Below are 288,358 nucleotides of genomic sequence, written 5' to 3'. Positions count from 1 at the left end.
TATTAGAGAGCCCATTCATTCGCATTAGGAATATAGGTTGTACAAGAGCAATATGTTGGGAGGATATTAACTGAATATCAGCAAGGAATGCATGTGAATGATGGCATGAGGAAGAGGGAAGGAGGAATAGTGAGTTGTGTTGAATATGTAGGTTACTGGGGCCTAAACACCGGACTCCAGCATCGCTGACCTCTTACCTGATAACCACATGTTCAGCAAACTGTGCTGGGTTAATGGCACCTATTCCCTTATAAGGACTAAGGAGGAACACAGAGTGGGGAGATGAGACGCACAGTTCATGATCATGGCTGAGTATGGTATCTCAGGCAGTGATCAAGAGCATCATCGTAGGGAGTTGATCGAGGGTGCGTAACATGAGTGGCGCTTATAGGTTGGTGGAGTAGTGTTGGATGAATGACAACAAAGACAAGTGACTGGGCAATCTGCCTATGCGTAAAACCTGAGGCGTGAACATCACCAGGTTTTCAATAGTATCTTGGCATACTCTACCATCAGATGAATCCATAACATCACAGATAAGAAAACTTTCTTACAATTTCAAGAAAGAACATATGTAGCACTTTTGATGGCAAGTCGTGGAAAGGATGCTATGAGGCATCCAGAAGATGATTCTGGGGTTGGCCAGACAGTCAGTTGTAAGTTTCGAAGGCACTGAGATTTGTCTCTGTCTTTCATCAACATTTCAATGATCTGATGCTGTCTCTCTTTGTCAGAGCCGCTGGTGACCTATCTTGGATGTCTGAGGTCCATCGGACAATGATGCCACAGAGTTGGTCTTTCACACTTTGAAAGCACCTGGTTGTGTCAGAGGGTTCTGCCACTGTCCCTATCAGTGAATGGAGAACAAAATCGATGGTGGCTGGTAGAACCAGCCAGACAGGCATAATGATAGTGTCAGAAACACATGGGTTAGGACCCTCCAATACACCCATAGGTGGGAGTTTACATAACGTAAGGGTTCTCTGACATGTACCTTCAAATGTACACTATGTTGTTCCTGCATTTGGAGAGGAGACGCACTGCTGCCCTGCTTACTATCTGGTATAAAGCACTTCAATGCTTCATCAGGGGTATTAAGCGCTATATAAATGGAATTACATTTACAATTACAATTGCACTGTGGCCAAGGCAGAGTCCCTTACAACTTAACTCAGAAAGAGTGTAGCCACAAGGGTACCATGGGTAGGATGGACACATCTGGATACAGTGTCAGGATGGGACTCTGCCACCATGCAGAGACAGTTGCCAGGTGAGAGTGTCCCCTAAGCTTGTCAGATTCTCTTCGGGCAGCATAATTGCAGCTGGTCCCTGGGGTGCTGCTCTAGGCATTGATCCACAGTTCCTTGGATTGTTGGATAAGCCCACTGTTACCGCTGCTAGAGGGGGGAGCTGCCCTTCCTTCTGTCTCACGCTGCCAAGGGCACAGCTAGTTACTTCTAGATTTTGGTAGGTGGTGCAGACATGCAGCGCCTATTACTGCTCTGTCCATCAGACATCAGGGATGTCCTCATAACCATGATATGGCTGAAAACAGGCACCGGTTCATGGAGCTTTCAATGTTCAGGCATCTTTCCTTTTGGCTAGGCTCCACCTCCTTGATTACACTTCTAAAATTGTCAGTTAGATAGGGTACAAATAACAGCATAAAAATGTTAATTACATTTTAATATACTCATTCTCTGCATTCGGATGTCGTAGCCTGTGCTTGCTGCTGCTTTCTATGTCTTACAGAAACTGCATGAAAGGTCTTCTCCAGCTAGGTTAAGGCTACTACAAGACATCTAGAAAATGCCCACCATGCGATACACAGCAACATGTTCTGCCTAGTGCTAAATTTGTAAATAAAGAGGTGCTGGCGCCCAAAGCCATCCTCTTAAACATGCAGCTGCTGCAATTAAATGTGTGAACACAGAATACTGAGGCAGCGTAATCCTGATTCCATCTTGGGCCTGTTCAATCTACATAAAGCCACTCCCTGCCCCTTCAGCTTACTCTTAAAGCTTTCTACTTTCTCCCTTTATGACGCTTTTTCGTTTTTCCCTTCCTTCGTCTTTCCCATATGTGTCTTTTACTCGCAGCAAATGCTTGAGGCAGAAGAATAAGCCCCGGCCCTAAAAAAATAAGTGCTGGTGCTCAGCACCGGGAACAACAAGCACAAATTAACCACTGGTTCTGTCTCGTTAAGACCTGCATGCAGTAATCATAAGGAAAAGATGGGCAGATCGCTGACCATTTTTGGGAGCTCTTACATGCCCCAGCATGTGAGGTCTTTTTTTCAGAGACATAGAAATGAATTTAGAGAGAGGCAGTGACAAGCACACTATAACCACGGCGACTGGAATTCTGCGATTTTGCTGCATTTGCTACACAATCATCTGCTGCATGCTCTGCAGATTCTAATAAATCAAACATTTTTAGCTGAAACAGAACAATAGTTGCTAGCTACGCAGGGTAAAGCCATTCGCAAAGATTCAGTGGTCAACTTTCTGTTGCTTATTGCTGTATTTGGGTGCCAGACTGGTTGGTACTACAGAGATGAACCCTTTGCTCAGTTAGTGCTGAGACAAGAATGACAAAATAGTGAGGTACTACTGTCACACAATGTGCCGCAATATGTCGCAGAATTTACCTATTTTGTTGCATTTAGTTACCCTGCCATATGACCCCAGTTGCCCTGATTATAGCGTCTTGCATCTGCCTTTAAGGGCATATGTATACTCTGTTTGCGCCATTTATGCAGAATTTTTTTCTCGCAAAAACAGGGCAAACTTAACTCCATATTTTATTTTGATGCCAAACCCGCCTAGCATCAAAATATAGGAGTTATTGTCATTTTCTGGATGCGTTAACCCACCTTGCGTCAATGAGATGCAAGGTAGGCATTCCCGTCCAAAAAATGACTCTAACCCCATACTGCCATATTTATTCCCTGTGCTAAAATGATGCACGGGTGGGAGGCGGACCCAAAAAATGACGTTAACCCTGTTTTGTGTCAAATTTTAATGCCTGGGTCTGACCAGGCATTAAAATGAGGCACATACACCACTACTTAAGGAAAATTCACAGGAGGAACATTTGCTACCTCCAGGACAACATGGAAGTTGTACTGCTCCAGCTAGGGACATGCCGTAGACATCCGCAACAACAGCAGCTCCCTCCACAACAGCAACCCCAAACACCACCACAGCACCCACAAAGGCAACGCAGAGGGCAGGAGAGGATATTTCGGCAGAAGACAACCCTCCTTGGCCTCAGGGAGCAAGACGTCATCAGGACCTACCGTCTCAAACGGGAGTCCATTCTACGCCTGCTGAACCAGATTGCGCCAGACATCACAGCCAGGCTGCAAACTCCCAATAACATACCAACTATCACAAAGATCCTCACTGTTCTGCACATGCTGGCTTCTGGATCCTTTCAGACAACAGGGACACTAGTGGCTGGTGTCTCCCAGCCATCAATATCAGTTTTCCTTTCTAAGGTCCTAGATGCCATCATCTGCCTCACACCCACCACATCTACTTACCAAACACCCAGCAACTGCAGCAGGAGACCAAGCAAGGTTTCTATCTAGTTGCTGAGTTTTCGCATATGCTTGGTGCAATGGTCTGCACCCATGTACAACTGGGTCTGACACAGAACATCTCTACAGGAACTGCAAGCACACCCATTCGATTAATGTGCAGGCCATTGTGGACCACCATGGGCTCTTCACGAACATCTCATCCAAGTATCCCGGCAGCATCCGTTATGCATTCATATTCCGGCACTCCACCATCAACGAGCGGTTCCAGGACAGACAAAATGGCAATGGCCTACTTGTTGGTAAGTCAAACAACCAATCAAAACACACACAACACACCAACCCTGTAGGACAAACAACATATACACCACAACAAATACACATGGGCATGGGATCACATATGTACTGGCAACAACACATATGCTATATGTCACAGTACACCTTCATTGATTGGACATCACAAACGCAGACACCTACATGTACCTAACACAGCCACAAACTGACAGCCACACCACATGAAGGACAGGTGGAGCTATGTATCCTTTGCATACAGAAGATGACCACAAACCACTACAAGTGTCCACTGGTTGACTACTAAATACTTCACACACAGTAGACCAAACCAAAAATAGCTCTGCCATGTCAATGGCAAATGGCATTGCAATGTAAAGAAAGTCACACCTAGGCACATCCCCACCTCATTCATGGTGTGCAAGACTCAGGCACAATCTACATCAAATGCCACCCAAGTGGTGCCAACAATACCCACATCTCACCTACACATACCCGACATACCTGTAGGCTGCACATACATCTGTTGAATGCATTGCATTGCACACATAGGAAGACTATAGTACCTGCCTTTAAAGACTATGGGGCAGAATCATGAGAAATGGTGCCACAACTACTCAACTGACACCTCACATGCCCCACTTAGTTAGTGCCCTTTAACACCATCAGGCCTGTACTGTAGACTATCAATAGTTCACCATGGTGCTGATTCACTGCTAAACAGTAATGTACATGGATGCCATATTAGGCCCCTGTAGGAGTATGGAGGACATGACTGGCCATACATGCACTGTACTAAGTGGCACTTTGGAAATATAGCTTGGCCCCTCCCAAAGTCTGCACTGTGCATGTGTAGTAAGTCTGGCCGAAAATCCAATTACCAAGAAGCTAGGACATACACCTGTACCAAATGAAATCATCATATTAATATGTGATACACAACCATGGACACCTGGGCACTCATCATGAGTTTGTTGACCGGGGGAGGCTACTCGACAAACTTCTACTGCCGTTAGAGTGCCATTGCGGTCTAAACACCGCCGGCCCTATTAGGAATTCACTGCTGGGCCCGTGGGTGGAAACAGTGTTTCTGCCCGCCGGCCCAGCTGGGAACAGGGTCTAAACATTGGAGCTGGTTCGTAATTGGGCCGGCTGCAATTTGGTGTTGCGGTGGGTACAGCAGCACTGATTGCGCTTTCCACTGCCTGTAATTTGTGCAGTGGAAAGAGCTACAGGGGTGACAATGGGGGCCCTGGCACTGCCCATGCCAAGTGCATGGCCAGTGCAGGGGCCTCCAACGGGGCACCTGACACCCCCATTCCGCCAGCCCTTGTATGGCAGTGGAACCACCATGTAAAGGCTGGCGGATTGGGGAGTCGAAGACCGCTGGGACTGCCAGGCTGCTGGCTGGTGGCAACCTGGTGATGTTGGCAGTCCAACCGTGGTGGGTCCACCATGATCATAATGTGGCGGTCATACTGCCATGACTGCAGTGGTCCAACCACCACTGTGAGTCTGGCGGTCTTGAGACTACCAGATTTGTAATGAGGGCCAAGATGGCTGACACAACCATCATCTGCCACTGAGGCCCACTAAGTGTTGCATTGCATGCATAATGCCACATGCCAACATCGTTGGAATAGGCTAGCTTTGTAGGGCTACTATGCTGGCTCCACATCTGACACCATTGTGCTGAAAGGAGGTGGTAGCCTCCATCCAACATTAGGACAGTGCTACAAATATGGACAACACAAACCATGTTACATACATGATGATCATATGTATTGGAATCCAGATGGTCATATACAGATCCTTGTGTCAGTACCCAAGATTGTCATGTACATCAACACAGACATAATGGAACCATATTGCAAAACCAGGAACATACACAACACCACAATCACCTCTAATTCACCACTCAAACCAACTACTGCTATGGAATATTCCAGATCCCTCTCACGTCTTTACTAAATTTCACCCTCTTATCTTTGTAGCTGACCAAGGTTATGGCATACAGCCATGGGTCATGACACCATTTGCAAATCCAACAACCAGTGAACAGTGTGCCTACAATGAAGGACACAGGAAATCACGCAATGTGGTGGAGAGGACATTTGGTCTACTCAAATCCAGGTCCAGATCCCTGGACCTGACAGGAGGAAGCCTCCTGTATGCTCCCCCGCTGGAATGCAAGATTATACTGGTATGTGCTATCCTGCACAACATTTATGTTAGAAACAATGTCCCCTGGGATGGACAAGTTGATGTCCACAATGAGGAGGAGGAGAAGGAGGGTGGGGCTGAGGACCTTGAGGGGGAACAACCAAACAGAGCGGCAGGAGTTTGCAGGTGACTGACCATTGTTGAGAACTTTTATACCTAGTCAACAAAAAAAAGTACTTTGTAAATACCTCCAATAAATATTTGTTTAACCACATTCTCCTTGGTCTACTCATTGTCCAAGACATATACAATTGGAATGTGACTCTAACCTCAGGTAGTGTGTCAGAAACACAAAAACAACACGTTTGGTACAAGCATCCTTGGTGATGTAGGAGGTTCTACACACTCCATCTCACATGTCAGTGACACCCAAATCCCTGGCATGTGACTTCTGAAGGCCTAGATCCATGCACCACTACATATATTGTGCTATCACGTGAGCAAGGTGCAATTTCATTGGCCATTCACCACCACAACACCATGCCTAACAGGATGTATGCAAGGGGGCCACAGATAAGGTAGGGGCTGTCAAGAAATGGAGGTTAAGTAATGTTTGAAACGCCTGCACGGTACATGTGTGTCAAGGGAGGACATCATAGGTAGGGATGCTCCTTCAGTAATTGCACATGGAATGTAATCAATGTTGGAAGCTGAGCCTGCAGAGTGTGTCCATGGGAATATGTTCTGGCACTGCAATTGACCACATCCCTGACGCATGAAGGACTGTAATTCATGTATGGCACACACACATTGGCTGGGAAATGGCCAAAGGCTTGGCAGTGACCTAAAGCAGCTAGGGGTGTTGAATCCATATACAAACACATAACAGATTGTATGGTTCTATAAATTGTAATGGGAGAATGCATCAGCCAAATTATAGTCTGTCTGGAATGTAGGAAGAGTGTGTAACACACCCTATCTAGATAGGATGCACACCTCTCACACAAACTGGCTTGCTTCACACATGCCTAGTGCTAATAATGAGAAATATATGAAGACAAGTGTATACTGTCGGAGACCTACATCACACTGAATGGGAGTAGACACAGACATATCGGTAGCATTTGCAAAGGATACGCCATGTCATGTGGAGACTTCTCAAGTGCTGTGGCATGTGGGCCTGGCACTCATTCCATCTTACTAATATCGTCAAAGGGACATTAACTACTAAGTTACAGTTGTAGGAGAAGGTAATATCTCCACATTACAGAAGGCATATGTTGTATCCTGTCCCGATATCACCAGACAATGTTGCTGTTGAAGATGTGTACAAGGTGCCAGCAGACAAAAGACTGGGATCAATGGAGGACACAATACATACCTCACCAGTTATGGCTGAAAAAAGGGATAATCAAACAGACATTGTAAGACACCAATGTCTACATGTCAAAATTTAACTCATGGACAGAGTGGGTGGCCACGTTCGTACATGACCCAGACATGTTTGCTACTAGCATACCATGGTATTTGCCCTTTGCATGGTACTAGAACAGGAGACAGTCTCATACAACACCATCTGCACTATGCCATTTGTCCAACCTTGACGTCACAACAGTTGAACAACCCCTAAGTGAGTTGAACATGGACACAACTTTGGACAAATTATAACATGTCCTACATGAGTAAGCACACAACCTCTGTACCTGAGAGGGGAAGGCTGACTCAAGTACTGCATTGGAAAGCATAACAACCAGGTCTGTATGACCACATTTGCGCATGTCTCCATCTACTAGGGAGTGTGCATAAGCTGGAAATTAGCTATCATTAATGGTAGAGATCCCATCTCAATGAACCCACGCACCACTGCTCTAACAACATCAATGTATGATATTGTATGATGCTTGATGCACGTGCACAGGGGGCAGAGAAAAGTGGAGCACCATTAACCTACACCTTCACATGCAACCATGGGTTTGTGTTACCACACAAACTCACACACTGATGAAGATGAGTAGGCTTGCCAACACAGCAACACTACAACTCAGTGGTACGGCATTGTATGTGACAGTCATGACGAACATGATGTTGACAATCAGAGTATACATTTGGAAGCAGACACACATATCCCAAAGATCTCTGCACACATGCACCACCATAATGGGCCAGCCATGGTAGTGTGTATGGATTCAGTACAAAACCTAACCTAGCAGCAGCATTATGGCATAGGTATCACAAAACCTGTAAGAGTAAAAATGTTCTCATCAATTGTGTTGTGACATACAGAACATAGGTGCCAGTAATGTGACTAGACAGGCAATAGTAAAAAAAACAACTTCTGACTATGCAGGAAGATATCAATGTGAGCTTGCACATCCCCTTGGCACCACAATGTTGTGATGTGTTACGCAAATGACACAACACATGTCTATACAGACACATGGCATATAGCATTGTTCACCAACACACATGTTCATAACATCTGCAGCAACTACGATGCAAGGGAAACTACATGGCACATGTGTAGCTGACCTATAACAAGTTAAATATGATAAGTAACCAGTAAGTAGACACACATGCACACTCAACTTGACAGGGGATGCGTGGTGTCAATGCACTCCCAGTCCACTGCATACTCTGAATACAAAATGCAATGGCTGACACATGCCTTAGCATGTGTTTGAGACAGGGCCTAAATACAAATATGTTTGTAGGTATGTATACATATATTGCCCACAGACATAACTATGTAGTCCACCTGCTACTCATTATTCATACACATATGTACACACATAGCACACATGTGCCAAGATTTATGTGGACACAGTGTAGGGACACATGCACATATGCACAAAGTATGAGTGAGTGCCTACAGCTGACTCATGAATACATGTATTGGTTAAACATACCAATGACACCATAATGACATCAATGTATAGACTTGCACATGTAGCCCAAAAGACATATACCACATAGTAGGACAGCCCATGTAACATGTGAATTGAATCAGGGTGCATTCAATGGCTACAATGGAAAAAATGATGCTATTCCGATATGCGTAAAAAACTGACGCTAATGCATCAACACCACACCGCAACGTGGAGAAAATGACGCCTGGGCCCTGAGCGGCACTACTCTCAGTGCACCATGGAGAAAAATCAATGCATGACTCTCATGCATAAAAAAAACACGCATGATGCAAAAAATGTTACGCACACGCCAAGGAAGTGACGTATCAGGACATCCTGCCTTCAAGCATGGTACAGTAAGGGTAGTTTCACTTTCACTTCACAGTCTGTTCCCCTGTGACTGTGTGGTTGTATTTTTAAGGTGCTGGTAGATTTGTGGTGAGTTTAGAGCTCTTGTTATGTCCCTTGTGCTATGTCCTGTGTTTTTGGTGTCTAAATTGTCTATTTATGTGTTTTTGTATTAAAAGTGTACTGTTTTTGTCAATGTATTGTGGGGTGTCTGTCTGGGGTAGTTTAGTTGTTGCAGTAGCTTGGGGAATTTGGGGTAGTTGTTCCTTTTATTATTTTGTTTTCGGTGATGTCCTTTCCCTGTTGGAAATGTCTGGGAAGGGTAGGATGGGGAGAATGTCTGCTGATGAACTGGGGGGGGGTTCATATAGTTGGTGGCCCATAACCTGCCTCAGATGCTGCAACTGGGTGGCCGGGTGATCCTCGGCTACCCGACCGAGGCAAGGCGGCTGTAGTGGGGCAAGTTGGTCCACCACCTCACATGCATTTCCTAGACCAGACCCAATGAGCACCAGGTGAAGCATCGGTGGGCAGATCTGGTGGCAAGGGAGCAGGATCTGCTGGACCATTTGGGTATTGAAATCGGCGGAACTGTTGGTAAGTCTCCCATTGTCATACAATCGGCTACATTTAGCATTTGACTGACAGTTGCAGATAAGTCTGAGTGCTGCACATAATGGTTGTGAACATGCTTTATGCAACCTATATGAAGAGTCTTTGCGCCACTTGAGGCCTGCAGTTCAAATATACAACAATTCAGCCAATGCAGGACACATGTATGATGAACCCTGCCTAACCATCATGAAGGGGCATATTTGAGAGCCCCTAACGCAACCTTTGCGCTGCCATAGTGTTATATTATTGATGGTAAGGTGGCACAAACCTGCAATTTACCCCGCATTGTCTTTCCAAAGTGGTGCAATGCATGCATTGCACCACTTTGAAAAGGCTTGGCACACATTATGGCTGTGCCAGGCACAATGTATGCAAGGGGGCCATTCTGGCGTCAAGGGCGTGCCTCCAAATTAGCACAAAGAATTCAATGAGATTGCTTCCCCCCATTTATGGCCAATTTCTTAACTCCTGCTCTTTGCAGGCTTTAAAAATATGCTCCCATTATGATCAGTGGGCCTCTGGATGCTTAGCAGGACTAGTGAAAACCCTTTGACGCTAGTCCTGCAAAGCGCCAGACTACTGGCAAACAATTTTTATGCAACTCCCCCTAACTACCATTGTGGTGCGCAGTCCATTGGAGATGGCAAACACATGGTGGTATCAGGAGTGCACTAGGGCCCACACTTCAACAGGCACGGCACTAGGTAATGCGCCACTTCCATATATATGGGCAAAGTGTAGTGATGCATGCACAGTTAAAGTGTTCAATAAACAGCTAGGAATGATGCCTGCGCCATGAAACAGGCATGAAAGGGGGTGTAAAAATTAGATAGAGAGGGCAAACTCCAAACCTCAGATTCACAACATATTTTCCTGTGTATGAATTCCAAACACTCTGTAGGGCTGCTGAGTGAAGGTGTGAAATTTGGGCATATACATGTATCAGAAGGGCCCCTATGTACTCAGCAGAAGTTTCTGTGATCTGTAACATCTCCTGGTAAATGCATCATTGGCCTTCACATGAACACATGATGTTGGACCACACCACCATCATGCTGTGACTTATTTATGACTAAACACAGACATGGCTGTGAGTAAGGCGTGCACTAAGGCCTACAATGACAGTATGGATGCAATAAGTGCAGCAATACTGTAGTCCTATAGGCCTCTTGGTGTCATTATGCAAGGCCATATAAGGGAGCTTGACCATGCACTGGGCCCAGACTACTGCCAGTTCCATTTGACCTGTGCATTGTGTATCTGAGTCAGCCTATGCGATCTCCATGACCACACACATGTGCTGGGTCTGTCCCACCGGTCTGCTGCTCCTCACTGACAGTATGGGGCTGCACTGCTTCAGCTCCATAACTGGCACATTACTCACTAACCTGCAACACCAGATACATCCTCTGACCACTGAGCAAGTGTGTCTGTGTTGAGCCATATTCTTACGCCCATGTACTTATCCTTCACTAGTTCAACAATGGTATACCATGGCAACAATGGCAGGACACACACCATTGGAAATACATCCATGTTTCAAATCAGTCAATGTGCAGGTAGATACAACTATCTTCACATGGGTCCACTGCCATTGCAATTTTCATAGTGTGACTGCATTGTGATGGCACACACATTTCACTAACTTCACTGAAGGATGTATAATGTCAATCCTCAACACCTTGGTAAACCCACACAATCCCAGGGTAGCAGTTTATCAGTTTGCTATGATAATGATATAGATGTATACTACATCTGATGCAGGCTGACATGCTATGGTTTCGATAATTGGCCAGCCACTGCAACAACCATTGCATGGCCCTCAGGTGGGATATACATGTCCAACCTGTCCCATATGGTCATAGAGATGTTGTGCTAACAGACAGCTGCATGACAATGCCATATAGAAATGGCGCAGCAAAATGCACCACAGCAATGTCATGGACAGTGATGGTTTGTAGATGTGTGGGTCTACCTCATCAAAGAGCACGTGAGATTGAGTGATCATAGTTGTCTGTCAGTTTCACTGATCTTCCATTAGAATGACTTCCTCAAACAGCCTAACATGTTTACACTGAACTATGTTGTCCATTTGCATGAACTTTGCATTTATACTAAGCAATGTTTACCATTCACGTCTTACAGGTGGACCTGCCCCATATACCATAGGAGAGGTGGTGAGATTCGAAGACCCCGATGCATCCAGTAAGTGTCATTTGTGGCTCCTGTTAGCTACTCCTGGGTTTGGTGTGAGTCAGTCAGAAGTGTGGAAAGCAACAAGTGCTGTATTTTCTGGACCAATGGTCAGAAATCATAGGAGGATGGATGGTGACATCATGGGGCATATGTAAGAGGCCCAAGCCCCACCGTAGCTTCAATATTTGTGAGTCTCCAGGGACGCTATGCCCTGCACTGTGTATACAAGATGGGCTTAAGTCACATTTTGTGGCTTCACATTACCTTGTCAATACAGCCCCTTCACATGCAGAACTTTGCGTGAAAGGAGTGTGCAAAGGGTGTTGCTGTGGCTAGGCCACAGCAACACCCATAGCAATTAGACGGTTTCCCAGATCAACACATTTTTCTACACCAGAGGCTGTACGAAGTTCTGAAAACACACCAAGGTGTGGCGTTAGCAGGGTACAACGAGCTAAAATATATGTTGTTATACCCTCTATTTTTGCTCTTTCAATGGATGCTGCATTTGGCAGCACACATCGAAAGTGCACTGACCCTTTGAAGATTATGTTTGTGTAGGAAGGTGTCCCTCCATGCACAATAACACTCTCCCCCTCAACGCAGCCAGCTATGCACCATGGGGCAGGGGTGGCTGGGTCAAGTATTGGAAGCAATATTAGCGCCAGTGTGGGTGACAACACAGTGATGCGCCGTTTCCTATTCAATACAGCACATTCCTCTGTTGTGAATATGGAGGAGTGATGCGCTGCCAATTGTCCGTTAGCATGGTGCTCCGTCAAATTAATTTCATTGTGTGCTGTGGGGTTGTGCAATGAGATTGGTTTGCATGTAGTTCTAAGGGCAACATGTGCTGGCATGGAATTGTGTGTAAAAGGAATAGTAATGGCTGACCACATATTCATGGATGTCTGCCATTATAGGTCACAGGCCAGCTGTATATGTACATAGCAAGCCTGTTGTAAACAACCTTGTCACAGCACCATTATCAGCAATGTGTGCCACACATAGCTTACACTTGTTGACAAGATGGCACAGATGTAGGGTTCCAACTGCAGTACTCTCTTGGGGGATTCTGTAGGAGACAAACACACACCACAGGTGCCTCAGTACCCTCCAGAGATGATAAGGTAGTGGTACAGCAAGGAGCCATTATGTGCAGAACTGCAGTACTCAGTGTACACAATGTGTGGACAACTCCACTCAAGGTGTTTCAGGTTACAGTCTGTTAATCTCCTAACACCAGATGTCCGAAGTTTTACTAATATGGTGCATCCACCATGTGAATTGTGACTGATGTAGGTCACATCACAAATGTATGAGAAGGCAATGCTGTGTGTGTAGCTGGGAGGATATCTGACATGCATCTGCTAATGATGTAAGATGCTTCTGGATACAGTTGCAGCACCAGAAGCTGTGCCACAATTACCGTGGGCTTAAGGGCATCCATACAGGCACCATGTGTGCTCCTGAGCACATGTAGGACTACATGGCACAGGGTAGGGAGCTTCAGTGCTGTTATGTTTTGACAACAGTGATGTGCAGCTCAGGGTTTGCCCAACCTTTCTCATGGCAAGATAGCATCAGTTGTACATGTGGCTACAGCGTGGAAAATGCAGCTGGACCTTGTAAAGTAGGCTCAGGCCAGGTTTCATACCTGGACACATGAATATAGATGTACTACAATATAGAATGCCAGCTTTGTAGTTAACAGCCCCCCTAACAAATGGGCCACACCTTCACTCCATGATGAGTCTTCATGCTTTGGTGTATCACCAGGGGTGTTGAGCAGATGGATTGCATGCCCAACCGCTCTTCTGCTCAGGGAGGCAGGAAATCCAAATTTGTTCAGACACATGTTGCTCACAGTGTAGATGAGAGTGATGTTGAGCAGGCCATTAGTAGTTCCTATCAGCTGTGGCCCCTTTTGATTTACAATGGATTGACGTCATCCCACTGACATGTGCAAGATACTGGTGATGTATGGCTGGATATAGACGCAGATGAGGAGCAATTCATTTTTTTGAGGAATGTGTGTTGGAATGTATGTGTAACCAGCTGTGGCAGTGTAAGTTACAAATCTGTACATACTGCACCCAATGCAGATACTGATGGTCGCTTGTCCTCATTTTACAGCTGCCAACATGACTAATGATGAGAGGCACCAGTTCACACGGAGGGCCGAATACTAGTGCCACCTACTGGAAGTGCATACAGGATACCGCCGCATGGCATGCCGTTTTCGTGCAGAAAAAGCTTTTGGTGGATGGCAGGCATTCCCACACGGGGGACCCACACAGCCACCCAAGACAATGCATGGAGCAAGCTCCTCAACTATGCAGGGGCTCCCAGCTGCACCCACCCCATCCACATCTGCAGCACCAGTCGCCACACAGGCACCAGTTTTGCCACCACCAGCTGCTGGGCCATCCCAGTTTGAACTGGATCTACGTCGGGACATAATCCTATTCCTCAGTCGCTTGGTCAAGTTGGAGGAGGATTTAGCAGAAGACCGCAAATTTTGAGATACATCAAGAAGAAGGTGAAGAAGTCCAAGAAATGAACTTGTGCAGTTATGGACTACCTCCCGGTTCCTTCCCCTCACTTTTAAAGTTGTAACATATTTTAGTTTGGGTTTTATATAGTTAATGGTAGGTCAGTGTAGTGTAGTCATTAGTTAGGATAAGTGTAGTTGGGGGGTGGGTTACTTTTATGTTTTTTTGGGTGGCTGGTTGGGTGCGGGGTCATGTTGGGGTATGTATATGTTTATATAAAAAAATAATACAAAGAAAATACAAAAAAATATATATTTGTTTAGGCCATACGATAAGGTAGTACATGTGTAGTTGTAGTAATTGTTGCCTTACTCGTATCTTGTTTTTTAAGGGGGTGGCGGGCCAATGTTTAGAGTGTGGTGTTTCATGTGTAAGTTAGGTTTAGCATAGGTTAGATAGATGTAGTTGTATGATAAGTTTAGTTAGTATAGTTTAGTTTAGGATAGGGTACGTTTTAGTTGTTGTTAAGTAGATTTTTTTATAATAAATATCTTGTTATAATTGTATACATTTTGTGAAATTAGTGTGAGTCTCAGGGTTCTCCCCATGAGTGCACTGGGTAAATTGGGGAAATGGCCTAGGTAATCCGTCCTGCCTTCAAAACCGTCATTTACCATGTGCTACCCCTATTTTCAACGGAGCTGTCACATTGACTGCAACATCGCATCTACTAGTTCATGCATCTGTCATCCAGTGTACCCACCATTCATGATGACTAAGTATACTTTGTATTGGACAGGTAAGTCTGGTACTTCAGCTGTCAGTGTTGGGGTCCTGTAGTAACAATGTTGGGAACTGTGACACATCTGACAACAGCCACAATTGGAACTCTATCCTGCAACACTGAATTGCTTGTAGGAGATGAGACCAGCATACACATTTATCATGTTAGGATCCTTGTATGTTACTTTGTGCCCTCACAGTCCTGCACTCATGTACTGATATTCTATGACCATTAAAAAGGATTCACACATTAAAATCATTTAGCTGAGTAGATGGATCATAGTAGACGTAGACATGCTAAATGTGTACAAGGTGTTTATTTACAAGTGGAAGTGTGAAAGTGAGATATTTACAATATCCAGGCCAGAGACATCATTTGTGAAATCCAGTTATTTGTGACACAACACAAGTCCAGGGTTGAGGGACATGTCATGAGACATGCTTTGGAGTAGTGTCAGTAAGTGTAGAGCAACAGAAATTGCCAATTGGTAAATGAGAGACAATGACAGTCCATAGCAGACAAGTCAACAGTGGGTGGGTGAAGAGTGCACATATCCTATTATGAAAACACTAGCATGATCTTAAGCCCAGAACTAAGGAGAAAACGGGCCATGTGTCACAGACTGGTGCTATCGGGTACTTTTCAGAGTAAAAGTAATTTGTTCCACATCTTCATCATCTGATATGTGTGGTGCCTTCTGTGCCATTGGTGGTGGTGGTAGAGAGGTAGAGGGAGCCACACACACTTCAGTGGTTAAAGATGTAGAGTCCAAGTTGCCAGCAGCTGCCATTTGTGGTAATACATATGGCATAAATACCGCAAGGAGGAAGTACTGATTTTTCAATATAGCTCCAACATTGCGGTGGTAGGCAGCCAGCCGTGTCTTCGCTGAGGGAGGCCACGTCACGCTGAATGGACCCAAGCCTGTTGTCTGTCATGCTGCTGCCAGTTTGGGAGGGCCGTTGTTGTGGCCTCTCCCTCATGGCAGCAGCTATTTCTGCCAGACACTGCTGGACTCCACCCAGTGGGGAGTGTGTGCCTCGGATGGCAGCTGTGTTTTCATTAGCTGTCACAAGGCACATGCGCACTACCTCTAGGCTGCCTGCCACGGTCTCAATCCCTACTGGCACCTTCTTGGCCAGCTCCCGCTGGACTCCTACCACTGTCCTTTGGAAGCTTGTCTTTGGGACCTCAGAGTTCTGAGCTGTGTTTGTTCTGTCAGGTAATATATTTTGTGTGTTGGGTGGGTCATCTGGGGAGGCCACAACATTGGTGTCCCCCTTGCAACTGAAGGTGGTGTCTGGAGGTAGCCCAGGACATCCTGGAGAGTCTGTTGGCTGATGATTGTCAGCTGGTCATCCAGGTCATCAGTGAAATCCAGGACAAGCAGATCAGCAGGATAGCCATCGTCCTCTGCAATGATATTGTGTAAAATCAATCTTTCTATGTTGTGGCAGTTGACTTCACACATCATTTAATTGCTATTGGAGGCTCAGTGACAACTTACAGCCCAAACATTGTTCTTGTACATCATGGGTCCTATTTATCAGCCCTTTGCCCCACCTGACTGTCACGTAAAGGGAAGCTCAGGTGGCGCAATGGGCTGTATCATATTTACAAGGTGTGATGTATTCCCCTATAGTGGCTTGACACCTCCTTGTTATTATGGCCCCTTCCCATTCATCAATTTGCATGAGGGGTCCTTGCAATGGATGATGTGGGTCAAGCCACATCAACAAACATTACATTTTGCCACTGTTCCAGATTCACGTGTTTTCATACACCTGAGACGGCACCAATATCTTACACCACTCTAGGGATAGCATTACCAAGACACAATGATGAAGTTTACTTTGATTGCTCCTCATGCTTGTTTGTGTATGTGTGCTGCATTCCACAGCACACATGGACCTAGCAGATTGACATTTCTGTTTCTGGTTGTGCTGGAAGGTGCTACTCCTACACAACTAAGACCTCCCCCTCAACACAGTCAAACTTGCACTATGGTGCAAGGGATGCAGCATTGTGGCAGGTCAGCTAATTTACCACTGGCACAGGGGTGGACCCAGGGATGGCCAGCATGGGTATCATTCATTGATGTGAACAGCATTTTATACGTGACAGTGCCTGATGCCACTAAATTATGGACATAGTGAGTTGACTTGTTTTCAACTTTGATCAGGGCCTCTAGCTAGTTTGATGGAGAGATTGCAGCTGGTTGTACAAGTGCACACATGGGCCCTCATTATAATTCTGGCAGACCTATGACCACCAGAATGCCATTGGCAATATGACCACCGCCAACAGTGCAGGTGGAACTGGCACATTTAGACTGTGGGGAAAGCTCCAAGGGCCAATGGCCTGGCACAGGCAGGTTGCCGCCAGCTAACGGACTGGCAATGCTACCTGTCTTCTGACACCAGCCCAGCATTACAATCAGTGCTACCCTCCAGATTGTGATCCCGCTTTTCCACAAGCCTTTGCATGGCGGTCCAACCACCATGCAAAGGTTGGTGGTAATGGGGTGTGGTGTGCCCCTGGGTGCATGGGCAGTGTAGGGGCCCGTTTGACCAGGCCCCTTGTGCTTTCCACTGCCTGATTTACGGTGAAAAGTGCAGTGTGTGCTGTCACACTCAATGCACCTCAAGATTGGCACTGGCTCTATTTGATCCGGCAACATGCTGACATGAGGAGACATGAGCCCTCATTACAACCCTTGCAGCGCTGCCCAGGGGATTACGAGTCCCACTCTTCAGCCTTTTCATGGTGGTATGAAGCGCCATGAAAAGGCTGGCAGAAAGGGGAGTCGCGGGCCCCCTTCCACAGTCCCATGGAGCTTTTCAATGTCTGCATAGCAGACAGTGAAAAGCGCGACGGGTGCAACTGCATCCGTCGCACAGCCGCAACACCGCCGGCTCCATTTGGAGCCGGCTCCTGTGTTGCGGCCAAGATCCCCGCTGGGCAGGCGGGCAGAAACCAGGTTTCTGCCCGCCGGCCCAGCAGGGATCTCCAAATAGACCCTGCTGGAGTGCGGCTGCATTGGGGGCCGCCCAGCAGTTTCAACTTGGCGGGTGGCGGTTGACGCCCGCCAAGGTTGAAATGAAGGCCTAGGTTTCCACCAGCCATCCCAGTGTGAAACTCATGATGCCAACTGCAGAGGGAAGACCGCAGTGGCAGTCTTGCCAATGCTCGACTTGCCCGTGCGGCATCCCCCACCTGTCAATGTGATAACGTGCACCATGATGTTCACAGACATACACCATATGTTGTATTTGTGTGATTGCTTCCCCATTCCTCTGTGGCTCACATGGCTGTGTCAGAGCTGTTGTAGGTTCACCCTGTATGTGTTGTGTTCTACAGATTGCAATCTGTAGTGCAAATTTTTCTCTAGTGGCACAGCTCTGATCAGCATCGATATGTGTAGCTCAACACTGCACCAGGTTTAGTACAAATGGTAGTGGCATGCTTACTGTGATATGGGACCACTCTGGAATTCCCCTGCAGCTACACAGATTACTTCTCCCTGCACCCAGACAGGCATTGATGCAGCATGATGAAGTAGCTGCCTTGTGGGGGTGTATTGTGTATGTGCGGGGTGTGTTCCTTCCTGCGCATGTACAAGTAATGTTAGCTAAGGTGCCATTTCAATATGTGCCATACGATGCAGCACACATGTGTTTCGGCAATGGGACATGGTGGTAGAGAAGTGTTTCTGCAAGAGACACCACCATGACGTGACCCCAGGTATGGTATTGACTTTCTTCATTGTCTCTGATGTCTAAGTTGTGTTGTGTAGCAATAGGTTTGACTATATGCAAGGGATGTTGTGATGACACAGCCACAGGCACAGTAATTAGATGTGCCTTTCATCTAATGTGCTGCATATGTACATGTTGGTGTATAGCCCTGGTGATTTACATCTGTCTAGGTTGTGTATGTGTTGTAGTTGCATAGCACAACCAAGGCATGTGTACATGTGTTGCTTATGTGTGAATAGTGCATCTTGATTCATGGGCAATGTGTCCCGCTGCAATACTTTAGCATGCATTGAGTGTGTCCTACATCCCTCCCCCTTCTGACATTTGTAAAGTTGGCAGTTATTTCCCCCATGCAGCTTAACCTGCAATTGTGGTGGTTGTTGGAAGTCTGCGCTGTCCTGTCCTTGTATTCCTGTGACCAGCTCTTCTGGGATGACCGCTGAACCATCCCCTCCATCACATCCAGGTCCTCCTGTGGTGCTGGACTTCCACCTCCAGTTTGCAGGGCTGCCTTTCTGTTCCTGGCCATTTTCTCCTTGGTTCTACGTTTGCAATCATACCAGCGCTTCTTGCACTCAGTGACGGGTCTCTTCACCTCTGCCACACTGTTGATTTTGTCCACTATTTGCTGCCATATAGCCACTCTCTTATCAATTGGCAATTTGGAGGTGACGAAGAGCTGGTGTTGGTGCTCCGCCACCTCTCTGACAAGGATGTTGTGCTCCTCCTCACTGAACCAACACTTTCCCTTTTTCTTTTCCTTCTCCTAGGACTTCTGTGTATCCTCTTGGCTGGTGCCTGGGTGTATGGGGTCACCCTAGGGTCTCTCCTGGCCTGCTGCTTTCATCTTCCCTTTGAATTGCACTCTTCCCTCCTTGTGCGTTTAAAGTTGAAGCAAATGCGGTGTTAAAAAGGTGCAAATCCGTTTGCTACATGTTTACATGCCTCAAATCGTGTTTGAGTCAGTTTTGCAGCATTAACGTAATTTTGCCTTACAACAGGGTGCAAAGATTAACATCATCATTTTTACCCTAACCATTTCTTAGCGCCATCGTGCGTCACAGTATAAATATGGCGCACGGATGACGTTGAGGAATCGTGCAAGCCGGCACTAAACCTTTTGATGCAAAACTGCGTTTGTGCAGTTTTGTGTCAAAAAGTATAAATATGGGCCTTAATGTGCAAGCAAAAGCAAACAAGAAATCCTTTTGTCCTCAGCCTCTGCTCTGAGGTTTTGTGGTGCAACATTTGAGAACAGCAATCCTACTGAGCTCTCACTCGTCTCCAAAAATGCACAGAGCAGCTTGTCACCCATCCTTCAAAAGTGCTTCCTGGTTGGTATGAAGCGCTATATAAATGCAACTTCAAAATCGTACCTTACATCCTGAATAGACATCTTGACAATGACCGCAAAGGGGAAGAATGCAAGCTGCCTGGACTGTAAGCCCACTTCACCCACAAGGCACGTTTTTAAAACCAACATGCTCACAATCATATCCTACACTTCTTATTTTTTGTTAGTGCGGGGGCTTTAACAAGCAGTCCTTTCGTGCTGCAGAGAGCCAGTATCCCATAGAGATTAGAGTTCTAAAAACAGAACCTCTCTATCCGCCCCTTCTCTGGCTCATCAGTAAGGAGCTTAGAGGACCAGATGAAAAACTCCTCGCTTGCCGTGGGTAGTAGATATTTCATGTGTGGGAGGCGAAAAGATCCCATTGAGAGCAGATGCACGATTTACATTTTCCAGATGGAGAAATCTGACAGGGAACCTTCTGCTTTAAGACATTCTGCCCTTTTCACGTCATATGCGTGGTAGAAGTTAACAGCGACGACGGACGATTGACGTTGTGGATAATTAGCAGCTGGAATTCCGTAGACTTGCTGGATAGCAGCTGGAATTCCACAGATGTGGTGGCCGTTATCTTACAAAATGTAAAGCAAAGCTTTCTGTGCACACCCTTCTAGATGGATGCTATACATGTCATAAACAATTCCAGAGAATATGTGGAGAATCAACCGCTAGTTCATAACAACCATTGGCAAAGACCAGCAGCTTTGCCTTTTAGCTTTGCTAATGCAGACCTATTGGCTTTTCCCTTGCTGTGAGAAATTGGTTTGTTGGTTGACTGGGGTGTGAGTCCTGGTCAAGCAACAACCACAGTCCTTGTCAGGGTAAGGTACAAACAAACCCCAAATTAACATGTGCTCATCATCTGGTAGCTTGGCCCAGAGCAGTCAGAATTATCTTCAAGGCATTGTGTAAAGTATTTGTGCAACACTTTAAACAGTAAGACAGTGAAAAACACCACACAACAAGGATCCCACAGCAGGTTAGAAAAATAGAACTTAACTTAATAAATAAAACAAGACCAAAACAGCAAACATCCAATCATTTGAACTCAAGTTATGCATTTTTGAAGAATAAACTGTAGAATAGCACATAAAAGCAAAAAGTGCTAACTGTGGATATCTGGCCACATTGGACCGGGACAAAGTCAAAAGTTCAGGCTGATCACGATGGAGCATGGGCCAGCTACAGGGAGGCCCGCTGAACAAAGTATCTTAAATCCTTGTTGCAGAGTGTTGCGTGGATCCAAGGTCAAAATGTGTCACACCGCTGATGTGATGCATTGGTTCTGAGATGCGGCGAAGCTGTGATGAGAGGTCCTGTTGCGTCCTCAAGGATCCCATCCACAGGGCTTGCAATGTGAAGGCCCAGTGTCCAGGATTCATTGCGCAGCTGAGCTGATGCGTGGGTTCCGATAAGCAGCGAAGCTGCAATGCAAAGCTTTGCTGTTGTCATTGAGGCCTGCTCCAGAGAAGTGTCGTGCAGTGGTGATTCCAAAGGCTGTGCATCAAACCTAAGATGCAGGGTGCAGCAGCGAAGTGAGTCTTCTGCGTTGGGTCGAATCAACGCAGCAGCAGTTATGCATCCGTTCTCCTTGAGGATGTGCTGCTCAGATGTGGAAATGCTTCGGTTCTACTCAGGGATGTGCCACACAGCAGAGAAGATCCATCTGTTCTGCTAGGAAGCACTTTAGACCCACTTCCAAGCGTCCAGGACTGGGGTGGCACCACTTGGTAGGGTAGACTCAAGGATGGCAGACTCCAGCTGCAGAAACAGGGTGGTTGGAAGAAGTCTTTTGTGTTCATGAGACATCAGATCAGGAGGTCAGCCAACTGTCCCTTGCAGTCCCTCTGGGTTCTGGGTTGAAGAGATGCGGGTCCAGTCCTTCTCTCTCCCAGGCAAGAAGGCAGCAGGCAGCAGGTCAGCACAGCAAGACAGGAGTCCAGCAGATTAGCAGTCAAGCAGAGAGGCAGCCCTCAGCAGCACATCAGTCCTTCTTCCTGGTAGAGTATCCACAGGTCCAGAAGTGCACTGAAGTGGTGGTATCTGTGGTTCTCCTTTCATACACAGTTGTGCTTTTGAAGTTGGAAGAAGCTTCTAGAGGCATGCCTTTGAATTGCATAGATGACCTGCTTTCCCTGCCCTGGCTCCAGACTAACTAGATTGGGTATGCAGCCTTTTGTATGGACACAAGACACAGTCTATTCAGGTGTAAGTGAGGCTGGGTCAAGCTCCTCCCTCCCATCCTGCCAGTAATGGCCCATGAAGTCACAACTAGGCTCCCACTGTGTGTGGCTGCCTAGGGGGAATACACAAAGCCCAACTGAAAACTACACCCAGTCATCTGACTAAAGAAAGGCTGCAGGCACCAAATGGCTCCATCAAGAAAATGACAATTTTCTAAAAGTGACATTTCCAGAATTGCAATTTAAAATCCGACTTCACCATATGTGTGGATTCTAAATTAGGACTCTAGAGGCACCAAACCTGAAGAAGTTATCTCTTTCCATTTGGAAATTACGCTTATGAAGTGTAATATTGCAATTCCAATGTTAACCTATGGGAGAGATAAATCTTGCACTGGCTGTTGAAAATGACCCTCTCAGCAGGGACACCCCCAAATGTTTTGGCCTTTTCCCTCCACTTTTTGATGAATTTGTTTTTGTTGGCCTTAGGACTCTGTGCACTTTACTACTGCTAACCAGTGCTAAAGTGGTTGTGCTCTCTCCCTATAACATGGTTTAACTGGCATATACCTAATTGGCATCTTTGGTTTACTTATAAGTACCTAGGAAAGAACACTATATGTGCCTAGGGCCTGTAAATTATATGGTGCTAGTGGGCCTCCAGCACTGCTTGTATCACCACTTAAATTGCACTTTAAAACATGTCCCAAGCCTGCCATTGGAGTATGAGTGCAGTGCTACACTGCCATGTCAATTTGATATTTAAAATCACTTGCCAAGTCTTAAACTCCCTTTTTATTACATATAAGCCACCCCTAAGCTAGGCCCTAGGTAACCCATAGGGTGGGATGCTATGTAATTGAAAGGCAGGACACTTACTTTTAATTTTTACATGTCCTGGGAGTAAAAAACTCTCAAATTTATTTTTCACTTCTGTGAGGCCTACCGCTCCCATAGAATAGCATTGGGGAAACCTTATTGTATTTAATAAGTTGTCATTCCTGATTGAGAAGGAGTAGACCTGTTGTGTTCAGTACCTATGGAATTGTAATAATGAATCCTCTTTAATGGTAAGGTTGGATTTATTGTTACAATTTTGAAAATTCCACTTCTAGATAGTTCGAGCTGGGATGTTCCCAAGGGGAACAGGGTCAAGACTGATTTGCATATGGCTGGGTCCCAACTGGGGTAGCATGGTGACCAAAAGAATGATGGATTAAACCCAGATCTGTAACTGGGGGTGCATGTTAAAACGTTTCAGCACTCCGTCCATCATTCATTTGTAATACTTTTAGAAAGCTGGCATTTTCCTGCCCTGTGTGTCTGCAGCCTGTCTCCAATACACATCTGGGGTGAGGTGACAGCTGGACTTGTGCATTCCTTCTAGACAGCCACACACAAAGGGAACTTAGGTGTGACTGATGGGAAATCAATACCCTGATGGGCCATCCTGTGCAGGATAGGAGGGAGGAGCTGGTCAGAGTCGCACAGAGCCCCTCCTGAATAGGCTGTATCCTGACCCTGTACAAAGGACTGCTTAACCCCATGTAGTGAGCCTGGAGCTAGGGCAACAAAGGAGGACATCTGTGCACTTCAAAGCCCTTCTTTAAGGTCTCCCCCACTTCAAAGGCACCACTGGGTATAAGAACTGGACTTCTGACCCTACAATCTCAATTCACTTCTGGACCTCTGGATACTCTGCCAGGAAGAAGGACCACTGTGCTGATACAAGGACTGCTACTCAGTTGGACTACTGCTCTGGAAGAACAGCTTTCTTGCTGTGCTGATCCGTTGCCTGCTGCCCTCCTTGCCTGGGTTAGAAGGACTGGACCCACAACACTTGAACCCAAAACCAGAGTGGTGCCAAGGGCTTGCTGGCTTGCCTTCTGTTCTTCTCAAGTCTCAGGGACACAAACGACTTCCACCTAATCCCCTACAGCAACTGGACTTTGCTTGCTACAAGTCTTACCCTGCCAAGTGGTGCCAATCCTGTCCCGCACCTTTAAAAGTGAGTATAAAGTGCTGTTCAAGTCCCAAATCCACGCATTGATGCCGCTGCACCGCTCAGAACCGGTGCATCTCCATTGTCGTTAATGCATCACCGGTGCTGTGAGGATCAAGGACACCATATCACTGTGGACGTCAGTGAATCGTTGCTGCTGCGAGCATCGGGATCACAAGTACTGTGTTTCCTGCTTGGACAGAGTGCATACTTCTGTGAACCAGAAACCCAATTTCTAACAGTGGCAAAAAACAATTTTAAGAGTTTTTCACCACCAGGACATGAGAAACTAAAAAGTACATGTCCTATGTTTTAAAAACATTCCACCATGCCCTCTGGGCTTTCCAGGGCCTACCATAGGGGTGACTTATATGTATTATAAGGAAGGTTTAGGCCTGGCCAAAGGTTTATTTTGCCAGGTCGAAATGACAGTTCAAAAACAATACACACTGGCTCTGCAGAGGCAAGCCTGAGACATGTTTAAAGGGCTACTTAAGAGTGTGGCACTGTCAGTGCTGCAGACCCACTAGCAGCATTTAATTTACAGACCCTGGGCAAAAGTAGTGCCACTTTACTGGGGACTTATAAGTAAATTAACTATGCCAACTGTGTGTAAGCCAACTCTACCAAGTTTTAAGGGGAGAGCACAAAAACGTTAACATTAGTTAGCGGTGGTAAAGTGCACAGAGTCTTAAAGCCAACAAAAATCAATTCAGCAAAAAAAGGGGAGGAGGAAACGAAAAAGTCTGGGGATGACCCCGCAGAAAGGACGATGTCCAACACTTGCTTTTTGCCAACAAGAAAGAAAAAATGACTTTTGATACTAAAGAGCAACTATCAAGAAAAAAATATGATGAAGTATACATGCATGCATTATCGTGCATGCACATGTATGCAACTTGTGCTACAACAGCCCCAGCATCTTAATGTATCAACACATAAGTCACCATGCATACATACACAAAACGTCATGATACTGCCACCCTATTTTGTTTTAATTTTTTAATTTATTGTCCCAGGATGGCAGATTCCCATCTTGGAGCGTTAAACTGAAACAAGCATTGGCAAAGCCAATAGGTCTGGCGCTGGCCACCAGTTGTTTTGTCTATGGCAATTCTTGTATTGTTCTGTCATGGGTTTTACAAAACTTTATTGTTGGGTATGCTGCTGGACCATCATCAATAACAAAAACATCCATTGACTTGTGACAAAAATATTTTTTGGGCACTGAAGGGAACTACTTAGTGTGTGGATGTGTTTCTTGTGAAAGCATAGCACACCGTAACTCACAGTGAAAGCAGCAAATAGCTGAAGTGGGCTGACCCATTTCAGCATAATGGAGTGGGCAGAAGAAAAATGTGAATGACTCAACAACAAAGTAATGGATGACGTCTGGTTGAAACCCCACTATAGTGAGGGCTAGATGTATCAAAGGATTTTGCATTGGCAAACGGTGCGAATCAGTAAATTCCACTCGTTTGTGAATGCAAAATCGCCTTTCATGATGTATGAAAGGCATTCGCTGTGCAATATTAAGGAATCGCTAAGATAGAGATTCCTTAAAATTGCGACTAGATTTTGCGAATTGCAGACTGCAAATACCGAATCACAATTCAATGTATCAAGCATTCCTAGATTGCGATTAGTCGCAAAATGGTTTTTTTGCATGTGCAGTTTACCACAAATTGAAATCAGGTGGTAAACAGGTGCAACATATATAAAGAGGCCCAGAATGCATCAGCTCTTTTCAACTATGGCTGCACTCTACGTCATGGCGAGGAGGAAGAAGATCCTGGCAGGTTTGAGGAGAGGGAGGAGGAGACAGGAGCGCATTTTTTGAGTGTTCATTACCCTATTTGAACAGACAGAGGAGGAGATTTTTGACAAGTACAGGTTGAACTCTGCCATAATACTTGACTTAATAGCTGATTTACAGCCCCTACTGCAGTGGCACACACACAGAACCAATGACATACCCACTCATGTACAGGTATAATGCCGCTGCACCTCTTAGCCTCAGGAAGCTATCAAGGGGTTATAGCAGCAGCTGGAGGTGTATCTAAAAGTGCGCTTTCACGCTTCTTTAATGCATTCCTAAATGCAATGTTAACCAAAATCCATCTGCACATAAACTTCCCCAACACCCCACAGGATTTGCAAAAAATCCAATTTGATTTCTACCAGGAAGCCCAGTTTCCACGTCATTGTCTGCATTGGTGGGACACATGTGGTAATCGGTCCACCATCTGCCACAGAGTATGTATATCAGAATAGGAAGAGTACACATTCTATGAACATCCAGGTCATATGCAATGCTCACATAATAACTGTCCTTGTGGCCAGAGACCCAGGTAGCACACATGATTCTTACATCTTTAGTCACAGTGGAATACACACAAGACTTCTTGCTGAGGAGCTTGGCGAAGGATACCTACTTGGTAATGTAACAGCGAACAATGTTGCATAACGTCTATGTGATGTCCAGATAACATTAACTCATTTTACTCTCCTGTTATTCTAGGAGACAGTGCATATGCAGTGCAGTCCTTCATCTTAACACCTTATCTCAATCCTGCCATGCCAAGTGAAAGGAGATACAATGCAGCACACAGGAGGACACGTAGTGCAATTAAGAGGACCTTCAGCCTGCTGAAGAGTTGCTTCTGATGCCTGCACAAGAGTGGGGGCGCACTGCAAAACAGTCCAGAAACCACCTGCAAAATCGTGGCCACATGTGCGATGTTGCACAACATGTTGTTGCAACAACAAGAGGCATACCAGTGGAACCCCCAGAGCCAGACTCCGTGAGGATGATGACCCCTTGCCACCCCTTCACCCAGCAGACAGAACTAGTGCAGCAGAGGGCAGGTAAAGACATGCTGAGATTACGCGCAACTATTTCTGATGTAAGTAATTTCTGTAGGTATCACATTTATTGCCTTGACTTCAGGTAATATGTGTGTGAATAAGACATAGGTATACAAACTACACAATCAGGTCCCAATTACAGTGTGACACTATTGACATCATAGTATCAATGCATTAACACATATATGAAAGTCCCCTGTGCTTCTCCACATTACTTTTTATGTCCACGCACTCTACTTGAATGCTTGGTGGGCTCAGTGGCACCTCTTGTTGCAGGTTCAGAGACAGTACTGTGTCTGGAACTGTGACGCCTAGGATCCATCACAGGGGCTGTGACACTGCTGAGGCTAGAGAGCTCCTCACTATCCCCACCCCCCAGTTAGCTGTTTGTAGCACTACGGGCTGTCTGCATTGTCTCCAATACACTGGTGACTTGCACCAATCCTCGTGCAACGTCGCAACTGCAATTTGCCATTTCCACTTGCATGCCCACAGCACGTTGTGACACCAAAGCAGTTGTGGTAGTGAGCTGATTGCCAGATCCCTGATGGCATTTGTCATCTCCCTTACATGTTCTTCTGTAGATTGTTGTCCCTCATGCAGCTTGCACATGTTGTTATTGAAAGACACCAGCTGCCTGTGCATTGATCCCATGTTGTGATCAATAGACACCAACTGCCTGTTCATTGATCTCATTTGTTTACATTGCAGGCGCTGCACTTTCAACAAGGATGCCCCAAGGCCACCAAACAGTGATGGGCCCTCACCTTCAACTGTGCACTGTCTGCCTTCTTCACGACGCCTCCTGAGGGGAGTAGAATGATGCTGGAACAGGGGCTGCTGTCTGTCAGTGCTTCTAACCGCTGAAGGTGGTGTGGGTACTTCTTCCTGCAATTCATAGGAGTCCAGGGTAAACTCAGGAAGGGGTAACACTCTTGCCCTGCGTTTAGTTGGTGCTTGTATGACAAAACAGTCAAAACAGTTGACCGCCGAAGTCACGCCTGCCAGGTGACCGTCATATTATGACTCCTGGCAGCTCCCTGCCATACTGGCGGTCTAGTGGAGATTGCTTCACTGGCACCGCCACGTCATCACAACACCGCCCTCCGTATTACAAGTTTGTAATCGGCGTGGCAGTGTTGTGGTAATGGGGCGGTGATGGCGAAGCAGGCCCCATGGACCCTGTTCACTCCCAGACGACCACCACGAGCAGCTAAGGTGATCGTCCGACAGGGGAGTGGGGAAGAGGGTAGGGAGAGGTGTTGAGTGTTGTGTGCGTGAATGGGGGTGTGAGTGTGTGTGAATGGAGGGGAGGGTGTTTGTGTGCGTGTGTGTGCATGTATCTGTGTGAATGTGTGAATGCGTGTCAGCGGGGGGTGGTGGACGCGTGTATGTGTGTGAATGTGTGTGCATTCATGTGTGAGTGTGTGTGTGGTGTGTGCATGTGTGGATGGGGCGGGGGTATGTATGGGGGTCGGGGGCGGGGGAGGGTGGTGTCTATGGGGTTCAGGGATGAGAGGGGGAGCCGTGGCTGTTGCGGGGGTGGGGAAGTCAATTCCTGTCGTCAGTGTCCTTTCCGCTAGGTATTTCCTGGTGGGGTTGCCGCCAGAAAATCCCTGGCAGAAAGTCGACTCATTATATCATCGGTGGCATAAGGTGGACCACTGGGCCGAAGGTGATACACCTTCGGCCCGGTGGTCCAACCGCCCTGGCGGTACAGGCGGTGGACTGGCTGCTTTGCAGCCAATTCACCATCGTGGTCATAATTTGGTGGTCAAGCTCCGCCACGCTGTTGACAGTGTTACCGCCACCACCGGCGTGGCGGAGCAGGACGGCCAAACTCAGAATGACCACCATAGTGTCTCTAATTGTCTGTTGTGTTATTTCTCTGTTTGGTTTTACATTATATTGCTATTTAAGTAGTAGATGCACTTTTGTGGTATTGACTACCACTCCCATAAGGCATCGTTGTGTTGAATGGAATATGTGGCATGGACTACTTATCACTGTGCATAGCGCCATTGCAATTTTCTAAGGGACATTTGTAAATGTACATATGGTGATTCAAATCATTACTGCCCTCACTTTTGCTGGTGCCGGGTGTGCCTGAGGTGTCAACTAACTTCTTATACCAAACGTAAGACGTATGAACAGCAGTATAAGGTTCCAGCCTCTGATCAACTCTATCTACACCTCCCATGTGCTTATTATAATCTAAAATGCACACAGGTTCGCGCACTTCGGCAAACTGGCCCCAAACAGTCACAGGAGAAATACTCTCATCATGGATGGTACTTTGCATGTAGACATCCCTCCTTTCTGTAAATTCCAGAGCTAGCAGCTCATCATTCCGCAAGGCACTACATTGTTCCCTCTCAAGTTTTTTACAGACAAGCTCTCTTGGATAGCCAGTTACAACGGATTGTGACACAAGCAACAGCGTCCACTCTAAACAATTCCTTGAGCAACTGTACTCCAGTGTAGAAGTTATCTACGTACAAATGGTGACCTTTGTTAAACAGTTGTCTACTAAGTTCCCACACAATTTTCTCACTAACTCCAAAAGTGGGCGGACAACCAGGGGGGTCAATACTGGAATCCCTACCAGTGTAGACCCGGAAATTATACACATATCCTCTATTACTTTCAGACAGCATATACAATTTAATTCCATACCGTGCCCGCTTGCTAAGAATGTACTGGCTAAAAACCAAACGACCCTTGAACAGTACCAAAGACTCGTCCACAGCTACTTCTTTGCCTGGAACATAGATCTCTGAAAACCGATCTACAAAATGATCAAGGACAGGCCTAATCTTAAAAAGACGGTCAGAATCATGGGGATCTTGTGGCAAGGCTAAAGCATTGTCAACAAAATGCAGCATCCGATGAAGAAGCAAATACTGTGTTGGAAGTGGCCCTTTTTGCAGGGTTATCCCCAAATTTTTTGCCTTCTTCCTCCTATTTTATCAGGTCTGTTTTTGCTGGTTTATTGTCTCTGCGCACTTTACCACTGCTAATCAGTGCTAAAGTGCAGCTGCTCCTTATAGAAATTGTACTGTTGATTGATTTATCCATGATTGGCATATTTGATTTACTGGTAAGTCCCTAGTAAAGTGCACTAGGGGTGCCCAGGGCCTTTAAATCAAATGCTACTAGTGGGCCTGCAGCACTGGTTGTGTCACCCACATAAGTAGCTCTGTAATCATGTCTCAGACCTGCCACTGCAGTGTCTGCAGTTTTGACTGTAACTTCGACATGGCAAGTGTACCCACCTGGCAGGCCTAAACATTCCCTTTTCTTACATGTAAGGCACCCCTAAAGTAGGCCCTAGGTAGCCACAAGGGCAGGGTGCAGTGTATGGTTAAGCTAGGACATATAGGGCCTGATTCTGACCCTGGCGGTAAATACCGCCAGGGCCGTGGTCCGCGGGAGCACCGCCAACAGGCTGGCGGTGCTCCTTTGGGCATTCTGACCGCGGCGGTACAGCCGCGGCCAGAAACGGAAAGTCGGCGGTGTACCGCCGACTTTCCGCTGCCCAGGGGAATCCTCCATGGGGATTCCGACCCCCATACCGCCATCCTGTTCCTGGCGGTTTCGGCCGCCAGGAACAGGATGGCGGTATGGGGTGTCATGGGGCCCCTGGGGGCCCCTGCAGTGCCCATGCCAATGGCATGGGCACTGCAGGGGCCCCCGTAAGAGGGCCCCACTTAGAATTTCAGTGTCTGCTTAGCAGACACTGAAATTCGCGACGGGTGCTACTGCACCCATCGCACCCCTTCCACTCCGCCGGCTCCATTCGGAGCCGGCTTCCTCGTGGAAGGGTGTTTCCCGCTGGGCTGGCGGGCGGCCTTTTGGCGGTCGCCCGCCAGCCCAGTGGGAAACCCAGAATGACCGCCGCAGTCTTCTGGCGGTTCCCGCTTGGCGGGCAGCTCCCGCCGCCCGCCAAGCTTGGAATGACCCCCATAGTAATGTGTTTTATATGTCCTGAAATATTGCTAAATTCGTTTTTCACTGTTGCAAGGCATGTCCCTCTCATAGGTTAACATGGGGGCTACCTTTAAATCTGATTAAAGTGTAGATTCCCTTTGGGAGCGGATGGACATGTGGAGTTTGGGGTCTCTGAGCTCACAATTTAAAAATACATCTTTTAGTAAAGTTGATTTAAAGATTGTGCGTTTGAAAATTCCACTTTTAGAAAGCAGGCATTTTCTTGCTTAATCCATTCTGTGACTCTGCCTGTTTGTGGATTCCCTGTCTGGGTCAGTTTTACAGTTGGGCTGTTCACACCTCTCCTCTAGACAGTGACACAAAGGGGCTGGGGTGTAGCCTGCATATCTTGATTAGCCATCTGTGCTGGAGGGCAGGGGAGGAGTGGTCACTCACACCTGAAAGGACTGTGCCTGCCCTCACACAATACCGTCTCTGACCCCCTGGTGAGTATCTGGGGCCTGGCCTGGACAAGGAAGGATCTTACAAACACTTGAGACTTTGCTTTGAAGTTTGCAAACTTCAAAGGCAGAACTGGGTATAAGAAGCAGACCCAAAACCCTTAGACTTTTAGAATCTTTCTGGAATCAAGAGGAACCTCTGCCCAGGAGAAGAGCTGAAGGAGGAGTACTGTCCCTTTGCTGTGTTGCTTTGCTGGATTGGCCTGCAGTTGCTGCTTCTGCCTGAAAAGAGTGCAAAGGGTGAACTTTGCTGTGTGTCCTGCTTGAGAAAATTCTCCAAGGGCTTGGAGTAGAGCTTGCCTCCTGTTGGAAGTCTCAGGGACACCAAAGACTTCAGTTTCCTCGACCTGCAGCACTGGGAACTGTGTGTTTTGTGCTGTCCAAGAGGAGAAACCACCGGGACGCCGCCAACGACACTGCTGGCCTGCACCGTGACCTGCCGCCGCCGCACGGAGTCGCATTGCCCAGCTTCGCACCGCGACCCTGGTCTCACTGACGCCGTCATCGGATGACTTCACCGAGCCGCTGTTCGCACCGCGGCCTGTGGGCACCGCACTTTGGCGTCTCCTGCTCACACCGCAGCCTGGGCATCCCCGACGACATCGCTCCTGCTGACACCGGCGCCGCTGCCTGCACCATGGCCTGAGGACACTGCTCGTGAGGAGCACGAAGCACCGTCCCGTCCCGCGCCGCAGCCCCGGTCCACCGACGCCAGCACAATCGGCTTCAGTTTAGTCACCAGGCATCCTTGCCTGCACCGTGGCCTGTGGACAACGCTCGTGAGGGTCACGAAGCACCGTCCCATCTTGCACCGCTGGCTTGGGCCTACAGACGACTGCGCTTCCGCAACAACGACACCGCTGCCTGCACCGTGACCTGTGGACACCGCTCATTGCACCGCCCCACTTCACACCGCAGCCCTGGTCTCACCAACGCCACTGGATGCCGTCACCGAGCCGTTGCCTGCACCGTGACCTCTGGGCACTGCACGTCGCATCATCCCGCTTCGCACCGCAGCCCCGACGCCATCCCCGCCAGCGCACCTGATTTCATCAGCCCGGAGTTCGATCCCCGAGGTGCGTGACTTCAAGGGCCCGACGACTCCTGCACCGACTCTGGAACTGACGCCAGCGACGCCGCCCTCCGGAGCTCACCGCGAGGATCACGACTCCCTGCAAATCCAAGGTACTGTTTGTGGGTCTTCCCGGCACCGCAGCTGGCCTGGGACGCCAAGGCCAGCCTGAACTTTTGGTTTTGTTGTTCACGACGCCGTGATAACCCCAGGTGGAGTTATCGACTTCAAGGAACTGTATTGTTAAGTACATCTTGCAGTATTCATATTTTAATTACTGTATGTTGGATTTTTAATCGTATTTGGTCTTGTTTTATATAGATAAATATTGGCTATTTTTCTAAAACTGGTGTGGTGTCCTTTTGTAGTGTTTTCACTTATTACTGTGTGTTATGTCCAAATGCTTTACACATTGCTTCTGAGATAAGCCTGACTGCTCGTACCAAGCTACCAAGGGGGTGAGCAGGGGTTATCTGAGTGGGTATCTCCCTTAACCTGACTAGAGTGAGGGTCCCTACTTGGACAGGGTACAAACCGACTGCCAACTAGAGACCCCATTTCTAACACCGATTACTACTCATAGTTGCAGGAAATATAGCTGTTGCCATCAAGGGACTAGTAGACCAATAAGAAGCCAGTGACAGCTTCCTTATCAACCTCATCCAAAAAGTCAGACCCAAAATCTTTTTCATCTCTTCCAAATTTGAGGGAATCCACTGGGTAGCTCTAGAATGTGGCCTAAGTCTGGCAGCGTTGTCCCTCAAATACTGCTCCGCATACAAATTAGTCTGCTCAACAATCTCTTCCAAAAACACCTCGTCCATAAACAACTGAAAGAAATTGACAGGCAAAAGGTTTTCTGTATTGACTATACACCCTGGGAGACCAGTAAAGGCAGGCAACTCTGGCTGATCCATGTTTGGGGCAACCCAGAGTTTAGGTCTTCCAATGGGAAACCTTTCAGCCCCAGACTGCTGCACTATTGGCACATCAGTGTCCTCCTCTAAAACAGGCCCTTCATCCGCACTGAGAGTGGCTTCCTCATCAGAAGATTCCTCTCGGACAGAAGATTCATTGCCAGAATCTCTCACTTCCTCCTCTGCCTCAGATGCAGAGTCAGTCTCATAATCAGGGTCAGAAGACGACTCAAAAAGCATGCCAACAACATGCTGAGCGGTCATTCTGCAGCTAGCGCCAACAACAACCAGCACTGTCTAAAATAAGTAACAAACAAAGGTGGTCATTACAACCCTGGCGGACGGTGTTAAAGGTGCAGCAATACCGCAAACAGGCCGGCGGACAAAAAAAGGGAATTATGACCCTGGCGGAACCGCCAACAAAGACAGACACTTTAACACACCGCCCGCCACGACGGTACAGACAAGCAGCGCAGTGGTCACCGCCAACAGACAGGCGGAAGACAATGTACCGCCCACAGTATTACAACCCGCCAATCCGCCACCTTTTCCGGGGTGGATTCCCCGTGGATAAAAACACGGCTGAAACAGTTACTGCAATGGTAAAACACTCACCTTAACACATCCCACGAGGAACGAGGACTCCATGGAGCCCGAATTACACATTCCACCGGCCCTTGTGTTCATACTCATCTACGAAGACCAACAGCGGCGCGGCCGAAGACATCAGTGAGTACTGCACCTACGACATGGGGGAGGGGGGAGGCAAAAGTTAGGGGGACACCCACGAAACACCCCCACCCTCACATATTACAACATACACACCAATGCATCCACAAAAATCACAGTAACAACCCACAATCCCCCCCGGAAGAATGCAAAGACAAAGCGAAATCAGTTCAAGCATTGTAATGTATCAATATACATGTGTCAAATATATACAGATATATAAGAAAATCAGGCAGAAATATATACATTACGAGAAGTAGTGCAGATATGCACATATCAATGTCCGTGCACCACTAGTCCAAAAATGCATGGGCGAGGCCCACAAAAGATACCTGGCCACAATCGGAGAGAACACTGCCGGGGCATCAGATAGAAATACTACAGACACCACAGGGGGAAAGGGAAGGGGGGCACCTCAGCCGGATGACTGCAAAGCCAGATCCACGACGGGGCTCCATGCCCATTGATGTATCCTGGGGAGTGCAAAGCCACAGTCTCTCAAGTCTCACAAGTGGGTGGCTTGCCCACTGTGCCACCCTGGGGAGTGCAAAGCCACAGTCTCTCAAGTCTCTACAGTGGGTGGCTTGCCCACTGTGCCATCCTGGGGAGTGCAAAGCCACAGTCTCTCAAGTCTCACAAGTGGGTGGCTTGCCCACTGTGCCATCCTGGGGAGTGCAAAGCCACAGTCTCTCAAGTCTCTACAGTGGGTGGCTTGCCCACTGTGTCATCCTGGGGAGTGCAAAGCCACAGTCTTTCAAGTCTCACAAGTGGGTGGCTTGCCCACTGTGCCATCCTGGGGAGTGCAAAGCCACAATTTCGCAAGTAGATAACATCTGCCAGTGGCTCTGGAGGGGGACTGGTGCCCAGACTGGATTAGTCTCCCCGTGAAAGTTCCTGTCCCGTCACTGTCCCAGCTGAACATGGGATAACGATGCTTGATGTGGTGGTCTTTTCATTCCTACCCGGTGCATGGCTTGTTCAGCGGTGCTTTGCCATGGCGGTCTCTGGACTGTTCAGCGGTGCTTTGCCATGGCGGTCTCTGGACTGTTCAGCGGTGCTTTGCCATGGCGGTCTCTGGACTGTTCAGCGGTGCTTTGCCATGGCGGTTCTGGACTGTTCAGCGGTGCTTTGCCATGGGGGTCTCTGGACTGTTCAGCAGTGCTTTGCCATGGCGGTCTCTGGACTGTTCAGCGGTACTTTGCCATGGCGGTCTCTGGACTGTTCAGCGGTGCTTTGACATGGTGGTCTCTGGACTGTTCAGCGGTGCTTTGCCATGGCGGTCTCTGGACTGTTCAGCGGTGCTTTGCCATGGCGGTTCTGGACTGTTCAGCGGTGCTTTGCCATGGGGGTCTCTGGACTGTTCAGCAGTGCTTTGCCATGGCGGTCTCTGGACTGTTCAGCAGTACTTTGCCATGGCGGTCTCTGGACTGTTCAGCGGTGCTTTGCCATGGCGGTCTCTGGACTGTTCAGCGGTGCTTTGCCATGGCGGTCTCTGGACTGTTCAGCGGTGCTTTGCCATGGCGGTCTCTGGACTGTTCAGCGGTGCTTTGCCATGGCGGTCTCTGTGCTGTTCAGCGGTGCTTTGCCATGGCGTTTCTGGACTGTTCAGCGGTGCTTTGCCATGGCGGTTCTGGACTGTTCAGCGGTGCTTTGCCATGGCGGTTCTGGACTGTTCAGCGGTGCTTTGCCATGGCGGTCTCTGTACTGTTCAGCGGTGCTTTGCCATGGCGGTTCTGGACTGTTCAGCGGTGCTTTGCCATGGCGGTTCTGGACTGTTCAGCGGTGCTTTGCCATGGCGGTCTCTGGACTGTTCAGTGGTGCTTTGCCATGGCGGTTCTGGACTGTTCAGCGGTGTTTTGCCATGGCGGTTCTGGACTGTTCAGCGGTGCTTTGCCATGACGGTTCTGGAACGGGCATTGGTGTGTGGCATGACGTTCCCTAGACTGGGCATTGGTGTGTGGCATGACGTTCCCTCATAGCCCACCTGGGCTGTGGCAGCCGGGGCCCTCCTGAGCACTGACTCCGGCGGTGGTCTCCTGACCAGTGACGATACTTGGGCCCTCCTGGGCTATGACTCCGGCGGTGGCGGTGGTCTCCTGACCAGTGACGATACTTGGGCCCTCCTGGGCTATGACTCTGGCGGTGGTCTCCTGACCAGTGACGATACTTGGGCCCTCCTGGACTATGACTCCGGCGGTGGCGGTGGCCTCCTGACCAGTGACGATACTTGGGCCCTCCTGAGCTATGACTCTGGCGGTGGTCTCCTGACCAGTGACGATACTTGGGCCCTCCTGGGCTATGACTCCGGCGGTGGTCTCCTGACCAGTGACGATACCTAGGCCCTCCTGGGCTATGACTCCGGTGGTGGCGGTGGTCTCCTGACCAGTGACGATACCTGGGCCCTCCTGGGCTATGACTCTGGCAGTGGCGGTGGTCTCCTGACCAGTGACGATACTTGGGCCCTCCTGGGCTATGACTCTGGCTGTGGTCTCCGGACCAGTGACGACGGTGCTGGCGGTGGCGTCTCGACCGCCGGGAATGATGCCGCCCTTCTCTGCCGTCATACTCATAACAGGCTGGGCAGACTTTCTCTGGCCCTTCCCCACCTTTGGTGGAGTCACAGCTGACTCTCCAATCCCCTTGGGACCCCTGTGAGTTGTTTTCCCACCAGGAGTCTGCACACGGTCCCGTCGTCCACTTTCCAATTTCAGAGCCTTTACAGGGGGTGGGCTGCCAGTTCCTTTTTCCTCTGGGTCATACTGCCTGCCCTGGTAGCCGGTGCATTCCACATACCTTGAACAGGCACCACTGGTATTGGAGGCTTTTGGAGGCTTTTTGGCTGAGGCGCTTGGAGGGGGGGTTGGGGGCAAAAAGGTCAACTTTACAGAGGGACAGTTTCTGACGAACACTGGGATGGGTACTTGGAGGGGGTCTGGGAGTGGAGGAAGAGGAGGTGGTTGTAGGAGGTGTCACTTTAGGTGTTTTGGGTGCAGGTGCAGGTACTGGAGGCTGTCGTGAGGTGGATGGATGTTGGGTGTGTGGTTGCTGGCGTTTGTGTACTTTGGGAGGGGGCGTCACAGACACACTGGGAGAGGACACAGGGGACGTGTAAATGGGAGTGGAGGTGGTGAGTGCAGGTGAGCGGCTTGTGGTGCTGGGTGTCCTGGTGCGATTCCTGGTGCCTATAGATGTGGTGCATGCAGGTGTGTGTGTAGATGAGACTGGGAGGGAGGAGGGAGAAGAGGAGGAGGGGGACACAGTGGAGGCAGTGGATGTTGCTGTGTCTGTATGTGGGTGAGGCTTGCGTGAGTGCCTGTGGGTTGTGTGGTGCCTATGTTTGCTTGAGCTACTTGTGTGTGCTGACTTGTGTGCATGCTGTTCTGTAGGTGTGCTTGGGATGGGCTGGGGTACAGGGGATTGGGTCTGGGTGGAGGAGGTTGGAGGGGGGAGGCTAGACACAGGGACAATGGCTGCCATCAGTGCTGAGGCCAGAGATTGCAGGATTCGCTGAAGGACAGCCTGACCAGAATTCATGCCCTCCAGGAATGCATTACCGTGTTGCAACTCTCGTTCTACACCCTGGATGGCATTCACAATGGTAGACTGCCCAACAGTGAGTGACCTGAGGAGGTCAATGGCATCCTCACTGAGGGCAGCAGGGGTGACTGGGGCAGGGCCTGAGGTGCCTGGGGCGAAGGTGATGCCCACCCTCCTGGGTGAGCGGGCACGGGGCGAACGCTGAGGGGCTGCTGGGACGGCGGTGCTGGTAGGGGAGGTGGCGGCTGTACTTGTAGAAGTGGGGCGCACAGATGGTGCCGCCACCACAAGGGAGCCCCCATCAGCGGACGAGTCCGTGTCGCTGGTTGGTGATCCAGTGGCCGACGTGAAGCTCCCCTCGCTCTCCGTCCCACTGGTGCATTCAGAGTCCGTGGTGTGGCCCTCCATGGCCATGTGGGATGCAGCTCCCTCGTGTTCCAGTGCCACTGTACCTCTGCCTGATGATGCTGATGCACAAAAGAACAGGGAGAGCCCAAAAGGGGGGGGGAGACAGAAGAAGAACAGGTTGATTGCATGGCATACTGCTACCGTTGGCGGACAAGACAGACACAGCAGCCCCCTGCATTACGCCGTGCTCCTGGCCTCTGCATATGCAATTCCTGGGATATGGCCTACATGGCTATGGTGGACATCTGCACACATGGATGCCACAGGGGCAACTATACCTGTACTTGGCACTCTACTGAGGTGGGGTAGAGTGCCACATGGGTTGCATGACAGAGGGGCCTAGTCTACGTATTTCTGGCTGGCCTAGGTACACCCACAGGCCTCCTCCCCCACCCAGACCCCTCTACTGCGCACAAAGTCCGCAGAATGAGGTTGTACTCACCCCCTTGTGTCTGCTGTGATGCCCTCAAGCGCCCATCCAACTCAGGGTAGGCCACCGCCAGGATCCGGAACATCAGGGGGGTCATGGTGCGACGGGCACCCCTCCCACGTTGGGAGGCCATCCCCAGCTGAGCCTCCGCCGTCTTCTTGCTGCAGCGGCGAATGTCCTCCCATCTTTTCCGGCAGTGGGTGCCCCTTCTCTGGTGGGCCCCCAGGGTCCGGACCTCCTTGGCGATGGCACGCCAAATGTCCCTTTTCTGGTGGGCGCTGACCTACATGACATGCACAAGGGAAGACGAAAAGTCATTACCAACTGCACCATCGATGTGAGTGGCCCCCTCCCTACTCTAGCCATGTGGCCCATTCATTCACATGCATTAATGTTCCCTGAACTCTGCACCCTTCCCTCTTACAACCAGACCTCTCCACCCAGGCCTAGCCCATACAACGTGCTCCCTGTGTACTAACCTGTTGGTCTGGAGGACCGTAGAGTAGCGTGTACTGGGGGAGGACCCCGTCTACCAGTTTCTCCAACTCCTGAGCAGTGAAGGCAGGGGCCCTTTCCCCAGACGCAGCAGCCATCGTCGCTTCCAGACCGAGGTCACAGCAGCACTTGCAGTGTAGGTCCTCTCCTGTCGAAGGTCAGGTATCTAGTGATTGAACAGATATAAAATGGCGGTGACGTCCGCGGCGGTGCGTATCATCACCCCCGGCGCACCTGTTCATTGGCTCCTGGGACCCATAGGGTCCTATGTTAACCAATGCAGCATTGCGCCGCGGTCTACGACCGCCTACCGCGACGGTGTGCAACGCCAGCGCAGTTACCCCACAATCCCATTGTCCCAGTTTAGAGGTCAGGCAGCCGCCATTTCAGGGGCCCACATGGCTTCATTTACTTCTGCGTCACACATAGCTAGGCCTACACTCAACACACATACAGGAAGGGTTTTGTGTTTGGTGTAGTCTTCTGTGAAACTGTGGGTACAAACCTGGAGGAAAATTGACTTTATCGTCGCTGTTGTCCTTCGTAGGCGCCGTCAGCTGGGACATGTGAGAAGATGGCGGAATCCTCCGGTGTACCGACCGCTGGTGGACCTGTTGACAATGGAAGAGCGACATGTAATCGTCACCTACAGGTTTGACCGTGCCACAATCCAGGAACTATGTACCCAGTTGGAGCCAGACCTGACGTCACCAATCCGCCATCCCACTGGAATCCCCCCTGATGTGCAGGTGCTGTCAGTGCTCCATTTCCTTGCAAGTGGCTCTTTTCAGACAACAGTGGCCATGGCATCAGGGATGTCCCAGCCTATGTTTTCCAACGTCTTGTCCAGAGTGTTGTCTGCCCTGCTGAAACACGTAAGGAGATACATCATTTTCCCTGAGGTGGAAGATTTGCCTACAGTTAAAGGTGACTTCTATGCCCTTGGACATATCCCCAACGTCATAGGTGCCATTGATGGGACCCATGTAGCTCTGGTCCCCCCTTCCCCCACAGGAGTGAACAGGTGTACAGAAACAGGAAGAGTTATCATTCCATGAATGTACAGATTGTCTGTTTGGCAGACCAGTACATCTCCCAGGTTAATGCTATGTTCCCTGGCTCAGTGCATGACGCCTACATCCTGCGGAATAGCAGCATCCCTGATATGATGGGTCAACTCCAGAGGCACCGTGTATGGCTATTAGGTGACTCTGGTTACTCCAACCTTTCCTGGCTATTGACCCCAGTGAGGAATCCCAGGACCAGGGCAGAGGAACGGTACAATGAGGCCCATGGGCGGACTAGGAGGGTGATCGAACGCACCTTCGGCCTTCTTAAAGCCAGGTTCAGGTGCCTCCATATGACAGGTGGTTCCCTATTCTACTCACCGAAGAAGGTGTGCCAGATCATCATCGCCTGCTCGATGCTTCATAATTTGGCTTTGCGACGCCAGGTGCCTTTTCTGCAGGAGGTTGGTCCAGATGACGGTGTTGATGCAGCTGTGGAGCCTGTGGACAGTGATGAAGAAGAAGCTGAGGAAGAGGACAACGACAACAGGGAGTCAGTCATACAGCAATATTTCCAGTGACACACAGGTGAGAAAATTTTCAGTTTTACCATTACATTCACTGTCACACGTCTTCCTCTATCCTGTGTGTAATTTATTGGGATTATTTGGTAATTGAGTTGTTTCTTTCCATTACGGTTTCACAGGTGTGGTTACCAACGTGTGTCATCTACTTGCATCCTTCAAGGACTTTTGATGTGTGACATTGGTATGTTGCCTTTACATCTCACAACGCATTTTGACACTGTCATAGATATTACATTTTAACAAATCCTAGACTGACTCCAGATTGTTTTGTGTTTCAAGGGTGTTTATTGAAGTGCTCAGAAATGGGAGGGGTTGTAAAATGAGGATGGGTGATGGCGGAGGAATGTCCATGGCAGAGTCCAGTCTATTAGTCTCACAGGTGCACTGCCCATATGGGCATAGGAAGTGGAGCTGGGGCAGTTCAAGTATGGACAGGGTAACAAAGTGGGACAGTGGGGGGACAATCAGGGTGGTCTAATTTCCTGGCGGGGGTCTTGCCATCTTGCTCTGTCCTGTTCCTGGCTCTCAGGGACCGCTTGCGTGGTAGTTGTCCGTCTGCAGGGGGTGGGGTGCTGGTGTGGTGGACCTGTGGCGGGGCGTCCTGTCCACTAACGCCGGCGGAGGTGGTGGGCAGTTCATCGTCCTGGCTAGTGTCAGGGGCCCCTTGGAGTGCCACGGTGTCCCTCAGGGTCTGCTGTATGTCCTTCAGCACCCCTACCATGGTGCCCAGGGCGGAGCTGATGGTCCTGAGCTCCTCCCTGAACCCCAAATACTGGTCCTCCTGCAGGCGCTGGGTCTCCTGAAACTTGACCAGGACCGTCGCCATCGTCTCCTGGGAGTGGTGGTATGCTCCCATGATGGACGTGAGGGCCTCATGGAGAGTGGGTTCCCTTGGCCTGTCCGCCCCCTGTCTCGCAGCAGCCCTCCCAGTTCCCCTGTGTTCCTGTGCCTCCGTCCCCTGGACCGTGTGCCCACTACCACTGCCCCCAGGTCCCTGTTGTTGTTGGGGTGGTGGGTTACCCTGGGTTCCCTGTAGTGGTGGACACACCGCTGATTGACCTGTCCTGGGTACGGAGGTTTGGGCCCGCTGGGTGGGTGCTGTGCTGGTGTTACCAGAGGCTGGAAGGTCAGTGTTGGGCTGCGCCTGTGCAAGGGGAACCGACTGTCCCAATGCCCACGATGGTCCGGGCTGGTCATCAGGCTCCAGTAGGGCAGAGCTGCTATCGTCACTGTGGGCCTCTTCTGGGGGTGGAGTGGTGTGGTCAGCGACCTCTGACCTGATTTCGGTCAAGAGCTCGCACCCCCACGTCCGCAGCACCACCCTGCTGTGCCTGTGTCCCTGACCCTCGCCCACGCTGCTGCTAGCGTGTTCGAGGCCCTCCTCCACCCACAGGCATCCCCTGCGCCTCATCCCTGGTGTCTAGTGGGCTTCTGGTAAGCGTCGCTAGACTCGTGTGCATTGTGCCGTTTTCACCGTATTTGTGACTGTTTTCTGTATCCTGTGCCTTGCTTTTTTGCGCTTCTTGCCTCCATTTGTGCCTTCTTAGACTGTTGTATTCCGCTCTTTGCCCCATGTGCGCCCCCCGCCGCTTGTCGCTAGACTTGTATGCACTGTGCCGTTGTTCTTCGTATTGTGACTGTTTTCAGTATTTAGTGCCTTGCCTTGCTTTTTTGTGCTTTGTGCCTCCAATTGTGCCTTTTTAGTTAACTTTCGCCCCTTGTGCGCTCCCCCTTGCCATTTTCTCCCTGCCGCTGCCTCCCTGCAGCCCCGCCCCCTCACGCCCCCATTTGCCGCTCCCTCCCGCCTCCCACCGGATCCACACTGACCCCAACACCATCCTCAGGGGAACGCTCATCTACCGACCCCCAGGACCACGAGCACCCTTCAGCGACTCTATCGCTGACCTCACGAGCACCCACGCCCTCGCCTCTATGGACTACATCCTCCTTGGAGACCTCAATTTCCACCTGGAGAACAACAACGATGCCAACACCACATCTCTGATCGACAACCTCTCCAACCTTGGCCTCAGACAACTGGTCAGCACACCCACCCACATCGCCAGCCACACGCTCGATCCAATCTTCTCCGCAAGCAACCACGTCACCTTCAGCCACACCACCGAACTCCACTGGACCGACCACCACTGCGTCCACTTCACATTCAAGAAGCACACCGAACACCACCGCACCCAACTACCACCTCACCGCCGCTGGAGCAAAGTCACCGAAGACCAACTGACCAGCACCCTCGCCCAGAACCCGCCTACCGACCCCACCGACCCAGACACCGCCGCCATCAACCTACGACGGTGGATCAACGACTGCGCCAACACCCTCGCACCTCTCAAAAAGCCCACCGACAACCAAGGAAAGAAAAAAGCCGCCTGGTTCACGGACGAACTCATCACCTCCAAACGCACCTGCCAGAAACTAAAGAAGAAATGGCTCCTCGAGCACACACCAGACAGCCTGACAGCCCACAAGGAAGCCACCCGCAAGCACCACCAGCTAATCCGACTCGCCAAACGCTCCCACTTCACAGAACGCCTGAACAACAACGCACACGACAGCAAGGAACTCTTCTGCATCGTAAAAGAGCTATCCAACCCCAGCGCCAACGCCAACGACATCCCACCCTCCCAAGAACTCTGCGACGCCCTGTCCACCTTATTCTATCAGAAGATCGCCGACATCCACGACAGCCTCAACACCACGCCTCCGCCAGACCCCACCTCCGACAGCTCCACCTACATCAACCGCCTGACCGCCTGGACCCACGTAGACGACTCGGAAAACTGCAAGATCATGAACTCCATCCACTCAGGATCCCCCTCAGACCCATGCCCCCACCACGTCTACAACAAAGCTGACTCTACCATCGCCCCCAACTTCGAAAGATCATCAACTTATCCTTCGAAACCGCAACCTTCCCGGAAAGCTGGAAGCACGCCGAAATCCACGCCCTGCTCAAGAAACCCAAGGCAGACCCCAACGACCTCAAAAACTTCTGCCCGATCTCCCTCCTCCCCTTCCCGGCGAAGGTTATCGAGAAGATCGTCAATGCTCAGCTCACCCACCACCTCGAGGACTACTCCATCCTGGACCCCTCCCAGTCCGGTTTCAAACGCAACCACAGCACCGAAACTGCCCTCCTCGCCGCCACAGACGACATCAGACAGCACATGGACAACGGCGAAACATCAGCCCTCATCCTCCTGGACCTCTCCGCAGCCTTCGACACGGTCTGCCACCACACCCTACTAACACGCCTCCACAAAGCCGGAATACAAGAAAAAGCCCTCAACTGGATCTCCTCCTTCCTCTCCGGCAGAACCCAGAGAGTCCAACTCCCTCCCTTCTGCTCCGAAGCCACCAACATCATCTGCGGCGTACCCCAAGGCTCCCCCCTAAGCCCAACGCTGTTCAACGTCTACATGGCCCCCCTCGCACAACTGGCCCGTCAGCACAACCTCAACATTCTCTCCTACGCCGAGGACACCCAGCTCCCTCACCAAAGACCCACACACCGCCAAAGCCAACCTCCATGAAGGAATGAAGTCCATCGCCGAATGGATGAGAAAAAGCCGCCTGAAATTGAACTCCGACAAGACGGAGGTCCTCATCCTCGGACGCACCCCCTCGGCCTGGGACAACTCCTGGTGGCCCACCGCACTGGGACCTCCTCCAACACCAACCAACCACGCACGCAACCTGGGCTTCGTCCTCGACTCCGCCCTCACCATGTCCAAGCAGGTCAACGCAGTTTCCTCCTCCTGCTACAACATTCTCCACATGCTACGTAGAATCTACAAATGGATCCCGACGGAAACCAGAAAAACGATGACCCAGGCCCTCGTCAGCAGTAGACTGGACTACGGCAACGCACTCTACACAGGCATCCCAGCTAAAGACATCCAACGCCTCCAACGCATCCAAAACGCCTCCGCCCGACTGGTCCTCGACTTACCTCGCAGATGCCACACCTCCCACCACCTGAAGGACCTCCACTGGCTCCCCGTGGACAAGAGGATCACCTTCAAGCTCCTCACCCATGCTCACAAGACACTCCACAACGCCGGACCAGCCTACCTGAACTACAGACTCAACTTCTACGTCCCCTCCCGCCAACTCTGCTCCGCCAACCTCGCCCTCGTCATCGTTCCCCGATTCCAACTCAAGACCTCTGGCGGCAGATCCTTCTCCTATCTCGCCGCCAAAACCTGGAACGCCCTCCCGACCGCCCTGCGACAGACCCAGGACCTTCTCACCTTCAGGAGACTCCTCAAGACCTGGCTCTTCGCCCAGTAGCAGCAGCCCCCCCCCCCTCAGCGCCTTGAAACCCTAACGGGTACGTAGTGCGCTCTATAAATATTGTGATTGATTGATTGATTGATTGACCCTCTGGTGTGGTGACGGTCCTTCGTGTTCCTGCAGGAGCATAAGAGCATGATTATTGCATTTGTGTGTGTGATGGTGTGCAATGGGTGGGTGTCTGTGTACCCCAGTGCAAGCATTCCTGTGTGGGGGCTTGTGTGATGATGGTTAGGGGGTTGTTCTGGGTATGTGCAGTGGGCATGCTTAGGTGATAGGTGTCCATGCTTAGTTGTGTCATGCAGGGCTTGGTGTTGGGATGTGTAGTTTGTGTTATGAATACATTAGTGAGGATTTGTGGTGATAGGGGAGGGGGTGAGGGTGGGGGTGTGTGATAGCATGCAGGTAGGGTGGGGGAAATGTTAGTTAAGATTTGACTTACCAGTGTCCCATCCTCCACCGACTCCTCCGAGGCCCTCTGGATGCATGATGGTCAAGACTTGCTCCTCCCATGTTGTTAGTTGTGGGGGAGGAGGCGGGGGTCCGCCGCCAGTCCGCTGAACCGTGATGTTGTGTCTAGAGACCGTTGAACGCACCTTCCCCCGTAGATCGTTCCACCTCTTCCTGATGTCCTCCCTATTTGGGTGCTGTCCCACAGCGTTGACCCTGTCGACTATTCTTCGCCATAGCTCCATCTTCCTGGCTATGGATGTATGCTGTACCTGTGAGCCAAATAGCTGTGGCTCTACCCATAGGATTTCCTCCACCATGACCCGGAGCTCCTCCTCGGAAAAGCGGGGGTGTCTTTGGCGTGCCATGGGGTGGTGTGTGTGATGTGTGGGGCGGTGTGAGTGTTGATGTGTGTGGTGATGTGTAGTGGTGTGTGGTGTTTTGTGCGTGGATGTTGTGTGGTTGATGGTGTTGTGTGCCTCTGTATGGTGGGGTTGTCTTGGCTGTGCTGTCTCTCTGGCCTTCTCTCTGTAATTGTGGTCGTAGGGGTTTGTGGGTGATGTGGGTGTGTGTTTTATATTGTGTTGGGTGTGTGGGAGTGGTGTTTGTATGTGTATCAGGTGTGTGTATTTGGAATTGTCCAATGTGGTGGTGTTTTGGAGATATGTGTGTATTTTGAGCTCGGCGGTGTGTACCGCCAATGGTATACCGCGGTTTAAAGACCGCTGCGTGGATTCGTGGCTCGTAATAGCATGGGCGTGTTTCTGTTGCCGTGGAGGTGGAGGTTTTGTTTTCGCCAGTTTATCACTGACCTTTGGTGTGGCGGACTTGTGTGGGTGTCTGAATTTCGGCGGTTTCCGAGATGTGTGTCATAATAGCTGTGGCGGAATTCCGCCACCGTGGCGGTGTATTGGCTTCTGCACGGCGGTAAGCACCTTTTACCGCCAATGTTGTAATGACCCGCAAAGTGTGGTTTTATCACAAAGAGTTATGTGCTGAAAAGCTATACCACTCACTTGCCTGAAAAAGCTAGACTCACCAGCAACTACTCTGTACAGACACTGCAATCACCAATGATATCCCACTAAAAAGAAAAAAAAAAGAAAATTAGACATAAGACAACACAAATATCATTGTGCACAAATCTAAGGACAATTTCACACACAATCCTGCATTTAGTACACCACCTACAAACATGTCATTCATGCATGACAACAATACTCCTTTGGAGTAAATTGTTTTTACTTACCTAAAACATGCCACTACGCAAACTGCAGTTCAACCACTGCCAAAACTGCAAGGAGCCACAGCAAAGGAAGCAAAAGCTTTGAACTAGAACAAAAAGGAGAAATAAATTGTTATAATCATAAATGCAAATACTTCGTCAGTTGATAAACACCCCACCATCAAGCATTTAGAAAGTGGATTCTGCCCCCAGAAAAGACCTTTAGTAGTGGGCCCCCATGGGAAGCGACCCTTGCCCAACGGGCCACCCCCCAAACAAAAAAACGCACACACTATCCCTGGTGCCTAAGTGGCTTCTGCCCTGGGCCTAAAAATAAATAGCCCGATCTGCCCCAAGGGGGGCAGAAATGGGCAGCAGTTCTATGCCCCCCTTTGGGGGGTGGCCCTTGCCCAAGGGGGGCACCCCCCTACCCCAAGAAAAAAACAAAGAAAAAAAATCCCTGGCGTTCCAGTGGTTTCTGCCCTCCTTGAGGGCAGATCAGCCTAAAAATAATATAAATTACTATAAATAATATGCCCCCCTAAGAGGGCCGACCCTTGCCCAACGGGCCACCCCATACAATAAACACAGCCACACTATCCCTGGTGCCTAGGTGGCTTCTGCCCTTGGGGGCAGATGGACTGAAAAAAATAGGCTGATCTGCCCCCAAGGGGGGCAGAAATGGCCAACAGTTCTATGCTCCCTTGGTTGGGGGGGGCGACCCTTGCCCAAGGGGGTGACCCCCCACAGAATTAAACAAAGAAAAAAATCCCTGGCATTCCAGTGGTTTCTGCTCCTCTTGGGGGCAGATCAGCCTAAATATAATAGACCGATCTGCCCCCAAGGGGGGCAGAGATGTCCATAAAGTATATGTCCCCCAAAGGGGAGTGACCCTTTCCTACGGGGCCGCTCCCCAACACATATAAACAACAAATAAAACATATACATGAAATCCCTGGTGTCTAGTGGGCATTCCTGCTGCCCGATCCCAATGCGATTGGGCAGCATGAATGCTCAAAGAGACATCGAGGGAAAGGCAAACCCTTTCCTTTCCCCCGATGCCTCTTTGTGTGCAATCACCAGCCCTCCCCGGCCGGAGGGGAAAATTACCTGTTTCTCCGAAGACACGCTGGAAGCAAATGGCTCCCAGCGCGACCAGCACCCACTAATGACATCAGCGGGCGATCGCGCGCTGATGTCATTGGAGGGATGTGGGGAGTGTCGGGGTGGAATTCCTGCCCTGGGAGGGTGGGGAGAAGCCCACGGAGGAAGCGCTAGCGCTCCCTCCATGCTCCGGTGCCGGGACGTAATGGTTATGTCCTCAGCACAGGAGCACTGTGACGAGGATGAGGGGTGTGTACTGTGCACTCCCCTTAGTGCGCATGTATGTTTGGCTGGCCGTCTTGTGCCGGCCAAACACACAGGTGCAGTAGGCTCTCTCCAGCCCGGCACTGTGTTGCTGGGCTGGAAAGAGCAGACACAGACTCCAAGTCTGCCTGGGAGTGCCCAGCCAATCCTGATGCTACTCTGAGCAGCGTCAGGGATGGCCGCAGGGCAGGCTGGAAGCCTGTGCCTGCAGCGACGGGAGAAAGAGGAGCGGCGCGGCGGCGGATCAGGTAAGTTTTTTTTCATTTAATTTTTTTATTACATTTTACACCCCCCAGCCCCCCCCCCCCCCCCCACAGACCGTATCCACCCTACCCCTTGTGAGCACAGCGAGACGCGACTGGTACCCTGGCCTGAGAACTCCTGAGTCAGTCCAGAGGGGGGCCCTCCTTGTACTGTGCAGGGGGGCCCCTGCAAGTTTCATTACGCCACTGCCTTCCTGAGTGCAGTAGGGCAGGAGCTAACCACTGTAAGAGACTTTTTACATCTTGAAATAGTCAGCAGCGCAATTGCCTCCACTTCGGCACCTAGGGCACTTGAAGAAAGATATGATAAAGTGCAGAGGTCACACACAAGGCAGAAGCTGGGGCTTCTCAGTTCGGCTTGTTTTTGGTTCGATATTACCAGATGACTCTAGCTCGGACCAGGCTCGAGATTTCAGCAGCTTCCTTACCTTAAGTCTGCAACATTATAAGAACTCTTGCTTTAGATGTGAGACTTATTTGTAATACTTAATATTTGTCCCCAAATTTTGAGTAGAATAATATAAAATAAATAAATGCAGAGTCTGGGGACATTATCTATAGCAATCCTACTCTAGGGTCCTCTAGGACTGGAATGGAAGGAGTGCATATCTCTCTTATCCTCAGCATCCACTATCTCTTCTCAGATGACTTGTGAGCTGTCACTGTTTTAGGCGTTCCTTCCCTTCTGTCAGTCTCGTGCTCAAAAGATCTGGGAAGTTCCAGATCGCATCCCAGTCATTCAGAGGACTGAGGAGTTGATGGGTCACAACTAGAAGGTGCAACAGTATGCTAGTTCAGCTCTTTGACAATGGTCACGTCACTGGGTGCTTGTTCTCCTTCCTTCTCTGTAGTGAGCATAGTGCCCTTCCTTACTATGACAGTACAGGCCAGATATCTTTATGGCATGCAGAAAGTTCCTATTGGGCACCGATGATGGACAAGTATTTGGTTACATGGCCAGTGGTGGAAAGCCAACCATACCTCCAAATGCAGCAACACCATCTCTTGTTTCCTTGTCCAATGATTGTGTTAGAAGACAATGCAGGCACAGTGGTGAGGTTGTCTCTTTCTCTACCCCCATATAGCATGGGAACAGGTGGGCAATGGAAGAAATGAAGGGTATTGCTGTTGCTATGTAGAACATTTTAGGCATTTGCCTGTGTTTTTAGTCCTTTTCTGCCCCTCTTCACACTGTCTTCTTCTGAGTGTGCCTCAAGCCCTGCATCTCCTTGTTGTCTTGTGGCCATGGGAGAGTTACTTTCAAATGTCTGATGTTGAGACTCTGTAGGTAGACCTGGAAGTCGGCTCCTTCAAAGGGAGGACCAATGTCTGTCTTTCTTTCTTCTGAGATCCTATTGGTGGCAATAACCTTTTCGCCCTTTGGTGCAACACTTTCTAAAGAAGTGGATTGCATATACTCTTCTGCTGGATATTGGTATAGGCATGCCTAGGCATGCCTATGTATCTACAATACGAGTATGTGGTGTCCGTCAGTGCAAGAGTCCACACACACAAGGGTCTTTGAATCCTTGCTCTCTGATAATATGGAATTTGGGTTGAGCATGTCCCGATGCTTGGTATGATTGATTAATTTATTGTCTTGAACATTGATGTCCTAACCACAATTTCTCTAGGAGTTTCATTTTCATTTTAACCATACCTTTGTTGCCTTGGTGTGCTTGTTGTAGTGTGCAGGGTAGTAGTGCTGAAGTTATGACCATGTATTTGCTTCACAGTAGTAGCTTGTGCTTGAGAATCATGGTCACGCCATCCTTCGAAGAAGTTCTTCTACCCTGGTTTCTTGTGACTCAATGGTTGTTGGGGCAAGTAGTCAACTATGGTATGTATTGTAGGACACCACTAAATGTTAAAACTGTGCACTTGAATTTGATGTGCTTGGTGTGGCTGGCCTGGCTTGTAGTGGGTACCAGAGGTACATACACCTTGTGCCAGGTCCAGTTATCCCTTATTAGTGTAGAAGAGGTGTTTCTAGCAGCTTAGGCTGATAGAAGGTAGCTATGGCAAAGCAGCTTAGGCTGAACTAGGAGACATGTAAAGCTCCTACTATACCACTGGTGTCATATGCACAATATCATAAGAAAACACAATACACAGATATACTAAAAATAAAGGTACTTTATTTTTATGACAATATGCCAAAAGTATCTCAGTGAGTACCCTCAGTATGAGGATAAGTTATATACACAAGATATATGTACACAAACCAAAATTATGCAAATAATAGCAAAAGGAAGTAATGCAAGCAATGTAAAGTTACAGTAGATTGCAATAGGAGCACATAGGTATAGGGGCAACACAAACCATATACTCCAAAAGTGGAATGCGAACCACGAATGGACCCCAAACCTATGTGAACTTGTAGAGGGTCGCTGGGACTGTAAGAAAACAGTGAGGGTTAGAAAAATAGCCCACCCCAAGACCCTGAAAGGTAGGTGTAAAGTGCACCTACTACCCCCAGAGAGCACAGAAGTCGTGATAGGGGGATTCTGCAAGGAGAACAAACACCAGCAATGCAACAACAGTGGATTTCCAGGCCTGAGTACCTGTAACACAAGGGGACCAAGTACATGAGTCGCGACAGTGTCGAGAGTGGGCAGGAGCCCAAGAAATGCCAGCTGAGGGTGCAAGGAAGCTGCCACCTGTTGGAAGAAGCTTAGTGTTCTGCAAGAACGAAGAGGACTAGGAACTTCCCCTTTGGAGGATGGATGTTCCACGTCGTGAAGAAGCTTGCAGAGGTGTTCCGACACAGAAGGAGCGCAAACAAGCCTTGCTAGCTGCAAGGGTCGCGGTTAGGGTTTTTGGATGCTGCTGTGGCCCAGGAGGGACCAGGATGTTGCCACTTGGATGAGGAGACAGAGGGGGCACCCAGCAACGTAGGGAGCCCTCACAGAAGCAGTCAGCACCCGCAGAAGTACCTGAACAGGCACTTAGAAGAAAAGTGAACTGGAGTCCACCCAAAGTCACAAAAGGGAGTCCCACGACACCGGAGGACAACTCAGAAGGTTATGCACTGCAGGTTAGAGTGTCGGGGACCCAGGCTTGGCTGTGTACGAAGGAAATCCTGGAAGAGTGCACAGGAGCCGGAGCAGCTGCAAATCATGCGGTACCCAGCAATGCAGTCTAGCGTGGGAAGGCAAGGAGTTACCTCCACCAAACTTGGACTGAAGAGTCACTGGACTATTGGAGTCACTTGGACAGAGTTGCTGAGTTCCAGGGACCACGCTCGTTGTGCTGAGAGGGGACCCAAAGGACCGGTGATGCAGTCTTTTGTTGCCTGCGGTTGCAGGGGGAAGATTCTGTCGACCCACGGGAGATTTCTTCAGAGCTCCTGGTGCAGAGAGGAGGCAGGCTACCCCCAGAGCATGCAGCACCTGGAAACAGTTGAGAAAGCCGGCAGGATGAAGCGATACAAGGTTGCTAGTAGTTGTCTTGCTACTTTGTTGCGGTTTTGCAGGCGTCCTGAGCAGTCAGCGGTCGATCCTTTGGCAGAAGGTGAAGAGGGAGATGCAGAGGAACTCTGGTGAGCTCTTGCATTCGTTATCTGGTGAGATCCACAAAGCAGAGACCCTAAATAGCCAGAAAAGGAAGTTTGGCTACCTAGGGAGGAGGATTGGCTACCAAGAGAAGTAAGAGCCTAGCAGAAGGAGCCTCTGACGTCACCTGCTGGCACTGGACACTCAGAGCAGTCCAGTGTGCCACAAACACCTCTGTTTCCAAGATGGCAGAGGTCTGGGACACACTGGAGGAGCTCTGGGCACCTCCCCTGGGAGGTGCAGGTCAGGGGAGTGGTCACTCCCCTTTCCTTTGTCCAGTTTCACGCCAGAGCAGGGCTGGGGGATCCCTGAACCGGTGTAGACTGGCTTATGCAGAGATGGGCACCATCTGTGCCCATCAAAGCATTTCCAGAGGCTGGGGGAGGCTACTCCTCCCCACCCTTCACACCTATTTCCTAAGGGAGAGGGTGTTACACCTCTCTCAGAGGAAGTCCTTTGTTCTGCCTTCCAGGGCCAGGGCTGCCTGGACCCCAGGAGGGCAGAAACATGTCTGAGGGGTTGGCAGCAGCGGCAGCTGCACTGGAGACCCCGGAAAGACAGTTTGGCAGTACCTGGGTTTTGTGCTAGAGACCCAGGGGATCATGGAATTGTCACCCCAATGCCAAAATGGCATTGGGGTGACAATTCCATAATCTTAGACATGTTACATGGCCAAGGTTCGGAGTTACCATTGTGACGCTGTACATAGGTAGTGACCTATGTACAGTGCATGCGTGTAATGGTGTCCCCGCACTCACAAAGTCCGGGGAATTTGCCCTGAACGAGGTGGGGGCACCTTGGCTAGTGCCAGGGTGCCCACACACTAAGTAACTTTGCACCCAACCTTCACCAGGTGAAGGTTAGACATATAGGTGACTTATAAGTTACTTATGTGCAGTGGTAAATGGCTGTGAAATAACGTGGACGTTATTTCACTCAGGCTGCACTGGCGGGCCTGTGTAAGAATTGTCAGAGCTCCCTATGGGTGGCAAAAGAAATGCTGCAGCCCATAGGGATCTCCTGGAACCCCAATACCCTGGGTACCTCAGTACCATACACTAGGGAATTATATGGGTGTACCAGTATGCCAATGTGAATTGGTAAATTTTGTCACTAGCCTGTTAGTGACAAATTTGGAAAGCAGAGAGAGCATAACCACTGGGGTTCTGGTTAGCAGAGCCCCAGTGAGACAGTTAGGCATCACACAGGGAACACATACATATAGGCCACAAACTTATGAGCACTAGGGTCCTGGCTAGCAGGGTCCCAGTGACACATAACAAACATACTGACAACATAGGGTCTTCACTATGAGCTCTGGGCCCTGGCTAGCAGGATCCCAGTGAGACAGTGAAACCACCCTGACATATACTCACAAACAGGCCAAAAGTGGGGGTAACAAGGCTAGAAAGAGGCTACTTTCTCACAGGTATGTTCTCTGGAAAAAGGATATCAGGGATTGTTGGTCACTCACAACTGTGAACTTGTGGCCACAGATGAAAGTAATGGTACCTCCACTTTATGCCAGTGGTTGTTGCGACTATAAGGACTCTGTGTCAGACTTCAACTGGAAAAAGTTATTGCAACCCATATGTTTGCTTCTAGACAGTATGGTCTGGTGCTACCAGTTTATCCGGATCAGAGCATTTCCCTAATGCATCTTTGACACTTCAAAATCTTTTCCATTTTGTTACAACCATTTCTATTATGTTTCTCAGGTGCTGTGGTATGGTGACAAGGTTGGGTATCAAACTTCTGCCATGCCTAGAAAACTCCATACAGTCATGGTATTCTGAGGCAGTAGAGTCGATTTAATCTCCTTTACTGTCTTGGCCTGATGCCCATCATCTAAAGGGAGCATATGTATTCAGAGAATTCAAACATATCTTTTAAAAACCTGAATTCACTCTTGTACACTGTCATCCCAATGAGGATTTGTTGGAGCACCCAGTATAGCTAGCTGTGGTGTTCTGAGATGATTGCTGCTTGTATTAAAATTTCACCACAGATGTTCACTAGGAAGCCCTGCAAGGGACTCAAATATACTTTTGTTTTCCAAAGTTCAGTCTTTTTTAGCATGTTTACATCTAATTTAGAGAGCCATTGTGCCTCGTTTAAGTTACCTACCTGATTATCAATGATGTCAATGAAAGTCAAATGACACTCTCCCTTCATCATCTTCAGTGGGAGGACAGATGTTGATGCAATCCTTACTAGTCCTGGTTGTTTATCCTTTCGTTAGAGAGGATGCTATCGTAGAACCAGTCTCTTTCTCGATTTTCTTCCTCCTCAAGATTGTTGAGTTTTGCTTGAACCTTTAGCCTGGTATGCAACAGGAGCCTGCACTGTCTGAGGGCCAGTGGTTTCATGGTAGGGTCAGTGTGTGGGGCAATATTTTGATGGAACCTAAGCAAGAGAGTAGAGTCCTAATTTTGAATGCCAGCTACCATAATTAGAGGTGTCCACTGGCCCTGTAAAGATTTCTGTGCCTTCAGTGGATCTGCTGCCATGATGTCTCCTCTGAAGGCACTTAGGGGCATATGTAGCATTATTAGACATAGCGAATCTGTGCAAATCACAATTCTAATGTATGAAACTCCATGAGTTTCATTTAGCATTTCCTAATGGGTCGCAAATCAACCTACCTCATTAATATTCATGAAGTAGGCCGCAATTTGCGATCCATTAGGAAACGCAAAAAACACATGGATGGTGGCCTGATGGGGTCAGCAGATCACCATATCTGTGACTGTTTTTACATAAAGCAGTCTTTTTTTTACATGAAGCCTGTTTTCCTTAATGGAAAATGGGATGTGTTTAATAAAAGAAAAAGAAAAGTTTGCTTTCTTTTCATTTTTTAAGAGTAGGCAGTGGTACCTGGGACCACTGCCATCTTTGAAAAAACGTTTTTGCTACCATTCACAAAAGGGATGGGGTCCCATGAGAACCCCTTCCTGTTTATGAATGGTTACCACCTACTTGAAGCAGGTGGTGAAATGCGAATGTTTTGCGACCGCATTTCGGTCAAAAAACATTCCTACATACCGTTGTGATTCAGTATTTGGAAGGGACACCCTGAACACACCCCTTCCTAATCCTAAATCGGTATTTATTTGCAATTCCAAACTGAGATTCAGTAACATGTTACAGACTCACAAATTGGAATTCATACATACCAAAATGCATTTTTGGGGTCGCAAACGGCCCGCAAAAATGCATGATACATATGGCTCTAAATGTCTGGTGAGTGGCTGCCATGTTTTAGGCAACTGCTCGGCAGACATTTTTGATTTTCATATGGAAACTCCCAAAGCGGTTTGCTTTTGAAAGACAAAAACACTAATGGCCCTGACACACTGAAAGTTTTCTCCCAAGGTGTGGCGGTCATTTGTAATTTTCTCTGTTCATGACTGCCAGGGTTCCCTGGCAGTCTCAAACAGAAATAAATTTCATCAAGCCATCCACTTCAACTAGGGAGGTTATTTTAATGTACCTGCACAGAAGGCCCAACTCCGTTGCGCTGTTTGAGCTGGGTTTCTAATGGCACAGCCAGGGTGGTGGGGGTTCGGGAGGTAGGGGATCAATTGAAAGTCCCTCAACTCTCAAAACAGCGTGCGGCCATCAGTTTGACTGGCACATTTGTGGCAGAGCACTTTGTCTGCCTACCTGTAAATGATGCCTTGATTGTCTGTATTCCTGGAAAATGTTGTCTGACTCAAAGGTGCATTATGAGGACCGCCACACTCATGGTGACAGTTGGACCGCTGCAACTTTGGCATTCCGACCGCCACATTACAACTCTACGGTGGGACCGACATCCCCACCGGGAACATGGTTTCTGACCACATGATGGTGGTCTGAATTGAACTCAGCCAGAGCAGCGCTTAACTCAGCACCACCTGGCTGATTACAACTCCCCTTACTGCCAGCCTTTCCATGGTGGTCTAACCGCCACGGAAAGGCTGGCAGTGATGGCGTGCTGTGGGCCACGGGGGCCCTCTGTGCGACAGTATAGAACTTTGCTCCCTTAATGGAGCAGGGTCCTATATCGTAGCACTGTTCCTGCCAGACTGACCAGCGGGAACATTGTAATAGGGCCAGGGGTGCCACGGTATGACGTGGCATCCTCCCCGCGGCATTGGCAGTCGGCTGGTCTGACCGCCAATATCGTCATGAGGCCCATAGTTCCGAATAAATAGTACACAGTGCCTCTGCAGTATTTCAACTAATGCGTGTATCAGGACCACATTCTCTGTCGAAGAATTTCGCCATCATATGCTTCTTTCAACGGTCGCTTCAGTTAAATATTTGCCTGTAAATGGCAGCACTTCTGAACCCTCTATGCATATACATTCATGTTACTCTGGCTTTGTCGTGGGTAGGTTTTCAGTTGAATTTAATGCTTTTTCATAATGTTGACTTTTACTTAAATGTTGATATCAGCAACATCATTTAGTTCTTGCACCGTGATTTCGCACTTTGACTCAGAACTCCACGGCACCTTAAGCGGTAGCTCAGATGAGAGGGTTGGCACAGTCATGCAGAGTGCTTCATTCAGGCGTAAAACATCATTTTCTGCCGGGGGCTGAGCATGTGACATCCCCATGTTGGTTGTTCCCCCATTGTCCACATAGCTTCTTTTGGGCGGGGACCTGTTTGCAACATTTGCGTTTGCCCTTTTGGCGGGATGCAATCAGTCACCCCTTTGACATGAACTACTTGCACAAATGTCATCTCTTGGTACCTGGTTGCCTTGTGCACAAGCATGGACTATATGTCCCATCATCCGAATGTCAGGATGGCTTTAAGGGTCATCTGAACGTTTTGCACAAGCCTCGTCTGCGCCAAGGATTTGCAGCCATAAATATTCTGCACCCTTTCCTCCTTATTCTTGTTATCATCTATACAACAGAACATCTGGTTGATATGATCTGAGGATCTGGAGTTCATCTGTTGACGTACCATCATACTCCTAGACCGTTTAGAGCAGGAAACACTCATAGTGAAGATTGATCTGGAAGTTTAAACACCTCCACATCTTTGTCAAAGCATCCTCTTCATACTTGCATTATATTCTCTAGATGTTATGAAAAGCTGTTTAGGAACTGATCCATATTTTCCATCTGTGGGCTGCAAAGGGCAGGAGGGTGTCCAGGTCTTAGATGATGGCCCTAACTGAGGATTCAATGTTGATTACAGCTCCAGAGAAAGTTAGTCACCCTTAGCACTCATTGGTGTTACCACGGACCTGGATCACCATCTGCAGTGTTCTCTTCTAGCGCAACGTAGGTCAAGCAATGCCTAATGCGGTAAATGCATCTAACTATAATCTATCGCTCTGCAGAACTGTCAGCCTAAAGAAGGATAATGTCAAGACTTCATTTAGAGACATCTAGGGAAGGCGACATAAGTGCGTCTGTCTGTTTCAGCCACAGGTATTCACAAAAGACAGGGAGGTTTGAAGACTGTGGACTATCGGCTCTTGGCCGCTGACTCACACACAGAGGGTCAAGAACAGACCGTTTCAGGTCTGTGCCAGTACAGGAAGCACAGCACCTCCCCTAAAAAGAGGCTACGAATTAGCAAGACTGGATCAGGAGTTTTCTGCTTGTACGGTTTCCAATCACTCATTTCAGCCCTTATTGCATTCTCTCCACATTTGTTGTTTTGTTCCTTACTTCATGTTTCCCATGGTCCTCTGTTGCCTTGCCTCCTTTCCTGCTAGATCATTGTGCTTCATGATCTTTGGCCAATTTGGTCCCATCTCTATAGACACTTGTTTTTATAGGGCCTTCATCCCAGACTCTTATCTCATGTAGTACAATGTCATCCACTCCAGGTGTGACGGATATTGTCCTGTGATAGGTCCTCACTGGCATGGTGTGTTTCTCTCTCACCTTCACTTACCCTAACTTCTCTTTCCCTGTTCCTGACCGATGTGAAGGTTGTTTTACTATCTAGGCACTCTGGAAGTCCTAACAGGGAGATTAGCTCATGATCTGAGTCCAGAGCCAGGCTCTCCCTCACCAGAATGGGAGGATTGCTGACGGATACCCATTGTCACCTATCCCGTTTACCTTAGCATTAGAACCTTGAACTATTGCCAATAGCACAAGTGATGTTGCCTCAGGTATAAAAGTAGAGTGCATTCACTTTAAATGCTTACTTTAGCGTTGATGGTTTGTGCCTTACGTTATTTTCACCTAAATAAATCATCCCTCTTTAAAGTTGGTTGAAAAAGTTGACTCATTTTCTGCATAAACCGTTTGGGCCACATCCATAATGATGCTTGTTTTCAAAACTCTAAAAAACACGCAGCTTAGGCTGGTCAGTACTGTAGGAAAGCAAACTTATTACATACCTAGGAATTCAAATGTCCAATAGAAATTCAAAGAACTATATAAAAATATAGAAGATGTATTTGATTCAGCTGATGTGGAGGTTGGCAGAAACTTAATTTGGAGCCTACTTTGGAGACTAGATTTTTTTTATATTTCCAAATGCTTGAGCGTCTAGCCCTGTATCAAAGAATTCATATTTACAAACATTAGACAAGCTTACAATTTGTTGCAAAAAACCAGAGGATTCAGTTTCCCTAACCTCAAGAATTATCACTCCACCAATACTTTCTTGAAGATGGAAATTTGTTGTTTTACCAAACACAGAACAGACACCTAATTAAGTTTATATTGGAAATCAGGACATAAAAATATGCTATTCCACGTAATTCCTTTTTCAGGGAGGTATAGACAACAAATTGTACCTTTTGAATGTATGGTAATTTTGTTTTCAAATTGCATTTAGAAGACTTATGCCTCAGTTAGATATTGCTACCTATGAATTGTCAGAAGTTCCCTTTTGAGACAACCCATCTATTCTAAATGTAAAAAAACAACATTTTTTTAACCCTAAATTGAAATCTCCTGAAATTAGATACAATCTAAAATATATATTAAAAAAACTATCATTTCCCATAGTGGAACTGGGGTACAGTTTTTCTAACATGGTTTCAGATAATGCATGATAATATTAACTGTGACAAATAGGAAGCTCAGTTTCACAAGCGATGGCTCTGCGTCCTGGTTTGCAGCTTGGTAACATTTCTTGCTTGTGTATTTAAAAGCTTTTAATTAAAGGCAATACAAGTAGGAGTGTCAAAAATAAAAGAGACTTGGAAATTCAGTTGGAATATGAGGGTCTAGACAAAAAGTTAGTTAAGATGTGTGCAAAGTGTGGAGGAAGTGAGTGTTTACATGCCTACAGGCGTAGTCCAGCAGAACACAATGCAGTGACTTTGGAGTTGGGTGGATCTGAACATTGAGTAAAAAGTGGTAGATATTCCATCCATGGTATTAAGAGCGCATTGATGTCAACTGTTTATTATCTTCCATTGTTTAAAGGAAGGCTGTGAGGAGCTGATGTGGAGGATGGGAAAGAAGCCCAGTGCAACCCTAAAAGGGACAGGCCATGCAGTGAAGCCTTGAGAGCCTGCGGCCTCTGTGGCATGCCCAAAAGGAGAGCCATGCATGATGGCATGGTGTTTGCAGAGGTCACAAATGTATTATTTGGTTTCCCTTTTAGAAGATGCAGCATCTGTTCCTGAGTGGCAGCTAGAGAATCATGGCCACATTGCATCATTTGTACCCCCCAATGAAGTGAAGGCACCTTCAGAAGTTTGGTGCTTCATCCAGACCAAAAACCACACACGCACTGTTCTGCTGACTTCCGTTGGTTCACCACTGCAATCCAGATGGGCTCTTTAATTGTTAGGGTGGTGGGTTTATGCTTGTGCCTGAGTGAGAACCTCAAGAGACGATTCACTCAATATGAAGCTGTTCTGGGTGAGTGCAGCCTTTTTCGACCTTGTGTGTCTCTACTCCCCCTCCTCAGCTGGAACGCTCTGCATGCACAAGCGCACACTACATGGGGATTCAATGAGTACAAGCAGCAGCTGAAAAGATGAAGAGTTAGGCATGCTGACCCACCACAGGCTATAAGACTGAGATACAGTGCATAAGAGTGGCATTGCAGGAGAACTTTGACTTTTGGGGATGTTAATCACTAAAACAAAGCTAGCCATATTTGCTGTGAGAAAGGTAGGCATGGAACCCCAAAGGGGCAGAAGATCTGTACCATCCTTTGTCCCAGGTGGCCAATAGGACATAGCTTGCACTGAATATATTGCACACTACCTAAGTACGGGGAATATCAGCTAGTTTCCTCCCACAGTGACTACCTTGATAACTGTTTTAACACATGTATGCCCTCTGATATTTTGTGCATGTGGAAATACTTTTTTTTTCTCTTGTGTAAAACCACTGAGTAAACAATTATTAATTAATCATTATTACATGTCTCAAAGAGTTCTGAGATTGGGCTCCAGACCACCCCATGAGTAAGCTTTGGACTATACTTCCCAGACGGTCAAGTGCAAAAGGGGTGTACTTGGGCACATTTTTCGACCTAGTACTAAGGTAAGGCCCCAGGACACCGGAGGTACAGAGCTACCATTGTTACAATCTGAGCCCATTAAACCTTGATTGAAGTGGGACTTCTGACAAAGTTCCCATAGAAAGAAAATGCAATCAAGAGGAAATACCTTTACACCAGACGAAACACCTGATATTAAAGACTTCTCTCCCTCTGAAAACCTTCCAGGTGTCAATCCCCGTTATGATGGTCCTCTGCTGGCATTGGTAGGCAGCTGTGTGAAGGATGGAGGGTTGGCATGGGCAAATCCTGTCCTCTGAGAGGACTGGTATTCCCAGCAACAACTAACTGTGTGGGGGAGATACTCGCCAAATGGGGGAGACCTTTGCACTATCCTATCTCACTAGGAAGATGTACCTAGGTTGAGGGGGAGACAGATCCATGCCTTGGAAGATATTAAAATCGAATATGTGACAGAACAACTAGCAGTAGTGGTTCAGGCAAGTAGTGGTTTAGACCTAGTTGTTCAGGATGTTTCCCATTAAAATCTCTCCAAGATATGACAAATTTGAGCAGGGAACATCTTCTTTTGCCAGGTACGGCAGGTGCAAGGTGATGTGCCTTGGCCATGCAGCTGGTACAGCCCATATTACTCAGGTGCTTGTCTCAATCTACAGGGATGAAGCATATGCCTAAGTCAACTGTGCACAAGTGAAACATGTAAGGCTCATCCCTCCCACATACCCAGCCAACACTCGACAAATCCACCAGCTCCAACTCGACAACCATAACCCCAACCTCCAGTCGGTGGAGAATTTTAAAGCCGGACACATGGACAACTCCTCTATGCACCTCATTTCTGCCCGGGCACAGACCACAACCACAAACTACCACTCTCAAGAACTATTAATCTATCTATTGATCACCCATCCACATACAACACACTCTAATTGATAAAAACACCCACTTCATGGCCTCCTGGAATGTAGTCATAATCACACAATTAGGGTGCAGGGGTGGAACACTCGGTGAGGGCCCATAGGTGTCAGGGTAAACCTCGCCCTGGGCTGCTGCACTTCCTGGAAGCCACTTGCACTAGGAGAAGGGTTTTCAGAGGTGCAGCTGGAAGCCCCATTGTTGGGTGGGCTTCTTGTGGGTGAAGAAGGCAGGTTTTTGTCACAATGACAGGGGAACCTGCTGCAGAGGAAACACAGATTTAGTTCATACTGGCCAAAGGTAACCCCATTTTCTGTCTCCTGGTTTTCAGCTCAACCACCTTCTCGGTTGTCTCCTTAGCCTCTGCCTGGAGTCTCTTGGGTTGCGATCGGGTGGCTCTCTGAGTGGATGCTCCCTCCCCCCGGTGGATGCTCCTTCCTCCTCTATGTTGGTGCAGGTATCATCATCCTCCTCAGCCCGTCTAGCATCAGAGCTCCTCCTCCTCTTTCTTCATCTCTGTTTCCACTCTGTCCGCTTCCTACTTTGGTGCCTGTTGAAAAGGAAAGAGAAAAATTAAAAATATCTTTATCGTCAATACATATGCCCTTTGCTCCTAGTATAAAGTTTATATATATCAGTTAAAATTGTGACAATGAAAGAAAATGCTACACAAGGATTTCAAAGAATTCATATTTACAAACATTAGTCAAGTTTATAATTTGTTGCAAAAAAAAACAGAGGATTCAGTTTCCCTAATCTCAAGAGTTATCACTCCACCAATACTTTCCTGAAAATGGGAATTTGTTGTTTTACCAAACACAGGACAGACACCTAATTAAGTTTATATTGAAAATCAGGATATAAAAACATACTATTCCACGTAATTCTTTTTTCAGGGAGGCGTAGACAACAAATTGTACCTTTTGAATGTATGGTAATTTTTATTTCAAATTGCATTTAGAAGACTTATGCCTCAGTTAGATATTGCTACCTATGAATTGTCAGAAGTTCCCTTTTGAGACAACCCGTCTATTCTAAATGTAAAAAAAAAACATTTTTGAACCCTAAGTTGAAATCTCCTTAAATTAGATACAGTCTAAAGTATATTAAAAAACCTATCATCTCCCATACTGGAACTGAGGCACAGTTTTTCTAACATGGTGTCAGCGAATGCATGATAATATTAACTTTGATAAGAAAGTTAGTTAAGATGTGTGCAATGTGTGGAGGAAGTGAGTGTTTACATGCCTACAGACGTAGTCCAGCAGAACACAATGCAGTGACTTTGGAGTTGGGTGGACCTGGAATATCGAGTAAAAAGTGGTAGATATTCCATCCCTGGTATTAAGAGTGCATTGATGTCAACTGTTTATTATCTTCCATTATTTAAAGGAAGGCTGTGAGGAGCTGATGTGGAGGATGGGAAAGAAGCCCAGTGCAACCCTAAAAGGGACAGGCCATGCAGTGAAGCCTTGAGAGCCTGCGGCCTCTGTGGCATGCCCAAAAGGAGAACCATGCGTGATGGCATGGTGTTTGCAGAGGTCACAAATGTACTATTTGGTTTCCCTATTAGAAGATGCAGAATCTGTTCCTGAGTGGCAGCTAGAGAATCATGGCCACATTGCATCAGTTGTACCCCCCAATGAAGTGAAGGCACCTTCAGAAGTTTGGTGCTTCATCCAGACCAAAAACCACACACGGACTGTTCTGTTGACTTCCGTTGGTTCACCACTGCAATCCAGATGGGCTCTTTAAATGTTAGGGTGGTGGGTTTATGCTTGTGCCTAAGTATGGACCTCAAGAGACGATTCACTCAATATGAAGCTGTTCTGGGTAAGTGCAGCCTTTTTCTCACTTGTGTGTCTCTACTCCCCCTCCTCAGCTGGAACGCTCTGCATGCACAAGTGCACACGACATAGGGATTCAATGAGTACAAGCAGCAGCTGAAGAGATGAAGAGTTAGGCATGCTGACCCACCACAGGCTATAAGACTGAGGTACAGTGCATAAGAGTGGCATTGCAGGAAAACTTTGACTTTTGGGGCTGTTAAGCACTAAAACAAACCTACCCATATTTGTTGTGAGAAAGGTAGGCATGGAACCCCAAAGGGGCAGAAGATCTGTACCCATCCTTTGTCCCAGGCGGTCAATAGGACATAGCTTGCACTGAATATATTGCACACTACCTAAGTACGGGGAATAGCAGCTAGTTTCCTCCCACAGTGACTACCTTGATAACTGTTTTAACACATGTATGCCCTCTGATATTTTGTGCGTGTGGAAGTACAGCATTTTTTCTCTTGTTAAAACCACTGAGTAAACAATCATTTACTGATCAATATTACATGTCTCAAAGAGTTCTGCGATTGGGCTCCAGACAACCCGCTGAGTAAGCTTTCGACTATACTTCCCAGACGGTCAAGTGCAAAAGGGGTGTACTTGGGCAAATTTTTCGGCCTAGTACTAAGGTAAGGCCCCAGGACACCGGAGGTACAGAGCTACCATTGTTACAATCTGAGCCCATTAAACCTTGATTGAAGTGGAACTTCTACCAAAGTTCCCATAGAAAGAAAATGCAATCAAGAGGAAATACCTTTACATCAGACGAAACACCTGATGTTAAGGACTTCTCTTCCTCTGAAAACCTTCCTGTTGTCAATCCCCAGTATGATGGTCCTCTGCTGGCATTGGTAGACAGCTGTGTGAAGGGTGGAGGGTTGGCATGGGCAAATCCCGTCCTCTGAGAGGACTGGTATTCCCAGCAACAACTAACTGTGTGGGGGAGATACTCGCCAAATGGGGGAGACCTTTGCACTATCCTATCTCACTAGGAAGATGTACCTAGGTTGAGGGGGAGACAGATCCATGCCTTGGAAGATATTACAATCGAATATGTGACAGAACAACTAGCAATAGTGGTTCAGGCAAGTAGTGGTTTAGACCTAGTTGGTCAGGATGTTTCTCATTAAAATCTCTCCAAGATATGACAAATTTGAGCAGGGAACATCTTCTTTTGCCAGGTAAGGCAGGTGCAAGGTGATGTGCCTTGGCCATGCAGCTGGTACAACCCATATTACTCAGGTGCTTGTCTCAATCTGCAAGGATGCAGCATATGCCTAAGTCAACTGTGCACGAGAGAAACATGTAAGGCTCATCCCTCCCACATACCCAGCCAACACTCGACAAATCCACCAGCTCCAACTCGACAACCATAACCCCAACCTCCAGTCGGTGGAGAATTTTAAAGCCGGACACATGGACAACACTTCTATGCACCTCATTTCTGCCCGGGCACAGACAACAACCACAAACTACCACTCTCAAGAACTATTAATCTATCTATTGATCCCCCATCCACATACAACACACTCTAATTGACAAAAACACCCACTTCACGGCCTCCTGGAATGTAGTCATAATCACATAATCAGGGTGCAGGGGTGGAACACTCTGTGAGGGCCCATAGGTGTCAGGGTAAACCTCACCCTGGGCTGCTGCACTTCCTGGAAGCCACTTGCACTAGGAGAAGGGTTTTCAGAGGTGCAGCTGGAAGCCCCATTGTTGTGTGGGCTTCTTGTGGGTGAAGAAGGCAGGTTTTTGTCACAATGACAGGGGAACCTGCCTCAGAGGAAACACAGATTTAGTTCATACTGGCCAAAGGTAACCCCATTTTCTGTCTCCTGGTTTTCAGCTCAACCACCTTCTCGGTTGTCTCCTTAGCCTCTGCCTGGAGTCTCTTGGGTTGCGATCGGGTGGCTCTCTGAGTGGATGCTCCCTCCCCCCTGGTGGATGCTCCTTCCTCCTCTATGTTGGTGCAGGTATCATCATCCTCCTCAGCCCGTCTAGCATCAGAGCTCCTCCTCCTCTTTCTTCATCCCTGTTTCCACTCTGCCCGCTTCCTACTTTGGTGCCTGTTGAAAAGGAAAGAGAAAAATTAAAAATATCTTCATCGTCAATACATATGCCCTCTGCTCCTAGTATAAAGTTTATATATTTCAGTTAAAATTGTGACAATGAAAGAAAATGCTACACAACCAACTCATCTTTGTCGTGGAAGCTTCCAAAATGAAGTTGCCAATTGTAAGTGGGTGACACTTGCTGGCAAAAATAGTAATAAAAAAAACCAATCAGCCCCCTCGCCGACATCGTATGCAAGCACAGCATCATCATCACCTCCTACGCCGACGACACTCAACTTATACTCTCCCTCACCAAGGACCCCGCCAGCGCAAAGACCAACCTGCAAGATGGTGTGAAGGACGTCGCAGATTGGATGAGGCTCAGCCGTCTGAAACTGAACTCAGACAAAACGGAAGTCCTCATCCTCGGCAACACCCCGACCGCATGGGACGACTCCTGGTGGCCCACGGCCCTTGGCACCGCACCGACCCCCTCAGACCACGCACGCAACCTCGGCTTCATCTTGGACCCTCTTCTCACCATGACCAAACAAGTCAACGCCGTGTCCTCCTCCTGCTTCCTCACCCTCCGCATGCTCCGTAAGATCTTCCGCTGGATCCCCGCCGACACCAGAAAGACCGTGACCCACGCCCTCGTCACTAGCCGCCTGGACTACGGCAACACCCTTTATGCTGGGACCACCACAAAACTCCAGAAGCGTCTGCAACGTATTCAAAACGCCTCCGCCCGCCTCATCCTCGACATACCCCGCAACAGCCACATCTCCGCCCACCTGAGACACCTGCATTGGCTCCCCGTCAGCAAAAGGATCACCTTCCGACTTCTCACCCACGCACACGAAGCCCTCCGCAACAAGGGACCAGATTACCTCAACCGACGCCTCAGCTTCTACGCCCCCACCCGTCTTCTCCGCTCCACCAGCCTCGCTCTCGCCACCGTCCCTCGCATCCGCCGCTCCACAGCGGGTGGGAGGTCCTTCTCCTACCTGGCAGCCAAGACTTGGAACACCCTCCCCACCAGCCTCAGGACCACCCAGGACCACTCCGTATTCCGGAGACTCCTCAAGACCTGGCTCTTCGAGCAGCAGTAACCCCTTCCCCCTAGCGCCTTGAGACCCGCACGGGTGAGTAGCGCGCTTTATAAATGTTAATGATTTGATTTGATTTGATCTTATCGCACTTTGTTAAAAAAAAAAAGTCTATGGCATGTAAACTGAAATGATACTTAAGTCAATGGGATGGATAGGAATATTAAAACACTGCCAGTTTATTATTCGCTTCTGATGGAAAAACGGGAAAAGATGTACCATTATTTAGAAGATCATTTTTTCAAAAATCAATACAGCATGCATGCATATTATGTGGATTGGTGGTGGATTTTACTTCTGATATTGCATTTTATGTATGTTACATCACAATGACAAGTTTGCGTGTGTAAATTTATAAATTGAAAATGTGTCTAGCGCAATAAAATCCCTGTCTGGCCTGAAAAGCATCGCCTAGGTTATAAATATTATGTGTATTGGACAGATTAAAGTACGTAAATTTAGGAATTGAGGGCATATGTCAACAAAGTGGTAAGTTATTTAGAAAATTGTATTATAAATGCAAATAAAAATATCCTTTCTGCCAACATAAAACGTAATATATTTAAAAAAGTTAACTACGTTATTCCGACAAATATACATATTGTTAACATTCATTCTAAGTCAAATATTTCTTGCCAAAAAAACATACGTACAACTCGAACATACACAAGCAAAATAAACATGAGTGGCAACACTGCAAAACTTTCAAAGGACATGAAAACATGTATTTTATTAAGTACTATAAGACTTACTGTTTTGCTTTTTCTTGTGAGCCTCTAGCTGAGCTTGGAGAGCCAGCCATGCTTTTTTTCAGGAAAGTCTTGTGCACTGTCGAGAACCTGGGTAGCCCCTGTGGGGCTGGGAGAGTATCAAGAGCACATCCTGTTACCTCACTGCTTAATTTGTAAATAAAGACTTGCCGGTGCCCAAAGCCCTGCTATCAAACACTCAGCTGCTGCTATTAAATGTGCGAGCACGAAATACTGAGGCAGCATAATCCTGAAGCCGTCTCCGGCATCTTCAATCCATTTACAGCCACTTCCTGCCCTTTCAGCTCACTCTTGCAGCTTTCTGCTTTCTCCCATTTTTACACTTTTTCATTTTTCTCTTCCTCCATCTTTCCCATATGTGTCTTTTGCTCGCAGTAAATGCTTGAGGCAAAAAAATAAGTGCCAGCCCTCAAAGATAAGTGCCAGTGCCCCGCACCAGAAACAGCAAGCACAATCTAAGCGCTGTGTGACCTTCAATCATGCCTAGCACAGGAAGTCCTTTCATCCCTTGTGACACTCCCTGGCTCTTTGGGTGTGAACACTCACCTCACTGCAGCGCCAGGCATGCTGTCTCAGCAAGTCACTGCACGACACAGAGTGCAGATAATAGTTACAAGCCTACGCTTCATGATAAACAACACGCGGCCTACAAGATGTGGATAAACAGACAAGGTTTCTGAAATTCCCTTAATTCTTTGGGACCTGAAGTAGTTCCTTCCAGTGGAACGAAACGTGTTTGCTTTGATTATATTATGAAGGCTTTTAAAAAAAAAAAAAAAAAAGTTACAAAAATAAGGAAGATTGAATGGTGTTGATTAATTCACTCTGAACTGAAAAGATAGTTACCGAGAGGCAACCAAAGAACTTTGTTTAGGAAGTAACTTTCCGTCTGAAAGTACAGAATAACAGAAAGTGCCTTTCTCACTCTTCAGTAAATAATTAGCTTTTTTGGTCTTTGTGAGGGTTGACCCAGAGAGCTGGGCACTAACAACTCATAACATTCTAGTAGGCGCGGGTCCTCCATATGGGCGGAGGAGCGTCGCCCCCCCTCCAGCAGCAACCGCTGCAAAACCTTTTACATGGAAAGGATGATAAACTATGTTTATTATCCTTTCCATGTGAAAGGGGCGGGGCATTGGGGGTGACAAGCTGAGGGAAGAGGACTGTGCGCTCCCCTAGGACGCTTTCCCCGTCTTGGGCCGGCCAAACACACATGTGCACAGGGCTCTCTCCAGCCCAGCAACTAAAGCCTGCACAGGCTCCCAGTCTGCCTGGGAGCGTCCTGGCTGGGTGCTCCCAGCCAATCCTGATGCTGCTCTGAACAGCGTCAGGATTGGCGCAGGGCAGGCTGGGAGCCTGTGCCTGCAGCAATGACAGGGGAGGAAGGAGCGCAGCACGGGAGCAAAGCAGGTAAGATTTTTTAAATTTTATTATTTAATTATTTTTTCCTGTGCCCTGCGCGCCCCCAGCCACGCGAGTCGCTCCTGATTCTAGTATGAGTGATTGATGCAGCACATTAGCCAGAATCATACTTTGTAAATTATTGAACAAGGCAGTTGACTGTCAGGTCTTGGCTGTCCCTTCAATACACAGCTGGGTTTCAATTCTCCCACAGAGTTTAGGATACTTTTTGAGGCTCTCATCCCTCATAATTTTCAATTCCTTCTTGGAGAAATCGAGGACCCTTTCTCCTAAGAGTTCGGGGGAAAATTGGATGAAAGGAGGAGCGGGATAAAGGTATATTGTTGGGTGGTCCTTACATGGCTCCAGAATGGCCTTTCTCTTGTTCCTGTATGTCATATCCTGTTTCTAGTGGTAGGTGGAGAACTCTCCCCCAACTATGGAAGTCTCTGCCTAAGCAATGGAATTCTTCTTTGCGTATTTGAGTTGGACAAATCCAATACGTAGGTGAAATCAATAGATGTGCTATTTAAGAAAGGAAAGGGGAAACGTATGTGGGAATGAAACTATCCCAAGTACTGTCTGAAATGTAAAAAGGCAAGGATGCTTTTAGAAGTACATGTATGTGTTTATGTGTCTCTAATCCAATCCATGTTTTTAATGTGTACACTACAAATGGCGTTTTATGATGTGATTTAAAATTGTTGCTGTGTGTGAATGATGGATTTAGTCATATCAAGAAATCGAAGAACAGATGAGTGAGCAAGTGAAGTCTTTGTGGATGCATGTTATATTGAAACATGCTTGTTTGGTTGTGGCATCAGAGTAGTACAGCACACTAGCATCTCAGGTGAAAGATTAGGTCATAGTCATTCATAGTACAAAACCTTAGACGGGGTGAGGAGGAAAATAAGGGTGGGGGTTGTCCTCCTACAAAACCGATTCTATGAACCAAACAGAAGCCCAGGCCTAACCTACAGGGTTAACTTTCCAAATGGACTTGGAAACTAGTTAGTTTACTTTGAAAACCCTCACCCACCAGGGTTACCCCTTGGTGGCATGCTTCATCATCGGATCCATCCCGTTCCGCTGCGGAACGAGGCATGCTGTGACCGACGGATTATGGGGGAGCACTTATTGTGTAATCCATTATGATGATATATAACAGGAGTGGGGGGGGTCATTAAAAAGGATAACAATACCTGCCTACAAGGAAAACTGTTTTAATGCCTTCCTTATGGAATGTATGATTAAAAGAGGGATGAGTGGAAAGGGTGGTATGTTATGTACCTGCCTTTCTAATGTAAGCTCTACATGTTTTGAGCCTCCCCCTAGGCTTTTCTTCAGGACCAAGGGTGACTCCCGGGTGCCACTCCTTACGTAGAAGAATGTGCCAATACACACCTAATGTGTTAATAACCCTGTAGGTTAGGGCTGGGCTTCTGTTTGGCTCACATAGTCAGTCATACCCCTGCAGACCATGAAAGCTGTTCTGTGGTCCACCCGAGTAAACTTCATGCGCCCATATTTCAGGCGTACGTTATAAATGTAAGACCCATTGCATGGCAATAATGTGGAACCTGCAACAGGCTACAGTAATACTGCTTATGGGGAGCAGTGGAGCAATCCACCTGAGTAGACAAGACATCTAGAGCATGAAGGAGGATATCAAAACTGCCTCAATTATGACTGGTTTGTAGGATACATATAAGTGCCCTATTACACCTCTGCTGAGACTGTGTAGTCGAAAGTAAGAAAGGGATTAACAAATGGGCAGAGATGGCTGAGAGATACCTGACATCACTCGCAACAAAGGCATATAATATTTGCTTTAATGTGCTTAGTACATAATAAACTACAAAGTCTTTATGCATTCTGTATTAATTATACAGGTGTTTATTGTGATGGGGTGAAGTTACAAGTGACTATGTTGGTCATACCATTCCCCAAACATACAAGCAGTACCACTGTGATTTGTTGAAACCTACCCAGAAGTCAGGTCACTGAAATCCCCTATTATCAACTGCCATGCAAGAGGCGATTGAGAATTTAGATCTGTGTGTGCACCTTGGAAAAACAGCAATCAACGAAGCAGCCCCTAGCATTGCAGACCACATGTGCAGTGATAGAGTGCCAGTGCAGAAATGGTGTTCCTTGTGTCAAGGTGGCTGAGGCGCCACATGTGCAATCAATGGCACCAAATATCTGAAGGAATTGGGCAATAGCATAAACTTCCCTTGCCTCTGTTGGTTCCTCTGCCGGCGATTGTAGCTTAATAAACGAATGCATTCACCTGGCAATACATTTCAGGATTTCTTGCAAGCAGCCTGATTGGTTCACTTGGCAGCATCCCACAGTATACTTGTATTTTTCCTATGCAATGTTAGTGTTATTGCTTCCCGGCAGTGAAGTCTATAAGAGTGACGTACAGTAGCCCTGATCGGCAGCGGTGGGTGCCACAAATCTCAAGGGGAGGAGTGGGCGGGATGAAATATATACTTTTTTTTAACTTACCGTTCCGACGTCACTGCTGCTGCTGCTGCCTGCCGCATCGCTCCTCTGCTCTCCTGGTGTCCCAGCAGTCCGTGGGAAACCAGCACAGTCTCCCCGTGCAATTCTGGTGCTGCTCTCATGCTATGCCTAGGATGAGAGCAGCATCAGGAATGGTCTGAGTGGCTAGGTCTGCTGCTCAGACAGTGCACTGGGGTCTGTGTAGTTTCTCCAACCCGGCTGTGCAACACAGCTGGGTTGGAGAAAGCTAAGTGCGCATGTCAGTTTGGCCGGCCTAAGACGGCCAGCCAAACTGACATGTGCACTTACGGCACTCCACTCCTCCTCTCCACCCACCCCCCGACCCAAATGGCCGAACCCCTCCCCTCCCTGCACATGCTATATATTGTTTTATTTTTCAGCTGCTGGTTCAGCCAGTAGTGTGATGCTCCCTCGCCTTTGCAAAGGAGCCGCCCCTGCTGATCGGACATGTGTGGTGTGCAATTTATACCAAGACTCTACTGGAGTAGATGTGAACCTGCTTTGTCTTACTCTTTTGTATGTGTGATTTAGTATTTGCATGCCCCTCCCTTAGCAGCTCCTTGTTTTTCCATTAGTCCCACCTACTTAGTAGATATTCACCATATCTCTCTCTCCTCAACCTTTTCCCTCCCACCTTTACCGGTACAACAAAGACCTCAGCATGCAGAGTTCTCCACATTTCTCAGCAGACAACTTCACACAGAAGATACATAGCACATTTGTAGGGTCAGATTGCCTGCCAGATATTTGTACACAGCTTTTGTGAGTATAAAGCAAAGTGCTACCTTACATCCTCAAAAATGCTCACATGAGTAGGGCTACAAGTGAGTTATTTGATTTGAGGGAGATGCGTGCTGTCTTTTCTAGATACATACACTTGAATGTCAAACAGGCGCTTTTCATGAGGTCACAATATTGGTGGCCCCACCAGTTTTTAATGTGACCTTTTATGTGTCCCATTTATAAATAATTTCCGGTGACCCCAACACCATTGGGTCAGATGTACAAAAAGTTTGCCAATCGGTAATCAGTTTCAATTTGATAATTTTGGCGGGTCATAATAGCCACAAATAGGTAACTGGTATTAGAAAATCGCAATCCGTATGTTATAGGCAGTCATAAATTCCGATTAGCCCCAGTTAATTGCCAACTCAGATACGGTGGTAATCATGTGCAAACTCTAAAAACAGCCCCAAAATGCAGAAATAGTTTAATGCTTGTTAGAAATAAAATGTGACTTACTCCATTGTCACATATCTGAAACAAAAGGCACAACGTGCGTTGTCAACCTAAGCACACATGCCAAATAAAATTTCTACTTCTTGAATTTGCCCTGAGAACAGTGATTAGACCTCTGCAAGCAGCTCTGGCCTCACTTAGCCTCAGTGCTTAATTTGTAAATTAAGAGGTGCCGGTGCTCAAAGCCCTTCTCTTAAGCACGAGGCTGCTGTAATCAAATCTGCCAGCACTAAATACTGAGGCAGCGTAATCCTGAAGCCATCTCGGTCCTCTTCAATCCATTTACGGCCACCCCTGCCCCTTCAGCTCATCCTGCAACTTTCTACCTTCTCCTTTTATGACGCTTTTTAGTTTTTCCTGCTTCAGTCTTTCCAATATGTGTCTTTTGCTCGCAGCAAATGCTTGAGGCATAAGAATAAACCCCGGCCCTCACAAATAAGTGCCGGTGCTCAGCACCGGAAAGAACAAGCACAAATTAAGCACTGCTTAGCCGGTTTGTAACCTTCGTTTCTCTGTGACTCCTTGCCATGTTTTCTGTTTTTTGAGCTGGGAGGGATGACTCCCAAAGAGTTCATTGTAGTGACCGCACATTCCTCTGTTAATATTTCCAACTCTTTTTCTGAACATGTAATTTTACAATTATGGGCCCCAGCCTCCTCCTCTGTGTAATTTCATGACTTTTGATGTTTGTTTGGTGGGATGGCAAGCACACACGTAATATTCTCTGGCTACTGCCCACAATCTCCAGTATTCATTCACACTGTACTCGTTCCTACTGAACGCCATTTCCAAGTTGTGCTGCATCAGGCAATGGAAAATGGGACAGTCTCTTATTGCGACTGCGTTTACAATTCAGAAACTTGCAGAAATCTATTAACCATTTGTTATTTTACCCGAAACGACTATCGTTCATTCCGGTAGGCGTTTCCTAAATGCAATTCGCAATTTCTTGCGATTAGGAAATCGAGAAATTGGATGTTTTCTACATTTAGCTCCCTTTATATTTTAATACCATTGCACGGCAAATTCAAATACCGCCCACACATTTTGCTACTAAGACGCTGCAAAACCACTGACACACAACTGTCTTCATCATAGTCCAGCGAAAACCACGAATACATTGAAATAAAGCTGACACAACAATGCTTGGGTGATCCGGTCCTCAGTTATGGGCACCCCTTATTCAGCAATGCCATTTCTGGGGGTATATCGAAAATAATACCAAATCTGAAACATCTTTTCAGGTTATGCATCGAAACCTGCAAGGCAAGTCTACTTAACACTGTGTTTAAAAGTACCATATTGGAGGTAAACAAAGGTGGCAGAGGTTATTAACTGGAAAATAAACAATTAAATGCATTTGGTTGGGTAGTAGCAATAAAAGAAAAAAATACGCACTACATTCAATGGGAAAAAACCCTAATTGAATGGATAACAATACAAAATTAATAAAACGATATTATTGCATTGAATTACCATGATTTAGCATTAAGTGGCGCTAATCAAATCATCACGATGGGAATATGATTGTGCTCAAAGCTCAAGTGAAGGAAAAGTGAAATGAAATACAGCAAGTTGGCAGATGGGGTATGGAATATGATGAAATACAATGCTGAATATTCTTCATAATTGTCAGGAAATGCCAAGGCGGAGTGTGTGCGCCTTTCTATGTGACCCCACTATGACTTCCGCGAGCTCTCTGGGGTCCTGACACGCCCACAATAAGGAATCTGATTTACAGTGTGGGCCTTGGCAACAGCAGCTGTGAAAACACTGGAGCACTGAAGCGCGGATCGAGGGACAGCTCCGAGGCAATAGCTGTCTTAATGAGAATGAACAAAAGCAATGTTAGACTGCCCCCCAGTGGTAACTAACAGAACTGTCTCGTCAAAGCTAGCATTGTATACAAAAACTATAGTGTCAGCCCTTGCGCGTGATTTACACTGTGGCATCTCTTGAAATGATTTTAAATCGGGGGCGGTGGGGGGAGGAGTTAGCAGGTTTAGTTTGAGTCCTGATTTGTTTTAAAATGCTGTTTGTTTTACTTGATAAACTTAGAAATGGTGCACCAATAGCAAGGGCATGGCTTGGTCAGTAAGTCAGGGGTGGTATTGTCATGTTTTCCAAAAATCACGTTGGCATAACATGTTAAAATACATCACACGACCAGCATGGCCCATTAGGAGCTTAATAAATTACTTTGTCAATTATTTAGGATTCTAGAGCTGCATGTGAGAGGAGAGCACACCTTTCACTTCTGACTCACAGGGTGACCTGGCCTTTGTTCCAAAAACTGGGACGTTTATTTAAAATTAACAAAAGCGTTCACAGTTTGACCTGACCTTTGTCCCAAAAAACCTGGACTGTCTGGGGAAATCCGGGGCGTCTGGTCACCCTAGCTTAAAGGTCAGTTGAAAGGGAGAGGAACACGGATTGGTAGGGGTACTAAGGCCCATATTTGTACTTTTTTTGGCACCGCATTTGTGTCATTTTTTGATGTAAAAGTGGTGCAAACTTTCCAAATTCAATTGTATTTTGTAAGTTTGCGCCGTTTTTGCATCAAAAAGCGGCACAAATGCAGTGCTAAAAAAGTATAAATATGGTCCTAAGTGTTTGAAAAAAAAACACTATTTTTTAAAATAACCAACTTCTTTGAAGACTTTCAAAACAGAGGGAGGGAGGTAGTGTGTGCGTTTCTGTCTGTAAAAAGTCTTGGTGAATTATGGCAGACACCTCACGGTACCCAGCTGGAAGCAGCTGTACCTAACTATTCACCAGAAAATACATTTATTAGTGGGGGGAGGTGTAACACACCTCTAAAGCTACGCCCCTGACCAGTAGGGGAAGGAGACAGAAGCAATGCACACAGGGGACCCGCCCTAGAATGACCCATCTTGATGACCCCACTGTGATGATAAGGCTTTCTTGTCAATCAACTTTCACTGCTATTCATTGGATGAATTCCTCTATATTCTGTTTCTGTCCCTTTCCTAAGGCATAGCTTGTTTAGTCTTGCTTTTGATTGACTAGGGAGTAGCCTTCCACTAATGACATCATGGAACTGAGGGCCTCATTTACAGGAATCTGGTGCATCGCCAACAATGCACCAGTTTTCTTGCGCTTCCCACACATCCCCCTACAATGCCATAGATGTGCTGGATTTTTTAAGACAGAGGTCCATGTCGCACGTTTTCCCAGATGCATGAGAAATTCTGATGCATCTGTTGGCGCTAAACTCACGCATTGCTGGAGTAGCTTTGTTAAACTGACGCAACTACAGCAATGTGAGGAGTCACCCATAGGAAAAAGCCCTGCGTCAATTTTATGCCTGCTGTGAGCAGGCGGTAACATTTTCACACTGTGAAATTGCAGAATGACCCAGTGAAATGTTGTAAATTTCTCTGCATCAGTTCTGCGTGGCTTTTCCTGTGGGAACGCCTACCCTGGATACATTATACCTGGTGCTGGTAAGATGTGACACAGGGCTTTACAAACTGACACATTGGGCCCAATGCGTCAGTTTGTAAATATGGAGCAGTGTAGTGCACTGCTAGCCCCACCACTGCGTAATAAAAATGACGCTATGGTGGTGCAGAGGGCTTGTAAATGAGGCCCTAATTTCTTTAATTCTTTAGCACTACATGGGATTGCAATCTTTGGTCTTTGAACACGTGCTTTCCCTTGCTCCCTCCTCACCCAGTCTCTCCTACCCATGCTCCCTTCATGATGTTTTCAGATGGCGGCTTTATTGCTGCCCTGTATGTTGCCCTGCTGCACATTTTGAGTGCGTGCCTCTTTGGGCTCCGATTATTTTAAAGGTTTTTTCCTTCTTTCCTCGACTCCTCTTTCACATGTTGTGATGGGAGCAAGTATTGCCTGTGCTTGCAGCTTTTACTGTCCCCTGACAAGCCATTGTTTTCTATATCTTCAAACATGATAACTGTGTTGGGTGACCCAATGGGGCATATTTACAAGAAACAGCCCATCAGCTATGATGCATCAATTTTCTTGTGCCCCCCCTTTAATGTCACCACGGTGGCACCTGATTTACAATATGACGAACCATGGCGCACATTAGAAGAACAGTATCAATAGTTTTGATGCTATTGTGACACATTAGTCGACAAGCACCAAAAATTATGGCGCTAGTCCAGCAATGCGTGTGGAGGCCCATTGATAACAATGGGAGCGTCACTTTAATGGTGCAGGCATAATGTGGCGCAAAGAGGTTACAAGTGGTGCAATGCTTGCATTGTGCCACTTTGTAACTATGGCGCGGGGAAATGGCCTCCTTAACTCCACAGTAGCTTAACACATGATGCTAGTGTGGCGCAAGCAGGCGCAAGGGGCTTGTAAATATGCCCCAACATGTGTTGAGTCATCACTTTGTATGATGCAATGCTGCAGCCATCTAGTGTGTACGGAAAATGTTGTTTTCAATAGTTTCAACATGGCAGCTCCGTTGCGTGACATGAAGTGAAATGCAACCCACATCGCCTCACATAACTAAGTAGCCACCTTAAAAGAATAAATAACTATTTTCTAGTGCCTAATTTGAGTTGGTGGTTGCTGGTAGGGGGCACCAGCACTTGTTTTTGTGGATCAGACATTTCCTGAATGCAAGAGAAGGAAAAACACACAAACGGGAATAAAGGAGGAAGAGAAGGATGTCAAAACCGTCACAAAGGGAGAAAGCAGGAACCTGCAAGAACAAGAAAAAGGGGAAAGAGATGCCTGGTAGTGGATTAAGGACTACTGCTGGGATGGAATTTTCGCTTATGCAGGGTCATCCCCAATCTTTTTGCCTCCTGCCTCCTATTTTTTCTGACCTGTTGCGGTTGGCTTTTGAACTCTGAGCCCTTTACCACTGCTGACCGGTGCTAAAGTGCATATGCTCTCTGTGTAAATTGTATTGTTGATTGGTTTATCCATGATTGGCATATTTGATTTACTAGTAAGTTCCTAGTAGAGTGCCCTAGAGGTCCCCATGTCCTGTAAATCAAATGCTACTAGTGGGCCTGCAGCACTGGTTGTGCCACCCACATTAGTAGCCCTGTAATCATGTCTCAGGCCTGCCACTACAGTGTATGTATGTGCAATTTTAAACTGCCAATTCGACTTGGCAAGTGTACCTACTTGCCAGGCCTAAACCTTCCCTTTTCTTACATGTAAGACACCCATAAGGTAGGCCCTAGGTAGCCCCATAGGCAGGGTGCAGTGTATGTTTAACCTGTTCTGTGCCTTGGACGAGATGATCTCGTCCAAGGCTACAGTTCCCCTGTGCCTTGGACGAGATCATCTCGTCCATGGCACAGGGGAACTTGGGGGCGCGCTAGCGCGCCCCCCGTGCACCCCCCTTCCCCCCCCAGGCGGGGATGGAAGGGGAAGACCTTCCCCTTCCACCCCCGCCCCCCCCCACGGCAATCCGATGACGTCAGCGCGCGCTCAGCGCGCTGACGTCATCGAGTGTTGCCGGCGCGCTGGAAGCCATTTGCTTCCAGCGCGTCTTCGGAGCAGGAGCTCTAAGGTGAGTCCTCTCCGTTTTTGGGGGGCGGGGGGTTTGAGAAAACAGACATGGGGGGAAAGGAAAGGGTTTTTCCTTTCCCCCTGTGTCTGTTTTCTCAAGATTCCTGCTCCACGATCGCGGGCAGGGCCCGCGATCGTGGAGCAGGAATCTCCACTAGCCACCAGGGATTTTCTGTTTGACTAAATTTGGGGGCGACCCCTTGGGCAAGGGTCGCCCCCCCCGGGGGCAATTTTTATTTGGATTTCGCCCCCCCCCTGGGGGCAGATCGGCCGTTTTTTCGGCGGATCTGCTCCCAGGGGGGGGGCGAAAACCACTAGACACCAGGGATGTATTGTTTTATGTTTGTTTTTGGGGGCGACCCCTTGGGCAAGGGTCGCCCCCCCGGGGGCAATTTTTATTTGTATTTCGCCCCCCCCTGGGGGCAGATCGGCCGTTTTTTCGGCGGATCTGCCCCCAGGGGGGGGCGAAAACCACTAGACACCAGGGATATCGTTTTTTGTGTGTGTTTTTGGGGGCGACCCCTTGGGCAAGGGTCGCCCCCCCCCCGGGGGCAATTTTTATTTGTATTTCGCCCCCCCCTGGGGGCAGATTCGCCGATTTTTCGGCGGATCTGCCCCCAGGGGGGGGCGAAAACCACTAGACACCAGGGATATATTTTTTTATGTTTGTTTTTGGGGGCGACCCCTTGGGCAAGGGTCGCCCCCCCCCCCCCCGGGGCAATTTTTATTTGTATTTCGCCCCCCCCTGGGGGCAGATCGGCCGTTTTTTCGGCGGATCTGCCCCCAGGGGGGGGCGAAAACCACTAGACACCAGGGATATCGTTTTTTGTGTGTGTTTTTGGGGGCGACCCCTTGGGGAAGGGTCGCCCCCTGAAAGGGGGCACAGAGGTGTTGCCCATTTCTGCCCCCCTTGGGGTCCGATTGGCCAATTCTTTTACGCCCATCTACCCCGAGGGGGGCAGGATCCACTTAGGTACCAGGGACAACTTCTAAGTTCTTGGTGGTGGGGTGTTTGTCAACTGGCAAAGTATTTGTATTTGTGATTATAACAATTTATTTCTTCTTTTTCTTCTAGTTCAACGCTTTTGCTTCCTTTGCTGTGGATCTTTGAGGTTTTGGCAGTAGTTGTCCAGTGGTTTGCATAGTTGCATGTTTTAGGTAAGTGAACGCAATTTACTCCAAAGGAGTATTGTTGACATGTTTGTAGGTGGTGTACTAAATGCAGTATTGTGTGTTTGACATTGTCCTTAGATTTGAGCACAGTGGTGTTTGTGTTGTCATATGTCTAAATTGCTTTTTTCTTTTTTCTTTTTAGTGGGATATCATTGGTGATTGCAGAGTAGTTGCTTGGTGAGTAGCTATTTCAGGCAACTGTGTGGTATAGTTTTTTGTAGTACATAACTCTTTGTGATAAAGCTACACTTTGTTCATTACTTATTTTAGTGCTAGTTGTTGTTGGCAATCCATTTGTTGTTAGGATCATGGCTAGCCGCAAAGTGACCGCTCAGCAGGTTGTTCGCATGCTCTTTGAGTCGTCTTCAGACCATGATTACGACACTGACTCTGCATCTGAGGCAGAGGAGGAAGCAGGAGATTCTGGAAGTGAGTTTTCTGTCCAAGAGCATTCTTCTGATGAGGAAGCTACTCTCAGTGCAGATGAAGGGCCTGTGTTAGAGGAGGACATTGATGTGCCAAGAGTGCAGCAGCCTGGGGCTGCAGGGTTTCCCATTGGAAGACCTGACACCTGGATTGCCCCAAACATGGAGCAGCCACAGTTACCTGCATTTACTGGTCTCCCAGGGTGTAGAGTTAATACGGAAAACTTTCTGCCTGTCCAATTCTTTCACTTGTTTATGGACGATGTATTTTTGGAAGAGATTGTGGAGCAGACAAATGTGTATGCAGAGCAATATTTGCGGGACAACGCTGCCAGACTTAAGCCTCAGTCTAGAGCTACTCATTGGGTTCCCACATATCTGGAAGAGATGAAAAGGTTTTTAGGTTTGACTTTTTTGATGGGGTTGATCAGGAAGCCGTCACTGGCTTCTTATTGGTCTACTAGTCCCTTGATGGCAACTGCTATATTTCCTGCAACTATGACACGTAATCGGTATTTGCTTCTTCTTCGTATGCTGCATTTTGTAGACAATGCTTTAGCCTTGCCACGAGATCACCCTGATTGTGACCGCCTTTTTAAGATTAGGCCTGTCCTTGATCATTTTGTGGATCGGTTTTCAGAGGTCTATGTTCCAGGCAAAGAGATAAGTGTGGACGAGTCTTTGGTCCTTTTCAAGGGGCGTTTAGTTTTTAAGCAGTACATCCCTAGTAAGAGGGCACGGTATGGGATTAAATTGTATCTGCTGTCAGAAAGCAGTACAGGATATGTTTATAATTTCCGGGTCTACACTGGTAGGGATTCCAGTATTGACCCTCCTGGTTGTCCGGCCACTTTTGGAGTTAGCGGAAAAATTGTGTGGGAACTTGCTAGACGGCTGTTTAACAAAGGTCACCATTTGTACGTAGATAATTTCTACACTGGAGTGCAGTTGTTCAAGGAGTTGTTTAGGGTGGACACTGTTGCTTGTGGCACAATCCGTTCTAACCGCAAAGGCTATCCAAGGGAGCTTGTCTGTAAAAAACTTGAGAGGGGACAGTGCAGTGCCTTGCGGAATAATGAGCTGTTAGCTATGAAATTTTCAGACAGGAGGGATGTGTACATGCTATCGACCATCCACGATGAGAGTACTTCCCCTGTGGCTGTTTGGGGTCAGGTTGCGGAAGTGCGCAAACCTGCGTGCATTTTGGACTACAATAGGCACATGGGTGGTGTTGATAGAGTAGATCAGAGGTTGGAACCTTACACTGCTCTTCGTAAGTCGTATGTGTGGTATAAAAAGTTGGCCCTACATTTATTTCATTTGGCAACTTTTAATGCCTTTATTGTATACAAGGATTGTTCACCTGAGTCAAGGATGACTTTTGTTAAATTTCAGGAGTCGGTGATAGAAAGCCTTATTGTGGTGGAACCGGCAAGAGTTCCTAGAGTAGAAGTGGTGGAGGATGTGGCTAGATTGAAAGATCGGCACTTTCCAGATCACATTCCTCCCACTCCCAAAAAAGACATGCCCACAAAGAAATGTAGAGTATGTGCCCGGAGATCAATCCGGAGGGAGAGCCGGATGTACTGCCCCGAATGCCCTTCAAAGCCTGGGCTGTGTGTGCCCAGCTGTTTTAGAAGTTACCACACAAGGAAAAACTTTTGGGAAATACCGTGAGCGTAAGCTGTCTGTTTTATATTTTCATATGTTTCACGGTTGGCATCTGTCGTGTATTTAGTTTGAGGTTTTGTGTTTGTAGTTTAGTGCCTATTTTATAATTAGTAGTTTATTTGTTGTTTATAAATTAAAAAAAGTGATTGCGGTGTGCGTGGGGTGGCGCTTGGCTGGCGGTGTGCGTGGGGTGGCGCTTGGCTGGCGGTGTGCGTGGGGTGGCGCTTGGCTGGCGGTGCCAGCCAAACGGCAGTCCACTCTCCCATCAGCTGGTGTGATTCTTGTATCAGGCATGTGGGCGTATGTAAGTGATGGGCCCTTGAGTGGCGCGGTCTGTCGATGTGAGTGTTGTAATGTGCTGGGCCCGTGGCTGGCGGTGTGAATGGTCTTGTGCGTGTCATGTATGAAAGGTGTGTGAATGGACTGTAAAGCGGTTGGTGCCTTGTCGCGGCTTTACAGCTCACGAGCTGTGAGTCATTGGTTCACTTTTTTGCCTTTCAGTTATTAGCAGTGCATTTCATTTTTGTGAAATCTCTTGTTAATAAAATTTGATCCACTGAACCATCACTCACCCTCGTGCCAAATCCAACCAGTATGTGTTGTAAAAAATGACAAAACCTGCTCCGCTGTAATCAGGCGTCGCAGCACACCTGTGACACGCTAGGTGCCTCGGGTGGGACCCCGATGATGAAGCATGCCACCAACTTGGTTGGTGGGTGAGGGGTCTTCTTCACATAACCTAAGTGTGTTTCTTTTCACTATTTTAGTGTTTGGCACATCACGGACGTATGTGCACACATCAAAATGATATATTGCAAAAATACCTCTCCCTTCTATCTCTTCAGGTTTTGGGCCTTATTCTGTTGCAGGCACCTGGCCCACCCACACAAGTGAGGTATCATTTTTATCGGGAGACTTGGGGGAATGGTGGGTGGAAGGAAATTTGTGGCTCCTCTCAGATTCCAGAACTTTCTGCCACAGAAATGAGAGGAAAAAGTGTTTTTTTGGCCAAATTTTGAGGTTTGCAAAGGATTCTGGGTAACAAAACCTGGTCCGAGCCCCGCAAGTCACCCCTCCTTGGATTCCCCTAGGTCTCTAGTTTTCAGAAATGCACAGGTTTGGTAGGTTTCCCTAGGTGCCGGCTGAGCTACAGGCCAAAATCCACAGGTAGGCACTGTTTTCTTCAAAAATTTTGGTTGTGTCCACGTTGCGCTTTGGGGCGTTTCCTGTCGCGGGCGCTAGGCCTACCCACGCAAGTGAGGTATCATTTTTATCGGGAGACGTGGGGGAACGCTGGGTGGAAGGAAATTTGTGGCTCCTCTCAGATTCCAGAACTTTCTGCCACAGAAATGTGAGGAACATGTGTTTTTTTAGCCAATTTTTTAGGTTTGCAAAGGATTCTGGGTAACAGAACCAGGTCCGAGCCCCGCCAGTCACCCCTCCTTGGATTCCCCTAGGTCTCTAGTTTTCAGAAATGTACAGGTTTGGTAGGTTTCCCTAGGTGGCGGCTGAGCTAGAGGCCAAAATCTACAGGTAGTCACTTTGCTAAAAACAGCTCTGTTTTCTGTGATATGTCCACGTTGTGTTTTGGGGCATATCCTGTCGCGGGCGCTAGGCCTACCCACGCAAGTGAGGTATCATTTTTATCGGGAGACGTGGGGGAACGCTGGGTGGAAGGAAATTTGTGGCTCCTCTCAGATTCCAGAACTTTCTGCCACAGAAATGTGAGGAACATGTGTTTTTTTAGCCAATTTTTTAGGTTTGCAAAGGATTCTGGGTAACAGAACCAGGTCCGAGCCCCGCCAGTCACCCCTCCTTGGATTCCCCTAGGTCTCTAGTTTTCAGAAATGTACAGGTTTGGTAGGTTTCCCTAGGTGGCGGCTGAGCTAGAGGCCAAAATCTACAGGTAGTCACTTTGCTAAAAACAGCTCTGTTTTCTGTGATATGTCCACGTTGTGTTTTGGGGCATATCTTGTCGCGGGCGCTAGGCCTACCCACGCAAGTGAGGTATCATTTTTATCGGGAGACGTGGGGGAACGCTGGGTGGAAGGAAATTTGTGGCTCCTCTCAGATTCCAGAACTTTCTGCAACAGAAATGTGAGGAACATGTGTTTTTTTAGCCAATTTTTTAGGTTTGCAAAGGATTCTGGGTAACAGAACCAGGTCCGAGCCCCGCCAGTCACCCCACCTTGGATTCCCCATGGTCTCTAGTTTTCAGAAATGTACAGGTTTGGTAGGTTTCCCTAGGTGGCGGCTGAGCTAGAGGCCAAAATCTACAGGTAGTCACTTTGCTAAAAACAGCTCTGTTTTCTGTGATATGTCCACGTTGTGTTTTGGGGCATATCCTGTCGCGGGCGCTAGGCCTACCCATGCAAGTGAGGTATCATTTTTATCGGGAGACGTGGGGGAACGCTGGGTGGAAGGAAATTTGTGGCTCCTCTCAGATTCCAGAACTTTCTGCAACAGAAATGTGAGGAACATGTGTTTTTTTAGCCAATTTTTTAGGTTTGCAAAGGATTCTGGGTAACAGAACCAGGTCCGAGCCCCGCCAGTCACCCCTCCTTGGATTCCCCTAGGTCTCTAGTTTTCAGAAATGTACAGGTTTGGTAGGTTTCCCTAGGTGGCGGCTGAGCTAGAGGCCAAAATCTACAGGTAGTCACTTTGCTAAAAACAGCTCTGTTTTCTGTGATATGTCCACGTTGTGTTTTGGGGCATATCCTGTCGCGGGCGCTAGGCCTACCCACGCAAGTGAGGTATCATTTTTATCGGGAGACGTGGGGGAACGCTGGGTGGAAGGAAATTTGTGGCTCCTCTCAGATTCCAGAACTTTCTGCCACAGAAATGTGAGGAACATGTGTTTTTTTAGCCAATTTTTTAGGTTTGCAAAGGATTCTGGGTAACAGAACCAGGTCCGAGCCCCGCCAGTCACCCCTCCTTGGATTCCCCTAGGTCTCTAGTTTTCAGAAATGTACAGGTTTGGTAGGTTTCCCTAGGTGGCGGCTGAGCTAGAGGCCAAAATCTACAGGTAGTCACTTTGCTAAAAACAGCTCTGTTTTCTGTGATATGTCCACGTTGTGTTTTGGGGCATATCTTGTCGCGGGCGCTAGGCCTACCCACGCAAGTGAGGTATCATTTTTATCGGGAGACGTGGGGGAACGCTGGGTGGAAGGAAATTTGTGGCTCCTCTCAGATTCCAGAACTTTCTGCAACAGAAATGTGAGGAACATGTGTTTTTTTAGCCAATTTTTTAGGTTTGCAAAGGATTCTGGGTAACAGAACCAGGTCCGAGCCCCGCCAGTCACCCCACCTTGGATTCCCCTAGGTCTCTAGTTTTCAGAAATGTACAGGTTTGGTAGGTTTCCCTAGGTGGCGGCTGAGCTAGAGGCCAAAATCTACAGGTAGTCACTTTGCTAAAAACAGCTCTGTTTTCTGTGATATGTCCACGTTGTGTTTTGGGGCATATCCTGTCGCGGGCGCTAGGCCTACCCACGCAAGTGAGGTATCATTTTTATCGGGAGACGTGGGGGAACGCTGGGTGGAAGGAAATTTGTGGCTCCTCTCAGATTCCAGAACTTTCTGCCACAGAAATGTGAGGAACATGTGTTTTTTTAGCCAATTTTTGAGGTTTGCAAAGGATTCTGGGTAACAGAACCAGGTCCGAGCCCCGCCAGTCACCCCTCCTTGGATTCCCCTAGGTCTCTAGTTTTCAGAAATGTACAGGTTTGGTAGGTTTCCCTAGGTGGCGGCTGAGCTAGAGGCCAAAATCTACAGGTAGTCACTTTGCTAAAAACAGCTCTGTTTTCTGTGATATGTCCACGTTGTGTTTTGGGGCATATCCTGTCGCGGGCGCTAGGCCTACCCACGCAAGTGAGGTATCATTTTTATCGGGAGACGTGGGGGAACGCTGGGTGGAAGGAAATTTGTGGCTCCTCTCAGATTCCAGAACTTTCTGCCACAGAAATGTGAGGAACATGTGTTTTTTTAGCCAATTTTTGAGGTTTGCAAAGGATTCTGGGTAACAGAACCAGGTCCGAGCCCCGCCAGTCACCCCTCCTTGGATTCCCCTAGGTCTCTAGTTTTCAGAAATGTACAGGTTTGGTAGGTTTCCCTAGGTGGCGGCTGAGCTAGAGGCCAAAATCTACAGGTAGTCACTTTGCTAAAAACAGCTCTGTTTTCTGTGATATGTCCACGTTGTGTTTTGGGGCATATCCTGTCGCGGGCGCTAGGCCTACCCACGCAAGTGAGGTATCATTTTTATCGGGAGACGTGGGGGAACGCTGGGTGGAAGGAAATTTGTGGCTCCTCTCAGATTCCAGAACTTTCTGCCACAGAAATGTGAGGAACATGTGTTTTTTTAGCCAATTTTTTAGGTTTGCAAAGGATTCTGGGTAACAGAACCAGGTCCGAGCCCCGCCAGTCACCCCTCCTTGGATTCCCCTAGGTCTCTAGTTTTCAGAAATGTACAGGTTTGGTAGGTTTCCCTAGGTGGCGGCTGAGCTAGAGGCCAAAATCTACAGGTAGTCACTTTGCTAAAAACAGCTCTGTTTTCTGTGATATGTCCACGTTGTGTTTTGGGGCATATCTTGTCGCGGGCGCTAGGCCTACCCACGCAAGTGAGGTATCATTTTTATCGGGAGACGTGGGGGAACGCTGGGTGGAAGGAAATTTGTGGCTCCTCTCAGATTCCAGAACTTTCTGCAACAGAAATGTGAGGAACATGTGTTTTTTTAGCCAATTTTTTAGGTTTGCAAAGGATTCTGGGTAACAGAACCAGGTCCGAGCCCCGCCAGTCACCCCACCTTGGATTCCCCTAGGTCTCTAGTTTTCAGAAATGTACAGGTTTGGTAGGTTTCCCTAGGTGGCGGCTGAGCTAGAGGCCAAAATCTACAGGTAGTCACTTTGCTAAAAACAGCTCTGTTTTCTGTGATATGTCCACGTTGTGTTTTGGGGCATATCCTGTCGCGGGCGCTAGGCCTACCCACGCAAGTGAGGTATCATTTTTATCGGGAGACGTGGGGGAACGCTGGGTGGAAGGAAATTTGTGGCTCCTCTCAGATTCCAGAACTTTCTGCCACAGAAATGTGAGGAACATGTGTTTTTTTAGCCAATTTTTTAGGTTTGCAAAGGATTCTGGGTAACAGAACCAGGTCCGAGCCCCGCCAGTCACCCCACCTTGGATTCCCCTAGGTCTCTAGTTTTCAGAAATGTACAGGTTTGGTAGGTTTCCCTAGGTGGCGGCTGAGCTAGAGGCCAAAATCTACAGGTAGTCACTTTGCTAAAAACAGCTCTGTTTTCTGTGATATGTCCACGTTGTGTTTTGGGGCATATCCTGTCGCGGGCGCTAGGCCTACCCACGCAAGTGAGGTATCATTTTTATCGGGAGACGTGGGGGAACGCTGGGTGGAAGGAAATTTGTGGCTCCTCTCAGATTCCAGAACTTTCTGCCACAGAAATGTGAGGAACATGTGTTTTTTTAGCCAATTTTTTAGGTTTGCAAAGGATTCTGGGTAACAGAACCAGGTCCGAGCCCCGCCAGTCACCCCTCCTTGGATTCCCCTAGGTCTCTAGTTTTCAGAAATGTACAGGTTTGGTAGGTTTCCCTAGGTGGCGGCTGAGCTAGAGGCCAAAATCTACAGGTAGTCACTTTGCTAAAAACAGCTCTGTTTTCTGTGATATGTCCACGTTGTGTTTTGGGGCATATCCTGTCGCGGGCGCTAGGCCTACCCACACAAGTGAGGTATCGTTTTTATCGGGAGACGTGGGGGAACGCTGGGTGGAAGGAAATTTGTGGCTCCTCTCAGATTCCAGAACTTTCTGCCACAGAAATGTGTGGAACATGTGTTTTTTTAGCTAAATTTTGAGGTTTGCAAAGGATTCTGGGTAACAGAACCTGGTCCGAGCTACACAAGTCACCCCTCCTTGGATTCCCCTAGGTCTCTAGTTTTCAGAAATGCACAGGTTTGGTAGGTTTCCCTAGGTGGCGGCTGAGCTAGAGGCCAAAATCTACAGGTAGTCACTTTGCTAAAAACAGCTCTGTTTTCTGTGATGTGTCCACGTTGTGTTTTGGGGCATATCCTGTCGCGGGCGCTAGGCCTACCCACACAAGTGAGGTACCATTTTTATCGGGAGACTTGGGGGAACATAGATTAGCAAAACAAGTACTATTGCCCCTTGTCTTTCTCTACATTTTTTCCTTCCAAATATAGGAGTGTGTGTAAAAAAGACATCTATTTGAGAAATTCCCTGTAATTCACGTGCTACTATGGTCACCCCGGAATTCAGAGATGTGCAAATAACCACTGCTCCTCAACACCTTATCTTGTGCCCTTTTTGGAAATGCAAAGGTTTTCTTGATAGCAATTTTTTACTCCTTATATTTCAGCAAATGAATTGCTGTATACCCGGTATAGAATGAAAACGCACTGCAGGGTGCAGCTCATTTATTGGCTCTGGGTTCCTCGGGTTCTTGATGAACCTACAAACCCTATATATCCCCGCAACCAGAGGAGTCCAGCAGACGTAACGGTATATTGCTTTCGATAATCTGACATTGCAGGGAAAAGTTACAGAGTAAAACGTAGAGAAAAATTTATGTTTTTTTCACCTCAATTTCAATATTTTTCTTTTTCAGCTGTTATTTTCTGTAGGAAACCCTTGTAGGATCTACACAAATGACCCCTTGCTGAATTCAGAATTTTGTCTACTTTTCAGAAATGTTTAGGTTTCTGGGATCCAGCATTGGTTTCATGACCATTCCTGTCACTGACTGGAAGGAGGCTGAAAGCACAAAAAATTGCACAAATGGGGTATGCCCCAGTAAAATGCCACAATTGTGTTGAAAAATTGGGTTTTCTGATTCAAGTCTGCCTGTTCCTGAAAGCTGGGAAGCTGCTGAGTTTAGCACCACAAACCCTTTGTTGATGCCATTTTCAGGGGAAAAACCACAAGCCTCCTTCTGCAGCCACTTTTTCCAATTTTTTTGAAAAAAACGAAAATTTCACTGTATTTTGGCCAATTTCTTGGCCTCCTTCAGGGGAACCCACAAAGTCTGGGTACCTTTAGAATCCCTAGGATGTTGGAAAAAAAGGACGCAAATTTGGCTTGGTTAGCTTATGTGGACAAAAAGTTATGAGGGCCTAAGCGCGAACTGCCCCGAATAGGCAAAAAAAGGCCTGGCACAGGAGGGGGAAAAGGCCTGGCAGCGAAGGGGTTAAGGTAGGACATATACTAATGTGTTTTATATGTCCTAACAGTGAAATACTGCTAAATTCAGTTTCACTGTTGCAAAGCCCATCTCTCTCATAGGTTATCATGGGGGCTGCCTTTAAATATGAATAAAGTGTAAATTCCCTTTAGGAGCGGATAGACATGTGGAGCTTGGGCGTCTCTGAGCTCACAATTTAAAAATACATCTTTTAGTAAAGTTGATTTTGAGACTTCGTGTTTGAAAATGCCACTTTTAGAAAGTGAGCATTTTCTTGCTTAAACCATTCTATGACTCTGCCTGTTTGTGGATTCCCTGTCTAGGTCAGTTTGACAGCTGGGTTGTTTGCACCTCTCTATAGACAGTGACACAAAGGGAGCTGGGGTGTAGTCTGCATTTCCTGATGAGCCATCTGTGCTAGGAGGGAGAGGAGGAGTGGTCACTCACACCTGGAAGGGCTGTGCCTGCCCTCACACAATGCAGTCTCCAACCCCCTGGTGTGTGTCTGGGGCCTGGCTGGGGCAAGGCAGGATTTCACAAACAAGAGAGACTTTCCTGTGAATTAAGCCTATTTCAAAGGGCAAAATGAGTATAAGAAGGGCACCCAAAACCACAGACTTTAGATCACTTCTGGAAACCAAGAGGAACCTCTGCCTGGAGAAGAGCTGAAGAAGAAGAGCTTCCCTGCCTGTGACTGTGCTTTGCGGAGCTATCCTGCAGTTGCTGCTTCTGCCTGTGCAAGAGGACAAAGACTGGACTTTGTGTGCCTTCCTGCTTGAAAAGAACTCTCCAAGGGCTTAAAATTGAGCTTGCCTCCTGTTGTTGAAGTCTCAGGGAGAGCAAAGACTTCTCTCTGCCAGCACCTGGAGCCTCTGCTGAGACTCTCCCCGCACAGACCGCCGTGCGGGGAAAATTTCAACGCAACCTCTGGAAAAACAAAGCGCCGGTGGCTTCACGGCTGAAATTGACGATCCACCTGCAGTGAGGCAGGGAGATCGACGCACGTGGCTGGAGAAACGTCACGCAACATCGCTGACGGTGGCTGGTGAGATCGCAACACACACTGCGCGGTTTTTGGATCACCGTGCGGCAGGATTTCCGTCGCAAACATCGCTGGGAGTGTAAAAATGATGCAAAGCCTTCCCGGACCCGAGAGTGCTTGTCTGGATCGAAGCATAGTTCTCCTGCGGAGAGAAGAAACAACGCATGCTGACCCGATCGAAGAAGAAACAACGCACGGTCTCGCTTGTGAGTGATATCAACGCAACGCAGGCTTCTTTCAATGCTCACTTGCCCGTGCAGGGTTATTTTTGACGTGACCCAGGTACATTTTCACGCTAACAGCGTTAGCATTGTGTTTAAAAGAACATGAAGACTCTTTTTACATTTAAATTAATAACTTGACTTATGCATGTTGGATTTTTGTCGTTTTGGTCTTGTTTTGTTAGATAAATATTTCCTATTTTTCTAAACCTGTGTTGTGTCATTTTGTAGTGTTTTCATTAAGTTACTTTGTGTGTTGGTACAAATACTTTAAACCTAGCACTCTAAAGTTAAGCCTGCCTGCTTGTGCCAAGCTACCAAAGGGGTGAGTGGGGGTTAGCTGAGGGTGATTCTCTTTTACCCTGACTACAGTGAGGGTCCTTGCTTGGACAGGGGGTAACCGGACTACCAACCAAAGACCTCATTTCTAACAACTACCACCCTTGGTAGGTGGCACGCCAATGTTTAATTGCACCAGCTGCCGACTTCTGAGCTGAGCCCCGGCACTCTTTCTTTCACAAATTAAGCACTGCCAGTCTCTTTACTTTTAATATAGCGAATAGTGCATTGGCAAATCAATTTGCATTGCTTGGTCTTCACTGGAAGGCGACAATGATCGGTTTTGCTACTATTTGTTTTTCTTTTGCCTGTATTTTCATACAGTTATGAAATGGTGCGAAGCGCTTCTGACAGCAACATTCATGTTAAAAGAAACACTGCCAACACTAATAGTGTGACTACTTTATACATGAAGTGCATCTTCACCAAGTGTCACCATTGCATATGTGTGTGGCTTTGTGTATAAGTGAAAGCTGAGTTCTATGTGTTACTTGGCTCCGAGGGATTTAATTGTGCAGGTGTGGGCCAGCTGGTCAGGTTCTCTGACTGCTTTACACATGAAGAACAACACACCAGTCAACATGCATACATATCTACAAAGTAATTGTGTAGTGCTTGTTCTACTGATACCAACTTTGTGTAGCATACACCTAAATAATATCAAAAGTATTACATTTGGAATGAGAAATGAGGATGTGCAGGCCAGTTACCTTCCACCTCCCTGGTCAAAAGAGCTAATGTTAGAAACCTGTAGCAGATTGTTCTGTAAAGGACTCTGAGACAACCCTTGAACCCTGGCAGACAGTGTGTATTGGTACTGAAGAAGATATAACACAAACCCAAAATAATTGTAAGGGGTAGGATGTTGAACATATACATTTTAACTCAGCTACCTCTGGCTGATGAAACCCATAGATGTAGATTCACAGCCCAGAAATTAAAGGTCAGCATGGCAGAGGCCATATATCTAAACAATGTCCCTTTATTATAATATGATATTGCACTAGACCTGATGTTTAATACGTGCTTTGAATGATTACCAATACGATTAACCCGTTACCACCTGTAAGAAAAATGCACCAAAGTGTTAATTATTGTGTGCTTTAAATACTGTGTTTCAAATATGATTAGCAGTGCACAGTAGTTTTTGTTTCAAATCTTTTGATTAATTTCTTATAGTAATACAACACAACCAGGCAAAGGCATAGAGAATCACGACACAAGAGAAAGACACAATGACATACCATTTGGCATCCACAAGTCCTCGTTGATCGTGATTGAAAAGATAACATTTGCAATATTGAGAGTGTGGTGTGCATTAGACCCTCCCCCGGCCCTCAACTCCAATTATCCTATAAACTACCAAATCTTAACACCAGAGGAAAGGATAGAAAGAGAGAGAGAAGATGGAGGACTGGGAGTTAGGCATGAGGAAAGGGAAAGGGAGGGTGTACAGCATTAAGGACAAGTTGCAGAGACCTCTCCGCCACAAACACTTCCCGTGAGAAGAAGTGCTCAGGCGTGATAGAGCTGAACGTGGTAACAATTTACCTACGTTTGGACGCTCTTTAGGCCGATGAATCTTTTGACTAAGTGGGAACTCTCTGTACTATTAATCGATCACTCACCTTATATCGTTAATCAATAACGTACATAAGCAACACCTTGAACAACATAACACTTAACAATTAATCCAGAATACATTTCGGCGAACCCTGACCTTTCAGCCAGGAATGACCACACCAGTTTATTGCAAAATTAATGAGTTTATTTCCCTATATTAACAAAGCTAGCACAATATAGATGTGTCTCAACACCAAATGATAAACATAAATGAACATTAATAGCTGTCCATATCGTCGGAACAAGTGTAATCTATGTAGCATTTGAATCACAAGGCATTCGATAGTGGCAATGCAAAGCACTAATACGATAATCTGTAATGGGCTAATTGCGTACATTTAGTCAGCATAACAAGATCTCAAACTGCATCGTGCGACATATGGAATCCTCATCTAACCTCAAATTAGCATCGGCATGTGGGACTTCATGCAAAAACAATTTGGCAACATCAATTTGGAAAACTCCTAGCTAGGGTCCTTATCAAAATCAGCAGTTGGTTACCTAAAAGAAACACAATGCAATTTTACAATTTCCTTTCATATTTACCAATTCTAATCAGCAATCAATGAAGTCTTCGTCTCACAGGTATCGTTTCTCGATCAGCATAGGACGGGACAAAGGGGCAGGGGTGAACGGGGCAATTGCCTCACGGCGGCAAAGTAAGGCTACTACTTCATGCAAAGGGGCAAATCAAAGTTAAAGTCTCTAGGGCAAGAATCATTAAAGTCTCTTTCTCTCGATTAGAGAAAGCATCAAAGTCTCTCAAAATGGCGTCGCAGCAAAATGGGTCATAGTAGCTACGAAGTCAAAATGGCGGGATGTCCGAAGATAGAGAGAGCTTCCCTCTCGTGCACCTGGGTTTTATAGACAACAATTCAAGTCCTGTAGGGTCTCCATTGGAGGGTTCATAGGTTAGCTTCAAATTGACCAATCAAAAACGACAGTTCTCAAGCTTTTACTTAAGCATACATTATCCTTGGAGATGGGTACGCAAGTTGCAACATTGTTTCTCCATTAGCTTACTCTCAGAGCCTCCATTGTCCGCACCTGCAAGCCGACCTTGAATTTAAGAGAAAATATGCCATGCTGGCACCAACTTTAAGATAAGCATGTGAGCAGTCTCTGTGGAAAAGTACAGCTTCAAGCAGAAATACACGTTTAATAGCACAGTGGAAAAATACGAACTTTTAAACCGTGAGACCAGGCAACTAGGCCAAAGCCTCCGCTAAAGTAATGCTAAGCTAAGGCATTTCAAATAAGCAAATCGTAGCACACATTTATGATTATGTCGGATTAGTGCAATTCTAATACACCACGTTATATAAAACACGCGTATAAATGTCGGCAAACTACTCTGAGGGCACATTTTGTCCCCGTACAATCTTTATTAATTCGGTTAATGTCACACATGATTATTTCAGCACTACGTTTATGCGTTAATAGATCAAAACCTTCATTTTCTGCTTCATCAATCCCTCCTCTGATGACTACTTGTCATCACACAAATTTAGCCCACAAATTTTATCCCATTAAAATTCTGTCAGCTCCCTTTTCCTTTTAGTTCCCCTAGTTTGCGCTTTGTATTCTTCTGCCATTCTTTTCATTCTTTTCTCCTCCTTTCTTCTTTTAATTCTTTCCATAATCATTATTACTCCCCTTTTTATTCCCCAAATTCCAAATATACAAATTATTACTATTAATATTCCTTCTATTATTTTCAATAATATTCCATTCCAAATTCCCCCAATCCAATGTCCCACTGAAGCAAGTCCCTTTCCAACCTTTTCCCACACTCCTGGTTCTTTCAGTTCTTTCAAATCTGCACTTTCTTTTGTTAGATTAGCAAGCATAGTTTTAATCTTCACACTATTATCAGGTATATAGGTGCAGCAGTGACGTGCACCAATCATTTTGCAAACGCCTCCATCCTTTGCTAAAAGAATGTCTAAAGCAAGCCTATTTTGAAGAGTCATGGCTCTTTCCGCTGCAAGTTCAGCATCCATCAGGATTATAGCACCTGAAAACTTTGTCAACATGTTATCCACTATAGTAGACAACTTTCTTATTTTGATGGAATTCAGCACAACCCCTAATGAAGGAATCATGGCTCCAAATATATCACCTACCACAGCAGCTGCGGTCTCTCTTTTCTGGATACAATGGGATCCAGGTGTCTTTTCAATCATCGATATGTCATCCAGTTGATAAACCTTTGGAAACACTATACCCAGATAACATCTTCCCCACCATCCCTTTGGAAGACGATAATAGGCATTATGCCCACAAATGTAATACACCCCTGGAATGACAGGGTCAAGCCCGTCCATCATGAATGTCCATTTGGCCTTAAAAATAAACGTATGTTTGCATTCACTCGCTCCTACAAAAATATTGTCATAGTATGATTCACCTCGATATATACAAAATTTCCCTACATGCCAAGCATCTAAAGCAATTTTCCCTTGTGTCTTTATAGCAGCAAAATCATAATTATCTACTGAAGTCCTCTTATGCAGTTCTTTTTCTAATTTCGCCTTCATTTGAGCCCTTCTATCATCTGTGCGATCTAAAAAGCTTATTTCTACAGCGGAGACTGAGCAAGTAAGGTTCTCCCTATGAGCATGAGCCGTTTCAAAAGGTTGCATTGGCTCGAAAAAGTCCCTCATAATTTTGTAATCCCAATATTTTGCAGTCTCGCTTAGCTGCGCTATTATAGGAACATAAGCAAAGGTAACATCATAATTTGAGAAAAAATACTGTATGTTAGATTGACCATAAAACCTAGACATTACTATACTACATGTAATCCCATACGTAAGAGGCATGTGGTGATAAGTCACCCCTTCCTTTACTGATGTCGGTATCTGGGTACACACATAACAATCTTTCGCATCCATAGTCTCAACATACTCTGTTAATAAGCGATAGAAAACGTTATACGAAAGCTCTTTCTTATCATGCAAGAGCCTCTCATCCATTGCTAGCCTTTTCAATGGTGTTAGTTCAGTGACAGTAACAGGAACAATAGTAGAAGCAGCAATAATTTCCTTCTCACCCTTCCCATGCATTCCAAATACAATTGCCATTATTATTAGTACACATGTTAGTACCAAGCCTATACACACGTATTTACAATATTTCTTTCTATTATTCTGCATAGCGTACCCAGGCATGATCTGTATAGAATCAGAGAGCTAGAAGCACTTATAAATGAAACTACCTAGCAATTCAGTTACAAAGCTGAACGAGCACAATGTTCACACCGTCTTCTTCAAAAGGCCAGTCACTTATCGGTTAGCAGCATTCGTCTCAATTCGGTTTAACAATGTCTCAGCTGGTTGTTTGTCTCACGTTAGATTGCAGCAAGCAATACCATTTACTACCGTTTCAATCAACAGAGTCTATGAAACTTTTCTTTTCTATTGGTATCTCTTCTTCTTCTTCGTTCTCGATGCTTAGAGATACAAACTCATCAGTCCAATCATCATTGACTGCATATGCCCATTCAGGACCGGAATACCTCTTGTTTGGTATCCTTTTCCTTTTCAATTTTGCTTCTCTCTTTGATTCTGCTTCGCTGGCACTCTCCTCTTTCGCCAAGTCCTTTTCCTCACTTGACGATTGTTCCACGACAGTCACTTCCTTTCTTTTCTCTTTTACTTTCGGCCTTCCTCCTTCGTTCAAACCTTCTTTACCCTTTTCTTTTATCGGTGAGATACTTAATCTTCTTTTTGCACCGTGTCCGTTTGATGGACCTGCGATCTTTTCTGTAGAGGTTTGAACTCTTTCGTTCTGCTCTTCTTTGTCCCCACCTTCAGGGGAATCAGTCACGTTTTCTTTTTCTTTTTCTGTATCGTCTATTTCTGGGAAAGCCCCTTTCTGCTCAGGCTCTCCTGCCTTCTCACTCTCCTCGAGCCCTTCGTCACCGTTACTTTCTTCAGGCTCTGTATCACTTTCAGCTGCTTCAGGTTCCTTGTCACCTTCAGCTGCTTCAGGCTTTTTGCTACCCTCAGCTGCTTCAGGCTCTTTGTCACCTGCAGCTTCGTCGTCGCTGTCTGAACTTTCTCCTTGGTCTTCCCCAAGTGAGTCGGACTCTTCGTTCTCCAATAATATCTCCTTTTCTTCTGCTGTTGCTTGTCCGCTTTCAGTTCGCTTTTGTTCTGTCTCAGCACTCGGCACCGTTTTATCAGGCACTGGTAGTTTCAGCGCTTCAACTTCCTCATCTGTGGGACACAACACCTTCTTTGTATGACTGGCGTGAATCCAGTTGGGAACCCCCGCGCACTTCACAGCGGTAGTTGTCGTCAGGATCACTTGGAAAGGGCCTTTCCAACGGGGTTCCAGACACGACTTCCTCACGTGCTTCTTTATCACGACCCAGTCACCTGCTTTCAGTGCGTGTCCTGGACCTTGGATCGGTGGCAAGGTGGTCGCTTCCACCTGGTGAGAGAAAGAGCGAATCACGTCAGCCAGACCTTTGCAGTAGTCTAACACCATATCATCTGTAATATTCAAAAGCATGTTTGCGGGAACTGCAGGAAGTCTCATAGCCCTGCCCATGAGAATTTCGTGCGGAGACAGTCCAGTTTTTCTATCCGGAGTGTTTCTCATTGACATTAGCACTAAGGGCAATGCGTCAGGCCATTTCAAATTTGTTGATGCACATATTTTTGCCATTCTCGATTTCAGCGTACCATTCATCTGCTCCACCAGTCCTGATGCCTCAGGGCGATAGCTACAGTGCAGCTTTTGCTCAATGTTCAGTGCTTCGCAAAGTAACCTCATCACCTCGTTATTGAAGTGACTTCCCCTATCTGATTCTAAAGAGATCGGGAATCCGAATCGTGGTATTAACTCCCTCAATAATAGTTTGGCAACTGTAAGGCTGTCATTTCTACGTGTGGGGTATGCCTCAATCCAGTGACTAAAAATACACACAACCACCAACACATATCTTAAACCTCCATGCACAGGCATCTCAATGAAGTCCATCTGCATACGGCTAAAAGGACCGCTTGCCCTACCAATGTGACTCGCATTCACAACTGTCCCCTTTCCTGGGTTCATCTGCTGGCAAGTGACACATCGATGGCAAACTGCCTCTGCAGCTTGACGAAATCTGGGGTTAAACCAATCAGTTTTGAATAATCTTATCATAGCATCTCTCCGTAGGTGAGCTTGCCCATGATAGAACCGCGCAAGCTGTGATAAGAGACTATTTGGCAAAACAAATTTTCCCTCATGTGAAACCCATAGCTCGTCTTGTCTCTTTATGCATTGTGATTTAATCCAGGAATCTCTTTCATCCTCCCTGACATCACTTTGTAGTGCTTTTAGTTCTTCTATTGTATCTACGACCTTCAAGGCAAATGCTTCAGCTGGTTCGAGTTCTGGTTCACTTATTGTATTCCAATCATCCCTTAGCAATATACAGTTCAAAGCGCAAAATCTTGCGACTTGATCTGCATAGGCATTTCCCAGAGACACATAGTCCTGTCCTTTCGTGTGAGCACTGCACTTTACCACTGCAACTTCAGCTGGCACTTGAATGGCATGTAACAACTCCCTTATTCTCTCCCCATTTTTCACTGGGGATCCTGAAGAAGTCAGGAAACCTCTCTGTGACCATAGTTGTCCAAAGTCATGCACAATCCCAAACCCGTATTGGCTATCAGTGTAAATGGTGACTTTCATCAATGCAGACAATTGACATGCTCTAGTAAGGGCTACAAGTTCTGCTACTTGTGCAGAATAGACTCCTTGGAGCCATCCCGCTTCCAAGACCCCTGTCACAGTACATACAGCATATCCTGCTTTCAAAATTCCCACCCCATCTCTTAGACATGAACCATCAACAAAAAGAATTTGGTCATTTTCATCAAGTTTTGTATCCTTGATGTCCGGTCGGGGTTTTGTGCAAAATTCAGTCACCTGAAGGCAGTCATGCTCGACGTCTTCAGCGTTCTCAATTTCAGCATTTTCTCCAGGAAGCAAGGTAGCTGGATTCAACGTAGTGCACCTTTTCAGCTGCACATTCGGTGAGCCCAGAATAGTCGTTTCATACCTTGTGAGTCTTGCTCCAGTCATGTGCTGCGTTCGGGATCGGGTCAAAAGTATCTCAACTGAGTGAGGGACCATGACTGTTACTGGGTGTCCCATCACTATTCCTTCACTCTGAGTGAGGCTGATACCAACTGCTGCTACGGCGCGCAAACACCCTGGGAGTGCTGCTGCAACCGGATCCAGAGTAGCTGAAAAATACGCTACTGGTCTGTTTACGCCACCATGGGCTTGTGTCAAGACAGACAAAGAACATGCATCACGTTCATGGCAAAACAATGTGAAAGGCTTCGTGTAGTCAGGCATACCTAAAGCTGGAGCCCTGCACATGCATTCTTTCAGTTCAACAAAGGCATCCATCTCGTCTCCTCTCAGCTCAATTTCATCCAAAGCATCCTTCTGGGTCAATTTCAGTAAAGGCTTTGCTAGAGACGAGAAGTTGGGAATCCACTGGCGACAGTATCCCACCATTCCCAAAAACTTCCTCACCTCCTTCCTTGTCTTTGGTGGACTCATTTGAAGTACACTGGTAATTCTTTCCTTCATTATTTTCCGTGACCCTTTCTCTATCTGGTGACCCAAGTATTTCACCTTCTTCTGACAGAACTGCAGTTTGGAAGGAGACACCTTGTGTCCATTCCCTCCCAAATGGTTCAACAGAGCAATGGTATCGGCTGTGCAGCCACTTTCTGCCTTTGATGCAACCAGTAAGTCATCAATGTACTGTACTAGGGTTGATTCGAATGGTAACTCTAACTCTTCCAAGTCTTTCTTTAGAACCTGATTGAATATCGACGGTGACTCAGAGAACCCTTGAGGAATTCGACACCAACTGTATACTCTGTCTAGGAATTTGAAACAAAAGAGGAATTGGCTGTCCTCATGAAGAGGCACAGAAAAGAATGCTTGTGACAAATCGATGACTGAGAACCACTCAGCTTCGCAAGGGATCTGAAACATTATCACAGCCGGATTCGGTACGACAGGGCAGCACTTGATTATGATGTCATTTATTTTTCTCAAATCCTGTACAAGTCGGACTTTCCCACTTGGCTTCATTAGTCCCATTATCGGTGAATTACATGGGCTGCTCAATACTTCTTTCAGTACTCCCTGCTTCACGAACTCGTCGATAAGTTGGGCAACTTTCATGAGGGTATCTTGTGGCATGTGGTATTGTGGGGTCTGGGGAAAGATCACATTGGGCTTTACCATCACTTTTACTGGTTCTACTCCTTTCATCAATCCCACCTCTTTCCCTGTCATGTCCCACACTTCCTTTCCGACTGTTTCCCGTAATTCTGCTGGGATATCTTCTTCAGTTATCATTGGTAAACGACAAATCAGAGGATACTCTTCGTCAACTGTTTCTATCTCATCCCCCTCTACCCTGTCCTCGTCTTCCCCATCATTGCTCGTCTCTATTGTTATTCCTTCGTTTGAACACATGATCGAGCAACCCAATTTACACAATAGGTCTCTTCCTAACAGTGCTATCGGGCTTGAGTCACACACCACAAACTGATGTACCCCTTGATAGTTACCAATGTTGACTGGTATCGGATCTGTTATGGGGTTCGTCAGATGTCTGTTTGCTACCCCCACCACTTGAACTGTCCTCCCTGAGAGTGGCAAATTTGGTACTTCACTGCTCTTAACAGTTGAACGTGTGGCTCCCGTGTCAACCAGAAATGAGACACGATGACCCATTACTCTTCATTCTACGTACGGACCCTTTTGATCAACTTCTAGGGATGCCGCAAGCACACAATCTCCTTCCTCTTCTGAGCTTTCACTCTCCCATATATTGTTTATTCCACTCTCACTGTGTAATGGGAACTGTTGTACTGTGCCGTTTGTGCTCATTACCTGACCCGTTACCTGTGGAGGAACCATCATTTGCTGCTGACTCATTGGTGCCAAAGGTATTTGCATTTGCTGATTAGGTACCAAAGGTAACTGCTGTTGCATCGGCTGCATCTGCGTCATCTGCACACGGGGCATCTGCATCTGCTGCGGCTGCATAGGTTGTAATCCCTGCAATTGATTTATGGTCTGAAAATTTGGGTTTGGACCTCTCATTTTCGGTCCTCTCATTGTCTGAAATGCATTGACATCATTGTTTTGCTGACCAACACCTACACCTGCACCTGCACCTTCCTGCACCACCATCGGACACTCGCGTTTCCAGTGACCTACGTTTCCGCACGCGTGACACGGCATCACTTTCTTCATTGCCTGCACACCTGTCACAACAGTGTTCAAATCCGGACCATTATTCACAAAACCTCCTCTACCTCTGCCTCTGCCCTGTGGCTGAAACGCCATGTTTCCTTGCAACTGCGGCTGCTGTTGCTGAAACACCATGCCTCCCTGCAACTGCGGCTGCTGTTGCGGTACCTGCTGTTGGAACCCTTGCATCCCTGGCAACCCTTGCAGTCCTTGCAGACCTTGTAAGCCTGTCTGAGCCGCCTTAAGCTGCATCATCATCACCTTCTCTTTCAGCTTTTTCTGTTTCACCTCAATTTCGTCGCTACAGTATTTCGCATAAGTCAAGACTTCATCAATCGGTTTCGACTGCCAGCAGATCAAATGCGATTTGATCATCTGACTTATCTCTGGTCTCAGCCCTTCCACAAATCTGAACACAAAATGAAGCATATCTTTCGCCTCAATTGCTTCTGTGCCACTGTAATTCTTGAACGCCTTCAACAACCTTTCATAGTAACTATGAATCGATTCCTTAGCCTCTTGGGCAGTTCTATCAATTTTCTGCCAATCCACATTTTTCGCGGCAACTTTCGTCTTCAAATGTTCAATCACCTTATAGTACAGACACATCACCATAGGTGATGGTGCACCTGTCTCTCTGTCTCTCTCTGGTTCACTTGTCGGCCAACCTACAGCTCTTTGCAATCCTCCCACAAATCTGCCGGAACCACAATCTCGAATAGAGTGTTCAGGTCTTCCCAGAGACATTTTGCAAGCTTCACAAACCTATCAGTCTGCTGATACCATTCAATCGGCTTCTCCCTCAGTTTGGGAAAATCATTTGTAAATGACTGAATATCGCTCCTGTGCCATGGTACATGTACTAATTTTCCCCCTGCTGTCTCCCTCATTGGTAACATAGTTACTGTATAACTACTCTGTGGTCTTTTCTCATTGTGCTCTGTGGCACTGTCCCTCCTCTTATCCTTCCTCTTTACCCATCTGCTTTCCCACTTGTCTAAGCACCTCCACACTTGGGCACTCTGCAACAATTCTCTAAGGTGTGCCTTCATGCCTGCTGATCTCATGTGTTCAAAATCTGTGGTCCCAAAATCCAACCTATAGCTCCTGCTCAAGTGCTTCGTCTTGCCTATGTCAATCCCGTTCCTGTCTGCTACTTCCTGCAAACCTTTATGTACCTTGTTTACCTCTTTCGTGATCTTTGGACATAGATATCTCAATTCCTCTTCCGTGTAGGATTCTAACCTGTTCACACCCATATTCCCTTCCACCAATTCTTGTGCTTCCATGTTCAGCCTCATCCTGCTCAAGTAATCGTCTCCTTTCCCACTGTCTGAACTTTGTGTGGAATTTAGACTGTTGAACCACTGTGTCAGCTGTTGCGCATTTACCCCCATCAGTGTGGCATTCACATCGACTGCCATCGATGGTTGTGGCAACTTTTCAGTGTTCGATGTTAATGGTATTATCAGTGGGGGGCTCGACCTCACCAGTGTTGATTGAGTGCATACGGGACTAAACTCCATCAAGGACCCAGACCCAGTTGGCTGAGCCACTATCGGGGTTATCCCTGGAGTGTTTTCTATGCACTTTCTTTCTGTCCCATTCTGCAGCATTTGTCCCTGACTGCTCATACCTAAGTTAGGCTGACTATACAAAGGTACCACTGGACCTACAGTAATGGGCAGTGATATTGCATCGGGATTTTGTCCATTTCCTATATTCTGAGGCATGTTCATCCCCATATTATGGGCCATCATTGCCGGCATGCCCATCTGACTCCCCGTCATTTGAGCATGAACATTTCCTCCCTGCATTTGCTTTTGAGGCATCATAAACTGTGTTGATTCAGCTTGTGCCATTGTTGAGTTGTAACCATTCTGTGCGCCCCTTACAGTTGTATCTAGAATCATTACTCCACTGTTATCACTGCTGTAGTACCCTGGCATCTGCGGCTGATAATGTTCTGCTGGTTTCAACACGGGCACATCTGGATACATTCTCCTGACCTGCGGTATCTGTGGGGTGAGCAGTAAGCTCGGGTCCTTAGATCCCGATGGTGCTCCTGGATTCTGCGTTTCACTGTTCTGTACCGATGCCGGAGGGGCAGAACTGGTACTTGGACCTTGTCCATTCTCTGCATAAGGTGGTGGACGGTCGTTCAGCAATTGCATTATCAACTCCTCATCCTCTAACTCCTCTTCTCTTCTCAACTTTTCCTCGTCCTCTCTGTCCTTGGAACACTTCCTGTCTGTCTTACAGGTAGCTTTCTTACCTGTCTCCTCTTCCTCCTTAGTAATTGCGGGGAACAATTTTATTCCCTACAATACATCTGACCTCCACACCTTCTGCGCATTATCCCACCTAGCATCCGCTAGTGTCTTTTCTACCTTCCTCATCCTTGTTTCAAACTTGTTTTTCTGTTGCTGTCTAGCCATGAGTTCCCATATTGCTAGAGCCTCAAACTGTGCTGGCCTTGGAGGCACCTTCATGTCGTACATCGTAAATCTCAAGTTCTCTATTACCCTTATATTGAATGTCCCATGTATCGGGAATGCTACGCTCCCATGTTTCTCTGTCCACTTGTGCCATTGCTTTAGCCAAAGACACGGAGCTACCCCTTTTTCCTCCATTACAATGTAAGCTGGTGTACCCTCGGGCGGCGTCTCCTCTCCTACCCTCGCTTTAATGTATGACTCTCCCTTCATCGCGCTCCTGAATGCTTTGAGGAATTTCATTTTCTCGTCTTTTGATTCACAAAGTTTATACTCAATAGGTTCTCTTATTATTCCACAAAATTTGTAATCAATAGGTGACTTTAATTCCCGGAATACTCTTCACCTGCCTTTCCCCTTCCAATCGAGTGCCACGGACTGCGTCCAATCCGTGCGCGACCCTTCTCTCCAACCAACCTATCCCAGCGCGGCTCTTAGTGACGTCACACTCACACACACTGCGGCTGACAAAGCCTCGCGGCTAATCCTCCTTCACTCAGTTCCTCCCGTAACAACTTTTTGCATGTATCGCGAGCTACCAAAAACTAAAACAGATCTGTCGGTTTACTACAGGAAGGGTAACATAATCGCTTCAGGACCTTAGGGACTTTTCACTAACCTCGGCCACTATTCGATCTCTTTCACCAGCCTCGGCCGCTATTCGGTCTTTCTCAGTCCCCACATTCGCAAGCAAATCTGACCCGCAGACCTACTCTCAACTTGTCAATGATCTGTTCTAGTGCACTTAGAATCTTGTCAAAGCCCGAAGTCGAAGTTTCTTTCACTCCCTAACACACGTACCCACTCGTTGACCACGCCCGATCAACCTACTAAACCGCCCAGACCACAACATGGATCAACATACTCCGGAGTCTCTTGACCTCGCAGGGCCCGTCTCAACAACAACAACCATGTGGACCTTTTTATGCACAAAGCGCCACACGCACATGAAGTTCGACGACTTCCCTACTCTCACACTCGGAGCCGCACCTCCGGTATCTCTATGAAGTTCGACGACTTCACTACTTCTACACTCGGAGTCGCACCTCCGCTATCCTTAAAAGAAAACCCTCGCAACCTTTTCACACACTCTGCGGCAATAAGCTGTGCAAGCGCAAAACCCTAACTTCACTCATACCATCACTAGTACCGCCAGCGCTGTTTCCACATCTCCCTTCTCTTCATTCGCAAGCTTCGAGATCCCGGGAAAGTCGCGGTGGCCCTAGCCCATCATCATCTTGTCAATTATTTTCATCCAAGAAAATCTAATTCAACTTTTCGAATGAGGCCTCAAGATGCGTAACCGTTAATTCGACACCATGTACTTTAGGAGTACAGGGTCCCAAAAGACGTAACCTTAATTCGACACCATGTACTTTAGGAGTACAGGGTCCCAAAAGACGTAACCTTAATTCGACACCATGTACTTTAGGAGTACAGGGTCCCAAAAGACGTAACCGTCCTCTGCTACCATCTACTGATAGAGCTGAACGTGGTAACAATTTACCTACGTTTGGACGCTCTTTAGGCCGATGAATCTTTTGACTAAGTGGGAACTCTCTGTACTATTAATCGATCACTCACCTTATATCGTTAATCAATAACGTACATAAGCAACACCTTGAACAACATAACACTTAACAATTAATCCAGAATACATTTCGGCGAACCCTGACCTTTCAGCCAGGAATGACCACACCAGTTTATTGCAAAATTAATGAGTTTATTTCCCTATATTAACAAAGCTAGCACAATATAGATGTGTCTCAACACCAAATGATAAACATAAATGAACATTAATAGCTGTCCATATCGTCGGAACAAGTGTAATCTATGTAGCATTTGAATCACAAGGCATTCGATAGTGGCAATGCAAAGCACTAATACGATAATCTGTAATGGGCTAATTGCGTACATTTAGTCAGCATAACAAGATCTCAAACTGCATCGTGCGACATATGGAATCCTCATCTAACCTCAAATTAGCATCGGCATGTGGGACTTCATGCAAAAACAATTTGGCAACATCAATTTGGAAAACTCCTAGCTAGGGTCCTTATCAAAATCAGCAGTTGGTTACCTAAAAGAAACACAATGCAATTTTACAATTTCCTTTCATATTTACCAATTCTAATCAGCAATCAATGAAGTCTTCGTCTCACAGGTATCGTTTCTCGATCAGCTCCCATTGAGATTGATATGGGTGGATGACATTAGGTTTGGAGCCCTGAATAACATAACAGATTCTCGAGTCTAATCCCTTCATATCCACAAATGAACAAACCTATTTCTCAAAGTGGGTAAGATGCTTCATAGAGGCCATGACTTTTGATGGGTGCAGGGCCGAGTGCCTAAGCCTACAGTATTGAAGCCAGGACTTTTCTGAAATTTACAATTCTTGCTTATATTGTTCACAAGAATTGATCGATTTACTGAAAAAAAGGCCCTGCAGCGTTCATGAATCTCCCTCCATCCATATTGGAAAGGACATGGGGTCCGTAGCTGGTGCAGAAGCATTTTAAAAATGATGAAAATGGATGCAATAATGTGTAGAATCTACATGTAGGCCTTAAATGAAAATGCAATTACTTTTTTAGCGCCGCACAATTGGATTTTGTAAATTTGCGTTGCTTTTGCGTCAAAAAGCGGCGCAAACGCGGCGCTAAAAAAGTATAAATACGGGCCATGTCTTTTAATACAAGTCAATTCAGTAAGCTATCACATTTACTTGTATTAGGCTTGTAAAGCTGACACTGCAGTATTGCAAAGTTGACCTAGGAAAGGAATGTGAAATGTTATACTTTCGACTAGCTAACATGATTTTGAAACTGATGATTTAATGTAAAAGAAGTTAGTTTTGACATTCCCAAAGGCACATGTTTCATAGAACAAATAATGTATTAAAATGTTTTATCTTAACTCTGCAAAATGTTTCAAATCATATAATGGCTTAGTGTAAGAGATCAATAGGTAACTTGTGATTTAATTAAGTAATCTAAAAGTTCTAACCATGAACTGAAGTTTTCTCAAGTAGAATCAATGATGAGAACCCTAAAAGAAGTAAACAAAGTTTTGCTAAAAATGTTGCATTTAAACATTGTTGTCTATGGACTATGTTTTCCACTGTGAGACGATGATGAAATGCTCCTGTTCCCATGAAGACTGATTGGCTGATGAGAGGAAGAAGATGAAAGCATGCTGCAGAAGTTTAAATATATTATTTGACATTAGTGCATGTTCATAGAGTAGACTAAGACACAATTTTCCTGACTCTTTATCAGAAACTGTCCTGGACTCTCTCTGAGGTTCATTCTCTCCAGACTCATTAACTTTCCTACCAGAATCTATGCTGCTGTGAGTCTCTACTGAGTTTTTTTAAACTCACTTTATGGGAAGTTCAGCTTTGATTGATAAATGATAATTTGATTCTGAAGCTTTATGCTTGAACCTTTCAATTTGGAGCATTTTATGGATTCTGACTGACACCTTTTTCTCGTCCTCAGACTTGGAATTGGGATTATTTCCTTAATAGAACACGCTTCATGTATTTTAATCTGTTACTGATTGATCACCTATTGATTGATATTGATGATACTCTATACTGCATTCAATAAAGATTGAGCAGCTGAAACAATTCATAAAAAAGCTTTTGAACTCATAATGACTCTCATTATTGACTGAAAAATAATAATTGAAACTGTGATGATTATTTGATTGATGTGCAGCTCCTGGTTAATCTCATCTATGTCCAAGGTCTTTAGGCCTATGGTGCAGCGATTTTTACCCTGATGAACTGGTAAACCTTACTTCGTGAACCAATATAGTAGTGAGATCCCAGCTCTGCCAAAGTTTGTAGCAAGAGGATGGTTTGTGTAATGAGAAAGATGAGATTATATTAATTGAGCTATAGTTAGTTGCCCTCATGTAGAGAGAGTCCCATGTCCCAATGCTCAAATTCCAAACTTAAAAATTGACGGAGTGCAGTTTTGAAGGCGGTTGCAGGATTGGATTTGTGAGTATTAATAGGGTTATGTGCCACAATTATTTTGGCTATATTGGTTTTATTCAACTTTGGTGTAATGCATTTTGAATGAGTTGTTGAAGCTTATACGCTCATTGTCGAAGAAGTTGAAGAGATTATCGGGCTAAGAAGTAGTCTTAGATCCCGAGATAGAGAAATAAGAGATGGTTTATGGTTTTCTTTTCTGCTAAAGATTTGTGGTGCAAGTCATCCTGTCCCGTCGTCTGCACAATTGAGATATGGACTGTAATGATTTGTTGTGAATGTACTAATATTGATTAATGTTAGTGAAACATAATGCATAAAGGTGACACTGCATTGATTAAGGTGATTTGCTGCTGGTTGAGACTTAATTCACGTGAGTGAAAATCTTTTTGAATGAAAAAGTTGGAGGGTGTAAAAACCTGAGAAGTCCAGTTGCTGAATTGTTCTGTTTGTTTTCTGTAGGGGAACAGAAAAAGATTGTCAATTTATGCTGCTTGGAGATGTAGAATTATTGCTTTGTGTGTATATGAAGAAATTGTAAAGGAGGGTGAGCCGCTGCGAGGAGTAAGTTGTTTCGTTAACTTGTGCTGCACTGAGATTGGTCAGTTAGAGAGAAATGCCACACAGTGATTGGGTGGTCTCCGTGGACTGCTGCGTAGTTACTGGTTGATTGGTGTGCAGAGCTGCACTGAGATTGGGAGGCAGGCTTACTGAGAAATTGACGTATACAGAACAGAATCAAAACAGTAACACATTGAAATATGTTGTTTGTTAGCTGATGTTAATTTTTTCAAAACTATTAGAAGTTTAATGAGAGGTGATGTGACAATTGCAAAATGGGAAGGTGAAGAGGCACCATCTGAGGGTACACCAGTCTATCATATGGCTAAGAAAGGGTTGCATACATGTGTATGGATTCGCCAATGGTGCAAGATCACTGAAAAGCAAGGTCTATTGAGCTTTCATAAATGGGTATATTCACTTTGAGAATTATTGACAGACTAAGAGAGAAACTTTGTGACATGAAGCCCTTCCCTCCTAGAACTACAGAATTTGAAGCTTTAGGAGGCGTATTTATACTCTGTTTGCGCCGGATTTGCGTAATTTTTTTTACGCAACTCCGGTGCAAACCTAACTCCATATGTATATTTTGACGCTAGATGGGTTTAGCATCAAAATATTGGAGTTAACATCATTTTTGGCCTTCGGAAAACTATCTTGCGTCAATGAGATGCAAGGTAGGCATTCCTGGGCAGAAAATGACTCTAAGGCCTTTTTGCCTCATTTATCCTCCCGTGCACAAAGCACGCACAGGAGGAGGAGGGCCTTAAGTAATGGTGTTAAGCCTGCTTAGCAGCATTATTTAAAACCTGGGTCAGGGCAGCCTTTAGGGAACCTGTGGGCCATTTTCCATGCTCAGAGACCATGGAAACAGCCCACAGGTGCCCTTCCCTGCACCCATGGACACTCCCACCCACCTCCACCCACACCTGGAGGATACCTAAGTATGGGGGACCCATCCCAGGTAAGTTCAGGTAAGGTTTTGGATTTTTTTCCAAAGTGCCATAGGGGGGCCTAACGCGGGCCCCCCTACATGGCACTGTGCCCAATGGCCATGCCCAGGGGACATAAGTCCCCTGGGCATGGCCATTGGGCTGGGGGGGCATGACTCCTGTCTTTACTAAGACAGGAGTCATGTCCATGGGGGTTGTGCGTCAAAAAAAGGCGGCAAACCTTTTGACCCAAACCTGCGCTAATGCAGGCTTGCGTCAAAAAGTATAAATCAGGGCCTAAGTGCTTGGGAGAAGACAGCTCACACTAGAGAAAGGGAGAAATAACAGAGATGAACACAGAGATTTGTGAAAAAATATGCATATGCAATATGGGATGAGGAACACCAGAAATAGAGGAAAGCTATAGTGGAGAGCACTAGATTATATCCCATAATTACTAATGAGAAATGTGAGAAACCTAAAAGGTCAAAATTTAAGGAAGACAAAGGTAAGAAAGAAGATGAACAGAAATTAGACTCTGATAGTGAGCCAGGAGATGAGATATTGGACAAATTATTGGCTGCACAGCCACAAACTTATGCGGCTCCTGTGACAAATACTGAGGGTATTGCAACTAATAATGTAACAGTGGCTACAGCCCCCATGAAGCCAAATGCAATTCAAAGTGAGATACCATTATAATTGGAACCATATAACAGCCTTTCATGACACAGCTTGTTGTACAAGCTATTATACCTAAACATGTGCCTGCCCCAGTTGAAACTGCGCTGGCAGTGAAACCTCCAGGTGTTACTGCTTCTATTGTAACTGTACCAACACCTGTTGCGAGAGTAATAACAACACATCCAGTTGAGATTTGCTTAGCAAATGCTCTAATCAATGTTGTCCCGGATGCAGTAGCTCAAGGAGAAGATGGGATTTACCTCCACGGTTTGAGGAAGTTGTCAAGAACAATGCAAAGACGGAGAATGCAGTAAGTCTAGCCCCTAGTCAGAGTGCAGAGAAAGAAAGATCATTAAATACCTGATATTCAATATAGAACTTGAAGAAATATTTAGAGGATGTTTAGACCTAGAACATGTGAATCAATACCAAGAAAAATAATTGATTTATTTAAGCAAAGAAATTATTAGATAATCAGAAGCTACACATGATAAATTGACTGAAGGGGCCAAACAATATGAAGTCGATCTCTCTTAAAGTGTCCCATTGCAGAAAGGTTTCAGGGTTCAAATGATGAAGCAATTGAGACAATGCGTTCTTCAGGAATGTGATTACACATTACTGAATTAGTCAAATGTATTCATAAATGGAGTGATTTAGAGAAATTAGAGAGCAAATTGGCAAAGAACCATGAAAAGAAAAATAAATAATCAGAGGTGGCTGAAGTCCGCACGATGAAAGGGAAGCTTTGGCTTATCCATTGAGAGAGGTACCACGTGGAGGATATGTTTTTGAGCCCTGGAGTAGGGGAGATCTTGCAACACTAATGAACAACTTTCCAAAATTGAGAAAGAAACCCATGCCTTGGTATACACATGTTGAAAGATTTCTTATAATAATTTTGAAAGTGCTGTGGATTGATCTGAACACATTCTTTAACATTGTTATTCCAAATGATTTGTGGGCTGAATGCAAAATTGCTGTACATTCGCCAACTTCAGAGCCATGAGACATACCTGCACTAATGCATCATTTCCTATTCTTATGGATACTTACAGTGAGGTAATTATATTCCTGAAAGGCAGAGTTCCTCCAAAGAGTTTGAATTATGTGAGACTACACCAAATTCAGTAAGAGGTGAAAGGGTCTCTGCATGAGTACTTTGAAAGGTTGTTGAAGGCATTCCAACAGCATAAAAGTCAGTCTCATTTTGAGATAAGTGATGTGGGATTGTTTATCTCACAGTCTGTTATCAGGTTGAGATCAGAGATTACTCAGCATATGCAACAGAATGTGCTTTGTGGGCAGACAAAGTCATTGGATGAGATTCTGAAATATGCAAAGTATTGTTGTGATGAACAGGCGATAAAGCAAAAGAAACTTAAAGTTAAATTAATTTTAGCACAGACAAAAATGGAACAGATAGGTTGTCAGAATCAATAGTTTGCAGGGAAAGGTGGTGTAATGCAAGGTGTCAGGTTTCAGAAAGACATGCAAGGAGTTAGGTTTCAAGTGGGACTGCAGGGTGTTTAAGGAGATGTGGTTGTTTCACAGGGTAGTCAATGAGTTCCAATTAATCTAAATGCTGCTGTGGATGTTGAAACATTGAAGAAAATGACTCCTTGTCACTTCAGAACAAGACTGGGCATTGGAAAAGGGAGTGTATGATAAATGCAGATAGAACAAGTGGTTATAACCAAATGCAAGGAGGAAATCAGATGCAGCTGCAGAAAATACCTGTTCAGCAAATGCAAGTGTCATTGCAGACACGGGTTGCAATGATGCAGGTCCACAAACCCTGATGGACCCACAAAATGTGGGCAACCCCAAATTTAACTTGAATCAGATGCCCAGAGTAAATAAAAATGAATTTCAGACCCAGAGTCAGAACCCATTTCAACAGTTCTGTACGTTGGATAGTGAGAGCTGACAATTCCCAATGACGGTGCCTGAAGGGGGAGGAAGATTGCATATTTGTTGCAGTCTTTGAGGTAGATCAGAGTGGATCATTTGTAGAAGAGGTAAATGGCCACCAGCTGCCATTTCTTATTGATACCAGAGCTACCGATTCCACTGTTAGAAAAGCAGAAGTCCCCGACCTACCTGTCTTGGGAAGGAAGACCCACTTTGTAGGCATTACAAATAAACAGATTACAAATCCAGTTTCAAAATAAATTGTGATTAAATTCTTGTGTGATACATTGATGACCTATTTGTGGCATCAAGCACTAGAAACGTTTGCACACATGATACAAATGCTCTGCTTAATCACCTAGCTGAGAATGACATAATGTGTCTCCGAGCAAACTGCAATACTGTCAAAGAGAAGTCCAATATTTGGGACATTTCATTAAAAAAAGGACAGAAAAAGATGTTGCATGAAAGAATAGAAGCAATTTTGAGGATGAACCCTCCTGAAACAGAGAGAAGTCAGAATGTTCCTGGGAATGATTGGCTTCTGTACACAGTGGATAACAAACTTTTTCATAGTGACTAAGCCTTTACTGAGCTGACATACAAAGGTCTACCTGATCCACTTCTGTGGGACAATGAATGTTTCAAAGCTTTCCTAGAGCTGAGGGGAAAGTTTCTGTCATGCCCGGCACTAGGAATGCCAGATTACAGAACAACCTTCACATTATTTTGCAGTGAGAGGGAGGATTGTGCTTTTGTAGTGCTTACTCAAGTGCATGGTGACACAAGAAGGCCTGTGGCATACTTCTCAGTTACACGTGATCCCATAGCCGCAGGGCTGCCTGGTTGTCTCAAATTGGTGGCAGCTGTTGGTGTCAGCATAAAGAGGTGCAGAAGCATAGGGATAGAATATCCTTTAACTGTTACGGTCCCTCACTCATTTAAAATTTTGCTTACCAAAAATGAAAACTCAGTACGTGGCAAACTTCTGACTTAAAAAAGGTGAGCAGCAAATCCTCGCATAAGTTAATGTGACTTTTAAAAGATGCCGGACTTTAAATCCCAGGACTCTGTTACCTTTGCCTGAAAGTGATATATATGATTATTTTGAGCATGATTCTCTAGATGTCACAAACTTATGCACTAAGACAACGCCAGTCATAAAAGATGAACCATTTATTGAGCCTGATTATGTAATCTTTGTGGATGGCTCATGTCTGAGGACCAAAGACGGTGTCCTGAGAGCAGCTTATCCTATCCGTATGTTAGAAATGGGGTATCTAGTTGGCAGTCAGCTTAGACTCTATCCAAGTAGGGACCCTCACTCTAGTCAGGGTAAGGAAGTCACACACCTAAGATAACCTCTGGATACTCCATTGGTAGCTTGGCAAGAGCAGTCAGGCTTATCTCACAGGCAGTGTATAAAGTATGTATACACACACACAGTACCACAGTGAAAATACCACAAAAATACTCCACACCAGTTTAGAAAAATAGCGAATATTTATCTGGGTAAAACAAGGCCAAAACAACAAAAATCCAACATACATAAGAAAAGATATACATTTTTAAAGTTAAAAGAGTCTTAATCCATAGGAATCAATGAATGTGTTGTTTTAACATAAAATACATGGTATGAATCAAAACTAAAGCTGCAGAAGAAGTTATGCATCAGAATAGCAAGCGATGCGTTGATTCCTTACTCGCAAGTTAGGCCGTGCTTCAATTCTTTCCCTGCCGGATAGGCGATGTGTCAATTCTTTCCTCGCAGGACAATGATGCATCAATTTTTGGCCACTCAGCCTCAGTTCCTTGCGCTTATGTTGAAGATTTGATGCCCAGGGATGATGTGTGGAAAACCCAGATAAATGGCAACAATGGATCCGCGCTGAAGCAGGCGATGCGTCGATTTTGCTGCCCCATGCCAATTTTTCAGCCACAGTGCAGGTACTGCATTAATTTTTCTGCCCCCACGGCCACAGTGAGTGGATTTTTCTTTAGGCCATCAACTTTCACTTCCATGGGCCCAGGGACTGTATTTGACACCACTTGGCAAGTCAGGGCTCTCATCAGAAGAGCCCAGGCACTGCCAGATGAAGTCTTTGATGTCCCTGAGACTTCACAACAGGAGGCAAGCTCAGTTCAAGCCCTTGGAGAATCTTGGAAAGCAAAGTCCAGTCCTTTAACTCCCAGGGCAAAAGTAGCAGCAGGAGGCCAGCACAGCAAAGCAACAGGCAGAGTGGCAGGTCCTCCCCAAACATCCATGTCTTTTCCCTGGTAGAATGCCCCCAGTCCAGGCGTGTTCTGAAGTTGTGGGGTCAGCAGTCCAATACTTATTATACTAATTTCTCCTTTGAAGTAGGCAAACTTCAAAGGAAAGTCTTTGTAGGGCACAAGACCCTGCCACTCCCTGTTCTGGCCCCAGACACACTCCATGTTGTTAGAGACTGCTTTGTGTAAGGACAGGCACAGCCCTATTCAAGTGCAAGAAGTCAGCTCCTTCCACCAACTCTAGCCCATGAAGACCCATCAGGATTTGCAGGATACACTGCAGCTCCCTTTGTGTGACTGTCCAGAGTGAACTCACAAACAGCCCAACTGACAGTCTGACGCAGACGTGTATTCCACGGCCAGGCAGAGGCACAGAATGGTTAAGCAAGAAAAGGCCCACTTTCTAAATGTTGCATTTTCAAACTTACAATATAAAAACCAACTTCACAAAAATAAGTATTTTTAAATTGTGAGTTCTGAGAGCACAAAGTCCATAACTCTATCTGTGGGAAAGTGCACTTAAAAGATATTTCAAGGCAATCCCCATGTTATCCTATGGGAGAGATAGGCCTTGCAATAGTGAAAAACGAGTTTAGAAGTATTTCACTTTCAGGACATGTAAAACACACTAGTATATGTCCTACCTTTTAAAAATACTGCACTCTGTCCATGGTGCTGCCTTGGGTCTACCTTAGGGGTGACTTACATGTAGTAAAAGGGAAGGTTTGGGCCTGGTAAGTGAGTGCATTTACCAGGTTGAACTGGCAGTTAAAAACTGAACACAGAGAACCTGCAGTGGTAGGTCTGAGACATGTTTACAGGACTACTCTTGTGGGTGGCACAATCAGTGCTGCAGGCCTACTAGTAACATTTGATTTACAGGCCCTGGGCACCTCTAGTGTAAGTCACTACTAAATCAAATATACCTATCATGGAGAAAACCAAACACCAACCCAATTTAGACAGAGAGCACTTACACAGTAGCACTGGTCAGAAGTTGTAAAGTACCTAGAGTCCTAAAGCCAACAAAAACAGGTCAGGAAAAAATAGGATGAAAGAGGTAAAACATTTGGGGATGACCAAAAAGGGACAGGTCCAACTGCGTACAATCCAACAAGTTGTAGAAGCTTCATGGCTTTGAGGTGTTACTTCAGCACAAGTTGCAGAACTCGTCCCCTTACCAGAGCTTGCAGTCTAACAGGTCAAATGGGAGTGACTATGTTTACAGATTTTCAGCATGGCTTTGGTGTGGTCCATGATTTTGGACACTTATGGTCACAAAGAGGTTTAATGACTCCATCAGAAATGGTGAACGCTTAAAGAGATTCTTAGAAGCATTGCAGCTTCCAACTGAAATTGCGGTTGTTAAAAGTGCAACTCACAAAAGTGGCAATGAATATGTCACAGTCGGAAACAGATATGCTGATGAAGTTGCACTTTATTGTGGCCTACACATTTAATTGGACATTCACAGATGAATCTAAAGAGGATACTGTAATTTCAATGTTGATGACTATAACTGGTACATGTGAGGAGCTCAAGAGATTGCAGGAAAATATTTCAGAAGCAGAACAGCAGGGTTGGATCAGAGCAGGATGTGCAAAAGATGCAAATGACATTTGGATTTCAGCAGATAGGAGTCCTATGTTGCCAGACAGCTGCTTGTCCTCCATGACACGACATTTCCATGACCCCACACATTCAGGGAGGAATGCAGTGGTGAGGTTGTTTAGACAAAACTGGTTTAATCTCAGATTCAGTATGCTTGCAGAAGAATGGTGTGACTGTTGTGTAACAGCCAACAGCTGAATGTAGGGAAGAGAACACCAGTTACGCTGAGTCATGTAGGAAGATAAGGTGGTCCCTTCAACAGGATGCAGGTGGATTTTATCGAGATGCCTGTGTGTAACGGGTTGAGATATGTCCTGGGTATAGCGTTTATTTTCTTGCGGGTGGAAGCCTACCCAACATGGAGAAATTAAAATCTCACTGTAGTAAAAGTGCTGTTGAGGGAGTTAATACCAATGTACGGAATCAGTTTCGCCGGAGTCATATCACAAAACTAATTTCAATAAATAGGATGTTGTGTGCAGCATTGCAAGTGGAACAGACACTAAATTGTAACTTCCCCCAGAGGCTTCTGGGATTGTGAAGCAGCTTAATGGAACCATAAAGTCATGTGTAGCCACTTCACTGAAATTTCCTAATGCTTTGCCCTTGGTGTTGATGGGCCTTGGAAGTACCCCTGACAGGAATACATGATTATCAATGCATGAAATATTGTTGGGGCTTGCGATGAGATTGCCTGCTGTACCTGCAAATTGTATTATAGTGTAACTTTAATAGTATTTATATAGCATTTACTACCCCTGATGAGGTGTCGAAGCACTTTTTGGCGAGTAGCACGCTACTCCAGAACCCAAGAGGTATTAGTGGTGGATTAGTATAGAGAAATATGAATTCAGTTTTAGTATTTTTATGAGTTAATTTGAGCAGGGGATATGTGAGTTTATTAGTTGGAATGACTAGAGTAATGGAGGGATAGAGGAGGGAAGAATCCAGAAGTGTTAATTGGGAGTTTATAGTAATAGAAAGAGGCTTGAGATCAGCAAAGGAGCGATGGAGGAGGGAAGAGTCTGTGGAAAGGGTTAGGGAGATAATAGTAGCAGGAGGGATTTTGAATGAGTAAAGGTGAGATAAATGAGGGAGAATTTATTAGGGTTGTTTTGGAGATCATGGTAGTAAAGTGAGGTTTGGGTGAGCTGGATGTGGAAGAGGAGGGAAGAGCTTAGGCAGGGTTATTTTGGAGATAAAAGTAGTAGAATGGGTTTGGGATGAGTCAGAGTGGGTGATGGAGGATAGGTTGATAGAGACATGACATATGGTGATGGGTAGACACAGTAAAGCTTACAAGAGAGTAACATTATATTATGTTTATTTAATTATAGTTTTATATATATATATATATATATATATATATATATATATATATATATATATATATATATGTACATATATATATATATATATATATATATATATATATATATATATATATATATATATATGAGAAAAGCAACACTTCCACAGTGAAGACGCACACTCAGGAATTCGCAAACTGGTAATATTTATTAACACAACGCGTTTCGGCTGTCAAGCAGCCTTGTTCACGTGTCTTGACAGCCGAAACGCGTTGTGTTAATAAATATTACCAGTTTGCGAATTCCTGAGTGTGTGTCTTCACTATGGAAGTGTTGCTTTTCTCATATATATATATATATATATATACTGTATATATATATATATATATATGTATATATATATATATATAACTATAATTAAATAAACATAATATAATGTTACTCTCTTGTAAGCTTTACTGTGTCTACCCATCACCATATGTCATGTCTCTATCAAAAGTGTTGCTTTTCTCATTTACAATTATCCGGAGTGCTCTGCCGTTTTTTTTGACGCACCACCCCTCTCGGGCCTTCAGGAGCCCGGTAGTAAGCATTTTCTGCTGTTGTTAACATATATATATATATATATATATATATATATATATATATATATATACATATATATATATATATATATATATATATATATATATATATACTTTTTTAATCATTTTATTTTTCTTTAATTTATTTATTCATTATTAATATTTATTTATTTAATTTTCTTTTTTTCCTTTAATTTACTTATTTATAGATGTTTATTTTATTTTTATTTATACACACACACACACATATATATATATATTCATATACATATACATATTTAATCGTGAGTAAATATACATTTGGTAAACAGGTTTATGACATAGTAGAGATACATATTTCCTGAAGAACTATACATATCTAGAATATTCACATTTTCAGCTAAGAAATATATCAACACAGGCATACGCAGTCCATTACTGTTTGAGTAGGGTAGTTATGAAGGAAAGAGCCAACTCTTCAATAGTCTTCTGAAGACAAGATAGTTATCCGTGGATCTTATATTTGGGGGTAATGAATTCCATAGTTTGGCTGCTTGGAAAGAGAAGGATGTACCATTTCTTGTATGGTGGTGTTCTAAGGTAGTGTGCCAATCTTGAGCGGAGGTTTCTTTGTTGAATACATTTGGTTATTTTCTTTCTGATAAAAAGGGGTCCAGTTCCATGCATAGCTTTGTGGGTAATCCAAAGCATCTTGAAGGTGGATCTTCTGGCAACAGGTAACCAGTATAGTGCTCTCAAGTCAGGAGAGATGTGGGCTTGTGGCTTTACATGTAATAGTAGCCTGGCAGCAGAGTTTGAATATGTTGTAATTTAATAATAATAATAGATAGAGATGATCCATGGTAGAGGCCATTGGCATAATCCAGTTTGGATAGTACAAGAGAGATAGCAGCCTGCACCTTGTGTGGATATCCGAGGTGGGGGAAGAAGCATTGCAGAGTCTTCAAGGTGATGAAGCTTGATCGTGCTAATTTGTCCACTTAGGCATTCATTGTTAACTTGCAGTCCATGGTAATTCCGAGGTTTTTAGCTTCCTTGGATAATTGAGGAGGTGGTCTGAGATCGTCAGGCCAGGCGTACAGTGGGTCATACTTTTTCCAGTCACTACATATGAGCATTTCCGTTTTGGAGGCATTTAGTTTGAGATTGCTCCAAGTCATCCACTGATCAACAGCTCTGAGGCAACTGAAGCTTTGTGAATTTTCAATGTCTTTGGGGCATTCCATTTTAAGTGGTATTTGTGTGTCATCTGCATAGTTGTAACATGTGAGTTGAAAATCAATGATCAGTTCTGGTAATGATATCATGTAGATGTTGAAAAGCAAAGGTGAGATAATTGATCCTTGGGAGACCCCTGCTTTTGTGAGATAGGGTTTGGATGAGAAGGGGGGAGAATAGATAATATTAGTTCTGTTTTGAAGGTAGGATGTAATCCAGTCGAGAGCAGTCCCTTCTATGTCGGCTTTGTGGAGTCTTTGAATTAGGGTGTCATGGTCAACCGTATAAAAGGCAGCCGAGAGATCCAAGAGAAATACTGCTGCAACTCCATTGGGGTCGACTGTGTTTTTAAGATCATCCCAGATTGCTATGAGTGCTAATTCAGTGCCTCTTCCTGGGCAGAATCCAATTTGGTAGTCTGAAAGTATGAAATTGTCTTCTATGAATTGTGACATCTGGGCGAATGCTGCTCTTTCTATCAGTTTGCCCAGGAAAGGTCCATTTGTGATTGTCTAGGGTCTAGGTTTGTTTTCTTTAATAAAGGATGTATGTATGCCTTTTTCAGGTCTTCAGGAAAAGTTCCTGTACTTAAAGAGTTGTTGATGATTCTTCTTACAGGTGTGGCAGCAGAAGCAGATAAAAGAATGTTCTTGAAGATGTGTTGTGGACAAGGGTCAGAAGGGCAACCGGAAGGCCTGCTTGCTTTGACCAAATCCATAAATTCACCTTGTGATATTTGTTTGGAGGACTGTAGAGGCTGGGTTGGTTTATTCTTAGAGGGGATTTTAGGAAAGGGGTTGGCGCTGATAATGTTCTTCTGCTTTAAATAGAAGTCCAATGTGTCTGCCTTGGTTGTGTAATGAGCTGCCAGTTTGTGAAATCTTGAGTAGTGGGATGACTTCCTTTCATGCATTTAGGTTTTCGAAATTCATTAAGAATTTTATAAAATTCGTTGGTTGCAGATTTAGCATTTTGTGTTCTGTCTGAGTAGTAGCTTTTTTTTGCTTTTTGATTGATTACTTGTATATTCTGTTAAGTTTGTGTAGCTGCAGTTTGTTTTGAATGTTGTTTGTCTTAAGGCAGGTCCACTGCAACTTTCTGATTTGTTGTTTTATCATTTTAAGTTCTGTGTTTCTCCAAGGTGTTGGTTTTCTTTTGTCCTGTTTAGTTTTTCTGGGTGGTATTAGGATATCAAAAGCTTCCTGTAGCCATTCATACAGTTTTGGAACAGAATTAATTGTATCTATATCTGTGTTGGCTGTTTTCAAGTCATCAAAATTGAGTTTGCTCCATGGTTGATAGGTGCATATATGTTAGTAGTTGTGGGGTGTATTGATTTGTGGTGTTTTATGTCAGAAAGTTATAAAATGGTGGTCTTACCTTGTGATTGGTGTGGTGCTATGAACGGTAACTAGTTCAGGCTTAGCAAAAATGACATCTAGGATGTGTCCAGCAATGTGTGTGAGATTGTTTACAATCTGATTTAGGTTCAATGCGACTTGGCCAGTGGTGATAGCTTTTGGATGGGGCATATTGGGTTTGTCATAACAAATGTTTAGGTCCCCAAGAATGCATAGGTTTGAATATAATGTAATAAGGTTTGAGACTGTATCTAGAAAAGTGTCTAGGAATGTTGAGTTATTAGGTGGAGGTCTGTAAAGGAGGAAAAAGTTACAGGTGGAAGTTGGAGTAGGGTGGCATCTGGTGAGGAGGGCTTCACAACCTTGTATGGAAATGTTGTATGTTTTATTGAGATTTATTGCTTGTTTGAATATTATTGCTAGTCCACCTCCTCTCTTGCCAATATGGTTTTGTGTGATGATTTGATAGCCCGGAAGAACGGCTTCATTCAAGAATGGGGCCATGTCCTCATCCAACCACAATTCTGTTATGAATAGTAAGTCAGGTAGTGTGTCTGTGAGCAGGTTGTAGGTGTGGTGTTTGTTTTTTGAGCGTAATCAAGAATTTATAGGGTGGCAGTTTAGAAAAAGTGTGTTAGCGGTGGTGCTGTTTTGTTTAGGAGAAGGGTGAGCAGTATAATTTGAGCTTGAAGGAGGTGTGTTGTTAGTTGTGATAACTGTGTGAGGGTCATAATAGTCTTGTTTTTCAATATAGTGTTCCTCTTCCAGCAGGTTTAGGAGGCAATTTGTTGGGTCTGTGTGTGGCGGTGGTGGACTTGGTGGCTGAGAGAGACATGAAGAGTGTACATTGTTTTGTAGGTTAGCCTTATTATGTAATAGACAATGCACTTGTGAACATTATAGATGACATGATACTTGATTACTGCAAAATATTGACTAATGTGGTGCATTCTGTTTCTCAACAGGCTGAAGGTGTCACTGCAAATCCACATCCAGATCAATGTCACAACATTAGCCTCAGTAACTGGATGCCAATAAAAAGCATGTAAGTCTTTGTAGAGAAGTGCCCTCTTTCTTGGCATGGTTACCCCCATTTTCTGCCTGTTGTCAGTGTGTTTGACTGTGTTCACTGGGATCCTGCTAACTCCCTTCTAGCTTGGTAACTGTACCTTTTTTCTTCCCATAATTGGCATACTAGCCCCCCCATGTAAATCCTTTTATATGGTACCCAGGTACCCAGGGCATTGGGATGCCAGGGGATCCCTATGGGCTGCAGCAGTTATTCTGCCACCCGTAGGGAGCCCATGAAAAGAGTTCTACAGGCCTGCCATTGCAGTCTGCGTGAAACGGGTGCATGCACTACAGGTCACTGCACCAGGTCACTATAAGTCCCCCCTATGGTAGGCCCTCTCAGCCCAGAGGGGAGGGTGCAGGAATCTGTGTGTGAAGGTGCCCCTGCACTAGCAGAGTGCCCCAACAAACTCCAGGCACATTTTCCTGGACTTTGTGAGTGCGGGGATGCCATATTACATGTGATTTGACTTATGTCACTACCTATGTCCAGCTACATAATGGTAACTCTGAACCTGGGCATGTTTGGTATCAAACATGTCGGAATCATACCCCAATACAGTTGTAAGTATTGGAAGTATGATTCCATGCACTCTGGGGGCTCCTTGGAGGACCCCCAGCATTGTTACCACCAGTCTTACAGAGTTTGTTTGGGCAGCCCAAGATGCTGCCACCCCTCAGACAGGTTTCTGCCCTCCTGCTGCTTGATCTGATCAAACTCAGGAAGGCAGACCAAAGGATTTCCTTTGGGATAGGGAGGTAACAGCCTCTACCTTTGGAAATAGGTGTCACTGGCTTGGGAGACACTTACATTGCGGAATGGCCAAGAACCTATGGTCAAATGAAATTGAGACCAAGTGTGTCAGTTGAATGCATATCACCAACAGTTGATGAAAAGTGGTAGAGAGCACACCTTTTTGATAAAAAATAAGCAACTAATATGAAATGATTAACATGTATTAAAAGGCCTAAATATAGAAACGTGTGTTAGAAAAATAAAAAACATGTATGTTTAAATTGTGGCTGACATGGTGTCAGCCACCTCAAGTACAATGTGAAATAATAAATGACTGTGCAAATGTATTTTTAAGAATTATAACTACATGCATTAACAAAACATAATATTGTACTACAAAACTGATGGTTTGAAATTACTAGAAATGTTTTATTCTTCATGTATTAGCGAAAAGGCCTATGTTTTATTATTTTTCCAGAAGCAATGTTGAAATGTTATACTGGCTTTACTGAAATGCTTTTACAAACATTGTTTATTAAAGCTCACAGTGGAAAACTACTGCTTTCTCTGTCTTACTCGTTCTACACTTCCTTGTGAGAAATTACCAGTTTCAACAATGAGTCTTAGTTTTTGAAAGGAAGCAACGTTAGCTAAATGTCATGTTCTGTGTTGATTGACCAAATTATTGTTACACGGAAACAGCCATCTGGATAGGAGTGTGAATGAGGAATGAAGAAAGATACAACTGAAGCCCAGATGAAATTTAATTGGCTGCACACTAACCCACCTCATAGTCTTGTCCAATAGAAGCTTAGCTAGTAACTTTTTGGGACTTTAATTTAGTAAGTTTTAGGTAATGTAAGCCAGTTTCTGTTCAGCTTGCGGTACAGTCAGATTCTGTTCAGTTCTGCTATTCAGCTCTTCTGTTTATCCACTTATGATTTTAGCAGTTCAGCTACATTAGGCTCAACATTACTGAGCTGTTTTCCCTTCTCATGTTCCTGATCTCTAAAGACCTTCTGTTCCTGTGCTCAACTGATGAAGACTCTGCAAACTGCTGTCTCATTTAGGAGAGGTATTACCAATGTGCATTTATTTTTCCTTTTCAGGTTTTTCCCTTTAGAAATCCAACCTCATTTTTTGTTAGCCATAGTTAGATGGTTTTCTAAATTAATTATTGGCTTATTTTTCATTTTTGCATGTGACAAAGCCCAGCCCACACATGCTTTTCAAATTAGAATGTGGTAGTTAGGATGTCTGATCATTCAATTAATTTAAATGTTTATTAATTGATCGTGATTGATTCAATTGCACAACTAAATGAAGTTTGCTGCTATTTTCTGAATAATTATGTTGTTATTCTATACAATTCTTTTGGAGTGTTTAATGGTAATTGTAGTTACAAGTTTGAGAATCTTCAGACACTTTGGAGAGCCATTGTTGTTTCTGTATTGCTTTCATTTGGTTTTGCGCATCATTTACGTGACCTTAGCGTTGCCAGTTCAAGGGCAATAAATGTTTAAACTTGACTAAATTGGTGTGATGTTTAATGTCTAAATGACTGACTCTCATTGCATGTGTTTATTCTTTTAATGGCTGTTAATTCTCATTGTTTGATTGGATGATCTCATTACTCCTGTTTGAGTCAAAAGATTCAGGTGACCTCTGAGGGAAGTAGATGTCACTGCCCTATTACGTGTCACCTTAGCCTAATATTAGGAGGTCACAAGCCCACAAGAGACAGAGTCAATCGGAATAAGTGACACAGAAGGGGAAGATCAACAAGCACCCTGGAGATCAAAAAGAGTGAGAGTACCTTGTCTGAGGTATTCTGCGTCTGAACGGACTTACTACATGAACCTAGTGCTGAATGTTGCAATATCAGATTTGCTTGATTTGAATAAAGAGGCGCCTATATCACATTGCTGCCATATTGAGTTGAGTCTGTAATTGGAAAAGCTGCTGAAATAGATTTCTGAAAGAAACAAAAGTTGCATGAAGAATTTTATTGAATAGACTGAAATAAAAACTGATAAGACAGAGCAGGGTTAAGCATGACTATACGAAGATTGATGTGATTAAAGCTGAAAAGAGCAAACTGAACTAAAAGAGAAAAACAATAACTTCTTTTTTTAAAGGTCTGTGCAGTAACTAATTTTGAAAACAAACTTATTAACAGTTTTTCTGTTACACTTTCCGATTGAAAAGATCTGACTTCATACAAACATGTGGCTCCTAACAGAGCTAACTGCAAGAATATTATGGTAGTTACATTTTTAGTAGTCGTATTAGTAGCCATAGCATTATTATTAGTGATACACTTTACACCAGAGAAAGATAAATCTGTATTTTCATTTACTATCATGACATCTGCACGTGGCATAGATGAGGATAAATTGAATGGCTTGTTTGTAGATTACATGAAAGAAGATTACACACAAAAATTCATTCTAGATTGGTTCAAGAATACACACAAGCTGTATATGCAAAAGGTTGTTATGTTTGCACTCACTTACCTACATCTGCTACAGAGGAAGTGACATACCATCACATAACTTTGCCATATGCTATTGCATGTAGTATTTTGCTTATCTTAGTTTATAGGCAACAACACTCTGAATATCATTATTGTAACTTTGGCATGATTCTTTCAAAAGATCCTTTACTGAAGAGCATACATTTACATCCACAAACAAATGAAATGGAAACAGCTTGGCATTACTTTTGGCCTTTTCTTCCTACAGACACTGTTAAGGCATACGAAAAATAAATTGACTTGTTTAATAAGACCATTAGAGAAGACATTTAGCATGATGTTAGAAGAAATGAGATCACATTGCACTTAGTAAAAACAAAGTTGAAGATGTTTTGAAAAATGATTGGATAACAGAGATGAAGATGTTTTGAAAACTGTTGGGATTTGGAAAAAGGGTTGTTAGAAATGGGGTCTTTGGTTGGCAGTCAGGTTACCCCCTGTCCAAGCAAGGACTCTAACTCTAGTCAGGGTAAAAGAGAATCACCCTCAGCTAACCCCTGCTTACCCTCTTGGTAACTTGGCACGAGCAGTAGGCTTAGCTTCAGAGTGCTAGGTGTAATGTATTTGTACCAACACACACAGTAACGTAATGAAAACACTACAAAATGACACCACACAGGTTTAGAAAAATTGAAAATATTTATCTAAAAAAAACAAGACCAAAACGACAAAAATCAACAATACACAAGTCAAGTTATCAATTAAAAAGCAAAAAAGAGTCTTCATGTAGTTTTAAACACAACGCTAACGCTGTTAGCGTGAAAATGTACTTTGGGTAGATCAAAAATAACTAAGCACAGGCGAGTGTGCGTCAAAAAGTGCTTGTGATGCATCAATATCACTCACAAGCGAGACCTTGTGTCGTTTCGCCTTTAGGTTGGTCGGCGTGCATCGTTTCTTCTCTCAGAGGGGGGCAATGAGTCAATCCGGTCAGCACTCTTGGGTTTTGTGTCGTTTTTACACGCCCAGCAGTGTTTGCATCAGAAATCCAGCCACACGATGATCCGAAAACCACACAGCGAGGGTTGCGATCTCACCAGCCTTTGTCAGCGATGCTGTGCGTCGTTTCTCTAGCCCCAGGTGTCGATCTTCGGGTCACGTTGCAGGCGAGCGTCAATTGTCAGCCGTGAAGCCGGCGGCATGTTGATTTTTCAGTCGCAGATCGGAGTCGTGTCAATCTTTTCCTCGCACGGCGGTCTGTGCATGGATTTCTCACTCTTGGGCTGCCAGCTTCTCCACTCAGGGTCCCAGGAACTGGATGGGCACCACTTGGCAGAGTAGGAGTCTCTCCAGAGACTCCAGGTGCTGGCAGAGAGAAGTCTTTGCTCTCCCTGAGACTTCAAAGAACAGGAGGCAAGCTCTAGATCAAGCCCATGGAGATCTTCACAAGAAGGAAGGCAACACAAAGTCCAGTCTTTGTCCTCTAGCACAGGCAGAAGCAGCAACTGCAGGATAGCTCCACAAAGCGCATTCATAGGCAGGGCAGCTCTTCTTCCTCAGCTCTTCAGCTCTTCTCCAGGCAGAGGTTCCTCTTGGTTTCCATGCCAAGGATGAAAAGTCTAACAAGAGTGAAGATGAATATAGAAGAAACATGATTTATCCAAAACTGTAATTAGACTAGAGACAAAAGGGGAAAATTGTGTTTTCATGAGAAGAAACCAAGTTAGAAAGAGATCTGTAGGATATAGTAATGGTGAACATGCATTTGAATAATCAGGAGGTACATAGCAAATTGTACAAGATGACGAACTCGTTATTCCAGGATTTTTTTCATTTCAGGGAAAGGAGCTTATTTCAAACTGCCTGCTGATTGGGAGGGTATTTGCTACTTAGTATTGATTTTACCAAAGATGTACCATGTATACAGTATAGATAACTTAACAATGACACCAGCAGACTGACACACATGTGGTATTGGTGATGGAACACAATTGTTGGAAGATATTTTTGGTGCAATTATCCTATTAAATGAAAAAAAAAGATTAGAAAGCTTTCAAAAGTAGTGGACAAATTGGCAGCTAGTACTTCTAGAGCTTTACTAGTGGTTAATACAGAATTATTTGCAATTAGATCAATGGATTTGCAAATTTGATTAGCATTAAACATTTTACTCACAGAGAAACATGGAGTCTGCAAGATGCTGAAAGTTCAGCAGTGCTGCAATTATATTATAGCCAAAAGTAAGACCATTATAGAATACACAAAAACCATTACTGACTTGAAACCTGAATTAGAATCATTAGTAGCCCCTTGTGTTTTAGTGAGCTTTGGCAAAGGAATTTCTGTGATTGGCAACTGATTTGCATCAGGAGGAGGAATCCTCAAAACCAAACCAGTATCCAAACACATTTTTGCTGTTTTGTTTCCTGACCGCATTAGGAGTTTACAAAGCTATCAGAATTATTCTGGAAAAAAGAAAGAACAGAGAGATAAAGAGAGAATTAGAATTAAATGATTGTATTAAAATTAAAAGAGAGTATAAAAAGCTGAAAGAAACTGAGAGTTTGAAAAGAAAGCGAAAAGTCTCAACTGAAGATGAGAGTTACCTTTAAAGATTTCATCTGTGAAGAATGTGTGATGGTTATAGACAATCAGACGAGGGAGTTGCAGAAGTGTTTTTAAAATAATGAAAAGTAATACAATAACATGTACAATTAACATAATCTTTTTGCAGGTTCTCCCCTACTTTTTGCCCCAAACTAGACTACCAGCTGCTGATTTTTCAGCTCTGAGAATGCACTGAAGCCTTCTAACCAGACCTTAGTACCAGTGTTCTAACCCGCTACAAAATATATGTTAAATTGGCTATCCCCAAATGGCAAGTACTGACTTACTTGTAAGTCCATAGTATATGGTACCCAGGGTACCAAGGACATGTAAGGAAGAGTGTCTACCTAAGCCTGCAGCACAGTGCCAAATGGCTCCCAGCCTGCCACTGCAGACTAGAAAAGCAGCGGTCACACTGTTAGTTCAACTTTGCCGTTTAAAAATATGGCAAATCCACCAATCCCATTAATAATGCATGTAAGTCTCCCCTAAGGAAGTCCTATGGAACCCTATGGCAAGGAGCTGTATATTATTAAGTACAACATATATTTTATATATGTCTTAACAGCGACACCTCGTAATTGTTGTTTTGCTGTGTAAAAGTTATTAGCACGATTGGCTAACACAGGGTTGCTGACTGGCACCCCAGACTGAATGATTCCTGAATGGGACTACCTAACGAGTACTGTAATGTATCAAATTAATTGTGGCATTAAACCCATCCTGATGCCCAGGAGGAGTTTAATGTCAATATTAAAGTATTGCAACTTTTAGAAAGTTGCCACTTTGTGTCCCAGCTGGTCCAGTAGCCTCAGACCAGCACTGGCCAACAGACAGCTTTCTGCCTACCTGGGGAGTAGTGTGATCAGCTCCCAAGCTTAGGAACGAAAGTCTGCTGCAGGGCGAGGTGTTACCTCCTCTTTGCAGGATGCCACTTAGGGTGTTAGCCAAAAAGGCAAGCTTCAAAGGGGAAGCCGCCTTTTGATGGGCAATTCACAATAACATTCCTGAGGGGCTGCCCTTTGTTCAGGTAGACAGGCTTGAGATAGGGCTAGTGAAGGAAGGCAAGTTCCCCTACCATTTTTCCTATGGGAGTGTAACACCCAGATAACCACACCTCTAGGGTTCTCATTCCGCGGGCCTCCGCGGCCCGGGCAGAGAAACCGGTTCGGGCCGCGGTTTGAGCCGCAGTCCTTTTTCCTGGCCACGGGGATCGCTGTGGGCCTTTTTTCCAACCGCGCCTCGTCCAGGGCCCAGAATTTGGCATCGGGCCTCGCCATGGTCGTGGCCCGGCGCAGCCTCGGCATTAGGTATATGTGCCCCTCACTTACCTGGTGTCTTGTTTGGGCTATTTTACATCTTCCTCCTTCTTCCTTTCTTTTTTCTTTCTTTTTCCTTTTCTTTTCTCTATTTTGGCCATATTTCCTTTCTCCCAGCATGCCTTTCTTCTTGTCTTCTTCCCTGCATGCATCTGGTTCCCTTTCTAATATGGCGTCCTCTTCTACCTTGTTCTATAGTCTTTTCCCAATCTAACATGGTGTTCTTGCTTTTTCCTGCATGTCACTTCCTGGGTATTTAAGTGCTTAGATTCTTGTTCTCCCTGCGCTGCAACACTTCCTTTGGTTGTGATCACACTCCAGTTGTTTTCTTCCGATTCTAGTCTTTAATCCTGTTTGTTCCAGCTTTTTTCTAGTTATTTTTCTTGACTTAGAAGTCTTATATTTTTTCACGTTTCTTTTCTTCTGTTCTAGGGAGTTCCTGTCATAGAGGTTTTTCCCTTTTGTTTTTTTTTTCTCTGGGACTCCTTCTGGAGGGCACGGACTGCCTTTGACGAACCATTGTCAGCAGCACCGTTGCTACCGGAAAGGGCTGCCCTTACGTTGGCCAGAGCAGGACCCGCAAGAATCGAGGCTGCCCTCCAGTTCCAGCTGACAAAGGCTGAAAGTGAAGGGTAGACCGTGACAAGGTTGGGCTATCAAGTTTCTTCACAGTCGAGGACAGGTTCAGACATCTTGAGAGTGGATAGAATAGTGCACTCTGGGATTGCCAGATGACAAACTTTGCTGGAAATATGTCACTCCAAGGGAGGGGACTTGGTAGCCCATTGTCAAGTGACCACGTTGTTCCCTCAGGACACATTCCTGGAATAAATATGACACCCCTGGCACCCTGAACCTCAGATCACATCGGACCTGGAACAAGGAATGAACAAGGACTGGTTGGATGCCACAAAGAGATGTGTCACTGTCTGCTGGACTGCACCTGCTGCACCTTCAGCTAGCAAAGTTGGAACTCTGTCTGTTGCTCCTGGCTCGAGGAAAAGTCATACTCCAGCCCCAGACCAAAGCAGTAATTCCAGGGATCAGTTGGTTAATCCCTTGGAACCAGCTCCAGGGGCAAAAGAGCTGAAGAAGCCTAAACCAGCAGATTGGTAGCCACACTGAAGGAATCACCGCTGACTGCCACTGGGCACCTCAAGAGACTGATCCTCGATGACCAAAAGTTGCAACTAAGTCAACCGGAACCAGAAGTGCCGTCAGAGTCCAGATTGGTTGCCTAAGAGGGACACTAGCCTCCACTAAAGGATTTTGCCCTAACTGCTGTGTCTGAAGATCAGTAGTCCAGCTGGTGCTGTCTTTTTACACTCTTGAAGAGGAAGTCATGGGACCCTGATCTCTACGGCGAAAGTCACTCAATATTACTCGTGGACCCAGGATTCACTACAAAGGCACCCCTGTCAACCGCAAAGCAACTGGAGCATCATTGAGCATCTTTTCATCCTGTATACCCAGCATCAGGACATCTCTGTTATAGTCTATGTGGTTATGCTGTAAAGTTTGGATCTGGACTGGAAAATGCTCTGGCGGCCAGGTAACTGTTCATATCTAACCCATTAGCCACACAGACCTCCATCCTGTCAGACGTGATCACCCAAGCCGGCTCAGAGAACCTAAACTAACTTCTACAAACTTTTGAAAAGTTTGCAAACTTCTGATGGACCACTGCTTGTTTGCAGTTGAATTAAAAAGTGATAAAGCCTTTAACAACCTGTATCTCTGCAACTGTCTGGTGGGTTTTGCTCATTGTGTACTCCACAAATTCATAAAAATGCACTCTATTTTTATAAATTGGTGACATGTTTCTTTCGTGCTGTGTGACTTTCTTTCTTATTTTGTTGTTTGGTACTGTTGAATGCTTTACACTTGTTTCTTTGCTCAAGCCTTTCTGCTCAAAGGCATAGCTACCTAAGGTGAAGCTTAAGGTGGTTCAAATGAGCCTGACTGGACTCAAGACAATTTTTGTGAGTGTATTCCATGGTAAGGCTGCACAGCCATACCACAAAATACACTCAAATCCTCAAAGTTTTCATTTCCTTGATTGTAAGAAGTTTGATCAACTTTATGGAAAGTGTCTTGTTTTCCCTTTCACCTACCACCCACTCATCCCTCTCCAGTTTAACATGTGGGATAAAGGATTTAGGCCTTTGTAATCTAATCTGCACCCTGAAAGGCACCTTTGCATAATGACTACCAGGATCATGAACCAACATCTGCAACTTCATCACAGACTTCATCTCTCCCTTCACTATCAACTCCCATGACTTCATACTACTTGGCAACCTCAACTTCCACCTCGAAGACTTGAGCACCTGCTCCACCGCCCTCCTTGAAAGCCTGAACAACAGCGGGGACCTCCAGCTTGTCAAAGACCCTACACACATCGCAGGGCATACTCTGGACCCAACCTTTGTCACCAGCGACAGGATCACATGCAACTCCACCTCAGCACTCACATGGACCGGCCACTCAATCGTGCACTTCCGAATCACCATAAGTCAACGCACCCACCAGAATCAACATAACTAGTGGGAACTAAAACAAAGTAACAGAGGCTGGCTGGCTCAACACCTCCAAAAAGGACCAACCTAATACCACCAACAAACTTGACAAAGACATCACCAACTTCAACAAATGGATCAACAACTGTGGAGACTCCCTCTTGCACATCAAAAACAACGGACAAAGAAAATATAACAAACAAGTCAGCTGGTATTCAGACAACATCTTGAAATCTAAATGCCACTGGAAGTTCCCAGAAAGAAAATGGAAATCCAACCCTGATGCTGAGGCCAGAGCCATCTACCAGGCTGCAAACAGGTGCGACCACCAACTACTGAGAGACACTAAAAGAAGGGCGCTGACCGTACACATAGAGGTGAGCTCCAACAGCTGCAAAGAGATCTTCTAGCTTGTCAAATAATTTGCCACCCCTTGAGGATGCAGCCAACACCACCACATCATCACAGGAACTCTGCAAAAATGTATCAAACTTCTCCCACAGCAAAATAGAAAAGCTCTACACCAACTTTGAACAACAGTCAGAATCCAGAGATGTCATTTCCAACCTTACCACCACCAACTGAGATAAACACCTGGCTGAATGGAAAACAATCACCGAAGAAGACACCACAGCAACCATGAAACGAGTACACTCAGAGGACCCAATGGACCCATGCCCCATCACATCTACAACATGGGAGGACCAGCAATCAGCAACACCCTAACCCACATCAGTGCCTCCATCAAAACTGCCTCTTCCCAGAAAACTGGAAACATGCAGTAATCATCGCCATCCTCAAAAAACACAAGCCAACCCCAGTGAGATTAGCAACTTCCAACCCATCTCTCTGCTCCCAACCCAGACATAGTTATGGAGAAGACCATCAATAAACAACTCACCAACCATCTCAAACCCATGACCTGAAGGACCACACCCAATCAGAATTATGAAGCAACCACAGCACAGGAATGACACACATGGTGGCCACAGATGACATCTGCACCATACTGGATGGTAGAGAAACTGCAGCCCTCATCCTACTCGATCTCTTGGCTGCCTTTGAAACAGTCTGCCACCACACCCTTGTCAGAAGACTGCACAACAGAGGCATCCAAGGACCGGCCCTCAACTGGATAAGCTCCTTCCTCATAGGAAGAGTGCACAGTGTTCGTCAGGCTACCACCACATTGCAATCCAGGGGTCATAGTCATGAGCCCCTTGCGCCACATTAGCATAATTTTTTTTTTACGCAAATGTGCCATTAGGTTGGCAAAAACACCACACCATATTTACAAAGTGGCACAATGCACGCATTGCGCCACTTTGTAAACCCTTGCGCCACATTATGCCTGCCCCGGGCATAATTTATGCAAGGGGGGCATCCTGGTGGTAGGAGGCCTAGAAAAATGGCACAGTGGGATCTATGAGATTCCACTGCACCATGCTTAGTGTCATGACGATTCCATTGTTTTCAATGGGCCTCCTTTCACTTTTCATGATTAGCGTGAACTTTTTTGGCACTAATCTTGCAAAGCTCCCAACTAGCATCATCATTTTTTATGCTAGTTCCCTAATGTGCGCCATGGTGTGCCGTATCGTTAATACGGCACACACATGGTGGCGTTAGGGGGGTGCAGTGGGGTGCAAGAAAAGTGGCACATCATGACATGGTGCGCCACTTTTCATAAATATGGCCCCAAGAATCTAGTCTATGGTGTCCCACAGGGCTCATCGCTTCAACCAACCCTGTTCAACATCTGCATGACAGTGCTCAACAACATCATCAGATCACAAGGCAATTCCATCACATCCTTTCTCTGATGAGCAAGTCTACTGCCACCAGAACCAACTTCTCCAGCTGCATGATCAACGTAGCAGACTCGATGAGATCTAACTGCCTGAAATTCTGTGATCTCTTTTGTGAGAAGCACAAACATTGCCCTGTATCGCCAAATAGGTGTTTACATTCTTGTCTCTATATTGACCCTATGCCTAGTTAAAATCCCCTCCCCCCACAATAATATCCCCTTGGACGTCTTGTGAGTGTTTCAATAAGGAGGGTATATGTGTAAGGTGTTAGGGGTGTACAGATTAAGCATCGTCAGGGTTGTTTTTCCAAAAAAGGACAAACAACCCTCATAATGCTTAATCTAGCTTCAGATAATGACCTAGGGCCAGGGCTGTCACAGTGAAGTGAGGTTTAAACCAGAGCCCTTGCCCATTCATCCAGTTTCTGCCTGTATATCCACTCCAACTGGAGTGTCACAATATTCTGAGGCACTTAAATATTGTTAGCGAGTGCAACATTTGGTGGGACGGCATCTCATTGTAGAGATTCCAGTTTCATTTTTAAAAACTTAGCAATCACATTAGCCTGAGCATCATTGGAAGATCTGCCTCTGCTCCATCGGAATCTGTATCAATGGTGTTGACTTTGCCATTCGGGATGGAGTTTGGTACATTCCTGAGAGTGCCCTTGAGTTGAGTCATCTGATTCCAATTCTGGAAGGAGCCCTATATCGACTTTCCCACAGTTAGTGATTGAACAAATCGTTGCCTCGCATTCCAATGGAATATAAAAATGAAAGTTTGACCCAATTTATATTTATTATTATGTTATGTTGTGTTGATTTGTATAGCACACTAATCACCTAAAAGGGTACCCAGCCCCTTGGGCAGGTGTGTAGGTGTGCGGTCCCCAAGGTACTTATACAAAAAGCCAGGTCTTCAGCATCTTGTGGAACTCAAGAAGTGAGGTGGAGGCTCTGATGTTTTGAGGGAGGTTGTCCATGTCATGGGTGTTATGTAGGATAATGAGCAACCTCTATTTTAGATTTTGCAGATGCAGAGAGTGTGTCTTGTGGGTTGGTGAAAGTGTGTGCGTCTAGTCAGGTATTCTAGCTATGTGTTGTGCAGGGCTCAGTACGTGTGAGTGATAAGTTTGAATTTGCTGTGCTTGTGAATGGAGAGCCACTGAAGGTTCCTGAGGTGTGGAATTATGTGGATGTGGTGTGGGAGGTCAAGTATGACCCTTCTGCTGGTGTTGTGGAGGAACTGGAATTTGTGGAGTTGCAAGGAGATCCCAGAGTAGAAAGAGTTGCCGTAGTCCAGCCTGCGGGTCAGCAGTGCTTGCGTGACAGTCCATCTAGTGTTCTAAGGCAACCATTTAAAGATCTTTTGCAGCATGCTTAGGATGTGGAAACAGGAGGTGACCACTGCGTTGGCCTAAGCTGTCATGTTGAGCTTGTTGTTAGGATGATCCCTAGATTTCTTGTGTGGTCTGTGGGTGTTGGTCCTAGGTCTGATGGCCCATGGTGGTGAGCTTTAGGCTGTTGGTTCACATCCAGTCTGCTACCATGGTCAGCATTTGCTGAAGTTGGCTCTGGTGGTGGTTGTCTTGTTCATTCAGGGAGATGATGAGTTTGGATGTCATCGGCGTAGGAGATGATGATGTCTTGTGATGGGATGATATTGGTGAGTGGTGTCATGTATATGTTGAAAGGGATGGGGCTTGGGGAGGATCCCTATGGAACTCCGCATATCGTTTTTTTGGTCTCTGATGTGAAGGGCGGCAGCCAGATCCTTTGGGTTCTTCCCATGAGGAAGGAACAGATCCATCTGAGAGTAGATCCTTGTATTCTAAGCTTGTGGACACTTCTGATAAGGGTTTTATGTGAGGCAATGTTGAAGGCTGCGGAGGGGTCGAGAAGGAGGGGGCTGCTGTGTCTCCACATTCCAGGATGATGCAAATGTTGTCAATGGCAATGATGAGTGCTGTTTCAGTGCTGTGGTACTTTCTGAATCCTGAATGAGTGTTGTCTAGAAGATGGACGTGATGGAGGTGTTGATGATATGTGTCAGGGTGGTGCTAATTGGTGATTTTCCCAGGTTGTAGATGTTGTGGGGGTATGGGCCCATTGGGGCCAATAGGTGGATGGTTCACAAGATTGCTGCTATGCCGTTTCTCATGAGGGTTGTCCAGCAGGTGGCTGCCTTGGTTGGTGGTGGGAAGGTTGGCAATGAGTTGTCTGGGATTGGGTTGGTGTGGGAAGTTGCTGTAGATATTTCTGATTTTGCTGTGGAAGATGATGGTTGTTGTTGAGAGGCAGCCATGTTGTTGACAGTGGCTAAGGGTGATTAAGAAGATATCCTTGCAGCTACTGAAGCTTCCTTCGATGTGGTCCACTTGTGCTTTTCTCTTGGTGTCTCTTATTTGGTGGTGATATTGCCTTGTAGCTAGCTCTGTCCGTGGTGTAGTGTCTGGCTCTCCATTTCCATTCTAGCTATTTACAGGCCTTCTGGTGTTTCTGAGGTCTTCTGTATATCAGCTTGCAGATCCTGTTTTTAAAGTTGTTGATGTCCTTGTTGAGGTTGTCTGTGGGGCTAGGTTGATCTATGCTGAGGGGAATTAGTCAGTCTGCTTCAGTGATTTTGCCCCAGCTGCAACTTGGAATGCTGAACCCGGTAGGAGTGTTGAACTGAGGTGCGTTAATGTGTAAGTAGATGATCGGGTGGTCGGTCCATGTGAGCAGTGTGGTGGAGTCGTATTGGATGCTGTCCCTTGACGGTGAAGATGGGGTCCAATGTGTGTCCTGTGGTGTGTGTTGGTTCTGAGAGCTGGGTGAGTCCGATATTGATAAAGATTTCAAGGAGTGCTGTGAAGCAGTGGTTCTTATGATCTTCCCAGTGAAAGTAGAGTTCACCTGTGAGAATGCACGCTCTGGAGTCAGTGGTCAGTGGAGCAACGAAGTCAGTGATGAGGTTGAAAACGCTGGCTCATCAGGAGAGGGTTCCATTCAGGGTGAAGTTTTTGGAGATTTACAGCTTGAAGTGCAGGTGTTCCTTGAATGGTATGGAATCCTCTGTGGATGTTGTGCATATGTTGGATGCCTTGTGGATGATAGTGAGCTGATCAGGGGTTGAGCCAGGTCTCTGTGATGAAGAGGATGTCGGTGTGTCCAGCTCAGCAGGTCCCATATTTCTGTTCTGTGTTTACTGATTGATCATGTGTTGAGAAGCATTCATGCAAGTGGTTGTTGATGTGCAGTTTTGCTCTGGTGTGTACTGTAGGGTTGGGGTGACGTCATTGTTGGTGCTTGTGTGATGTGTGTGGTGGAAGGGGGTTTTGAGGTGTTGTTATTATTTGCGTGGGGTTATGAGAGGTGGCTGCTGCAGAACTGGCAGTAAGTGCTGGTGAAAGCTCCTACCTTGGTGTGAGATGCAGCAGCAATTTTTGGAGTGGCGTCAGTTATCTAGCCTCCTAAGGAGTGCTGTGGAGTATTGCTAGGTGGTAATCAGAGCAGGGTTTCTGGTGCTGGGCGTGGTCCAGGTGTGGATAGGTGCAGATGGGCTTGCCTTTGGCACGTCAGCGGTGTGTCAATGTTGCAGTTGCCATTAAGTAGGCTCTGGGAGGGGGGAAGGATTGCAGGGTTCAGTGATGTCATTTGCTGTACTGATGGTAAATTAAGTCCACTTGCTTGGCTTCTTCTATGACAGATGGTTCTGATTGGAAAACCAGTAATTTCACTTCCTGTCCAGGTAGATGATGGCAAATTCAGTGGTCACTTCCTGTGCAGGTGGATGATGGGAGATCCTGTGCTGTTGGAAAACTAGCCAGTGTGTGGGGGGACTTCTGGTCCTCCCTAACCAATGGGGTAAACGTTCCTAGGTTTAACCATACCCACTTTTTAAGACGTTCCAGTTTACTCTTCAGCAAACAATCCCACAGTGCACCATACTCATAGAATTCAAGATGAGGGAACCCAGCCTCCCTTGTGCAGAGCCCTTGTGTCCACCCCATCTGGTTCTGTGGGTAGCTTTCCTCCCAGTGGGGTCTGTGGCTGTCTGGCTAGTGTAGTCCTGGGGAACTAAGCATTTCCCTTCCTTAGGGCTCTCCTTACCCTAAACTAAGAATGTGCAGACTTCACCCTCCCTTTCAAGTTAATTACATTCCTGGACCCACTACAACTGTCTTTTCCTGAGCTGACAGGGATCACATGCCCTGTACTGAGCCCAGCCTTTCATTAAGCTAACCCATTTTCTTGCTTTTGGGCAAAGTTTTCCCACCTAATTAAGGTCAACCACTGGCAGGGAAGCTGCTTGCAGGCTAATGCAAATAGATCTTAGGAGCTTCAAGCAAGGAATCAGTAACTTCCTAAAAGTTACTTTCACTAAATACTTATTATAAAGTGTGTGGATCTTAGGCATGCCCTAAATGCTTGCCATCCTGGGGTTATTGAAATTCCTGAATTCAAATAGCTTTATGCATATGATGCCTGCAAATCCTTGAATGAAATATTCCATTCCTTGTAGGTTAGGATAAATATTAAAATTTTGCTTTCCTTCTTGTTCCCTGATTTTTTTGTGTTGGGAAGCTGTGGTGTACAACAGCAGTCACTATATAGATTAAATATACCTTTTGTGAGATTTCATGGATGATGGTTCATGGTTATTCTTACTTGGGACATGGTGTTCCCTCTGGTGAATGACTTTCTGGAAGGTGGTTTTCCCTCTTTCATATTTCCTTGGTGTATTGCATATTATTAGTTGAGCGACTCAGGGTTTTTTTATGTTATTTTATGTTTTCACAGGTTTCCTGAGTGAGGTTTTGAATATGTGACGTTCCTGATGAACATGTTTCACCTGAAACACACGTTGAAAGTATTTTACATAAGCCACAGTAGCAAGAATATTAAAAAATGCATAAAATAGAATTGCACTATGTCCAGAAAATAAAATATGAGACTTTAATTAATGTAATTCTGTTATTGAGATATTGTGAAATTATCAAGACCTGTGTTGACATGGGTATGAGAAATTATTGATGTCTATGCATGAGTGTATGGAAGAATGAATGTGTATGTGTTGTGTATGGTTAAAGTTGAGACAATAGGTTGTTTCGTATAAATCAAAATGTATGTTTTCATTTAGACCTGTATTTAAGACATTCAGGTTCATATTACCTGATTATGATGTATTAATGTTTTGTATATAACATTTTTTAAATATGAAAATACATTTTTGTGAAAAAAATAAATGAAGATCATACTAATCTGAGCTGTACACATGTATATATATATATTTTTCTTGTTGTGTATTTACAGATTTTGAATTTAAAGGTTGACAGGGGTTGTTGTTTCTATTGATAGTTTTCCCTGCCCCAGTCACTTTTTAAGCAAGGGGTCCATTATTTATGAAATTGATTCCCTACTCGAGGAACATGATCTTGTAGAGTATCTTCCATTCCCCAGGTTTATGATATGTAAAGGCCAATACAAACAGTACTTTTTCTTGAGTTGTTGATCTTGTACGTTTCTTGTCTTGTAAATGAGACATAGGGACAACTGTCGGCCCATCAGCCCTGTGGAGAAGAGACCACCGTGGAGCTGGCAGTCTCCCCCCTGGGCTGAATACAATGTTTCCACTGGGCTGACCAGCGGAAACATCCGCCGGTCAGCCCAATGGAAACTGTGTGGTGGCACCGGCCTCGGCTCCTCAGGGAGGCCAATTCCGTCACACAGAGGGTGCTCCAAGCACCCTCGGAATGCGCACTGCCTGCCCTAGCAGACAGTATGCATTCCAAGAGTGCTGAGCAGAGGGGCCCCAGCACTGCCCTCAACATGGTCATGGGCAGTACAGGGCCCACACTGTGGCCCCCAGCACTGGCTTTTTGACAGTCTTTTTCTGGCGGGATACCACTGTGAAAAGGCTGGGAGAAAGGGAAGTCATGATCAGCACAACAGTGCTGAACTCAGCGCCACCATGGCTGACCATGACTCTGAACGCAGCCAACTTGTCGGGATCCCTGATCCTGGTGGTGGCAGTGGTTCCCTGGTGATCCGACTGACAGGGTTGTAATATGGTGGTCGGACCACCAGGAGTGTGGCGGTCCGACTGCCATCCGCGGGTACGGTGGTCCTCGGACTGCGCTACTTGTAATGAGGCCAATAGTTTCTGGACTTCTTCCTCTTGCAGCAGCATCATCCTCTCATTTCTTAAAGAAAGTCTGATACAACCCATTCCCCACCTCCTCTTCTTCTGCAGGTTCTAATAGACTTTTTCCTCCTTCCATCCCCAAATTGTGCAAAAGCCTTACGGCTGAGGACCTCTCACCTACTGCAAATAAGTATGATTAAGTATGACCTCTCATCTATTGCAATTAAGTATAATTCAAATAGTTTTACCCATTGTTTCCACAGTCAATTACGTTCTCCAATTTCATTTGCAAATGGATGTGGTTCTGGCAGCTGCCACTCAGAAGCAGCTAGTGGCAAGAGTAAAATTAATGGTGGAGGCTCAAGGAACCATCAAGATATCACACGGAACATAGACCGTGACGCTGATGTTCACTTGATAACTAGCATACAAGGATGGCATTCTGACAATGGACCTGTGAGTATTTCTGGTAGGATTTTGTTGTGTTGCTTGCATAATTGCCCAAAACTTAGTGTAAAAACCCTAGTGGGATGTTTCTTTACAACTCTGATGATCAGGTTTAGGGAAGTCACTAAAAACTCCTCACTTGTACAGAAGCATGCCGACAAAGGTGTGGGTTCCCCATTGTGCATGCCTGAAGGCCATGTCCTGCATGCCTTTTTTTCAACTTTTGTTGCTGCATGTTTTTGTACCTGATTTGGTGGAACTTGGAGAGGTGGCGATAGATGACAGCCTTGTAGTGTGGCCTTAACTGGCCCTGACCATCTATATTATGAAGGTAGGATGTGATTAGTCCTTAGGGATGGGGTTTATTTCTTCACTGTGTGCTGCATTTATTGTTTTCAGGTGTTTTGTATTGGGCCTTTTTCTTGACAGAGTTTGAAGTGGGTGGACGCGTTCAGTTAATATATAGAAGAATTGATGCAACGAGACTGGGATTATATATTCCAGCTACACAGAGAGGCATATTTAAAAGCCCCATAGCGCCACCAGAGCATCACTTTTTGTGACACCCAGGTAGTGCTGTGCATTACGTGTATTTACAAGGTCATGCTAAGCCATTTTTTGTGGCTTAACGCCGCCTTGCAAATATGCCCCAGAAGCAGTTTTCTGAGGCAGAGGAGCATGCAATGAATGTTGCTGTGAGCGCACCACAGCATAACTCATTGCTTTAGATGCTGCCCCAGATTTACAAGAATCTGTAAATTTGCAGCAGCGCCAAAAACGAATGCCACTCCAGGTTTGGCGTTAGCATGGTGCAACAAGGAGAAATGCTTTTATTTCCATTTGTTTTTCCTTTTTCTATTGCAATTCTTCTGCAATCCTTTTCCATTGCAATTCTTTTGCAATTTTTTTACAATTATAATAAAAACAACACTTAAAATTATATTCTTGCCTTTGATTTCATGTCTACAATATTTTTAGCATCCCGAAGTTCTTGACACAATATTTTGGCATCATGACATTTTTTTGTCAACATTTTGTCCAAACACCGTCTACATTGCAGGCAGGAATGTCTTTGTGCAGGCAGGGGCAGCGTACTGCTCAAAAACAAATCTTAGAGGCATTTTCCTCTTACAAAGTGTGCTGATGAATGCACATGCATAATGCAGCACACTTTAAAAGTGGAACAAATGAGGAGAAATAAAGATATTTCTCCTTGTTGTGGTTCTATTGGTAAGGCGTAGCATTTTGACACCTTCCCAGGTTTACAAGTCAAAATCCATAGGTGGGCGTGACAAAACTGCCTTCCAAGTACAACACAAGACAGTGACTTGAGCTGCCTTGCGTTTGTCCAGATTTACCATGCAATGCAGGCCACGCAAGGTGGCCTTCTGTGGCTTGATAAATGTGACTTAAAGATTGTGTTGCCCTTGTCACACCACGCATAATGCAAGGGTATTACAATCCAATGATACATTTGGCCCCAGGTTTGCAGGGGTGCACTGGTTGTTGCTGTTCCATGGTTAATACAACATATCTTAAAGTGGAGATATGCCCGAAGGAGCATCCAATGCATGCCCTTGAGGATGAAATGTCATATGCTTGCAATTTTTTAATTCTGAATTGAGATGGGCTGTGGCATGTTGGGTCACTTAAATTTGGTCAACGTGGCAACAGGGATGTTGGCAAGACATGCATTGAGCCGTTGGTCAAAACTCAAGGAGGTGGCACTTACATTTCTGTAACAGGCTGAGCTAGATCCATGATATTTTACTCTGTTTGGCAATGGATGTCAGAAAGGGGAGATTTGGTATGAGACTGAATGCAAGTAATTTGGTTTTAGTAGCAAGCTGAGATAGGAATCCATCCAACTTCATGCTGGATTGCAGATCTTGGTTATATGTACATCTGTTGCTATTTGCTAAGATAAGAAATTCCACATTGGTGATGGTTGAAGTTTCAGATATATATGTGACATCTAATTTTGAATTGACAATGGAGTACTTAAATTGTTGAGTGCCGTTGGTGGGTGATGGTTTGCAATAAATTTGCATGCTATTGACATATTGATGGATTTGATGTTGTTAATGTGTAGAGTATTTCAGAAACCTTCTTATATAAGTAGGAGATGGTAAGTGCCAGGAACCTTAGAATGCTACAAAGGTGACAGGTAGCATTTCATATTTCAAGATGTCCACCTGGGTGAATTAATTTATGATATTTTGAACAATATGAGGTACCACTGAAGTACAGATTCAGAGAATTCCCTGTGAGTTTACATCGTGGTTGCAAATCTGTCTCCCTAGGTCCTGTGACAATGAATGGTTATTGGACTGAGGGACTGATTTAACTGTTTGCTTGAATGGAACTTTCTTGCAACAGTGACAGAGCTCCCTCCCTGCCTAAGTTATGGTCTGCCCATTTGCTTTAGATTCCAGCAGACCTTACTTCGGTGACAGCGGTGACAACTCTGTCTCTGCTGTGGTCAAACTCTTCCAACAGTCCAACAGAATAAGAGTTGGTGGAGCTTTAGCTTTACCTAATTTAAATGGGTGGACATACAGTTGGTCTTCAATGGCAGTCCCTCCAGGAAAAACCTGGTGGTTAGGAGCTTTGAAAAGTGCTCAATGCCCGCTTCACCATGTGAGCAAGTCCGAGGGGGCTTTTTTATTTTTAAAAAGAAAACAAAAGTTGTAAGTTTGATGGATGGCTCTTTCATGTTAACATAGCCATGCGTCAAAGTTACAGTGCATTGACAGGAGTCACCATGATGGTGGTTCCTACCAATGTTAGAAATTTCTGCTGGGCCAGGGGACATTTCTGAATTTGGCAGGCGGGGATTCTGTCATGGCGATGAAGTAATTTACTATGTCTTCCTGACAGAGCTACCTCCAGCTCCAAAATATAAACTAGGCCCTGAGTCCACGGATTCATGTTGCAGGCCCTTCCCTGCTATTGCATTCTCATTGGTTTATAGAGTTACACCTTTAGTACGCTCGATTCTACCATGATAGAGAGCTGTTAAGACGTACTCCAGGAAGTGGTATATGTTTTGGTACTCAGAAACTGTACAACAGAAGTAATTTGACTACATTAATTCGATGTCAAGGAAAAGCAATGACTACTGAAGAATAAAAGATCTTAATTTACATGCAAGAACGGAAAAGTGTTTACAATTTTCAGCATCATTGATCCCCCGGGTCATCACAAAATGTTCAAAGGTTCACCTCCAGGCACCACCAGTTCTTCCTGCCATAGTGGAAGAGACTGTTGAAGTGTCCAGTAGTGGGAAACTGTTGAGGAAAGGAAGCGCGGGCCAGAGACCTGAAAATGGAAAGAAAACTTATTCTGGATTTGTAACAAACCCTAATTATTTTAAGACTTGACATAATTTGTCTCCTTACTTATGTTCACCTGGATTTTGGGATTTTCTAGACCCTGGCTTGTTTGTTCTTGTCTTCCTATCTTGACAACTTTTTTACAACATAATATATAAATTTATTAAACTAATAGCATACCAAGGGAGGTGACGTCCCTTATTCACAATAACTGGCTAGATCAACAGCAATTACCTCACCCTGCTTGAAATAGATGATTAAAACGCTAGAAGTTGAGTCCACAATTATAAAGTTTTTGAGTTAAAAACTGTCAACAGATTAATGTCTTGGAATTCCCCATATTAAGCCTTTTGCAGTTCTGCTTTCAAATCACAGGAGCACTGTGTCTTTCTTAATCAAATTAAAATTATTATTCAACTTGAAGCTGTTAGTAACTCGCTTTCACATAGATGAAATGTTCTCCAGAGATTAAAATATCGGATAGACTCTTCAATGACTCACAGTTTTGCAGTCTTATGAAATGATAATTCTCTCAATTATTTTCATAGCCACGGAGGGCAATAAACACAATTCGATTTTCTTTCTGAAGCCTTCAAGTAAAGTCTCAGTGCGTTTCTAGAAAGAAATAGAGGGGGATAATTATGGAAAAGTGGAGCATCATTCATGATGCACCACTTTTCCAGCACCCCATTGTGTCAATCTAACAACACCATGGGTGTCATTATGAGTGTGGCGGTCTATAGACCGCCAAACTCACGGTGGAGGTCTAGACTGCCGCCAATGTGATGGTCTGACCACCACATTACAACCCTGGCGGTCTTAGCCCCCAGCTCCGCCAGGATCTTGGATCCCGGCGGTCTGGAGGTGGCGGAGATCCTAATCCGCCAGGTCAGCACTGCCCTGGTGATTATGACCTCATGCTCCGCCAGCCTTTTCATGGTGGTAACACTGCCATGAAAAGGCTGGCAAACAACAGGTGCAGGGGGCCCTCCTGCCCAGCACCCTCGCAATGCTCACTGTCTACTTGTCTACAGCATTGCCGCCGGCTCAATTCCTAGCGGGAAACTCTTAATGACTCCGGCGAGGAGGTCGCCACATAGGTAGTGGCACCCTGTCGGGAGTTTGGCAGACGGAGTTTTCCATCCACCAAACTCATAATAACCCCCTATGTGTGTGTCGTATTTACAATACGGCACACCATGGCGGTCATATCCACATTAGGCTCATAATTTATGGAGCTAATGTGCCACTTTGCTGGATTAGTGCCATGAATTATGATGCTAAAAATGGCACTGTGTCCTTTTTCTGGGCCTCCCTACATGGAAACGCCCCCCTTGCAAACTTTATGCATGTGATGCAATGCTTGCATTGCCCCACTTTTTAAATATGGCACATGGGAAATGTCACCATAATGCCACATTTGTGTAAAAAAAAACACAAAAGTGGCACAAGGTGATGCTAGGAGCAGCGTAAATATGTCCCTGAAGGTGCAATTGCACTGTTACCCTGACACCAGTCCAGTTTCCAGTCCAAACCCGGAGTCTCCAGGTGGCAGGAACAAAGACCACCAAGATCTGCTTCCCAAGGAATCCTGAAAACAGAGAGCACTGCAACTTTGGTGGGCCCACTTTTTTAGTGGAGCCCCAAACAATATGGCTGCCACCCTTAGAATCCTGGGATATGAGGTCCTGGTTCAAAGTACCTGCTTTTCTAGATCCAGATATGACTCACACCGTTTCCAGCAGCTGACCTTCAAGCAGCACGGCCCTACTTCAGTGTGCATGATGTCAACTTAGCCACCAATGACCCCACGAGGGTCCCAAATGTCTCAAACAACACCGATCCCTTGTCCTCCTTGGAAGTGCGTACCTAGGTCTGATTGCTACAGGAATGCCCTGAATAGTCCCAGAGGCGAAAGAGACTGTTGGAATCCTGACAACAATAATGATGCACACAGAAATTCTAGGGTTCTAGTGCAGTCCTTACCAAAAACACTAAGTGCGTACAGGGTAAAACGTATACTGGAATAAGATGGTGTCCTATGACTCTCGGTAGTCTCCATGGAAACAAATTAATGTTTTCATTGTAAAAGTTATGATTTCTCTGGTTTACTATAACCTCTTATCTCAGTCAGTGAGGAAGAAGTTCTAAATAAAATATGCAATGCAACAACACAAGTTGTCTATGGCCCATCTATCTTACTGTACCAACATCTCTTGGTGTACATCTGAATGACATAGTAGGTGTTGGCACCAGCAACTCAGATTTCAGCAAAATTGGTCCAAAAAATCCAGCAACTAAAATATTCACCACACAAACAATAATAAGCATTGGCAATGCCAATAGGTCTCGCACTTGCAGGAGTTAGAGCTATTGGCACTGTAAATGACAAAAGCCCTGCTAATGAGTTCGGCGGACGGTTTTACCCATCGGCCAAACGTCCGACCTGGAAGTTGCCGCCAAAGTGGCTACCTCCCTGCCTGGCCCATTACAAGTTTCCCAGTAGGTCGGTAGGTGGAAACCTGAGTTTCTGCCTGCAGGCCTAGCGGGAAACACCCTACAGCATTGTCTGTGGCTCATTATCGAGCCAGCGGCAATGCTGTAGGATGCAGGGCGCAAAGGAGACAGTGAACATTGCGAGGGTGCTGGCCAGGGGGGCCCCTAGACTGCCCATTCCAAGTGCATTGGTAGCAGTCCAACCGTCACTGAGAGTCTGGCGGTCAGTAGACCGCCAGACTGGTAATGAGGCCCAAAGTCTTTTACCTATGTGTTTTGGTTTGGAGTGGAGTGGATGTATGTGATGTGGAGTGGAATTATGTGGGTTGGATTGGAATTGTTAGTTGTGGAATTGTGTGTGGGGTGGAGTGGAATTGTGTGGCATGGTGGATAGATAAGGGTGAGAGCTGCACAGAATAGAGAGCCCATATCAGGATGTTTAGACACCAATATTTACTGATGTCAAGATACACCAACATTAAGGTATGCCGATGTCAAGATAGCCTGACGTCAAAATACGCTGATGTCTAGATACGCTGTTGTCAAGATATGCCAACTTCAGCATACAGCAACATCAGACTATGTTAAAACCTGAAAAGGTTGTAGTGGTAGTGCATGCATGTCACCTATCTTTAATATCCATTAGGTACATATTTATATTTGCATATTATACACCTGCATGGGAATTAGATGGAGGGACCACGGTGGGTGTTGGAAAGACAGTAGGTGGGTAAATGGACGGACGGATGAAGATGGTTGAAGGACAGTGAATTGGTGGACTAATGGTGGGAGTTGGGTGTTTGAAGGACAGTGCAAGGTTAGATGGACAGGCGGACGGAGGTTTTTGTTGGAAGGACAATGACTGGGTGGAGGTGGGTGTTGGAAGGACAGAGGGTGGGTGGGTGAATGAGCGGGCGAATGGATAGATAATAAAGGCTGCAAATTGTAATATAAAGTGTGTGTGTGTGTCTCTCAATATATACATCATTGGGAAATTGAGTCAATTTGACACTTTTGTTGCATGTCACAGTACGTACTGCCTCTATTTCACATCCATGTGCTATTTTGAGTTATCACACCTGCTTCTTGAGCTATCATGGTTCATACCCACGATAGTGCAGTATATACATAAGATGCTGGGACAAGATGGCGCTTATGACATATTGATCCAGTCAGTAACACTTGCCTCTCTAGAATCTGAGGGATCCACCACAGGCGTGCTAGCTCTGCGGACTCCTTGCTGCAGGGAGTGGAAATGTTCAATGTGTGTGCACAGATTACACCGTAAAATCCCGGTCAGTCTTCAGGTCCCTCTGACCCATGACATGGGCCTTATAAACCAGTGCAGACGCCTAGCTGCTGTACTGTCACTTGCTAAGCATCTAGGTGCATTGTATCAAAGTGCTCGGGAACAAGACTAGCTTTACAAATATATAGAGAAAAGTCTAAAACAAGACTTAGACACAAAAATAAATATATAATGAGGGCATATAGAAAAGGCAAGGGGTGTGAGGAGGTTAAGAGTTGGAGTGTTCAAAAAAAGTCAAGAAAAGTAGAAAAGAAAGAAGAAGCGCACATAGAAAATGGGAAAAAATTGGCAGAACGATAAAAGAGGCAGAGTGCTCAAGTGCCGCAAAAGGTAGGCAGAAAGGTTAAGCTAGATAGTAAATGAGAAAAGATAGACAGAAAGCAACGGTAACAAGGAAGACGCACAGAAAAAAAATGAAAATGACAGCAAGGAGGCAGTTACAGTGAGCAATGGCTAAAGTGGAGGCAGGCAGATAGAAAAAGCAAAAGGATGAACGAATATTCAGACAGGCATGTGCCACTCAACCAAGAGACACATGAAGGCAGATAAAAGGTGTAGAAAAGCTAGCCACGGGAAAAGTAAAAGGAAACAGAGAATGATCACATGGCAGGCAGACAGTTAGAGAAGGGATACAGACAAGTAAAACAAGAACGGACAAGGGGCCAGATGTATCAAAAATCCGATTTGCATTCCTTAAATAGCAAATTTTAAGAAATTGCTATTTAAGAAATGCAAAATGGTAAGTATGAATTTTGCGATTTGTTAATAGCGATTTCTTAAAATTCGCAAACGCTATTACCGAATTGAAATAGAGAATGCGACTCCATTCACCCTATTTGCGCATGCTTACCACCAAACTTTAATCTGTGGTAATTGCATTTCCTAAATGCCCAATTTGCATTTAGGAAATGCTTGATACATGTGCTTTGGAAATCGCAAATAGGAATTCTCTATTTGCGATTTCCTATTTAGAGAATCACAATTTGCGATTCTCTAAATGGGGTCGCAATTTTACGGAATCACTATTTTTGCGATTCCTTAAAATTGCACTGCGAATGCCTTTCATACATTGTGAAAGGCATTTTTGCACTCGCAAACAGACGAATTTAGAAATTTGCAATCACACCAATCACCAAAAAAGCATGTTTGTAGAATCGGCCAGAAATGCGACCAATAAGGATCATAAATAAGAAACTAGCCATGAACAGCAGCACTGCTGTGGTGAATGGCTGAAAGTTAAAAAAAATAACCAAAAAACGCTATGATGTGGCCAGCGTTGGCCGCGTTATAGCGCTTACATTGAGGACATTGGGAAAAGCAGGATGAAGTGGGAGTGAGAGAGGGAGTGGAACTGATCAGGGAAAGTGGGCAATGGGGAATGACGGTGCATGAGGAAAATGGGCACAGAAGGAAAAGGGGGGCAAGAAGAGAGGGAATGGGGTGAAGCTGAGGGTAAAGGGTGGCAAACGGCATGGCAAACGTAGGACACAGGTAGAGAGCATAAGAGAGCAGATAGGAGGCACACGGTTGGCAGGGAGAAAACAAATGGTGGCTGCCAAAATGGGGGCACAGAGATGACTAAAAAAGAGAGTTAGAAGGAACCAGGATGAAGCATAAGAAGCCTGGAATAGAGGAAGTACAGGTGATCAGAGAAGACAAAAGGAAGAAGAGGCAAAGGAAAGGTAAAAAAAGCTGAAAAGATTAGTCAGTTTTGCTGGAGTGGAAATAAAATTAGTCACAAGAGGCAGAGAAGGGTCAAAGGAGCCACAGCTTTGGCAAATGGAAGTAGGTTGGGCAAAAGGGGGCAGGTGGGCAATAGGGCACAGAGGATGGGGCAGCAGTAAGAAAAAAGAGGACAAAGAGGAGGCAACAGGGGAAAAAGATTAGGACGAATAGAGAAGGACAATAAGATTGGAGGACTGTGATATGCCAGTTAATGGTTTACAGCAAATGTTACTGAAAGAGAGGAAACCAAGGGAAAAAGAAACAAAGACCCTCTCCCAAGTCGCCGAGATCTGAACGTGAGTAAATCATTTCTCATTTAAATAAAAGACTCGCGTATAAACCATTGATTATAGATCCATGCAGCTACCATCAGAGCAAGAGCCACGGCACAACGTCCATGGTTCACACAAACAGGTCAGTCAGAAAGAGAGTTCATTCACACACAGGCACACGGTTCACTCGTGGTGCATGGCACTCGCGGTGCATGGTTATTTCATGCACGGAGACATACAGTTTATTGCACACATAAACACAATTAACTCATATTCAAGCCTGGCCTAGCTAACAGTTTGCACAAACACACACACGCACACACGCGCGCACACGCACTGTCCTTCTTGCAGTGGCACACGGTTCACAAACAGGCACACCGTTTGCACTCACTCAAAGGCACACGCTTCTCACAAGCACACTCGGAGTGCATTCCCCTCTCCACCTGTATAGTCTATCACACTCACACATGATCGTGCAGTTGTCTAACACACAGCTGCTCACTAACACATTTTTAAAACATGTACCCTAAATGATTTGCAAACCTTTGTTTGTGCAAGGAGGTTGTATTTGCCTCACACAAACACACAACAGAACCCCAGACATTGAGGGAGAAGTTCACACAAACACTTTGTACATGCCCCCTCAGCCGCCACCTCCATTCCAAAAAACAACAGGGGGAACAGGAAATGTCAGCTGTAGCTGTCTCGGAGTTTTTTGTAGCAGTCTAGTCTCTTCATCTGCCTATTGATATCAGATTGCAAACTCTCAGAACTCAACAGTGACGTAGCGTGGGTTGTCAGCACCCGGGGCAAGGCAAGTAATTTGCGCCCCCTAACCCGGGGCAAGGCAAGTAATTTGCGCCCCCTAACCCGTGGATTTAGTCTCTTCCAAGATGTTGCGCCCGGTGCGGCCCGCCCCCCCCCCCCTGCACCCCCCACGCTACGCCACTGGAACTCAACAAAGGCCTTTGTACCCCTTCAGATTAGAGAGTGCCTAGGCTGAGGCAGCAGGCGCTGTAGAAGAATTACAGATACGTGTTTCTTTCGCTGCATGAGGCACAAGGGTAGCTTTTCTACAAGGATGCTATTAAAAGCATTTCAACCAAGCACTGACGTGCTGCATGTTCTCTGAGAGTACGCACTAGACGGTGGCAATATGACTAGTCTGAATTATTCCCTCTCTGAACCATTTCGCACGACACTTGAACTATCAATATGGATAATAATAGGCGGCATTACCATGCTTATCCTTAGGAGCCAAGGCTAACGACTTTGTAACTGGGGAACCCGATTTCGAGTCCCGGTGTCGGCTCACCAGTCTGTGATTGTGAGCACATCACTTCATCTCCCCGTGCCTAAACAAGCATTTGCAATGCAACGGGTCTCGCATTACGTCGAGTTAGAGCTATTAGCGTTGTAAACTCTGAGCTGGACGTTTCTTGCCACATTAAATGAAGAAAAAAAAATGGTGCAATCGCGCTGTGTAAAACATAGCGCAATCGCGCTGCGAAATAAAGCAAAAAAGTAGGCCAGAAAGCATACGGAAAACATGGAGCCTCATATGTTTCCAGTAGTTTACCAGTGCTCTAGAGGAGGGCTAAACACCGGAAAAGGCATGACGTATGCATGCCTTACACGAATGAAAACAAGCAGATTTTAAAAGGCAAGCCCACGAACCAATGAAAGTGACTGACGTAACATGGGTGCGGTTAAAATCCCCCTAAAGAGGGATTAGAAGAGGGATGGATTGTTTTGCGCTTGCCCCAAAGAAAGCAGGAACGGGGGAAGCAAGGATCAATGGAGGGAGCAAGCAGCAGCCACAAGAAAGTGGGAAGGGGGTGGGCAAAGAGGGAGGAGGCCAGGGAAGCAAAAGAAATAGTACTTCAAGGACCTCGGGAGCAGCGGACAGGCACTAACTAAGTTCAATCAATCAGTGCTTGATCCCTGCTCCATGACACGACTGGGAATGATGCCAGGCCTAAAGTGGACAAACTACAAGGCTGTAAAGAATAGTGTCAGGTAAGCCACCAAATGGCGAGCGACAGGTGGCCTCCAATCCCTTATCTCACTACAACAGCATCTTGCAAGCCATACGCATGCACGAGCGCATGCTATCACAGGCTCGACCCTGAAAAGGAGAGACAACAATGTGAAGTTTTAAAGCAAGGTTCATTTTCATGGGAATACAGAGAAATATTTTTTAGGAATGCATGCAATCTTAGAATGCAACACTGTAGAAAGAAACAGCACAATGTGCTTTGAGATAGTGCTATATTAGTTACTTTTAATAAGCACTAGAATCAGGCTAACGAGCTATCCTGTGAAAGGTGAGATCACCAACATGTGATTAGCTTAAAGGCTGGAAGCATAAAGAAATGGCTGCATGCATATACAGGTAAACATCACAAGGTTTAGGCTGCGCTCAAAGGAAGCAGTAACCTTATGAGCATTATAATATGAGAAATTAAACAGGGTGAATAATGCAAACATTGCAAAGGAGGAGGGTGTGTGTGGTCTCCTCTGTACAAATCTCAACACAAAGGAAAATCTAGATGAAGGAGACCAAGTCAGCTATACATCAAACTCAAATTTCTTGTTCTTAGGACAACAGATTTAATGAGAAGGAAATCCACAGGAGAAATTGACCTACTTCCAGACCAATAAGCTATGTTTCACCTGAGGAGAGGTAGCAAACAAACAGCAGGACAACCTCAAGACCAACATGGACATGAACTCTGTGATAGACACAGTGCACCACCATGTTCTTCTATGTGTCTAACGGAACCTTTCATCCTTGACTGGATCTTTTCCTAGCAATTGGATAGACCCTGCTTCAGTGCTGGTGAACCTTAAGTCACAATCATTCCACCATCCTTTTCATCTCCCATTACTGCATCTCTATGAGACCTTCTACCTAACATACTTAAACTACATAAAAGGCACCCGTATTATCCTAAAACTGGAAAATGTGATAGACCTAGATATATCAAGGCAGACCGCTGCCTCAGAGCCATCCACCAATGGACTCTGAGAACTCATCTTTAACTTCAATTTAGCTAATCCAAAATGGAGTTTCCAACATGTGGAGTATGGAACACCTTTCAGCCCACAACCATCTGGCCTCAGGTACCACTAGAGATGTCAATGGAAGTGAGAAACCTTGAAGTGATCACGGACTCAAGGCAGCCCCCACTAATAAACTAAGAGTCGCTTATATACCATGCAACCTCTACCACAAATCCACCAATCTTCCTATAAACCCGAGGCTTCTCTTATCCTTATGTCATTTAGGCTACACAAACAAACAAGATATGTTGGCCCGCTCTTCCTGCATCAATAATTGTGCAAAATACAAAACATAGCTGCATGACAACTACTACATCTGCGTCTACGGGACCACAGGTGACCGGCCTCCCAATGGTCCTCTAGAGTCCCTGGTATGTTCTACTTTGTACTTGCAGTGCACCTTTATGGAAGGTTGTCTCCTGCGAGTTCCGATGTCCTTGACGGCCGTTCCATGGGTGACAGCTGACCGTCTGTGCTTCCCTTTGGACAGCTGCTGAGGACGTCGGTGTTGATTTTGACCAAATAACCTTCCTACTCCATGAGTGCTTTCTGCCTACTGTTCTCTCGCATATTCACCTGGACACTACAGTCCCACTGCAAGATGATTAGCCTTCAAGACTCTGAATAGTCTGCATGGCCACCAACAGGAATGGCCTACCCTTCCTCGAAGTAAATCAGTGATATTAACAGAAGAGAACCCAATGCTATACACTTCCACCCCAAGTGACCAACCCTCGATTCAAGAAGAAACCTGTGACTGGAAGCCCCTACTTCGTAGAAGCAGCAAAACTTTGGATCTCCATCCCTGCAAAGACACAAAAATATTGGAGACTTGGAATTTAGAAAGGCAGTGTCAATTCTGCTCTTCTTAAGATGACCCCACAAAAAGTACCACTGGGCTGGTTAACAAAAAAACTTACTTCAGTGCCAAAATACCCTCCAGGTTGAATGTGTGCTTTGCAAACGCAAGTGTTGTGGGCAGCCAGAATTCCATGCCCTGCTAGAAAGGGTTGGACGTACAACTCAGGATCAGACCCACGCAAAACTAGGTCAAAACATATTCACAGTTGTCACATTAAGAAGCACATCTATTTATCTGTCTCCTTTGCTCCAGTCAGAAAGGCAGCTATAAATTCTTACAAACATGTGCAGCCTACGCCAAATGCGTGACAACAAAATACTTCCCACGTAGGCCACTCTGAATTCTAGAATGAGCGCCGTACAACAATTAGAATCATATCGCACTCCTTTCACTTCACTAAACGCAAATATGCCACGCCAAAAAGAAGTCATCAATGCACTATTCACACATGGCACAGCAGACAGACACACATGTATGCACAAACATGCACACACATCCTCTAACACGACCTCTCTTTTCCACCCAAACATGACCAAAGAATAGTGTGGTACAGTGGTACTTATCCATAATGTGGTCAGTGAATAGTCAGGGATGAGAAGCAATATGTAAATGTGACCACAATTCAGTACTATATCCGAGGGCCCAGGACACCACCAGTGAAGGACTCTCAGGGACTTCAAAACTGGCCTAGACAATACATATGGAGTATTCTGACAGCCAGTGGTTAATTTGTAAATAAAAACGTGCCAGTGCCCAAAGCTCTCCTTTGAAACAGGCAGCTAATGCAATTAAATGGTCGAGCACGGAATACTGAGGCAGCATGATCCTGAAGCCATCTCGGGTCTCTTTAATAAATTTTCTGCCACTTCCTGCCCCTTCAGCTTCTTTCACTTACCCTGTATTTCTTGTTACTGTCTTTTGCTCGCAGTAAATGAGTGATGCAAAAAAATAAGTGCCCCCCCCCAAAAAAAAAGTGCTGCTCTTGCCCCCCTTACCCCCTTCGGCATCAGGAACCACCAGCTCAAATTAAGCACTGCTGACAGAACGCTGCTATGAATCTCCTATAGATACAGCAGCTATTGGGAGGAGGAGGGGCTTGTATATTCAGACTGAAGAGGAACCTGTGATATTCTGGAACCTTGTAGAACACAAGCCTTGAATTTATGAAGCAGACGAGCTGCAGTACCACTAAAAGCGGGGATCCAAGAAAATTAACCCCAAATTACTATCAAACTCTCCAAGGAACTCAAGTAAATAATAGCTCCACGTGTTTAAGAGGTGGAAACTTGAGGTTGTTTTTTACAGATTTTTATGCCTCGCAAATTAACGTCTCTTTCCTTCGGTGCTGGGGAAACATAAAAGAAACACATAAAAATAATGAATACTAAACATATTTGGTCCTATTTTTCCTAACAAAGTTAACGCAATCAGTTGCAAGAGTTTGTGGCCATAGGAAAATGGTAAGAGTGTTTGAAGAATAGTTTAAGGTCTTTGTCTGCCAAAACCTCAGCTATCTACTTTCAAGCTGTTTTATTGAATCTAAGATGCAAAAAAACTCAAATTACACAAGCACGCTTGAATAACAACTATCAAATATCTGTGCTGGCTTTCAGTGGGATAAAGAGTTAAATATATAAATGAGTTGGTGGACTGCAGAGAGTATTTACTTCAATTCAGGGCTATGGCTACTTCAAAAAGTAATTAAGCAAACAAACGATCCTCTACCCTTGCTGTCAACACCCAGGCAGGCACACTTTGTAAAGAAAATCCAAGCCAAGGAAGGGCGGGAGCCAGGCAGCTGAGAGAGGGCGCAGAGAGCCCACAAAGACCAAATGTGATCAAGATGACAGCTTGATTTATAGCCTTGCTTACAGCTAAGCTGATCTCAGAGCAAGAATGCTCTGCAAATGAAAATGGAAGCTTCCCTGGACACGCAGGAAACAAAGTAAAATTAAAATCCCTTACAGACCAGATAAACAGGACAAAGCTTAATTATACAGTAGTTGGTCCCTGCTCCCACAGCGAAGGAGAGACAAAGAGGCAACACTGACCACTAGCAAGCAAGGATTTTTAAATGACACTTAAACAAATGAAATAGCTAGAAGCACACAGAAGAAGTATACTTAAAAGTATACAAGTGGCCATACCCTTACGCTGACCTAAAAATTGTTCCAAACAGAGCAAAGATGATAATGTGGGGTAGAACTCGGATTTGCTCAGTGTCTAGTTTACAAGGCTATTGGAGATGCAGTCATCAGATTCCTCATTGGGATACACTATAACGGGAGATTACTTGTAGGATAAAAATGTCATTATAGCACCAAAGACACTAGCCTGGGTGTACCAAACTTCAGTAGCTCATGTTCACAGTCAACATTTTTAGTTGTCGTGGGCAGTAATTGGACCAGTAACACAGACTGGACCCAATTTTTCAGCAGTTGTTGTTTTAAATTGCTGTATAAGGTTAGGATAGAACTGCGAGTAAAAGTAAAATATTTCTGGGACTCCCTAAGAGAGACATGCAGTAATAATCCAAAGACTAAGTTTAGTCTTAAATGGGTACTTTATTAAGAGGATCCCATCCACACTCACAAGACAGCAGCTATACCAACCGTCTGCCTTGGGGAATAGAATTCCCTCACATTCTATATTCTATGTGCAATGCAATTCATAACATATACCACACACTTTCCCCCCATTCAATTTGACATACACCCCAAACTAATAACCAGTTAAACAAGACCCTAATTAAAATCCAATAACAAAACACTGAATAAGATATTATCAAGAAAATATTATAGAACAAAGGATAAAAAGTCAGTATAGAATTACTACAACGAAGATCATTCTTAGTAAACAATAGGATCACATTTTTTTTTAAACTTTATAACTCGACTCAAATTCCATATTCTACCATCCTCAATTTTACCAGCATTCCTGAAAAGTTTAATAACTTTGAATAGACCCATGAACTTGCTTCCACTCTTACAAAATGTAGGTTTCCTTACTAGAACAACATCCCCCACCGATATACAAACATCTGCTACACTCTTCCTGACATCATATTATTCTTTACGTCTCTCCACACATTTCTTCTCATTTTTAATACCACCTTTCATTCCAGACCAGGAAACACAGTCATTTTTACCCCAAGATACCCAACCAGGAGCCAGCTGGGTGTTACCTTTACGACCTCTAAACACCTCAAAAGGAACTTCTCTAGTCGTTGTGTGGGGAGTAAACCTGCATGCATGCAAAAATTATTTCAAACCTTCTTTCCAACTCCTGCCAGCCGATACTTCCAATTGTACATATTCCTTAATGCTTTTATTGAACCTTTGTACAGTACCATTCCCTTCAGGATGATACAAAGAACACACTTTGTGCACAATATCATTGCCCTTTAGAAATTCATCCATCTCAAAAGAAACAAATTGTGGACCATTATCGGTCACTACTGTGTTAGGAAAACCTTAACGACTAAATATCTCATTGAAAAACTCAATCACTCTCCTGGTTTCGATACTGCTAACAATGCCTATTTCAGCCCATCTAGAAAACTGATCAATCAACACTGAAAGATAGTTCGATCCTCCCTTTGCATAAATCGGTCCTACTGTATCCACAGCCAACAGGCCTACTGGGAAATTCTTTAATACACATGGGAGGTACTCTAGTTTTGTGCACTTTTTCATTGTTACAACAGTCAGAACGTTCTCTGACTAACCTCTCTATCATTAAATCCATGCCCGGCTGGCAATAATTGAGACAAATTCTGGCTTTTGTTTTACTCATTCCCTGATGCCCAACATGTCCTAAATCCATAATCTTATCAATTAACAAAGAGGGAACAACTAACCTTAAACCACACAAGAGGAAACCGTCTACCACAGACAACTCATCTCTAACCCTCCAGTAACCACTAAGAAACTAATCATGCTTCATATTCAATCTCCATCCTTTCTTTAACGCCTCGCACACTTGTTGTAGAACTGTATCTTAAGCAACTGCTTTCAACCACTCCTCTTGCTCCACAATTCCCTCTGTAACACTGCATACTTTGATTTCATTTTATTCTTCCTCTACTACACTATCCTCAACCTCAGGACTAAGTCTTGACAGACAATCAGTAATTTTATTGTTTGGCCCTGGTATATAGAAGATTGTGCAACAAAACTCTTGAAGTCCAACAATCCATCTACAAATCCTGCTAGAAATCATGTCCAATCCTTTTTTTTGTAAAAACTTCAATGAGTGGTTTATGATCCGTATAAATGGAAATTTATTTTCCCCATACAAAATTATGAACTTGTTAATTGCTCAGAACACACTCAAAGCTTCCTTTTCTATAGTAGAGTATTTTACTTCAGCTCCGTGCAACGTCCTTGAAACATATGCCACTAGCCTGAGGTCATCACCACTTCCAGAATCTTCCATCAACACAGCTCCTAGACCTTTCATACTAGCATCTGTCATGATTACACACTTCTTTGCAGGATCGAACGAGTTCAAACATTCAACTACCAATAACTCCTTTTTCATACTCACAAACTCCTTTTTCACATTCCTCATCCCATGAAAACTCAATGCCCTTTTAAAGTAGTCTATTCGTGTGTACAGTTTTAGAAGCTAAATGGGGCAGGAAGTTAGCATGAAATTCCACCATACCCAGAAAGTACAATAACTCATCTTTCTCTTCTGGATTATTTAACCTCATTATGTTTGTGACTAACTCACTCTTAGGACATAAACCTTCAGAAGTAATCTTGTGACCCAAGTATTGAATTTCTGTCCTCTTTTAAGAGTTAAACCATCATCTCTCAAAATGGTTAACATTTTTCTCACCCTCATATCATGCTGCATCTCAGTTTTCCCATAAATCAAAATATAATCTTGAAAGTACTTAACCCCTGGCTCTGACCCAAACAAACTATACATTATGCACTGGAAAACAGCAGCAGCTGATACTAACCCAAATGGCATTCTTATAAAAAGATAAGTCACAAATGGAGTAACAAAGGTGGTGTAATCTCTTGAGTCTGGATGTAACATGACTTGATGATATGCAGAGGTCAAGTCTAGAGTACTAAAAAATGTGGCTCCATGAAGAAGTGAAACTATTTCAGTAATGTTGGGAAGAGGAAATTGATCACTCACCGCGCACCTGCTGAGACCCCTCAAATTTATACACAACCTGATGTCACCAGAGTGTTTACGAGCAACAACAATGGGTGCAACCCATTCAGAACACTCACTGGTTCAATCACACCTTCTTCACACAGTCTCTTGATTTCATTTTCAACATCATCTTTCATTGATATTGGAATAGGTTGAACCTTAGCTACAACAGGCACTGTTCCACGCTTGATTTTTATTTGATAAGCATACCCTTTCAAACATCCCAATTTGGCACTGAATACTTCGCTAAATTCATCAAAGAATTTAGGTACCGGTTTAATCTTTTCTCCTTGCACTTTAAGTTCATGTACATCATTCACTAGCATGTTTTCTAAAAAATCACTTTTGATCATTACAGGTGTAGAAGAATTCAGGTCTAAAGTAATATTTAACTGTAGGAGGCTGGCCTGGGTTGTAGTGGGTACCTTGGGTACTTTCACCTTATACCAGGTCCAGTTATCCCTTATTAGTGAAGTAATAGTGTTCTAGCAGCTTAGGCTGATAGAGGTAGCTATAGCAGAACAGCTTAGGCTGAACTAGGAGACATGCAAAGCTCATGCAATACCACTTATAGTTACACAGTACTTATACACAAGTAAAGACAATACTCAGTGTTACCAAAAATAAAGGTATTTATTTGGGTGACACAGTACCAGAAATATCTTAGAGACAATACTCCTTCTGGAGGTAAGTATTATACACAATATGTACACTAGACACCAAAATTAGACAAGTAATTAGTCATAGAACAGTGCAAACAATAGGAAATGCTATCAAATTCAATGGGATAAAACAGGTCTAGGGGCAACACAAACCACATACTAAGAAAGTGGAATGCAAATCACGAATCCCCCCCTAGACAAGTGTACTGTGTGCAGAATTGCTGGGAGAGTAAGACTACAGAAAAGGTAAGCAAAGTACCCCACCCCAGAGCCCAGAAAAGCAGGAGTAAAGTACTGCAAGTTTCCCTAGGACACACTACACCTCGTGATATGGATTATTGCAGTAACCAACCAAGTCTGCAAACAACAACCGCTGGATTCCTGGACCTGAAGATGTGAAAAAGAAGGGGACCAAGTCCAGAAGTCGAAAGAAGTTCCAGGAAGGACAGGAGCCCCTGCCAACCCAGAAGAGGGTGCAAAAGAAGAGTCCCCAGTTAGTCGAAGACTGCAGAAATGCACCCTAGGAAGATGCCAGTGGGTTCCTGCATGATGCAGAAGATGTCCCACGATGTGAGGATGGATGCAGATGTGATTTCGTGTTGGAAGTCGCCAACAAGCCTTGGTTTTGACAAATATGCGTTTTGCATCAAAATTGCGCTGGCTGGACCCAGGAGGGACCTGGGGGCCTCAACTCTGTGTGAGGAGGAAGAAGGGGCTCTCAGCACTATAAAGAGCCCTCAGGATGCCAGGCAGCACCCACAGGAGTCCCAGGACACGGGACAGAAGAGGTGCAAAATGCGGTTGGTGCAGCACAACAAAGGAAGGTCCCACGCCGCCGGAGAACAACTCAGCAAGTTGAACATCACAGGATGTAGTGCTGGGGAACTGGACCAGGCTGTGCATGAAGGAATTCTGCAAATAGTGCACAGAGGCCTCAGGAGCTGAAGAAGATGCAGTACACAGGGGTACTGTCGCTCTCAGGGAAGGCAAGGTCTTATCTCCTCCAAGTTGCGTCACCAGGACCTCAGGACAGTCTATGTCGATGGGGTCCACTCCTGTGTCCTTAGGAGCACGCTCGTCGTTGTGAGAGGAGTCCAAGGGTACCGGTCGCCATCTTAGAAGGTGCCTGCGTGAGCAGGGTAGTGACTCCGTCAACTCACAAGAGATTTCTTCGGTCCTTCTGGTGCAGGATGAAGACAGGGAGTCCCCAGAGCGAGCACATAATGGAAACTGTTGCAGTTGCTGGCTGGAGCTGAAGTTGCAGAAGAAAAGAATCCCTTGTGGATACTTTGTTGCTGTAACAACGGTTCCTGGAGCAGGCTGCGGTTGATCCGAGGTCAGAGGATGAAGTAGTAGTTGCAGAGGATTCCTGAAGGAAACTTGCAAGCAGAATCTGAAGAGAACCCACAGGAGAGACCCTAAATAGCCCTGAGAGGGGGATTGGCTACCTTATCAGCTAAGGACCTCTCAGAAGGGGTCTCCGATGTCACATGCTGGCACTGGCCACTCAGAGCCGTCCAGAGTGCCCCCACACTTTGCAAAGCAAGATGGCTGAAGTCTGGGACACACTGGAGGACCTCTGGGCACCACTCCTAGGGTGGTGATGGACAGGGGAATGGTCACTCCCCTTTCCCTTGTCCAGTTTCATGCCAGAGAAGGGGACAAGGGGGTCCCTGAACCGGTGTAGACTGGCTTATGCAAGGAAGGCACCATCTGTGCCCTTCAAAGCATTTCCAGAGGCTGGGGGAAGCTACCCCTCCCCAGCCTGTAACACCAATTTCCAAAGGGAGAGGGTGTAACACCCTGCTCTCAGAGGAAATGTTTTATTCTGTCTTCCTGGGACTGAGATCCTCAGACCCCAGGAGGGCAGAACCCTGTCTGTGAGGTGGCAGCAGCTGTAGCTGCAGTGCAAGCCTCAGAGAGCTGGTTTGGCAGTACTGGGGGTCCTTGGTAAAGTCCCCAGGATGCATGGAATTGGCTCCCCAATACCAGATTTGGAATGGGGGGGACAATTCCATGATCTTAGACACCTTCCATGGCCATATTCAGAGTTACCATTGTGAAGCTTCATATAGGTATTGACCTATATGAGGTGCCCACATGTAATGGCGTCCCCACACTCACAAAATCCTTGGAAATGGCTCTGAACTATGTGGAGGCACATTTGCTAGTGCAAGGGTGCCCTCACAATTAGTAACTTTGCACCTAACTTTCAGCAAGTGAAGATTGGACATATAGGTGACATATAAGTTACGTAAGTGCAGTGAAAATGGCTGTGAAATAACATGTGCGTTATTTCAAGCAGCCTGCAATGGCAGGCCTGTGCAAGAGTTTGTCTGAGCTCCCTATGGATGGCAAAAGAAATGCTGCAGCCCATATGGATCTCCTGGAACCCCAATGCCCTGGGTACCTAGGTACCATGTACTAGGGACTTATAAGGGGGGGGTCCAGTGTGCCAATTGAAATTGGTAAATTAAGTCACTAGCCTACAGTGACAAATTTAAAAGCAGATAGAGTATAAGCACTGAGGTTCTGGTTAGCAGAGCCTCAGTGACACAGTCAAGCACTGTACACACACAACCAATAGGCCATCAACTATATGCACAGGGGTCCTGACCAGCAGGATCCCAGTGAGAAAGGCAAAAACATAATGACATACAGGAAAAAACGGGGGTAACATGCCAAGGAAGATGGTACTTTTCTACACAACCCCTCACCCCCATACGAGGGACAATAAGGCTATCCTTGCCCAGATGAGTCTTCATTGTCTAAGTGGAAATATCTGGAGAGTCCATCTGCATTGGAGTGGGTACTCCCAGGTGTATGTTCCACTGTATAGTCCATCCCCTGTAGGGAAATGGACCACCTCAACAATTTAGGGTTTTCACCTTTCATTTGTTTAAGCCATAATAGAGGTTTGTGGTCTGTCTGAACAATGAAGTGAGTCCCAAACAAGTAGGGTCTCAGCTTCTTCAGTGCCCAGACCACAGCAAAGGCTTCCCTCTCTATGGCAGACCAACTATTTTGTCTAGGGGTCAACCTCCTGCTAATGAAAGCAACAGGTTGATCCTGGCCCTTTGAGTTTAGTTGTGATAGTACAGCCCCTACCCCTAATTCAGAAGCATCTGTTTGAACAATGACTTTTTTGGAGTAGTTTGGGCTCTTTAAGAAACGTGCAGAGCACATTGCCTGCTTAAGCTCCTCAAAAGATTTCTGACAGTTAGCTGGCCACAATAACTTTTTAGGCATTTTCTTGCTGGTGAGGTCAGTAAGAGGGGCTGCAATGGAGCCATAGTTCTTAATGAACCTCCTGTAATACCTGGTGAGACCTAAGAAGGCTCTGACCTGGGTCGGGAGTAGTAAGAGGAGCCCAGTCTATTATGGTCTGAATCTTCCCCTGTAGTGGTGCAATCTGTTCTCCACCTACTAGGTGGCCCAGATAAACCACTTTCCCCTGCCCTCTCTGTCACTTTGAAGCCTTGATAGTTAGGCCTGCCTTTTGCAGAGCCTCCAAAACTTTCCAGAGGTGGACCAGGTGATCATCCTGGGTGGAGCTAAAGACAGCAATATCATCCAAATATGCTGCACTAAAGGCTTCCAAACCTTGGAGGACTGTATTCACCAGCCTCTGAAAAGTGGAAGGTGCATTTGTCAAACCAAAGGGTATAACTGTGAATTGATAATGCCCTCCTATGGTGGAAAATGCAGCTTTTGTTTTAGCATCTTCTGCCATTTTGATCTGCCAATACCCTGCAGTCAAATCAAAAGTGCTTAGATACTTGGCAGATGCCAGTGTATCTATTAGCTCATCTGCCCTGGGTATAGAGTGAGCATCTGTTTTCGTTACTGTATTAAGACCCCTATAGTCCACACAAAACCGCATTTCTCTCTTTCCTTCTTTACTATGTGGTTTGGGGACAAGCACCACTGGGCTCGCCATGGGGCTATCAGAAGGATCTATAACTCCAAGGTCTAACATTTTCTGAACTTCAGCTTTTATGCAATCTCTGACATCATGGTCAGGTTGCCTGTAAATTTTACTTTTGACAGTTAAACTGTCTGCAGTGTCAATTGTATGTTCACACCAAGTAGTTGTACCAGGTGTGAGGGAGGAGAGTTCAGAAAACTGATCAAGGAGATTTTTACAGCCTTCCTTCTGCTCAGCAGTAAGGCAATCTTCTAAAACCACTCCTTCCACTAAGCCATCAGCTTTAGTGCTGGAGAAGAGATCATGGAGAGAGTCACTCTCTTCTTCCTGTCCCTCATCTGTAGCCATGAGCAGGGTTAAGTCTGCCCTGTCATAGTAAGGTTTTAGTCGATTGACATGAAGCACCCCAAGGGGGCTTCTGTCAGTGACAAGGTCCACCAGGTAGGTGACCTCACCTTTCTTTTCTACAATTAGATGGGGTCCACTTCATTTGTCCTGGAGTACTCTTGGGGCCACAGGCTCCAATACCCACGCCTTCTGTCCTGGGTTGTACTCATCAGGACAGCCTTCTGGTCATGCCATTGCTTTTGGAGCTCCTGGCTGGCCTGAAGGTTTTTAGTGGCCTTTTTCATGTACTCAGCCATTCTACTTCTCAGGCCAAGTACGTATTCCACAATGTCTTGCTTTGGAGCTTTTAAAGGTTGTCCCAACCCTCCTTAACAAGAGCAAGGGGCCCCCTAACAGGGTGACCAAATAGGAGTTCAAAGGGGCTGTAGCCCACTCCTTTATGAGGTACCTCCCTGTAGGCAAAAAGGAAGCATGGTAATAGGACATTCCATCTCCTTCTGAGTTTTTCAGGGAGTCCCATAATCATGCCTTTGAAAGTTTTATTAAACCTTTCAACCAATCCATTAGTTTGTGGATAATAAGGGGTGGTGAACTTGTAGGTAACACCACACTCCTTCCACATTGCTTTTAGGTATACAGACATGAAGTTACTACCTTCTGTCTGACACCACTTCCTTAGGGAAGCCCATCCTGGAAAAGATTCCCAGCAGGGCCTTTGCTACTGCAGGAGCTGTAGTGGTCCTTAAGGGGATAGCTTCTGGGTACCTTGTGGCATGGTCCATCACCACAAGGATACATCTATTTCCAGAAGCTGTTGGAGGGTCAAGGGGGCCAACAATATCAACCCCTACCCTTTCAAAGGGAACCCCAACCACTGGCAGTGGCATTAAAGGGGCCTTTGGGGTGCCAACAGCCTTGCCACTTGTAAAGAAGAGAGGAATCCGGATACAAGAAAAGCAGGTTCTTTATTTGAAGTACCTTATCCACGACACAGCAAGGCAGCCTCCCATCAACAGCTCTCCACAAGAATCCGAGAATTTCCCCCCGCTAACACTCTAATCTGACATCAGATATGACATCAGTCCCATGCACAGAATTCCTTTCACTCCACCAGCTACCACACACCTCCCCACTAAAAAAAAAAATTCAAAAAAATAATAATTACATATAACCGCACATAACAATAGAATAGTATAGCAATATCAAATACAAAGTGATATTTAAACTTGTGAACATTTCTTTGAAACTACCACACGACTGAGATTCCATACTCTGCCATCTTTGATTTTCACAGCATTCCTAAACAATTTTATGACTTTAAATGGACTCATGAATTTGCTTCCACTTTTACAAAGCATAGGTTGCTTAACCAAAACTTCATCCCCAACTTTCACATCAATCGCACACGTATTTTTTTATTATCAAAATATTCTTTCCTTCTTTGTACACATTTCTTTTCATGCTCATCCTTCTCTCTCATGTCACTGTTGCAGCAATCTAAACAATCTCTGATTTTCCTTTCAATCATGAGGTCCATCCCTGGCCACCAATAATTGAGACGAATTCTGGCTTTCGTTTTGCTCATCCCTTGGTGTCCTTCATGTCCCAACTCCATTATTCTCTCCCTCAAAATAGCCGAAACAACCAATGTTGAACCACGCAAAAGTACTCCTCCCTCCACCGATAGTTCCTCTTTTATTTTCCAATATCCTTCTAACTCCCTCTTATGCTTTACACTCATGTCCATCCATCACTGAGACTATGGCACACACACTGCAACACAGAATCCTCTTCAATCGCTTTCACCCACTCTTCTCGTCCTACAATTCCTTCAGTTATACTACATACACTCACATCATCATCCAGAGCCTTTTCTTTACACTCTTCTGTCTCTGTACTGAGTCTTGACAAACAATCAGCCATCCTGTTATTAGGTCCTGGAACATAAAATACTTTGAATGCAAAATCCTGTAAACCAACAACCCACCTACTAATCCTGCTGGAAATAGTATCAAGACCCTTACTCGTTAATACTTCCACTAAGGGTTTATGGTCAGTGAAAATTTGAAAATTCCTTCCCCACACAAAATTCTTCAATTTGTTAATTGCCCAATGAACACTCAACGCTTCTTTCTCAATCGTGGAGTAATTGATCTCAGCTCCTCTCAATGTTCTTGAACAATATACTATTGGTTTGAGCACACCCTCTTTTGTTTCCTGCAACAAAACTGCACCAAGACCTTTCATACTAGCATCAGTCATTATAACACATTTTCTTTCTGGATCGAACGATTTCAAACTCTCAACATTTGGCAACTCTCTTTTTATACTTTTAAATTCTTCCTTACAGACACCATCCCACAAAAAATCACAACCCATCTTCAGCAATCTACGCATATCCATCGTTTTAGATGCCAAATTTGGCAAAAACTTGGCATGGAATTCTACCATCCCAAGAAAAGACAATAGTTCTTCTTTCTTTTCCGGATCACGTAATTTCAAAATATTCTTCACTAGGTTTTCCTTTGGATACACCCTATCCGAGGTTATTTTGTGACCCAAATAATCAATTTCCGTTGTACAGAAGGAACATTTCTTAAGTTTTAGGATCGGACCATGCTTCCTCAATATAGCAAGAACCTTCCTGACTCTCAACTCATGTTCTGCTTCCGTCTGACCATGTATCAGAATGTCATCTTGGAAAAACTTAACCGCCGGTTCTGACCCAAACAAATTATGCATTACACGTTGAAATACCACCGCTGCAGACACCAGTCCAAACGGCATCCTTTTAAATCTGAAGGTTCCAAATGGTGTAATGAATGTTGTATAATCCCTAGAGTCATCATGCAACATGACGTGATGGTAGGCCGAAGTCAAATCCAACTTGCTGAAAAACTTTGACCCATGCAATAACGTGACCATCTCGGTTATATTCGGCAAAGGAAACTGATTGCTAAACACACATTTGTTCAGATTCCTCAAATCCACACATAGCCTAATCTCTCCTGTTTGTTTGCATGCTACCACTATAGGAGAAACCCACTCGGAAGATTCCAATGGCTCAATTATTTCCTCGTCACACAGTCTCCGTATTTCCTTTTCAACATCTTCTTTCATTGAGATGGGGATGTGTCTCACTTTAGCCACTACTGGAACTGATCCTTCTTTTACTTTTATGCGATGAACATAATGCTTTAAACAACCTAATTTGTCATTAAACACATCATTGTATTCTTTTACAAACTCAGGTGGATCTTCTATAGGACCATCTATAGAAACCGTACAAACATTCCGAAGATTACCAATGAACTCTTCTTTAATCATAACTGGAGTGGAAGAATTGGGATCTAAGATAATATTTAGATCCCTTTGGTGTGGCCAGCTCAATCCACTATCTCCTTTGACAGGGACATACATTTTCCCAAAAATTGTGTTAGTTTTGAATGTAATCTCTGACTCAAAATGCACTCTCAAATCGATACTTTGACCACCATAGGCACCTGGAATAACATCAGGTTCCTTTCAGTTGACTTTGTGACTGAAATGTTCATCAAAGAAGTCACTTGATAATAATGTCAACCATGCTCCCAAATCAAACAATACTTCACTGTTTACTCCTAAAATTGTAACTACATTCTTTGGATAATTTTTCTTCTGAGCATTAGTGGAGACAGATAGGATGCAATCCTCAACAACCTTTACTGACGTTTGACTCTTTGACGACGTACAACACTTGGCGAAATGCCCCTTTTAATTGCACAGTCTACAAGTCATATTTATGGCAGGGCATTTCTTATACGACGCATAATGTCCATTGTTGCCACATCGAAAACACTTTGGTGGTCATTACAACCCTTGCGGTCGGTGTTAAAGCAGCGGTAAGACCGCCAACAGGCTGGGGGTAAAAAAATTGCAATTACGACCGTGGCGGTAACCGCCAACAAAGACAGCCACTTTAACACTCCGACCGACACGGCGGTACAAACAAACAGCTTGGCGGTCACCACCAACAGACAGGCGGGAAACAATGTACCGCCCACACTATTATGACAGGCCAATCCGCCACCTTTTCCGGGGCCGATTCACCGCGGATAAAAACACGGCAGAAACAGGAATTTCGAAGGGAAAACGCTCACCTCTACACACCCCATGAGGAACGAGGACACCATGGAACCGGAACTCCAAATTCTACCTGCGATAGTCTTCCTGCTCCTCTACCAGGAGCACGAACGCTGGTGGCGAAGACCACGGTGAGTACTGCACCTATGACACAGGGGAGGGGGGAGGAAAAAAAAACAGGGACACACACACGCAACACCCCCACCCTCACCCACTACAACACACACAAATGTATATCAATACATCACAGTTACACCTCCCAAACTTGCCCACTGTTCCATCCTGGGGAGTGCAAAGCCACAGTCTCATAAGTTTATACAGTGGGTGGGTTGCCCACTGTTCCATCCTGGGGAGTGCAAAGCCACAGTCTCTCAAGTCTCTACAGTGGGTGGCTTGCCCACTGTTCCATCCTGGGGAGTGCAAAGCCACAGTCTGACAAGTCTCTACAGTGGGTGGCTTGCCCACTGTTCCATCCTGGGGAGTGCAAAGCCACAGTCTCACAAGTCTATACAGTGGGTGGGTTGCCCACTGTTCCATCCTGGGGAGTGCAAAGCCACAGTCTCACAAGTCTAAACAGTGGGTGGGTTGCCCACTGTTCCATCCTGGGGAGTGCAAAGCCACAGTCTCACAAGTGGATGACAGTCTCCACTGGTTCTGGAGGGGGCATGGTGCCCAGAGTGCTTCATCCTGTTAAGGACAGAGGTAGTGGATGACAGTCTCCACTGGTTCTGGAGGGGGCATGGTGCCCAGAGTGCTTCATCCTGTTAAGGACAGAGGTAGTGGATGACAGTCTCCACTGGTTCTGGAGGGGGCAATGTGCCCAGAGTGCATCATTCAACCCGTGACGGACTCAGTTGCGTCAGTGCCCCTGCCGCTCATGGGCTAGCGGTGCTTGAGATGGCGGTGCCCTGTGCTGCGGTGCTTGAGATGGCGGTGCCCTGTTGAGCGGTGCTTGAGATGGGGGTGCCCTGTTCAGCGGTGTTTGAGATGGCGGTGTCCTGTTCAGCGGTGCCTGAGATGGCGGTGCCCTGTTCAGCGGTGCTTGAGATTGCTGTTCAGCAGTGCTTGAGATGGCGGTGCCCTGTTCAGCGGTGCTTGAGATGGCAGTGCCCTGTTCAGCGGTGTTTGAGATGGCGGTGCCCTATTCAGCGGTGCTTGAGATGGCGGTCTCCATTGCAGGATCTCAACTGCTGGCGGTCCTTCATAGCCCAGCGGGGCTGGTGCTGGCGGTCCTTCATGGCCCAGCGGGACTTTTGCTGGCGGTCCTTCATGGCCCAGCGGGCCTTTTGCTGGCGGTCCTTCATGGCCCAGCGGGCCTTTTGCTGGCGGTCCTTCATGGCCCAGCGGGACTGGTGCTGGCGGTGGCCTCCTGGGCAGCGGGACTGGTGCTGGCGGTGGACTCCTGGGCAGCTGGGCTGGTGCTGGTGGTGGCCTCCTGGGCAGCGGGACTTGTGCTGGCGGTGGCCTCCTGGGCAGCTGGGCTGGTGCTGGCGGTGGCCTCCTGGGCAGCTGGACTGGTGCTGGTGGTGGCCTCCAGGGCAGCTGGGCTGATGCTGGCGTTGGCCTCCTGGGCAGCTGGGCTGGTGCTAGTGGTGGCCTCCTGGGCAGCGGGGATGATGCTGGCGGTTGGCTCCTGGGCAGCTGGGCTGGTGCTGGCGGTGGCCTCCTGGGCAGCGGGGATGATGGCGGTCTTCTCCGCCGTGCTGCTCTTCCCAGACTTGCCGGGTTTCTTGTGGCCCTTCCCCACCTTGGAAGGTGTCACAGCTGACTCCACACTCCCAACGGGACCCCTGGGAGCAGCTTTGGTGGCTGGAGTCTTCCCCCTCTCCCGCCGGGCACTGGCCAACTTCTGATGCTTCACAGGTGGGGGACTGTCTGTGCTGTGGCTCCGTGCTACACTGGCTGCCCTTGTGGCCGGTGCACTCGAGATTCCGGTGACTACAGGCACCACTGGTCCCGGAGATGTTGTGGCTGAGGTGCTAGTTCGGGACCTAGGAGACGGACGGGGTGGGGGAGGTGTGGGAAAGAGGTCAAGGTTGGACAGGAAAAGTTTTTTGGACACACTGGGACGGGTAGCTGGAGGGGGTTTGGGAGTGGAGGAAGAGGTGGTGGTTGTAGGAGGTGTACGTTTGGTGACTTTGGGTGAAGGTGCATGCGCTGGAGGCTGTCGTGAGGTGGATGACTGTTGGGTTGGTGTGTGCCTGCGTTTGTGTATCTTAGGAGGGGGCATTACAGACACACTGTGAGAGGACACAGGGGACGTGTGAATGGTAGTGGGGGTGGTGACTGCACATGAGCGGGGTCTGGTGGTGGGTGTGCTGGAGAGGGACGTAGTGGCTGTAGAGGTAGTGCATGCAGGTGTGAGTGTAGACGAGACTGGGAGGGAGGAGGGAGACGAGGAGGAGGGGGACACAGTGGAGGCAGTGGATGTTGGTGTGTCTGCATGTGTGTGATGCTTGCGTGAGTGCCTGTGGGATGTGTGGTGCTTATGTTTGCCTGAGCTCCCCTTGGGTGTTGAGGTGTGTGCATGTTGGTCTGTAGGTGTGCTTGGGATAGGCTGAGGTACAGGGGATTGGGTCGGGTGGAGGAAGTTGAAGGGGGAGGCTAGAGACGGGGACAATGGCTGTCATCAGTGCTAAGGCCAGAGTCTGAAATGCTCGCTGAAGGGCCGCCTGACCATAATGAATGCCCTCCAGGAATTCATTGGTTTGTTGCAACTGCCTCTCTACACCCTGGATGGCATTCAAAGTGGTAGACTGCCCAACATTGAGGGACCTGAGGAGGTCAATGGCCTCCTCAATGAGGGCAGCTTGGGTGACTGGGGCAGGGCCTGAGGTGCCTGGGGCGAAGGTGATGCCCACCGTCCTGGGTGAGCGGGCACGGGGCAAAGGCTGAGGGGCTGCTGGGAGGGCGGTGCTGGTAGGGGGGGTGGCGATTGTACCTGTAGATGCGGGGCACAGATGTTGCTGCCACCACAAGGGAGCTCCTATCAGAGGATAAGTCTGTGTCGCTGGTGTCAGCTCCAGTCCCCGCCGTGGAGCTCCCCGCGTCCTCCGTCCAACTGGTGAATTCAGACTCCGTAGTGTCGCCCTTCAGGGCCATGTGGGATGCAGCTCCCTCGTGCTACGGTGCCACTGCTCCTCCGCCTGATGATGCTAATGCACACAAGAACAGGGAGACCACAAAAAGGAGGGGGAAGACAGAAGAAAGTTGTTGAGTGCATGCATTACCGCTACCGTTGGCGGACAAGACAGACACAGAAGCCCCCTGCACTATGCCGAGCTCTTGTGCTCCACTGTTCAATTTATGGGAAATGGCCTACAAGGCTATGGACGACATCTGCACACATAGATGACACAGGGGCATGACTAGGTGTACTTGGCACTCTACAGAGGTGGGCTGGGGTGCCACATGGCCTGCCTTACGGAGGGGCCTTGCCTACGGAACTCGCCCTGGCCTAGGGAAACCCACAGCCCACCTCCCCCACCCAGACACCTCTACTGCGCACACAGTCAGCAGAATGAGAGTGTACTCACCCCCTTGTGGCTGCTGTGATGCCCTCATGCGCCCATCCAACTCCGGGTAGGCCACCGGCAGGATCCTGAACATCAGGGGGGTCATGGTGCGACGGGCACCCCTCCCACGTGGGGAGGCCATCCCCAGCTGAGCCTCCGCCGTCTTCTTGCTCCAGCGGCGAATGTCCTCCCATCTTTTCCGGCAGTGGGTGCTCCGTCTGTGGTAGACCCCCAGGGTCCGGACGTCCTTGGCGATGGCACGCCAAACATCTTTCTTCTGGTGGGCGCTGACCTACATGAAATGTACAGGGGAAAAAGAGAAGTTATTACCAACTGCACCGTCAAAGTGATTGGCCCCCATCCCTACCCTTGCCATGTGGCACATGCATTCACCGTCTTTCATGCACGCAGCACTCTCCCCCCTTCCTTCTTACATCCAGCCCTCTCAACACAGGCATAGCCCATACAACATGCTCCCTGTGTACTTACCTGTTTGTCTGGAGGACCGTAGAGTAGCGTGTACTGGGGGAGGACCCCATCCACGAGCTTCTCCAACTCCTCCGATGTGAAGGCAGGGGCCCTTTCCCCAGACACTCGAGCCATTGTCTCTTCCAGACCGAGGTCACAGCAGCACTTGCAGTGTAGGTCCTCTCCTGTCGAAGATCAGGTATTGAGTGATTGAACAGATAGAAAATGTCAGTCACGTCCGCGGCGGTGCGTACCGTCACCGCCGGCGTGCAACGCCATTGGCTCCTGGGACCCATAGGGTCCAATGTTAACCAATGCAGCATTGCGCTGCGGTCTTCGACCGCCTACCGCGACGGTGTACAACACCAGCGCAGTGACCTCACATCCCATTGTCCCACTTTACAGGTCAGGCAGCCGCCATTTCAGGGGCCCACATGGCTTCATTTCCAACTGCGTCACACATACCTAGCCCTAGACTCAACACACATACAGGCCACCTTTTGTGTATGATTGGTGTTCTGTGTAAACTGTGGGTGAGTTGTTTGACTCTGTGCTCGCTGTTGTCCTTCATAGGCACCGTCCTCTGGGACATGTGAGGAGATGGCGGCATCCTCCGGTGTACCGACCGTTGATGGACCTGTCGACAATGGAGGAGCGACATTTGATTATCACATACAGGCTTGACCGTGCCACAATCCAGGAACTGTGTACTCAGTTGGAGCCAGACCTGATGTCAGCAATCCACCATCCCACAGGAATCCCCCCTCAAGTGCAGGTGCTGTCAGTGCTCCATTTCCTTGCAAGTGGGTCATTTCAAACAACAGTGGCCATAGCATCAGGGATGTCCCAGCCTATGTTTTCAAATGTTTTGTCCAGAGTGTTGTCTGCTCTTTTGAAATACATGCGGAGCTACATCGTTTTCCCTCAGGTAGAGGATTTGCCTAAAGTGAAAGGGGATTTCTATGGCCTGGGACACATCCCCAACATCATAAGTGCATTGATGGGACACATGTGGCTTTGGTACCCCCCCACAGGAGTGAACAGGAGTACAGAAACCGGAAGAGTTATCATTCAATGAATGTACAGATGGTATGTTTGGCAGACTAGTACATCTCCCATGTGAATGCCAAGTTCCCTGACTTAGTGCATGATGCCTACATCCTGCGGAATAGCAGCATCCCTTATGTGATGGGTCAACTCCAAAGGCACAGTGTGTGGCTATTAGGCGAGCACCTGGAAGCAAGACAGTGGGAATGGTTGTCTGGGTCTGGGGATATCCCTCCAGGTTAGTGCGTGTCTAACAGTTGTCCCTCACCATTTGCAGGTGACTCTGGTTACCCCAACCTGTCATGGCTACTGACCCCAGCGAGGAATTCCAGGACAAGGGCAGAGGAACGCTACAATGAGGCCCATGGGTGAACTAGGAGGGTGATCGAGCGGACCTTCGGCCTCTTGAAGGCCAGGTTCAGGTGCCTCCATATGACAGGTGGATCCCTATTCTACTCACCAAAGAAGGTGTGCCAGATCATCGTGGCCTGCTGTATGCTTCATAACTTGGCTTTGCGACGACAGGTGCCTTTTCTGCAGGAGGGCGGTCCAGATGGCGGTGTTGTTGCAGATGTGGAGCCTGTGGACAGTGAAGACGAGGAAGCAGAGGAAGAAGACATGAACAACAGGGACTCAGTGATCCAGCAATATTTCCAGTGAGACACAGGTAAGAGTACAGACCTGCCTACTACATGTACTTTAACACTACTACCTCTCTACTGTCTGTCGTTTTCACCCAGTGTATGGTCACTGAGTTGTCACTTTCCCTTACGATTTCACAGATGTGGGTCCCACTGTGTGACATCTGCTTAGATTCCTCATGGACTAGAGCTGTGTGACATAGGTATGTTGACATTCAACTTGAAAGAGCATTTTGTCACTGTAATTGCTAATACACTATTTCGAAATCACAGACAGACTCCAGATTGTGTTGTTCTTTAAGGGTGTTTATTTAAGTGCTCAATACTGGAGGGGGTAGTGAAATGGTGAGGGGAGATGGCGGAGGAATGTCCATGGCAGAGTCCAGTCTATTAGTCTCACAGGTGCATTGCCCAAATGGGCATAGGAAGTGGAGCTGGGGCAGTTTAAGTATGGACAGGGTGACAAAGTGGGACAGTATGATGACAATCATGGTGGTCTCATTTCTTGGGGGTTCTTGGCATTGTGCTCTGTCTTTGTCCTGGATCTCAGGGACCGTTTGCGGGGTGGCTCTCCCTCTGCATGGGGTGGGGTGCTGGTGTGGTGGTCCTGTGGCAGGGCATCCTGTCCACTAGCGCCGGCAGAGGTGGTGGGCGGTTCATCATCCATGCTAGTGTCAGGGGCCCCTTATTTTGCCACAGTGTCCCTCCTGGTGTTGAGTACTTCCTTCAGCACCCTTAAGATGGTGCCCAGGGTGGAGCTTATAGTTCTGAGTTCCTCCCTGAAGCCCATATACTGTTCCTCCTGCAGGCGCTGGGTCCCCTGAAACTTGGCCAGTACTGTTGCCATCGTCTCCTGGGAGTGGTGGTATGCTCCCATGATGGAGGAGAGGGCCTCGTGGAGAGTGGGTTCCCTTGGCCTGTCCGCCCCCTGTCGCACAGCAGCCCTCCCAGTTCCCCTGTGTTCCTGGGCCTCCGTCCCCTGGACCGTGTGCCCACTACACTGCCCCCAGGTCCCTGTTGTTGTTGGGGTGGTGGGTTATCCTGGGTTCCCTGTAGTGGTGGACACACTGCTGATTGACGTGTCCTGGGGACGGAGGTATGGGCCCGCTGGGTGGGTGCTGTGCTGGTGTTTCCAGTGGGTGGAAGCTCTGTAGTGGCCTGTGACTGGGTGATGGGAACCGACTGTCCAGAGTTCCCCGATGGGCCGGGCTGGTCATCTGGATCCAGTTGGACAGAGCTGCTGTCATCACTGTGGGCCTCTTCTGTTGGTGGTGTGGACATGTGTGGACCCTCCTGTCCGGTGACGTTGGGTAGGGTTCCTGTAGGGGTATAAAAGGATGGTTATTACATCTGTGTGTGTCATGGTGTGCAATGGGTGGGTGACGGTGTACCCCAGTGTTTGCATTCCTGTGTGGGACCTTGTGTGAGGATGGTTTAGGGGGTTGTATGGGTATGTGCAGTGGGCATGCTTTAGTGATGGGTGTCCATCCTTTGTTGTTGCATGCAGGGCTTGGTGTTGGGATGGGTGGTTTGTGATGTTGGGACATATGTGAGGAGTTGGGGTGCAGAGGGTGAGGGTGGGGGTATGTGATAGCATGCAGGTAGGGTGGGGGTTGTAATAGTTAAGATTTGTCTTACCAGAGTCCATTCCTCCAGCTACTCCTGCAAGGCCCTCAGGATGCAGAACCGCCAAGACCTGCTCCTCCCATGTTGTTAGTTGTGGGGGAGGAGGAGGGGGTCCGCCGCCAGTCCTCTGAACCGCCAGGTGGTGTCTTGAGACCACGGAACGCACCTTCCCCGTAGGTCGTTCCACCGCTTCCTGATGTCCTCCCAATTTCTTGGGTGCTGTCCCACTGCGTTGACCCTGTCCACTATTCTTCACCATAGCTCCATCTTCCTTGCAATTGAGGTGTGCTGCACCTGTGCTCCGAATAGCTGTGGATCTACCCGGACGATTTCCTCCACCATGACCCTGAGCTCCTCCTCCGAGAACCTGGGGTGTCTTTGCCGTGCCATGGGGTGGTGTAGGTGATGTGTGGGGTGGAGTGTGTGGTGATATGTGGGGTGATATGTAGTGGTGTGTTGTGTGAGGTGCGTGTAAGTTCTGTGGGTGATGGTGTTGTGTGCCTGTGGATGCTGTTGTTCTTGCTGGTGCTCTCTCTCTGGCCTTCTTTTGGAATTTTTTGTCGTGGGGGTTTGTGGGTGATGTGGGTGTGTGTTTTATATTGTAATGGGTGTGTGGGAGTGGTGTGTATATGTATCAGGTGTGTGTATTTTTTTAAATTGTCCAATGTGGCTGTGTTTTGTAAGAGTGTGTGTATTTTGAGCGCCGTGGTGTGTACTGCCAATGGAATACCGCAGTTTAAAGACTGCTACGTGCATTCGTGTGTCATGATAGTGTGGGCATATTTCTGTTGGCGTGACGGTGGAGGATTTGTTTTCGCCAGTTATCACTGACCTTTGGTGTGGCGGACTTGTGTGGGTGTCTGAATTTTGGCGGATTCCGACATGTGGGTCATAATAGCTGTGGCGGAATTCTGCAGCCACGGCGGTGTGTTGGCGGTCTTCTGCACGGCGGTAAGAGGCTTTTACCGCCAATGTTGTAATGAGGGCCTTGTGTCCTTGAATTTGGACCACTGCTCTTGAATGACTTTCTCCTCTCCCTTATCACAGTCTCCTTCTTTCTTAGGGTTATCTTTTCTCGCAGTAATTTTATTAATCGCTAGACCTCTTCCTCTTTCCAATTCTTCAACACAAGCCAAAGTGTGTTCCACACTTTTTGCTAGAATGATAACTTCTTGCAGGGGCGGATCATCCTTGCTCCACAATTCTTGTCTTACTTTGTCGCTAGAGCATCTCAGCATAAACTGGTCTCTGATACGTTCATCAATTGTGGTTCCGATTTTGCACGTGGATGCTAACTTCCTTAACGCCGTTATATATTCTTCAATTGTTTCTCCTGGTGTTGTTAGCACCTGGTTGGGTAAGTTGGGAAAAGGATGACTGTGTGTCATGGAGTGACATGAGATAGAAGGATGAGCATGAAAAGAAATGTGTACAAAGAAGGAAAGAATATTTTGATAATAAGAAAAACACGTGTGCGATTGATGTGAAATTTGGGGATGAAGTTTTGGTTAAGCAGTAGGAAGTGTCCCTTGTTACTTCTGCTTGATCCTTCCTGGTTCATAGTTTTATTTGGAGATTGTAGATGGTGAAGACACTGCCCACCCGAGGGGTAAAACTAGTATGTTTATAACACGCGTTAAATTGTCTAATGTAAGAGAGCTTTCTTTATTTTCCTTCACGAATACAGCGAATTAAGAATTTGCGATGTACACACTGGTAGCGCATGTTCCTTTATTTTTGTTCATGAAGGCTGCGCGTTCACGGTTTGCAATGCACGCGCTGCTAGCGCGTGTTCCTTTATTTTCCTTCTCAAGAACTGCAAGTGTAGAATTCATGAAGTACACGCAGCTGGCGCGCATTTATAGTTATGGCGTTTGAAAGGTAGCTTGTGCTCTGAGGCACGCGTCTATTGAACGTTTTTTCAAACATAAACGCTATGGGTTAAACGTTGGCGTGTGCGTTGCCCTCTTAAAGTTGAAAATATAGTTTTCCCACATACTAGATGAAAATATTAAAGCTCACCAATGTAACAGCACACAGCATTCAGTTTGTAGATGGAAAACGAGGGAACCAATAGATGGTGGGTGGTCTGTAGAAATGCTTCAAGAAGATCTTCTTTAATCCTAGTGTTAAGATACTCCGGAAAGGTCACCCTCGCCGCCAAATGTAAAGAAGAGAGGAGTCCGGATACAAGAAAAGCAGGTTCCTTATTTGAAGTACCTTATCCACTACACAGCAAAGCAGCCTCCCATCAACAGCTCTCCACAAGAATCTTAGAATTTCCCCCGCTAACACTCTAATCTTACATCAGATATGACATTAGTCCCATGCACAGAATTCCTTTCACTCCACCAGCTACCACACAACTGGCTTGGCAGGTGACACTGGAGCGACAAAACTCCTTTGTTTCTTCTGACATATGGGGCCAGTGAAAATGTGGAACAAGTCTGTCCCATGTTTTACTCTGGCCTAAATGTCCAGCTAATGGGATGTCATGAGCCAGAGTTAAGAGGAATTCTCTGTACTGAAGGGGGGTGACAAATCTCCTGGTGGCACCAGGTTTAGGGTCCCTTGTTTCAGTATAAAGGAGATTATTCTCCCAGTAAACTCTGTGGGTGCCAGTGACATCACCATTTTGCTGCTTAACAGCTTGCTGTCTGAGGCCCTCCAATGTGGGACAGGTTTGCTGTGCCACACTCAGCTCTTCCCTGGCAGGCCCCCCTGCACCCAAAAGCTCAGCTGTGTCAGCTTCCAACTCCTTTGGTGTAGGTTCTGCACAGGGAGAGAATTCCTCTTCCTCAAAAGGGGAATCATCTGTGGAGGGAGGGTTAGTGGACAAGGGTTTGCCCTTCTTACCCCTAGTTTTTGGGAGCACTTGGTCCATTGTTCCAGGATCCAGGTTTCCCTGTCCTCTTTGCTTCTTGGCCTGAGCCCTGGAAAGAGCAAAGATGTGCCCTGGAATGGCCAGCATTGCTGCATGGGCCTCCAACTCCACTTCAGCCCAAGCTGAAGTCTCCAAATCAATGCCTAGCAGACATTCTACAGTAAATCAGTGGCTACCACAACTTTCTTTGGACTAGTAACCTCCCCAGTTGAGATTCACAACAGCCATAGGGTGGCTTACAATGTTGCTATGGGCGTCTGTCACTTGGTACTGGTGACCAAGTAGGTGCTGCTCAGGGGCAACCAGTTCGTCTATCACCATTGAGACAATGGCACCTGTGTCCCTGTAGGCCTCAACCTGAACACCATTAATCAGAGGTAGCTGCTTGTACTTACCCATATTAAGGGGGCAAGCAACTAAAGTGGCTAGGTCAATGCCACCATCAGAGACTAAAGCAGCCTCAGTGAGCTCCCTAACTAGACCGACCCCAACTACATTACCAATGGAGAGCCCAACTACACCCTTTGATTGGCTATTAGTAGTGCTCTTCCACCACCACTGCTATTACTAGGGGCACTAGTGGTTACAGTTGGGGTTGTGGCGGTGGGAGGATTTTGAACAATGACTGTCAGTTGCCCAATGGCTTTTGGCTTTACACATATAACACCAACTTTCTTATCTTTGTGAGAAGAGGATTTGGACCCACCACCCCCGGATTTTTGTGGGCCTGATGAAGACTCTGAGGACTTTTTATCTTTGTCCCCACCCTTGCCATGTGACTTACCATCCTTCTTCTTGCCATCCTTGTCACCCCTGGTATGAGCTTTTCTGCTCACCCTTGTTCTGGCCCATTTGTCTGCCTTCTTTCTCAATTCTTGGGGAGAGGTCAGCTCTGAGTCCACAAGATACTGATGTAACACGTCAGACACACAATTATTCAAAATATGCTCTCTATCAGAATCAAGTTATACAGGCTTTCATAGTCAGTCACCTTACTGCCATTTAACCAACCTTCTAGGGCCTTCACATAACAGTCTACAAAGTCTGTCCAGTCCCGTGATGACTCCTTTCTGGTCTCTCTGAACTTACGTCTGTACTGTTCCATGGCTAGGCCCAGACCATCCAAGAGTTCATTTTTAAGAATTTGGTAGTTATCTGCATCATCCTCTCTGACTATAAGAAGCCTGTTTCTCCCCTTTCCAGAGAAGGATAACCAAAGGATAGCAGCCTACTGTACATGACGGACCCTCTTTACAGGCCCTCTCTAGTGCAGCAAACTACTTGTAGATGTCATCACCATCCTTGTAAGGAGGGACAACTTTGTGCAGATTTCTAGAGTCAAATGAAGGTTCCCTAACATTTGAATTTCTAAAACTGCTGATGCCACCATGGGGAACTAACCCCAAACCCTGCCTCTCCTTCTCCACAGCCAGGGATTCCCTGCCTAAGGCCAACTGTTGCTGCATTAGCCTTAGTCTGGCCTCCTCTAACCTCAGCTTTCTGAGTTCCCTATCTAGGAACTGGTCCTCAGGGTTTGAATTGTGGGATGCCTTTGAAACAGAGGTAACATGAGAGTGTGCAGAGGTAGATCTATCTCTGACAGGGGCCACTCTAGTGACCTGGCCTCTAGGGGTGAAGGGAGCCCTACTTGTGTGTGAACTCTTCTCACTACCAGTTGTACTAAGTTGCTTATTGACAGATATATCTGTGGAAGTACCCTTCCCAGGATTGTCAGTTTGCTCCTCTGAGCCTTCCTGGTTGGAGTCATCCTCTACCTCCTTCCCTGTCTGATCTAGACCAGTGCTGAGTCCCTGGTCATCTTGGAGGAGAAGATTTAAGAGGAACTCCTTATTGGGGTTCTTCCCAATCCCCAAACCTCTTTCAATACAGAGACCCCTCAAGCTTTTAAAGCTAAGACTTTCATATGTTGTTTTCACAACTCTAGGGGTTGCTTCTACAAAAGACGTATTGAAAGAAAACGTTTAGGAAAGTGAGTAAAAGGTTTGTAGAATAATAGAGCTAACTTTTTAGTGAAAATAAGAAAACTTTTCAAAACTTTTAAAAACTTTTGCAAAGAACTTTTAGCAAGTTAGAAAATTACTTCTAGGTATATATTATATATGCTCTAAGCATTGGATCAACCTTTTCTTGTGAAAAGCACCAGTAACAAAAGTGGTAAAGCAATTGCAAGTACTTATCCCACCGCTGCACTACCAATGAAGGAGGCTGGCCTGGCTTGTAGTGGGTACCTTGGGTACTTACACCGTATACCAGGTCCAGTTATCCCTTAATAGTGAAGTAGTAGTGTTCTAGCAGCTTAGGATGATAGAGGCAGCTATAGCAGAGCAGATTAGACTGAACTAGGAGACATGCAAAGCTCATGCAATACAACTTCTAGTTACACAGTACTTATACACAAGTAAAGACAATACTCAGTGTTACCAAAAGTAAAGGTATTTATTTGGGTGACACAGTACCAGAAACATCTTAGAGACAATACTCACTGCGCACCTGCTGAGACCCCTCAAATTTATACACAACCTGATGTCACCAGAGTGTTTACGAGCAACAACAATGGGTGCAACCCATTCAGAACACTCACTGGTTCAATCACACCTTCCTCACACAGTCTCTTGATTTCATTTTCAACATCATCTTTCATAGATATTGGAATAGGTTGAACCTTAGATACAACAGGCACTGTTCCACGCTTGATTTTTATTTGATGAGCATACCCTTTCAAACATCCCAATTTGGCACTGAATACTTCCCTAAATTCATCAAAGAATTTAGGTACCGGTTTAATCTTTTCTCCTTGCACTTTAAGTACATGTACATCATTCACACGCATGTTTTCTAAAAAATCACTTTTGATCATTACAGGTGTAGAAGAATTCAGGTCTAAAGTAATGTTTAACTGTAGGAGGCTGGCCTGGGTTGTAGTGGGTACCTTTGGTACTTTCACCTTATACCAGGTCCAGTTATCCCTTATTAGTGAAGTAATAGTGTTCTAGCAGCTTAGGCTGATAGAGGTAGCTATAGCAGAACAGCTTAGGCTGAACTAGGAGATATGCAAAGCTCATGCAATACCACTTATAGTTACACAGTACTTATACACAAGTAAAGACAATACTCAGTGTTACCAAAAATAAAGGTATTTATTTGGGTGAGACAGTACCAAAAATACCTTAGCGACAATACTCCTTCTGGAGGTAAGTATTATACACAATACATACACTAGACACCAAAATTAGACAAGTGATTAGTCATAGAACAGTGCAAACAACAGGAAATGCTTTAGAATGCAATGAGAGAAAACAGGTCTAGGGGCAACACAAACCATATACTAAGAAAGTGGAATGCAAATCACAAATTCCCCCCTAGACAAGTGTAGTGTGTGCAGAATCACTGGGAGAGTAAGAATACAGTAAAGGTAAGTAAATTACCCCACCCCAGAGCCCAGAAAAGCAGGAGTAAAGCACTGCAAGTTTCCCTAGGACACACTACACCTCATGATATGGATTTTTGCAGTAACCAACCAAGTCTGCAAACAACAACTGATAGATTCCTGGATCTGAAGACCTACAAAAGAAGGGGACAAAGTCCAGAAGTCGAAAGAAGTTCCAGGAAGGACAGGAGCCCCTGTCAACCCAGAAGAGGGTGCAAAAGAAGAGTCCCCAGTTAGTCGAAGACTGCAGGAATGCACCTAGGAAGATGCCAGCGGGTTCCTGCATGATGCAGAAGATGTCCCAAGACATGAAGATGGATGCAGACAGGATTTAGTGTTGGAAGTTGCCAACAAGCCTTGGTTACGACAAATATGTGTTTTGCATCAAAATGGCGCAGGCTGGACCCAGGAGGAGCCTGGGGGCCTCAACTCTATGTGAGGAGGAAGAGGGGGCTCTCAGCACTTTAAAGAGACCTCTGGATGCCAGTCAGCACCCACGGGAGTCCCAGGACACGGGGACAAAGGAGGTGGAAAAAGGGGTTGGTGAAGCACAACAAAGGAAGGTCCCACGCCGCCGGAGAACAACTCAGCGAGTTGAGCGTCACAGGATGGAGTGCTGGGGACCTGAACCAGGCTGTGCATGAAGAAATTTAGCAAATAGTGCACAGAGGCCTCAGGAGGTAAAGAATACGCAGTACACAGGGGTAGTGTCGCTCTCAGGGAAGGTAAGGTCTTACCTCCTCCAAGTTGCATCAGCAGGACCTCAGGACAGTCTATGTCAATGGGGTCTACCCCCTGTGTCCTTAGGAGCACGCTCGTCACTGTGAGAGGAGTCCACGGGTACCGGTTGTCGTCTTAGAAGGTGCCTGCGTGAGCAGGGGAGTGACTCTGTCACCCCACAGGATATTTCTTCGGTCCTTCTGGTGCAGGATGAAGACAGGGAGTCCCCAGAGTGTGCACACCATGGGAACTGTTGCCGTTGCTGGCTGGAGCTGAAGTTGCAGAGGAAAAGTATCCCTTCTGAATACTTTGTTGCTGTTACAGCGGTTCCTGGAGCAGACTGCAGTTGATCCGAGGTAAGAGGATGAAGTAGTAGTTGCAGAGGATTCCTGAAGGAAACTTGCAAGCAGAATCTGAAGCGAACCCACAGGAGAGACCCTAAATAGCCCTGAGAGGGGGATTGGCTACCTTATCAGCTAAGGACCTATCAGGAGGGGTCTTTGACTTCACCTGCTGGCACTGGCCACTCAGAGCCCTCCAGAGTGCCCCCACACCTTGCAAAGCAAGACGGCTGAAGTCTGGAACACACTGGAGGAGCTCTGGGCACCACCCCTAGGGTGGTGATGGACGGGGGAGTGGTCACTCCACTTTCCTTTGTCCAGTTTCGCGCCAGAGCAGGGGACAAGGGGTCCCTGAACCGGTGTAGACTGGCTTATGCAAGGAAGGCACCATCTGTGCCCTTCAAAGCATTTCCAGAGGCTGGGGGAAGCTACCCCTCCCCAGCCTGTAACACCAATTTCCAAAGGGAGAGGGTGTAACACCCTGCTCTCAGAGGAAATGTTTTGTTCCGTCTTCCTGTGACTGAGATCCTCAGACCCCAGGAGTGCAGAACCCTGTCTGTGAGGTGGTAGCAGCTGTAGCTGCAGTGCAAGCCTCAGATAGCTGATTTGGCAGACTGGGGGTCCTTGGTAAAGTCCCCAGGATGCATGGAATTGGCTCCCCAATACCAGATTTGGAATGGGGGGACAATTCCATGATCTTAGACATGTTAAATGGCCACATTTGGAGTTACCATTGTGAAGCTACATATAGGTATTGACCTAAATGAGGTGCGCACATGTAATGGCGTCCCCACACTCACAAGATCCTTGTAAATGGCTCTGAACTATGTGGAGGCACCTTTGCTAGTGCAAGGGTGCCCTCACACTTAGTAACTTTGCACCTGACCTTCAACAAGTGAAGGTTAGACATATAGGTGACTTATAAGTTACTTAAGTGTAGTGAAAATGGCTGTGAAATAACGTGTGCTTTATTTCATGCAGGCTGCAATGTGAAAGGGTTTGTCTGAGCTCCCTATGGGTGGCAAAAGAAATGCCGCAGCCCATATGGATCTCCTGGAACCCCAGTGCCCTGGGCGCCTAGGTACCATATACTAGGGCCTTATAAGGAGGGGTCCAGTGTGCCAATTGAAAATGGTAAATGAAGTCACTAGCCTACAGTGACAAATTTAAAAGCAGAGAGAGCACAAGCACTGAGGTTCTGGTTAGCCTCAGTGACACAGTCAAACACTATACAGACACACACATTAGGCCATAAACTATGAGCACTGGGGTCCTGACCAGCAGGATCCCAGTGAGACAGGCAAAAACATACTGACATACAGGAAAAAATGGGGAGAACATGCCAAGGAAGATGGTGCTTTCCTACATTAACTCTCTCTGATGAGGCCAACTCAGAACACTGTCCCCATTCATGGGAATATATATCTTCCCAAACACGGTGTTTGACTTGAACGAGATATCAGATTCAAAATAGCCTCTTAGTTCTATAACCTAACCACCATAAGCACTCAGAATCACATTAGGTTTCTTGAAGTTCACTCTGTGACTGAGCTGCTTGTCAAATAATTCACTGGATATCAGAGTCAGCTATGCACCAGAGTCAAACAAAACCTCACTCTCTATCCCCATAATAGTGACTTTGGGGGTTATTCTAACTTTGGAGGAGGTGTTAATCCGTCCCAAAAGTGACGGAAAAGTGACGGATTTACCACCAGCCGTATTACGAGTCCATTATATCCTATGGAACTCGTAATACGGCTGGTGGTATATCCGTCACTTTACCGTCACTTTTGGGACGGATTAACACTCCTCCAAAGTTAGAATAACCCCCTTTATGTCTGGGATGTTTCCTTTGTCCATACTCTGTAAACACAGACAAAATACAATCTTCAACTAACTTTACTGGTGTAACACTAAGACACTTGGCTGACTTATAACATTTGCCAAAATGCCCCTTCTTATTACAAATTTTGCACGTCATGTTGAGCACTGGACACTTTTTATAAGAAGCGAAGTGGCCAACATTGCCACATCTATAACATTTTGCATCTCTGAACCTTGCCCACTGTCCTTGCGTACTTTTGTCGTTGTCCTTTTCTCTTTCCTTTGACTTACTTTGTTCATTCTTTGTATAAACCTTATTTACCACAGAGTTCTTACTTTTTTTTAGTTCTTCAACACAAGCTAGACTATGTTCTACACTCTTCGCCAACGTAATTACCTCATGTAGGGAAGGATCATCCTTCCCCCATAGTTCCGTCTTATTTTATCACTGTGACATCTTAGAATAAATTGATCTCTTCTACATTCCTCTATTGTGGACCCAAATCTGCAGGATGAAGCCAACTTCCTTAAAGATGTTACATACTTTTCTACACTCTCATTGGATTTCTGTTCTCTCATGCCAAAATGATAACGCTCTAAAAGTGTGCTAATTTTAGGGAGATCATGTAAATCTAGTTTTTTCAGACATATTTCAAACTCATTTAAATCAGTAACTTCATCACCTGGATCAGGTAACGTTTCAAACACTTCTTGACCCTCACTCCCCAAACAGTGCATAAGCAGAGACATTTTCCTTTCATTAGATAAATTGGTACCACACAGACTAGCATAATGAAGGAAAGTCTTTTTCCATTTAGACCATTCTACTGGTGCATCACCTGGCATAGTTAGGAAAAAAGACGGGGCTGATATATTTTGCATAGTTCCTTTTGCCTAGTACAAAGAGTTGATGAACACACACAAAAGTACTTTTAGTAAATTGCTTAGTTTAGTATGTAAATAACAGCAATCTGCAAAAGTATACTGTAGATTGAAGCCCCCCAGTACTACACAGTAGGAGGCTGGCCTGGCTTGTAGTGGGTACCAGAGGTACTTACACCTTGTGCCAGGTCCAGTTATCCCTTATTAGTGTAGAAGAGGTGTTTCTAGCAGCTTAGGCTGATAGAAGGTAGCTATGGCAAAGCAGCTTAGGCTGAACTAGGAGACATGTAAAGCTCCTACTATACCACTGGTGTCATATGCACAATTTCATAAGAAAACACAATACACAGAATTACTAAAAATAAAGGTACTTTATTTTTATGACAATATGCCAAAAGTATCTCAGTGAGTACCCTCAGTATGAGCATAAGATATATCCACAAGATATATGTACACAAACCAAAATTATGCAGGTAATAGCAAGAAAAGTAATGCAAGCAGTGTAAAGTTACAATAGATTGCAATAGGAGCACATAGGTATAGGGGCAACACAAACCATATACTCCAAAAGTGGAATGCGAACCATGAATGGACCCCAAACCTATGTGAGCTTGTAGAGGGTCGCTGGGACTGTAAGAAAACAGTGAGGGTTAGAAAAATAGCCCACCCCAAGACCCTGAAAGGTAGGTGTAAAGTGCACCTACTACCCCAGAGAGCACAGAAGTCGTGAAAGGGGGTTTCTGCAGGAAGAACAAACACCAGCAATGCAACAACAGTGGATTTCTGGACCTGAGTACCTTTAGACAAGGGGACCAAGTTCAATAGTCGCGACAGTGTCGAGAGTGGGCAGGAGCCCAGGAATTGCCAGCTGAGGGTGCAAGGAAGCTGCCACCTGTAGGAAGAAGCTTGGAGTTCTGCAAGAAAGAAGACTAGGAATTTCCCCTTTGGAGGATCGATGCCCCACGTCGCGATGAAGCTTGCAGAGGTGTTCCCACGCAGAAAGACCGCAAACAAGCCTTGCTAGCTGCAAGGGTCGCAGTAGAGGTTTTTGGGTGCTGCTGTGGCCCACGAGGGACCAGGATGTCGCCACTTGGAAGAGGGGACAGAGGGGGCGCCCAGCAAGTCAGGGAGCCCTCACAGAAGCAGGCAGCACCCGCAAAACTACCTGAACAGGCACTTGGAAGAAGAGTGAACCAGAGTCCACGCGAGGTCACAAAACGGAGTCCCACGATGCCAGAGGACAACTCAAAATGTTGTGCACTGCAGGAAGGAGTGTCGGGGACCCAGGCTTGGCTGTGCATGAAGGAAATCCTGGAAGAGTGCACAGGAGCCGGAGCAGCTGCAAATCACGCGGTACCCAGCAATGCAGTCTAGCGTGGGGAGGCAAGGACTTACCTCCACCAAACTTGGACTGAAGAGTCACTGGACTGTGGGAGTCACTTGGACAGAGTTGCTGAGTTCCAGGGACCACGCTCGTCATGCTGAGAGGGGACCCAGAGGACCGGTGAGGCAGTCTTTTGGTGCCTGCGGTTGCAGGGGGAAGATTCCGTCGACCCATGGGAGATTTCTTCAGAGCTCCTGGTGCAGAGAGGAGGCAGGCTACCCCCAGAGCATGCACCACCTGGAAACAGTCGAGAAAGCCGGCAGGATGAAGCGATACAAGGTTGCTAGTAGTCGTCTTGCTACTTTGTTGCGGTTTTGCAGGCGTCCTGAGCAGTCAGCGGTCGATCCTTTGGCAGAAGGTGAAGAGGGAGATGCAGAGGAACTCCGATGAGCTCTTGCATTCGTTATCTGGTGAGATCCCCAAAGCAGAGACCCTAACTAGCCAGAAAAGGAGGTTTGGCTACCTAGGAAGGAGGATTGGCTACCAAGAGAGGTAAGAGCCTATCAGAAGGAGCCTCTGACATCACCTGCTGGCACTGGCCACTCAGACCAGTCCAGTGTGCCACAGACACCTCTGTTTCCAAGATGGCAGGGCTCTGGGACACACTGGAGGAGCTCTGGGCACCTCCCCTGGGAGGTGCAGGTCAGGGGAGTGGTCACTCCCCTTTCCTTTGTCCAGTTTCGCTCCAGAGCAGGGCTGGGGGATCCCTGAACCGGTGTAGACTGGCTTATGCAGAGATGGGCACCATCTGTGCCCATCAAAGCATTTCCAGAGGCTGGGGGAGGCTACTCCTCCCCAGGCTTCACACCTATTTCCAAAGGGAGAGGGTGTTACACCCTCTCTCAGAGGAAGTCCTTTGTTCTGCCTTCTGGGCCAGGGCTGCCTGGACCCCAGGAGGGCAGAAACCTGTCTGAGGGGTTGGCAGCAGCAACTGTAGTGGAGACCCCGGAAAGGCAGTTTGGCAGTATCCGGGTTCTGTGCTAGAGACCCGGGGGATCATGGAATTGTCCCCCCAATGGCAGAATGGCATTTGGGTGACAATTCCATGATCTTAGACATGTTACATGGCCATGTTCAGAGTTACCATTGTGACGCTGTACATAGGTAGTGACCTATGTACAGTGCACGTGTGTAATGGTGTCCCCGCACTCACAAAGTCCGGGGAATTTGCCCTGAACGATGTGGGGGCACCTTGGCTAGTGCCAGAGTGCCCACACACTAAATAACTTTGCACCCAACCTTCACCAGGTGAAGGTTAGACATATAGGTGACTTATAAGTTACTTAAGTGCAGTGGTAAATGGCTGTGAAATAACATGGGCGTTATTTCACTCAGGCTGCACTGGCAGGCCTGTGTAAGAATTGTCAGATCTCCCTATAAGTGGCAAAAGAAATGCTGCCACCCATAGGGATCTCCTGGAACCCCAATACCCTGGGTACCTCAGTACCATATACTAGGGAATTATATGGGTGTACCAGTATGCCAATGTGAATTGGTCAAATTAGTCACTAGCCTGTTAGTGACAAATTTGGAAAGCAGAGAGAGCATAACCACTGAGGTTCTGGTTAGCAGAGCCTCAGTGAGACAGTTAGGCATCACACAGGGAACACATACAGGGCACATACTTATGAGCACTGGAGCCCTGCCTGGCAGGGTCCCAGTGACACATAGACTAAAACAACATATATACAGTGAAATATGGGGGTAACATGCCAGGCAAGATGGTACTTTCCTACACAAACCCCCCCCCCCCCCAAACGAAGGACAATAAGACTAGCCATGACCTGATGAGTCTTCATTGTCTAAGTGGAAATATCTGGAGAGTCCATCTGCATTGGAGTGGGTACTCCCAGGTCTATGTTCCACTGTATAGTCCATTCCCTGTAGAGATATGGACCACCTCAACAATTTAGGGTTTTCACCTTTCATTTGTTTTAGCCAAAGTAGAGGTTTGTGGTCTGTCTGAACAATAAAGTGAGTACCAAACAGGTATGGCCTCAACTTTTTCAGTGCCCAGGCCACAGCAAAGGCCTCCCTCTCAATGGCAGAATAACGCTTTTCTCTAGGGGTCAACCTTCTGCTGATAAAAGCAACTGGTTGATCCTGGCCCTCAGAATTCAGTTGTGATAAGACTGCCCCTACGCCTAATTCAGATGCATCAGTTTGAACAATGAATTTCTTGGAGTAACATGGGCTTTTTAGGACAGGTGCAGAGCACATGGCCTGTTTGAGCTCCTCAAAAGCTTTCTGACAGCTAGCTGTCCACAATACCTTTTTAGGCATCTTTTTACTGGTGAGATCATTAAGTGGGGCTGCTATGGAGCCATCGTTTTTAATGAATCTCCTGTAATACCCAGTGAGGCATAAGAAGGCTCTCACCTGGGTCTGAGTTGTAGGAGGAACCCTGATTGTCTGGATTTTCCCCTGTAGTGGTGCAATCTGTTCTCCACCTATCAGGTGTCCCAGATAAACCACCTTTCCCTGCCCTATCTGGCACTTTGAGGCCTTGATAGTGAGGCCTGCCTTTTGCAGGGCCTCCAAAACCTTGGTAGTGCCCTCCTATAGTTGAAAATGCAGTTTTAGGTTTAGCATCCTCAGCCAATTTGATCTGCCAATACCCTGCAGTCAAATCAAAGATGCTTAGATGCTTGGCAGATGCCAGTGTATCTATGAGCTCATCTGCCCTGGGTATAGGGTGAGCATCAGTTTTTGTTACCTGATTGAGACCTCTGTAGTCTACACAAAACCTCATCTCCCTTTTTCCATCTTTTGAGTGATGCTTTGGTACAAGCGCCACAGGCCTCGCCCATGGGCTTTCAGAGGTTCAACCACTCCTAGATCAAGCATTTTCTGAACCTCTTGTTTTATGCAGTCCCTGACATGGTCAGGCTGCCTATAGATTTTACTTTTGACAAGCAAGCTGTTTCCAGTATCAATTGTGAGTTCACACCAAGATGTGGTGCCTGGCACAGTTGAAAAGAGTTCAGAAAATTGTCCAAGGAGATTTATGCAGTTGTCTTTCTGTTCTGCAGTCAGACAATCTGCTAACACTTCTCCCTCCACTAAAGCATCCTCTTCAGTGGAGGAGAAGAGATCAGGGAGAGGGTCAATCTCTTCTTCCTGTCCTTCTTCTGTTGCCATGAGCAGGGTGAGATCAGCCCTGTCATAGTAGGGTTTTAGGCAGATGACATGAATCACCCTAAGGGGACTCCTGGCAGTGCCCAGGTCTACCAGATAGGTAACCTCACCCTTTTTCTCAACAATTAGATGGGGTCCACTCCATTTGTCCTGGAGTGCTCGTGGGGCCACAGGCTCCAATACCCACACCTTCTGTCCTGGTTGTTACTGGATCAGAACAGCCTTCTGGTCATGCCATTGCTTCTGGAGCTCTTGGCTGGCCTGAAGGTTTTTACTGGCCTTTTTCATGTACTCAGCCATTCTGGATCTTAGGCCAAGTACATAGTCCACTATGTCCTGTTTGGGAGCTTTTAAAGGTTGTTCCCAACCCTCCTTCACAAGTGTTAGTGGACCTCTTACAGGGTGTCCAAAGAGGAGTTCAAAGGGGCTGAAGCCCACTCCTTTCTGGGGTACCTCCCTGTAAGCAAAAAGGAGGCAAGGTAACAGGACATCCCATCTCCTCCTGAGATTTTCAGGGAGTTCCATTATCATACCTTTGAGAGTTTTATTAAACCTCTCTACCAGTCCATTAGTCTGTGGATGATAAGGAGTGGTGAATTTGTAGGTTACACCACATTCCTTCCACATAGCTTTCAAGTATGCAGACATAAAGTTGCTACACCTGTCTGATACAACCTCTTTTGGGAAACCCACCCTGGAAAAGATTCCCGGGAGGGCTTTTGCCACTGCAGGAGCTGTAGTGGTCCTTAGAGGAATTGCTTCAGGATTTCTGATGGCATGGTCCACAACCACCAAGATAAACCTATTGCCTGAAGCAGTAGGAGGGTCAAGGAGGCCAACTATGTCAACCCCTACCCTTTCAAAGGGGACCCCAACCACAGGCCTTTGGTGTGTCACCAGTCTTGTCACTGGCTTGGCAGGTCACACAAGACTTGCAAAAATCTTTAGTGTCCTCTGACATCCTAGGCCAGTGAAACAGGGGGACAAGCCTTTCTCATGTTTTGATCTGGCCCAAATGCCCAGCCAAAGGAATGTCATGTGCCAGAGTTAGGAGTAACTCTCTGTACTGCAGGGGAATTACCAATCTCCTGGCTGCTCCAGGTTTTGGGTTCCTTGCCTCTGTGTACAAGAGGTTGTCCTCCCAGTAAACTCTATGTGAGTCACTGACATCCCCATTTTGCTGCTTGACAGCTTGCTGTCTGAGACCCTCTAATGTGGGACAGGTTTGCTGTGCCACACTCAGCTTCTCCCTGGCAGGCCCCCCTCCACCCAAAAGCTCAGCAGTGTCTGCTGCCAGCTCATCTGGTGAAAGTTCTGCACAGAGAGGAAATTCTTCTCCCTCAGAAGGAGAATCATCTGTAGAGGGAGGGATAGTGGGTAGGGATTTACCCTTGCTACCCCTAGCTTTAGGGAGCACTTGGTCCATTGTTCCAGGATCCAAGTTACCCTGTCCTTTTTGCTTTTTGGCCTGAGCCCTTGTCAAAGCAAAAATATGGCCAGGAATGCCCAGCATTGCTGCATGAGCCTCCAACTCCACTTCTGCCCAAGCTGATGTCTCTAAATCGTTCCCTAGTAGACAGTCTACAGGTAAATCTGAGGCAACCACAACTTTCTTTGGACCAGTAAACCCCCCCAGTTGAGATTCACAACAGCCATGGGGTGGCCAAGAGTGTTGTTATGAGCGTCTGCCACTTGGTACTGCTGGCCAAGTAGGTGTTGTTCAGGGTGCACCAGTTTCTCTATCACCATGGTAACACTGGCACCTGTGTCCCTGTAGGCCTGAACCTCAACACCACTTATTAGATGAAGTTGCTTGTACTTATCCATATTAAGGGGACAAGCAACCAAGGTGGCCAAATCAATGGCACCTTCAGAGACTAACACAGCCTCGGTGGTCTCCCTAACAAGACCAACCCCAACTAAATTACCAAAAGTGAGCCCAGCTACTCCCTTGGGTTGGCTATTAGTAGGTTTGCTCCCACCACCACTGCTATTACTAGAGGCACTAGAATTTGCAGTAGGGGTTGTGGTAGTGGGAGGTTTGGTGTTTTTCTTTGGACAACTGGCATCAGTTGTCCAATGGCCTTTGACTTTACACAAATAACACCAAGGCTTTTTAACTTGATTATTGGAAGAGGATTTGGACCCACCACCCCCACCAGAGGATTTTTGTGGGCCTGATGTAGACTCAGTTTTACTTTTGTCCCCACCCTTGTCAGAAGACTTACCATCCTTCTTCTTGCCATCTTGTCACCCCCTGTATGAACTTTTCTGTTCACTCTTGTTCTGACCCATTTGTCTGCCTTCTTTCACAATTCTTGGGGAGAGGTCAGATCTGAGTCCACTAGATATTGGTGTAACAAGTCAGACACACAGTTATTCAGAATATGCTCTCTCAGAATAAGATTATACAGGCTTTCATACTCAGAAACGTTACTGCCATGTAACCACCCCTCCAAGGCCTTCACTGAACAGTCAACAAAGTCTATCCAGTCTTGTGAGGACTCTTTTCTGGTGTCTCTGAACTTAATCCTGTATTGTTCAGTGGTTAAGCCAAATCCATCCAAGAGAGCATCCTTCAAAACTGCGAAATTGTTAGCATCACTTTCTCTAACAGTAAGGAACCTATCCCTACCCTTTCCATTGAAAGATAGCCACAATGTAGCAGCCCACTGCCTTTTAGGGACCCCCTGTACCATACAGGCCCTCTCAAGTGCAGCAAACCACTTTTTGATGTCATCCCCCTCCTTGTAAGGGGGGGCTATCTTGTGCAGATTCCTGGAATCATGCTCTCTAACAGGATTACTATCAGGAATACTGCTGCTGCCACCATGGGGTCCAAACCCCAATCTCTGTCTCTCCTTCTCCAGGTCTAGGGATTCCCTATCTAAGGCCACCTGTTGCTGTTTAAGCTTCAGTCTGGTCTCTTCAACCCTCAACTTTTTGAGTTCCCTTTCTAACATGTTGTCTTAAGGGTGGGTGGGTTGGGAATCCTTGGACACAGAAGATAAATTGGAAACAACAGAGGGAGATCTGTCCCTAACTGACTGAACCCTAATAACTTGGCCTCCAGGAATAAAGACTCCCCTACTATGATGGGAACCTCCATTACTACCAACATTACTAGGTGTCCTGCTAGGGGGCAGATCTGGAACAGAACCCTCTGCTCCTCCCTCAAGGAGATCCGCTGAGTCAGATTGGGAACCTTCTATTAATCTCTCATTTGAAGTGCCTCCTAGGGACTCATCATTCACAATAAGCATGTTATATAGAAACTCTTTTATAGGGTTCTTTCCTATCACTAAACCTCTATCTAAGCAGAGACTCCTTAGGCTCTTGTAATTTAAATTGTCATAAGTAGTATTGACCATTTTAAAAGTAGAGTCTACCACAGACATGATAGCAAAAGGTTTAGAAACAGTGAGAAGGAAGAACTAGTTTCAAAACTTTTTAAAGAACAGAGAAAAAACTTTTTCTAACTTTTTAGAAACTTTTAGAAGTTTTAGAGTACTTTTCATAACTTAGTAAAAAGTTTAAGAGGAGAAAAGCAAAACTTTTTGGTTAGGTGTACATACACTGAACTAGTTTTGTATATTATTCTCTTATGAAAAGTACACAATGACAAAGTGGTAAGTAGTTACAAGTACCTATCCCACCGCTGCACAACGAATGTAGGAGGCTGCCCTGGCTTGTAGTGAGTACCAGAGGTACTTCCACCTTGTGCCAGGTCCAGTTATCCCTCATTAGTGTAGAAGAGGTGTTTCTAGCAGCTTAGACTGATAGAAGGTAGCTATGGCAAAGCAGCTTAGGCTGAACTAGGAGACATGTAAAGCTCCTACTATACCACTGGTGTCATATGCACAATATCATAAGAAAGCAAAATACACAGAAGTACTCAAAATAAAGGTACTTTATTTTTATGACAATATGCCAAAAGAATCTCAGTGAGTACCCTCAGTATGAGGATAAGATATATACACAAGATATATGTACACAAACCAAAATTATGCAAGTAATAGCAAGAAAAGTAATGCAAGCAGTGTAAAGTTACAATAGATTGCAATAGGAGCACATAGGTATAGGGGCAACACAAACCATGTACTCCAAAAGTGGAATGCGAACCACGAATGGACCCCAAACCTATGTGAGCTTGTAGAGGGTCGCTGGGACTGTAAGAAAACAGTGAGGGTTAGAAAAATAGCCCACCCCAAGACCCTGAAAGGTAGGTGTAAAGTGCACCTACTACCCCCAGAGAGCACAGAAGTCGTGATAGGGGGTTTCTGCAGGAAGAACAAACACCAGCAATGCAACAACAGTGGATTTCCGGACCTCAGTACCTGTAAAACAAGGGGACCAAGTCCAATAGTCGCGACAGTGTTGAGAGTGGGCAGGAGCCCAGGAAATGCCAGCTGAGGGTGCAAGGAAGCTGCCACCTGTTGAAAGAAGCTTGGAGTTCTGCAAGAAAGAAGAGGACTAGGAATTTCCCCTTTGGAGGATGGATGTCCCACGTCGCGATGAAGCTTGCAGAGGTGTTCCCACGCAGAAAGACTGCAAACAAGCCTTGCTAGCTGCAAGGGTAGCGGTAGAGGTTTTTGGGTGCTGCTGTGGCCCAGGAAGGACCAGGCTGTCGCCACTTGGAGGAGGAGACAGAGGGGGCACCCAGCAAGTCAGGGAGCCCTCACAGAAGCAGGCAGCACCCACAAAACTACCTGAACAGGCACTTGGAAGAAGAGTGAACCAGAGTCCACGCGAGGTCACAAAACGGAGTCCCACGATGCCAGAGGACAACTCAAAAGGTTGTGCACTGCAGGAAGGAGTGTCGGGGACCCAGGCTTGGCTGTGCATGAAGGAAATCCTGGAAGAGTGCACAGGAGCCGGAGCAGCTGCAAATCACGCGGTACCCAGCAATGCAGTCTAGCGTGGCGAGGCAAGGACTTACATCCACCAAACTTGGACTTAAGAGTCACTGGACTGTGGGAGTCACTTGGACAGAGTTGCTGAGTTCCAGGGACCAGGCTCATCATGCTGAGAGGGGACCCAGAGGACCAGTGATGCTGTCTTTTGGTGCCTGCGGTTGCAGGGGGAAGATTCCGTCGACCTCCAGGAGATTTCTTCAGAGCTCCTGGTGCAGAGAGGAGGCAGGCTACCCCCAGAGCATACACCACCTGGAAACAGTCAAGAAAGCCGGCAGGATGAAGCGATACAAGGTTGCTAGTAGTTGTCTTGCTACTTTGTTGCAGTTTTGCAGGTGTCCTGAGCAGTCAGCAGTCGATCCTTTGGCAGAAGGTGAAGAGGGAAATGCAGAGGAACTCTGATGAGCTCTTGCATTCGTTATCTTGTGAGATCCCCAAAGCAGAGACCCTAAATAGCCGGAAAAGGAGGTTTGGCCACCTAGGAAGGAGGATTGGCTACCAAGAGAGGTAAGAGCCTATCAGAAGGAGCCTCTGACGTCACCTGCTGGCACTGGCCACTCAGAGCAGTCCAGTGTGCCACAGACACCTCTGTTTCCAAGATGGCAGAGATCTGGGACACACTGGAGGAGCTCTGGGCACCTACCCTGGGAGGTGCAGGTCAGGGGAGTAGTCACTCCCCTTTCCTTTGTACAGTTTCGTGCCAGAGCAGGGCTGGGGGATACCTGAACCGCTGTAGACTGGCTTATGTAGAGATGGGCACCATCTGTGCCCATCAAAGCATTTCCAGAGGCTGGGGGAGGCTACTCCTCCCCAGCCTTCACACCTATTTCCAAAGGAGAGGGTGTTACACCCTCTCTCAGAGGAAGTCCTTTGTTTTGCCTTCCTGGGCCAGGGCTGCCTGGACCCCAGGAGGGCAGAAACCTGCCTGAGGGGTTGGCAGCAGCAGCAGCTGCTGTGGAGACCCCGGAAAGGCAGTTTGGCAGTATCCGGGTTCTGTGCTAGAGACCCGGGGGATCATGGAATTGTCCCCCCAATGCCAGAATGGCATTTGGGTGACAATTCCATGATCTTAGACATGTTACATGGCCATGTTCAGAATTACCATTGTGACACTGTACATAGGTAGTGACCTATATACAGTGCACGTGTGTAATGGTGTCCCCGCACTCACAAAGTCCGGGGAATTTGCCCTGAACGATGTGGGGGCACCTTGGCTAGTGCTAGGGTGCCCACACACTAAATAACTTTGCACCCAACCTTCACCAGGTGAAGGTTAGACATATAGGTGACTTATAAGTTACTTAAGTGCAGTGGTAAATGGCTGTGAAATAACGTGGACGTTATTTCACTCAGGCTGCACTGTCAGGCCTGTGTAAGAATTGTCAGATCTCCCTATGGGTGGCAAAAGAAATGCTGCAGCCCATAGGGATCTCCCGGAACCCCAATACCCTGGGTACCTCAGTACCATATACTAGGGAATAATATGGGTGTACCAGTATGCCAATGTGAATTGGTAAAATTAGTCACTAGCCTGTTAGTGACAAATTTGGAAAGCAGAGAGAGCATAACCACTGAGGTTCTGGTTAGCAGAGCCTCAGTGGACAGTTAGGCATCACACAGGGGACACATACAGGGCACATACTTATGAGCACTGGGGCCCTGTCTGGCACGGTCCCAGTGACACATAGACTAAAACAACATATATACAGTGAAATATGGGGGTAACATGCCAGGCAAGGTGGTACTTTCCTACACACATGTATTGTAACTTGTCTAGAATAGCGTGTGTGTCGCTTTAGACATACAAATTTGTAAGTAGATGATAGCAAATTTGTTACCCAAATCACGCTAAATTCTTGAATCCATTGGTTGTAGTGATAAACGCACGTTTTGTGTTAAGTGTACACACATTAAATTTGGAAAACACTGAGGTCGTTTTCTAAAGGAAATCTGTATGTAGCTCATTAGAAACCTCTGCCACTGAAAGAAACCCATCCCTAATTCGTCAGAGTCAACATTCAGAAGATTTTTGAGAGGAAATCCAGCACATTCAAATGAGTCGACCCTCAGAGGACATACGTAGTTACAAAGAAAGCCCCGGTTGTTCTGTGGTTCTGGAAGCGTCGTACCTCAGTACAAGAAATGACAAGAGCACGAGAAGTCACGAGCCAGGTTTGTTGGTACTTAAAATGGTAGTGACAGTTGACAACAGACACTAAAACTGTAGATTTCCCATACGAAGTGAAAGGAATAAAAGATAGCTCGCCTCACCCACATCTGAGAATTGATTGATACTCTCTTGTAACTGCAGGAATCAACGTCCTGGTTATCCAACTTGTTGTTGAAGCAAAACTCTGCAAAGTACTGTCCAATAAACGCTTATAATTGTAATTCCAATCGCTGCTTCTTATCCAATATCATTCTCTCCGTATAATTCACATTCCAATGGACGCGTGTTTCCAAAGGTTGTTCTTCAGGTTCCAAAATCGGGGATTCACCATCATATAAATCAGCATAGGCAAGGAATCAAATGAAACTTGCTGTAAGGTGTTGGGACGCTCAAATGGTCTTCCACTCGTCGCCAGTGTAGTAATAATCCAAAGACTAGGTTTAGTCTTAAATGGGTTCTTTATTAAGAGCACCCATCCACACTCACAAGACAAGAGCTATGCCAACCTTCTGCCTTGGGGAATAGAACTCCCCTCCCATTCTATATTGTATGTGCAATGCAATTCATAACATATACCACAAGACAGACCATGCAAATGTTGAGTTAGGAACCGAATACAGAGTGATGACCTTACAGGCGGTGATGTGCATTGATTTGAGCATACAGTTGGACCCGGATAGCTTCAATTATTTTCACGATGGATGGAAAGTTGTGATGAGTCTGTAATAGACCCCTATGATTCAGATTTAATTTCTTCGGCGGTGGTATGATCTATTAATTTTCTTCACATATGACCAGTAGCCTTTAATTCAGGTGGCGTTGATGATGTTGTAAGGGGTATACTGATTCCTGTACACAGGCTCACAACATTTGAGGGTATAATAGCATCCTGGTGTTGGCATTGAGAGCTGTTAGGATGTCAGTGAGGTTACTGTTTCAGATTGGCTCATGTAGGTTGGTGATTTGTTGTGGGGTGAAAGGTGGGCTGTTGGTCTACCTTATGTTGTTGATCTTCTCAGTCAAGAACTGGTTGACTACTTTAAACTTTTTGAGGAAACCTGTGTATTCACTAGTTAGCGTGGCACCATAACCAGACTACAATAAAGCTGACGCTCAACCATCCTCCCTCCTCCCAGTATCCCCAGCATTCCAGGTGTCTCCTGCACTGATGTGCAAGGCAGGTAAATGATATACAATATCTTGGCCCGTATTTATACTCCGTTTGCGCCGAATTAGCGTCGTTTTTTTCGACGCAAATTCGGCGCAAAACTAACGCCATATTTATACTTTGGCGTTAGACGCGTCTAGCGCCAACGTATTGGCAAATAGCGTCATTTTTTTGCGTGAACGCCTTCCTTGCGTTAATGAGATGCAAGGAAGGCGTTCCCGTCTAAAAAAATGACGGCGACGCAAATGCGTCGTATTTATACTCCCGGGCAAAAATCACGCCCGGGAGTTGGCGGGTCAAAAAACCCCGCATTTGCGCCACTATTTAACGCCTGGGTCAGGGTAGGCGTTAAGGGGCCTGTGGGCTCAAAATGAGCCCACAGGTGCCCTCCCCTGCCCCCAGGGACCCCCCTGCCACCCCAGCCCACCCCAGGAGGACACCCAAGGATGGAGGGACCCACCCCAGGGACATTCAGGTAAGTTCACGTAAGTATAATTTTTTTTATTTTTCAATTTTTTTTGGGTGGCATAGGGGGGCCTTATTTGTGCCCCCCTACATGCCACTATGCCCAATGACCATGCCCAGGGGACATAAGTCCCCTGGGCATGGCCATTGGGCAAGGGGGCATGACTCCTGTCTTTACTAAGACAGGAGTCATTTAAATGGCATCTGGGCATCGAAAAAATGGCGCAAATCGGGTTAAGACGATTTTTTAGCGTCAACCCGACTTGCGCCATTTTAAGACGCCCTAGCGCCATTTTCCCCCTACGCCGGCGCTGCCTGGTCTACGTGGTTTTTTTCCACGCACACCAGGCAGCGCCGGTCTGCTTGCGCCGGCTAACGCCATTCCATAAATACGGCGCCCGCATGGCGCTTCGGAATGGCGTTAGACGGCGCTAAATTTTTTGACGCTAAACTGCGTTAGCGCAGTTTAGCGTCAAAAAGTATAAATATGGGCCCTTATCTCTCTTTACATTACACTGTCCCTAAACCTTACGCTGTCACACCACCAACTTTCCAGTTTTAACCTGACAATTAAGCAGATAATTTGCAGCTATTTTGGTAGGTGTATTCGTTGTACAATTTTCATAACTCGCAATTTCTGTGGCAATCTGTTGGTTTGCCTACACTTACTCTCAGCATCGGGCGTTACACTTAATAATCGCTCTTTTAATAAATGTAGTACTCAAATGCTGCCAGAAGATGGCAGAGCAGTACCAATAGGTTTTTTTGCGACCGTATCATTTTATTTGTTTTCTGTGCATATTGCATTTCAGGGAGCGGCTGGGGACCTTGATAAATTACAGTATTGTGATGTAATATAGTTGGTTATGTTACCTCAGATTGCACATACAGGTATATGAAAATATCTTATCATTTTTTGTATCGCAAGCTCAAGAAGCAATGAATATAATCACTTAAGGGCGATCATATGAGCAACATTTCGTAAACTTTCGTAGTCTACAGCGCTTCAAATCGCACATGTCCTCGTGAGCGCTGTCTACAAAAGCGCTTAGAGTAGGTTCGCGTCGCAGTGTCCGCACACTACAAAAAATCTGATATTTTTAATCTACTTCAAAATGCTTTTGTTTGTAAAGATGAAGAGCTAAACTGCATAGTTACAGCATTATAACTTTACAGAATACAATTGCAGGATGGTGGTGGATGTGGAGGGGGAAAGACAGACAATAATCGTCAGTTAAAAAAACGAGGGGAAAAACGACAGTTTAAAAATGCGTATTAACTGGTATGTTGCAAAACAATCTGAAATTAAATAGAATGTGTTTATGTCTCCCAATCTGCACATTAAAGTTAATTCATTTCTCTGAATGAGACATTGACATTTGCATTTTTTAATTCCACAAAAACTGAAGAAAAATCTGGACACCTCAAACCACCGAGCTGTTTAGATATGTCCAAAGAGGGTGAACTTTGTTGAACACATTTCAGCTATCTTTTCAACTAGGAACGTTCTTTATGAAGGACTACATATACCCAAATCAATGATCATCAATGTGTTAATCGTCGTTATCAATATATTTGTATCGTGCTTTTCGCTTCTAGCTTCCAGTCAATTACAAATGCCATGATGTTGGTGTAAGGAGGTAATGTAGTTGAAATCAATGAAGAAAAGGCCAGGACCTACTGAAGAAATGCGGAGGCCCAAAGCAATGCATGGTATTAGTAACCAGTGAAAAGGTGGTTTGCACTGGAGAGTTATCCTTTTCTCAGCATAAAAAAACGCCTTGAGCTGCTTTGCATCACTTTGCATCACTTTGCATATAGGGGCGTTACTGGGGCAAATTAGTGCAAACATCTATAGGTTTTGACACAAAGCCAGATCTACCAAGGTAGGCAGACCGGTGTTAAGTCTAAAGCTATGTCTGCATGAGGCATACATTAATAGGGGAAAGTGTGTATTTCACAAAACCAATCCATAGCTTGTATGCTGCAGTGCACAGTCCTCATCCAATGCATGGGAATCTTGAGTTTGCCGAGGCAGAGGACTGTGCATTGGATGAGTCTCCAGTACAAATCCTATGCTAGACAGAACACACCCACCACTGCACCACAGTGTAAGGCTGTGCATTTTGCATGGCAGACTTTTTAGTAAGGCAGGCTGAGGGGATGACAGCAACAATAGGATAATCCTAGTGGGTTTTGCTCTCTGGTGTGTTTTCCATCTTGTGGAATTTACAGCAGGAAATTTGGTTGCTGGGCTGCATGAAAAATGATTACATCTGGGCTGCAGTGTGTCTGCTGAGCCTGGATATGAACTTATATTAGAACACTGGAATGTTGGCAGCTCCATTGAAAACAATGGAGTGCTCCGGGCTTTTACTGGCTGGTAAAAGCCCGGAGCCAACATTCCAATCTTCCAATCTTCGAGTTCTGTGAAGCCTTTGTTTTATTTATGAGAACATTCTGCCCTCTAATGGCAGAATGTTCTAATAGCCTTATAACCCGCCGTTGCGGGCTCTACAGGCTATTAAAGGCCCTCTCCCTTGTTTAAGGCCCTCGCCTTCGGCTCGTGCCTTTAATGCGGGAGCGGGCCTTTAATAGCCGGTAGAGCCCGCTACGGCGGGTTCTAAGGCTATAAAAAAGCCCACTCTGTGGCTCCCACGCTTCCCCTTTCTCTTCCTTTTTATTCTACGGATGCTTTTCACACAACTTAATAGCAGTGGTTTGGGCATTAGCCTTACCAATCTTTGGAACTAACCCATATTAGAACATTGGAATATTTGCGCTCCATTGGAGACAATGGAGTGCTCAGCGCTTTTACTGGCTGGTAAAAGCCCGGAGCTTCAACATTGCAATCTTCTTTGTTCACAGCAACGGCTGTGAACAAAGCCTCAGGGAGCCTGAGGGGATTTTAATCCCCTCCGGTTACTTGAAGCCGTTGTTTTATTTATGAGACCATTCTGCCCTCTAATGACAGAATGTTCTAATAGCCTTAGAACCCGCCGTAGCGGTCTCTACTGGCTATTAAAGGCCCTCTCCCTTGTAAAAGGCCTTTAACGCAGGAGCGGGCCTTTAATGGCTGGTACAGCCTGCTACGGCGGGTTCTAATGCTATATGCATGGCCTTGACTATGGACATACAATCAATTACATAACTGAAGAAGATCAAGAAATGCTGCAAATGCATTTTTCTTCACTTGTACTGCTTGTGCTGGCAATCTGTTAAAGTAGTGCTGTGAAATATATGCCTGATTTGTTTGTGGAGAGTTCGGGTGGGTTCTCCCCTAAGCAAATTTTGAAATAAAAAAGGTCAAATAGTGCATTGTAAAGCACAATTCTTTATTGTAAAATTGCTGGAAAGCCAAAGGGTCTAAAAAGACACAAATGAGATTTACCAGTACTGTCATGGTAACCTAAGCTTTGTCAGGAGTTCACCCATTTTTTGCCAGATTTGCTATAAGGTCTCACCCATATGGTAAAAGATACCTCAAGTCTGCCATTGGCAGCTTTTTGTGATGGCTATCCCCTTTTTTTGCCAAGAATTACATCTAACGAGAATTTTGTTATTCATGCCACCCATCCATCATGAGTGCTCTATGTATTAGATAATGTCTTTAGTATGATGGGCTAGTATTTTATAATTGCAGTCTCCTCTCCCCACATATGCCATGATTGACCTCCCATAGGCCAAGAAATGCCTCCAGTATGCCAGCACCAGCATTTTGCCATGGGTGCCCTGTGTCCCAAGAATAACCTCCGGTATGCCGGGACATACTGCACAGATGCCCTTCCTTACAAGAATTACCTTCAGTAGGCTAATAAGTGGCTATAGGTACATCAGAAGCCAAGGGCTACCAAGTATGCTGTGGTCAGATGCAGACTCGCAAGCATATCACACACTGATATCTACACATATTCTCTTTCTCCCACATTCACTCATTCCTTCCAGTCACCGATTCTAATTCTAATTCACTCCCACTCACTTATCCACATATACCTGGACACTCACCCGTCACCTCACACACTCTCACTGTCACTCACTGTCTCACTTTCACTCATTGATTTTCATGTACTGACGGGGGAGGTAGGACCCACAAAATTCTGACAACCCAGAATATTACCTCAACAGAATGCCCACAGTTTGATGAACCGGAGATGGTATTAAACCTCAATTTTATGAGGCAATGTGTCCCCAAGATAAGGCACCTCCCAACGTATCAAAAGCACAGTTAAGTCAAAGGCTCACTCACTAACTGAGTTCTAGATCATTTATTAATCAGCAGAATAAATGTAATGATTTATTACAAAAGTTCAAACAATGAGGTACAGAGTAATTGCCATCAAGGCTCCCAGCAAATAGAGCATTGCGGAGGAATATAAAGTATACTAAGTCCCAACTGGGCAGCAAAATAAATAGAGAAACAGACAGCATCTCTAGTAGCATTCAGGAAAGCTGTGGCTCAACTCCAAAATCAGTGGTTTAGATAGGAAATCTTCTCATAGAACAGAATTGAAAGTGCAGATTCACCATGGTGTGAGCAAAAGTATCATAATATTAGCAAATCACAGCACATTTATGTTAAACATCATATTGCTTTAGCACCTAAGCACTATCCCATTATAGGAATATTGCATAATCTGTCCACTCTCTGCTGATGTCATCCGGAGATGATAGAACAAAGTAGATACATGAGCAATAGCAAACTATTATGAATGAATAGGGCAAAGTGAGTTAGCAAGAGATCCTTGGAAAAAGATAAAGTGATAGGATCCTGCTAGAAAGATTTTACCGAGAACAGCAAGAGCAACATTAATGGATATAAGCAAACATGGCTGCTTGACTGTGTGCTGCACAAATAAGAAACAGTGAAATGTGCAGGGAGAAACATCCATTTTGACAAAGATGGCAGCTGATCTTAAATTGAGGCCTAGTTAACATGAGACAGAAAAACATAGGCCCATATTTATACTTTTTCACGCAAAATGCAGATTTGCTTCAAAAAGTTTACAGCCAGCTTGCATCATTCCTGAACATTAGCCGGGCACCATATTTATGGAATTGTGCAAGTCAGCGCTAAGGATCAGCTAGCATCAAAAGAAGAGACGCTAGCCCCAGCGGCAGGGGAATGTGGCGTTAGGGCATCAGAAATTACGCTAGGCTGATTAAGGCCAATTTATATGGCGTTAACCAGCCTAGCATCATATCTTCACAAATTGGCACCCAAAAATGACTCTTGTCTTAGTAAGACAGGAGTCTTGGTGGGCAAGACAGGAGTCATGCCCACAACCCCTATGGCCATGCCCAGGGCTCCACTGTCCCCTGGGCATGGCCATTAGACCCAGTGTCATGCAGGGGGGGGGACGCATGTGAGGCCCCCAATGGCCCAGAAAAAAAAAAAGTTTAATACTTACCCATACTTACCTATACCTAACCAGGATGGGGTTCCCTATCATTTGGCATTCCCTCTGGTTTGGGTGTGTGTGATCCTGGGGCTTAGGATGGACACCTGTGGGCCCATTCCATGGTGTTTGGCCATGGAAATGGGTCCACAGGTACCTTAACGCCTGGTCAGACCCAGGTGTTAAATAATGACGTTAAGGAAGCTTAGCATCATTATTTGGGTCCGCCTCCCACTTGTGCATTATTTTTGCACTGGGGATATATATATATATATATATGGCACTATGGGCTTAGCGTCATTTTTTGGATGGGAACGCCTACCTTGCATCTCCTTGATGCAAGGTGGGTTCACACATGCAAAAAATGATGATAATTCCAATATTTGGACACTAGATGGGCCTAGCGTCAAAATATAAATATGAAGTTAAGTTTGCAACGTTTTAGCATCAAAAAATATTACGCTAAAACGGTGCTAACAAAGTATAAATATGCCCCTCACTTCTTCATGACATAGGAAAATCCATTCAAAGGCATGTGTGTACATGGGGTTGTGCTCAAGTCTTTTGGACAACATTTTAATATTTTCAATGTCCTTGGTAAATTGTTTCCTTTGATTTGAAGATGGGAGAAAAGAGTTTCGTAATATGACTGGATGCAAGCAGATGAAACACTGGTAAAATCACTAAGGTGGGCCTTGGCACATTGTTATGAGTAAAGGCTGAAGGCTTCAGTGTTAAGCAAATGATAAAATGTTACAGTCACATATTGTTTTAGGGGTGGATCATAAAATGTCGATATTGGCTATTTGTGAGGCACTGATACAGAAGAAAAGTGGAGATGAAGTGATGTTATGACCAAGATATCAGTCTTGTTGTGAATTGAATGAAGTTAGGGTCTTGAATGAATGCAAAGATGAGCTCATGACATTTTAAACACATTAGACAGTTTTGATGGTAACCAAGGCAATTCAGGATTAAAATACTTTCTTCCGAATATTCTCAGCCCTTATAGTGCACTCCACAATGAGCCTGGTTTGCTCCAGAAATTAGAGACGTTATTGAGTTGGAAAGTGAGTCAACATGAAATAAATAAAGTTATTGATTCAAAAAAGATGTTTTGACAGCTGGAGCAAATCAGGATATAGTTGTCGTATTGCATTACGGAATGCAATAATACAGAGAGCTTTCAATTTCCAATCTAATCTTCCTGTACTGTAACAAAACAGAGCACAATTGGGCCGGTAGTAGCAGAACTGGACACTGAGACAAAGACTGACACAAAACAGGACAAACGAATAACACAAAAAAACTCAAGAACAAGAAGAAAATACGTTTTGTTACAATTTGCATAGGCCATAAGCCAACTAGTAGAAGTGTGCCCATATAAACTCTGTGCGAAAATGATGGGATTGTCTTGCCACTGGCATGATTATATAAATCCCACCAAATAAAAATGCAGAAAAGGATTTGTAATTAAAGGAAAGGCTCAGTAACGCCCTTCAACAGTAATTCGTTTTAATGTATTTCTATGCCTTAGAATCACAAGAAAGCATACCAGACAGGAAAGGGCATAGCAAAAGTAATTGTAACCAAGATGATAGCACAAAGGAATATGAACCGCTTGTCTATTTAAATGGCGAATGTCCTTAGTTATCAGTTCACAATAATATAAAACAAATTAAAAACAAGTGATGACTAACACACCAGTAAAGACATAAAGAATACAGCATTGGAAAATGTCAGCTTATCAGAACACTAAGGAAAATGTACATTACTACAAAGGTCACTGCAGAGCCATATGCCAAGAAGCCATATTTGCCTCTTCACTGGAGCATGTTTATGCCATCCAGATATAATCATGCATTTATAGAATAAATAATCTACATGAATGAACCATTCACATTGTTAATGAACACTTGAAATTAACACTTCTGAAGAAAGCTATTTTTTAGTTTTCCAACCAAAGTAAATAGTGCAATATTGGATATAGAATTGACAGGAAGTACATAAACATTGTGGATAAACACAACCTAACATGCCACGGTCAAAAAAAGTATTAATATTCATTTTTGATCCTTCATATGACTGTATCTTGCAGCAACTCCCTTTAGTCCCGCAGCTGAGTGTTTACAAATAAATAAATAAAAGAATAGATTTCAGAGAGAACACATTTCAGGAGCATTTATCACCTCAAGCATCACTTTTACGTAACAATGTATGGATGTTATTAATATGATGTACTTAGCAGTTGTGTTCCACCTGTTGGGATGTCATGTGGGTAAGTACTTCCTCTGACCTCCACAGCAGTGTCTCTGCTACCAAATCTTCTGGTTCCACATACAGGGGACAGTGGGAGATTGCAGGTGGACTGTTTCGGAGGATGCAGCTTCGATATGTGTGAATTTAGTTTGTCAAAGCTCTTCGCCCTTTACTCATGCATTAGTAGAAAAGTGGACTAGAAATAGCTACTCGTTCTGCATTCAGCAATTAAATCCATCCTCTGCCAAGGACATTTCAGAGCAAATGGAGACGTTTAAAGCCGAGGCTCCATGGGAATATGTGCCAGTCAGAAATGAGATGCTCTCCAGATTTGGAAGATGAAAGTAAGACAACCTTCTCAAAGAAATGGAGGGGCTATTTGTGAATGTAAGATTCTTGACAATGCAATTATTTTAAAACCCGTTCATATTGATTATGATGTGCATAATTAAATTTATTAGTATGTAAAAGTAAATTAAATCACTGGCAAACGGTTACATTAGTCTTTACTTCTTCTTCGTTGTCCATTATCGCTTGAAATTTAAAAATACTTCTCACCTATAACACACACTCTCTCACACAGCCCCTTAACACGTCTTATGATATTACATGAAATGCAATGATGCTATCACATTAAGGCCCATCATTGTCCCCTATACCTTTGCAACATGATCATCCAGTGCACCAGCAGAAGATCACTGTCCCAACTCCCATGTCTCATCATTCTGTACACTGTTCACCTCTGTCATAAAGAGAGACACAGATTATCTTCATGAGCAACAAAACTCTGGAACATTCTTCCCATGCACACCAGGACCAGCATCAACCTCTAGAAATTTAGAGAGAAACTAAAATATTAACTATATCTCGAGCTCTGCTCCTCAGCCCCTAAAACTATACTATGTTTTATTAGATTAAAATATTGTCATTTACACATTTAAGTTAAATATCCATCAACCTCTCTATTATAGCCCAAGTGCAAAGCGCATTGACATGATTAAATTCACGATCATAATGTAAGAATAATGAATGAAATTACTAATTCATTACAGCAGTAATTAAAAAGAGAAGCTTCTCTCAGCCAAGTTTGGCAATGACAGAAGATTGTTGTTACTTTCGATTTTCTTATTTTTCTACTTTTTTACTTTTATTACTCAACATTTTTTTCTTTGTTTAGGTACAAAGGACCAGATTTATACTTTTTGATACAAAACTGCGCTAACTCACAGAGCAAAAAAGAGGTGTTCCCAGATTCCAGGACTTTGGGGCAGTAGCCCAGAATACATTCATTCATCAAATGTTCTTCATGAAAATACTTAAAGCCAAAGTGAGAAGTCTTTTTGAACAAATAATTTGATCAAGTGGCTCGAGTTGATTTCAGAACATAGAATTAAGATTAATAAGGTGGTTCAGATATACAGAACTAATAAAGTAATGACTTTTATATCATAGGTCTAAACAATCATAAATATGTGAACATATATCTGATTTAGCTTTGTCCAGACACCAGGGAGCACACAGTGTAAGTTAAAACAACACCCTTTCAGGGTTAGAGTGACGCTATAAATTATGCAAAACAGAAGAGAGATCTCTTTTTTTTACTTACACTGGGTGCTCCTGTGTGTCTGGACAACACTAAACCTCTCTGAACAGATGTAGTGACATCAAAACACGTGTCGGGGTTGCTTTTGCTCATTCTAGGTTGGCTTGGATAGTATTTTACCAGCCCAAAGCTGTAATACTGTGCCTGGAGTGGTGAAAGGCTTTTGTCATTTTACAGCTCGGCAAGAATGGCACTGGGCCATTCCTATGCTTAAAGATTTTGCTGTACAAATGGCAAAAGACTTTGGGGGTCATTGACCGCCAGGGCCAACGACCACGGAAGCACCGCCAACAGGCTGGCGGTGCTTCCTGGCCAATTCTGACCACAGCGGTAAAGCCGCGGTCAGAAAAGGGAAACCGGCGGTTTCCCGCCGGTTTTCCCCTGGCCAAAGGAATCCTCCATGGCGGCGCTGCAAGCAGCGCCGCCATGGGGATTCCGACCCCCTTCCCGCCAGCCTGTTCCTGGCGGTTTACACCGCCAGGAAGAGGCTGGCGGGAACGGGTGTCGTGGGGCCCCTGGGGGCCCCAGCAAGATTTTCAGTGTTTGCTTGGCAGACACTGAAAATCGCGACGGGTGCCACTGCACCCGTCGCACCTCAGCAAATCCGCCGGCTCCATTCGGAGCCGGCTTCATCTTTGCTGGGGCTTTACCGCTGGGCCGGCGGGCAATCTTTTGCAGATCGCCCGCCGGCCCAGCGGGAAAGTCGGAATGCCCCCCGCGGTCATCTGACCGCGGGGCGGTGTTTGGGCGGTTTCCGCCCGGCGGGCGGTGCCCGCCGCCCGCCGTGGTCGGAATGACCCCCTTTGTCACTTTCTAGCTCGGTGTGAAAGGCACTGTGCCAATCCTACGCTTAAAAAGTTTGCTAGAAAAACAGACATTTGAGGTGAGCAAATCTAGTGTCACTGGTGTTGCAGAGTGCTCCTTAGTGGAGCTGCTCTCCACCTAAACTTGGGAATTACCCAGAGTTCTCTCTTCTGCTTTGCATATATATATATATATATATATATATATATATATATATATATATATATATACACTCACTGACAAAACCAAAGATTACTTGGACGTTATAGTTAAGTTCTGAATTTACTCATACAAAACCGTAGAAATTCAGCAGCTGTAGGTACCTCACCTAACTATAACTGGCGCTCCCGTAATGCACTGCTTCTGACCTCACATATTAAATCTTTTTAAATTTTTATCTGTGAATTTCTAAGGTTTTTTTAATTCTATTTCCTAACTATAACGTCCCTGTAAACTTTGGTACTTCCAGTGAAGTTCTAAGGCTTTTTTATTCTATTTCCTAACTGTAACGTTCCTGTAACCTTTGTTTTTTTCAGTGAATTTCAATGGTTTTTTTTAACATATATTAATATTAATGACTATGCGTTAATCCGACTACTGCAGCGCATGGCGTTTGGCCACAGAGTCCAACCCCCTAAAAGCAGGCACATCCTTCACCCATGCACAGGGGAGGTTGCCCGTAAGACACGGCCTGCAGCCATACCCTGCAGCCAACACCCCCCAACCACCCAAACCCACACTGTGCACAGCCCTTTCACTGTGCACGGTGGGAGTTAGCTGCAGCTACTCTAGGTGCCAGAATGGTATGAGAGTGTGTTTCTGGGTGTGAGAATGGCTGTCAGATTGTCTGTCTGGGTGTGGGAGTGAGTACATCATTGTTTTAGTCGGTTCATCAATCTATGCAAGGGTCTGTGATTGGTTGTATGAGGGTGACAGTGGGTCTGTGAGTGTCTGAGTGGGTCTGTGAGTGGGTGCGTAAGTGTCAAAGTGGGTGTGTGAATGGGAGAAATTGATTGAAAAAGAGACAGAGAGAGAAAGAAAGTGTGATAGAGTTTTTTTTAGGCTTTAATATCTCATTTATTTAGAATGAGATATTTTTGTTGGATTTAACAAAAAATGTATTTAATATTTTTTAATATAGTATAATTTCTTTTACTAAAAAAAAAAAAAAAGGTAATGAGTTCAGCTGTATTTGAACCCCCACAGTTCACTGTGAAAGTGTGTGACCTTCACACTGAGCTATGGTGGTTTATCTTTTGAACTTTTTGTTTAGCCCTTCGTAGGCTTTCATGGACCACGAGGGAGCCCTTAAGGGCTCCCCGACTGTCCCTATATATTTTTTTATTTAAATATGAAAGTGTTTTTTTTTTAAATAATCAAAAGCCCTTTGCGGGCTATGTTGGACCACGAGGAAGCCCTCAGGGTTTCCACCCACTGTCTCTACTTTTTTTAAGTTTTTTTTTTTAATACAATGCACTTACAGGCTACCTGGTGATGCGAGGAAAGGGCTTCCCTCACAGTGCCAATGCTTCAGCAAGCAGGGAGCTGCTTTGACAGCAGCTTCCTGCCTGCTGAAGCATTTCATCTCTGTCCCCTGCATGCGTGGAGGAGACAGAGATGAAACTTCAGATTTTGACAGCGGGTCCTGCTTTAAAGGGGCAGTGGGAGGGGGCAAGGAGGTCCCCCCGCTTTTTTTTTTTCTCAAAAGCCCCCGGGATTTGGCTCACCCAGGGGCATTAAATTAACGTAGTGTGGGAGACAGCTCTTTGTTTTTTTGGTATTTTACGAGCAGATTCGTGGATCCACTGCATCTCTGTTCGTAAAATAAATAAATAAATGTTTTTAGCCCTGGGGGGGAGGGAGGGAGTGGGGTCCCTTTAGGACCCCATTACCAAAGCTAAGGGGACAGGGTGTTCGTACCCTGGCCCCTTTTGTACAGTTTTTACTTTTAATTTCAGACTCGGCTGAAGCCGAGTTCCAAGATGGCTGAAAACACTTCAACAGCTTCTGTTGTTGAAGTGTTATCAGCCAATCAGATCTCAGCACAAGATCGTTAGGGGTCGCAAATCCTTTGCGTCCCTAGATATACAAATTTGTTTTCCAGTTAATTTCTCAAAAACTACTGAACAGAATTACACCAAAACAAAAGAAGCACTCTTTCTGGACCAGGACCTACTGTCCTGCCAAATTTGGTGTAATTAAATTCAGTAGTTTTTACACTATCGCTGTTCAAGATCCCTATGGAAAAATAAATGGGGAAAACGTGTTTTGGGACCCCCTCCCCCTTTTTCTCAGCCCCCACACTCAACAGGTCACCCCAAAACTTTCCAGGCAGCAGCTGACTGTACTGGCTAATTATTTTGGAAAGTTTTGTGAAGATTTGTCAAGTACTGCCAAAGATATAGACAAGTAAAAAAACACTTTTTGCATTGAAACGTGATCCTACCTATAACTGCCTAGTGGCGACCAGTGTAAATGGTGGAAATTATGGAGAGAATTGGAAAACGTGAAAATGAAAAACAACTTAGGAAACAAAGGAATTTTCTCAGAGATCACACTGAGGATCTTGACCTTCAGTCGCAAGTATGATGAAATTCAATGAAAAGTGAAGACTTCGCCGAATTTACATTCTTTAAATCCTAGCAGCATCCCAAGGTGAGTGATAATAGTGAATTCAGTAAGAGTGATGTCTCTGAAGCTGATGTAGGTGGTGCCTGAGGAGGCAATATTGTGACATCACTAACAACGCGTTCAGTGCAACTCTATGCATTGACCATGCTGCCATTACCATGCATATGCGTTTACTATGCATGCATTTAGAACGCATGCCTTTACCCCGCAAATGCGTGGTAACAGCAGAGAGAGCAGTCCGGGTGGAACAGGAAGGAACAGTGACCAGAGGAGAGAGCAGTACGTGCAGCTGGGTTTGGGGGGGGATTTGGGTAGTTTTTAGTACAGGGTCGGGCAGTTTTTAGGACAGGGTGGGGTAGATTTTAGGGTTGAGGTTGGGGGGGTCGGGGTAGTTTTTAGGACAGGGTAGGTTTTACGGTTAAGGGTGGGGTGTGGGATCGGGGTAGTCTTTAGGGCAAGGCAGGGTAGGTTTTAGGACAGGGTAGGGTAGCTTTTACATTTAGGGCAGGGGGCGGGTAGTATTTAGGACATGACAGGGTAGCTTTTAGGGTTTAGGGTGGGAGCGGGAGGGCGGGGTAGTTTTTAGGACAGGGCAGTGTAGGTTTTAGGGTTCAGGGTGGGGGCAGTTGGCCAGGGTTGGTTCTAGGATAGGGTGGGGTAGTTTTTAAGAAAGGGTAGGTTTTAGGATTTAGAGCAGGGTAGGTTTTAGGACAGAGCAGGGTAGGTTTTAGGGTTGAGGGTGGGGGTATGGGGTCATTTTTAGGACAGGGTAGGTTTTAGGGTTTATGCAGGGTGGGTGGTCGGGCTAGTTTTTAGGAAGGTGCGGGATAGGTTTTAGGACAGGGCAGGGTAGGTTTTAGGGTTTTGGGCGGGGTGGGGGATCGGGGTAGTTTTTAGGACAGGGTGGGCAGTTTTCAGGACAGGGTAGATTTTAGGGTTTAGGGAGGGGTAGGTGTTGCTTTTAGGACAGGGCAGGATAGGGTGGGATTAGGGCTCAGGACAGGGGGTGGAAGGGGCAGTTCTAAGGACTTGGGCAGGTAGAGTATGGTGTCAGGTGAAGGGGCAGAGCAGGGGAGAATTTACCATGCATGTTCCTTTACCAAACATGCTTTTACAACGAAATTAGTTGTAGAGGCATGCCTGTCAAAGGCATGCATGGTAAAGGCATGCATGGTAAAGACGCAGTTGTTGTAGAGACCGCGTTGTAAAGGCATGTGTTATATATGCATGCGTTGTTCCATCATACATCCACTTGGACACAAAAGGAATCGGCACAACTGGAAAAAGGGCAGGGAAAGAGGGCAAGGAAGAGGCAAATTAAGAGGTACAGGTGCAGGAAAACTCAAAGAGGAAAGAAAAACAGGAGCAGTGCCTCCCATGGGAATTGTGGAAAGGGGACAGACATCAGGCCAATAATGGAGGCAACTACTGATGTGGTAAACCTTTTGACTAGGGCTCTCATTGATATTGAGGCAGGGGTTTTGAAATTGTGATTGTCTTTTTGCCCTACCATCGAATTCAAATATGTATGAAGTCATACAGACCTATTTCATTTTGTCAGGAAGCTAAAGTTGAGAAATTGGTTCTTCTTCAAGGGGGATTTTAAACCTGCTCTCTCCAATGGAAATAAACTGATAGCTATCAGTGACACTGATACCTATTTATGTTGGCAGAAATGGACTCAGTAGTTTTGCATAAAGGGGATAAGGTTTTGAATCTTGCAGACATGAGTATCAACCTCGAAAAGAATTGCACTAATAATTTCAAAGAGAAATCCACTTTTATTACTAGCTTAGGTCATGATGCCATTGACACCTTCGAAGCCATAGTGATACCTGATCTAAAGAAATTGGTGCCACTGGCACTATGACAATATGACAAAATATGAAAGTAAGGCACTTAGGAACCTTCAGAATGATAACAAGGTTATATGTAGACATTCTGACAAAGGAGGTAAGGTGGTGATTCTTTCGAAGGAGCAATACTTGAAAGAGGGCTATTGGCAATTAAATGATACTGCTTGTTACGAGGTTACTAACTTCAAGGACATCCAAAGCATCAAGATTCAAAGCTAAATTGATTGAATGAAGGGAAATATGGTTGGTAGAGTGGGAGGAATATAGGTTTTTATGCTGTGAACTTCCTAAAATACTCAGGATTTAAGAGGGCCTAGCACCATTCTAATGACACATTAGCTTCATTTTTTTACACTACTGTGGCGTTAGAAGGCCAAAAACGCCACACCATATTTACAAAGTGGCACAATGCATGAATTGCACCACTTTGTAACATTTTGCGCTACATTATGTCTGCACCAGGTATAATGTGTGCAAAGGGGGCGTTCCCCCATTAGGTGGGCCGAAAAAATGTCACGTTCTGCCCCCTCTTGCCACCTTTGTCAGATGAAAGTGGGGTACGACTTCGGATCTTGCATGTTCTAGTCTGGCCAAGATAGGGGCGACCCCTTCCGGTAGTCACGGTGCTGCTGACAAGGTGGGTGTCAGGCAGTCTGTGCCCTCCAGAAGGAGCCCCAGAGGAAAAACCACAAAGGGAAAAAGCCTCTAGGCAAGAACTCCAAGAAACAGGAGAAGAGTAGCAGGAACCAGGATTCCAAGGACCGGAACAACATGAAACTGCAGGGAGAAACAAGCAGGAAAAAATCCACAGGAGCCACAAGCAGGAGCGAGGACCACCACCAACAGGGAGTGTTGCAATGCAAAGAAGAGAAGAACCCAAGCTCCTTATATACCAATGGACAGGAAGTGGAAAAAACAGGAAAATGGGAAAACGCCATTCTGGATTGGGAAAAGTGTCATAGATAAAGCTAGACAGAACGCCATCTTGAAAAGGGAATGATAAAAAGAGAAACAGTGCATGCTGGGAAAAGAATAGCCCCTTGGGAAGGCGAACATTTGGCCCCAATTTCCAGGGGAGTACACCCCAAGAACAGGTAGGCCTTATGTGTGCGTTGCAGGGAACGCCTGGGACGCAAAAGCAGAGTGTGAAGTAATTGCGGCGAGATCCACGCCCGACCCCAGGCCGCCCGACCTCGCGGCCAGGAAAAGGAGATACACTGCATGCAGGCGCGGGGCCAGCGGCATATCCGACGGTCCGAAAAACGGACTGGAGGGCCCGCTGCAGGCAGGGAAGGGAATGCCACAGGTTGAAAACCAACCTGCAGCGTAATAAAAAATGGCACAAGGAAATCTAGAAGATTTCTTTGCGTCATTTTTTTCAGCACTTTTGATGCCTTCTCTGAGCAGGCGTTAAAAGGAGGCTCCCATTGGTTACAGTGGGCTTCTGGGTGCTTTGCAGGATTAGCGTCAAAATATTTTACGGTAATCCTGCAAGGCGTCGAACTAGCATCAAAAATTATGATGCTAGTTCCCTAACTACCTCCATGGTGCACCGTATATTAAATAAGGTGCACACATAGCAGCATTAGGGGGGTGCTAAGAGGTGCTAGAAAAGTGGCATTGAACTAGGTGCAGTGCCACTTTTCGTAAATATGCCCTTCATTCTGTATCTGTTACCAAAAATCCATAAAAACCCCACTGATCCCTCAGGGAGACCAATTGTATCATCCCATTGGCTCTCCCTTAGAGAACACCTCTTGTTACAAAGATTTCATTCTACACCCATGTGTCACCTCCTTACCCTCCTACATATTGGACAGTAGGGAATTTCTTAAAAGATTTAAGGATATGCTGTGGGAAGATGACTTTTTGTTACTGGATGTTAACAGTTTGTATCCAAGCATAAGACACTCTGATGGAATAGAAGCATGTAGTCATTTTTTGAGGGCAAGGTCACTATCGATGTTTTTCCATATGGATATGTGCATTGAAATGATTCAGTTCTGCACGCAGAACAATTTTTTTATTTATGAGGATAAGCAGTTCAGGCAGAACCAAGGCACTGCTATGGCGATCTGCTTTGCACCCAGCTATGCTGGTCTCTTTATGGGATGATGGGAGCAACAGGTAGTAGAGACATTTGAGGGTCGTACAAGTGAAGATGCAAAAGATTTTACCATCAAGCCCTTCAATATAGGCTTGACAGCCCAAATCAGTGAGAACAGTATTGATTTCCTAGGCATCACAGTAGAGGTTATGGATAAGAAATTGACCACTAAACTTCACAAGAAAGCCACTGCTGGCAATACTCTCCTGCATGCCTCGAGTAGCCATCCCAAAGGTCTCATTCAGAGCATACCCTATGGCAAGCTCTATAAGGCTTGCTGAAATTGCAACAGGAATACAATGTAATGATGGAAATTTTTCAACTGAGAAGGTATAGGCCAGCTATTTTGCAAGCAATGTTACAGGGTCCAAAATGTTAAAAGGGAGGAACTGTTACATCCAAGGAAACAACTGGAAAATGTCCCCATGGGTGCAATGAGATTTATCAACACATACACCAGAAAAGTGGGTGACTTGAAAAGGAGCCTTAAAACACAGTTGCCCATTTTCTCTATTGAGAACAGCTTGAAGGTCTGCATTGATGATAATCCCAGGGTAACATTCAGGTAGGTACAACACTTAAAGACATACTGAGTTACACTGACATCACTCAGAGAACTGGTAACAAAATGCAAGGTGTTGAAGGATTATTTCCCTGTCTTAAATGCAAAGCATGTAAATACATCATGGTTGTCACCAAATATTTATCTCCCCTCACTGGATTGGTCAAGAAAAGTAACCAACATTTCACATGCACCTCAAATTCCAGTATTTATGTCTTAACTTCTCCTTGTGGACTTAGTTATGTGGGTAGTACCAGCCATCCAACTAAGAAGTGAGTACTGGAACACACTTGCGCATCCCTCTTTCGACACATTTTAGTGTTCCACCGATAAAAGACTTCACGAAAACTTTGGGGCATATTTGCAAGCCCCTAGTTCCACCTTGTGCCGCCATAATGTATGCAAGGGGGGGGGCATCCTGATGTAGGGAGGGCTGAAAAAGTGCCCCATTTTTTCTGTTACTTTTAATGCCTGCTCAGAACAGGCGTTAAAATGACGCACCCATTTTAATCAGTGGTCCTCCCTGTGCTTTGTTGCACTAGCATCAAAAGTTTTGACACTAGTGCAGACGCTATTGTCCTAACAACTGCTATGGCGCAACCATTGTGTCGTTAGGTGGAGGAGGGGCGAAGCTAGGCAAGTGGCACATGGGGACCGATGAACCACTTTCTTGTAAATATGCCCCTTTGTGTGTTAATGCTCGCACTTGTGCTAAACTCTGTTTTAACGTAGTCAGAACATGGAGGCATCATTCAGGTTTCAAAAAGCCTACCATGATCTCTGTGTCAGCATGTCTTGTCTCTTCTGCAGCGTAGCAAGCCCTTATCGTGTCTCTCCTTCCACACTGTAGCAAACCCTCCCAAGCAGCGGTCAAGATGGCTCTTTGAGTCAACACTCTCTCTGGACATCCCATGTTACCTACAGGTGTTAAATTTGAATCCCAAAAATGTGTACCTTATTTTTTTAGCACTATTCACTTGGGTAACAGTCACAGCTATTGAATAACCATTTGGCCAAAGTGCAATATGAAGTGATATATAAAAAAATAGGCCATTACTGGTATCAATAACCCCCTGACCTGCTTTGGGCCAGGAGTACACTCGGCTCCACCAGTCTGCCTCCGTACCCCGGACCCCGCCGTTGCGGCAAAGAGAAGTTCGAGGCCCTCCACCACCCGCAGGCACCCCTGGTACCTAGTGGTAGGCATATCAGCTTTGTACCATGTATTTCGTTCTTTGTATATCGTATTTCGTTTCTTGCAATTTATTTTTCGTATTACACACTGTTTTGAACTTTACCTGTGCCCATTTTCTGCTCTGCTTCGTATTGCTCTGATTGTGCCCGTTTATTTGTTTTCCGGCTCTTGCCGGTTTGTTCTGACCCTGCCGCTGCATCCCCTGCGGCCCCACCCCCCTCATGCCATCATTGGCCACTCCCTCCCGCCTCCCACCTGCTCCTCCCTCCCACCACCCCTTCTTAATGGCGGCCGCACTGCTGGCGCGCCGGAGGCGCACCATAGTCAAGCCCGTCCGCGCCTGGACCGCGCCCACCGCCTGTCCCCCTGGTCCACGCTCCTCCGGCCCCCCCAAATGCCACTACTCCTCCACAGAGCTCCTTGCTCTCAACCCGGGCTGGCACACCGCCTGCGCCTAGGCCAACCCCAGACACACAGACGGACCTTTCACATGCCACTAATGCCACTTCTCTTGCACTCATACCAACACCAACAAGCACCAACAAGCACCACAACAACAGCAAACCCCCCAATCACCTCAACTGCATCCTCCTTAACACCTGCTCCGTCCACAAGCACGGCATCAAGCTTTGGGACCTACTCACCACAAACTCTCCCGACATCGCCTTCCTCACTGAAACATGGATGAACTCCTCATCAGAACCCGACATCCCATAGCCATCCCAGAAGGATACAAAATCACCGGTAGAGACCGCAGCAACAAACCAGGAGGAGGAATCGCCATAATACACAGAAACTCCATCAAGATTTCCACCACCACCAACAACACCCTAGACAACGCAGAGCACCTACACTTTCAAGTACACATCAACGCCAACACCACCCTAAGAGGAACTCTCATCTACAGACCACCAGGACCCGCCCCCCATTCTGTGACACCATCGCCGACACTATCAGCTCCCACGCCCTCACCTCCACAGACTACCTACTCCTTGGTGACCTTAACTCTCACCTGGAAAGCACCCACGACTCCTACTCCATGGCCCTGCTGGACAACCTAGCAAACCTCGGCCTCAAGCAACTGGTCACCTCACCCACCCACTCAACCGGACACACGCTAGACGCCATCTTCACCTCCAGCAGCCACATCGCCTTCACTCACACCACCGAACTCCACTGGACTGACCACCACTGCGTCCATTTCTCCTTCCTGAAACCCCCCACCCACCACCAACAACATCCTACTCCCTACCGCAAGTGGAACAAAATTTCAAAGAACAACTAATCTCCAACCTTGCACAAGCCCCACCTCCCAGCACCAACGACCCCAACGCTGCCACCCTCAACCTCACACGATGGCTAGAAAAATGCGCAGACTCTCTCGCCCCATTGAAAATAAACAACAACACCCACACCATCAAGACCACCCCCTGGTTCACCACAGAACTTCACTCTTCCAAAGAGAATGCCGAAAAATTGAGAAAGCCTGGTGCCAAGAACCCTCAATGAGCAACTTCTCCGCCCTCAAATCAGCCATGCGCAAACATCACCAACTCATCCGGACCGCCAAATGATCCTTCTACAAAGAATGCATAGACAACAACACACACAACAGCAAGCAACTTTTTGCCATCATCAAAGAACTCACCAAACCCAAATCCTGCACCATCGACCCTCCACACTCCCAAGACCTCTGCAACTCCCTCTCCAACTACTTCCACTGCAAGATCGCAGACATACATGACAGCTTCACATTGTCATCACCCACCATCACCACCACTGACACAACCAACACCACAACACCCTGCCGCACCATCCTACTGAACACCTGGACCCCCACCAACGACTAAGAAATCGGCAAAACCATGAGCTCCATCCACTCAGGCTCCCCAACAGACCATTGCCCCCACCACATCTTCAACAAGACCAGCCAAATCATCGCTCCCCAGCTCCGGGCCGTCATCAACAGTTCTTTCGAGACTGCAACCTTCCCAGACATTTGGAAACACGCCAAAGTCAACGCTCTTCTCAAAAAACCCAAAGCAGACCCTGAAGACCTCACAAACTACCGACCCATCTCTCTATTCCCCTTTCCCGCAAAGGTCATAGAGAAGATAGTAAACGTACAACTGTCTTGCTTCCTAGAAGACAACAACATACTCAACGTCTCCCAGTCTGGATTCTGCAAAAACCACAGCACGGAGACCGCCCTCATCGCCTGTACAGACGACATCAGGACCAGATTGGACAAGGGCGAGACAGTCGCCCTCATCCTCCTAGACCTCTCTCTGAGCTTTTGACACCGTATGCCACCAAACCCTCCACACACGCCTCTTCGACGCCGGAATTCACCACAAAGCCATGGACTTCCTTCCTCTCCGAAAGAACCCAAAGAGTTTGCCTCCCCCCTTTCCAGTCTACAACCACCAAAACCATCTGTGGGGTCGCCCCAGGATCCTCCCTCAGCCCCACCCTTTTCAATATCTACATGGCTCTTCTCGCCAACATCATCCGCCCCTCCGCCCCCACGGCCTCACCATCATTTCATACGCTGACGACACCCAGCTCATCATCTCCCTCACGAGGAACCCATCTACCGCCAAGAATAACCTACACGCCGGACTCCTCGCCATCGCCAGCTGGATGACAGCAAGCCACCTCAAATTGAACTCAGATAAAACCGAGATCATCATCTTTGGCCCCAACAAGACAGAATGGAACGATTCTTGGTGGCCCACCACCCTTGGACCACCCCCAACACCCACCACCCACGCACGTAATCTTGGCATCATACTGGACTCATCTCTCTCCATGACTCAGCAAATCAACACCATATCATCCTCCTGCTTCAACACCCTTCGCATGGTACGCAAGACTTTCAAATGGATTCTTTTAGAAACAAGAAGAACGGTCACTCACACCCTCATAAGCAGCAGACTGGACTACGACAACGCCCTCTACGCAGGTACCACAGCAAAACTTCAGAGAAAACTCCAGTGAATCCAGAACGCAGCCGCACGTCTCATCCTTAACCTCCCCTGCCACTAACACATCTCCGTCCACCTCAGATCCCTACACTGGCTGCCCATCAACAAAAGGATCATCTTCAAAATCCTGGTCCACGCTCACAAAGCCCTCCACGACACCGGACCAGCCTACCTCAACGAACGAATCAACTTCCACAAACCAACTCGACAGCTCCGCTCCGCCGACCTCACCCTCGCTACAGTCCCCCGCATCCAACGCACCACCTCCGGAGGCAGATCCTTCTCCCACCGCTCCGCCAAAACCTGGAACTCCCTCCCCACCAACCTATGAAAGACCCAGGACCTACTAACCTTCAGAAAGCACCTCAAAACATGGCTTTTTGAGCATTACCCCCACCCCCCGAGCGCCTTCAGACCCTACCGTGTGAGTAGTGCGCTTAAGAAATTTGTTTGATTGATTGATTGATATCAAGAGGATGAGAATGAATACACATATGCTTCACTATCTTTCCGGGTGGAGCAATAATTCTGACACTTGGTCTGTTTACTGGGTAGTGCTCCGTTAGCTCAGCTATCCATAATAATGCTAGGTGGAGAGGGTGCAATGCGCCCCCTCTCAAAAGGCAGTTGAATGAGCAGGACAATATTTGCATACGGGACTCCCATTGGTGCATCCAGGGAGATGGAGTGTTCTGCTATTTATCGCATCCGATAAGTAACGTGCCCTGGAGTATCATTATTTATGAGGTGCTATAGATAGCACCCTAATTCAGACAAACTCGAGATGTATTACTCCATGAAAATTACAGAGTGTCTGCTGGAATCGGGATTTCAAACTTTCTTGTAGTTACCGTACTCACAGGTTTTTACTGCATCAGTCCATGTTTTCGCACCTTGGAGAAGGGGAAACATGCTGTGTTATGTATTACCCCGATTTTGAAGTGCTGAATAGTGAGGAAATATCAAACTAGAATGATACCTCACCCTCCAGCATCAGTAATTTCAGGTGTGAAATTACCACATCAGTTTACCACTGGGGTTTTAATGAGGCAATACTTATTTTTATTTCTCATTTTAGTGAATGCAATTTACAACTGGGAAGATAGTTGCGAAGCTGAGTTATCCCACTCGTAATGCAGATGGTCATGGGAAAAAGAAGCAGAAACTGTGTTCTTGAATCTGTATCATCTAAATAGAGGAAATTTACTCCTTTATGTATTAATTGTGCAACCCACAACTCCCCACAACCTAACTCAACTCATGCCAACATCCCTACTTCCTTGTGTGGCCTCTAAATTGTTAACTGCAAAAAAACAAACCTCTTCTCACTTGTACTGTTGCACCCTCTGACCTTCTCACATAGTTGCTTTGACGTTTCTCTGCTTGTGGCACCTACGGTACTATGCTGAGTGTACAGTGTGCAGCTTCTCGACCTACTGTGTCCACCCACCCATTAGCTCATCCCTAGGAACTCCTGAGGGCCGCCATTACTACTGCCTGAAGGAGCCAGTAACAAAAATATATGTGTTATGCAACTTGTAATTCTGCGCCAATGGAAATCAAGGTTTAAGTGGAACATCGGGACATACATACGTGACACTCTTGTTGGTGTAAAAGGTCATTTTACTAGAACAGGATTTAAAACACAAACAAATACTTTAAAACCTTTAACTGTATATCTTTTAAAGCAGACTTTAACTTTTACAAAACTCCCTCGCCTTCATTTTCTCCTCAAATGTCTCCCGTCAATTTTCCTGCCGTATATGCTCCCCTATTCCGCCCATGCCTTCCTTGCCTGTAGCCTACCCCTCCCCGCTCTGATGCTTCACCTCCTTGTTTTCCCCCTGGAAGGGTGGACAAGCCCGCACCTGGCTCTCCACCCTCCCCCATCTCCTGCTACCTCTTTAAAGCTCACCTGTCCTAAATGACTGTTGCCCCCCCCTACCTGACCTAACTTAATATACCTAAATGAAAACCCTTCCTCCCCCTATCTTCCTAGCTGGGTGGGTGGGTGGTACCTAAAACAAATCTCCTACCCTCCTAGTCGGCGCGCAAAAGGGCCGACCCCACCCTCCACCCCCCTTATAAACCTAACTAAAACCCCGCCCCTACTTACCTCCTGTCCTATCAGGCGCCTTGCGCGCCACTTCCCCCGTCCCGAATCAACTCGAGGAGAGACTAGACTGCGTCTCTCTCTCCGCGGGTCCCCTCATCGGGACATACATACGTGACACTCTTGTTGGTGTAAAAGGTCATTTTATTAGAACAGGATTTAAAACACAAACAAATACTTTAAAACCTTTAACTGTATATCTTTTAAAGCAGACTTTAACTTTTACAAAACTCCCTCGCCTTCATTTTCTCCTCAAATGTCTCCCGTCAATTTTCCTGCCGTATCTGCTCCCCTATTCCACCCATGCCTTCCTTGCCTGTAGCCTACCCCTTCCCGCTCTGATGCTTCACCTCCTTGTTTTCCCCCTGGAAGGGTGGACAAGCCCGCACCTGGCTCTCCACCCTCCCCCATCTCCTGCCAACCAGAGAAACCTGTGAGGCGTTTCACTGCCCCACCCCCCTTTATTTCCGGGTACACAAATTTGTACCCCATGTGCCTTCTAGCATCAGTCTCAACTCTGTAATATAATATACCATACCATACTGAGTTAAATGGACCCCATTGTCTCGAAACAAAACTTGTTCTTGTTCTTTTATGTCCCCATGTCTCAAAACTTTAATCCCCTGGGCCCAGCAGAAAACTCTCATAGCTCTGTTCAATTTTTTCCGAGCCCGCTCCATGGCTCCATGATTGATCGCCCCTCTCCATACCCTTCTCGGCACAAATTCCGTCCATATCAAGCATGTTCCATATAGTTTCTGTTTTAAAAGTTCCAAATCCCTCTGCATCAATTGAATCAAAGTGAGCCCCGATAGCTTCACCAGATCATTCTCCCCCAGATGTATCGATAACAAATCTGGGCATCCCCACTGAGGCAAGTTACTCGTGATAAATGGAAGCAGGCTCCCCCACCTCATACCGCTCTTGCCCCACCAACGTACTTCATGGCTTCTGCTGGGCAGTCCCAATGATCTGCCGTAAACCTGCTTCTCTGCAAATTTCGCTGCCCAGTGCACAAACGAATGGCCGACCAACCATGTCATCATCTTTCCCGTCTCCGGCCCGGCCACACGGCCTGTAAAGAAAAAACATTGTAACAACTGCCTGAAAAAACACAACCCCCCCCACCCCTTTCTCTTTCTTCTATCTGCTCCGTGTTTTTCAAGGCCTAACATATCTCTCAAAGCACCTAGACTTCCATCTCCCTATAGCCTTGATCTTTGCCCAATCCCATCCCAAATGTGCTGCCTCCGTTGCCGCGCCAATCCTAAATGAGTGTGTTCCGTAGTCACCTGCGCGCCGCCCTAACCTTCCTAAGGCCATCCTCATGACCTGTAGAAGTTGATAACTCGTTAGCTTCTTCCCTGACGCATGCATGAAAACCCCTGTTTCACCTGCCCCTGGCCATCTCTCTTTGAAATTGACCCATTCCTCGACCGGGCAAGCTAACTCCACACCCCCTTTTCTCAACCATATCCACTTGCCTTTCCACAGCTGGTCAGTTTTTGACCGTCATAGCCATATCCCCAACCTGTCCTTATGCACGCATACCTCTTTTCTTCGTACCCCGATTTCTTTCCCCACCCCCAACAACTCTGATACTCTAAATGCGCCAAAAAACATCCACAACATACATAGCCTAAATAAACTTGCCTCGTAGTCATCCCTACAACAAACTGGTAGCACCTGTACCATCTCTACCAACATTTTGAACGTAATGGGTTCCCTTGCTGGCTTGTCACCGCTCGCTCTAACCCTGCTCCATCCCTTCAGCATTTTTCCCAATAAATCGTTGCGCGCTGGGTCATAACCGAAAAACAATTTGCCATAAAAAGACACACCAGCCAATTTCCCCCCAATTGTGGCTGGAGATAAACCCTCCCCGATCAGAAACAGCACAAAGCGTCTAGTCCTGGCTTCCAACATTGGCAGGCTTTGTGCCCAAAAATTGCCCCAAAACTGTTCAAAAGATTGAAACTCCAACCATGCCATTCTGTAATTAGGCCGCGTGGATACTGCTAATGACATCTCCACCAGCCCTGTGATCATCATGCCCCCCATTCCCAGATGTCTGCCGGGACCACAGTCTTGATCTGATCCGCTCCAGGTGCCAGTTCGCGGAAACGCCGCCACTGTGAACGAGATAGTGAGTCTGCAATCTCGTTGTAAATCCCTGGTATATGCGCAGCTTTAAAAATAACATTCAGAGACAGGCATAACAACATGAACTGGCGCAACAAGCGCAAAACTCTGAGGTCCCTTGCTCTCTGTCTATTGACTAGTTCTACCACTGCCATATTGTCTATCTGAAAAATCACTGTCCTGTTAGCTAATTCTTGTCCCCACACCGCCAGCGCAACTAACAGGGGAAAAAACTCAAAAAACGCAATGCTTCTTTCTTGCTGCATCCAAGACGCCGGCCATGTCTCCGCACACCACCTCCCGTCCCAATACAAACCAAAACCTGATGCACCTGCCGCGTCTGAAAATATTTGTACTTGCCATACCGTGTCTGACTCCCCAAAAGACATCGGCACTCCATTGAAATGTCTCAGAAAAATCTCCCATACTCTAATGTCCTCTCGTAACGTCAATGATACTCTTATCCTGTGGTGCGGAAGTACAGCACCTGACATGGAAAGTCCCAAACGCCTACAAAAAGTTCTACCTCCCCTAACTACTCTGCACGTGAAATTAAGGTAGCCTAATAGCCTCTGAGCCGTTCTCAGGTCCATTTTATGCAAGGCGCGTACCTCCGCTAGGCACACCAGCATTTCTCCCACCTTTGCCGCTGGCAAACGGGCGACCAGGTCTTTCGTATCCAGTTCAATGCCCAAAAAGGTTAAAATCGGCACGGGCCCTCCGTTTTTTCTGGGGCCAAAGGCACACCTGCCTGTTGTGTCATACTCTGGAAAGCATCCAGAGCCCGCCCACACGCCCCTGATGCCGCTGGCCCCACGAATAGGAAATCATCTAGGTAATGCGTCACCCACCTATGTCCGCTCGCCCTTACAAAGACCCATTGTAAAAATGTGCTGAAAGTCTCGAAAAGAGCACATGATATCGAGCAGCCCATGGGCAGCACCCTGTCCACGTATATGTTGCCGTCCAGCTGCATGCCCAAGAGGTCGAAATCTGCTGGATGAATAGGGAGCAGTCTAAAAGCTGATTGAATGTCGCATTTTGCCAATTCCGCCATCCTGCCACACTTTAGGACCAGCTTTATCGCATCATCAACTGACGCGTAAATTACTTTAGAATCCTCTTGGGCAATAAAATCATTGACAGACATCCCTTCCGGCCAAGACAAATGATGAATCAACCGGAATTCCCCCTGTGCTTTTTTGGGTACCACTCCCAAGGGGGATATCATCAGGGTGTCACTTGGCCACCTGGAGAATGGGCCTGCTATTCTGCCTAACGATACTTCTTTTGCCAATTTTTCCTGTACTATCTGCGGGCGTTCTTTTGCTGACCGCAAATTGTCAGCCCTTCTCCGTTGCCTAGGGCCCTGATAACCTATTCTAAAACCTTCTCTAAAACCCCATTCGAGTAGACGTGCTTTTTCCTTGTCTGGGTAACTATGTAACCATGGTAAAAGGAATTCCAGTCTAACTGGTGTAGGCCCCTTTATGCGCAGGAGTGCCATGTCCCCCTCTCCCTCTGGCGGCCCTCCACTGTTCAGCTGGGCTGGACAAAGAGAAACATTGGGTGACTGGATGACGGCCCCCGCACTTGGAGCAGTCGTGCTTGAACCTGCATTGTGCCCTGGAACAAAAACCTTTGTTAAAGTTCCAACATGCCCCTGACGTTGTCCCTGTTGTCTTAGTGGTATTGCCCGCCCCTCCCTGGGCGGGGCGAGCTTGAAAGGGCTTGTAAGTAACTGGCAGGCCACTCGCAGTGTGAGTGGACGCCACTGTCTGTGCCGATGCCATCCATTGCATCCACAATTCGGGGTCCACGTCACCCCATGGTTTTTCCGGATTGACACTCACCCGGGCCCTGAATTCCTCATCGTAACTGAGCCATGCGAAACCTCCAAAATGCATTTGGGCCTTCCTAATTATATCCATGTACTTAAAAAGTGCAATGGCCCTGTCCGGGTATTTCTCGCAGTATATACTGGCGAATATCAGAAAGGCCGATGTCCAGTTGTCCATTGTTATCGGTACCCGGGGCCTACGTGCTAATTCCCATTCTTCCTCTTTGGACCCTACCTTTGCCTGTATGTCCCTGTGTAACAGTTTAAACACATCCACATATTCGTGTTTCCATATCTTGTTTTTTGTTTTCTCTGCCACATGCGAACCTAGTGGCATGGCTAAGCCCATGTACGGCAATCTCTTCCTGTGCCCTCCCCCTTCCTTGTCGTCTCCCGTCTTTTCCCCTGTATCCCCTTTCCCTGTTGGGTCCATCCCACTCGTGGCGGTGCTTTCCTTATCTACAGTCCTCTGGATATCACTGTCACCTACCTTCTCTAAAACTGACCCGTCTCCCACCCCAATGGACCTTTTCGTGTTAGCCTCCTTAGTTAACCCACTCCCTTCGCCCCACACTGACCACCAATTCTTACCTCCAGCGGTGTCTCCCAGACTCCTTGGTATTCTTTTTAGGCTTCTGCCACGCGGCGTAAGTTGCCGAACACCAGTGGGTCCTTCCAGCGGAGCTGTAACCTGCAAAACAGAGCACGAAGAAGAGGTTGCGCCGCTCTTGCGCCCTCGCCCCCCACCCTTTTTCACAGCGCTCACCTCCCAATCGCGTATTTCGCCATCCTCCCATTCATCCCCTTCCTCCTCGTAATCCAATTCCAACTCATCTTCGCCTTCCCACTGGCCTTTGCTTTGACCCACGTCTCTCACATTGGTTGAGGCACTCTCGTTTGCCTCCCTGCCCGCAGAAAGCGTGTCCTCTTGATGTTGTCCTCGGTCCCTCGGTGTGGAGAAGGATGCCGTAGACCCCTCCAGTGCTTCGTGCCAACGCATTTGGGCCGTCTTGCGCCCAGTCGGCGTGCACCTCCTCTTGCCAACCTCTGTCGTTAGCATCGCTGCCTTGCTGTCCCTGTGACCGTCTGCGTCACCGGGCTTCCCCGCTCCGACTAACCCTTCGGCCGCTCTAGCCTCCTGACCCTGTTCACCTCTTACCTGCGGCACCCATACCCAGGTTCCGTTCTCTTGCCCTGGCTGCCGCATACCTGGTTGCCCGCTGGCCTCTCTAGTTTTATGAGTTGTCTCGCTGTGAGCGCTCGCCTCTTCCCTGTCTTTGCACAGCTGTGCCCACCTGGCCTCCGTCTCCAATACCGCCCTGCGCTGCTCCTTGATTCTGGCCTCTAGGTCCCAGGTATCTGCCTGGTCCCAGTTCCCCTGTGTGTGCGAACTCTGGCTCGCCACGACCCTTGGTTCCTGTGGTGACTTAACTCTCTCCCCCCCTGGCCTGGCGGGGCGCCGTCTTGGCCCTCCCGGGCCCTCCCCTGTTTTTCCCGGCATACTTGCCTCTTTTCTTTACTGGCGCCCCGAAACAACCTGTGTTGGGGGCCTCCCCTCTGTGGTAAGACAAATCTAGGGGGCGCAAACCCCGCTAGTCCCTGGTATGGGCTGCTCTGTCTTGCTGCCTTGCCCTTCAAAACCGCCCCCCCCGCCGACTGCCCGCCCGGGCCCGCAGGGTACAAATCTGCCTGTGCGCTGTCTGTGCCCTTAGCCTGGGAAGCTTGTGTCCTCTCGCCGAACATCAGCGGGCTCTGTGCACCGTGACGTGATTGTTCCGACGTGCCCTGTCCGGGGGGTATATGCCCTTCATCTTTTTCCCCCTCGGATTCCTGAGACTCACAGGCCGCAACTGCGGCCGCAACCCTGCCAGATGCTGCCCTGGTGGGGCGTGCCATCCCGACCCAATCCTGGTCTAAAACCCCTGGCCTGAGCAAATCTGCCCTGCCTGCTTCGCCGAGTACGCGCAGCGCGGCCCTGACTGCCTCTGCGTCGTGGCCTGTGGCCATACCGCCAACCGGCCCGGGCCCAAGTCGTTCTAATATGGTCCTGTTCACGCTTCCCCGGGCTCTGGGTGGGTATATATGTGGGCTACTATATATATCCTAGGTGTGTGCTTTATGGCTATTTTTATTTATTCCTTAAATTTAATATAATATATATATTTACTTTCTTTTTTTTTTTTTTTTTTTTTTTAAATATATTTGGCACACGGGCTCAACTGCTTCTCCTTGTGGCCCCCTTGCTTGTGGGGGGTGGCAATGGGGCTTAAATCTAAATATACCCCAAACTTGAAAATTATATATATATATATTTTTTTTTGGGGGTGCCCTCACCGCCCTGTGCTCTTCGCTGCCTTTCTGGGGGCCCTCCTCGAGGGTGTGGTGCTCTGCTGCCTCCGCAGGGCCTGCCGCCGCTGGCCCTCTACAACGCGGCCTCCTGCTGTTGCCCTCAGTCCAGGGGGCCGCCTCGTGCCGCCGCGCGCGCTTTGCGCGCGTTGGAATAAGAAAATGCCCGAGGGCCCGCTCCCTCCGAATGTCGCGCTGCCTATGCCGGCCCAACGGAGTGGCTTTCACCGCCTCCCGGCTTTAAACAAAAATGCCGTGGACTTGCCCGAGGGGCCGCCCCCCCTTCCCACGATGCTCCTGATAGTTCGGCCGCGTCTCGGTTCCCCTGCAACCGGGTAAACCCCGCGTTGGTCTAAACCTGACTACCTAATGGAAAAAATCCCCTTACCTAAAACAAATCTCCTACCCTCCTAGTCGGCGCGCAAAAGGGCCGACCCCACCCTCCACCCCCCTTATAAACCTAACTAAAACCCCGCCCCTACTTACCTCCTGTCCTATCAGGCGCCTTGCGCGCCACTTCCCCCGTCCCGAATCAACCCGCGGAGAGACTAGACTGCGTCTCTCTCTCCGCGGGTCCCCTCAAAGTCAAATAGTAATGTAACCCCCTGCCCCCTCCCCTTCTTCCCCCTCTCTCAACTATGCGACAGGGTACATTATCTATCAGGTGCGATAAATAACACCTATTACGAATTAAATGGGAATAAAACACAAATGTTGGTGTTTAATGCACCAAACTCTGCATGACATCCTTAATACCGTTTGTTTTCCTCTGTTTGATTTTAGCAGGTTTGGCCAGCCGAAATGTAATAAGGTGTGAGATATATATCGCATCTGATAACAATTGGATGCGTTAAATACCTTCAAACTCCTAATTCAACCCCGAGTGTAAACAGGAGTTTATGCATGGATCTGACTATTACTAGAAACTCATAATCAGGTCCTGAGTCCTGCAGCTTTTTGATGTTGTCATCTGTGAGGATTATTTCTATTTTGATGCAAGGGCAAGGGCAGCTTGTAATTGTAAACTTAGGGCTCATGTCAGCGTGTCATAGACATGGAGAACAGACGTCCGGGACTTGGTAGTGTATATCACAACTAAAGATAGCTTCCTTCACAACGTCTTCCCCTCATGGACAGCGCCACGGCGGCAGCAGGAACTGCCGTTCAAAAGATATTACTCATGCGATGTGTGCAGCATCATCTCAGCTTGGTCATCGCAGAACGTCGGCCTTCTTCGTCGTGACAGTGTTCGTCTATTCTGTCCTGAACAATCAAGTCACGCAGCGTGCGGTCACGACGCATTCATTTCTCACGCACGCCCATGGCTCTGTGTGTCCTCGTGCAGCGCAGAGCAGAGGCAAGCAAGCCTTAATGATTTTTGTCTCCGAACAATCCTGGCTGTATTTGGAACTTACAAAAACTTCTACTTTAGAGACTCTTTCCATTCTATTTGAACACATTTACCTATGTATACTTACCTTCACAATATTTTGGTTCTTGACATCTAGGATACATACTCTGATAGCTTTGCTGCGATATTTTAATAAAAGAGCGGCCCATAGATGTAGCCGTCTCTGTGCAGAGCTTTAAGTGGGCCGGGTCAGCACTGGCAGTTCTAAAAATCAGGTACCGATATGGGTCGCTATGGGGCTCTCCATTTTCGTCCTCATCCTTCAGGTGAGAAAAAAAAAATATTCATTCTGTAGCATTGCTATTCTTCACTGCCTTTGATGTAACTTCAAAGAGACGCCTAGGGGCAGATTTAAGGAAAGTGGCTCTGCACCTAGTTCAGCGCTACTTTCCTTGCGGCCCTTAGCCCCCCCCTACTGCCACCATGTGAGCGCCGTATCTAAGATATGGCGCACCATGGCGCAGGGCAGGGGGCAATAGCGTCAGCTTTATTGGTGCTATTGATGTACTCTGCAGGAGTAGCACCAATATATTGGCGCTACTCCTGCAGAGTACATAGGGGCCCGTTATAAGTAATGGAAGCCCACTGTTAACGCCTGCTCTGAGCAGGCGTTAAAAGTGCGTAAAAAATGACAGAAGGAAATCTGTTAGATTTTCTTGCGCCATTTTTTCGGCCCCCTAACAGGGGAATGCCCCCTTTGCATGCATTATGTCTGGCACAGGCATAATGTAGCGCAAAGGGTTACAAAGTGGTGCAATGCTTGCACTGCGCTACTTTGTAATATGGCGCGAAGATTTGGGCCTTGTTGGGCCACATTAGCGTTAAAAAAAAATGCCACTAATGTGGCACAAGGTGGCGCTAGGGGCTTATAAATATGCCCCCCTAGTTCTTTAGCAGTCTCATCATTTCAGAACAGAAGCATTTTCGATATTTTATACAACAAAGCCATTGTTGTTGATTATTTATCTTATGCAACTAACGACCATTGACAAAGCCAATAGTTCTGGTATAGTGAAGGTGTAATGTTACTTGTTGTATTGTATATCTAGATGCAATGCCAGAAAGAAGCAACAAAATACCAGTCGGGCAGCAGACAACACTAAGCATAGATTTTTAGCTTACATGTTTCTTAACCATGCCAGACCCCTTTCACAGACCCCCCCAGTCTTTTCATCCCACTTAAAGCCCTGTCCCTGTACATGACCCAGTTGTGCTTTTGAATACAATGGTTTTGATTAATGTCCCATGAATCGGCAGGATAGCTTGTGACAGGACCCCAATGTATCAGGACTTGCATCATTGGTACAATATAGGCACTCAGTGCCATGCACAAGCTATCGCACACAAGACTTTATTCTCCGTGGTAATTTGTTTCCTGTCAGAAATGTATCCGGTGGAGGTAATAGCGAATAGGGAGCCAAAAGCAGCCCAGGGAAATATCTTCCTATCAGCAATGACGGCCAGTAATTTCAAGAGGGAGGGTGGTGGGTGACGGGGTACGTTACACAGGCACACATTCACTTCACTCAGACCCATTCATTCACACATGCACTCACACACCCATTCACAACACTCACTAACAAATACACAGACATTCATACACGCGTGCACGCACCAAACATAAAAAATAAAAAAAAATACCTCAACAGCTCAGACAGGGATGCCTCAGAGGTTCCTGGAGGTTTGGGACTGCTGCCTTCCCTAGGCCAGCCAATGAGGGAAGGCAGCAGTCCCAACTCGTCACAGAGTGGGATGGGGTCAGTGAGACTTCTGCCACTACCCCACTCTGTGAGGAGGTGTCACTGACCGATTGGCACTCGGCCCTGGGTCCTTCAGGGTTTAACCCCTTCTGTGCCCAGGACGTAATGGTTACGTCCTGAGGCACAGTGCTGCTGTGCCCAGGACGTAACCATTACGTCCTGTGCACAGAGCCCAGAGGGAGCGCTCTCGCTCCCTCTGTGGGGTTCCCCCCCACCCCCCCAAGTCAGGGATGGAAGGGGAAGCCCTTCCCCTCCCACCCCCGACCCCCCCAACCCCCCCTGTGACGTCAGCGCACGAGCGCGCGCTGATTAGTCACAGGGTCTCCCCCATCGCGCTGGAAGCAGAGCTTCCAGCGCGATTGAAAAAGAAATGCTTTTGCATTTCTTTTTCAATCCCATGGGGGAGGCCCCGAGAGGCTTCAAAGGGAAGGAAATGTATTTCCTTCCCTTTGAAGTCTCTCACAGGTTTCAAAAGCCGGATTACTTGCAATCCGGCTTTTGAAACCCCACTAGACACCAGGGATTTTTTTTTTCTTCTTGATATTGGCAAAAGGGGGCGACCCCTTGGGCAAGGGTCGCTCCCAGGGGGGCATTTTTTTAGGAAGGCCTTTTCTGCCCCCCCTGGGGGCAGATTGGCCTAAAAACCTCTAGGCACCAGGGACCATTTTTTTTTTTTTTGTGATGAATTCTTTTTTTTTAGGTGGGGAGCGATCCCTTAGGCAAGGGTCGCTCCCCTACGGGGCAATATATATTTAGGCCATTTCTGCCCCCCTTGGGGGCAGATTGGCCTATTTTGATAAGGCCAATCTGCCCCCAAGGGGGGCAGAAACCATTAGACACCAGGGAGTTTGTTTTTGCGCGCGAATGTCACGCAACAAAGCGACCCCTTTGGCAAGGGTCGCTCCCAGGGGGGGCAATTTTTTGGGAAGGCCTTTTCTGCCCCCCCCTGGGGGCAGATCGGCCTATTATTAGGCCGATCTGCCCCCAGGGGGGGAAGAAACCTCTAGGCGCCAGGGCAAATTTTTTTTTTGTGTTTTTTTTTTTTGTTCTTTTTTTTTTTTTAGAGATGGGGAGCGACCCATCAGGCAAGGGTCGCTCCCCTGGGGGGCAAATTGTATTTAGACCATTTCTGCCCCCCTGGGGGCAGATTGGCCGATTTTAGGTCAATCTGCCCCCAAGGGGGCAGAAACCACTAGGCACCGGGGATTTGTTTTTTGGCGCCAATGTCACGCAGGGGGAGCGACCCCGTAGGCAAGGGTCGCTCCCGGGGGGGGGGGGGGGGTTGGGGGGGCAAATTTATTTTAGGCCATTTCTGCCCCCCCGGGGGACAGATCGAACTGCATCCGGGGGGGGGGCAGAACACTCTAGGCGCCAGGGCAATTTTTTTTTTGTGTTTTTTTTTTTTGTTGTTTCTTTTTTTAGAGATGGGGAGCGACCCATCAGGCAAGGGTCGCTCCCCTGGGGGGGCAAATTGTATTTAGACCATTTCTGCCCCCCTGGGGGCAGATTGGCCAATTTTAGGTCAATCTGCCCCCAAGGGGGCAGAAACCACTAGGCACCGGGGATTTGTTTTTTGGCGCCAATGTCACGTAGGGGGAGCAACCCCGTAGGCAAGGGTCGCTCCCGGGGGGGGGGGGGGTTGGGGGGGCAAATTTATTTTAGGCCATTTCTGCCCCCCCGGGGGACAGATCGGCCTATTATTAGGCCGAACTGCCCCCGGGGGGGGGGGGGGCAGAACACTCTAGGCGCCAGGGCAAATTTTTTTTTGTGTTTTTTTTTTTTGTTGTTTCTTTTTTTAGAGATGGGGAGCGACCCATCAGGCAAGGGTCGCTCCCCTGGGGGGGCAAATTGTATTTAGACCATTTCTGCCCCCCTGGGGGCAGATTGGCCAATTTTAGGTCAATCTGCCCCCAAGGGGGCAGAAACCACTAGGCACCGGGGATTTGTTTTTTGGCGCCAATGTCACGCAGGGGGAGCGACCCCGTAGGCAAGGGTCGCTCCCGGGGGGGGGTGGGGGTTGGGGGGGCAAATTTATTTTAGGCCATTTCTGCCCCCCCGGGGGACAGATCGGCCTATTATTAGGCCGAACTGCCCCCGGGGGGGGGGCAGAACACTCTAGGCGCCAGGGCAATTTTTTTTTTGTGTTTTTTTTTTTTGTTGTTTCTTTTTTTAGAGATGGGGAGCGACCCATCAGGCAAGGGTCGCTCCCCTGGGGGGGCAAATTGTATTTAGACCATTTCTGCCACCCTGGGGGCAGATTGGCCAATTTTAGGTCAATCTGCCCCCAAGGGGGCAGAAACCACTAGGCACCGGGGATTTGTTTTTTGGCACCAATGTCACGCAGGGGGAGCGACCCCGTAGGCAAGGGTCGCTCCCGGGGGGGGGGTGGGGGTTGGGGGGGCAAATTTATTTTAGGCCATTTCTGCCCCCCACGGGGGACAGATCGGCCTATTATTAGGCCGAACTGCCCCCGGGGGGGGGGGGGCAGAACACTCTAGGCACCAGGGCAATTTTTTTTTTGTGTTTTTTTTTGTTGTTGTTTCTTTTTTTAGAGATGGGGAGCGACCCATCAGGCAAGGGTCGCTCCCCTGGGGGGGCAAATTGTATTTAGACCATTTCTGCCCCCCTGGGGGCAGATTGGCCAATTTTAGGTCAATCTGCCCCCAAGGGGGCAGAAACCACTAGGCACCGGGGATTTGTTTTTTGGTGCCAATGTCACGCAGGGGGAGCGACCCCGTAGGCAAGGGTCGCTCCCGGGGGGTGTTGGGGGGGCAAATTTGTTTTAGGCCATTTCTGCCCCCCCGGGGGGCAGAAACCTCTAGGCGCCAGGGGAATTTTTCTTTGTTTTTTTTTTTTAGAGATGGGGAGCGACCCATCAGGCAAAAGTCGCTCCCCTGGGGGACAAATTGTATTTAGGCCATTTCTGCCCCCCTTGGGGGCAGATTGGCTGAGTTTAGGTCAACCTGCCCCCAAGGGGGCAGAAACCACTAGGCACCGGGGATTTGTTTTTTGGCGCCAATGTCACGCAGGGGGAGCGACCCCGTAGGCAAGGGTCGCTCCCGGGGGGGGGTGGGTGTTGGGGGGGCAAATTTATTTTAGGCCATTTCTGCCCCCCCGGGGGGCAGATCGGCCTATTATTAGGCCGATCTGCCCCCGGGGGGGGGGGGCAGAAACCTCTAGGCGCCAGGGGAATTTTTCTTTTTTTTTTTTTTTTAGAGATGGGGAGCGACCCATCAGGCAAAAGTCGCTCCCCTGGGGGACAAATTGTATTTAGGCCATTTCTGCCCCCCTTGGGGGCAGATTGGCTGAGTTTAGGTCAACCTGCCCCCAAGGGGGCAGAAACCACTAGGCACCGGGGATTTGTTTTTTGGTGCCAATGTCACGCAGGGGGAGCGACCCCGTAGGCAAGGGTCGCTCCCGGCGGGGGAGGGTGGGGGTTGGGGGGGCAAATTTATTTTAGGGCATTTCTGCCCCCCCCCCACCCCCCCCCCCCCTGGGGCCGGCTGAGCTACAGGCCAAACACCACAGGTAGGCACCTTGCAAAAAACACCTCTGTTTTCTGTGAAAAAATATGTTGTGTCCACGTTGTGTTCTGGGCCATTTCCTTTTGTGGGCGCTAGGCCTACCCACAGAAGTGATGGACCATTTTTATCGAGAGACTTAGGGGAACGCTGGGTGGAAGGAAATTTGTGGCTCCTCTCAGATTCCAGAACTTTCTGTCACCGAAATGAGAGGAAAAAGTGTTTTTTGGGCCAAATTTTGATGTTTGCAAAGGATTCTGGGTAACATAACCTGGTCAGAGCCCCGCAAGTCACCCCATCTTGGATTCCCCTGGGTTTCTAGTTTTCAAAAATGCACTGGTTTGCTAGGTTTCCTCAGGTGTCGGCTGAGCTATAGGCCAAAATCCACAGGTAGGCACTGCTTTTTATAAAAAAATGTGATGTGTCCACGTTGTGTTTTGGGCCCTTTCCTTTCGTGGGCGCTAGTCCTACCCACACAAGTGAGGTATCATTTTTATCGGGAGACTTGGGGGAACGCTGGGTAGAAGGAAATTTGTGGCTCCTCTCAGATTCCAGAACTTTCTGCCACAGAAATGTGAGTAACATGTGTATTTTTAGCCAAATTTTGAGGTTTGCAAAGGATTCTGGGTAACAGAACCTGGTCCGAGCCCCGCAAGTCACCCCTCCTTGGATTCCCCTAGGTCTCTAGTTTTCAGAAATGCACAGGTTTGGTAGGTTTCCCTAGGTGCCGGCTGAGCTAGAGGCCAAAATCTACAGGTAGTCACTTTGCTAAAAACAGCTCTGTTTTCTGTGATATGTCCACGTTGTGTTTTGGGGCATATTCTGTCGCGGGCGCTAGGCCTACCCACACAAGTGAGGTATCATTTTTATCGGGAGACGTGGGGGAACGCTGGGTGGAAGGAAATTTGTGGCTCCTCTCAGATTCCAGAACTTTCTGCCACAGAAATGTGAGGAACATGTGTTTTTTTAGCCAAATTTTGAGATTTGCAAAGGATTCTGGGTAACAGAACCTGGTCCGAGCCCCGCAAGTCACCCCTCCTTGGATTCCCCTAGGTCTCTAGTTTTCAGAAATGCACAGGTTTTGTAGGTTTCCCTAGGTGCCGGCTGAGCTAGAGGCCAAAATCTACAGGTAGTCACTTTGCTAAAAACAGCTCTGTTTTCTGTGATATGTCCACGTTGTGTTTTGGGGCATATCCTGTCGCGGGCGCTAGGCCTACCCACACAAGTGAGGTATCATTTTTATCGGGAGACGTGGGGGAACGCTGGGTGGAAGGAAATTTGTGGCTCCTCTCAGATTCCAGAACTTTCTGCCACAGAAATGTGAGGAACATGTGTTTTTTTAGCCAAATTTTGAGATTTGCAAAGGATTCTGGGTAACAGAACCTGGTCCGAGCCCCGCAAGTCACCCCTCCTTGGATTCCCCTAGGTCTCTAGTTTTCAGAAATGCACAGGTTTGGTAGGTTTCCCTAGGTGGCGGCTGAGCTAGAGGCCAAAATCTACAGGTAGTCACTTTGCTAAAAACAGCTCTGTTTTCTGTGATGTGTCCACGTTGTGTTTTGGGGCATATCCTGTCGCGGGTGCTAGGCCTACCCACACAAGTGAGGTACCATTTTTATCGGGAGACTTGGGGGAACATAGATTAGCAAAACAAGTACTATTGCCCCTTGTCTTTCTCTACATTTTTTCCTTCCAAATATAGGAGTGTGTGTAAAAAAGACATCTATTTGAGAAATTCCCTGTAATTCACGTGCTACTATGGTCACCCCGGAATTCAGAGATGTGCAAATAACCACTGCTCCTCAACACCTTATCTTGTGCCCTTTTTGGAAATGCAAAGGTTTTCTTGATAGCAATTTTTTACTCCTTATATTTCAGCAAATGAATTGCTGTATACCCGGTATAGAATGAAAACGCACTGCAGGGTGCAGCTCATTTATTGGCTCTGGGTTCCTCGGGTTCTTGATGAACCTACAAACCCTATATATCCCCGCAACCAGAGGAGTCCAGCAGACGTAACGGTATATTGCTTTCGATAATCTGACATTGCAGGGAAAAGTTACAGAGTAAAACGTAGAGAAAAATTGATGGTTTTTTCACCTCAATTTCAATATTTTTCTTTTTCAGCTGTTATTTTCTGTAGGAAACCCTTGTAGGATCTACACAAATGACCCCTTGCTGAATTCATAATTTTGTCTACTTTTCAGAAATGTTTAGGTTTCTGGGATCCAGCATTGGTTTCATGACCATTCCTGTCACTGACTGGAAGGAGGCTGAAAGCACAAAAAATTGCACAAATGGGATATGCCCCAGTAAAATGCCAAAATTGTGTTGAAAAATTGGGTTTTCTGATTCAAGTCTGCCTGTTCCTGAAAGCTGGGAAGCTGCTGAGTTTAGCACCGCAAACCCTTTGTTGATGCCATTTTCAGGGGAAAAACCACAAGCCTTCTTCTGCAGCCACTTTTTCCAATTTTTTTGAAAAAAACGAAATTTTCACTGTATTTTGGCCAATTTCTTGGCCTCCTTCAAGGGAACCCACAAAGTCTGGGTACCTCTAGAATCCCTAGGATGTTGGAAAAAAAGGACGCAAATTTGGCTTGGTTAGCTTATGTGGACAAAAAGTTATGAGGGCCTAAGCGCGAACTGCCCCAAATAGGCAAAAAAAGGCCCGGCACAGGAGGGGGAAAAGGCCTGGCAGCGAAGTGGTTAAAACTGAAGCGTTTCGATCCGAAGCAATCAGTGACTTTCCCCCTCATCATGATGGGGAGGTCCTTGAGGCACCTTTGCTAGGCTGAAGAGGTCACGCCCTCAGGACTGTGACTTTTTCAGCCCAGCAAAGTTCAGTTCAGACAGCCAGGAGTCTGCACATTTAGTGCATTTCCAACTCCTGGCTGCCTGACCTGAACCAGAAGAGTATCTATCAGGCTGACTTTTGTTCAGCCAGACAGATACTCTTCATGTCAAGAAAAAGGGGCACGGCCCCTCACCCGGTACAGACTGGCTGCTGCTGGCTATAAGTAGTGAAGGGGACTAGGGAGACAGCATGGACAAATTATGCATGTCTAAAGGAAAATTGTGGGGTTGTTCACCTAGGTGATAATCCCTCTGTCCTCCCACTACTAAAAGCAGCCACCTGCTCCTAAGCCTACCAGGGTGTTTCTCTGTGCCCTAGCCCTACGTGGAAGCATTGTTTTATCGATTATTTGTACAAGTTGTTTGCCATTCCGGTCGGCGTACACCCCATCATGTACAGTTAGTCTGCACTCAGGCAAAAATCATCAGTTAGGATGTATATCTGACCCTGTTCAGGTCACAATTGCACACCATTGACAGTGGGTGCAAATAGAGAGGAATCCATGACTGCATTGTATAGTGACTAGGTGTTAGAAATGGGGTCGTTCTTTGGCTATCAGGTTACTCCCTGCAAGCAAGGACCCTCACTCTCTTCACGGCAAAGGAGAAACACACCTGGTTAACCCCCACCCACCCCCTTGGTAGCTTGGCACGAGCAGGAAGGCTTAACCCAGAAGCAATGTGTAAAGTATTTGTACCAACACAGACAGTAATAGAGTGAAAATACTACAAAATGGACACCACACCAGTTTAGAAATATAGGTAATATTTATCTAAATTAGACAAGACCAAAATGACAAAAATCCAACATACACAAGTCAAAATATGAATTTTCAAAAGAATAAGAGTCTTACTCCATAGAAAACAATGGAAATGTTTCTACACAAAAAACCTGGTTTGTGTTGAAAATAAAGCCGCACGGGTGAGCCTGCGTCAGAAAAGTCAGCGATGCACCAATTCCCTACTCGCAAGTGAGGTGTGCGTCGTTTCTTCTCTGGTCGGGTAGGTGATGTGTCGTTTTTCTCCCTTGCAAGAGAGCGATGCGTCGATTTCCAGAGAGGGAACATCCGATCCACGTCGGTTCATGATAACTTTGAAGCCTAGGGACGATGCGTGAGAAATCCGGTTGCACGTGTTAGAAAACCGCACTGTCTGGGGTTTGCATCGTTATCAGCAGCTGCAAGTGGGTGTTGCATTGTTTCTCCAGCCACGGTGTGACGATCTCCCAGGTGTGATGCAGGTGGAGCGTCGATTTTAGCCTTGAAGTGGGTGGCATGTCGTTTATCAGCTGCGTTGCAGATGGTGCATTGAAAACTTCCCTGCACTGCGTTCTGTGTGTGGATTTCAACTCTTGCTCTGCCAACATCACCTCTCAAGAGCCCAGGGATTGGATAGGGCACCATGTGGTAGGTCAGGAGTCTCAGAAGAGAGTCTAAGTGCTGGCAGAGGAAGTCTTTGATGGTCCTGAGACTTCAAAACAGGAGGCAAGCTCATTTCAAGCCCTTGGAGATTCTTCTTCAAGTAGGAATGCACAACATAGTCCAGCCTTTGTCCCCTTTCATAGGCAGAAGCAGCAACTGCAGGGTAGCCCAACAAAGCACAGTCACAGTCACAGGCAGGGGCAGCACTTCTCCTCAGCACTTCTCCTTGGCAGAGGTTCCTCTTGGTTCCAGAAGTGATCTAAAGTCTGCGATTTTGGGTCCACTACTTATACCCCTTTCTGCCTTTGAAGTAGGCAAACTTCAAAGGAAAGTCTCTGTTGTTCATAAGATCCTGCCTTGCCCAGGCCAGGCCCCAGACACAATCCAGGGGGTTGGAGACTGCATTGTGTGAGGGAAGGCACAGCCCATTCAGGTGTAAGTGACCACTCCTCCCTCCACTCTAGCTCAGATGGCTCATCAGGATATGCAGGCTACATCCCAGCTCCCTTTGTGTCACCTTCTAGAGGAGTTTCACGAACAGCCCAACTGTTAGTCGGACCCAGACAGGGAATCCATAAACAGGCAGAGTCACAGAATGGTTAAAGCAAGAAAATGCCTACTTTCTAAAAGTGGCACTTTCAAACTAACAATCTAAAAACCAACTTCACTAACAGATGTATTTTAAAATTGTGAGTTCAGAGATCCCAAACTCCACATTTCTATCTGCTCTCAAAGGGAAACTACACTTTAAGGATAATTAACGGCAGTCCCCATGTTAGCCTATGAGAGGGATAGGCCTTGCAACAGTGAAAAACAAATTTGTAAGTAGTTCACTTAGGACATGTAAAACACATCAGTATATGTCCCACCTTTGATACAGTGCACCCTTCCCATGGGGCTAACTAGGGTCTACCTTAAGGGTGCCTTACATGTTTAAAAAGGGAAGGTTTAGGCCTGGCAAGTGGGTACACTTGCTAGGTCGAATAGTCAATTTAAAACTGCACACACAGACACTGCAGTGGCAAGTCTGAGCCGTGTTTACAGGGCAATTAATGTGGGTGGCACAACCAGTGCTGCAGAACCACTATTTTGATTTATAGCCCCTAGGCACCTCTAGTGCACTTTACTAGGGACTTACTAGTAAATCAAATATGCCAATCATAGAAAAGCCAAATACACATACCCTTTACACAGGAACACTTGCACTTTAGCACTGGTCAGCAGTGGTAAAGTGCCCAGAGCACCAAAAACAGCAAAAAAGAGTCCTGGACACAGGCAAAACATGGGAAGGGGAAGCAGAGGCAAAAAAGACAGGGAGACCACGCCAAGGATGCCAAGTCTAACACTAGGGCAATACAGTTGTTTTTCACAACGCTGGCAATAGCAAGTGCCATTATTAAATTCATTCAGTGGAATTAAAAAGTAAGCTGATCATAAAAGCTTTTTGATCTTTGTATCAATTGTGCAATATTATTTTAAATAGTAACTGGCAGATTCACTCATTTTTAAATCATTTTAAGAAATATTATTTAGAAATTAAACAAATACATTTAAATTTATTATTAAATTAATACACATTACATTTGATGAGTTAATGTGCTCTAACCTTTTATATTATTAGTTTTAGGTTATTGATCATACCTTTAAATAATTTGTCCTTATATTTCATATTAAAATATTTGCAGTACGTTTTTGAAAGATGAATAAAGTTAAATATTTCCCTTTCACATTGGGAGAGCTCTGTCATGGTGGCAGAGATTACCAATTACATATCAACTTCTCTGCCTTTAAATTGCTTCGTAGGAGGCTCAACCAGTGAGTGCAGACATGTAAGTCTCTACCTAGGCATAAATCTATACTTGAAAATGGTGACTAGCAAAAAAGTATATCCACCTAGATATAGTAGTAAAACACACAAGAGTAACGCTACATGCGTGTGTTTATCAGGTCATAAAAGGGTAGATGTACTACTTTCTTTGAGAATCGGCCACTTAGTAGGGTTTACATTTCACTGCACTGATCTTCAGCAGCAAAAAAGGGAAATATATTTGAGCCGTAAATGAAGTGGCTGGGTCTTGTATTTGAAACTGTAGGAATTGCGCTTGTGAGTTTCATGTTCGTGGAATGCAGTTTATATTTTGCATCACATTAATCCCTTGCATGAGTGGGACGGCTGGCAGCCATCCCTCACCACTGTGCTTGTGTGTGTCGGATGGCATCCAGCCATCCCCGCACATGCCAAAGGAAATCCCTCTGATGCGGGTGCTAGAGGGATTTCCTGATCAAAGAAACAGCCTCTGTAGCTGGGGAAAGCTTCCCCAGCTTCAGAGGCTGTTTCTCTGTTGTCAGTGAAATGACAATCGGCGTACTTAGCTCTTTTCACTTTCACTGCCTACGTGCTTGTGGGGCTATCTCAGCCCCCAAACACCTAGGGAGACAAGTGTGGTATCATTTGAAATGGTACCCTTCCTTAGTGGATCCCTGCTTGGGGATTGCGGCAGGAGGGCACTCTCCAAGCAGGGATTCACTCCACTAGACACCAAGGAGAGGGGAATGGTCTCTTGGGAAAGGGATTTTGCTTCCTTCAACTTGTTTTTGGGAAATTCAGTCTTTCTGCCCCCCCCCCCTCCCTTAGGAGTAGATGGGGGCAATATCCCCCTATCTTCCTCCTGAGGGGGGAGAAAGCCCACTAGGCACCAAGGATTTTGTTTATTCATCTAGGGGTGCGGGCTGCCCAGAATGGGCATTGCAATGCCCCTAACCTTCCCAGAAAAATTGGCACAGTCTTCCTGCACCCCCCAAGGTGCAGAAAGCCCACTAGGGGCCAGGGATTTTTTTTTATTCGTGTAGGGTTGTGGGTTGCCCAGAACAGGCATGGTAATTACCCCGCTCCTCCCCCCCCAAAAAATGGGCACAGTCTTACTGTCCCCCAAGGGTAGATGGTGGCTATTACCCCATCTGGCCTAGGGGGAGGCAAAAAGCCCACAAGACACCAAGGACATTTTTTCGGTAGTGTAGGGGTGGAGGCTACCCAGAATGGGCATCGCAATGCTCCCACCCCCAAATAAAATGTGCACAGGGTGCAGATGTGGATTATTACCCCCAATCTGCCCCCCGGGGGGGGGCAGAAAAGCCACTAGACACCAGGGAAGAATATGTTTTTTAAAAAGAGGGTTGGGGCTGCCCACCATGGACATGGGCACAGCCATGCCCCCACCCCAAATAAATGGGAACAAAGTCTTTCTGCCCTCCAGGGGCCAGATGGGGGTAATTACCACCCCCATGGAGGCAAACAGCACATGAGGTGCCAGGGAATTAAAAAAAGAAGGGGTGGGGGCTGCATGACTCCATGGGTATGGTTTTGCCCCCACTCCCATCTGAAGGGGGCAGCAGTCTTTCTGCTCCCCCTGTGGACTAGAGCATCTCATCCCAATTACAAGCAAGAGGACATTTGACTCTTTTGGGTGTTGATTTTATATATGGGCCAGGAGAGCTTGGCTAACTCCCAATATCATCCCACTTACAATGGTGAAAGGCTGCACGTTTTGGGCTTGGGTAGGCTGACACCTGGTAAAACCTACCAGACCCAGCCACTTCTGAAAACTAAATATCTAGGGAATGATGGTGGTGTGCTTCACTTGCACCCTACACCATTTCCTGACCCACAATACCCTGCAAACCTTCATCTTTGCTTGAAGTCACACATTTTCCCTACATTTCTGTGATGGAAATTTCCAGATTCAACAGGTATCCACAAAAGTCTGACCATGCAGCATTGCCCCACTTGTGCTAATAAAAAGTCTACCCTACTTGTATAGCTGGGCCCAGCACCAGTGACAGGAACGGATCCAACTGAGGTCACTAAGGGTCTTCATGCAAGGGCTCCTATTGTCCTTGGTTTGATCCGTTCCTGTTGCAGCTCTGGTGCCAGCCACACAAATGCGGCAGCAGTTTTATTAGCACAGCTGGGGCAGTGTTGGGTGGTAGGAATTTTGTGGCCTCCTCGGATTCCGGAAGTTTCCTTCACAGAAATGTAAGGAAAATGCGAGATTTCAGGTAAAGTTTGAGGTTTGAAGGGCATTGTGAGTAAAAAAAACCTGATGGGATCCATGAAAGTAGTGCCATCCTGGATTACCCTAGGTGTGTGGTTTTTAAAAAAATGTACAGATTGGCTAGGTTTCCCTATGTGCCGGCTGAGCTAGTGTTCAAAATCTAGATCTAGTCACATCGTAAAAAAGGGTCAGTTTTCGGTGGGAAAATGTGCTACATCCATGTTGCGTTTTGGGCTTTTACTTGCCTCGGGCACTAGGTCTAATCACACAAGTGAGGTACCATTTTTATTGGGAGACTTGGGGGAATGTTTGGTGGAAGGAAGTATGTAGCTCCCCACAGATTCCAGAACTTTCTATCACAGAAAAGTGAGTAGAATGTGTTTTTTTTAGTAAAAGTTTGAGATTTGCAAGGGATTCTGGATATAAAAACATGGCGAGGCCACACAAGTCAGCCCACCCTGGATGCCCTTAGGTGTCTAGTTTTCACAAATGTACAGGTTGACTAGGTTTTTCTACGTGCCGGCTGAGCTAGGGTCCAAAATCTAGAGCTACACACATCGGAAAAAGAGGGTCAGTGTTTTGTGGAAAAATGTGCTGTGTTCATGTTGCGTCTTGGGCTGTTTCCTGTCGCGGGCAGGAGGACTACCCACACAAGTGAGGTACCATTTTTATAAGTAGACCTGAGGTCCTGCCAGGTGGCAGGAAGTTTGTTACTCCCCACAGATTGCAGAACTTTCCAAAACAGAAATGTCAAAGTTTGAGGTTTGCAAGGAATTCTGGGTAAAAAAGTGATGAGTGCCACACAAGTCAGCACACCCTGGATACTCCCACATGTCTAGTTTTCAAAAATATACAGTTTGGCTAGGTTTTCTTAGGTATCAGCTGAGCTAGGGTTCAAAATCTAGAGCATTCCACATTGGAAAAAGAGGGTCAGTTTTCTGTAAAAAAATGTGATGAGTCCATGTTGCGTTTTGGCCCATTTCCTGGCACATTGGGAATTATCAATTGCATTTCACTGCATTTGTGCATTTCAAATGTAAACCAGTGTAGAAGAAAGATGACATTTTGAAAAATACCCTCCAAATCATACGCTAGTTCGGGTACCCACAAATTCAGGGATTTAGAAATAACCACTGCTCCTAGACGCTATATCTTGTGCCCATTTCAGCAATAAATAAGTTTCCTTAATACCCTTTTTCACTCTGCCTATTTTGCTGTAAGAATCGATCTATACTTAGTACTTAATGAAAAACAATTCTATGATGGAGCTCAGTTGTTTGCTGTGGTACCTTGGGTTCTTGGAGAACCTACAAACGCTATATATCTCCGCAACAGGAAGGGCCTAGCAGATGTAATGGTGTATTGCTTTTGTCAATCTGACATCATGATAAAAAGTTACAGATGAAAATGTTATCACAAATGTATGTTTTTTCCCACTCCTTTTCAATATTTCTTTTTTCAACAGTTAATTTCCTTGAGAAAACCTTGAGGGATCTACACATATGACCCCTTGCTAAATTCAGACTTTTATCTACGTTTCAGAAATCTATAGCATTTCTGGATCACCCTTTGGTTTCACACTGGTTTCCACCACAAACCGGTAGTAGATTGAGAGTACAAACAAATAGGGAAAATAGGCTACCTCTGTGAAAAATGCTAAAATTGTGGTACAAAATTTGTTCTTTTGGTTCAGCTCTGCATGTTCCTACAAGCTGAGAAGATGGTGACTTTAGTACAGCAAACTGTTCCTGGATACCATTTTAAGGGAGAAAACAGACACTTTATCTGGAGAACTTTCCCTATTTTTCTTTAAAAATTGAAGCTTAGGAGGCCTAGCAGCGAAAGAGTTAACGTAGCATTGATTGACTGTGCTATGTTGAGAAAGCCTTTCTATTCTTCCCATGCTACTCAATAGAGAATTACTTTCCGAACACTGGGCTATAGTGTATAGTCCAGTGTAGAAAGCCAGAAGGTATTCCTCCCTCCCCGAATTTAAGTTCATTGTTCATCCTGCATGACCATTGTTAAAATCCAAACCTGTTCCAAACACATTGACCTGTTAAAGATAGAAGCCTAACCTTTGACAGACATTTCCCAAAAAACGTTACTACCTTTTAAGCAGACAAGTATAATGTGCACAAATCTGAAGTGTCCAATTCAGTTTCAATCCTATTGGCCCATCTGAAGCCAATCCTAGCCATACAACTTTCCAGCCCTTCAGAGACAAAAGGCTTCTCCAACCGTACTACACTTTGTAAAAACACGGGGCTCCTTTCCACCTCCAGTCAACAGCTGAATACATAATGTAGGCAGGTAGAGACTAGTATATGGTCAACCCCTCCCCAGACACTACCTGTATTTACAAGTACAAGTGAGATGTGGCTGACTTTTCTCAACCCTACCGGCATTTCAGAGGTGCAAGTCTGATACGGACTCATGTCTTCTTCAGTCCGGCCTAACTTTTGGTGTCATAACTCTGAGATATAACTGATTCTACAAAGCCCTATTAGTACTTCTGCAGCACATGCCAAACATGCAAACAATTCTGTCTAAGCTTTACTAGAATTTCACAGGTAAAAGACTATTATGTGACTGAAGGCCCAATTTATATTCTCGTGGATGGAGTATTCTCCCTCATCAATTTCAAAAAGGAGGGGCAGAACGAGAGATTTGGAGAAAAACGAGTAACTCCTGGTCCAGTGTGTATGTCTCCCAATAATATACTCAACAAAGTATACACACAGTTCCAAAATCAGAAAGGAAGATCGAGGGTTATAGTTGTAAGGACAGGTTTCCAGAAACAAGAGGGTGGAAAAAAAGGGGGAGCAATGTGCTCGAAGCAAGAGCCCTCACTCACCATCCGGTGACATGCTTCATCATAGGGCTATGCTCCTCGTCAGGCCGGCACTGCAATGCCTGACGGGCCCCACAGAGGGGCTCTTTGCCGGAGATCTTTAGGCAGTTGGTGTAAAGCCGGTCAAATGATGAACAAAGAGGATTGGTATGAAAAAGATTAAAAATGACTAGGGGTAAAAAAACTATTTATTCAGATATTTAAACCCCTGGCATGGTTAAAAACATCGTTTAGGGATATGGTGAAATAATGTCTACAATCCCTAGACACAAAATCTAAACAATTTTTACTAGAATTCAAAGTAAAAAAGGTACAAAAAATCAGAGTACACAGAATCACCGTGATACTCAATTAAGGGGTCAACATGTTTCTCGCTATATTGAGTTGAAATTGATCTCATGCGATTCTTCAGGACCTACTTACGTACCTAATCCTTTATGAAAACAGCTTTGTGAACTAATTAATTCAAAACCTAAAAGGTAAAACAAAGGAAACCAAAGTCAAAGGATAACCTATTCAGCAACAGTTATATTAATCACTGTACCTGATTGGTTACTATATAACCTCGTGAGAACGCCATACCAGAACAATTGTGACCTGTGCCCAAAGGTGCCTAAGTGAATGAACACAGAAACATCTGAAGTGCAGGTAAAACATTTTTTTTGCTCACCCTCCAAGTATTACTGGTGGGCCCCATCGGGGAGGTAGCAGGCTCAAAAATCCATTATGAACTAGACATATGTATACACAAAGAGAGAAAGAGCAGTTTAAAACAATATGATAATTGGTAGGATTATCATATCATAACGATCACCGGTATCTATGATAAACACGCCACTTTTTGCCTCTCACACAGAATATAGCAGGTGAATTGTTATCAAACCGCTAGAAAAAACGCGAGAGTAGCTACAAATAATTTTAAGTGAAAAGAAGTTCTTAGGTTACAGGGTACCTTCTAGTCATAAAAACAAAAAACAACAACAGCAGTATCGGCCGGACGCCAGACCATTCATAGACGATATCCGTCATGTAACTTAATTTGCAAAAACATAACATGAACCAAGGGGTTCAGAGTCAAGGAGAATTGGTGAGACGCGGACACCCTTGTCCCCACTGCGTGCACGCTTCAACAAAAATAGTCGGCAGGTAGCCACACTAAGAGGAATAGCACATACGGATCATGGTGGGCGGGGCGCATGGAATCAGAAACGCGTCCCACCCATGTCTGTAGAAGCGCGGAGCAGCCACACGCGGACACGCTTATTCTGGCTGGCGCTAGAAACAAAATAATAAAGCTTCATAAACAAATATGAATATGAAGCTCAAGACAGTGGCGGGAAGGCGTGCGTAAATCACGGCGATTGCAAACCGCCGAAAGGGCACTTACTTGATATAGAACCACAAGCGTTGGTTCACCTGTGAGCCGTCTCGGTCCCCGGAATGCAAAGTTGTGTTCCAATGGGATTCATTTAAAATGCCAGGAGATAGTGAAAAGTGAAAGGGGACTACAGGCTAAGACAGGTACAAAAACAAAGAAAGGACTCATAGCTATGTCGGCCATTTATAAGAGGGAATTGTCATCAGACCAAGACAAAGAGGAAAATTGGAGATATCTCGGTATCACAGTTGATGCAAAAAATGCCAACTATAAAAGATAATGTACGCTCACTGTGCGCACAACATGAATTTTGCAAAAATTTAGAATGTAAAAAATTGTTGTTTAGAAAAATTGTATGAAAAGTTGTTATGTAACACACATAATAAAAAAGGTTACAAGTGGGCTAAAGGGACCCGACGTTCAGCGGGTAAGGCAGGTCCAAGGGATCTCGTCGTTGAGCCCAATCTCATGGGTCCTCAGCCTAAAGACCCATCGTTGTTCTTTTTCAAAGAGTCTTCTTGTACACTCATTGTTGTATTTTATAGTCTCCAATATTAACCATCTGATGTTATCTGGGGTATGTTGTTTTTCCAGATAGTGATTTGTTAATTTTGTTGCAGACCTCTTACACCTGATGGTGCTCCGGTGCTCATTGATGCGTGTCTTCACCATTCTCGTTGTCATTCCTATATACCTCAAGTCACATGGACAAGTGATCATATAGACGCAGTTCTTAGTGCGACAATTGGTGTGAGATTTCAATTGCCATTTCCTAGGTTCACCGAGATCTACTTCATAGGTGCTTCTAGTCATTGAGCATACGTTACAACCCCCACATGGGTGATGGCCTTTGACTTTCAACCACTGATCGTGGTGGACGTCATCCTTGTTTTTTTGATGTACAGGTCTGGTGTGGACCACCATATCTTTTATGTTGTGGGTCCTCTTAAAGGCAAATAAAGGACAGTCCAAGGACTCTCCTGCACTGTTGAGAATTGGCCACAGTCTCCGAATGATGCTCTTAATCCGATTACTCAAAGGCGTGTAGGTAGTCACACAAGTAAGTCTTGATTGTGGAGTGCGGGTATTGTTGGTCAAAAGGGTCTCTCGTGGAATATTGCTGGCTCTTTTCTTTGCTTGCCTCACACATCTTGCAGGATAATTACGTGCACCCAGTTTGCTACAGAGAGTGTTAGCTTGGAGGTGAAAGTCGTCTGCATCCGAACAATTCCGTCGTATCCTGAGGAATGGCCCAAACGGGAGGTTGTCCCTTAATGATTTTGGATGGTGGCTATTGTAGAGTAATAAACTGTTTCTGTCTGTGGGTTTATGGTATACAGAGGAATGCAAATATCCATCTCTGAGTGTTATCCGTAAGTCAAGAAATGCCACCTCTTGATCCGAAATGTTGGAACTAAAACGGAGATTAGTATCAAGGGTGTTGACCCATTTTGTGAAATCTAATGCCAATTCATTACTACCCTTCCAAATAACTAGAATGTCGTCAATATAGCGACGCCATAGTCTTATGTTGTTAAAAAATGGTTGCTCAGGAGTGAGAATGTAGCGTTGTACAAATGCAAACATATACAGGCATGCCAGGCTTGGTGCGAAGGTACTTCCCAGGGAAGTACCTTGTATCTGGTGGAAGAGACGTGTCTCGAACTGGAAAAAATTCTCTTTAAGTGCCACACTTGCACATTGCATGATGAAACTAACTGGCGTATTGTAGGTCCACGTTTCTGCCAGTAGCAAGTCTTCTACTGCTGCTAAGGTTGCTTCTTGTGGAATATTAGTGTAAAGGGCTTCCACATCCAGGCATATCAATATATCTGTGGGGCCCGCATCGTTAACATCATTAAGTAGGATCAAGGTGTCTTTAGTATCTCTAAGAAAGGTGGACGTGTTACGAACCATTGGTTGTAAAAAGAAATCACAACATTTTGATAAAGGTTCTAAAAGAGAGCCAATCCTGGACACTATTGGGCGGCCAGGTGGTGGGGTGCCCTTGTGAATCTTGGGAAGACAATAGAAGTAAGGTATTCTGGGATTCTTAGTGTCCAGGAACTCTGCTTCCTGTCGTGTGATCCATCCTGCTGTTTCTGCTTCCATTATCATCCCGCGGATCGTCCGTTGTAGACGGGGAGTGGGGTCTGTCTGTATGTGTCTATAGTGAGTTTCATCACTCAAAAGTCTGAGACATTCCTGTCTATAGAAGGTAGTATCCATAACTACGATTGCACCTCCTTTATCTGCAGGTTTTATAGTGATTTCAGGATTATGCGATAGAGATTGAATAGCCATACGTTCCAAGTTGGACACATTTTGAAATGTCCGGAGGGGTTCTAGTCGTTGAATCTCATGACGGACCGCCTTCTCGAAAGTTAACACCTCTATTGGAATTGAGGTAACAGGAGTTGTAAAAGTAGAGGGGTTCCTTAAATCAGTGTCACCTCTGGAGACCTTAGGTGGTTGATCTTTAAAAAAGAAGTGCAGTCTAACCTTGCGGAATAGTGCTGACATTTCACAATTCAGTCTAAATTGGTCTTCTCTTGGGGTGGGAACAAAACCCAAGCCTTTCTCTAAGACCGTCATTTCCGTAGGGGTGAGAATTGAGCTGGAAAGGTTGACCACTAGATTTTCTTTTGTGCTATCACACTCCGACATCTGGTCATCATCTGGGGCTCTTCTTGTGCCCAGTGCACATTTCTTCCTCTCCTTCTGTTTCTGCCTCTGCCTCTGCCCCGGCCTCTTCCTAAAAAAGGGTTGAAATTGTATTGGGGTTGGGGCTGGAAAAAAGGCATAGGCATTGGTTGTGGTTGCCAAGGAGGAATCTGCTGATATGGAAAAGGGGGGTTGTAGTGCGGAGGTGGGATGTAACGGTTGCGATTCATCCTCTGTCCCTCATCACTACTCCAACCATCAGAGCTCGAACTGTAATTATGTGCAGAGGTCTTACGTTGTGGAGCCTCTGAATCCTCTGAGGTCTCAGAATTGACCTCACAATGATAATCGTCTTTTGTGTAGGGGTAAATCTTTTCCTTGTTGAAACGTTTAATATCTTTTTGTAGTTTGTTAATCTTCTGTCTGGTGAGGTATTCCTTGGTCTCATTAAGTTCCAAATTGATTTCTGCCAAGCGGGACTTAAACTGAGAGAGTTGAACTGTGGTTTTCATGGCTGCCTCAGTGATGGAGATCTGTATCGTGATCGAGTCTGCTAGACGTTTAGATGTATTGATGATCAAGATCAACCAATCACGAGTGCATTTCCATGATATCTGTGACCAGTCTATTCTGAATTGTAGGTCTTGTAAGAAAATCCTAGGAACATTAGTAACAATGAGAGCATTTGGTGAAATATTGGCCCTTAGGTATTCGGTCATAATGGTGCCATGTAAGACGGTTTTAAGGAGTTCTTTCTTCAAGGCAGATAGTTTTGTCCAGTCTTCTCTTGTGCCGCTAGAGGGACCGCTATTCTCGTCCCCTAGTATGGAAGGAGTCTGCAGGATCTCCTGCACCACACTATCATCAAAGCTGAGACCTTGTAGGTCAGACATATTTTCTACCGGGTATAGTCAACCAGGGTAGCCTTATATGAAACGCCCCGTAGCCGGAAGGCTACTCTAAATCATCAATTTCAAAAAGGAGGGGCAGAACGGGAGATTTGGAGAAAAACTAGTAACTCCTGGTCCAGTGTGTATGTCTCCCAATAATATACTCAACAAAGTATACACACAGTTCCAAAATCAGAAAGGAAGATCGAGGGTTATAGTTGTAAGGACAGGTTTCCAGAAACAAGAGGGTGGAAAAAAAGGGGGAGCAATGTGCTCAAAGCAAGAGCCCTCACTCACCATCCGGTGACATGCTTCATCATAGGGCTATGCTCCTCGTCAGGCCGGCACTGCAATGCCTGACGGGCCCCACAGAGGGGCTCTTTGCCGGAGATCTTTAGGCAGTTGGTGTAAAGCCGGTCAAATGATGAACAAAGAGGATTGGTATGAAAAAGATTAAAAATGACTAGGGGTAAAAAAACTATTTATTCAGATATTTAAACCCCTGGCATGGTTAAAAACATCGTTTAGGGATATGGTGAAATAATGTCTACAATCCCTAGACACAAAATCTAAACAATTTTTACTAGAATTCAAAGTAAAAAAGGTACAAAAAATCAGAGTACACAGAATCACCGTGATACTCAATTAAGGGGTCAACATGTTTCTCGCTATATTGAGTTGAAATTGATCTCATGCGATTCTTCAGGACCTACTTACGTACCTAATCCTTTATGAAAACAGCTTTGTGAACTAATTAATTCAAAACCTAAAAGGTAAAACAAAGGAAGCCAAAGTCAAAGGATATCCTATTCAGCAACAGTTATATTAATCACTGTACCTGATTGGTTACTATATAACCTCGTGAGAACGCCATACAAGAACAATTGTGACCTGTGCCCAAAGGTGCCTAAGTGAATGAACACAGAAACATCTGAAGTGCAGGTAAAAAAATTCTCCCTCAGCCTGGCAGAGGACTTTACATCCGCCAGGCCGAGACTACTCCACCCACCAGATTTATAAATGACTGTCAAGCCAGCAGTAATTTATAAAGGCGTAGGCAGGAACTGCTGTCACAGTGGTTCCTGTCAGTACATTTTACTGTTTGCTGCAGGGCTGCATAGGAAGGACCCAGCCCTGTGGCAAACAGAATTCCTTTAGTCTTTTCGAAAAGAAAATCCTGAAATGGCATTCACTTTTTGAAAAGAAGAAAAGTAATGCTTCTCTCGCCATGGGAGTCTTCTCCCATGGTGGAGGGAGCATTATACTTTTTTTATTATTTCTTACCACTAGGTAATACCAAAAACAGTAAAGAATGACTACATGTCCACCCATCTAGATTGGGGTGGTGGACATGTGGCCATTTCTATGACTGCCCTGATTCCCAGGGACGTCCGACAGGATTAATCATGGTAGAGACAAAGTAGTCTCTTCTGTGATTAACCTTAAGGCCTGCCCACATATTAATGCGATGGGCGGACCACTATGTAGGTGGAGAGGGAACTCTATTGCCATTATGATGGAGTACTCTCTCTACCAATTTATAAATCAGGCACTCACTCTATTTCATCACTACCTCTGTTTTCAAGGCATAAATCTGAGGTGAGGTTGACCCTGCTCAGACATACCCACCTTTTAGTGCCAGGTGACAGAATCTGTCCCAGCCATACCGTTTTTTTAGAAGCACGCATCTTATGTCTATATCTTGGTGATAGGTTGAAGGCCTGCTGCTTCATTATATCAACAGATTGTTAGGAATGGGAGAGAGAGAGAAAGAGAGAGAGTGTGTTTGTGCATGTGTGTGTGTTTTTTTAACTTTTAGATAAGTTTTAAATGTTGTACTGTTAGTTCACATGACAGTTTAACCCTCTGCATATGTGAAACCTTGAGCCAAAATGGGGCAAACATGCTCCATTCAAGTAAACTCTCCTAAATCTAAAATCTTAGATCAGTGGTAGCAGCTAATCTTTAATAGTGCTTTGGGACAGTACCTGAACTAAATTGCATCGGGCGAGCAAAGCGAGTGAGACAGTCTTCCTCATCCACAGTTCTGGGAGTTCTCCTCTGTGAAAAGTTTTTAATAAATGGACTCAAATGGTGAATTTTGTAGGACGTTTATCATTTTAATGTGCTAAAAAAGTCATAGTCTCGGAAAGGATGCACATGAAATATTCCAGGCGTGCAATGTTGGGGAGGGTGGGAGAGGGCAAGGCATGTGATGTGTGTATTTAAGCTTTTCACTTGATTTTTTTATTCTCTAATTTTGTTCCACCAGTTCAAATAAAATAGTAACTTTTAACACACATGCATAAAAACAAACTAAAATGGTGGAAAAATAACTTCTGACCAATATAGGAGCAAAATTAGAAAATACAGCTAAAGGAACCATTTGTCAAAAGCGCAGAATGTTCAGCTGGCAGATTAAGTATCCCCTCAGAGCAGCAAATGTAAGGTAATCATTATAAAGGAACCATGTTGATGCAATTGAGCCTTGTTAGTTCCTACTCAGATAGTCCATGTTAATTATGGTAGTTCCAAATCCCAGAACATGCCTTGTGGACCAGAGGAAGCCCCACTCTACCTGATCAAATGCCTTTTCATTATCTGTGTAAATAATTATGCTGGGATCTCTATCTATATTGACATCACCAACTAATAGTAATGTTAAGACCAAAACTAAAACACTAACCTTGTGTTCTCACAATGATAATCTTTACAGAAGCAATGTGGATTCCAAGGAACCTCTCCTACTTGCTTGTGAACTCTCAGTACCAGGAGAAAGAGTGGAATTGGAATAAAGGTAAAAGAGACAGAACTATTAACTAAGGGCATCTCAGCATCTGCACCATCCGGTATGTGTTCAGATGTTTCCCGGGACTCCTCAGATTGGACTGTATACAATGAACAAACAATGCCTTTGTAGCTAAGAATACAAAAAAACTCAGGGAATATCACATTGCTGAATAAAAAAAGATTTTACTATGCTTCATTTCCTAATAATTCGAAAGTTGCATTATAGCTGCCCTGGTTTGAGAAGCACAAATAGTGCTTAGGTGATGTAAACACTGGCTGGTGAAGTGAGTGATTTAGTAGGACATAGTAGAAAATGTTAACATCTACTACAAAACCAATAGTCTCATTATATGTATTTTCAATGATATATCTACTCATTAAACGAAAACCTTTGTAGGACACTATAGCAATACACCGTGTTCCGAGTTGTTCGAGATGACCATTTTTTGCATGGTATTCCTCCATATGTCTACCATCCTAGACTGAACCCATTTTTGCTGGCACTAGGACTCTGTGCAGATTACCCCTGCCACCCAGAGGTAAAGTGCTTGTGTGCTGCGTTAGAAACATATGTAAATTGGCATACATCTATCTGGCACTTTTAATTCACTTATACATCCTTAGTATATTGTACTACATGTACTTAGAGCTTGTAAATTAAATAGTACAAGTGAGCTGCAGCACTCAATGTGCCACCCACTAAAGTAGCACTGAAACATGTCTCCAGGCCTACTCTTGAAGCCCATGTTTGCTTCATTTTGGTCTTGCAAAATAAATCTTTTGCCAGGTCTAAACCTTCCTTTTTAATTGCTATAGATATCACCCCCAAGGTAGGCTGTAAATGCCCATATTGCAGGGTGATTGGTACCTAGAAAGAAGGACATGGATATTTAATGTAATTATATGTCCTAGCAGTGAAAAACCTCAAATGTTGTTTTTCACTGTGGCAAAGCTAGCCCTTTCATACGAAAACACTGGGTTATGTTTTAAAGTTATAATGGGTATCTTCTGTTTGGGAACAGCTAGAACCATTATTCAAGGACTCATTTGAATAGTAATTTAATACCCATCATAATGGGCAAGACACATTTTATATTACTATTTAAGAAATAGCACTTCCAGAAAGTTGTCATTACTTTACCTAAGCCATATGTGCCTTTTTGCCTGTGTCCAGTGTCACCTATCTGTTAATGACGCTTTGTAGTGCTATATGCATTGCTGTCAAACATTGGATAAAGGGCTTGGATGTGGAGAGGTGTTTTACATCCTTGAGTAATGCATGCACCCTTGGAATGCTTAACTACAATATAGAGTTCTATCTTCTTTGCCGTGAGAGAGGAGGGTGTGCATTATCTGTGCTTACTCAAAACATGGTGGTGTCATGGGGCCAATAACTCTATATATCATCTGTGTTGGATCCAGTACCTGTAGTTCTTCCTAGTTGTCTGAAAGCAGTTGCAGCTGTTCACATTGCAGTTGAGCAGAGTGAAGGAATTGTGATGAGAAGCATGTTAGCTGTGGTTGTACCACATTCAGTTGAGATCTTCCTGACCAGAATTAGGACTCAGCATATGATAAACAGTCATCTGACCAGATATGAACAAGTCATACTGGCAGCTGAGAATATCTCTACAGAGGGGTGTAGTTTTCTGAATTCTCCAACACTGCTCCCTGTCTCAGACAAGGATGAAGACAAAGACAGGAGTGATGATGATGATGATGAACCAGAGCATGGCTATATTGCTGTCACAGAGTTATGTACCAAGCTAAGAACATACATCAGAGATCCTGCTCTTGAAATGGCTGATCTGATTGTGTTTGTCCATGCTTCTTGTTTGAGAGACCATTGCAGAACACTGAAGAGCGCGTATGCAGTAAGTTCCATTTCTGAAATTGTTGAAGCATCACACCTGCCTGATATAACGTCAGTGCAAGTGGCAGATATGATTGCACTGTTAAGACTTTGATACCTTGTAGATTATTTGAATGTGACAATCTATACAGTCAGGCAGTATGGTTTTGGAGTGGTCCATGACTTTGGACAGTTATGATCTCAAAGGAGTTTTATTACATCCTCTGGAACTCCCATCACAGACAGTTCCTATATTTTGGATTTGTTGGAAGCCATACAAATACCTCAAGAAATTGCTGTTGTAAAGCGTACTACTGCCCATTAGGCTGGAAAAGATACAGTCACTTTTAGAAATTAATATTCAGACCAGGTGGCCAGATAGTGTGTACTTGAGTATGAAACTGTGAGATCAAAGGAGCAAATTACAGTTTAAGAGACAAAAATAAATTTATCATTTACGATTTATGATGGAAGTGAAAAAATGTAAATTGTTTCTTGTTGAATCCAATACAGACTTCCTTGAGTCAATTGAGGAATTTCCAGGAGGAAGTGTGATAGGATGAGAAAATAAGGTAGGGCATGTTGCATTTCAAAAAGAATTATCAAGATGTGTGGATCTCTCCTGATTAGAAGTACATTTTACCATATACATGATTCAACTGTGAAGAACATGGACAGATAACTGCATAACCGGTCACATGTGAAGAGGGATACTATAACCAAAATGTTTAATAAGTACTGGTCAAATTCAAAATTGAGAAGCGTTGCAGAATATTTGTCCCAGAAATGCTTATTTTGTTAAATATTGACTTAGGGTAAAAAGACTATTGTTTTTATGAATCATACTGGTAAATGAACAGGCCAATGTACAAGACTCCAAGCAGATTTCATAGAGGTGCTTCTTTACAATGGTCCTAAGTACATGTTCATGATTGTCTGCTTATTCTATAAATGGATAAATGTCTATTCCACCCAGAGACTGCATGACAGTTGGCAAACTTTTGTTGAGGGGTGAATACCACGTTTTGGCCTGCCAACTTCTATTGAGGCGGATCGTGGCTCTCATTTTAAGAATGTAATTTTGAAATTGATTTGTACAGCTCTCCTAATTGATCCAAGGCCCCTTTGTAGTTATTGTTCTCAATCATCTAGTGTAATGGAAAGGATGAATGAAACCATCAAAAAAAATTGGCCAAATTGTGTGCACTCACTAGTCTGAATGGCCTAATGCTCTTCCTTTTGTTTTGATGAGTATTAGAAGTACTTCAGATAAAAAGACTGGTCCTTCACTCCATAAAGTGCTAATGGGCAGAGCAATGAGATTGGCCTATATTCCTATAGCTACACATGTTTCAATGATTGATGACATTGTACTAGAGTACTGCAAAGGTCTGGCTGATGTTGTGAGATCTTTTTGTCACTAGGTAAATTTGGCAAGAGCATCAACAAAAGAAACTCAGTGCAGTAACCTGAATTCAGGAGATTGGGTTCTGATAAAGATGTAGGTCCAGACAAGTTGCTTTGAAAAACACTGGAGAGGCCATTTCCTGGTAATACTTGTGACTAACACTGCTGTTAAGTGTGCTGGAGTCCTTCAGTGGTCCCATGCTGCCCATACAAGAAGAGTGAAGGAGAATGAAGAAGTGGTGACAACAGCCACTGATTCACAAAGGCGAGCTGAAGTTTGCAGGGTGGATCCAAAGTGGGGTGAGGAAAATGTTGAAACTGCTGAAGTTGCCAGTGAAAGTGAAGGTGAAGATCTTGGTGAAGGTAGCAGTAGCCAGTTTCAAATTGAGGGTCTGAGTGAAGAGCTGTTACATAGTCACAAATGAAAGCAAGAAGATGTAGTCTCTGATCAGAACAGTGAAAGGTGCCTCCAGTTGAAAAATTGAGTCTTAAGAATCCCGAAAGAAAGTTGCTGATGCTCAACAAAGCACAAGTCCATCAGTGAGTGGAGAAGATTCAGCAGTAGTCAAACTGAAGATGAGAGAGATGTCGTTTCAAAGAAAGCAAAAAGAAAATGCAAATGAAAGCAGTGGCAAAATGAGCCTAAAGTCATTCAAAGAATAGCCTAAGGTTATAAAACTCCAGTCATAGAACAGTCAAACACAGAGTCGCCAGTAGCTAAAAGACCAGCGGGAAAGAGAATTCCAGGTAGAAAGTATACTTCACCTGCATGGGCATACCTAGCACCTGTGTCAGAAGAATAAGAACAAGACAAAGATATCTGTAGCCCAATAAACTGTTGTCAATTCCTTTTTGAAAGTGAACTAGACAAGGAAGTGCCACCTTGAATATTCCAAAATCTGACAGTGGTGAAATAGAAATTTAACTTTGTAAAACAAATCCTGATGAAGAAAAGAGTTTGAGAAAATTAACTGTATGAACTAAACATGAGAGCTGTGAAAGACTGTTTTGATAAAAAAAAATAGTAAAAAGAATAAATCAACATTGTTTTGAAAAAAAGAAGAAAAAAAAGTGTTTTTCTGATTTTTTGAAGTTCCATGTTCCTTTTTGTTTTTGATCTTATTAGAAATGGCATATAGAAGATCCTGCCAGGGCCACCGACCACGGGAGCACCGCCAACAGGCTGGCGGTGCTCCCATGAGCATTCTGACCGCGGCGGTTCAGCCGCGGTCAGAAGCGGAAAGTCGGCGGTCTCCCGCCGACTTTCCGCTGCTCGGGGGAATCCTCCATGGCTGCGGAGCGCGCTCCGCAGCCGTGGGGATTCTGACACCCCCTACCGCCATCCTGTTCCTGGCGGGTCTCCCGCCAGGAACAGGATGGCGGTAGGGGGTGCCGCGGGGCCCCTGGGGGCCCCTGCAGTGCCCATGCCCATGGCATGGGCACTGCAGGGGCCCCCGTAAGAGGGCCCGCAAAGTATTTCAGTGTCTGCCATGCAGACACTGAAATACGCGACGGGTGCAAACTGCACCCGTCGCACCCCTGCAACTACGCCGGCTCAATTCTGAGCCGGCGTCCTCGTTGCAGGGGCATTTCCTCTGGGCCGGCGGGCGCTCTTTTGGAGAGCGCCCGCCGGCCCAGAGGAAATGTTAGAATGGCCGCCGCGGTCTTGTGACCGCGGTGCGGTCATTTGGTGGCGGAACCTTGGCGGACGGCCTCCGCCGTCCGCCAAGGTTAAAATCAGGCCCTAGTAGTTTTAGTTGGTTTATTGTTGTGCCTCATTTCTCTTCTGAGGGATATGACATACAGTGGTTGAATTAACTACAGTACATAACGGCGTAAGTTCTAGTACATTGTGGTATAGGGGAAGTTTAGTTAGTGGATTTCATAATACTATTTATGCTACAATGTTTGGTGAGTATGGGGCCATAATTGGGGTCAAGAATTGTTTTGTTTGCACTTTCTCCATTCTTCTGCATGTGGAGGTGCAACCTAATTACAGCGTTCAGTTTCCTATGCCTAGTTGTGTAATGCATTTGTTATTGTATATATGAACTGTATGAGTTTCTATCGCCATATTTGTCGAATTTCAACGTTTTGCTGGAAAACCTTTCTGTTTCTGAAGATGCTAAAGATAAAGTAAAATATGGCAAATTTCTGAGTGCAACTGCACAAAACAACTATAGTGAAAGCAAAAATAGAAAGGAGTATGTGAGTAGTTTGAGTAAAAAAAGAACATGAGTTTGTAAAGGATTATCATGAAAGAAGTGTGAGTATAGTAGTAAATTGAAGTAATGAGAAGAAAATAAGAGAGCAGATAAAGGCAAAGAAAGAACTTAGGGGCACTGACTACTGCTCCATATTTACAAGGAGGTGTAACGCCACTTTTTGTGGCGTTACGCCTCTTTGTAAATGTGTGCCCCTTTGATGCAGTTTTCTGCATCAGAGGGGCGTTCAATGTGTGTTGCAGTGGGCGTTTCCCCGCAACTCCCATTGCTTTTGACGCTGCCCCAGATTACGAGAAGTCGTCAATCTGTGTGTTCGAAATGGGGTCTCTGGTTGGCAGTCAGTAAGCACTCTGTCCAAGCAGGGACCCTAACTCTAGTCAGGGTAAGGGAGATACACACCACAGATAACCCCTGCTCACCTCCTTGGTAGCTTGGCACAAGCAGTCAGGCTTATCTCAAAGGCAATATGTAAAGTATTTGTACAATCACATACTGCGGAGCTGTGGAGGTGAGGTGGTATTGATGCAAAGCATTTGATCTACGCACTTCCAGCAGAGTTGATATCCAGTGGATATCGGGTGGTCAAGTGTGGCGGAGTCAGGTGTCATGGATGTCGGTGACACAGCACTTTGGGACTCACAGAGTTGTGGACATCAGTGAGGCTGTGGCAGTGTCGGGTGTGCGGAGTAGTCGCACTCCAGCGAGGACCAGGGCTTCAGTTGCATGCAGCGTCATGGAATTCAGCAGCGGCGTCAGTCCGGAGTCATCCAAAGTCAGGGCACTTGGTACTTCTTGGTTTTTCACCAGCTTCACCTTTCAAGGGCCCAGGGACTGGATTAGGCACCACTTGGCAGGGTAGGAGTCTCAGCAAGAGAGTCCAGGTCCTGGTAGAGGAAGTCTTTGATGACCCTGAGACTTCAGAACAGGGGGCAGGCTCAGTCCAAGCCTTTGGAGAATCTTCTCAACCAGGATACACAGCAAAGTCCAGTATTTGCGCTTTCTAAGGCAGAAGCAGCAACTGCAGGCCAACCCAGCAAAGCACATACAGCAAAGGAGCAGTACTCCTCCTCCAGCTCTTCTCCTTGGCAGAGGTTCCTCTTGATCCAGAAGTGTTCTAAAGGTCTGGGGTTTTGGTCCACTAGTTATACCCCTTTCTTTCACTGAAGTTTGCAAACTTCAAAGGAAAGTCTCTGTTGCTGACAAGATCCTGCCTTGCCCTGTCCTGGCTCCGGACTCACACCAGAGGGTTGGAGTCTGCATTGTGTGAGGGCAGGCACAGACCTTTAAGCGTAAGGGACCACTCCTCCCTCCACTCTAGCCCAGATGGCCCATCAGGATATGCAGGCTACACCAAGCTTCCTTTGTGTCACTGACTGGTGGAGATTCACAAGCAGCCCAACTGTCAGCCTGACCCAGACAGGAAATACACAAGCAGGCAGAGTCACAGAATGGTTTAAGCAAGAAAATTCCTACTTTCTAAAAGTGGCATTTTCATACTGACAATTTAAAAAACAACTTCACTAAAAGATGTATTTTTAAATTGTGGGTTTAGACACCCCAAACTCCACATCTCTAGCTGCTCCCAAAGGGAAACTCCATTTAAAAGTTATTTAAAGGCAGCCCTCATGTTAACCTATGAGAGAGATAGGCCTTGCAACAGTCAAAACCGAATTTGGCAGTATTTCACTTAGGATATGTAAAAACACACCAGTAACAGGTCCTACCTTTTATATACACTGCACCGTGCCCATGGGGCTACCTAGGGCCTACCTCAGGGGGTGCCTTACATGTATAAAAGGGAAGGATTGGGCCTGGCAAGTGGGTACACTTGTCAGGTCGAATTGACAGTTTAAAAACTGCACACACAGACACTGTAGTGGCAGGTCTGAGACATGTTTACAGGATTACTCATGTGGGTGGCACAATCAGTGCTTCAAGCCCTGAGCACTTCTATTGCACTTTACTAGGTATTTACTAGTAAATCAAATATGCCAATCATGGAAAAGGTAATTACACATACAATTTACACAGGGAGCACTTGCATTTTAGCACTGATCAGCAGTGGTAAAGTTCCCAGAGTACCAAAACAAGAAAAAACAAAGTCCAGCACACAATCAAAACACAAGAAGCAGAGACAAAAAAGGCAGGGGAGACAACACCAAGGATGCCAGGTCTAACATGGTGGCAGTGCCAAAAACTAACCCCACCCCATGGGTGGTGTTAGCATGGCAAAACAAGGAAGAATGATTTTATTCCTCCTCGTTTTTTTCTTTTTCAATGTGTGCAGTACACATAGAAGAAGGAAAATGCCATGGATGATTGCTTATGTGCAGGAAGGTGTCTTTTCCTGCACGTAAACAATAATTCCAAAATGACTCTTTGGTACTTCTTAGAGTGCTGCATTTTGCATCACACATAGAAGTGCAGTATCGCCATTATAGATTGTTTATGTGCTGGAGGGTACACCTTCCAGCACATAAACAACCTTCCGGCACATAAACAATCTATCCCCTCAATGCGGACACCCTTGCACTATGGTGCAAGGATGCCTGCGTTGGCGCAGGCATCTTAATTCAGCGTTGGCGCAGGGGGAAATGCAGGGGTGTGACATATTCCTGTAAATACGGCACATCCCTGAATTTAAAAAGGTGCGCAGCGTGGTGCTGCTTTTTTTGGCGCACCACCACGCTACACCACTTTGGCATAAATCAGGGCCTTAGGTTTTCAAATTTGTATCCAAGGGTGAGTTACCTGTTGTAGGTTGTGAATCTATAGGAGTTCAGTTAATGGAATATGTGGGTAGGAATGAGTGTGAAAGAAGTTATGATATGAGTGGTGATTTACTGGTTGTATATGTGATAAGAGTGCTTATTTCAACCTGACTCATAATTGGGTGAGTTTGTGCTATTTGGTTTTAGTGTTTCCTGGAGTTTATCATGTGTGTGCAACGAACGATGATGTTGGTTTGAAAAAAGTGAAACATGGTTTTGGACAGATAATTTTAGATGTTGTAGAACTATGAGTCAATCTATAGGTGTAGCAATGAATGATGTGAAAATCAGAAGGTTGCCTATGCTTGTGGCTTGTTTCTAATATGGCTGGAGCCTTAACACAGATAAATTTGGAACTAAGGCAATGCAAGCAATGATAATGTAAAACTGCATACGCTAGATATCCTTCTCACAAAGGAAGGCAGTATTTGAAGGGTTTTGAAGGTCAGTAAGTGCTGCACCTTTGTATCCGATAATAGTGGGGTTATTTATTCGTATGTGTCCAGTATTACCAATATTTCTCATGACATCCCAGTTTTAGAGGAGCCTGGCTTGTGGGAAACAGTAGATTCATGGGTTAGTGAGATAGGAAAGGGATTTAGCAAGGTTGGTGAATGGCTCAATAGTTTGGGTGCTGTATGTTTAGATTGTTTCTAACCCCTGTGATAACTGTATCGATTTGTGCAATTGTTTTGCTACTCTTGTTCACATTTTATGAGTGGTTATTTCTAAAATGTGGAGGATCATTCAAAAGAAAGCGACCAGAGTTTGAGACGGAGGATGCCAGAGATCGTTACCACTATAAGCTGAAATTGATGGAGGAATCAACTCAAAAGAAGCTGAAAGTGTTGCAGACTGTGATATATAACTATTACATTAATTATACTAATTGTGGGTTTTAGTGATAATAGAATAATCAGAGTGGGGAAGTTTTAAGGATCTTTGGTCATTTATATTTTTGTGCATCGTTAACACATATGAAGAAGTAGTTTTTACACTTGATTACACATATACACACTGATATTTGTCTATCTTCTTTTTAAACAAATGTCCTGTGACAATCAGAAGTGTGTTCTCATGACTCGTTAACTAGGTATCAATTTAGGGCTGGCAGTCATGTTGTCTAAAATGGACCTCTTTCTGTCTTTCCACTGTTTCATATTTCTGCAGCCCACAGTCAAGCAGAGTCATTTGTTTATTTATTCTGGCATTGTTCCTCTTGCTCGTGATAAATCTCCCCAGCTTGATCACAAAACTCTAACTATTTCCTAGGTCCTTCTGTTAGCTTTCTGTGACTTCTTTATTCATAATATTATTTATTTATCTAGTTTATTCTACCATTTCTGGATGGCATCAGCATAGAGTGGGCAGAATCAATATTAATGTGGTGGGATAGTGGCTAGCTGCTGAGGCAATATGACATTTACGAAAACTGTGTTGTGGTTTGCCAACAAAATAATTCCTTTGCTCACACCATGATGAATTCATATTTTCTATTCTGTTCTTTGAGAAGATTTTCTATATAAACCCTCGATTATGGGATTAAAGCCAGAGCTTTCCTGAGTGCTTCTAGGGATGCTGCCCATTTCTCGTTTGATTTTGCTGCCCAATTGGGGCTAAACATACTTTTGATTTTGCACCTCTCTGTAATGCTCTGTTTCCTGAGAGCCTTCATGGCAATTATTCTGTATCACACCTTTTGAGTTTCGTAATAAAACCCTTGAATGTATTCTGCTGATCTAGAACACAGTTATTGGGTAGACAATTTTAATTAATTTTAATGTATTTCTCATATTTGGATGTACTGGGAGATGCCTTTCCTCCGGAAAACATTGTCTCATGAAAATGAGGTTTAACACTATCTCCAATTTATCAATCTGTGTGCCTTTTGTTGAGGTGAAGTACAAGAATTGAAGGGAGCCCATCTCAACTAATACACCAATCTCTTACACGAATGCATTTACCCATGTATGGTTATGGACAGCACAGGAAGAATATGGTCTGTCCAGGGTGAGCTTGTTTCCTTGAATGTGCCAGTGTTTAAAATCAATGTTTCCAAAGAACCCTTAACAACAGCAATGTTTTCTAGGTTCAGAAATTAGCTCAATCGATTGTGCAGTTTAAAAGCATGAAAAGTATTTTATGTCCATTGGAGGACAAGTTATATTTAGCTAAACGTAGTCACCTGTGCAATGTCTTATCATTTTAATTGTCTTTTTTTGCGATGCAGTTGCGGTTTAATACCCCAAATTTCGACTATGGAGGTGGACGTGAGATCCCGTGCTCTGGGGACAAGGAGCACAGAGAGGCCCATTCCTCCACTGAATGATTCCTGAAACCAAATGGAGCCAATAAACACTGGAATTACATAAATAGTCCTCCCAAAATGGCTGCTAGTCTCACAAGAATCAGAGTTCCTTCAAGAGTCAGGACAACGACCAATGGTGACAACTAACACTAGCGGGGAGGAGAGGAATTAACATGCAGTGATCCAATTAGCTGTCCTGGGCACCAGTGCTGGGCTAATGTGGCAGTTTGCACTGTATGGTGTATGGTCAGAACAGGAGCTAGGGCCCTCAGTGATGCTTGATGTGCTGGTTGTTTGATGAAGTCTGGCGAGGGCAAACAGAGGCTGAGCAGGGACTTGGGTAGGAAGTTTGTAGGGCACTGGACCATGAACTGATCAGACCACAGCAGAGACCCTAACAAGTAACCAACTTATTAGTCATCATCAGAGCAATACATATTAGAGAAACAATTATAAGGGACTAAAGGCATATTTAAGAGCCCCTAGTGCTACATGAGCTCCGCACAGAGTCATTATTTTTATGCTAAGGAGGCGCTAAAGTAGCTTTTCTGCTGCGCTACCTTGTAACCCCTCGCGCCACATTATGCCTGCGCCAGGCATAATGTATGCAAGGGGGACGTTCAGGCACTAGGAGGCCTGCAAAAATGGCGCAGTGAAATTTAAAAGATTTCACTGCACCATATTGGCATAATTTTTAATGACTGCTCAGAGCATAGTAACTTACGGGCCTCCTTGCACTTTGCTGCACAAGCGTCAACATTTGTGATGCTAGTGTAGCAAAGCGCCACAATAGCGTCACAATGTTTGACACTATTGTGCTAACGACAGCCATGGTGCACTGTATTATAAATACGGCACAACCATGGTGTCGTTAGGTGCGGGCAGGGGGCGCAATTAAAGTGGCACATCATAGCTGATGTGGCACTTTTTCCTAAATGTGGGCCTAAGGCTTTTAACAGTTGGGCAGTTCTACTACTTACTCAGAAGAGAGATCAAATCAATACTTGTATCATAGTATTAGAGAGAAGTAAACTGTCTTGTAGAAGCAAGGTTTCTAAACTCAGTAACAAGAATTTAGACTAGTATCCTGAATTGCAAGAGTTATTTCAATTTCAAAAAACAATATTTCTGGATGTCTGTTGAAAGAGTATCTAGAGGTACTTAGCAATACTAGCATTGATGATAATGGAATGAAACCAACAAATAAAAAACTACGATTTCGTTATTTTTTGTTTATTTTTAATTTAAAGTAGAGGCAAGTGTAGGAGAAAAAATACATACTTATACATCAGAAAATATATATGAAATGGTAAAGCAATCTTCACATAGAACATAAAAAACAAAAATGAAAATGTAATTACATTCCATACACAAAAATCATTCAACTTTTATTCTGTGTACCACAGCCCTGTATACTTAGCCACAGATATGCATTTAATTTTACATTTTTCAGATGATGTTGTTTATATATAAATCTCTCCGTCAAATAAATTTACCGAGGTTCACTTCAGGATGTTGTTCTAATTCTAGAATGGTATTTAGCAACTATAGTAGCCATTTACATAAAACATTTATTTTGCCCCAAATGATCCATGTCATGAGGTATACCAAATATAAATACCATGAGCAGATTAGGAAAGGAGATAGAATACTCAGCCCCATATTGCCTTTTTTTTCTTTAAAACCTATTGGCAAAACAGAGCAAAGACAGGGCACACATGGAGGTCTTTCCATTTAGAGTACTGGCCAGCAGCTGTTTGATATATTTTTTAAGGAACAAAGGGCCAGATGTAGCTCATAAAATATTTGCGAGTTGCAAAGTGCGAGTCCATGCGACTCGCAATTTGCAACTCGCAAATTGGTATGCAGTACGGTGTCTCAGACACCGACTGCAACTCGCTATGGGGTCGCAATGACCCACCTCATCAATATTCATGAGGTGGGTCGCAAATTGCGGCCCCATAGCGAGTATAGGCACTCGCAAACATGGAGGCCTGCTGTCGTCAGCAGACCTCCATGCTCGTGACTGCTTTCAATAAAGCAGTTTTTTTTTTTTTTAAGTGTAGCCCGTTTTCCTTAAAGGAAAACGAGCTGCACTTAAAAAAAAAAACGAAACCTTTAGTTTCGGTTATTTTTCAGGGCAGGTAGTGGTCCCTTGGAAAAATATTGTGTCCCTTGAAAAAATATTTTTGGGTCCATTCACAAAGTGGAAGGGGTCCCATAGGGACCCCTTCCAATTTGCGAGTGGGTTACCATCCACTTCAAGTGGATGGTAACTGCGACACCATTTGGTAAATGGTATTGCATACCACTCAGACTCGCAAATAGGAAGGGAACACCCTGCATTGGGAAACGCGTTTAGCGACTCGCAAACGGCAATTTTTGCCGTTTGCGAGTCGCTAAACGTTTCCTACATCTGGCCCAAAATGCTTCCTGCTGCAGTAGCACAGAAGCACCACTCCTGGTCCTCTAGCTACTCGGCACCTCAGTTCAAGCCCCGGTCCCCCTGGTTTTGGCCACTAGGCTGCTTTGTACTGTATTTTCTGCACTATGTGATATTGTTTAGTAATGTTTACTACTGTTAGTTAAAGAAATTTGTTAACTATAGACTTTGTTTTTCTGTTTTTGTCTGCATTTGTTCCTGCTTTTTCCCTCAGCCGGTCCACTCCGGTTTCACTGTCTTTTTCCCACGCCCCAACCCCCGGCTCTCCTGAAGCTAGCACTATCTCCTCCCCCCGGGCTAAAAACATTTTTTGGGTATTTTACGAACAGAGGTGCGGTGGATCTGCAGATCTGCAGATCTGCTGAAAAATCAAAACAAATAACGCAGCACGGGCTCCTGCGCTTTGTTATCATAAAGCCCCCAGATGGGCCAAGTCCTAGGGGCATTTCTTTAAAAATGAGGGGGATCTCCCAGTCCCCTCCCACTGCCCCAGAGACCGCCACCTCCCCAGGGCTTATAATTGATATGCGAGGGGCCGCACGCCCCCCACTGCTCTGGGGGCAACCACCTCCCTGGGGCATAATTGTAATAATATGAGGGGGCCGCATGCCCCCGGCTGCCCTGGGGACCACCGCCTCCCCAGGGCTTTGATTTAATATGCAGGGGTGGCGTGCTCGTTCCTACTGCCCCAGCGACAACCACCTCCCCAGGGTGAAATGTAATTGATTTGCTGGGGGCCGCATGCCCCCGCTATCCTGGGGACTACCACCTCCCCAGGGCTTTGATTAAGTATGCGGGGGGCAGCATGCCCCCTCCCGCTGCCCTGGGGATCACGACCTCCCAAGGGCAAGCTCCGGGGACCACCACCTCCCTGGGTCTATGTCCTTGTTTGAGGGGGGGCCCTCCTCTTGGAGCCACAGGTGGCCCGGGCCCTGCCACCCCCCAGGGCCGGCTCGCTGTGTCCTGGGGTGCCCACCCCGGGACATAACTGTTTGCTGTGCTTAGGCTGAAGCTCTGCAGCCAAGCCACAGCAAACACTTTGGGTTTTGACAGTGGAACCTGTAAAGCAGGTCCCGCTGGCAAAATCCAAAGCACTCATCAGATGAAATGCTTCAGCAAGCAGGGAGCTGCTGTCAAAGCAACTCCCTGATTGCTGAAGCAATGGCACAGCGAGGGAAGCCTTAAGGCTTTGCCTGTGGTGCCAGGTAGCCCATAAGGGTATTTTTGAAAAATATTCACCAGAAAAAAAATAAGAAAAAAAATGTGGAGGGACCATGGGGTCCACGGTCCCAGATACCCATAAAGGGCTAAAAAAAAGAAAAATAATAGCTTAGTGTGAATGTCGCTAGACTTTCACACTGAGTATTCAGGGTTCAAGTCCAGCCAAGATTTCTTCCCTCTTTTTTTTTTTTTTTAAAGTACAAATTATTTTTATTTTTAAAAATGACAGATACGTTTTTTATTTTAAAAAGTAGAGAAATATCTCATTCTAAGTATATCATACATCCAAGCCTGAAAAACTCTCTAGCTCTCTCCTCACCTTTTTCTCTCTCTCTGACTCTCTTTCAATCAAGTTCTCTCACTCACACATCCACTCAGACACTTACACATCCACTCCAAGACCTACTCAGACGCTCATGCACCCACTCACAGACCTACGGCGACCCTTTTGCATCCACGCACAGCTCCACTGAGACCCTCACACACCCACTCACAGACCCATCAAACAGTTACACACTCACTCACAGACCCACTCAGACTCTCACACACCCTCTCACAGACCCACTGACAACCTCATGCACCACCTCACAGATCCATGCACACTCTGACACACCCACTGAAACACTGATGTACTCATTCTCACACCCAGACAGACACTCTCACAGCCACAAACACAAAGACACATTTGTACATTGGTGTTTATGATTACTAAATAGCAAATCACAAAAATTAGCTATTTGGTAATCACAAAACTATTACCTTTGCACATGTGGCCCCATGCACCAAAATTGAGGGAGTAAATACTGAACCACATCTATAGCAGTGGAGGGCAATTTTTTTTAAGGCATGTGAAATTAGAAATATCAGCCTTTGCGAATTGGGTCGAATTTTCCTAAACTTGTAGTTCACCCAACTCAAAATCAGGCGGGCGGACCTTGAGTTTTGCATACAGGGTACTTTGTTGCCCTTACAACAGGGTACCTGTCTGCCAATGTCTATATCTGCCCCAGAGGCCCAGCTAATGCAAATCAGTACTGACCCTGCTGCTCATGGGACCAGTCCACCCGAACCTTGGTCACCTCACCCATTCACCCTGTGCCCCACTGATTTTTTAGTTGGGAAATTTGAGTTTCATTGTTGCCCTCCCCCTCTCAAATGTCATTGACTAAGCAACCCCCATAGTGCCACCTTCCTATTTTTCTTAAACACACTTCCTCCATAGGACCGACACTTTTTATCACCAGGGGGTCCCTGTTCTGAACACTCATCAGAGAAGGGCAATTTGTTTAATTATTCCATTTATCACTCTAGATAATGGTGAGCACAATTTGCTAGAACAGTGTCGGAATGCCGCCTGTGTCTCGGAAACACTTAGGTAAGACTTGGCCGGCCCTAATTAGCAGTTATCATTAATATGTGCGGCGAGTGAATTGAGAAATATCTGTCGGGTTCTCGATCGGCTCTTCAGGCCACACACTCCCTCTCCCCTGCCAGGGCTGACAGTAGCCTCCCGCATAAATTACCATCCTTAAACGGATCCATTATCATATTTCCGACAAGATTTATTTTCCTTTGTAGAATGCAAAACAGCTTTTAGATGCATACAGAAAAGGTTGCTTGACTTCCCAGAGGTCCTGCCACTCTCGAGACTGAGTCATGACACCTCTGGAAAAGTGGGGGACTCGGAAGGGCCGGGGAGACGTCAGAGCGGTAGAAGATAGCCCTAGGGAACAGTTAAAAAAAACATATTTTTATGTAGCCCCTGCAATGGTTGTATTTTATGTATTGTTCTGAAAATAGCAGGTATTACTGTCATTGGTTGGTACTCATTTTATGATTCTTGGCATTTTCATAGTGCTTACTACAGCTGGCAAGGCGCTGTAGCGCTTTGCGGACAGATAGTGCGCTACTTCATAGGGTAGTCACAACATTATGGACATGCATACAAATATTACAATTTGTAATCCCACCTATGAAACATTTGCTACGTAGGGTGCAATCAAGCTAGCGTGAAATTAGTTGCGCATTTGTTGCTTATACTGATGTTACACGACGTTATGCAATGAATTTATGCGCTTTGCACGTAGTGTCTATGCTTCATGCACATTTTCATGCTGAATTCTGAAGAGGGCTGTTTTTTTTAATCATTAGGTTCTTCAAGTGGTAACTCTTACTGTATTCTGCAGTTTGAGCTCATCCTGCGATTCGCCAGGAAAGGGCGTGCTTAGTAGCATAGCAAGGATTCCATAGGCCTTGGTGCAAGGAAAATGGTCCCTTTGACTGCTGTTATGGTAACAAACAAAGGGAATTATTAGGATTCAATGGGCCCCTTTGTATCTCTGTGGCCTGGTGCAACTGCATCTGCTGCGCCAATGTTAGCTACGCCCCGGGCATGCTTGAGGTAAAAGATTAGAAATAATGTCTGGTTACTTACCCGTAATCTTCATTACTCCTGGTTCTGTAGTCCTCGTCCCATTCATTACTTATGGAGAGAGAGATCGTCCCATGACAGAAAAAAAGAACACGAGGAATGCTCTATCACCCACCCCTGCCCCCACCGGGGAGTACATAACTATGTACCCAGCATTCCTTCTGAACTACCAAGTCCCCTGACTCGAAGGCCGGCTGTCCGCGAGGGAGGGTGGGGCGTAATGAATGGGAGGAGGACTACAGGACCAGGAGTAATGGAGATTGCTGGTAAATAACCAGACATTACCCCCAGGTCCCACCGTCCTCGTCCCCTTCATTACTATATAGAGAATACCCAAGTCGAAAACAGAATGGCCTGAGAGAAAAAAACACCAAAATAGAACAAAGAACCACAGAGGCAAACAACCAAAGTACATGCCAAAAGTGATTTAATGAAAACAGCAAACTTAGGAGCAAACTGCCTGAAGCACTCCCAACCCAAAATTAAGTTCATCCCCCAACACATTCTGAAGACGATAGTGGGAAACAAAGGTATTAGCAACAGCCCAAGTTTCTGCCCGATAAATTTCAGAGATGGAGCCCCCCTTCATTTCCGCCCAAGAAGCGGCCATGCCTCTGGTAGAGCGACCCTGAACACCTCAGGGAGGAGGAAAACCAGCCAAAGAATAAACTAGCTCAATAACCTGCTTCAGCCACCGTCCAATGGAAAGAGAGGATGCTTAGAAGAAGAACCAAAGGAGAGAAAAAGAGAGTCAGATTTATGAAAAGATTGAGGGGGTCATTCCGACCCTGGCGGTAAAGCCCGCCAGGGCCGTGAACAACGGAAAGCACCGCCAACAGGCTGTCGGTGCTTTCCTGCCCATTCTGACCGCGGCGGTAAAGCCGCGGTCAGAAAAGGGGATCCAGTGGTTTCCCACCGGATTTCCCCTGGCTGGGCAAATCCTCCATGGCGGCGCTGCAAGCAGCGCCACCATGGGGATTCCGACCCCCTTCCCGCCAGCCTGTTTCTGGCGGTTTTTACCGCCAGGAACAGGATGGCGGGAACGGGTGTCGTGGGGCCCCTGGGGGCCCCTGCACTGCCCATGCCACTGGCATGGGCAGTGCAGGGGCCCCCTAACAGGGCCCCAGCATGATTTTCACTGTCTGCATTGCAGACAGTGAAAATCGCGACGGGTGCAACTGCACCCGTCGCACACCTGCAACACCGCCAGCTCCATTCGGAGCCGGCTTCTGTGTTGCAGGCCCTTTCCCGCTGGGCCGGCGGGAAAGTCAGAATGGCCTCCGCGGTCTTTTGACCGCGGAGCGGCCAAGTGGCGGTTCCCGCCAGGCGGGCGGTGCCCGCCGCCCGCCGGGGTCGGAATGACCCTCTGAGTCTGCTCTAGATAGACCAAAAGATCCCTACGAACATCCAGCAAGGACCATTCTAGATCCCCTTCCCCAGGAGCCCTGCCTGCAAGGAAGGGAGGAAAATCTCCTGAGAATGATGAAACTGACTGGCCACCTTGGGAACAAAGGACGAATCCAGACGCAACACAACCCCATCCTCGGAAAAGGAAAAAAAGGTTCTCTAGCCATTAAAGCACCCAATTCCCCAATGAGTCTAGCTGAGGTGATAGCAACCAAAAGTACAACCTTGAAAGTCAAAAACTTAAGATCCGTGGCTTTCAGAGAATGGGGAAGAGACCAAGGAACAAAGCACCAGAGGTTAAATCCCAAAAAGGAAAAAGAGGCTTCGCCAGAGGACGGGAAAGAGAAAAACTCTTCAACAGATGAGAAACCAAATCCTCCAAATCTGCGAGATTAAACCATGGGGCACGAAAAGCCTTAATAGCAGCCCACTGAGCCCGCAAGGTAGAGACAGCCAGGCGTTTCTCAAAACCTTCCCACAAGAACTGAAGACCAGTTGGTAAGGAACAAACCAATGGAAAAAAACCAAGGGGAGAACACCATTTCTGAAAATTACTCCAATGCCTAGCATAGGATTTCAAAGTAGACGGCTTACATGACTGCTGAATGGCCACCGCTAAATGCCTGGGAATGCCCCTGCGCTGCACCCCTGCCTTTCAACTTCCAAACCGATAGCCGAAGCTTCCAGAGAGGTAGAGGAGGAACTGACCATAGAGGGGAGGGAAACAGAAGAAGAAACCAAGGACTCTGAACTGGCAATAACCTCACACCAGGGATCCAAGACCTCTGAGGCCAAAAGGGGACCACCAGAATCACCCACCTGTCCTCCCTCAGCAACCGAGCCAGAAACCTGGGAATGAGGGGGATAGACGAGAAACCATACAACAGCCAGGTTGGCCAGGAGACCGTCAATACATCGACTCCCCATGCCCCTGGCTGAGGACCCCGAGAGCAGAACAGAGGAACCTGAGCAGTGAGCCGGGAAGCAAATGTCGAGGTAGGGTACACCAAACCTCTCGCACATCATGAGAAACACCTCCCGGGAAAGAGAAATCTCCTGCAAAGGGGTAAACACCTGCTGAGGGAGTCCGCCACCCCATTGTCCACCCCACGCACATGTACAGCAACCAGGGACTAAAGGTAGAGCTCGCCACAGCAAAACAACCGCTGTGCCACCAGATTGAGAGACTTGGACCGAATCCCACCCTGGTTGTTGAGGTAGGCCACCGTGACCATGTTGTTGGACTGAACTACCAAGTTGTGACCAATGAGAGAATGATGAAACCCCATACAAGCTCGGAACACAGCCATGAGCTCCCTCCAATTGGAGGAATGCCTCCCCTCCTGAGGAGACCATCGGGCCTGAAGAGAGTTGTTGTCCAGGGTTGACCACCACCCCAAAACACTGCCATCTGTAGTCAAAACCAATGGAGGAGCGGGCTGCAAAGGAACCCCTTTTGCCAGATTTGAGTCCAATGTCCACTATTGCAGATCCTGGGGAACCCCCGTTGAGACAGGCCCCTCCTGGGCGAACTGGTGCAACTGAGGATCTCAACAGGAGGGCAGATGAACCCACTAAGGAAGGAGTTGAAATAGAGCCCAAGGAACAGCAAAACACTGCTGCAGCCATGAGACCCAACAACCGAAGCCACTGCTGCACTGGAGCAGACAACCGAGACAGGAACTCCAGAGCCAGAGACTGCAAGACATGAATTCTCGCTACTGGCAGAAACACCCGGTTGAGATCTGTGCGAAAGTGTGCCTCAATAAATGTCAGATCCTGAGATGGAGGCAGCTGGCATTTGTTCCAGTTCAGGAAAAGCCTGTGTCTTTGCAGAGTAGAACAAACCAACTGATGGTCCTGCACAAGCCGAGTTTGGGAGGGAGCATGAATTAACGAGTTGTCGAGATAAGGGTACAAGTGCACCCCTTGGAGATGTAGAGATGCTACCAGAGGAGCAACCACTTTCGTGAACACCAGTGGGGCAGACCGGAGGCCAAACGGAAGGACTCTGAACTGATAGTGATACCCTTGGATACAGAACCTGAGAAAATGTTGAGATGATGTATGCACCGGAACATGGTAGTAGGCATCCTGAAGATCCAGGGTGCAAAGACCCTGAAGCACCAATGGAATGATCCTCTGCAAAGTGTCCACCTTGAAGGGGACATGGCTGACAAATTTGTTGAGAGCCTTCAAATTCAAAACCAGCCGGAAGCCCCTGTATGTTTTGGAACCAAAAAGATTATTAAATAGAAACCTTGACCCAGTTGCGGCTGTGGGACTGGCACCACCGCCTTCTTCTGCAGCAAGGAACTGATGCCCATCATCAGTGTTTTCCGTTTGCCAGGGTCCGACGGCCACGGAGTGGGACGTACCCTCGACTGAAGAGGAACAGTCTTGGAATTCGATCTGATAACCATGGCAAACAAAGTCCAGAACCCACATATCTGAGGTGGTGAGAGTCCATGCCTGAAGAAAATGCTGCAAACGGCCCTCTACCACGAGATCTAGAACAGTCATATAGTCAGGAACGAGACTTAGGAGGAGGTGGGGGGGACTTGTGTTTCTTGTCCCTGCCCCTGCCCAGCCGAAAATGGCCTTGTGATCTCACAAACTGTCGCCTGGAAGGAGCGTGAACGGGAGATTGCCTGCAAAACAAACGGCGATCTCCCAAGTGGAACAAAAGGAAGAGGAATGCTTCTTCTCCTTAAAAAGCTTATGCAAAGAAAATGATCCTGAAGCACCAATGGAATGATCCTCTGCAAAGTCTCCATCTTGAAGGGGACATGGCTGACAAATTTGTTCAGAGCCTTCAAATTCAAAACCAGCCGGAAGCCCCTGTATGTTTTGGAACCAAAAAGATTATTGAATAGAAACCTTGACCCAGTTGCGGCTGCGGGATTGGCACCACCTGTAGGAAAGTACCATCTTGCCTGGCATGTTACCCCCATATTTCACTGTATATATGTTGTTTTAGTGTATGTGTCACTGGGACCCTGCCAGCCAGGGCCCCAGTGCTCATAAGTGTGCCCTGTATGTGTTCCCTGTGTGATGACTAACTGTCTCACTGAGGCTCTGCTAACCAGAACCTCAGTGGTTATGCTCCCTCTGCTTTCTAAATTGTCACTAACAGGCTAGTGACCAATTTCACCAATTCACATTGGCATACTGGAACACCCTTATAATTCCCTAGTATATGGTACTGTGGTACCCAGGGTATTGGGGTTCCAGGAAATCCCTATGGGCTGCAGCATTTCTTTTGCCACCCATAGGGAGCTCTGACAATTCTTACACAGGCCTGCCACTGCAGCCTGGGTGAAATAACGTCCACGTTATTTCACAGCCATTTACCACTGCACTTAAGTAACTTATAAGTCACCTATATGTCTAACCTTCACCTAGTGAAGGTTGGGTGCTAAGTTACTTAGTGTGTGGGCACCCTGGCACTAGCCAAAGTGCCCCCACATCGCTCAGGGCAAATTCACCGGACTTTGTGAGTGCGGGGACACCATTACACGCGTGCACTATACAAAGGTCACTACCTATGTATAGCGTCACAATGGTAACTCCGAACATGGCCATGTAACATGTCTAAGATCATGGAATTGTCTCCCCAATGCCATTCTGGCACTGGGGAGACAATTCCATGATCCCCCGAGTCTCTAGCACAGACCCGGGTACTGCCAAACTGCCTTTCCCGGGGTTTCACTGCAGCTGCTGCCAACCCCTCAGACAGGTTTCTGCCCTCCTGGGGTCCAGCCAGGCCTGGCCCAGGAAGGCAGAACAAAGGACTTCCTCAGAGAGAGGTTGTTACACCCTCTCCCTTTGGAAAAAGGTGTCAAGGGCTGGGGAGGAGTAGCCTCCCCCAGCCTCTGGAAATGCTTTGATGGGCACAGATGGTGCCCATCTCTGCATAAGCCAGTCTACAACGGTTCAGGGATCCCCCAGCTCTGCTCTGGCGCGAAACTGGACAAAGGAAAGGGGAGTGACCACTCCCCTGACCTGCACCTCCCAGGGGAGGTGCCCAGAGCTCCTCCAGCGTGCTCCAGACCTCTGCCATCTTGGATTCAGAGGTGTGCTGGCACACTGGACTGCTCTGAGTGGCCAGGGCCAGCAGGTGACGTCAGAGACTCCTTCTGATAGGCTCTTACCTGTGTTACTAGCCTATCCTCCTTCATAGGTAGCCAAACCTCCTTTTCTGGCTATTTAGGGTCTCTGCTTTGGGGAATTCTTCAGATGCCGAATGCAAGAGCTCACCAGAGTTCCTCTGCATCTCTCTCTTCACCTTCTGCCAAAGGATCGACCGCTGACTGCTCAGGATGCCTGCAAAACCGCAACAAAGTTGCAAAGATGACTACTGCAACCTTGTATCGCTGATCCTGCTGCCTTCTCAACTGTTTCCTGGTGGTGCATGCTCTGGGGTTAGCCTGCCTTCTTTCTGCACCAGGAGCTCTGAAGAAATCTCCCGTGGGATGACGGAATCTTCCCCCTGCAACCGCAGGCAACGAAAGACTGCATCACTGGTCCTCTGGGTCCCCTCTCAGCACGACAAGCGTGGTCCCTGGAACTCAGCTACTCTGTCCAAGTGACTCCCACAGTCCAGTGACTCTTCAGTCCAAGTTTGGTGGAGGTAAGTCCTTGCCTCCCCACACTAGACTGCATTGCTGGGTATCGCGTGATTTGCAGCTGCTCCGGCTCCTGTGCACTCTTCCAGGATTTCCTTCATGCACAGCCAAGCCTGGGTCCCGACACTCTAACCTGCAGTGCACAACCTTCTGAGTTGTCCTCCGGCGTCGTGGGACTCCCTTTTGTGACTTCTCGTGGACTCCAGTTCACTCCTCTTCTAAGTGCCTGTTCTGGTACTTCTGCGGGTGCTGCCTGCTTCTGTGAGGGCTCCCTGACTTGCTGGACGCCCCCACTGTCTCCTAATCCAAGTGGCGACATCCTGGTCCCTCCTGGGCCACAGCAGCATCCAAAAACCCTAACCGCGACCCTTGCAGTTAGCAAGGCTTGTTTGCGGTCTTTCTGCGTGGGAACACCTCTGTAAGCTTCTTCACGACGTGGGACATCCATCCTCCAAAGGGGACGTTTCTAGCCCTCTTCGTTCTTGCAGAATCCACAGCTTCTACCATCCGGTGGCAGCTTCTTTGCACCCTCAGCTGGCATTTCCTGGGCATCTGCCCACTCTCGACATTGTCACGACTCTTGGACTTGGTCCCCTTGTTCCACAGGTACTCAGGTCCGGAAATCCACTTTGGTTGCTTTGCTGGTGTTGGTCTTCCTTGCAGAAACCCCCTATCACAACTTCTGTGCTCTCTGGGGGTTATAGGTGCACTTTCCACCTACTTTTCAGGGTCTTGGGGTGGGCTATTTTTCTAACCCTCACTGTTTTCTTACAGTCCCAGCGACCCTCTACAAGCTCACATAGGTTTTGGGTCCATTTGTGGTTCGCATTCCACTTTTGGAGTATATGGTTTGTGTTGCCCCTATACCTATGTGCTCCTATTGCAATCTACGGTAACTTTACATTGCTTGCATTACTTCCTTTTGCTATTACTGCATATTTTTGGTATTGTGTACATATATCTTGTGTATATTTGGCATCCTCATACTGAGGGTAGTCACTGAAATACTTTTGGCATAAAAATAAAGTACCTTTATTTTTAGTTTATCTGTGTATTGTGTTTTCTTATGATATTGTGCATATGACACCAGTGGTATAGTAGGAGCTTTGCATGTCTCCTAGTTCAGCCTAAGCTGCTCTGCTATAGCTACCTTCTATCAGCCTAAGCTGCTAGAAACACCTCTTCTACACTAATAAGGGATAACTGGACCTGGTACAGAGTGTAAGTACCCCTTGGTACCCACTACAAGCCAGGCCAGCCTCCTACACCACCGCCTTCTTCTGCAGCAAGGAACTGATGCACATAATCAGTGCTTTCCATTTGCCAGGGTCCGATGGCCACGGAGTGGGACGTACCCTCGACTGAAGAGGAACAGTCTTGGAATTCGATCTGATAACCATGGCGAACAATGTCCAGAACCCACAAATCTGAGGTGGTGAGAGCCCATGCCTGAAGCAAATGCTGCAAACGGCCCCCTACCTCGAGATCTAGGACAGTCATATAGTCAGGAACAAAACTTAGGAGGAGGTGGGGGGACTTGTGTTTCTTGTCCCTGCCCAGCGGAAAATGGCCTTGTGATCTCACAAACTGTCGCCTGGAAGGAGCGTGAACTGGAGATTGCCTGCAAAACAAACGGCGATCCCCCAAAGTGGAACAAAAGGAAGAGGAATGCTTCTTCTCCTTAAAAAGCTTATGCAATTTCTCCTCCAATTCAGCCCCAAGCAATACAGTGCCCTGGAAAGGGAGTTGCAATGCTGAAGCCCTTTGTGGCGCATCCGTTTTCCAGTCCCTGAGAACAAGATTTCTGTGACGAGACACACAAGCTCCCTCAGCCAGAGCTGATGCCTACACAACATCAAAAGAAATATCCGACAGGAACTCTACTTGACGTTCAATAACGGACATCAACTCTGAGCAGACGGAGGACCCATCTAGAGCACTATTCAAAGACTGAGCAACGTAAGTCCCATAAATTCCAGCCCTCAAAGCCAAATGAGTCCCAGAATACGCCTTCTTCAGGGACACATCCACTTTCATATCCACAGCATCCTGAATAACTGCATCGTCAGCCAAGGAAATGCGTCCTACCAAACTGGCGACAAAAGAGTCAATAGGCACCAAATCAGGCAACACCTTGGCCATATCCTGCAAAGGGTACAACTTGGCCATAAAACGGGGCAGAATAATCTTGTCAGGGTCCCTCCACTCCCGCTTTATCAGCTCCTGAATATAAGGATGAATGGGCACATACTTGACCAGAGGAGGCAACAAATCCCTGGAAATATATTTGCCTTTCTGCTCCTCCAGAGAAGAACCCTCCAACTCCGAACTGGAAGAAGGAGAAGCAGCTGCCCCAGCCGGGACCACAACAGGAGGGACAGCCTGTAACTCCAACAAGGTCTCACGAATCAATTTGCGCAGAAGGGCATCATCGTGCTTCCTGCTCCTCCGAACATGCTCACGGGAAGAGGAGCAAGACGAGGAAGAAGAAGTGGAGGATGATGAAACCTCCACATGCCTCCACTTTGAAGTGTGTTTTCCCATTGCAAAATCACATACTCAGAACAGCAAAACAACAGGAGCCAGCAACGACCACAGCGTAACCAGCAACATGTGAATTTAAAAGCCTCCCCCCAAAAAATGAGGGGGAAACGGGAATCATCTGAGGCCCCGCCTTTCTTTTTTCACAGCACAATTAACGTTAAAAGAAAAAGAAAAATACACTTACCGGCACACCCCGGCCACAGCACCAGCTTCACTGTGACATTGCCGACACAAACCATCAACTCGGAAGCAAAGGACACGAGCTTCTGCTGCCTGAAGCCGCCCCAGCCACATCGAGCTGAACACTGGACCCGGCCAGCGGCCCCTCTGCAAAATTGCAGGACAACGCTCTGCTTCGGGGTCAAGCACCTGAGCGGAAACACACCCTAATCCAGCTTCCCCACCGCCAAGCCGGAGGAAGGCACCATGCTGCTCGAGCCCCGCAGGAGCAGCCCATCCTCGTTACCCTGTCATGGATAGAAAAAAAGTACAGGAGGAATGCTGGGTATGTACATGGTTATGTACTCCCCTGTGGGGAAGAGGGTGGGGGATAGAGCATTGCTCGCGTTCTTTTTTTCTGTCATGGAGAGATTTCTCTCCATATAATGAAGGGGAAGAGGACGGTGAGACCTGGGGGTAATGACACTGAAGTTACATGGACTACCACAGAAGAACTTTATGACATTTCAGTAAAAGTTAATTATTTTCTTGCAAATAGCCATCCTCAAGCCACATGCATTGGCCTTGCGACTGCCAGCCTCACCAGTTGCCAAAAATGTCTCCATGTCTTGTGTACCTCCTAGAAGGGTTCTTCAAGGTAGTCTGAGCTTCACATTTTCTCGCCACCTTCTCCTTGTCTGTGTTTCATGAAAGGGGGAGCCAGCTATGCTGGAGTTCGGATTGGTGACTACTAGGCAATGCCACTGGAATTATGCAGAAGGGGAGGACCAAAGACAAACATTTTGTAATAGTATTACTTCATATGTTGCCATTTTTAGGTTGAGCGCGCAAGCACTTTGACCGCTTGCAATTTATCTGTTAACCACGCCCACCGCACGCCCATCACTATCACTCGTTCATGGGCTTGCCTTTCAAAAATCCTTTGTTATCGTTGGTAAATGTTGTACGTTTGTCCCTCCTTGGGGCAGTTTTGTTACCACTTAGGCATCGACCCTTTAAACATGGATAATAGCATGATTTCTGATACGTTTGACTGCAAGCAAACTTCTTTTTCCTTTTGTGTCTCTCCTTTGCGCTCATGCTCATGGCAGCCATGATGCTTTGAATCATCTCGCTTATGTCAACTTATTACTTTTCATTTTCAATTTATGTGGCAAGAAAAGTCCAGTTACGAATGTACAACGCTAATAGCTCTGATGCGAACAAACGCGAGACCCCTGAATTGCGTATGCTTGTTACACTTATTAACACTATCTGAGAATGAGTTTCACCTTATTAATACCCATTTACCACCCAAAGATAGCAATAAGCAACTGAAATTTGACCTATCAATATTTGCAAAGGGCCTCCGACTGTGCAAATTATGCAGCAAATAATGGATTTGGCAAATGTGGCAAACATAAATTTGCAGAAAAGGCTGCAGGTGCAAAATTGCATAATTCCAGTGGCCCTGCTTGAGGGCTGCACACAGATGTCAACTGAAAGGGATTAGCTGAGTGAGCTATCTCAACTTACCTTACAACATTACTTCCTTCGGTTTCCCCAGTTTACAAATGGCCACTACAGGAAGTGAGCAGATATGTGGAATAAAGCATAGCATAGCGCCAAGGGTGTTTTTATTTTTGGCCAGCAAAGTTTTGTGAAATCCTGATTTTCGACATTCTTGGATGTTGCTTATTTTCCCGGTTTTCTTTGGTCCTCGCTTGCGCAAAATATTCCTACATCTAGCAAAATAATTTTCATGCCAATGCAAACCAGTTTAACTGGATATGTGACAACTGGAGTCGGGTCATGCTACTTGTAACAGAACTAAACTGGTCTGTGGCACCTCAGAAATGCGCATATTATTTAATTACGTCTCTAGACACATCTCAAATAAAAACTCAGCACTGAGTTTCAGTTCTCATCATTGTGTGCAGCAATTTCACTGGTAATATGGGCGAATGGGGCAAAGACCATTGGGATCCTATACCTGCTGTGCACCCAGCGCTTAATTTGAGCCGGTGGTTGCAGGTGGGGGGCTCCAGAACTTATTTTTGAGGGGCAGCACTTATTTGTTTGCATCAGGGTGCGAGCAAAAGGCACATATGGGAAAGACGGAGCAAAGAGACGGTAAAGCGCCACATAAGGAGAAAGCAGAAAGCTGTACGAGTGAGCTGAAGGGGAAGGGAATGGCTTTAAATAGATTAAAGAGGCCCAATATGACTTTATGACTATCCTGCCTCAGTATTCTGTGCTCGCACCTTTAAATACAGCAGCTGAGGGCTTCAGGGCTTTGGGCTCCAGCACGTTCTTATCTACAAATTAACCACTGTGTACAAAGCATCTCCATAGCAGATAACTTTGCATGGGGGGGTCAGGGGAGGGTGATAGGGGATCCCAGGTGCAGATGCACACTTAAAAAAAAAATTCTCCATGGAGAATATTTTTTTCCATGTGGAGCAAGCAATTTCCCTACATACCCCCTAAATCTGAGGGCGATACTTTCTCCCTCCCTCCCTCCCATCAATCAATCGATCAATCAAATAATTTCTTAAGTGCACTACTCACCCGGTAGGGTCTCAAGGCGCTGGGAGGGGGGGCGGTTACTGCTTGAAAAGCCATGTTTTTAGGTGCTTTCTGGAGGTTAGGAGGTCCTGGGTCTTGCGTAGGTTGGTGGGGAGGGAGTTCACGGAAAGAAAGTTACACTAGCCCTTGGCTTGTGGATAAACACAAATAAACATGTTTGGTGATGCTCATTGACTTTGCTGCACTGAAAAACACTGTGAGTCCGGTTCTGTGAGCCTGAGCTGAGAGTGCAGGAAGAGCATTCAGCTCACCCTCTTGTTAAATGTGCAGCTGATATCTGTAAAGATGCCTGAAAATAAATATATGCCTCAAGGCACATTGTTTACAAATCCCTCTGAAAACTACATTTTAAAAAGTATTGCTTTATTGACAACATACAGAATATACAGAAAGGCATTATTCAGAGTATCGCCACATTTAAATGTTTTTCTTTTTTCTCTCTATCAGATCCATGAGCCTTTGAGAGGAATGCAACCTAAAGGATAGTCCTACTGCAAGAAGCCTGAGTTTGTATGATCTGTGAAATAAGAAGCAATGTGTGAGAGGACGGTTCTGACTATCGGATCTGCCCGGAAAGTCGTGGTAAAATGGACTGCGTGTGTTAACTGCTGGTGCTGCCTTGTAATGCAAAGGCTGCTGTGATGCAGCGAAGATGGAAGGCCCAGGGATGGTTATATGTGATCACGTGTGTACACACGTGTGCACCTGTGAGAGGGCTGCGTGGGGGGGATTCCTAATATGCACAGCCCAAGAACTGCGCTTAGGTAGCCTGGTGCAGAAGGGACCATACAGAGCAGATGGCGAACTGGAATAGGCCTTTTGAGATAGGTGTACACATGTGAGGGATAGTCAGTATGCTTTACTGTCTTGACTGTAGTGATATTTCTTTATATGCCAATGGGAAAGGCTGGTTAGGGCGCAACTCCAGTTCCCTAGGGTCCACAGGCTCCAGAGTTGCACCAATACCCACTGTAACTTGTATGAAAAGAACAATGCAGAAGGTTGCAAAAGCATATTTGTTCATCCTATGGGTAATCCAGGAATGTCCTCTTTCTCTGACTCAGCTCAGGATTAAGGCCAATTACTGCTCTATCTAACTGCAGGAGCAGGGCCTTTCATTAATCAACCAGCTGTCATTGCCTACCAGGAACCAGACCTGGCCCAGGCCCCTCAGTGAGGAGGGGCTCCTTAGAGGAATTTCTGGGAGAAGTCCTGGTAGGAATGTCAGGGAGGAGGGGCTGAGTCTTTCAGAGCACATGTGGCAGCTAACTCCTGGATGAAACCATTTTGAGCTATCCCAGAAGACTGTGCAGGAAGGCTGGGACGGGGTAGAGAAGTGATGTGGCACATTAGGATAGGCCAGAGGTGCAGCTCTGCTGGACACTTCCGCCCCCACTTAAAAGGTCTTGCACGGGGAGAGAGGACTCTCTTGGCTGTGCTTCGGTGCAGAACACTGGGAGTGAAGACAGGCATCATGGACAATTAGAAAGAAGAAGCCCCTGTCTGCCCAATGGGGCAAGAACTTTGCCCCTGGATGACTCAGACCCAATGGGGCACACTGCAGGGGCAGGTAAGCTGGTCCCCTTGCAACCCATGAAGACCAGTTCGGGGAAAGACTGGGCTTTGGCACAAAGAGATCACCCTGCCCAGAAGAAAAGAGGGCACCCAGATGAAAGGCTGGCGCAGGTAGTCAGTGGGTCTGGCTCGCTACCAATTTGGGATCCTTCCAGGCCAGGAGGCCTAAAGAGAGTGCTCCAGGTGGCAAGGGCTAGCACACCAGGAGCAAAATGAGCCGAAGGTCGTCAAAAATGGCTCAATGGGGCCTGAGATATCGCAATGTGACCTTTGATCATTTCCCAGCTGGGGCTCTGCCACCGACTGAGAATGTGTCTCTGAGGTGGGGCAGGGCCCAAATGCTGCCTCCATGAATAAGGATGCTAGGGAACGCCATCACATGTCACCTGCAAGAAAAGGCTGGCTGGAGTTTCTGCCAGCACGCTCCCTCAACAGTGAGAGGCCCAGGACCCCAGCCTTGTGCCCCAACACCAAGAAAATAAGCAGGGGGACACTGTGACTCCCCCCTCGTGAAGATGGCAGAGAGGGGCCCTGGACCCCATCCCCAAGAAGAGAAACCGGGGGGTGCCGTCATGCTCCAAGTGTAGATGGAGGAATGGCCTAGGACCTCATCCATGGGCCCCCAGGGTGCCAAGAAGGGGGGGACTGCCGCAATACTCCCCCATGTGTTCCACCCAGCCGCATCACCTCAACGCGGCTGTAGCGGGCAGACCTGCACTGCTGAGCCTGCTCCCGCGGCAGCAGGGGAAGGTGCTGGCTGTACATGGAGCCAGTGGGAGGGGCCACGAGTTGGCTCCCTGCGCTGCTCCCCTCCCTAAGCACTAACCTGGGGTGATGTTTCCTGGCAGTAAAGAAGCTCTCCCTAGGGGTGTGGGAGAGCCGCTTATAAAATACGGTCACTCCAGCAAGGAGCGCCTCAGAATGCCCTATGGGCCGTGCCAGGATATTAGCTCAGAAACTGCCTGTGGGTTTGTGGCGGTCCCAGGAGAATGGGGTCACCACCAAAGTGACTCAAATGAATGGGGGGCTGCAGGCGGAGCACAGCCTCCCTCCAAGGAGTTACCAAATGTCCCCATCCTCAGTTTCAGGGGACTAGTAAATGATATCCCCTCAAGGGTTTCAACAAGTTTTCAAGCCTAGTTCCAGATGGAACTTTTGTTTCAGGATGGTGGAGCTGCGCCCTCTAGGAGTGAAGATCATGGCTGCAGTCCTTGTAGCCTGAATGGTGAATACAGGATTGTTATAATGGTGAGCACCCTGTAGGGGTGAAAGGCTGTATTTGTAGGTGTTTGTACAGTAATTAAGGGCCAGATGTAGCAAAAAGCAAAATTGCGACTTGCAATTTGCGAGTCCATCCGACTCGCAAATTGCAAGTCGCAATTTGCTATGCAGTACGGTGTCTCAGACACTGACTGCAACTCGCTATGGGGTCGCAATGACCCACCTCATGAATATTCATGAGGTGGGTCGCAAATTGTGGCCCCATAGTGAATATAGGCACTCGCTAACATGGAGGCCTGCTGACGTCAGCAGACCGCCATGTTCGTGACCTGCTTTTAAATAAAGCAGTTTTTTTTTTTAAGTGTAGCCCGTTTTCGTTACTGGAAAACGAGCTGCACTTAAAAAAAAAAACGAAACCTTTAGTTTCGGTATTTTTTCAGGGCAGGGAGTGGTCCCTTGGACCACTCCCTGCCCTGAAAAAATATTTTTGGGTCCAGTCACAAACTGGAAGGGGTCCCATGGGGACCCCTTCCAATTTGCGAGTGGGTTACCATCCACTTGAAGTGGATGGTAACTGCGATGCCATTTGCGACCGCTTACGCGGTTGCAAATGGTATTGCATCCCACAGCGACTCGCAAATAGGAAGGGAACACCCCTTCCTATTTGCGAGTCGGAAATGCATATTGCGAGTCGGTAACGACTCGCAATATGCATTTCTGCATGGCAAACCCACGTTTGCGACTCGCAAACGGCGATTTTCGCCGTTTGCGACTCGCAAACGGGTTGCTACATCTGGCCCTAAGTCCTTTAGGGACTATTATTCAAATGGTAGTATGTTATGCTAAATTTATTTTACAAATGTATGGTTGCAGTGTTGTGGCCAAGGATATGACTTGTATAGGGTCATATGAAAAGGCACCCTCTAGGGGTGATAGATGGTACTACATTCTGATTACCAGCCAATTGATGTCCTTTAGGGACAGTATCAACTGTGCATCATTTATATGTTGAATAATTCAATGTGGATTATGATGAACCTTGGCCCACAAAGGGTGTGGGTAGACTATGTAAATCATGCTGAAAGTAATCCTAGCAATGGCAACCCCTCCAGCCTGCTTAGACATGTTCCTTGTTGATGCTTATTTGAGTAATGAGTCTGACAGCCACTAGTGCTCAAAGTAGATATACTTTATTACCAGTATCAGGTGCTCTAACTCCCACGTTAATGTCAAATATTGCATTAGACTACAAGTGGACGTTCTGCCATGTAGGTTGTTCGTTTATATCTCCCTTTGGGAGAGACACGAATGATTACACAATGTCATCCAAAAGTAATTCCAACAGCTTCTGTATATGTGTAAATTGTTGCACAGTATTGATGTATTGAGTAGTGTGTATGTTTGAAGTCTGAATCTTTGAGATCCGTGTAATCCAAAAGATAGGTGTTCTGTATGATACCTTAGCCTAAAAGGTCCCTTTCTCTGGAGTAATAAGTTTACTGTCTGAATCATGAGTGATCTATATAACATGTCAGGTAGCGTTGATGTCTGAAGTCAGATCCTGTACAATCTCTGCAACCAGAACTACAGCACTAAAGCTCTGAGGACTGAGCATATTATATCTATATAACTTTAGGAGTTACAGTCTGCATCGCTAAGGCACTGATTACGAGATGGCATATTCTGACTCATGTGTAAATGTTTCTTTAAGTGTGGGTTGCAGTTACGAAATGGTAGGTATTTAATTCATCCAATAATTAACAGATGCGTAAAATACCTCAAACTTCATTAAATTTCGGCAGGTCAAACCTGCCAAAACTTAACTAGGGTAAACACATGGTATTACCTGAATCATGCAGATTTGGGTGTTTTAAACACAAAAATCTGCATGTTATTCCCCATCAACTCTTAATAGATGTTATTTATTGTCCTGGGGCTTATTTACAAGCCTCTTGAGCCGCGGGTGCGTCACTTTTTCTCATATAAAAAATGACGAACTGGCGGTGCAAGGGGCTTGTAAATAAGCCCCCGATGTATAACATACCACATGGTATTGGGATTTATCAGGTGTGATAAATAGCATCTAAACTCGTAATCAGTGCCTAAGAGATGTATCCTTAGACATAGCTTAGCTTCTTGAAGCCTGAAGCTGAGAGATCAGTGTAACTCAATATGGACAATTCCTTCTTATGAAACCTTAGCTTGTAACAGGGATGATAGTTCTCGTAGGCAGCCTGTAAGATGTGTGTAACAGATAGCAGCGGCGGCTCCTCTGCTAGGACAGAGGAGCCCCCCCACCCCACCAGCAGCAGCAGCTGCAAAAGCTGTATGAGAAAACGATAATAAACATTTCTTGTAAAGGGGTGGGGCCACGGGCTCTGACGAGCACTAAGGGAGAGTGCACAACACTCCCCCTCAGTGCGCAGGTATGTTTGCCTGGCCGTCTCAGGCCGGACAAACAAACATGCAGTAGGCTCTCTCCAGCCCGGCACTGTGTTGCTGGGCTGGAGAGAGCATGCACAGGCTCCAAGTCTGCCTGGGAGCGCCCTGGCTGGGTGCTCCCAGCCAATCATAACGTTGCTCTGAGCAGCATCAGGATTGGCACAGGGCATGCTGGGAGCCTGTGCCTGCAGCCTGTCTGTAGCCTAGGAGAGGAGGAGCGTGGAGGTGTTGGCAGCGGCGGCAGCAACGATCCAGGTGAGTGTTTTTTTTAATTTAATGTTTATTCCCCCCTCCCACCCCACCTCACCCTTCCTAACCCCCGAGTGATGCCACACCCCTTCAGCTTGCTGCTAGACGCAACTGACAGATACGAGTGTCTGATATCAAAATACAAACCTGTATAATCCCCGTAATCCTAGGTTCAGCTATGAAGCCTGTGCCTGGAACTAGGTAACCTGCAAGATGGCTAAATGAACATGCATGATATGTGCAACGTGAGGGTTAGGCTGATTTTAGGAAGCCCAAGCCTATGAGATCTGTGCCTCCTGACTGCTACTTCTCCTGTGTAATACCTTAGCTTTTAAGATCTTCCATCAGAGAGATAGGTTTGCCCTTCGCAGCCTGGGAAATGTGGAGCATTGGATAGCTCTGCTCCCTGATGTCTGGGCCTGTACAGCATCCGGAATCCCAGGGGGGGCTCTACAGGCTGAACCTATACAATCTCTACAGACATCTCTGCCTGAGAATATGAGACTTTTGCAACCTGAGGCAAAGCTTACCTGGGGCCAAGAACTGAAGCCTGTATTAATATCTGTTTGACTCGAGATGGTGCTATTCATTCTTAAAACCACATTCTCATTAATTTGGGCGATTATTATGTTTATTGAAAGTTCAACTTTTGACATCTGTGTTCATCCCACCTAAATCTTAAAATAAAAAAAAAACCATAGGTGGCACCTGGAAATCAAATACAATTCAGGCCACTACTGAAACTTCCATTGTTAAGGACCATGAAATCCATGCTTGTATGTCGGCTATGTAATAATTGTTCATATTGCAGTGCTAGGTCTGTAGAGTCAGATGTACTAAATCCATTTTATGTACAATAACTAGGTATGAGCAGGATGAGTGTAGCCGTACATACCCTCAGCACATCGCTGTAACCAAGAGGCTCTGCTGCTGGAAGCCGAAGTTCTCCAATATGCCTCTGTGGGGCAGGCCTTCCAAATAAACAAGCACAAGCAACTCTACCTGAGAGTACAGTAAGTTTATAAACTATACAGTTATCATAATGTGCTCCTGGAAGAGCTGCAATATCCCCACGTTGTTTCTGATGAAACAGAAGTGATAAATATCTGCCATTCTAGCCTTTTTTGTATGTGTGTGTGTGTGTTGGTATTCCAGACTCCTTCTTAAGCTGCTTGTGATATCTAACACTAAACAAATCCACCACATTTGGACCCAAAAGCTCATGTATTCTGAATGAGGGATACCAAAATATGGCTTTGTCCAGGAGTCCATAAAACGTCTCTGCTGTGGCACTGTTTGTTTATGTGCAGAATATAATGGCAATGTGAGGGCAACAACAAGGCAAGAGACTTAACAGAGTGCATGGGGCATCAACATGTAGGGAAAGGTCACACTCAATGACCTTGGAGTTCCATGGCTCCCATGCATGTCGATGCATACATCTCTCTATATAGATTAAGGCATTAAACAAAATCAGACCAGGAGACACTGTAGGGTCTGTAATTACTGTAGGAAGGTAGTGAGCACAATAGGGGGCTGATTGTGAGTTTTCCAAAACTTGGCCTTCTAAGTCCACCATCTCGAGTTACCGATACTGGGTCCATCAGTAACTGCATAATTACTGGGTGTTTTGGGTGGTGTCAGAAATGAGAAATTACTAGGGAACCTGTACCCGGCTCTCCTGACTGTTGCTCATTTCTCCACAGTATTTCAGCCTGAGATTTAGGCTGCTTTTAAAGTACAGTCTGCACTTTCACGCAGAATGCAATACCATTCAAAGGGAGGATAGCCTGCTCAGTTGCAGCCAGTACCTCAACATAAGTTGCGTCACTTTTATTTCAAGATCTTGTAAGAGAGGATTGGGGTGTCCTTCCAGCACAGCGAGGCATCGGATTGTGGAGAAGTGTGGCTCAATGGTTAGAGCGGCAGACCCTGAAGCAGAGATCTGGCTCAAGACCAGGGTTCAAGTCCCGCTTCGGCAGGTCTTGGGCTCAATTCCCCTTGACCAGATAATTCTCGCCTCGGTGCCTAATCTAATTCATGGGTCCCACTCTGCAACTCTGGGCAATAGCTTGCTTAATCTCCACAACGGCCCCAACAGCGCTTGGATGCCTGGCTTCACCCTGGGGGTGCTCAGGAGTGGGCCCCTCACAGGGAAAAGCCAGGAGGGGTTCCATAGCGGTATGAGTACAGCGCCTTGAGACCCTAACGGGTGAGTAGTGCGCTATACAAGTGCTAATTTACCTTTTACCTTTTACCACCGCATGAAGCGGGGTGGATAGCAGATACTACAAATTGTCTATACACATTACAAGCACAGAAATAAGTAGAGCACAATATGAGTTGAGACGTACCATGACACTTCGGACAATGTCCCTAGCAAATGGACCATCCCTGCGTGATGAAGTGGCGTCTGGTACACTGCTGAAGTAGACACAGTAAAAAGACGTGGCCGTGTCATTGAGCGCGCGCTAATAACAGCCATATGAAACCAGAGTGCTATATTCATTGTGGAAGGTTTGTTAAGCGATTAAACCATCGTTGTTCAGTAGCAGACCTCTGAAAAGTGTTTCTACATAGAAAACTTTTATTTTTTCTAAAAGCTCTGAATGAATATATACAGTCCAGCACGGGTTATTGCACAGAATCTCCTGACGCAAGAATTAAAATATCCATTCGGACCAAAGCGGAAGCTGTAATGGACCAAACAGCGCCAAATATAAACTGAATGCATACTCATTCCTGAGGGGTCTCTAATGTTGCTTTAAATACTGACCACTATTTGGCATGAATAGCAAACCCAAACCTGAACATAAGTAGCCGAAGTGTTGGGTATTAGTAACATCTGCTGTTCGATGATGGCAAATACTGCCTGTTGTCACTGTTTTTACTATTAGACAGCATATGAGGTTTCACGGTAATGATCAGTTATATCAGATTTCATCATAAAATATTTGTCACTGGTGAAGGTAGCTCTTCAAAAATACAGCTGCCATGTTCAAACACTGCAGGCACAAACTCCTTACGTGATACAGCCCCTGATAATGAACGAAAGGCGGTGTTTGCAAGTCCAACTAAAGATGCTTACACGGTGTCTGTGATGCTAAAAATGCTGTAGGATGATACTGCAAGATGGAGAGATGAAGCTACTGAAAGTTGAAAGGTTAGACTAACTTGTGTCCGTCCTATGGTCTGCCTCAAGACTACCTGGGCTCAAATTGGACTATTTTGTGGGGCTGGAGTACCAGAGTTCAACAGTAGATGGCGGCATATACACATATTATTATTCTCCTTCATGACTAATAGCAAAGGTAAA

The sequence above is a fragment of the Pleurodeles waltl genome, chromosome 4_2, assembly GCF_031143425.1.
Source record: "Pleurodeles waltl isolate 20211129_DDA chromosome 4_2, aPleWal1.hap1.20221129, whole genome shotgun sequence".
Classification (NCBI taxonomy): domain Eukaryota; kingdom Metazoa; phylum Chordata; class Amphibia; order Caudata; family Salamandridae; genus Pleurodeles; species Pleurodeles waltl.
The sequence above is the reverse complement of the archived record's forward strand: the minus strand, read 5'-3'. Positions refer to the sequence as shown.